This window comes from Dromiciops gliroides, chromosome 3 (assembly GCF_019393635.1).
Source record: "Dromiciops gliroides isolate mDroGli1 chromosome 3, mDroGli1.pri, whole genome shotgun sequence".
Taxonomy (NCBI): domain Eukaryota; kingdom Metazoa; phylum Chordata; class Mammalia; order Microbiotheria; family Microbiotheriidae; genus Dromiciops; species Dromiciops gliroides.
In genome coordinates, this window is record NC_057863.1 from 262,746,594 (window position 1) to 263,034,951 (window position 288,358).

Consider the following 288,358-nt stretch of genomic DNA (forward strand, 5'->3'; position numbering starts at 1 on the left):
CACAATGTGAGAAGTATAAGGTAGAGTGAGCTTCTAGAGTGAAGAGGTTTCTATGGCATGGGAGAGGAAATTCAGAAAGTCAGGAGTACATCCTGAAGAGGAATTTCCTGATACATACACCCTACTTGCTGAAAATAACTTAAAACCAGAAGTTTCTGTTTGATCTGACTCTCTTAAGGATTGGCCATTGAAAAGAAAGAGCTTCCCCCTCAATGGACTTTAAATGGAAAGATAACTGCCACTTTCATGCTCTTCTGAAATATGGCTTGCACTCTGCCAATTCCCTCTTGGACTTTTCATAGTGGGGAAAAGGGATTTTTCCTTCCTTCTCTTCCTCCTACAGCTCTGGCAACTTTTTGTACCCATGAAGTGAATGCATGTATTTTAATTAAGTCCAAGGCTGGATCTCAAAGCTTTAGCACCCACTTTTGCTTTGTATTTCTTTCTCTGAGCACAAATGACTGAACATTGATCCTAAGATGGATGGATGGATAGATAGATGAATAGACAGAAAGACAGATAGATAGATGCATGCATGCATATATAAAATACATATATAGTTGTATATATGATATGTATATATAATATTCTTTGGACATGTATATCTTAAGATTAATAGCTAGATATACATGGGTGTGTCTGCATTAGAACTTGGGCATATATTCCTGCAGCCAAATATAAGCACCAGGAAACATTAAAGCAAGCAACAATGATTATCAGTATTTAAATAACATAAAGTCTCCTTGATACAGCTTGTTCCTCATAACCCACTCCAGATAACCGTTTAATCCACTTATTTCATCTTGGATCTTAGCTGTCTCATGTAGCCATTTGATCCTAGAAATATTTTCCCTTGGAAATTCTGCAATAGGCCTCATTCCCAAGGCAGTTCTTCTGAGGTGTTCCTCCTCGTGCATTCACTTCCCAGGTTCCAAGTTACTTGCCAAAGTTCACCAGATAATGCTACTAAAACATACTAGGCAATATAGTTTAGGAAGGCCTAACACAACCTCTTAAATTTGTTCTTCCAGTAACTAACTTGTGGTGAAAAAGAATTCCAATCCTATGTCGATAATTTTATTAACAACAGAGCTAAAAGAAGAATATCAAATTAAGAACCCATAATTCACCTGAGTTCAGAGAATTTCAGTTTTTATATACCACTATCTTTACTTGAACCCTGTACCTGACATGAATAATGCTAAATCTCTCCTGTACAAATTTTCTTACACTATGCTAACTGATTGTAAAATGTTTACATTTCAAGGTGCATGGTCTTTTCCAGTTTTTCTTATGTGACTTTGCTTCTAATTTCTACATAAACAATTAAGTTTGGTTAAATCATTCACAGAAGAAAATACAATGGTAAGGTAAAACATCTTCCTAAGATTAAATATTCACCTGAAAAGGTCTAAAGGCTGTAGACTACAAATCATTCTATTTCTTTGTTTTAAGGCTCTCCTAGCATTCTCTAGGTGGTAAAGTTATCTTATCCTAAAACAATCAATGGATCTATCACCCATCAATATGTAACCTTAGTCCTTGGATGCTCCAAACCACCTCCCCTCTCCAGCAAATGTGCACTAAGATATTTCAACATTTACAAAAAATATTCAAACTATAACTTAGAAATTTACAGTAAAAATATTACATTCACAAGTTTGATCTCTAGTTAGTTTACAATGCCATAGATTCTCCTTTCTTTCTTCTCTGTCTTCATCTATGCAACTTCAACTGTCCAGAATTGAGAAGACCAAGAAGAGACTATCTTACAGTTTTTCCTGCCTATTCTAAAACTTTATCTCCCATTGCAAGTCTGATGAAACAGAGAATGGAAGTAAGTTCCTGTTTATTAGGAAGGAGAATTTAGTTTCCGAATTGTAATACATTGCAGATAGCAGGGACAGCTGTTTTAGGTATGAAATTTCTTTAATTAACTTAAGTGTGTGCAAGATTTTAATTTTTTTATTTGCCATCTCTTATGCAGACAATTTAGGCGAATACCAAATGAGTGACAACAGTGTAGTATTCCTCACCATTCTAAGTTTCCTAATTTTGCTCCAGTTAGTAATTTTCCTATCACTTTTCTTTGAAGAGTTAAGGGAGAATACTATGCCAGGAGTCGGGGGCCTGGGGCCCCCGATGTATAAGGAGATGGAGTTTTCTGATTATCAAAGCCCTTAGACACATCTGTAAAAATATATGTCATAGTCGGAGGCAGCTAGATGGCACAGTGGATAAAGCACTGGCCCTGGATTCAGGAGGACCTGAGTTCAAATCCAGTCCCAAACACTTGACACTAGTTGTGTGACCCTGGGCAAGTCACTAAACCCTCATTGCCCCCCAAAAAACAAACAAAAATAATAATTGTAAAAACATATGGAGCAGCAAGATGGCGCAGTGGATAGAGCACCAGCCCTGGAGTCAGGACACTTAACACTTACTGACTGCCCACTTACTGGGCAAGTCACTTAACCCCAATTGCCTCGCGCTCGCGCGCACACACACACACACACACACACACAGAAAAAAATATATGTCATAGTCAATTGTTGGACAGGCTGTTTTTCAAATTTAGGGCACATTTTTTGATCCTTAGGGCTGCCCAAATGTGCCAACAAGTCATTTGATTTGATTGAACTAATCTCAGCCCACACAGGATGTTAAAATCAAAGGTTCCTTCTTGGGGTGAAGGATATCTATTCCCTGAAGCTAATCCTGTCCAAACAATTTTACAGATTTTTTTTAAATCATAAAAGTATTTTATTATTTTCCAGTTATATAGAGAGATCATTTTAAACATTTGTTTTTATAAGATTTCTAGTTCCAAATTTCTCTCCCTCCCTTTCTTTCCTCCTCCCTCCCCAAGACAGAAAGCAATTTAATATAAGCTATACATGTACAACCATATTAAACATATTTCTGCATTAGTCATGTGAAAGAAGAATCAGAACAAAAGGGAAAAACAAAAAAAAAAAGGAGAAATGGTATGATTCAATCTGCATCCAGACTCCACAGTTCTTTTTTCTGGATGCGGAGAGCATTTTCCATCATGAGTCCTTTGGAATTATCTTGGATCTTTGTATTACTGAGAAGAGTTAAGTCTATCACAATCACAGATATTTTAAAAACTGGGCTTTAGCCAGGCAGCTAGATGGAGCAGTGGATAAAGCACTGGCCCTGGATTCAGTTCAAATCTGGACTCAGACATTTGACACTTGCTAGCTGTGTGACCCTAGACCAGTCACTTAACCCTCATTGCCCCTCAAAAACAAAAAAAAAAACTGGGCTTTAGATGATTTGGATTCCTTGAAGGGAATCTTTTCCAAATTAGCCAGGTGACAACCCATAGGAGTCTCTTTAGAAGAATAGACTGACTAGATCCCATACTTTAGAGTAAAAAAATTTGCCAGGAATATTTGAACCAGAATCTAAAAAGCTCCCCCCCCAAAAGAAACTTTTTTTAACCACATCAGAAACCAATTCACTGAATCCTACAAAATAAAATTTTATGTGAGTCCAAAGCTTTGTTGTTGGCAGCAAAACATTTTAAAGTAGACAATTGAGACAGTAACTGGAAAGAATGATATCCCCAGATGATTTCTCACCTACCTCAATATGATACTGAGGTATATATGCCAGAGATGTCTTTTTTACAACTAGAACCACCTAGTGGCCAATTTTAGCAACACCAGAAAGGGGATCTCTGATTAAACCACTGTAATGGGGTTTTTTTGTTGTGGTGGTGGTTTTTTTTTTTTTTTAGTGAGGCAATTGGGGTTAAGTGACTTGCCCAGGGTCACACAGCTAGTAAGTGTTAAGTGTCTGAGGCCGGATTTGAACTCAGGTACTCCTGACTCCAGGGCCGGTGCTCTATCCACTGTGCCACCTAGCTGCCCCCACTGTAATGTTTTTAACCAGAACAGACAAAGCCACTGAAACATTTTCAAAACGTTTAACCGACTCCAAGGGGCCACTTAGTCTATTTAAAATTACCTTATTTTAGATCACTCAGTGATCAATCTTGACCACCCCAGGATCAATCTTAACTCCCAATGATCAATTCTGATCATCCAAATATGAGCCCAAGACTCAGAGACAATGGACACACCATAGATAAGTCTCTTGCTTATATCCTTGCAAACACACACACACACACACACACACATAAGGCATTGAGTCAAACATGAGGTTTGGGAAAGAAATGTCTTATTCTGCTTATTTAAAACCCAGAGTTTCTCAGTGTCACCCTTGCTATAAACACCTAAATTACAGTGACACACTCATCAGAATGTCTGGCCAGTCAACAGACTTAGTATACCCCAAATTTCAACAGAGTGATTATTTGAATGCAAGAGACTTAGCTGCTCCATGGAAATTGTCCCCATTGTCCCTAATTGTGCTGTTTGTTATTGACCGTTGCCTTCCCCGTGGTCATTTTCCCCCCATTTGCCTCAAAATCTACACTCTTCATCCATACCCTCTCCCTCTTCTGGGTGTCAATAGAACTCTGATTCTCCTTCTCTTAATGCAAGATGAATGGTCTTTCTAAGCACCCAAATCCCTTCAGATTCCTGCAGACCATTGAAAAGTCCTCATCTCCATTTATACGTATCTCTCTTCTCAATGGGAGCATTCATGCCACCACAAAAACATGGCTTAGTCCTTCCTTTCCCCCCTTTTTTATTCCGTCCTTTTGCTCCTCACCTTTTCTCCCGCAGGCTCTCTCTCTTTTTTTTTTTTTAGTGATGCAATGGGGGTTAAGTGACTTGCCCAGGGTCACACAGCTAGTAAGTGTCAAGTGTCTGAGGCCGGATTTGAACTCAGGTACTCCTGAATCCAGGGCTGGTGCTTTATCCACTGTGCCACCTAGCTGCCCCTGCAGGCTCTCTTTTACCTGGGAGATTACAGGAGTCATTTTCCCCTTTGACTTTATCATGGTACATCATATATTCCCTTCTATCTTCTTTCTCCCCTTCCCTTCTTTTATATACCCTACTGTTCTATAATTTAGTCCCACAATAAAACATTGATTCACCTGTGGTCAGGGTGTTGTGAGGTTTAATCCATGATGTTTCAAGTCTGTTTCTCCTCCAGCACTTCTATTTAACACCTGTTTTCACCCTTATCTCCTTAGGTTTCTTTAGAAATAAATTTCTTAAAGATCTCTCTGTTATTTTGTTGTGGTGGTTGTCCTTGTTTGTAGTATTTGTTTACCTTCCTTTTATTTCTGTTGTCTGGGGTATTTGAGAAGCAAATGATTTGTTCAGGTCTGGTTTTCTTTCTAGGAGTATTTTGAACAACTTTTTTATTGAACGTCCATCTTCTGGGACTTCTAGAGGAACAAAACTAGCCGCAGCTAGATACTGGGCTCTTTCCTTTAAATTACATATAGTCCCACCATGCCCCAGGTCCCTCTGTTTCCCAATTTTCTGGCTAAGTTCTGCAGTGGAACAGAGCATGTCCAAGCTGCTGTAAAAGCCTAAAAAAATTTCTGCCTTTTGGATTTTCACAACCCTGTGATGGGATTGGGGTGGGGATAGGGAAGCCAGGTAGAATTGAGTTTTGTTGCAAGCCATAGATTGGTTTGTGCAGTCCCAGTACAAAGGGTTGAGTAGTCAATTGGACGAGGGGGTTGTTAAATCATGAGTCGACCTTCTCTCTTGTTAGTTCAATTGTTACCTTGTTTGGCTTCTTGGTGTCTTAGGCCATGGAAATAAATGAAATTGCTTTATTCCTTATGCATAATTCTTATTTTGATGAGGTTTGAGAGATCTTGAGGATCAGAGAAAATGTCTAGTCCTCCATCTTGTTGGTCATATGATCCAGAAAGCTTTTTCTTCTCCTCCCCCCCGCACCGGCCCCCGCATTAGATTTAAATGAACACCAAGAGTAAACCAAAAGGAAAAAAGAAATTATTAGAACCAATATTCAGTAAGACTGAATGCAGTGAGGAATGTGCTCCAACAGGGGAAAAGGTATTTTTTTAAATTTGCTTCAGTAATAATAGAAACTCAGTGGAATTATTAAATACATATGAATCTCAATGGTCTTTAACCTCATTGCTATACAAAATCTCCATCAAGCCTGATATTGGGTTCCCCAAAATTACACAGCTGCAGGGAGTGGGCCCCATCTGCACCCTAGGGATTACTATATTTCTGGCAATTGTATTCTATTCCTATTCATTTTACTTCTTTTGGTTCACGATTTGCTCACAGCCAAAGGAATTAATTTAGGTAGATAAACTATAAGGTGATCTTGGGGGTAGGGGGTGGAACAGAAAAACTGTATTTGAATTCAGCATAGAAAAAAAATCCTGTACTTGAATTTAAACATGTCTCATAGACCAGAGGATCATAGTTTTAGTACTATAAGAGACGCTGGAGGTCATTGTCGACAGGCAATCACAACTTCATGAAACTTATATGAAAACTAGGTTTATTACAAGAGAAATGAACATGCACATGGAAGGCAGAGTTCACAATCCATATAGAAATTTGTGTTTTTATAACAGCAGGACAAAGGAAGGAGGAGATACCAGAAATCTCCTCCTAAAGGGGTATAGCACAGGAGGGGGAAAGTAAAGGTGCAGTAAAGGTAGTAAAAAGATAAAACTCCTCCCAAAGGGAAGGAACAAGGTGATGGGAACTGCTAGCCTATGAAAATAAAGGGTCTGTTTATCTACAGAGATCCCAGCGGCAGAAGCAGTTTCTCAGCCTAATGTAGACTGGCTGGTACCTGTCGACTCCCAAGGATACACAGGAAGTCCAGTTTGGGATGCAAAGAAGACATTATGTCAGCTGGAGGGGGTGCTTTCTCCTTGACACATTCAGGGCCCCTGGGGCAGCTAGTGGATAAAGCACCAGCCCTGGATTCAGGAGAACCTGAGTTCAAATCTGACCTCAGACACTTGACATTTCCTAGCTGTGTGACCCTGGGCAAGTCACTTAACCCTCGTTGCCCTGCAAAAAAGAAAAAAAAAAGAAAGAAAGAAAGAAAGAAAGAAAGAAAGAAAGAAAGAAAGAAAGAAAGAAAGAAAGAAAGAAAGAAAGAAAGAAAGAAAGAAAGAAAGAAAGAAAGAAAGAAAGAAAGAAAGAAAGAAAGAAAGAAAGAAAGAAAGAAAGAAAGAAAGAAAGAAACACATTCAGGGCCCCCTGCATGCTCTGGGGCCAGTGTTTCTGGAAAATATGGCAATTCAAAAAGACAAGTTCAGGGGACTCCTTAATAGTCCTTAATACCTCCTCTCATTTCACAGATGAGCAAACTGAAGCCCAGAAATGTTAAGTGATTTGCCTCATAAGTACTAAAAGCAAAACAGGATTTGACCTAAGGTCTTAAGATTCTAAATCCAGCACTCTTTGCACTGCTTTCATGCTAAATATTTAACACATGAACTAAAACCGTGTATTCGTCTCATAAATAATAATCCAGATTTTCCTTTTTTTAAAGAAAATTTTTGAGGGGCAGCTAGGTGGTGCAATGGATAAAGCGCTGGCCCTGGATTCAGGAGGACCTGAGTTCAAATCCACCCTCAGATACTTGACATTTCCTAGCTGTGTGACCCTGGGCAAATCACTTAACCCCAATAGCCTCACCAAAAGAAAAAAAAAAAGAAAAAATTTTTGAGACTGGGTTTCATTGTCTCTTGAACCTTGAAGTTCAGCAGACACTCACAGGCCTGAGTCCCATGCCATTCAGCATAGTAGCTTTGACCTGCTCTTTTTCTGTCTTGGCTGCTTCACCAATTCTTAGCCTGATGGGCTCCTCTCCCCTCTCCCATCCCCATCCCATGGCTCACCATATTGGTGCTAGGCTTAGTGCAGACTTGATGGGCTTTTACCCTACTGCAGCTCAGAACTCCTGAGGTAAAATGACTAGACAACCTAGCCACAATCCTGATGTTCTGAAGTAAAGGCTGAGGAGGGACACTGTTTGGCATTTTCCATTTAATCAACCAATGAACCGGTATTTATTAAGACTTACTCTGGGGGCAGCTAGATGGCGCAATGGATAGAGCACCGGCCCTGGAGTCAGGAGTACCTGAGTTCAAATCCGGCCTCAGACACTTAACACTTACTAGCTGTGTGACCCTGAGCAAGTCACTTAACCCCAATTGCCTCACTTAAAAAAAAATGTTGTTTTTTTTAAAAAAGACTTTGTACCAGTGCTGAAGTAATCCCTGTGCATGTGAAGATTACATTCGAAAGGGGGAGGCAATAAGTATATGCTAAATGAAAATAAAGATAATAAATCCAGATTAATTAAATACAAGGTAGTTTGGGCATAAGGGGATCAGGAAAGTCTTTGTGTAGAAGGTGGTACTTGAGCTGTATCTTGAAGGAAGGAAGGTATTCTATGAGGCGCTGGTGAGTGGGGCACTTCCAGGGATGGTACAGAAACAATGTCTATGTTATATGTAAGGAATCGGGTGAAGGCTAGTTTGGCTGAACAGCAGATTGGAAGAAGGGAACTAACATACAATAAGACTGTAGAAATTGATTGGCTGAAGCTCCTTAAAAACTAAAGAGAGAAACTTATGATTTATTCTAGAAGCAGTAGAGAGTCATTGGAGTTTATTGAGTGACATAATTACATCTGCACTTAAGAAAAATCACTGGCAGCTGTGTAGAAGATGGACTGAAGTGGGAGAGACTTGAAACAGGGAAACCAATTAGGAGGCTGAGGCAATAATTTAGGTGAGAAGTGATGAAGGTTTGAACTAAGGCAATAGCTGTATGAATTGAGAGGATAAGTAGAATCTTAAACAAGTATGAAAAAAGGAAGATTTCCTTTTGATCTAACTTGTGCATCATTTTACTTTATCTGTAGTGAATTTAGGGGCTGATGTTAAAAAATCCCTTTTTTCTCTTCCTTTTTTTTATAGGACAATCCTTTTGTTAAGGCTTGTAAAAGGGAGTGATTCACATATGCAAGGAAGGAAGGAAGGATGGAAGGATGGAAGGAAGGAAGGAAGGAAGGAAGGAAGGAAGGAAGGAAGGAAGGAAGGAAGGAAGGAAGGAAGGAAGGAAGGAAGGAAGGAAGGAAGGAAGGAAGGAAGGAAGGAAGGAAGGAAGGAAGGAAGTATTTAGTGCCTACTATGTGCCAGTCCCCTCATCCAGTGCCCTACTCTAGCATAACTATTCTAGCTGAGGGGAAAAAAAATAACTAAATGGGCTGATCCTAGTCAAAACAGCACCTTATCCATTTGCCATCTAATTCTGGGAGACAAATGCAAATTGCAATTTATGAAGACTAAGTCACAGAGTCAAATTAGGTTGGTTGTCCCTTAAAAAGTATTTAGACCTTCCACAAGACTTGTTTGGCTCAGCCGTTGACATCACTTTTTCATTGCCTGAATAAAAATAACAGAATTATAAAGTGATTTTTTTTTAATTTTTGGTGAGGCAATTGGGGTTAAGTGACTTGCCCAGGGTCACACAGCTAGTAAGTGTTAATTGTCTGAGGCCTTATTTGAACTCAGGTACTCCTGACTCCAGGCCAGTGCTCTATCCACTGTGCCACCTAGCTTCCCCCTAAAGTGATTTTGAAAGAAACTCCTTTGGGAAGTAATGCCAAAGAAGAAAGAAAAGGGGCCAGAAAGGAAAACATTGGACATGGTCAATAGTGGAGTTTGTTTTGCTTAATATGTATATTTCTGATCTAGGATGTGCCTGATTTAGGTAGTTTAGGTTTCCAGACCAGAACAAAATGAGACTCTTTAAGTTATTCAACAGTTAACAAAAAGAGATTTACTTGACCATAGCAGAAGGATATTCAACAAAGATGGGCAGGAGGGGATAAAAATTGATCATGTTCCTACCATACTCAATCCACTGGTGATAAGGTCCTTATGATGACCTTCCACCATTTAAATGACTTCAGGGCTATTTCTGGTCAACCCTGACCTCAACACTGAAGGAAAAAATGAAAACCAAAATAGAAGTACAGCAAAAACCGAACAAATAATATAACAGTTCCCTGAAATAGTGACTAAATTTGGGAAGGTCCCAGAAAGAACCAAATTCCAGATCTCAATGATCAGGTCTATGTGGAGGATAATGTCAAATCTTTGTAGTTTACTGTGTGTGTCTTTCAATGTAAAAAGGTAAGCACAATCAAGAATGACACCAGGAACTTCAAGTCTACAGCAAAGGTACCAATGGCATCATGATGTCTTGGCTTGTGCCTGAATTGGATTTAAGTGAGGCAGAATGGGAATCAAAATCAATGTGAGGATTCACCTATGTGACAGGAATAGCATTTTCTTGATAGGATATCTCTGTCTTCCTTGACTTCCTCCTCTCCTGCAACCTGATTGGCTCCAGCTTCCTGGCTCAGGTTCCTGGCCTAGGAGTATAAATGGTCCCAGCTACCATTCAGTCTGTGCCTCTTACACTGGTGGTTGCCTAAAACCATTTGACTTGCCCTTCTCCACCCTCTATCCTCTGTCTTCCCTTCCCTCATTTTCTCTCTCCTTCCTAAACCTCCAAACAAATGGTATTTCCCTTCTGCTATTTCATTTTTCCCCTTAAATTCAATTTTATTTTCAGCTCTGATTTCTCACATTCTCACCTTCCCTTCCTCCCACTGGGAGAGCAAGAAAAAGGAAAAGCCATTACAAGCGTATATTGAAAAGCAAAAAAATCCTGCATTAGTCATGTACAAAAAGGGGATGAAGTGGGGGAAATGCTTCAATCTGAACTCTGAATCCATCATCTCTCTATCTGAAAGTGAGTGACATGTTTCATTATAAATCCCCTTGAAATGTGGTTGGTCTTTCCAGGTTTCTCTAAAACCAACCTTCATGATTGCTTCCACCACAGTAGTATTCCATCACATTCTGTTTAGCCATTTCCCAAATTGATAGACACACCCTTCCAATTCTTTGCCACCATAAAAAGAGCTTTGATTATTATTTTTGTACACATAGGCCCTATTACCTCTTCCTTTGATCTTTTTGGAGTATAGACCTGGTAACAGCCTTTCTGGGTCAAAGACTATGCACAGTTTAATAGCTTTTTGGGCATAGTTCCAAATTGCTTTACAGAATGACTTTACCAGATTACAGCTCCAGCAATAGTGCTTAATGTGTCTCTTTTCAAGTATTTGTCATTTCCCTTTTTTGTTGACTTTGCCAATCTGTTGGGTACAGGTCTCAGAACTGTTTTAATCTGCATTTCTCTAATTATTAGTGATTTAGAGCATTTGTTTTCATATATGGTTATTATTGATGGCTTGGATTTCTTCTTCTGAAAACTGCCTCTTCATATCTTTCTACAGGAAGTCTTCCCTAACCCCTCTTCATTCCAGTGCTTTCCCTCTTTTACTAATTTCCTATTTATGCTGTATTTGTATTGCTTGCTTTGTATATATTTATCGGCATGTAGTTCCCTCCCCCCCTTAGATTATAATCTCCTTGAGGGCAGGGACTATCTTTTATCTCTTTTTGTATCCCCAGTATTTGAGCACAGTGCCCGGCACATAGTAGGTACTTAATAAATGTTTATTAAATTGAATTTGAACATTTGTCAGTTAGGGAATGGCTCTTGGAAATTTATTTCAGTTGATTATACATCTTAGAACTGAAACTTTTATTAGAGAAACTAACTGCAAAGATCTACCCCTCCCCACCACTACCACTGCCAATTTTCTGCTTCTCCTCTACTTTTAGCGGCATTGGTGGGTTTTTTTATTATTATTTTTATGTATTCAAAAGTGTCCATTTAACCTCCTGAATCTCTCTCTCTCTCTCTCTCTCTCTCTCTCTCTCTCTCTCTCTCTCTCTCTCTCTCTCTCTCTCTCTCTCTCTCTCTCTTGTTTAGTCTTGAATTCATCCATAGATCTGTTACATTATTTCTTCCATGCTCCTCTGATTTGTCTGCCTTTATATCTAAATCATCTACCCATTTTGACCTTATTTGGAAGTTATATATTGTGAGATGTTGGTCGATACTTAGTTTTTGCCAGGCTACTTTAGGTGATTCTGTTGTCCTGCTTTGCTCCTCTGGCCCACCCTAAAGAAGGCCTGCAGCCTACTGGGTCTGAGCCCTAAGAATTATATTGATCCTTGAAGATCAGGAGTACCTGTTTCACCTCGGCTATTATTTGCAATGGTTTCTGTATCTGCATTCTTCTAACGACATTAGATGCATGAGGATCATGTACCAAGACCTGAAGCAGTCTCCAGTGTAATTTCCATCATTCTCAGGATGCACACCACCTATCTGTATCTGTCTCTGCACATGTTGCTCCACTCTGAGGAGGAACTCAATAGGTTTTTCTCCATTGGACTGCACACTTTTAGAGACAAAACAAGCATAGGAGTCATCTGATCTGCCCAAACCAAGTCTTCTGATAATGTTCTCCTGATAGATGTGATTCATATCTAGAGAAAATGCTGATTTTTCAGCCTATGGAAGTTGTATATCACAGGGATTATGGTATTTGCCTTACTCATGGATGAAGTAGAGTTCTTGGATTTAGTTATGATGCTCAGTCTCTCTGTTGAAATGCTTCCTTTGATTAAAAGGCCTCCAACATCTTTAAGCAATTTCTCATCCTCAGAAAGAGGATTGACAAGTCTGAAATTCCCTATTATTAGTTGCTCAGACATATGTCCATGGTCAAAATTCTCAGGCAGAATTAGAAAAACTTCTTGAATTATCTCATCTGACTTAACATCACCTTAATTGTACACTCTTCCAATCCTTTTATTTTTCTGTCTAACATCCTTAAAAAGGCTTCCTTCTTGAGGTCTGGGTCTACTCCTATAGACTCTATGTTTTTCAGTTGCAAAAGCAAACAATACCCCTCAGTTACCTTAGTTCTCACCTTTTCTAGAGATTGCTCCACATGTGCCCATATTAATGCAATTAATAAATGTACAGTATTGCAGCAACAATAGTCTATTGGATTAACAAAGGTTTTGTTTTTCTTTTATTAATGTGGAAAGGAGGGCCAAAGCTTTATATTTAAAGCTTGACTTCCTTCCCACCAAATAACAGTGCCTCGATGAACACACATAGCTAGTAGCAAAAAAAAAAAACAAAACAAGGGGCAGCTAGGTGGCGCAGTGGATAGAGCACTGGCCCTGGAGTCAGGAGTACCTGAGTTCAAATATGGCCTCAGATACTTAATACTTACTAGCTGTGTGACCCTGGGCAAGTCACTTAACCCCAATTGCCTCACTAAAAAAAAAACAAAAACAAAAACAAACAACAACAACAAAAACCCATTAATCCAAGTGGCTAGCAAAAACAGAACATTTTCAACTGGGAAAGGAGAGGAGAGAAAATGATGGCAGGTATTTGCTGTTTGAAAAAAAATTCTTTTAAAAAATTTTTAAATTCAACAAGGAAAAAGGTTGGGGGGGGGAAGCATGAAGTAGGGAGAGTACTTGAATTGGCAGAATTGGAGAAGGAAAGCACAACAAATCGCAATTTTGAAAAGTGGATTATAAAGAGATTAAATGGGAGGAGGGTGGGGAGGAATGTATTGAGAAATATTTTACCCTCAGGAGAAAAGGACAAATTCTGAAAAAGTGCTCAGCCCTTGGGAGGACTGAATTCTTTTGTAATGTGAATGACTATCATTAGTCAATTGCTTGAGGGGAGGCCTCCTGGGGGAAAAAAAAAGGGTCTTACTAACTATAAAGGAGTAATATCTGTGTAAAATGGTTTTGGGGGAGGGGAGGTTTAATGACAGTGCAACTAAAGCAGAAGTCCTCCATAATATAATTGTATATGGACACATTTAGCCAACGAGGGACCCCAACAGCAAAAGAAGGAAAATCAAGGCAGATCCCTAATGTTATAGGGAAAATAGATGGGGGTTCGGGGTAGGGGTGCTTAGGAATTCCTCTTTAAAGAATTACACCCTCTTGCACACAAATCCAGTTAGAATAAAATAATAGTTCATTTGGGCACTAGGGAAAGGAAACCAAGAGAGAAGTCCTTGGACCTCTTCTCATGGGGAGAAGGCATGGCACAGAGGCGTTGCTCTGAGATACCTTTCTCCTCCAGCAGGAGACAGGCAGATACTTTTATAGAGGGCTGATGGTGTTCCTATGGGGTGATCATCTGACTGTGGAAAGTTCCCTTATTGAGTGGTGGGTTGGAAGCAGTCTGGTGAGGGGCGGTTGTTCAGTCCTCTCCGGCCACTTTGGCAGCAGCCATACCTAATAGGGTTACCTCCTCCTCGAGGGGTGGGGGAGACTGGAATGAAGGGTGGTGGTCCTGAAGTTATCTCAGTCCAGATTCCATGCTGCTTATCTCTTTAGGTATGTCTGTCCTTTAGTTTAGTTTCTCAAGGAGAAGGTTCTTTGATTTACCCCAGAAAACTTCTGAGGTACCCCAGACCCATAACACCTAACAAATGTGCTGACAAAATAATCTGAGTTTCATTTCTTCATTTTTAATTTGATATTTAAGAGACCAACCACAGTTTCATCACATGGATTTTGCTATGATTCTTTGGTGTAAGCCATTGGGATAGGCTTTTGAAAGGTCAATGCTAAAAATTCTCCCCAGAAGATGAGAGCATTTCAGAAATTGGGGATGCCACTTACATGTACCCCATATAATTAGCTGAGGACCTGCAGGGATGCTGAAATTCTCTCCACCTCTGCCTATCTCTGTCTTTCTTTATCTCTAACTTCTACTGATGGCTCCTGAAGAGAACAGAACTCAGGCTCATTTCCCCACTTACAGCACAAATAGTTACTACTTCCACGTGGGAAAGAGAACATTTGAAGTGGTCTAAAGAGTCACTCTCTGGCTTTGTTAGTTTTTACTTTTTTTTTTTTTTTGGTGAGGCATGGGGTTAAGTGACTTGCCCAGGGTCACACAGCTAGTAAGTGTCAAGTGTCTGAGGCAAGATTTGAACTCAGATCCTCCTGAATCCAGGGCCAGTGCTTTATCCACTGTGCCACCTAGCTGCCTCTGGCTTTGTTAGTTTTTGTGTCGTGTTTGAGGAGTCAGCCAGCAGCAGCAGCAACCACAGCACTCCTTGTCAAGCTTATGGTAGCCTTCTGCATGGGGAAGAAGGGAAGAGGAGAAGAAGGAGGGAAGGTCAGCCATAGCTGGGCTGAGTCAGGCCCCAGTAGAGGCAGCACAATGATGCTGAGGCCTACCACAGTCTCAGCCTAAGGCAGAGGAGCTCAGGGTCTAGTAGTGGCAGTTGCTCTGTCCTCTACAGGGGGAAACAGATGACTGTATCACAGAGGGCAGCAGGAAGAACCATAGGCTGCAATGACAGTGGGGAGTTTATTGAGTCCAGGGAAGGGTGGTGAGTGTGTATCTGTGTGACATGGTTAAGCCTGCAATTTAGGAGTATCATTTTGGTCTCTGAAGGACAGATTGGAGTGGGGAGAGACTTGAAGCAGGCAGACCCAATAGCATAACCATAGGCTATTTGCCCATGGGTATCATTTTTAAGTGCAAGCTAATAATTGTCTGTGCCATTTTCTCTAAAACACCCTAGCCCTTAAAGTTTTAATTCAGGTGAGACAGTGACAGAGACAGAGAGATGGAGACACACAGAGAGAGAACAAAAAGACAGAGAAACAATAAGAGAGACAGAGACAGAAACACACAGAGACAGACACAGACACACACAGAGTGAAAGAGAGAGAGAGGAGAGAGAGAGAGAGAGAGAGAGTGTGCATATATTTAATTGGCTATACTCTTGTTTGGAAATAGGTTCTTTTTAGGGAATAATACAATGAAATAGTGATAAAATTTCTTCTACCAATGTTATGTTAAGAGCGATACGTTTTGACACTCATCTAGAAAGTTAATGTTAGCTCATGTAGCTGCCAAGGAAAATGAGAAGTTGGCAAAGATCATCAGTTAGTGCCACCAGAGGAGCTCTATAAGTGTCATTGCTTCCAGGTAAGTGGTAACTATTCACCTCCTACCCTCTCAACCAACTTTTTCCAATGAAAAGAATACTAAGTTCTGAGTAGTAGTAGATAGTGTGGCCACTAGTATACAAGCTAGGGTTCAGTAGCAGAGAACCTATTTTGACATGGAGCCTTTAGGAGGAGCTAATGGTGAGTCTTTATTCACAAGACTTTCTGCTCTGGGGACAGTTGTATAGTCTCTTGGGTTCTATAAGTAGTTCTGAGGCAGGAAGGTGAGAAATCCAATTCAGAAGTAGGTAAGCAAAATTCTTTCATCACTTTCAGAGTCTGCTTCACTCCCAAAGAAAGAGTGAAATTTGTTAAATTTTGCCAGAGTGGGTGTCAGTCTTGGAAGCAGCAAAAGTTAGAGCTACATCATTGGTATCTTTCCAGTAGTCACTATTGTGCTACTGTAACAATTAAAAATTTAAGAAATATAGTTTCTGGGTAATTTAATCATTTTATTAATAAGGCCAGCAGGTTATTAATAAAAGGATGGTCATTGGCTGTCTCTCTCAAACCAAAGACAATCATGAAAGTGGGGCTCACAATTTATATCCCTTGAAATGTTAGGTGGTGCAACAAACAGCAATCAAATCTAATTGGTTAAGATTAATTTGGAGGTAGACTTTATTAAAATGAAGAGCTATATCAGGCTACCCCCAGCCATAGACTATCAATTCAAAAGAATGTATAACCTTTTCAATGGGGTGGGCCTCCCTGAATGACTCTCCATCCAAAAGATCTATCTCCACCCAAGCCTGAGTAGAACACAATGAGCTTCCTCACCCTAGATTCCTTGCAAGCTTGGGGTGGGTTTGACCAAAATAAAGAGATTCAGTGCAATCTTATTTCAAGGGGAAACTGGACCTTGAAAAGTCAGGGCTTTGGAAGAAAGGGGGAAGCTCTGAATCTCCCCAATTTCTCACAGCTACTTTCCCCCTGCACAGAATGCTGAGGCAGAGCTGTTTACTATTTGTTTTCCAGGGACGAGAAAAGAACTGCCCTCCTTTCAGTTATTATGTTCCAGTGAGGAGGTCAAATTTGATACTATATTATAGATCTCTCTGAGTCCTAACAAAAATTACATGGAAAATCTGATCTTTGTCAAGAATCTACCAGAATGTGAGAAAAGAGAATTAAACATTTTTAAAAGGGAATTCTATTTCTTTTAGAGTTATAAAACATTGATGCCCTGAAAAATTTGTAGAAGTCCATTCTGAGACTTTCCCTTCATTTTGTACACTGCCATCAAATTATTTAATTCCCTTGCCTTTTTTCTTTCTCTTTTTTTCTCTTCTCCCCCTCATAAAAAGCCAACCCAAAGTCTGAACTCATAATTTAGCTTCTTCCCCTGGCTCAGCTTTTAACCTTACATGAAAAGTTGAAACAGTAAAAGATGAATGTATGGATGCCATGGGGTTCTAGTTTGGGTTGCTGTGGTTAACAACATCTTGTGGTAGAGGGCTTTACATTGGGGATAGCAGCTTCAATAGCACATCTTATAACCCTAATTCTGGCCTTTCCTTAGAGTCCTTACAGCCTGTCCCTGCCTATTAGCTATCATCTTCTGAAGAGACCTGAGAATTAGCTATCATTATCCCCATTGTAGAGATGATAAAAACAAGGCAATAAGGTTAAGCAGCTCACTCAAGGTAAAGCAGTTAAGGCCAGATTAGAACTGATTCGGGGATCCCCTGTATACTTACTTTGGCAACTTTCTATTTACCATCCAATAGAGCTGGAATAATTCAAATAATGGAAGGAGAATATTGGAGGCTAGGGTAACTGCCTCTTGGGGCTCTCAATATGTAGATAATAAAAAGGCAAGTAAAAGTAAGAGGAATTGACTTTTTGTCCAATGACTTAATGCCTCTCATTAAGGTTTTGCGGAATTTTTTTTTTCCGGAATTTTTAAGAATTCTTTAATGAATACCAATATGATTGTAAAACACATTGCCTACAGCAACTGTTGTTTGAAATAACCACTTCACCCATGTATTGCAGAGGAAAATGTTTTCTACCTGGCAGAAGCAAGGAGTCTAAAATAGTGATTTAATCACTTCTTGCTTTCTAAAAGGCCTATTTGAAGGGCTTTTGAAGGACAGACATATAGTAGACTGAAACTTGCCAATTCTCAGAAGATGTTCAGCATTTCTAAAACAAAATATTCTTCCTTCCAACTGATCCTCATATTCCATCCCCAAATTTTCAAGTGCTTTTACTGTTCTGAGTGAGGAGCTACCCATACCACAAGCTTCTCATGCCAACAGAAACCAGAAAATTTTCCAATTCAGGGCATTTGTTTAACTAACTCCTTCCTATGCCTGGCCCAGAATTTCCTGAGCAAGCATTCTCCTCCTGCTATTTAAGTATGTAAAAAGGAAGAAGAGAGAAAAGCTCAGAAGAACTTTTTCCTCCCTTCAATGTGAATAAAGGATCTATTTTTAAGATTTCTTGTCCATTTCCAAAGAGAATTTGGGCAGAGTTTCTTGTCTGAAGAAAAGTCACACAAAGGATTTGCTAAGCCTGAGCATTGACTCTTTTGCCCTCAAATATGGTGGGGGATAGGGGAAGCAAAGGGGGGAGAGAGAAGTCTCTAGCTTCTCTGGAACATAAAAGCAGGTATACAGAATATGTTTCCATTGGCTGCTGTCTCTGGATATGGAATACCAGAAGCAGCGCCAGCCCCAAATATGACATCTCTACCAATCAACTGGACTGCACTTAAATGAAAAAACAAACATATGAAACCCATATTTCCCATTCTATAGAACACTGTAGAAGTGTCTACTGTTTCTTTTGGGACTTAAACTAGATACATTCATCAGTTCATGAAAAGGGAGGTGGAGTGGTTGGGGGAGATCTCATTGGCTGGTTTCTGGGAAATGCACAGAGCCAGGCAAAGGTAACAAATCTATGTCACCCAATACTTTCCAAATTAAATAAATACCCTTGTTATTCCACATCCTTTTGAAGACTAGGCAAGAAGTACTACAAATTATTTTCTCATTTTGCTTTTATAAGGACCTTTGTAATCTGAAAATGTATCCACAAACCACTCCCCACCCTAAATTAATTTTTTCTTTTTTTTTTTGGAGGCAATTGGGGTTAAGTGACTTGCCCAGGGTCACACAGCTAGTAAGTGTTAAGTGTATGAGGCCGGATTTGAATTCAGGTTCTCCTGACTCCAGGGCCGGTGCTCTATCCACTGCACCACCTAGCTGCCCCCTAAATTAATTGGGTTTTTTTGGTGAGGCAATTGAGGTTAAGTAACTTGCCCAGGGTCACACATCTGCCCCTCCTAAATTAATTTTTTTAAATGAGAAAACTCAGAACTAAAGTTCTACCCATATGCCTCATCATGGTGTGGAGGAGATTTCTAGGTTCCTGGGAGTGATCCAAGGTTTGTTTTGCCAGGTAAGGACAATCTCTGGCAAATCCTAGCAAACCAAGAAGGTTGGCAATATGTTACTTGTCTATCCTCCCCGTGGCAGCCTAAACTAAATTTGGAATTGCTCAATTCTACAAGATCAATCTTAAGGGAAAAAAAAAAAAGGAAAGAAAATCAGTCTCAGGTTTATGGATTATTTTGGAAATGGCAATTCATTGGAGCCATCAAACAAGGACCAGAAGGGTTATGATCTGCATCAGTGGAGTGAACTCCCATATAGATGAAATATTGAAATATTGATCTAAGAAAATGAACATTTTAATACATAAATATGTAAAATACATTTAATACATAAAAATCTGTCTTCCGAGGCAGCTAGATGGCACAGTGGGTAGAGCACCAGCCCTGGAGTCAGGAGGACTTGAGTTCAAATCCAGCCTCAGACACTTGACACTTACTAGCTGTGTGACCCTGAGCAAGTCACTTAACCCCAATTGCCTCACCAAAAAAAAAAACAACATGTCTTCCCCTGTATTTGAGGTCCACTGCCAAAGCTGAGGAGAATCTGAATATGGGTTAACTCATATTCATATCAGAAACTCACTGTTAGTTTATAAACTGGCTCTAAGGAATAGTAGCAAACCATCCTTTGAAGGGAGCCAGGTGCCAAAATTATTTTCTTACTGCCTACTATAGTGATTGACTATATCTAAAGTAAAATGCAAATAATCCTGATTACAGTCACACTTTCATCAAGGCTAATAGAGAACATAACTGATAAAGAAATAGAGGATCAGAGAGATTAAGTGACTTGCTAATCATCATATTGCTAATAAGTTTCAGAGGCAGAATATAAACCCAGGATTTACTGACTCCAAATCCAGCATCCCATTTACTATCTGAAACTGTCTCCCCAACTTTCTAAAGATCTTCCAGATCTGTGAATTATGAGACAGTTAGGTTGTGCAGTGGATAAAATATTGGACCTAAAGTCAGGAAAGTAAGAATTCAAATCTCACCTCAAACACTTACTGTGTGATCAAGGCAAGTCACTTAATCTCTACATGCCTCAGTTTCTTTATCAAAGTGAAAATAATAACAAACATCTACCTCCCAAGTTTGTTGTGAAGATAAAGTGAGAAAACATTTGTAAAGCACTCTGCAAACCTTAAATCACTCTATAAATGTCAGTTTTTGTGAGGAGAGCCTACACTTTAAGGATCACATCTCCCCCAGTGCCTAGCAGTTTTTTGCACATAGTAGATGCTTATTAATACTTTTTTTGAATTTGAATCATGACTATCACATATAATTGCCCTCTGCTTAATAGTTCAAATTTCACTTAAAGTTCATGAAGTGAATTTGTCTCACTTAAAACTACCCTTCATATAGCACAAAGAGTAAAAACAGTGTCACTGGTCAGACCATCAAACCCTCTGACAATACTAGAAGAGTTTCTGATTTGGATAAGAAAACTTAAAGGTCCTTCAGGTATCTCATTTCTCTGTATATCAATCTTTTTCTGAATGTAATCTTTCATATGTAATGGAATACCAGAGGGGAAAAAAAGACAGGCAAAGAGAAAACAAACATAATTTGTCTTATTATTATTTAAGTAACTTGAGGCAGCCTATTTCAGTATAAAATGCTTGACTGCATATATCTACGTAACTGCATTTATATTGTGGAAGGTGAAAGATGAAATTGCTGAGGAAACAAAGGTTCAAGCTTCTGAGCATATCAATTTATTAAGCAATGCATGCCAAATGCATAACAAATCAGGGCCAGGTTTTCTTCAGCTTTGACACTGGACCCCAAATACAGGGGGAGAGATATTTTTATGTATTAAAACAATTAATCAACTAAGACCAATTAATTAAAAGAAAGCAATTGGGCAGCTAGGTGGCTCTGTGAATAAAGACTGGCCCTGGATTCAGGAGTACCTGAGTTCAAATCCAGCCTCAGATACTTACTAGCTGTGTGACCCTGGGCAAGTCACTTAACCCTCATTGCCCTGCAACAAAACAAAACAAAACAAAACAAACAAAATAAATAAATAAATAAAATTTTTAAAAATCAATTGGAAACTAAATAATCTAATCCTAAACAATGATTGGGTCAAAAATCAAATCATAGAAACAAAAATCTCATGAAAGATAATGACAAGGAGCAGCTAGGTGGCATGGTGGATAAAGCACTGGCCCTGGATTCAGGAGGACCTGAGTTCAAATCTGACCTCAGACACTTGACACTTACTAGCTGTGTGACCCTGGGCAAATCACTTAACCCTTAGTGCCCTGCAACAACAACAACAACAACAACAACAACAACAAGAGACAATATATCAAAATTTGTGGGATGTAGTCAAAGCAGTCCTTAGCAGAAAAAAGCTATTTTGCCAAATTTTATGCTAATAAAACTGACAATGGAAATAAAATAAATGAATATTTACAAAAATATAAACTGACCAGATGAAGGAAATATAGATTGTCCAAAAAAGGAAACAGAATACTTAAATAACTCTATCTTTGACAAAGAAACTGAACAAGCCATAAATTAATTCCCTAAGAAAAAAAACTCAGAACCAGATGGATTAACAAGTAAACCTACCAAACATTTAAAGAACAACTAATTCCAGTATGTAAACTGTTTGGGAAAATAAGTAGTCCTACAATAGAAAGAATTCCTTCTATGACACAAATGTGGTTTTGATACTTAAACCAGGGAAAGATAAACAGAGAAGAAACTATAGAGAAATTTCCCTAATGAATGTTAGTATAAAAATCTGTAAGTAAAATGCTAGCAAGGAGATTATAGCAATATATCACACAGTTCATATACTATGACTAAGTTGAATTTATAGCAGAAATGCAGAATTGGATCAATATTAGGAAAACTATAATTGACCATTTCAATAACAAAAACAACAAAAGTCATATGATTATATCAACAGATGCAGAAAAATCTTTTGACAAAATACAACACCCATTCCTATTAAAAACAGTCAACACAGGAATGGAGTCTTTCTTAAAATAATAATAGTATCTAATTAAAACCAAAAACAATCATTATTTGCAAGGGGGATAAATTAGAAGCCTTTCCAATAAAATCAGGAATGAAGTTAAGATGTCTATTATTACCATTATTACTGAATATCATGCTAGAAATGCTAGTCATAATAACAAGACAAGACAAAGAAATTGAAGGAATAAGCACTGGCAAGAAGGAAATAAAACTTTCACTTTTTGCAGCTGATATAATGGCATACTAGAGAACCTGAGAGTCAACTAAAAAGCTAGCCAAAACAATGAACAACTTTAGCAAATTAGCAGGATGTAAAATAAACCCACAGAAATCATTAGCATTTCTATATATTGCCATCAAAACCCAGCAGGAAGAGGTGGAAAGAGAAATTTCATTTAAAATCGTTACACGCAGTATAAAATACTTGGGAGTTTATTGCCCAGTTAAACACAGGAATTATAAGAACAAAATTACAAAACACTTTTTGCAGAAATAAAGACATCAGGGGGCAGCTAGGTGGCACAGTGGATAAAGCACTGGCTTTGGATTCAGGAGGACCTGAGTTCAAATCCGGCCTCAGACACTTGACACTTGCTAGCTGTGTGACCCTGGGCAAGTCACTTAACCCCAATTGCCTCACCAAAACAAAACAAAACAAACAAAAAATCCTACCATTAAAAAGAATACCAAGGGGCAGCTAGGTGGCGCAGTGGATAGAGCACCGGCCCTGGAGTCAGGAGTACCTGAGTTCAAATCCGGCCTCAGACACTTAACACTTACTAGCTGTGTGACCCTGGGCAAGTCACTTAACCCCAATTGCCTCACTAAAAAAAAAAAAAAAAAAAAGAATACCAAGAATAGAATAAAAGGTCACATTTGCACAATGCCTGACAAGTTACAAAGCATTTTCCTCACAACAATCACATATGGTTGGATAGCATAAGGATTATTATCTACTTTTAATAGGTGAGAAACCTGAAGAGAGAATGAACAACTAGCTGACCCATGTTCACACAATTATTGAGTGGCAGCAGGAGGACTAGAACCCATACCTTCTGATTTTACATTCAGTGCTCCTTCCATTACTCTGCATTGCTGAGGAAAAATAGTATGATTGGTCACACACTAAAATTTATCACTAGATGAACTTCCATTTTGAATAAGGGAAATTGGAAAGTCTGGCAAGTGCTCCCCTTCACTCTGAGCCAATCTCCATTTTTCACATTTTGAAAAGAGAGAAGAATTTTTTTTTCTAGAATTTGAATCAAAGAGAACTCAGGATTCATGTAGCCCAACCCCTACCAAAACCACCACAAGAACTGATCAATCTTTCCTTAAATAGCTTCAATGACAAGAGACCCCACTCCAGACAAAGGTAACCTATTTCAGTTCTAATTATTAGGAACTTCTTCCAATACTAATTCTAAGTCTGTCTCCCTATAATTTCCATGTATCAGTCCTACTTTTCTGTCCTCCAGGGCCAAGTAGAGAAGATTAATCTCTTTTCCACATGACAACCCTCAAATTAACTGAAGATAGCTATTTTTCTCTCTCCCTTTTATCTAAGCTAAACTTGCCAGTTTCTTATATGGCATAATTTTGAGTCCCCTGGACATACTGGTCACTCTCCTCTGCAACACAATAATGTTAAATAGCAACAAAATGTGGCACCTGGAACTAAACACTTCATTCCAGATGCTGTCTGATCAGAGTAAAAAAAACAAACAAACCCAGTAGTGCTAATGCATTGTTGGTGGAGTTGTGAACTGATCCAACCATTGTGAAGAGCAATTTGCAACTATGCACAAAGGGCTATGGGGCTGTGCATACTCTTTGACCCAGTAATACCACTACTAGGTCTGTATCCCAAAGAGAACATAAAAAAGGGAAAGGACCCACATGTACAAAAATATTTCTAGCAGCTCTCTTTGTAGTGGCAAAGAATTGGAAATTGAAGGGATGTCCATCAATTGGGGAATGGCTGAACAAGTTGTAATATATGAATGTAATGCAATACTATTGCACTATAAGAAATTATGAGCAGACAGATTTAAGAAAATCCTGGAAAAATTAAGTGGACTGATGCTGAGTGAAGTGAGTAGAACCAGGAGAACATTGTACACAGTAACAGCAACATTGTGTGATGATCAGCTGTGATAGACTTAGCTCTTCTCAGTAATACAATGATCCAAGACAATTCCAAAGGACTTGTGATGAAAAATATTCTCCACATCCAGAAAAAAAGAACTGTGAAATCTGAGTGCAGATTGAACCAGACTGTTTTTACTTTTTGTGGGGGTTTTTCTTTCTTGATGTTTTTCCTTTTTTTCTGATTCTTCTTTCACAACATGACTAATGTGGAAATATGTTTAAGGTGATTGTACTTATATAATCTACATCAGATTGCTTGTTATCTTGAGGAGGGGGGAGCAAGGGAGAAAAATTTGGAACTCAAAATCTTATAAAAATTAATGTTGAAAACTATCTTTACATGTAACTGGAAAAAATAAAATACTATTAAGACTGAAAAAAATTAATTAAAAAAAACAGTAGTGCTATCCCATCCCTAGTTCTGAACTAGAAGCCTAAAGGCTTCCACTAACTTTTAGGGGCAGCTAGGTGGTACAGTGGATAAAGCACCAGCCCTGGATTCAGGAGGACATGAGTTCAAATGTGACCTCAGACACTTGACACTTAGTAGGATCCTGGGTAAGTCACTTAACCCTTATTACCCTGCAGCAAAAAAAAAAGCAAACAAACAAACAAAACACATTAGCTTTTGGGAATGTCGTTATCACATTGATGATTGAGTTTTGCACAAAGAAACCAATATGAGTTGAAAGGAAAGGAATGAGAGATCAGACTTGGGAGAAGAGAAAGGTCATAGTATCTGAGGAGCAGAAGACATACAGGATTTTTTAAAAAATTAGATCAGTTAAAAGATCTGTGCTTAGAAAACAGCACAAAAGGAAAGATGCATCATGATGCCTGGAGTCCTAGCTTACACATTTTATAGACAAAGTGGAAGAATGAGCTGGATATGAGTATGATCATTATCAAATAAAAATAAAACTATGAAAGGATAAACACTAAAACTGTCATTAAATCCTGTTCAAATTGGCATCATCTCTGTGCACTATTTAATTGGGGTTTAATTGGGAGTCAAAGCTCTGAGAGCTGATGTTGCTGTGAGAGGAATCCAGGTGAGAAGTTATAGGATATATGTGTGTATACATATGTATGTATGTGTATATATGTTCATATATACATATATATATAATTTTAATATATGTAACTATTCACAGACATCCCAGGAATGAGATGATATTAAAGTTTATGTGATGTTTAAAATCTAAATTGTGGTCGCCTTAAATTAGAAGCTTCGGCACCAGTCTTTGGGCATTAAACATTTATTAAAGCATAGAGGTATTCACAAGGAGTTCAGAAAGTTAAGAAAAAAGAAGTCCTACCTAGCCTAGAGTTCCGGCCTGATTGGGTTCTTCCTGAAGTCCTCCTCCACGAGCCTGCTTTAATCAGGAACTCCCCAGCAAGCTGTTTGTGGAAGCTTTTTATAGGTCTGGAACAGAGGAGGTCCTTACACACTGCTTCAAGGTGATTAGTTGCTGTCCTCCAAATCCATTGGCTTTGAAGGTGTTCTCAAGTTGAGTTCACAGTCTAGTTTCTGAGAACAATACCTTCTTAAAGGCTAGCCAGGTGTGATTACAATCCAGTTAACTTGAAGTAGGCTTAATCAGCAGTCAATCACTCTCACTTGATTCAATCAGTATAGATTAATCTCCAGGTGGGTCTTTGAGTATCTGCTAAATCCCATTTATTTCATCACATTTATGTGGGGGGAAAAAGTCTTTCCAATCTAATGCCATAAAACCAAAGCCAGCATGAGCTGAGTGTTCTTGTTTTTCACAGCTGCTCAGTGAAGATTCTCATACTATGATCCTTTATATGACTACATTTACAAACAGTCCAAGTTGCTAAAAACAAATAGACTATATTCTGTTTCTTCTCAAAGGGTGCTTGGCATGAGTCCCTCTTCAAGCAAGATATACTTGAATGAACCAGTCCAAGAATTGAGATCGCCGCCTCGTGTAGTATGAAAAGCAATGTGATAGATATAGTGGGAAAAATGCTGGTTCTAGCGTTCAAATCTCGTCTCTGGAATTTTACTATGACACACACTATGATTACATTAAATGTTGAACTCAGAATTTGAAGCCCTTAGTTCTAGACGCAGGTGTGTGATCTTTATATAGTGATTACCGCTTGTATTTCTATGATAATTTACAACTGTTCACAACTACACTCTCAGGAAGGTAGTGCAAGTTTTTACAAATGAGGAAACTACGGGAGCAGCTAGGTGGCTCAGTGGATAAAGCACCGGCCCTGGATTCAGGAGGACCTGATTTCAAATTTGGCCTCACACACTTGACACTTACTAGCTGTGTGACCATGGGCAAGTCACTTAACCCTCATTGCCCTGAAAAAAAAAAAAGAAAAAGAAAAGAAACAAATGAGGAAACTGAGGCCAAAAAAGGTTAAATGATTTTCTCACAGTCACATAGCCAGTAAGTGTCAAAGCCAATATTACAATCTAGGTCTCCTGACTTAAAAGCCAGTGCTCTCTCCACTACACCACATTGCCTCTCAAGTGATGCTGAATTTGGAGTTCAAATTCCTAGGCTTGAAATTCACCTCTGCTATGTATCATCTTGGAAAAGTCACTTAACCTTATCTGTAAAATCAGTGGATTGGACTAGATAACCTTTGAGTTCCAGGTCTAAATCTATGAAAAAACAATATTTCTGGGCTTTTACTCTTTTATCTGTAAAATGAAGTTTTGTACAAGATGACCTTTCCATTTCTAAAATTTTAACATTCATTATGTAGAATCACAGGATCCTGTGTATGCCAACAAATAGATGCACTGTATAGATGTGTTCCTTTCTTGGACTTGTATCACACTAGCAAATTGCTAATACACATAGGCCCATACAGAGAATAGTGACTACTAGTAATGGGTATTGAAAGTATTTCTGTGCCTCTGAATTCCGATGGATCTGGCTGCAATGATTAATTCAAGCCTTCATACCCTTGTGCCCTTGCTATTGCTTTTGCTACCCAATACTGCCAGGCCAATACATTTACTAAAAAGGATCCCTCAGGGCTCATACTTTTTAACAAGAACTTAGATTTTGTTTGATTTTGTTATGGGTATGTTAATTTATGGTTATTTTTCCAGCAAACAGCACCCAGATTGAAAATTTATTCTCCAGAAGTTAAAGTATTACCTAATGCCAGGAGCAACTAGAACAAATTGAGGAAGGAAGAAATACACTAGAAAGTTGGAGGCTTATTAACAGCCCTTTAATTAAAGCAAGACTTTAATAGTACAGGTTCAAAAATAGAAACCTAATGGCTTCTAAAAATAACACCCATCATCCTCAAATAGTCTGACCTCCACTAAATTTAGAGCGCATTTCCTCCGATTAATAAGGTCAAACGGTCTTACGGTTTTTCCTCACACTTTTAAAGAATTCATGAACAAACTTTAAGAACTAGGAACCTTCACAGCATTCTGACAAAGCTCTAGGAGGTCCTAGAGTTTCCAAGTACAAGGGACTCACAGAATCAAAACTTAAAGGGCTCTCCAGGTACCTCCAAAGGTCCTGAAGCCTTCAGGCTTCAGAAAAGACTTACCAAAGCTGTCCCAGACAAACCAGTGCTATTCTGGGACAGGGCAATGAACAACTTTCACCAACCAATGTTTACCTAAAGAGCTCCTTCAGCCCACCATCTATTTCTGGTTTTGTCCTGGTTAACTGAGGAAGTGAGCATTCCAAAGAGGAGAGGGAAGGGAACGAGCATTTATCAAGTCCCTATATGTGCTAGACATTGTCCCTGGCTTTACAAATATTGATCTAGTGCTTGTGGAGACCCCATCAGTTTAATTAGATTGGCATCTTCACATTCAAATGTAACCTCTGTCCTAAAGCCCATTGGTATGGAACTCTCTCCTTATTGGTGGAGACAAAGGCCCCGTTCTGTGTAAGGGGCAGGACAGAGTTGGTGAGAGGTCAAACAGCTCTAGCTCCCCACTTTGGGGACTCTCACCAGTCCCTATTTTGGGGACTCTCCAAATGAGAGCCTTCATCCAGTATGGAGCCTGCTTCCAGCTTCCAGATAGAAAAGACCAACTCCACTTTGGGTTGCTGAAGGAAAGGACTCTGGGAAGATGTGGGAGATGTTTTAGAGAGGCTAGAACATGAATGAACATTCTGTTACAGTGCTTGGCCTAGGCTTCTATTATCTTGCATGTTGGTATCCAGGTTTTTTGACTTGGCATGTTTTTCTGGGAGAAGTCAGGTTGGGATCAGCCTCTTTCCATTGCCTAGGGAGCTGGAACTGTTGGCTGTCATCATTAGGGACTGAATCAGATACAACAATATCTTTATAATATTCATGCATGGGGGAGAAAAGTGACTATTTTACTCATGGCTAGAGAATCCTATTAGGAAAAGGACTATGAGACCTTCCCCTCCTGATGCAATATTGCAGCTGAAAAACAATCTTGATTATGTGGTAAACATGGATTGATGAACCTCAAAAGAAAAGAGGCTACTGGGTGATAGTGGTAGAGTGAAAGTCTAGGGGGGTAATGGGGAGCAAAGAGAATTCCAACTTTTCTGCCTACCAGGACCTGGGTCATGAATTGAAGTTATGAATGAATGTGTAACCAGTACTAGAAAGGATAACTGCCCCTTCTATAGTTATTTTGAATGGCATTTCCTTTTACTTCTCTATCTGTTGGGTTTTGTATATAAAATAATGCTGATGATTTTTGTAGGTTTATTTTATATCTTGCTACCTTACTGACATAATTGTTTCAATTAATTTTTAGTATATAGGGTTCTCTAAGTAAACCATAATATCATCTGCAAAAATGGAAAAATCTGTTCAACTATTGAGGTAATAAACCTCAATTTTTTAAAAAAAGTATTTTATAGGGGCAGCTAGATGGCCCAGTGGATAAAGCACCGGCCCTGGATTCAGGAGTACCTGAGTTCAAATCTGGCCTCAGACACTTAACACTTACTAGCTATGTGACCCAGGGCAAGTCACTTAACCAAAAAAAAAAAAAAAAAAAGGTATTTTATTATTTTCCAGTTACATATTACATATAAGGATAGTTTTCAACATTTTTTTTCCACAGGATTTTTAGTTCCAAATTTTTTCCCCACCCTTCCCTCTTCCCTCTGTCCTCCCCAAGACAGAAAGAAATCTAATATAGGTATATGTACAATCACATTAAACATATTTCTACATTAGTCATCTTGTGAAAGAAGAATCAGAGCACAAAGGGAAAACCTCAAACAAGAAGGGAAAAAAAAACAGTCCAAAAGTAGAAACAATATGGTTCAATCTACATTCATAATTCACAGTTCTTTTTTCTGGGTGTTGAGAAAATTTCCTGTCATGAGTTCTTTGAAACTGTTTTGGATCATTGCACTGCTGAGAAGAGCCAAGTCTATCCGCATTGTTCATCATACAATGTTGCTATTACTGTGTACAGTGTTCTCCTGGTTCTGTTCCTCTCAGTCAGCATCAGTTCATGTAAGTCCTTCCAGGTTTCTCTGAACTCCTGCTCATTGTTTCTTACAACACAATAGTATTCCATTACATTCATATACCACAACTTGTTTAGCCATTCCCCTATTGATGGGCATTCCCTCAATTTCCAATTCTTTGCCACCACAAAGAGAGCTGCTACAAATATTTTTGTACAAGTGGGTCCTTTTCCCTTTTCTATGGTCTCTTTGGGATACAGACCTAGCAGTGGTACCACTGGGTCAAAGTATTACCTCAATTTTTAAATCTTATGTTATTGGAATGGTTAGCATTTCTATAACTACATTTTAAAAAGTGGTCACAATGAGCAATCTTCCTTTAGCCCTGATCTTATTGGAAATCTCTATACCATTTTCCATGCTAACATTTGGTATTAGCTAGAGTCTATTTGTCTTATTAAAGGTCATTTATTACTGTGTTTTTAGCGATCTGAACATAGAGGTAAAATTTTGTCAAAAAATTTTCTGTATCTATTAATATAAATGTTTTTATTATACTAATTCTTATTAATATAATCTATTATATTTAATTTTCCTACTGTCAAACTTGTTAAGCCCTGAATTAAGTTTGACCTAATTATAATACATAATTTTTTAATATGGGGCTTTTTGTAGCCTCTCATAATTTTATTCAATTTTTTGCACCAAGACTCAAAGATATTGCTCCATAGTTTTCTTTCTCTGCTTTTTCTCTCCCTAGTTAGATTATCAATACCATAGTTTCATAATAGGAAGAGTTTGTGAGAATCCTTTCATTCCCTATTTTTTATAAACAATTAAATTATTTTGTAATATAAAAATTGTTCTTTGAATGTTTCATAGTTCACTTGTAAATCTGTTGAGTCCTGGGTGTTTATTTGTTTGCTTGTTTTTACTTTGGGGAATTTATTTATGGTTTGTTCAATTTCTTTCTCTGAGGCTGGGTTACTTAAATTCTCTACTTATTATTTATTCTTTCATTTTCAGAATTTATATTTTTTGCTTTTCCAGGGTTTTTAAAAGTATCATTATCAAATTATTGACCTGTTCTTTTTCTCTTTTGATGATGAAAACATTTAGAGATGGAAATTTTCCACTTTCAGGACTTTTTAGACTGTGTCTCTAAAGTTTTTGTATTGTTGCCAATATACACCATTGCCATTTTCTTTGATAAAATTGTTTATTATTCTTGTCAAACTGAGCATTAAATTTTGGTGGTCAAGCATGTTAAAGGCTAAAATTCTAGCTAAACTGTCTAAAATATCTAATGAGTGGTCGCCAATAAATTATAAGCTTTAGCAAGAGTTAGACTTTTAAGCATTTATTAAGGAGAATAAGAATTTGGTAAAGAGAGAGAGAAAGGCCTAGATTCCTATCTATTAAAGGGAGAGCACATTTCTAGCTCCGCTTTCCACCAGAGTCCAGAGGAAAGAGCGCGAGAGCGAGCGCCAGTCTCTTCCTTCCTCCTTCCACTAGCTGGTGTCACTTCCTGATGCCAAAGAAAAGACTCCTGGTCTTGCCCTCAAAGACCTTCACTTCATGGGCAGAACTCTTCTACAGTAAGTCTCCAGCAGGTGGCGTCATTCCAATCGTTACAAGCACAACAAATTTCTGTGCCACCGAATTGTGCTTATCCAGGGAAGATGATTTCTGGGCCCCAGGAACTTGCCCATTCAACTACCATGGTTTTTTTTCCTATGCAAAAAAGAAATAATAGTTTTGTCTTACAAAATTCCCAGGTGATTTTTGAATACCAATGTAATTTCTCATGACAGAGCTTTTATCTCTATTCTCCTACTACCTAATTCCAGGCCACCTCATGACATCAGGATGCCCATTATAACACAGAGGAGTGGAATGACCCCATGTCACACAGCTAGTTAAAGTCTGAACCAAGATGAACTGAGGTGTCCAATCCACTGTGCGTCAAAATATATCATACAGGATAGAGCACCGGCCCTGGAGTCAGGAGTACCTGAGTTCAGATCCAGCCTCAGACACTTAACACTTACTAGCTGTGTGACCCTGGGCAAGTCACTTAACCCCAATTGCCTCACTTAAAAAAAAAATATATATATATCATACAGAATATCCCCTTCTTCCACCTCTAGTCTTTCAGTTGAAAAGGTAAGTACAGACAATCTCCTAGCACTTGGCAAAATCCCAAGAGCTTTGTTAATTGCCACACTAATTACCTATGGAAATCCCCATTGCAGAAATAATGGCAACAAGATAATATTTAACCTATTTTCCTTGCTTCTTCTATTCCCCATCCCCCCTGCATACCCTTACTGCATTTTTATTAGGACTCCTGAGGCACTAAAATAGAAACAGCTCCAGTTGCCCAGAAGAAGCTGTGTTCTCAAGAGGGCTTAGAAGTGACAGCCGCAAGACCGCAGGTAATCAACTGGCTCTAAGTCACCGTAAGTATCAGCAAACATGGCCAGCACAGCAGTCCAGCTCCTGGGATTCTTGCTCAGCTTCTTGGGAATGGTGGGGACCTTGATAACCACCATCTTGCCTCACTGGAGAAGAACAGCTCATGTAGGCACCAACATTTTAACAGCTGTATCATATCTGAAGGGACTTTGGATGGAGTGTGTTTGGCACAGCACTGGCATCTATCAGTGCCAGATCTACCGGTCTCTGTTGGCCCTGCCCCGTGACCTGCAGGCAGCTCGTGCCTTGATGGTCATCTCCTGCCTACTCTCTGTCATGGCCTCTACTTGTGCTGTCATTGGCATGAAGTGTACTCAGTGTGCTAAAGGCACTTCTGTCAAGAACATCTTTGCTGTCTCTGGGGGCATCCTCTTTATCTTGGCAGGTCTTCTATGCATGGTGGCTGTCTCCTGGACAACCAATGATGTGATAGAAAACTTCTACAACCCACTGCTACCAACTAGCATGAAGTATGAGCTTGGGCAAGCCCTCTACCTGGGTTTCATTTCATCATCACTGTCTCTTATTGGTGGGACTCTACTCTGCATGTCATGCCAGGAGGATGAACCCTACTCAGATTACCAGACACAGTCCAGAAGGGCAACAACAGCACCTCCATACCAGCCTCCCACTGCTTACAAGGACAATCGTGTTCCCTCAGTGGCATCAGCTTCCCACAGTGGTTATAGACTGAATGACTATGTGTGAGTTCCTAGGGATTTTCCAAGTGGTCTCTGCTGCTTAGCTGTGTGTCTTTCTGTGAGATACCCAGGTCTAAAAACTTTTAATTTATGGAACATTCTTAGCACAAAATTTATGACTGTGCATCTTTTGAATGTGAGAAAAAAAATGAGAACATGTTTTGAAAATGGGGAAGAAGAAAGAACCAGGGAAAAAGAGGAGAAATCTGTAACCTACCAAAGACCACAAAACTTTTGCTTATATATTTAATGTAGGTATTTATGTTGGAAATTCAATAATATATCTAATAAAAAAACATGGAAGTTTGGCTCATCTGAGTTCAGTTTCCTAAAAGCTTCTTAGTTTTAATTGGGTATTTTTTTAAGTGCTGTATTAAATGATGTTTTCTTAACCAGAGTATGGCTCTATCACCTACTGAAGCAGCTGGTGGATTTGTAAGCTGATAACTTCTTCTCTTAAGGATTTCTAAATAGATATGGAATTATTCATTGGCACAGTTCTCTATTGAGAAAAAAAGGAACTGTCACTGGATAATGTGCTTAAGGGAACTAATGCAAAACATAGGTTAAAACCCAGGTTAGCATAAATTCATTCCAATGTCTTTCCAAAAAGGTAATCCAGCAATTAAAATATTTGTTTTAATTGGTCTAAAATCACGGCTAGCTCAAGAAATAATACTCTGCCACTAATTAGTTGTCACTTTCTTAAGGCCTCATTTTTCTTATCCATAAAATAAGAGTATCTATAAATAAGGGTATCTTGGTAACTCCTTCTACCCCTAACATTCTTTAAATCTATCTATAGTGAGGGGGGTCCGAGCCAAGATGGCTGATGAGGAAGTGATCCACTGCAGCTCTCCCAGATTTTCCCTCTAAATCTATCTATACTGAGAAGGTAGTTATCCAAAATCTCAAGACAAGCAGAGTTTTATCTGAATTAATAGATGCAAAATATAAGGACAAAGGTACAGTAAGATGTAAGGAAAAAGAACCAGTTTCCCTGGATAGCAATTTTATATACTTCTGGGAGTCCCTTCCTCCCTTCCTTCCTTCCTTCCTTCCTTCCTTCCTTCCTTCCTTCCTTCCTTCGTTTCTTCCTTCCTAGGCTAGTGATACTGCTTTCATCAAAAACCACATCTTCTTGATCATATGCTGAACATTTATTTGAGCTCTCATAAGCCTGAAAGAAATAAGATCAATTGAACTGATCCCATAGAGTTATGCTCTGGTTTTTTAAAAATTGAAGTTAGTTTTTGGGTATGAACCTGTGATTTCATTAGCTTTATAAACAGAAAAACTACCAGGGAAATTACTACTATAGAAAACTCCCTTTAACAAGGCAGATGAGCAATTATTCTGCAACTTATTGCCTTAGAGACCTGCATGAGAAACTAACAGGTTCAGTGATTTGCCCAGTCATATAACCTAAGCTCAGGTTTTCCTAAATTCCTGACCAACTTTTTACCATGCTTCCAATGTCTTGGTTTACTTTTTCTAAAAATAATAAAACTTTGGGGCGTTATAACTGAAATCACATAAGTGAGATTAATTTCAGTACTTTAAAAAACTAACCATACTAATTTAGTTGAAAGTCATTCCCATACACATATGATTTAATGTGTTATTTTCATTCATTCATTCTTTTAGCTATTCTTTTCACATTTGATTTGTCACTACCTCTGCATGAAATTCTGGATATGAAAAAAGATGATGTTGAGAACTATATACAAGTATCATGTGATCAATCAATCAATAAGCATTTATTAAATATACTCTGCTAGTGTGATGAGACCAGGATTTTCCGAACTCCCCCAAATAGGAATTAATTTTCCCTAAAAGACAACAAAGTTGTTCCTGGGACTTAAGTGGCCCCTGCCTTCCTTGACACAACTTCTTAGTCACCTAAAGTGCACATGGAGTCAGGACCCCTCTAATCTGAAGAAAACATGAGTTACCATACCTTGCTCTGTTAACCAGACACATTTTCCGATGGAGATGGGGGGGGAGCTGAGTCATACCCTGAGAAGCTTAGGTAACCTTGTTGCATATGCACAAGTTATTTTGTTTCATATCTTTGCTGTGTTAGGGCAAAGTAAACATTTTATTAATTGTTCAACGAACTGATTTCCTCATTTTATCCCAACATTAAACCTGTTAGTAATAACAAGGTGTTCATGTTAGGCCTACCATTTGGGATAATACCTCAACCACTTGGGATAGTTGGCAAATGGGATAAGATGAGGTAGCCTCATTCCTCACATCATGGTTGAATGGGGAGGAGAGTCCTATCAGAATGACTTCATACTTTAGGCTCTGCACCTCATAACTATCCAGTCACTGAAATGTGAGCAGGAAGTTGGGACAACTATGACTTGGGCAAATACTGCTATCAGTACAAATAGGAACTCTGGGAATGGCGAGTCACTGAGCCCAATTCTCTACCAGCTGGGCAGAGAGTAATGACACCCTCTCCTGGAAGGAGCTTTAGGTGTGGCTCTTAAAACATAGGGTTGATAAGAAAGCAACTGAAAAAAAGAAAAAAAGAAAAAAAAAAGAAAGCAAAGAAAGTCCATAAGAGTCTTAGTAAAATTGTCTACCAAAAGTCAGCACTGGGACATTAGGGGACACTTAGACTCACCCAAGTCTAAGACCCCCTCCAAAGCCCCTGCCCCACTTGGATCATTCAGGGGAGACTACAGAGGCTGGTGCATTCGAAGGAAGGGCTCTATATGGCTCAGAATCTGAGTGGACTCTTTCATCAACCCTTTAGGCATGCTACGTTTGATAAGGCCAAAGAGAAACCTTTAGAGTCACCCAAACATCCCATGTAGTTAACACCATATAATATTGCATCCCCAAAGGGAACAAAGATATTTCTTCTCTTGTGATGGAGGTGAATGAAGCTGGAGTCCTTCAAGAACAGCATGTTCCTCGTAAGGAAGGCAGACGGCACCTGAAAGCTTAATAAAGGGCTACAGGATGCTGAACGGTCATCATGCCCATCACTACAGCTATCCCTGACCTCATCCCTGTTGCAGACCAGGTAGGCCCAGGCTGAGGGCCATGGGGCTATCAACCTTACCAATGTTCTTTGTGGTTTTTTTCCTCTCTATTTCTGTTGCTGAGAATGGGCAGGAGCAGTTTGCCATTTCTCCATCCTCCTCTTCCAGGGCTACTTGAACTCTCCCTCCTATTGCTTCATTGCGGGTGACAGAGACCTAAAAGAGGCCTCCCTTCCTTTTTCCGGTGTTGCCTATTATGAGTTAGGTGATGAAAGGGAGTCCTTCTCTTCTTCTATTGCTAAATGGAAATGGCTCACTCAAAATCATACTTGCTGGGGTCCCTCTGGTGTCAGTGCCCTTTACAAGCAGGTAGTAACTATGCTAAAAACTGAGGCCCCTAATCTAGGCCCTGGACCCTTGCTTTCTTCACTAGTGCAATGGGCCCCTACCTTTAAGAATCTGACTCCTCTGTGGAATGCTGTTTTGCCTGGTTTGCTGATGGCTCCAACCACTACGAAAGCAATATATGCAATTGGACACCAGCAGCCACCAATCTAGTAAAATGGGATACTCTAGAGAACAGGGGTCCTGGTAAGTCCTATTTGGTACGTAAGAAAGCCTTCAGCAATGTGGAAGAGAGTAGAGATCCTCGTCTATACTAATTCCTAGGCAGTGGACATGGGTCTGACCAAGTGGTCTAGGGACTGGAGGGCACAAGACTAGATAATCAAAGGCTCTCCCCTGTAGAGGAATTTGACTGATGCTTTCCAGGGCATACTGTTGTTTGTGGGGCACGTCAGGACCCATGAAAGACAGGATACACTAAACAATCAGCTTAGAGCTATCACAAGAACAGCAAAGGTTGGGGAGTGGGTCCATTGCCAATATGGACACTGGGGTGTTGATACCATGCTTGCTGGGCAGAGAGAATTGTATGATCCCTTAAAATAAGGGCCTTTCCTCCCCCAAATGATTGCCCTGTGCCATGGCATTGGAGCACCTACCTCACCCATATGGCCTCTAACCTGTCCTCAGATGGCAAAATGAAACCCTTTAACCTCAGGGCAAGAGGTTTGCCCCCTTCTCCAATTGAAAGCTGCATCATTATGCATCCTAATTGCCTGGGTCAGGCATCTAACTTCTGCGAAGACATGTCTGTGACAAGTCAATGCTACCACAGGAAAGGGCTCTTCTTGTTCAGTGGTTTCTGGGATCTAGTCTCCAGGAAGGCTTTCCTGATAAGAATGAATTGGTTGGGGCAGCTAGGTGGCACAGTGGATAAAGAAAGTGCTGACAGGGCAGCTAGGTGGCGCAGTGGATAGAGCACCGGCCCTGGAGTCAGGAGTACCTGAGTTCAAATCCAGCCTCAGACACTTAACACTTACTAGCTGTGTGACCTTGGGCAAGTCACTTAACCCCAATTGCCTCACTAAAAAAAAAGAAAGAAAGAAAGAAAGAAAGTGCTGGCCCTGGATTCAGGAAGACCTGAGTTCAAATCCAGCCTCAGACACTTGACGCTTACTAGCTGTGTGACCCTGGGCGAGTCACTTAACCCTCACTGCCTTGCAAAAAAAACCCCAACAACAACAACAACAAAAACCAAATAAAAGAATGAATTGGTTGGGGCAGCTAGGTGGCATAGTGGATAAAGAAAGCGCCCGCCCTGGATTCAGGAGGACCTGAGTTCAAATCCAGCCTCAGAGCAAGTCACTTAACCCCCATTGCCCTGCAAAAAAAAAAAAATGAATTGGTTATTGTTTTTGTTTTTGTTTTTAAATTATAGTTCCAGGTGACCCCTTCTAGTCCTCCCTTATTCTTTCTTCTTGGCCTCAAGGTCCTTGCCCCCTCAGAAGGCTCCATTTAGCCTAAAAAAGTACCTCAGGATCCCCTCAGATGGCAGGCTTCTTTTGCTCTGCAATGACTCAGACTACTCCTTCCCAGAAAGGGCTCCTCATTTCAGCCTCCTGGTGTCTCCTTCAAGTCCTAGCTAAAATCCTACCTTCTACAGGAAGCCTTTTCCTGATCTCCCTTCATTCCTTCCCTCTGTTGATTATTTCCATTTATCTTGTAAATAGCTTGTTTGTGTAGTCCTTGTTTGCCTGTTGACTCTCTCTGTCCCCCCTTCCCCTGCCATTAGACTGTGAGCTCCTTGAGAGCAGGGACTATCTTTTGCCTTCCTTTGTAACCCCTGAGTTTAGCACAGTGCCTGGTATAGAATAGGCACTGAATAAATGTTTATTCAGTGACTCACTGACTGACCTAGGAGGGATATTGTTCGGAAGTGTCTTGGTTTCTAATACCATGAAGGATGTAAAACTTTCATCATGTAACTACGGTGGATATGTATTTAATTGTAAGAAAGAGGATCCCCTATCTGATTTGTGGTGATTTTGAGTTCCTAAATCCCTAGATGAGGGATAATCCTTATTTAGCTCTTGTGGACCCTTCCCCATAGGCTTCTAAAGGGACAAAAGTTTCTCATCATCCCCTGATATGGCTCTAAGGGAGGGGGAAGTTTTGGTGGATGACCCAGAGAATACTTACGTGAGTGGCATTGTTGGGAGAACCTCAGTATCATATCCTTAGGTTGCATGCAAGAGGCTTATGATCTCTTAGGCCCTTTACTACCCATCACCCTGATGCAGAATGAAGAATTGTTGACCATACCAGAAGTATCACCATCAGTGCCACGGTCCTGATGTTCTTGGTACTGATTTATTGACTCATTGTCACCACCTTCTGTAACGATTGGAATGACGCCACCTGCTGGAGACTTACTGTAGAAAAGCTCCGCCATGAAGTGAAGGTCTTTGAGGGCAAGACCAAGCATCGTTTCTTTGGCGTCAGGAAGTGACATCTGCTTGTGGGAGGAGGAAGGGGGAGCCTAGCACTCTGACTGGCGCGCTCTTTCCTGAGGACTCTGGTGGAGAAGAGAGCTAGAAATGCACTCTCCCTTTAATAGATAGATGAATGTAGGCCTTTCCTTCTCTCTTTACCAAATTCTTATTCTCCTTAATAAATGCTTAAAAGTCTAACTCTTGCTAAAGCTTATAATTTATTGGCGACCACTCATTAGATATTTTAGACAATATAGCTAGAATTTTAGCCCTTAACACTTCCATTGGGAGACCCACCATGAACTGCGAGCATGTGGCATCATCTACCACATAGACTGGATCATTGAGATTTGAGATTTGGACCTTTGGGGGAGGCAGGAAGGAGGGTGGTAGAAAAAGTCAAGAAAATTGGGTGGGTAGGTGGCTCTGGAGTCAGGTGGACCAGCCTTGGAGTCAGAAGGACCTGAGTTCAAATTCAGCCTCAGACAATAACTAGTTGTGTGACCCTGAGCAAGTCACTTAATTAATCCCAATTGCCTCAAAAAAAAAAAAGTGAAAGAAAGAGCCAAGATTTCTGGCTTTTGTCCCTGACATTTTTTCCCTTTTTTTTTTTTTGGTGTCTCTAGATGTGTGGGATGGAGATGGGGGGGTGGAAGTTGTAGGTGTTTTTGTCCTTTTTTTTGTCATGTAAAAGCCTGAAAATATTTAAATGGTAGATCACATGGAATAGGATTGAGAAATTACAGCCTAAAATGTGAACATAATTAATCATAATTAACATAATTATTAAATACAATTTTAAAATGTAAATTCCATTCTTAGCTTACATGCCAAAACAGGCAGCAGGCTAGAATTGGCCCTTGGGCCACGGTTTGGTGACCTCTGCTCTAAAAGATTTTTAGAACTTTGCCATTATGGAGGACCAGGGTTCTCCTATTTCAATGAAATAGGAATTAGTTTCCCCTAAAAGTCAACAAAGCTGTCCCTAGGACATAAATGACCCCCTTGATGCAGCTTCCTGGTCACCTAAGTACATGAAAGTCTCACTCATGTGGAATCAGAACCCTTCAAACTTGGCAGATTTCATATGATAACATTTTACATAATCATGCATGTATGACCCAAATATGATTGCTTGCCACCTCAGGGAGCAGGGCAGGGGAGGGAGGGAAAGGAGCATAAAAATTGGAACTCAGAACTATAAATAAAATTAAAATGTTCATTACAAACTTGGTAGATTTCTGAAGACCATGTGAATCAGTTGCCCTGACCACCAGACATATGGAGATGGGGGTTGGGGGAAGGGTCATACTCGGGGAAGCTAAGTAACATTATCCTGGTTGTCTTGATGATGACCACTTACATTTTTGAAATATGGTACTGCCAAGTCACCTTCCCTTTGCATTTTTTTTCACTGATTCCCTTTATATTCTTGAACTTTGGTTCTTCCAGGTGAATTTTGTTATCATTTTTTCTAACTCTATAAAAAATAATTTTTGGTAGTTTGATTGACATGGCACAGGAAAAGTAAATTAATTTGGGTAGCATTATCATTTTTATTATACCTATGAATAATTAATATTTCTCCAGTTGTTTAGATCTTTATATGGACAAGTGTTTTGTATTTATGGATTTGTATTTTATATTATACAGTTATATTCAATGGAATTTTTCCTTCTATCTCTTTCTGGTGGACTTTGTTGTTAATATATAGAAATGTATGTGGGTTTCTTTTATATTCTGCAACTTTGCTAAAGTTGTTAATTGTTTCAATTAGTTTTTTCATTGATTCTCTAGGATTCTCTAAGTATACCATCATATCATCTTCAAAAAATGATAGTATTGTTTCCTCATTACCTATTTTTATTCCTCCAATTTCTTTCTTGTCTATAGCATTTCCAGTACAATATTGCATAAGAGTGGTGGTAATAGACATCCTTGTTTCACGTCTGATCTTACTGGAAAGGCTTCAAGATTATTTCTATTACAGATAATGCTTACTCTTGGTTTTTGATAGATACTGCTTATCATTTTAAGGAAAATTCCACTTATTCCAAGGCAGTTAGGTGGTACAGTGGATAGAGTACTCAGTCTGGAGTCAGGAAGATTCATCTTCCTGAGTTCAAATCTGACCTCAGATACTTACTAGCTGTGTGAACCCTGGACAAGTCACTTTACCCTGTTTGCCTCAGTTCCTCATATGTAAAATGAGCTAGAGAAGGAAGTGGCAAACTACTCCAGTATCTGCCAAGAAAAATCCAAGTGGGGTCATGAAAAGTCAGACACAACTGAACATACATACCATTTATTCCTTTTTGGTTTTGTTTTTGAGACCTCAGACTTATCTGGTCTTTTGTTTTCTTTCCCTATTCCTTCCTGAATGCATTTTTTTTAAATTAAACATTGGGGATTGCATAGAAATTGATTGAGGTAATTTTTTAAAGGTGAATTTAAAATAATGTTTAAAACAATAACAAACTATAAACCATACACATCTATGAAGGTTCTCTTCACAGCTATTTTAGTCAGATAAAATCAGTACAATCCAAGTCTGTAATCACTTTCAGTAGGGGTGTTCTGCTTCAATTTCTACTGGTTTTGTCTAGTAATGGTTGGGGATAGAAGAGGCTTGGCTGGTAGATAGGGATATTGTGGGAATTTTAAATTTCCTTTCATTACTTGGGACTCAGGGCCATTCCTCCTAAAATTTTTGATTAGCTAATTTGTTTTAGTAAAAACAAACAACAACAACCCTCACCTAAACAAAAACTTATCTCATGGGATGTGAAAATTTACTTATATACTTAAACATTCCTTAGATAAAAAGCCAGAGAAAGAATCTCAGCTGTCTTTGACCACTCGGTGACATGAAAATCTTCCTTCTCCATCAACCTTTCTGTGAATCCTCTAAATGTACTTTCATCTATAAACTGATTTAGTTTACCTATGAGTTTTTGGGTTTGTTTGTTTGTTTTTTTGACAAAAAGCTTATTTCCTTAAGGAATGTATGAGATTATGACTGTTTGACCAAGTTTGTTCAACTTTTATGATATTAAAGGAAGCCTGGGATTATGAATCTGTCTTCTCTTAAACTTTTAAGGCCTAAGAAGAATGTATACGATTGAAATATGTAAAAGAATTATTCCTCTGTCATTCTGACCTAATTTTGCCTATAAGAAGCCTTGTCAGAATCTTCATAGTTGTTCAGCTTTTCTTTGCTGCCTGAACTTTTGCTTGAGCATAATAATAAAACCTAAGTTTTTATCTCCATAATTTCTGCTTTGTGATAAGTACCTATCTGGCAGCAGTTACCCACCACAGGAACTCAAGAGAGAAGACATTTCTCCCATAACAAACCTCACAGAGGTGATGCCATTCATTCCCCGTTCTTCCTTTGGGGATTAGTCTCTTTAGTCAGCACACTCAGCCACACCCCTTTAAGAGAAGGGTTTTCTTTTTAAAGGAAGAACAAGGGAAGTGAACATGAAGTGCCTGGGAAGGTTATCATGGAAAGCCTGCTCCCTCTCACTTATGAACTTTCCCACAATTAACACCGCTGATTCCTTTGCCTACAGGAATCTGGGCCTATATTTTCCCTGCTTTTGGAATCACTAGGTCTTTTTTATTCCTCTCAAGCCCCCTGCTGGGAAAGTCCCAGCAATTACCCAGAATGTTTCTCTGCCACTGAAAAATATATGTAACAGTATTCATTCTCCTACTTCTCTTTCCTGTAGTTATTTAATCTCCAAGGACATAAGCAAATCAATAATACATTAAATGATCATGTTTTCTTAAAGAAAGCGGTTTCCTTTGAACGTGATTGGCAAACTTTAAACCAGAAATTCCAGTACTAGGCACATATGGCCAAAAAAGTCATTTATTAAAAAAATAAAAAGTTCATTACAGCCAATTTGTCTGGGCTTATGTAAAATAAGTCCATAAAAGTTGGAGTAGGAAAATTATATGGTCAGATCTGTGTCTTTAGCATATTAGGGATGGAGAAGAAATGAACAGAGACTCAGTCTGAGTGACTTATCCTGCCCTGATCAGCCAGCTCTGAGTATGGTAGACAGAACTCTATTCAAGATAAAGCCAAACTCTTGGGGTGTTAGGGCACCACTGTCAGCAGAGAGGTCTATATTCAATAAATCAGTGTTCTCCAAAGTGGGACCTGTGCCCCAACCCTAAGGGCCATGGTGTGACCCTAAGGGATATATGATCAAACAATTCAAGAGTAGAAAAGGGGGTAGCATCTTACCTTTCCTAAAATAGCCAAGCATGGGGCTTATGTCCAAATAATCACACCTATTCTTATCACCCAACACTTTGTTAAGGGATGTTTAGGGGTCCCCTGTGATGTGTGATAGCCTGTAGACAACTCCCACACTATGCCCCCTCCCTTCATCATTCAAGCTTTGAAACTCCCCACTTTTGATTAAGGTAAAAACCCTTCTGGGCAATGATAACCTAACCATTACACAGATGCCACTAGTAAAATTCATACTCTTGTCATCACCCCTCAGAAGGCAGTGACCAGTGAGTAAAAACCCCCTACTCTTTTCATATTTTTTTTTGAGCCGGGCAATGGGGGTTAAGTGACTTGCCCAGGGTCACACAGCTAGTAAGTGTCAAGTGTCTGAGGCCAGATTTGAACTCAGGTACTCCTGAATCCAGGGCCAGTGCTTTATCCACTGTGCCACCTAGCTGCCCCCTACTCTTTTCATTTTGGATGGGGCAGAGTGGGTTGAACAGGATAAACAGGCATAGATGGCTGGTAATCTCCCTCTAAAATCAAATTACATTATCTTTCTTTTCAAATCCCCCCCCCCTTGCAACTTCAAGAGCACTACCATCTTTCGAGTCACCTAAATTCATAACCTTGGGATCATCTTCAGCTCCTCTCTGTCACTCCACATACTCCAATCAATTTCCCAATTTTGTCTTTTCTGTATCCACAATATCTCTCCTCTCTGTCCCCTTCTCTCTACTCACACATCAACCACCCTAGTTCAGGTCCTCATCATCTCTTATCTGAACCATCACAGAATAGCTTCCTATTTGGTTTCCCCACCTCAAGTATTTCCTTTCTCCAACCCACCTTTCACATAACTACCAAAGTGATTTTCCTAAAACACTATTAGTAAAATAATATGCAAATAAGTCAGTAGATTTTTTTTTAACATGATCAAAAAAGTTTGGAGATCACTGTAATAGAGTAAAAACTGGAATTCCTTATTGGCCTCATGATCTGAGGCTTGCCTCTTGCATAGCCTCACTGGATTGTAATCTTCATGAAGTAATAACCAGAATTGTTGTTGACTAAACAGTTTGCTACAACAGTGCACAGGGCCAGGATGGTGGCAGCCAAGGAGGCCCAAAGCTCATGCTGTACAAAGATATGAAAAAAAAAGGGAGCTGTGGAGAGGGCACAGGGGAGTTTGTGCTAATCAAGGTTGACTCTATGGGGGAAGGGGAGAAAATCAAATGACAAGAGAGCAGATGGGAGAAGAGAGGGTGATGACCCCTGGCACTGGGGAGCATGTGTGAAGGAGGGAGCTGGGCAGGTGGGCAAGCAATCAACAAGCATTTATTAAAGCTCCTACCATGTGCTAGGCACTATACTAAGCTCTAGGAAAACAAATACAAGCAATAAGATAGACAGTCTCTGCCTTCACAGAGCTTACATTCAAATGAGAAAGACAACATATAAAAAGAAGACGACAAGAGGGGAGGTACCCGGCCTGGGCACTCTCCTTAAATGGAGTTTCTGGGTGTATCCTTCCACCCATCTCAGTATAGTTGAAAAAAAGGATTGGATTTAAAGAGAGCGCCCCTTGTTTTGATTTCCAGCCCTGCCTTTTACTACTTTTATGAACTTGGATCTCCAGACTTCACTAGCTGGATTCAGATTCCTTATGCATAAAGGAGTTAGAGCAACTGACCTCTAAAGCCTATAAGCTAAGCCTTTGGCATGGTTCATACTTACCTGTCTTCTATACAACGCTGTGAACAGTGGTGGTTTGAGATACTGAGACCCCTAAATACAGCACTCCTTTTCTTGTAATGATTTGTTTTCAAACTAAGGAACTGAACTAGAAAACTTTTTGGAAAATACAATTTAAAATGGAAAATAGACTTATTGTTCTATATTTGTCATTTTAAATATTTTCATTTATATGTTAAAATTTATAAGTTTCCAAAAATATATCATAGGGGACAAGGAAATTAAACATTCCTCTCTGTACTTCCCTCCCCTTCCTCCTGTCCTAGCTCTAACCAACAAATCCTGCTCCAAACCCTGGTCATTCAACCCCTTCTTCTACCCTGAACACTAGAGAGAGAGAGAGAGAGAGAGAGAGAGAGAGAGAGAGAGAGAGAGAGAGAGAGAGAGAGAGAGAGAGCTAGGCGAACTTCTTTGAATTGGCTAATCTTGAGGCCCTAGGCATGTGCCCTAGTAAATCTACTGGATAATCCAGCATTGTCTGTGAAGACCAGTCAGTTGCTATAGGGATTCTCATTATGTAGCACAATGATCTCACTCACAGTACACATGGGCTGCAAAGAGGTTTGGATCAGTGGATAAGCCACTTCTCAGACTCTTTGTGCCAGATTAACATCTTCTCCCTCCCCACACCCCATGAAAAAGGAAATTCCAGGTAATGATCGGAGTATAGGTATAACCTATTTTAGATCTTCATTCAAAAGTCTTCATTTTACAATAGGTTTCATCACTAAACTCTTTTGAATGGTAAGCGTCCAAAATACGGTTTGACTTATAAAAGTTTGATTTATATGCAACTTTCTAAGAATGCATTTATTGTTATGTTAAAGTGAATCTCTTTTTAAATGAGATCTCTAGTCCCTACCAGAAGGCTGTGTGGCTATCTTGCTATCCTGTTTCAGCCCCCAAATTAATGAATTTAGTTGGAGATCAGAAAGAGAGGGTAAAGCCCTTACCATTCCATCTTTCCCTTAAAGTTTGAACCTTTATTCACCAAGTACCCTATTAAAATAGTTTTATCAATAGCATTCTCCTTTCAAATTTAAAGCATGGTTAATTTTCTTGGATCACATCAATGACTGTTTGGAAGTGTAAGACAACTTGATAGTGCCTTACCTAGCTAAGTAATTGATAAGTGTTTCTTAAATTGGATTGGATTTGTTGAATTGAAATCCATTGATGATTGTTACTGTAATTTCATGATTTCATCAAATCCCTGATGCCAGAAATTCCTTTAATGGGAGAAAAAGCTTTTTTTTTTAATGCCCACTTAGGGATGATAAAACAAAAAGGGTCTAGGGGAACATACATGCAGATTTAAATTCATAAGAGCAGGTTTTGATGAGTACCTGAGGGTAGTGTAGTGGAGTAAGGGAAATGAGCACCAAAAGGTAAAATATAAAGTCCTTTATAATAGTATTGGAAGGGAGCATAAACTTCATGAAGACAACTCTTCTCATCAGTCAACAAGCAACTATGAATCGCTTACTGTGCCAGGTGCAACTTGGTTCCTGCCCTCAACGACTTCACATTCTAATGGGTGAGACAACATGCAAATAATTATTTACATTCTAGACAGCACAGAAATGGAAGGTAATTTCAGAGAGGAGGCACTAGGAGTGGAAGGGACTGGGAAAGGCCTCCAGCAGAAGCTGAGATTTGAGCTGAGTCATGAAGGAGACAGGAGAGAGGGAAACAGGAGAGAGAGGTGAGGAGGGAGAGTGTTCTAAACATAGAGGACAGTCAGTGAAAAGGAATGAAATCTAGAGGAAGTGTCCTGTGCACAGAATAGCCTGACAGCCAGTGTAGATGGATTGAGGACTACATGTCAGAGGGGGAAGTATAAATAAAGTGAGAAGGTAGAGAGGGTCCAGGTTGTGAAGGATTTTTTTTTTTTTTAGTGAGGCAATTGGGGTTAAGTGACTTGCCCAGGGTCACACAGCTAGTAAGTATTAAGTGTCTGAGGCTGGATTTGAACTCAGGTACTCCTGACTGCAGGGCCGGTGCTTTATCCACTGCACCACCTAGCTGCTCTGTGAAGGATTTTAAATGCCAAACAGCACAAATCTATATTTGATATGTTTAATGTTATATATATATATAAATAAAACCTATATCAGATTACCTGCTGTCTAGGGGAGGGGGGAGGGAGAGGAGGGAGAAAAATTGGAAATTGGAAATCTTATCTAAACAAATGTTGAAAACTTAAAAAAAATAAATAAATTTTTAAAAAATCTATATTTGATCCTGGAGGTGATGGGGAACCCCTGGAATTTACTAAGTAGGAAGGTGATATGGTCAAATCTTCAAAAGACTTCAGTCACAAAAGTTTGTTTTAAAACTGTACCATTAAGATGATGCTGGTTAAGATCATCATTTTAAACTCTGAGAATTAGTAGAAGCTAGGGGTAAAAGTTGAACAGTAGAGTATTTAGTGTGTCCAACCTATGTGGATTTGGATGGGAGCTCCTCCACCACCAACTTATCAGAGGCCAGACCATATCAACTGAGAAGCTGAGTCATTACTGGTCACATAGGATTTCTTCTTTCTGCCTATTCCAAAAGCAGTCTCAGTTTGAGCACTCCATGACTGTTATTGATCATGTCCAAAATGGCAGTACATCATTTAGCCCAGTTCTTGTTACTTTGCCTGCATTTCAGGCTCAGTTGAGCTGGCTTGCTAATGCATGTCAGTTTCATTCAATATCTCTCACACTTTTGGTGTGAGAAAAGAACACATTGACAGAATAATCCCCCTCTTCACTTAGCCTTTGCATTTGAGCTGCCTACTTTTCTCCCCCACCCTGAGCAGTACAAATATTAAACAACAAACTCAGAATTGTGCATGAGGGCCAAAGTCTTAGAGGATTAAGAAACTCCAAAGCATTCACTTTGGAGACAATGGCTGTAGAAGCATTTCTATAAGATAAAAGCTGGGACAGATGGAGATGGTGGATAAAATTCTTAACAAAACAAGGCACAGAAGATCACTTCATCAACAAACTTTTACTAAGATGCAGGTCTGGTGTCTGAATTGAGACTATAGTATTGCCAGGGGGTTGAGGGTGTACCAGATAAAAGGCAGAAATAGCACAGAAGCCAGTTTGGGCCTGGTGAATCAAAAGGCCCCAATCTTCCCATCCCCAAACCACATTCTGGTTGTCCAACAATGTGTGTGTTCAGACACAGAACTAAAGTCATTTCCAGGTTCCAGGGTGGGTTGGAAACACCTGAAACTTTCTTGACCAATCTTTGTCCACCATCAATGGATAAGAATAATAACTTATCATAATATTTTTTTATTTTTTTTTTTAGTGAGGCAATTGGGGTTAAGTGACTTGCCCAGGGTCACACAGCTAGTAAGTGTTAAGTGTCTGAGGCTGGATTTGAACTCAGGTCCTCCTGACTCCAGGGCTGGTGCTCTATCCACTGTGCCACCTAGCTGCCCCTTATTATTTTAAGGATTTCCTGACAATGAAGGGTAGATATTGCAAATAAGGAAATTGGAGACATTAACTAACTTGCCCATAATCACATAGCTAATACGTGTTGGAACCAACACTATGGATTACAACATTAGAGACACGTCTTTAGACTGTTTTATTTATTATCTTTAAAAGCAAGGCAGGGGCAGCTAGGTGGCGCAGTGGATAGAGCACTGGCCTTGGAGTCGGGAGTACCTGAGTTCAAATCCAGCCTCAGACACTTAACACTTACTAGCTGTGTGACCCTGGGCAAGTCACTTAACCCCAATTGCCTCACAAAAAAAAAAATTAAAAAAAAAAAAAGCAAGGCAGAGTTGTAAAAATGAGACTTCCTACTTTATACACTAATGAGATGCTTGTCTGTTTAAAGTTTTGATCCCTGTTAAAATGCATAACAACCCTTAAAAAAAGTAACATTTTATGCTGTTAAAAGTCATCTCCACCTTAGTGCAAATGATCTGAGAAAATTTGGAAATAAAAGGTGGGGACTGCAGCCTGTGGTTGGGATAGGAGAGAGGAAGAAATTAAAGGATAGAGGAGGATAGGATTTGGAGAGACAAATTGTACCTATTTTTCCATTTTCCAAGGACAAGACCTGAGTGCAGAACGCTACTATATACCTGGACATGGAATAAAGGTTCATCTAATTCTTTACTATGTGAGAATAATTTTGATACCCCTACCCTATTTGATATGTATATACTCAATTCACTGTCATTTAATATGCATCAATGGTTGTATTAGTAAATTACCTTTTTTTTTTTTTTTGCAGGGCAATGAGGGTTAAGTGATTTGCTCAGGGTCACACAGCTAGTAAGTGTCAAGTATCTGAGGACAGATTTGAACTCAGGTCCTCCTGAATCCAGGGACAGGGCTCTATCCACCTAGCTGTACCCGCCCCCCCCCATTAGTAAATTAAGTAGAATAGGATTAAGTTTGAGTAAATTCTGATAGTTAATGAGGTTAGGATAAGAGTGATGATTAATTAATCCACCATGTATTGATGATTATAACTGATAAATTTATACTATGTAGATTTTTAGTATGTTATTTAGGCCTGTATTAACCCATGTTAGGGATAGAGACTTGCTGCACTACCCCGCACCCCTTCATTTATACTTTTGTTGATTGCTGTGTTCCAAAAAAACACTGCTTCCCCACACTTTTGCACCTGATGGTCATAACAACTAAGTGGAAAGCCCCAGAATCTTATTGCCCAGTTGCTGACTAAACATTTGTGATTGATGACATATGGAAAGCTTAATAACTAAACTTTGTTGATTGACTGATGAACATGTTCCTTGACCAAATATAGAAGTTCCTTCCTTTGGTCAAATATGAGAGTTACTTCCTTTAGCCAAACACGAAGTTCGGCTTCCTCCCCTTGACCAATCATGTGGATTTCCTGCTTTGGGAATTATCCAATCAAAGAATTATACTGCCTCAATTTGTTTTTGGCATCCCCTCAATTGCTATAAAAAAAGTCCAGCCCCAGGCTGGGATAGAGGATAGAGGGATCCAGGTCTCTAGCTGTCACATGTTGTCATCTGGTCCCTGGAAGCATCATCCCCTTGGAAATTCTTGAATAGGCTTCATACTCTGGGTAGCTCTCAAGGGTGTTCCCCCTAGCAGATATACTTCTTTGGTTCCAAAGTCACTTGTAGAGATTTCCTATTGAATGTTGCTAAAATCTGCCAGTAACAAGACTGAAGTAATTTGGTTTTCCATTACTTCATACATTAAAAACCAGCACAAACCTTATACAACTAATTCTATTAACAACAGAGCTATATAAAGAACATTAAATTAAGAACCCATAATTCACTTGAAACATCAGAGAATTTCAGTTTTTACATATTACTTGCTCTTTCTATCTTTTCTCGAACCCTGTGCTTGATGTGGACAATTCCATCAACAGGCTGAAGGAAGAATGTTTTAAGACGATCCATGAGAGCCTCACTTGTAAAAATAAGCCCTTCTGTTTCTTTTTTTTTTGGTGAGGCAATCGGGGTTAAGTGACTTGCCTAGGGTCACACAGCTAGTAATTTGTTGTGTCTGAATCCGGATTTGAACTCAGGTCCTCCTGAATCCAGGGCCGGTGCTCTATCCACTGTGCCACCTAGCTGCCCCCTTCTGTTTCTTAATGTTATCAGATAGACTTTAAAAATAGGAAAAACATGGGGGCAGCTGGTGGCACAGTGGATAGAGCACCAGCTCTGGAGTCAGGAGGACCTGAGTTTAAATCTGGCCTCAGACACTTGACACTTACTAGTTGTGGGACCCTGGGCAAGTCATTTAACTCTGATTGCCTCACCAAAACCAAAACAAAACAAAACAAACAAAATAGGAAAAACATGATTTTAAAATTTTCTTTATAATTATTAATGCAATTTTACACATATAACCCTTAATTCAATTTTGAGAACTTATTACTGAAGCATACTCAAAGCCCCTGTATAACCCATTAGAAGCATTACATACATACATATATTCATACACACATACATGTATGTATATATGCATATATACACAGTCACACACATGGATGGATGGATGGATGGATATATTTACATATATCTATATCCTAGTTCTTAGAGAAGTCTAATCTTCTTAAAGTTAAGTTTACTATTCTATTACAAATTTTAAACTTTTACATCTTTATCCTATCCCCCTCTTTTGAGAATATATATTATTCTCATACCATTCTGAAAGTATAAGATATTTTAAGGAACTAATCTTATGGATGGCAAGCCCCAAAATTAATTTTACCTAGTTGCTTAGGATAGTTGATTATGAATTCAGGTTAAAAATATTATTATGGTAACTCAGAGATATTTTAGTATTAATAAATTCATTCATATATTTTGTGTTGCAATTACTGATTATAGAAATTCACTAGGAATGGAAAAATGAGGGACATAGTTCTAACAATGTCAAGAATTTCCCTTCAAGGCCACAGACTGACCTGACACAAGCATAACAGGGGGAAAACTCCCTTAGTTTTCTTTGATTTCAGGTAAAAAGTCATAGTCAATAGCCAATCATGTAGAAAGGTTCCACATTATTCATCAGGTATCATAGCCAAGAACAGAATTAATCAGAGAAGTAACTTTTCTGTTAAGAAAGGAGATTACACAATGGGGAAACAGAATCAAGGGGATATTACCTTCCCCTACTCAAAGCTGTCCCCTTAACTATCCCAGGCATAGATATCCACTTGTAGCAGTTCCCAAGATGCATCCCCTTTGAGAAGCACATGAAATCTCCCTTGAATGGTGGATTATTGGCTTAATGACAATATAGACAATCATATCTGAAATCAGCTCTCAGAACAATATCAAATTACAGTCCCAAGAGATTCTACCTCAAATAACAAAATTTCACTACTAGCAAAATTTTGTTAATCACAGTTTACAACTTGGTTATTCTCGTTTTTCTCCTATTGCAATAACATTTAAAAATAAGCACATATAAGCACATACAGGCTCATATAAGGCCTTATTTTACTTATCCTTTCTAGTTCAAATCCATCCTGACACAGAAATCAATCATTAGGAATTAAGAATAATCACATTTTGAAGTTTCACATATATAGTGAGTAAATGAAAGTTCATTTAAAAACCCAGAAAACCGCTGACTACTGTAAGCCTCCAGACTAACATATCCATATTCCCTATTTACCCCTAAGGCAAAAGTAAAATCTTTACAACTAAGTCTTATATTACTAAATTGGTTCAAAGATGTAACTTCAATACATACTATTTATGAAGAAATACAATTTCATAACACGATTTTATAACATACATACGTATTTCATACATACATAGAATTTCTTTTTTTTTCAGTGCAACAAATATTTATTTTATTTTTTCCAGTTACATGTAAGGGTAGGTGTTTTTGTTTTGGGGGGGGGTTTTGTAGGGCAATGAGGGTAAAGTGACTTGCCCAGGGTCACACAGCTAGTAAGTGTCAAGTGTCTGAGGCCGGATTTAAACTCAGGTGCTACTGAATCCAGGGCCAGTGCTTTATCTACTGTGCCACCTAGCTGCCCCCATGCGGTAGTTTTCAACATTCATTTTCATAAGATTTAGAGTTCTAAATTTTTCTCCCTCCATCCCTTTCCTCCCCCCTCCACAAGACATCAACCAATCTGATATAGGTTATATATGTACAATCCACAAGTGCTCTTTTTTTCAGTTCTTTCTTTAGGGGTGGATAGTATGCTTCATCATTAGTCTCTTAGGATTGTCTTGAATCATTGTATTGCTGAGAGTAGTTAATTCATTCACAATTGCTCATCGACCAATACTGCTGTCACTATGTACAATGTCCTCCCAGTTCTGCTCACTTCACTATACATCAGTTCATATAAGTCTTTCCTATAGCACAATACCATTCCACTATAATCATATACCACAGCTTCTTCAGTCATTGATGGACATTCCCTTGATTCCCAATTCTTAGCCACCACAAAGAGTTGCCCCTAGTACAGCATGGTATCACCACCCAGATGTCTAAATTGATGAACTTTTGCCCAACTTCTGCTATTCTTTTTTTTGGGGGGGAGGGTGAGGCAATTGGGGTTAAGTGACTTGCCCAGGGTCACATAGCTAGTAAGTGTTAAGTGTCTGAGGCCGGATTTGAACTCAGGTCCTCCTGAATCCAGGGCCAGTGCTTTATCCACTGCACCATCTAGCTGCTCCACTTCTGCTATTCTTGTAACAGCTCCAAGCTGGTTACTCAGTATATGATGGGTGCTGACATGCTGCACAAATAATGGCATGCATTTAGAGGCACCAGTAAAATTCCTCTATTGGTCCTGATCCCAGGGAAGACCCTTTGATTGTCTAGTGCTACACTTTTCTGTCTCCAGACCACTTAGTCAGAGCCATGGCCACTTTCCAAGAACTAATATAGATGAAGCTCTTTGCTGTATCCTCAAGGTTTTCTCACATGCCAGTCATGGAGCTTGGACCCCAGTCAATTGGAAGAACTTGGCAAGATCTCTACTCCTCAGGGTATATCCTGCTAGCAGATTAGTGGTAACTAATGGAAACTACCGAAGTTCAAGTGCCTATGTCTCTCTTGTAGCAGATAGAGCTTTTTGCCTGGTCCATCTGGCAAAAAGGCATTCCTCAGGAGACAGGTCTTTATAAGGTAAGAGCCCCCTGGACTATAGAGGAGGCAAGGTTCCAGGTCTAGACTGGAGACCTTAGTCTCTGGCATATTCACAAGCAGTTTGTGAAGAGTACTAATACCAGAGAGACCCAGGCAAACATGATTTCTAATGCACCATTGACTAGTCAAAATAGAAGCTTCTAGTGTTCTACTTATCTTGTGGAGAGATCATCTTACATCATCCAAACCATTGGGTGACTCTGGACAATGGGTTGTTGTATGACCCTGTACCATCTATTAAATACAGATAGTGCCCAATTAGAAGCAAGCAAACTGCTTTTCAAAAGCAATATAGTGAGGGAACTTGGAGTTCCAGACACCTAACAGTGGCTGTGACCCTCACTCCAGATTGTTGGTAACTGAGAGAAATTAATTACTTTTATTTATGTTATTGCTAGGCTAGCTAATAATCACACCTGAAATTTGTCTCTCAGAATTTCATTCAATATAATATGTATCTATATAATATGCATATGTATATATATACACATATATGAATGCTGATAATTTATGTGACTATATCTTATACCTTGTAACTTGGTTGAAATTATTATTATTATTTTTTTTTTTGCGGGGCAATGAGGGTTAAGTGATTTGCCCAAGGTCACACAACTAGTAAGTGTCAAGTGGCTGGGGCTGGATTGGAACTCAGGTCCTCCTGAATCCAAAACTGGTGCTTTATCCACTGTGCCACCTAGCTGACTCTGGTTGAAATTATTTCAATGATTTTTTTTTTATTTTGTAGGATTCTCTAAGTACATCATTATATCATCTGAAAAAAACAGTAATTTTGTTTTCTCCTTGCCTATGCTTATTCCTTCAGTTTCTTACGCTTATCTTAACAATACAGTTAGTATTTCTAGCACTGTTTTAAGTAATAATGGTGATAATGGACATCTTTGCTTTATCCCTCATCTAAATGGAAAAGCCTCTAACCTCTCTCAATTACATGTTTGCTCCTGTGTTTAGATAAATACTATTTACTATGTTAAGGGAAGGTCCGCTTGTTCTTATGATTCCTTGAGGTTTTTGTTTTGGGGTTTTTTTTTTTTGTTTTTTTGGTGAGGCAATTGGGGTTAAGTGATTTGCCAGGATCACACAGCTAATAAGTTGTCAAGTGTCTGAGGCCGGACTTGAACTTAGGTCCTCCTGACTCCAGGGCCGGTGCTCTATCCACTGTGCCACCTAGCTGCTCCTCCTTGAGTTTTTAATAGAAATGATTGTTGAATTTTGTCAAAAGGTTTTTCAGGAGGGGCAGCTAGGTGCCAGAATGGATAAAGCACCAGCCCTGGGGGCAGCTGGATGGCGCAGTGGATAGAGCACCAGCCCTGGAGTCAGGAGTACCTGAGTTCAAATCCGGCCTCAGACACTTAACACTTACTAGCTGTGTGACCCTGGGCAAGTCACTTAACCCCAATTGCCTCACTAAAAACAAAAACAAAAACAAAAACAAAAAAAGCACCAGCCCTGGATTCAGAAGGACCTGAGATCAAATCCAGCCTCAGACACTTGACACTAGCTATGTGACCCTGGGCAAGTCACTTAACCCTCATTGCCCCGCATCTATGGATATAATAATGTTTTTTTTATTATTTATACTATTTACATGCTATCTTATACTTATACACATCCTTATGTTGAACTAACTCTGCATTCCTGATATAAATACAACTTGGTAATAGTGCAAAATTTTTCTATCATGTTGTTGCCTACTTGATAACATATTATTTAAAAGGTTGTTGTTATTTTGCATTAATGCTAACTAGAGGTATTAATGTCTATTGTTTTCTTTTGCTACTTTGTCTCTCCTTGGTTTATTTATCAATATCATATTGACATTGTAGAAAGAAAATGGAGTTGTTGGGCACCAAATACCTTATTGACTCTTCCTCAGCCCTTTCTGAAGCCTCAGGTAGATGATCATCTTTCAGGTGAAGGATCAGCGTATTAAGGAGGACTCTGGCAAGATTCTTGCCAGCAATGACTAAGAGAGACTGTTCCCTCCCTCTGTGATTGTCTGATTGTTAGAGGACAATCTATTTCCTTTTCCTTTATAGAGATGAACAATAGAGGCATCCTTGAACTCCTGGGGAATAACCTCCTCTTTTTTCCCTAGTAAATATTCCTTTATTTAAAGTTTTGAGTTCCAAATTTTATCCCTCCTTCCCTCTCTCCCTGAGGCAGTAAGAAATCAGATATAGGTTATACATGTGCAATTCTGTAAAACATTGCCATATTAGTAATTTTGTATAAGAAGACTTGAGTAAAATGAAAGTGAAAAATAGCATGTTTCAGTCTATGTTCAATCAATACCAGTTCTTTGGAGGTGGAAAGTATGCTTCATCACTAGTCCTTTGGGATTGTCTTGGATCATTGTACTGCTGAGAATTGTTGTCATTCACAGTTCTTCATCCAGCAATATTTCTGTCTCTGTGCATAATGTTTTCTTGGTTCTGCTCACTTCACTTTCCGAGCCTTTCTGAAATCATCCTGCTTGTCATTTCTTATAGCACAATAATGTTCCATCACCATCATATACCACAACTTGTTTAGCCATTCCCCGACTGATAGACATTCCTTTGATTTCCAATTCTTAGCCACTACAAAAAGAGATGCTATATTTTTGTACAAATAGGTCTTTTTCTCTTTTTTGGAATGTCTGGGATATAAACCTACCAGTGGTATTGCTGGATCAAAGGGTATATGCACAGTTCTATAGCCCTTTGGACACAGTTCCAAATTGCTCTCCAGAATGTTTGGATCTTTTCATAACTCTACCAACAGTGGATTAGCATCCCAGGGGATAACCTCCTCTTGCATATAACCCAGGAAATTTTAGTCAGCTTTTGTATGAGCAGTGGGCCCCCTACCTTGTAAACTCTAAGCTGGAATAGAATCAGCACCAAGTACTTTGTATTCAAAATCTCTTCTTTAGTTGGAAATTCAGCTAGTGAGGGACTGACTTCAACCTGAGGTATATGGTCAATTGCTTCAATATTTTTTTTTGGTGGGGCAATGAGGGTTAAGTGACTTGCCCAGGGTCACACAGCTAGTAAGTGTCAAGTGTCTGATGTCGGATTTGAACTCAGGTACTCCTGACTCCAGGGCTGGTGCTTTATCCACTGTGCAATATTGATTGATGACAGTCTGTTGAGAACACTATGGAAGTGTTCAGCCCCTCTCTCCAGGATCATGTTCTTATCAATGTGGGTCCATCAACACTGAGTAGCTGAGATGCACCAGGAGTCTTTGGCCCATAAATAGCCTTCAGGGTAATAAAAGCACTTTGGATTGTTACTGTCAGAGTAAAACTGAATTTCATCGCTTTCTTACTGATCCAAGAATGCTGCTTTTTTCTAATCTTTGCTTGCACTTCACTTTTTTTTTTTTTAGTGAGGCAATTGGGGTTAAGTGACTTGCCCAGGGTCACACAGCTAGTAACTGTTAAGTGTCTGAGGCCGGATTTGAACTCAGGTACTCCTGAATCCAGAGCCGGTGCTCTATCCGCTGCGCCATCTAGCTGCCCCAATGTGGCCTTTTTTAAAACAATAAGGAGTTTCTATCTAAAATCAAGAACAGCAAGCATTATTTATAATAGGGATAAACTAGAAGCTTTTTCCAATAAGATTAGGGATGATGTTAGGATGTCCATTATCATCATTACTATTCAATATTGTTCTAGAAATGCTACCTATGGTAATAAGACAAGAAAATTATAATTGAAGGAATAAACACAGATAATGTTATACGCAATAAAACTATCACTTTTTGCAGGTAATATGATGGTAACCTTAGGGAACCCAGAGATGGGGGGACAAGTGACAATATTAACTAAATTAATTTACCTATTCAGTGCCATGCCAATCAAACTACCAAAGAATTATTTCCTAGAGCTAAAAAAATAGTAATAACAAAATTCATCTGAAAGTCAAGAGAATCAATGAAAAAAATGGGAAGAAAAGGGGCCTAGCAGTACAAGATCTCAAAATATATTACAAAGCAGTCATCATCAACAGTTTGGCACTGGATATTAGAGGGGTTGATCAATGGGACAGATTAGATTACAACATACAGAAGCAAATGAGCACAATAACTGAATGTTTGATAAACCCAAAGATCCCAAGTACAGAGGCAAGAACTCACTATCTCACAAACCTGAGAAAACTAGAAAGTAGTCTGGCAGAAACCAGGAATAAATCAACACCTCACACTGAATACCAAGATATGCTTTAAATGTGTACATGATTTATACATAAAGGGTGACAGCAATACCTGGTAGGGACCAGGTCTATACCCCAAGGAGATCAAAGAAAAAGAACCCATAAAAATATTTTTATCTGATCTTTTTGTGGTGGTAAAGAATCAGAAACTGGTAGCTTTCATTTCCTATGAAAACTGCTTCTTCATATCTTTTTACTATGTGGGGAATGGCTCCTATGTTTATGACTTTGGCTCAAGTCTTTATGTATTTGAGAAATGAGACCTTTAGTAGATAAACTTTGCTGCAAATGTTTTTCCAAGTTTCCTCATTTTCTTCTTTTTTTTTCTTTTTTTTTTTTTTAGTGAGGCAATTGGAGTTAAGTGACTTGCCCAGGGCCACACAGCTAGTAAGTATTAAGTGTCTGAGGCTGGATTTGAGCTCAGGTACTCCTGACTCCAGGGCCAGTGCTCTATCCACTGCGCCATCTAGTTACCCCCTCATTTTCTTCTAACTTTGGCTATATTGGTTTTGTTTATGCAAAAAACTTTTAATTTTTATAATAAAAATTATCCATTTTACCCCCTATGAACCTTTCTCTTGCTTGGTCATGAACTCTTCATCTATCCATTTATATGACAGCTTGCTTCTCCACTAACGCTACCAATGGTCTTCTATAAAAAACAAAATGCTCTAAACACCAATAACTAGAGAATGCAAATTAAAACAACGCTGAAGAATCACATTATACCCATCATATTGGCAAGATGACAAAAAGAAAATGACAAACACTGGAGGTGATTTTGGAAAATAAATATACTAATGTACCACTGATAAGAGTTACAAACTGGTCCAACCACTTAAGAGAACAACTTAGAACTATGTTCTAAGGGCTATAAAACTGTGCATACCCTTTGGCCCAGCAATACCACTAACAGGTCTATATTCCAAGAAGATCAAAGAAAAAGGAAAAGGACCCTTATGTACAAAAATATTTTTATCTGCTCTTTTTGTGGTGGTAAAGAATCAGAAACTGAATGAAAGACCATCAATTGGGGAATGGCTAAACAAGTTATGGCATATGTGACGTAAAACTATTGTGCTACAAAGCAAAGTGAGCAGAAAGAACCAGGAGAACAATTTACATAGTTACAGAGATATTGTAAAGTTAATTAACTGTGAAAGAGTATAACCAAAACAATGATCCACTGCAATTCCAAAGGATTTATGATACAAAATTCTATCCATCTCCAGATAGAAAACTGATAAACTCAAGAGTGCACATTTTGTATGACTTCATATGCATAATGGGTAGCATTTCTTGCCTTCTCAATGGGTAAGGAAATAAAATTTTAATTTTAAAATTTTAATAATTTTTAAAAACATTTCCCCTATCCAGTTATGAAAAACATATTTTCCCCTGCTCCTCTGATTTGTTTTTTTTTTTTTGGGGGGGGGGGTTGGTGAGGCAACTGGGGTTAAGTGACTTGCCTAGGGTCACACAGCTAGTAAGTGTTAAGTGTCTGAGGCCAGATTTGAACTCAGATCCTCCTGAATCCAGGGCCGGTGCTTTATCCACTGCACCATTTAGCTGCCCCTCTGTGATTTGTTTTTGCTAAGACCTTTTATAACCTATGTCTTGTATCCAATTGGAGTTTGTTATCATATGATATGAGATGCTGGTCTAAATACAGTTTCTGCTTTTCTAATGCCAATCCTTACTCGGTTCTCTCGTATATGTACCCTTCTCTTCTCTAACACTCGGTGCAGATCCTCATGACCTCAAGCCTAGACTACTGCAATATCCTGCTGGTTGGTCTGCCTGTGACAAGACTCTCCCCACTTTGGTTCACACTCCCCTCAGATCCCAAAGCAATCTTCCTAAAGTGCAAATCTGACCATGTCACCTCTCCTCCTAAATTTCTGTAACTTCTCTCACCTCCAGGATCAAATATCAAATCCTCTGTTTAGCATTCAAAGTCTTTGATAAACACTTACCACTACCTTTACAGATTTTTTATACCCTTCCACATATTCAGCAATTCAGTGACAATGGCCTCTGTTTTCCCTCAAACTAAACACTCCATCTACTAACCCTGGGCATTTTCAACGGCTCTTCCCTATGCTTAAAATATTCTCCCTCCTCTTCTTCACCTTCTGGCTTCCTCAGAGTACCAACTAAAATCCCATTGTCTATAGGAGACCTGAATAAATGGGATTTTAGTTGGTACTCAGTGGGAATATCTTCCCCATATCAACATGTAAGTTATTTCTCATTTTGGGCGTCTCAGGTTCCTCATCTTTAAAGCTGAAGTAACCATGGTCAATACAATAACCATTCAGGATTCCAGAGGACTGAGGATAAAATATGGTCTCTGTTACAGAGAAGTTTTGGATTTAGAGTGCAGAATGAAGTATATGTATATGTGTCTGTGTATTTGTATATAGCCATTGAGAGAGTCTGTTTTCCTTGACTATACATACTTTTTGTAAGAAATTTGTTTTTCTTTTCTATTTTTTTCTCAATGAGGTAATTGAGATGAAGGGGAGGCTGCAACAGAGGTAAAATGTATGCATTTTCAGATGAGCTCACCGTATCACTGATTTTACTTATGTTTTACTTTACTCATGAAGTTAGAGTAATCTGTAAATACTTGGTATGTAAAAACAAAGACTGGGGTGGAGGGGCAGAGCAATAAGGGTTAAGTGACTTGCCCAGGGTCACACAGCTAGTAAGTGTCAAGTGTGTGAGGCCAAATTTGAACTCAGGTCCTCCTGAATCCAGGGCCAGTACTTTACCCACTGTGCCAACTAGTTACCCCCAAGAATTTTTTTAAAATAAAGTGTGGACCAGATTAAAAAACATCCAGTGGCCTTTCCAATTCTAATGCTACCGTATTAAAAAAAGCTTAGTTTTTCTTTTTTAAAAAAATTTATTATTGTTACCCATAAGGACTGAGGTAAGCAAATCCAAGATACATAGTAGGCTATTTAAAGTAATTTTTGAAATGCAAATAGAGTAATTATGAAAAAACTTTATAGCTAAATGGAAACTATCATTTAAATTACCAATCACTTCACACATTCTAAAATCCAAAAGAGATTTTACATTTTCTCCTTTTTTCAAGATCTAATGTTAGAAGAAAAGTTCCATCATTAGGAAAATGCTTTAGAATAAGGGGCAAAGTTCATAGATTTTCACAACAATTTAATCATTTTTGGATGGCTAAAGAGTTTATAGAGTTCCATCTTCAGGAGAACAGTGCTAGTATTTAATCTAAGGATAAATACTTTCATTCTCCTGAGTTAAAACATATGATAAATAGAATAGTTATTTGCAGGAAAAGCAGTACAAGCCAGTATCTTCTACTACAGGAATCATCCTTCAAGTGCTTGTTGCACCTTGTCTGGATGCTGAACAAGTCATATATTCCATCAGATATGCCTCCTTTTGGACCCAAAGGCCTTTCCTACTTTGGTCAGACTATGGCTAGATAATGAAAGTTCATCAGGAATCCAGTCTTCTAGACTTTCAGCTGCTTAAACCATGGCTCTTTTCACTTTCAGAAGATGGTGAAGTAGGTGTTTCATTGAACTTGAGGCGTTTTGATTCTGGAGAATTGCAAAGAGTGTCTTCAGCAATCTCTACAATATTGAGAAGCATAAGTTTGTGGTTATAAAAAGTCCAACAAAATATAAGCTCCTTGAGGAATTAAGAGTATTTAATTTTCATACGATGCTTTGCACAGAGTAAAGTACTTAATAAATTATCTTTTGAGTAGAAACTAAGGATTTCTTAGAGTCCAATATAACTAACTTTAGCAAAAACATCCTTTGTATGGAGGAAATTCCAATTTGATAAAAGTGGCATCTATAGGTACAATCTTGATAAATATGGACTCCACCCCATCTAAAAGTAATTACCCTGGGGAACTGGGAAGGCAGGTCAGTGTCTGTGATAATTTCATCTATAATCTCTGCTGAATTACTTATAGGGAAATTACATATATTATATATATACATACACACACACACACACACACACATATGCATGACAGTTTTTGGAAATTTTATGTTTTACCATTGGAAGATGACCTGATAAAACCATTCAACCCAATGCAATGAAAAATATCTCTGCTTCAGATAAAATGTATTTACCTGGCTGACATACTTCTATAGATGGAGTAGAAACTGCGTTGGCTTGTGGAGTGCTTGTCTGAGCTTCTGTCTTTAAGGTCGTTAAGTTTATTCGCCTAGATTTTTAAAAAATGATAGGTAACATGATTGAATAATGGATAGGCATTCATTCCATGTCTGATAAACATATTCTTTTTTTTCCCCCATTTTTTAGGAAACAGCATGGCTATTTAATAATTTTTAAAAGTAGATATTGCAATAAGATATGTTTGAACTTTCAGCTGAGAATAATGCAAGTATTCTTAAAATGAAATAAAGAGCTTGGGGAAAAGAACACGGCCTGGAACAGAAGTTTACTAGTGATGGGGAATTCAATTATACAGAGATCTGCTAGACCTATGATAAAAGCTTATCAATTCCTAGCCTGTCATAATATTTCATTCTTCAAAAAATGGAGAAAGCAAAGAAGAGGATTAGCTCTGATCCTGACAAAGTAACAGAAATTATGAGGAAATCTGGGAGTCTGTGACTACTCCATCTTAAAATTCATGATAGAAAGAACACAAACCCTAGGCTTTTGAAGATTTTTAAAGGATTAAGAGAAAGTTAAAGAAGAATCCTATTATTTAAAATTCTATAGGGAAAATCTGTCCAAGAGGACCAGGAAGTTTTCAAGGAGGAAATCCTGAATATGTAAGAAACAATTCAAATGATGAAGAAATGATAGTGTTAGGAATCCTAAACCTCAAAATCAGCTTAAGTTGGTGACAAATAGCAATAAAAAGGGCTGGTGATTTAAATTTACTGAGACCAGGTATGTGTTTTCTTAATTATTACTTAGATTTCAACATTCTTTTCTTATGTTCTTTCCTATAACAGCTAGCATTAATATTACTTTAAGGTTTGTAGAGTGATTTTTATATGTTATCTCATTTGAACCTCACAATAACCCTATGAAGTTGGTTTCATTATTACCTCATTTTATAGATGAAGAAATTGAGGCAAATGCAATTAAGTGACTTTCCTAGAGTCATACAGCTATTAAGTATATGAGAAATTATTATTAATGATCAATATCTTGGGGGACCCAGTGATCTCTCCTTCTTTCATAGTCCTTTCTCCCTCCCCCACTCAAGTTCTACCTGAAAATAACACCATATGGGTTAAACCAGACCCAAGCCCACGAAAAAGTCTTGGGTGGAGACAGATCATTTTGTCCAAGGAAGTTACTGATGAGATTAAATCACATGTAATCACACCCTGATCAGCTTGGGGGGGGGGGGGGAGGGGGGTGTCTTACATTCTTTCTCTGATGCCATCCCTGGACTTTAATTTAAATATAATCTACCTCCAATCATATCAACTAATTAGATTTGACTGATGTTAACCAATTAGATTTGATTGCTGGGTGATGGGTCATCCTACAGTGGGAAGGGTATATGAACTGAAACCTGACAGCCATGAAGGGTCTTTGGTCTGAGAGAAACACCAATAGGCCTCCTTTTATTAATATCCTACCAGCCATATTAATAAAATGATTAAATTACCCAGAAACTATGTTTCTCATATTTCTAATCATCACAATTGTTTGGAGCAAGATTCAAAGTTGGGGGATGGGGGTGGTGAAAACCAGATGGACATGATAACTATTTTTTTTTTAGGCAATGGGGGTTAAGTGACTTGCCCAGGGTCACACAGCTATTAAGTGTCAAGCGTCTGAGGCCGGATTTGAACTCAGGTCCTCCTGAATCCAGGGCCGGTGCTTTAACCACTGCACCATCTAGCTGCCCCATAACTATTTTTAAATAGCCTAAGAGCTGTCATGTTGGAGAAACAATAGCTTTGCTTTGCTGAGCCCCAATTGTTAAAGCTAGGAGCCATGCACGGAAGCAACAAAAAAGGCCGATCAGAGTCAAGCTTCCTGACAATTAGTTATCCAAAAGTAAGACAAAGTGCCTCAGGAGGTAGTTTCCCCTCACTAGGGGCCTTTAAGGTAAAGCTAGGGTAGGGATGTTGCAGACATTTCTGTACAAGTACAGTCTGGACTAGTCGGCTACTGAGGTTGTTCCTTCCCACCCTGGAATTTTATGAAGGAGAATGCTGAGAAAAGAATAAAGTGAAAAGATCTGAGCACAGAGGAATAAAAAAAGTGGTGTACGGTCACCACCATTAGTGGTTTTCTCCTCTAAACTCCAAAATAAATCTTTGGGGGGTGGGGATGGGGTATTTTGTTTCTGGTTTGGAAATTCATCACTTAGTTATGTTGGGGTTTTTTTTATGGGAGAGGGTAATCCCTGAGTCAGAAGGTTAAAGGTGTTAAAAGTCTGTGAAAGGGGCAGCTAGATGGCTCAGTGGACAGAGCACCGGCCCTGGATTCAGGAGGACCTGAGTTCAAATCAGGCCTCAGACACTTAGCACTTACTAGCTGTGTGACCCTGGGCAAGTCACTTAACTCCAATTGCCTCACTAAAAAAAAAAAAGTCTGTGAAGCATTGAATGGAATACCCACATTGATGAGATCATGGATCCACTGGATTATATCTGAACTAAACAAAGAAGGAAGGGGAATTGCTATTTGAAGAGAGCCATGTTTTGATGAACTCAAATTCAATTAAGCAGTTCTCCTGCCAGCAGCACAAACTGCTGCCAAGCACTTTTGGCTACAATGCAAAAGGAAAGAAAGCAACTGGTACCTAGCCAGTCTGGTTTAACCCATATGATGTTATTTTCAGGTAGAACTTGAGTGGGGGAGGGAGAAAGGACTATGAAAGAAGGAGAGATCACTGGGTCCCCCAAGATATTGATCATTAATAATTATTTTTCACACACTTAATAGCTGTATGACTCTAGGCAAGTCACTTAATTGCATTTGCCTCAATTTCTTCATCTATAAAATGGGGTAATAATGAAACCAACTTCACAGGGTTATTGTGAAGTTCAAATGAGATAACCAAAGCCTACAATGCAAAGGGAAAGAAAGCAACTGGTACCTAGGACAAGTTGTGGTAGGTAAATTGTTATAACCAGATCACAAAGCACTGCTATTTACTGAAACATAGAGACATTTTCATCATAGAAACTTTTTTTGAAAGCAGTATTTCTTGTCATTTTGTGCCAACATGTGTCTTCTCCCCCTCTCCTTTGGGCATTAAGCATTTATTAAAGAGTAAAGAGAGAACACATGGAGTTCAAAAGATAGGAAAGCCTATCTACCCTAGAGGAGAGATAAGAGTTCAGCCTGGCCTCCTTCTTCTCCCAAGTCTTCTTCCACCAGCAGCTTGTTCAAGCCACAAACTATCTGTCCAAACTCCCTCTGCTTCCAGAGTACAGGCAGTCCATATACCCAGTGTTTTTACAATCACAATTTTCTATATCATCCAGGAAAGTTTTTCTTACCGGGGAGTTGTCTTACTCCAGGCTTGTATGGTATTCAAAGTAATTCTCCGGGGCTGGTTTGACTTTATGTTCTGACTACAAGCCTGCGGAGTTTTCTTTTCTTCTGAGGACAGATTCGGCGAGTTTCTATTTCCAAGAGGACTGATGGGAAAATCCTTGTTCACTGTTAGGGATGGAGACTGCCTAGTCTGAAGGGGTGTGATAGAACTGTTTGGATCTTGGTTTCTACTGGTAGGGGTTCCTTCCGCTGGTCTGGGACTTGGGGAAGTCACGCGGTGTGTCTGATTCTTGGCTTTCTTCTCTGATGTATTAGGAGTTCTCATATTTAAAACAGGTTTTTCCTTTAAAGGCACTCCAAGTTCATCCTTTTCAAATGTTACAAAGGAACAGTACCCATCTGTAGAAGAAATGGCCAGGAAAGCCCCATCACTGGACCTTTTTTTCCAAAAGAAGGGAAGAAAAGGAAAGAAATGTTTTATGGAGCTTTTTGGTCTACTTGTTGAGAAAAGTAGTTGAAAATAAAACTAAAAACCAAGATACTACGCCAAGTATATTTACCACAGGTAAATCTGTGCCCTACAAAGCTTGCCTTGTGTTATCGGATTTCCCCTAGATAAGAAAACAGATAACTTGGAAAATTGTGGTTAAATCTTGAAAAAAGGATCTAAACGTGTTCTCCATTTTTATTTTAAAGGATTCAATAACTCAAAGTTAAACTCTAGATGAAAGGAGGGATGGTCTTTCAACTACAAGAGCTAAGCTCTAATCCTGTATTACCCTGGATAATTCATTTAACCTTTACATGCCTAAGTTTCTTTTTTTTTTTGGTGAGGCAATTGGGGTTAAGTGACTTGCCCAAAGTCACACAGCTAGGAAGTGTCAAGTGTCTGAGGCTGGATTTGAACTCAGGTCCTCCTGACTCCAGGGTCAGTGCTCTATCCACTATTCCACCTAGCTGCCCCCTAAGTTTCTTTTTTTTTTTTTTTTGAATATCCACCAGGAGCAGATTACCCGGTACTGCAGCTATATTTAGTTTCATGATGAACAAGTAAAACTCACATGTTCTTTATTTAGACCATATAATACAGCATTTTTAGAAATTTAAAATTAGATAAAAGAGCATATTAAATGGCAAGTATATGAAGTTTCTCTTCATAAACCATGTCAGAACAAAAAGTCTTGAATTACAAAATGTTAAAAAATATGTAGGTACAGTTGAACTTAACATTTCACTAAAGCATAAAGTTATAGATATTGTCTAAAGAAAAATAACTGTGCCACTTACCTATGTTTGCTGTTTCTATGAACGGTTTTTATTCTGTACATAGGACATTTTGTTCAAAATATGAAGTCTACATTTTTATTACTTATTACCATAAACAAAGTACAATGTATGTACAATATTAAAATGAAGCCATATTAAAGCCACACTAAAAAGACACTTGTAATATTGTTGACATTCCTGATGCACAGGTATGTTTTGAAAAATGTAAAGATGTTAAACATAGAACTTCACGAAGAAAAACAGTCACCAAAATTCTAGCTTACTTTTGATGGAATAGTTTTAAAATTAGCTCAGTATAAATTACACAACATACCTGGACAATAAGTTGAACAGTTAGCATAGTGAATTTTAGTACTGACTATGAAAACCTGAATGGGTCAAAGTATCCTATCAGGTCATACTTTTGACCTAAGCAGAAATTAGTTTCTCTCAAAAAACCATGACGTTTATCTTTTTTTTTGGTGAATGTTTAAGTTTCTTTATCAGTAAAGATTTGCTTGTACTATCTAAATCATGGGGCTGTTTTGAATAAAGCACTCTGTAAATCTCAACGTGTTAGAAAAATAAGTTATTATTTGTAATAGGATTTTATTTAAACTCATTTCTTTCACTTCCTATATATAGTAAGAGGACTCAAACTGTAGCAAACTATATAGTAACTTCCTATTAAAGTTTAAATACTTAAAAAAAAAATCAGCGAGTAGGGGGAAAAAAGACATCTTGTCCCCAAGGACAAACAATAATAACAATATTTATATAACACTTGAAACATTTACAAAACACTTTCTACATATCATCTCATTTGATCTTATAATACAGGGTGTCCCAAAAGTTTTAGTGCAGTCTTAAGCTTTAGTGGAATTTAATAGCTTATATATAATGATAGATTAAATAGCTTTAATACTTGAAAGTCGCACTAAGACTTTTGGGACATTCTGTATATTGTAACGATTGGAATAACGCCACCTGCTGGAGACTTACTGTAGAAGAGTTCTGCCCATGAAGCGAAGGTCTTTGAGGGCAAGACCAGGAGTCTTTTCTTTGGCGGCAGGAAGTGACGTGGACTAGTGGGAGGAGGAAGGAAGAGACTGGCGCTGACTCTGGGGCTCTTTCCTCTGGACTCCGGTGGAGAGCGGAGCTAGAAATGTGCTCTCCCTTTAATAGATAGGAATCTAGGCCTTTCTCTCTCTTTACCAAATTCTTATTCTCCTTAATAAATGCTTAAAAGTCTAACTCTTGCTAAAGCTTATGATTTATTGGCGACCACTCATTAGATATTTTAGACAGTTTAGCTAGAATTTTAGCCCTTAACAATATTGACTCCTATATGGGGTTTTTTTTGTTGTTTTGTTTTAGCAGAGCAATGAGGGTTAAGTGACTTGCCCAGGGTCACACAGCTAATAAGTGTCAAGTGTCTGAGGCTGGATTTGAACTCAGGTCTTCCTAAATCCAGGGCTGGTGCTTTATCCACTGCACCACCTAGCTGCCCTGCTTGACAACTATATGTTAACCTTCATCACTGATCAAAGGTAACAACAAAGATCAGGTAGGGAAACACTAAACTTATGGTTCTACCCTGGAAAGATGTGTGATTTATCTCTGCTGGGTCTCTTTAATCTAATCCACTAACTTCTAGAAATGGACATGACAGATGTCATGGGTGACCCCAAAGTGGTAAGAAATTGGATAAAACATTTTGATAAAAACCAAAATATATTTCCACTCAACACCATATCTCAAGAATAAGAAGGTACAGGGACAAAACCTATGAGTTCAAAGTCCCACTCCCTCCACTGACTCACCATGAAATATCACTCAATGTATGATAATGTATGTTGGACACATAACCAAAAGGAAAAGACTGCTGGGTGTCATAGAAAAGCACAGAATCTTCGGAAGCCACAGCAAACACCAACCGGTAGGGTAAGTTAATCAGTTCCAGTCCGGACTCCTGTGATGCTTTATCTAATGCAGGAAAAAAGAAAAGCCATAAGGAAAAGGAAAAGGAAAAAAAAGCCTACAAAAGAAATGATAGGCAAGTTGCCAAAATAGAAACCTCAAGTCAAGAGTATCATCTAGCATAAGTTAATTGAAAGTCAAGTTATGAGCATTTTAATTATTAATGTAGGTATTTGTGCATTTTCAATCCTTAGCAAGTCAGAAGATAACATGAAGAAACTGTACTAACTTCAATAGAGCTTCCTTGAAGCAGAAAAATGAGATTGAGGATCAATTAATCAATCAACAAGGAAATGCTTAAGCACTTATTATATGCCAGGTACTTCATTAGTTACTGAGAGCACAAATTAAAGAACGGAACAATTCCTTCTCTCAAAGAAGTTTATATTCTGGGTGATGTTTTAGTGCTCTGACAAATTATTTAACATTTGCTCATTTCTGCAACTCAGAAAAGCTAAAAGGAAACACTAATAAATCACATAGATAAAAAGCTACCTTTGTTATACATGAAAAACCAAAGTAACTAAAAAGAGATCCTCTAGTACTCACATACTACAGTCCCATTATCAAATGTTTAGGAAGGTAAACTGCAAAATAATGTGCACATTGTCTACAAAACAGGTTCTTAGAACTTGAAAATCATTCAATCTTCACCTCCAGCCACGACTTTGAAAAAGCCAACCCCAGAAACAAAACTTTCCTGATAACAAGGAGACCATAGTCTTTTATTGTGACATGCCTCAAGAGAGTTATTTCAACTACTTCTATCATACTATTGTATTAAACTGTATTACCTACTGGCCTCAATTCAAAGTAGACTGGACAGCAGCGGACAGCAAGTGTTGCTTTTCCAGGGCAGGGGAGATGAGCAATAGGCCTAAAGGAACCACCGTAATTTTAGCAAAAGGCAACAATAACTGCATGAAAAGGCTTTCAAAGGTTTGTCTAGAAACCATACCTTTTAAGGTTCTTTCTGGAGAAAACATAAGTTGTATTTGTTACATTTTCACCGGACTCAACACAACCTGCTAAATTTGCAAGGACAGAAGAGATTATAGGAGGGGAAATTTTGACATAATTATTTCAAAATAATAGCATTTACCTTTGTGTTGTTTAAAAAAAAAAAAGCTATTCCTCTAAAGATGGCCTACGCTCTTATAAAAGATCCTTGCACCTGAGACGCTATCTATGACAATGGGTATATGTACAACTACTCCCTTTCCCTTTATTCTCCAATTTTAGCTAAGTATTCTTTTTTCTTCTTCTTCTTTTTTTTTTTTGGTGAGGCAATTGGGGTTAAGTGACTTGCCCAGGGTCACACAGCTAGTTAAATGTCAAGTGTCTGAGGCTGGATTTGAACTCAGGTCCTCCTGAATCCAAGGCCCGTGCTCTATCCACTGCACCACCTAGCTGCCCCTCAGCTAAGTAATCTTACTGCCTGATTCTATGGGTTTGGACTCATCTACTCACTCTTGAGGGGACCATTTCTGGGCAGGGTGCACCTAGAGAAACCATTGCCTGAAAAAGGCTTTCATGCTAATCTTGCTCCAGGTGCCCTTCTACTCAGACCCTTGGCCTAGATCCAGACCTCTTAGTGACCATTTCTCTTCTCCTAGACACTCTCTTCTCTTTAGGATTTCGTGACACTACTTTTCTTCTGCTTCTACTCCTACTGGTCTGGCCCCTTCCTTCTCAGTCTTATTTGCTGGATCTCTATCCAGGTCATGCCTGCTAACTTTGGGTGTCCTCCAAGCTCTGTCCTTGGCCCTCTTCCCTTCTTTCTCTCTAAACTATCTGGCTCGGTGATCTCATCAGCTCCCATGGATTCAATTATTTTCTCTTTGCAGATGAATTTAAAATCTATTTATTCAGCCCTAACCTCCTCTCTCACATCTCCAACTGCCCCCTAGGGCGTCTCAAATTGGATATCCTTTAGACATCTTAAACTCAATATGTCCAAAACTGAACGCTTATCTTCACCCCCAAACCCTTCCCTCTTCTAAACTTTGCTATTTTTGTCAAGGACACCACAATCCTTCCCCATCACCTGGTCATCACAACTTAGGTATTATCCTTGCCTCCTCACTTTCACTCATTCTACACGTCCATTCTGTTGCCAAGTCCTGTTGTTTTTATAATCTCTGCAATAGCCCTAATAAATGTTCCATTCTCTCTTCTATGTCAAAATTTTGTGTGGCTCTACCATTTACCTTCTAGATGTTACTCTCCTCATCTGTGAAAGGTGGATGTTAGACTAGATGATCCCTTGGGTCCCTCCCAGCTCTAACATTCTAGGAGTCCACACTAGGATTCTAGGATCCCCTGAACTCTGAACCTCGTGGGCACAGACCTTCAGCCTGTTCCACTCTCCTACAATCATAAGAAACTGCCTTGCTTTGGGAAACATAATACACCTATTAGCTCTTCTGCATTCCACCAAGAGAAGTACCTGAAACCAGGATTAAGGACAAGAAGCCCTTGTCCCCAAATCAGTAATTACATCCTGGCTGCTTTGGTATGTGGATTCATGCTATTCCAATAGTCCTGTTTGCTTCCTGTCCTGCCCATCCTGGCCTGTAGATATCCAATATCCTTATATGCCTTAAATAACTTCAAGCTATGGTATGGGATCACAGCCTAGATATATATTTGTACCTCTCAAAAGAAAAATGAAATAATGCCTTGCATACAGTAGGAATTCAATAAGTATTTGTTGGGGGCAGCTAGGTAGTGCAGTGGATAAAGCCCTGGCCCTGGATTCAGGAGGACCTGAGTTCAAATCCAGCCTCAGACATTTGACACTTACTAGCTGTGTGACCCTGGGCAAGTCACTTAACCCTCATTACCCTGTAAACCCCCCCCCCCCCCCCGCAAATACTTGTTAAAGATCTCTTACCTTTTCTTTCTATCTCTCTTTTTTTCCCTCACCAGACCTGTGATTTCACCCAATACAGATAAGCACATTCTCTTCAAATTGTAATCTTTGAGAGTTGTCTGGGAGCACTGGGAAATTAAATAACTTACCCAGGATCATATAACAATTAAATATTAGAGGTTGGGTCTTCCTGTCTCTGAAGCTAGCTCTTTAACCACTATGCTACACTGTCTCCTGTTGTTCCCTACCTTAAAAGGGATGTCTCCAGACTCAACAACTGAACAGTTTGAATTTTATGACTTATATTGTTTGACATTCCCTTATATAATGTAACTTCCAGTACTATATTTCCATACTTCTTGCCACACAAATTCTGAAGTTCTGTGTGTGTGTGTGTGTGTGTGTATGTGTGTGTGTGTATGTGTGTGTGTTACTGAGGAACACTATGATGACCTTAGCTACACTATCTTGTAGCTTTAGTTTTGAAAATGTAATCTGTATATACCCTTTTAGTCCAAATATAAGCGACTTTCCTAAAATAAGATGTCTTAAGTACTGTTCCTGGTGTGACTGCAAAAGGGCTAATTAATAGATAAATTATTATCCTTTCTTTCATTACCTGGTGTGAGAAGCAAAGATCCATCAGGAGTAAAACTAAGTCTACGAAAGAATGACTTCATGCTATCATCATGAAACATTCGGTAACTTCTTGCCTACAACACAAAGAGAATCCAAAATAATACTAAAATCTTAATGACATAAATATATTTAGGCCTGGGGGATAAACCACACAGTGTATGCAGACCTTTCTTTACAACTATCTTTGTTCTTCCTCCTGAGTATTTCTAGAAGCTCTGTAGAGCATTCTGCAAATCAAATTCAATGTAATAAACATTTAATAAGCACCCACTGAACACAGAGAAATTTACGTCTGGTATTTCATACCATTCTGCTTACACTTATACAGTGATAAGGTGTTTCTCTCACAGGAGCCATGGGAGTTAGGTGGTACAATTCTTTTTTTTTCCATTTTATACAGTGATAAGTGGGGCTCTTTCAAGCTAAGTGACTCTCCTATAGTTCAAGAGCTAAGTCATTATCCATGACTAGGCATGAATACGTCTTCTAACTCCAAATTCGGGGTTCTTACCACTATAGCATACTTCCTCTATCTGTTACCATAAAAAAAATACATAATGTTTTCAATGATGATTTAAGTGGTGCAGGTTAGGGGCTCTTTAAAGAGAATTACAACATTTCTCAACTGACAAATGGTAAAAGGAACAGGCAATTTTCAAAAAAAGAAATCCAGGCTATTAATAGCTTCATGGGAAAAAAAGAATCTCCAAATCAATAATACTTAAGAGAAATTAAAATTCAAGTAAATCTGAGGTTCTAAATTACACCCATCAGAACGGCAAAATAGACAAAAGAGGAGAATGACAAACAGAGGAGCTTTGAGAAAACAAACACATAATGCACCACTGGTGGAGATGTAAATTGATACAGCCACTCTATAAATCATTTTGGGGACTGTACCTAAAAAGTCACTCAACCATGCAAATGCTTAGACTAGGAACACTAATGCACTGTTGGTAGAGATGTGAACTGGTCCAGGAATTCTGGGAAGTGATTTAGAATTCTAAAAATGTTTATTAAAAAAAAAAAAAAGAACTGAGCAGTGCACTGATAAACCATGGTTCTAGAAGACTAATAATGAAGAATGCTACCCATCTCCTGGTAGAGAGGGCAAGAAACACATTTTTGGACAAAGCCAAAATGGGACTGTGATAAGCCTCAAAGATACCCTTGCACTCAAAAAATTTATAATCTAATTAGGGAGACAACATATAAGCAACTAACAATATATACACAGGATAAATTGGAGATAATCATAGGGGGAAGACACTGGCATAAACAGGGACCAGGAAAGGTTTTATTCAGAAGGCAGCGTGTTAGCTGAGATTTGAAGGAGGCTAGGAAAATGAGGAGGGAGAGAGGTCCAGGCATAAGGGACAGCCAATGAAAATGCCCACAGTTGGGAGATGGAGGGCCATGTGTAAGGAAAAGCAAGGAGGCCAGTGTCAATGGCTCAGAGTCTGTGGAGGGTAGTAAGATATAAGAAGACTGGAAAAGAGGAGGAGGGTGTTAGGTTGTGAAGAGCTTTAAAAGCCAAACACAGGATTTTTTTTTTTTGTGGGGGGGGGGGGGTGAGGCAATTGGGATTAAGTGACTTGCCCAGGGCCACACAGCCAGTAAGTATCAAGTGTCTGAGGTCACATTTGAACTCAGGTCCTCCTGAATCCAGGGCCAGTGCTCTAGCCACTGCGCCACCTAGCTGCCCCCTATACACAGGATTTTTTTATTTGCTCCTGGAGATAATGAGGAGCCATTATAATTTACTGAAGGAGGAGTAGGGGTGGGGTGGGATATATATGACATGGTTAGAGACCCTGTGCTTTAGGAAGATCCATTTGATAGCTAATAAGAGGACAGACATGGAGAGAGGCCTGAGGGAAGGAGAACAACCTAAGAGGGCTACTGCAAGAGTTTAAGTGTAAGGTGAGGGCCTCTATCAGGGTGGTGGCAGTGTCAAAAGAGAGAAGAAAGTGTATATGAGAGAGGCTGTCAATGAAGAATCAACAGGACCTGACAAAAGAGAACATATGGAAGATGAGAGAATGAGGAGGGCAAGGATGACCCTAAGTTTTGAGCCTGGAGTGCCTGGGAGGATGACAGTGTCCTGGACAATAATAGAGAATTTAGGAAGAGGGGAAGGTTTGGGGATAAAGACCATGAGTTCCATTTTGGACATGTTAAGATATCTCCTGTGATTTTCCTTAAGCACAAGTCCACAGGCTACCTCCATACTCAAAAAACTCCAGTGACTCCCTATCACCTCCAGGATCAAATACAAAATGCTTTGTTTGGTGCACAAACCCCTTCCTTACCTAGCCCCCTCCTACCTTTCCAGTCTTCTTACATCTTACTCCCTGCCAAGTACTCTTCAACCCAGTGACACTGGCCTCCTCATTGTTCCATGAACAAGACTCAGATCTGATCACTTTCTCTGTCTATCCCCCAGTTGTTGTTTGGTTGGTTGGTTTTTTTAGGGGGGAATGAGGGTTAAGTGACTTGCCCAGGGTCACACAGCTAGTAAGTGTAGGTCAAATTTGAACTCAGGTCTTCCTGAATCCAGGGCCAGTGCTTTATCCACTGCATCACCTAGTTGCCTTCCCCCATTCTTGAAATGTTTTCCCTCCCCATCTTCCACTTCCTGGCTTTCCTGGCTTCCTTGAAGTCCCAACTAAAATCATCATCTACAGGAAGCTTTTCCCATCCCCTCTTAATTCTAATGCCTTCTCTCTTTTAACTATTTTCTGTTTATCCTGTATATAGCTTGTTTATACATATTTGCTTGCTTGTCATCTTCCACCTTAGATTGTGAGTTCCCTAAGGCAAGGGCTGTCTTTTGCTTCTTTTTGTATTCCCCATGCTTAGGCACAGTGCCCGGTACATAGTAGGCATTTAAAAAATGTTTACTGGTTGACTGACTATAGAACATGTAATTTGAGATGTACAACAGGTAGTTGGAGATGCAAGACTAGCAATCGGGGGAGAGATTAGGGTTGAATAAAAAGATCTAAGAATGATTTGCATAGAAGTAATAATATAATACATGGGTGCCGATGAGATCACCAAACAAAACTGTATGGAGGGAAAAGAGAAAAGGGCTCAGGACAGAGACCACCAGGATAACAACAGTTAAAAGGAATGGCCTGAATGAAGACACAGGGAAGGAAACTAAAGAGTGGTGAGACAGGTAAGGAAAGAATATCAAGAAAAAAAGGGTCATTAACAATGTCAAAGGCTGAAGAAAGGTCAAGAAGGTTGGGGATTGAGACAAGCCATTATGAGAGGACTGACAGGGGCAGCTGGGTGGCACAGTGGATAAAGCACCGGCCCTAGATTCAGGAGGACCTGAGTTCAAATCCAGCCTCAGACACTTGACACTTACTAGCTGTGTGACCCTGAGCAAGTCACTTAACCCTCATTGCTCTGCAAAAATAACCCAAACAAACAAACGAGAGGACTGACAACTTTGGAGAGAACAGTGTCAATTGAATGTGGTCAAAAGCCAGACTGCAGAAACTTAAGAAAAGGAGAAGAAGAAATGAAGTGGAGGCACCTATTATTGACCTATCATTCTAAGGAGTTCAGCAACAAAAGGGAGGAGAAATAGAGGACAACTGCTAGTGGGGATGAACAGATTGAGTGATTTTTATTTCTGAGGATCAGAGAAAGATGGATGTGTTTGTAGGCCACGAGGAAACAATGGATAGGGGGAGACTGAAGATTAGTGAGAGTGGGGATAAGAGAGGGGGCAATCTCTTGGAATAAGGAAGACTCATCTTTCTAAGTTCAAATCTGGCCTGAGACATTTACTAGCTGTGTGGCACTGGGCAAGTCATTTAACCCTTTTGGCCTCAGTTCCTCCTTTGTAAAATGAGTGGGAGAAGGAAACACAAACCACTCCAGTAAAACCTCAAATGGGATCACAAAGAATCAGACACGACTGAAACAACTCAACAATAACAATCTCATAGAGAAGAAGGGATCAAATAGGAATTTGTCTTACATGACTGTGCATATCTATTACAAGTGTTTGGGTTTTTTCCCAGTTGGGGGGGGGGGGGAGGTTTAGGGAGGAAATTAATGCCCAATAATTGAAAAAAATAACAAAACAAAAAAAAAGTTAAGACAGTATGGCATAGTGTTGGCCTTAAAGATAGATGAAAGACCTGAATTCAAGCCCTGCTTTTGACAGAGACTAGCTGAAAGAATTGGGGAAAGTAACAACCCATCTCTCAGAAACTCAGAAAACTCTAAGACTGTCAGTTACAAAGAAGGTGCTAATACACATAGACAGAGGAAGCACCTCAGTAGGAACTGCCTAACCATGAAATCACAGATCGAGTCAAAATAGATAGACAAACAGAATTCTAGTATTTTTTTTTAATTTTTAAAAGTATTTCAGCATTGGCTCTTCCATCAAATGATGGTTTTAAAGGCTTAAGTATCTTTGCTGAATTGAACTGATGTCTTAAAACCCAGCCAAAGACTGATTTTCTTGAAGGCACAGGATTTCAGGGACCTTTGTGAATCCTTAGTCCTTATTATTTCTAGTAAATGGGTTGTCAGCTCTAAGGGACTGTTAGCAGGATCATTGAAAAGAGAAAAATATGGATGGCAAACCTTTTATAATTTAGATAAGGGCTGCAACACTGTTGGACCAAAGTGTTAAAGTTGAGTTAAGTAACATTTCAAAAGCAGTACGATTTTTAGTGCTGAGAGATGCTTTGGAATAGCATAGATTTCTATCAATCCTAAGGGTCTCCTCACCAAAAGCGAAACAAAAAAACAACCAAAAAAACAGAAAACAAAGGATGACAAAGCATGAAGATAAAGATAAAAGTCACTGGTTATCTAAAAATTGCTAACACATTTCCTTCTTCTGGTTTTAAGTTGGTAGACATTCTTTGAGCAGACAATGGTTAAGAAAATGGGAAATAATATCCTGAGGGCAACTTGGGTGTTGGGAAAAAGATGTCCTTATAGTGAAGAAAATATTGGCCATGTAATAACCGGTAAAGCAGATAGTCTCTTTGTGGCCTCGTCCAAATTGCTTCACCTTAAGGTTAGATAGCAGAGTCCATATTCTACTTTTCTTTCAAGGAGCTACAAAGGCTATAATAATGAGCCATAAGATTCACAAAAATTTCCCTGCTTTGAATGGTGTGAAGAAGAAGAAAGAACACCAAATAAAAAAGTCAAAAGAAAAAAATTTTTTTTAATTTTAAAAAATTAAAATTTAAAAATTAAAGAAAAAAAGAAGTCAAAAGACATCAGTTCTTGTCCCCACTCTGTTGGTACCTATACAAGTTTCCATAAAAAAAGTTGTAAAAAACGTGGGTTTTGCTATATGATCTCTAAATCTCATCAACATCCTCTTCCAATTCTAGTAGCTTATGAACTTCAGTGAGAGCAGAAGCTTGGCCATGGCCTGTTTTAAGAGTTTTCCCTTTAATGTGGCCAAAAATCAGAGGTAAAATATTATTAGAACTCAAATGTCCTATTTCTGAATTCAATGCAATCCAGAAGGAAACCGTCCTAGAACTATGTGTTTCTAAATATAACTTATATAAAATGTCAAAATGGAAATTAAAAAGATAATTACCTCGCCTTCAGCTCCCACTCCAGATAGCATCTTTGTAACATTGAAGGCAACACGCTTCTTCTGTGTGCTGTATACCCGCAACACCCTAAACAAGAGACAGGCATTAGCTTTGCTTATTCTTACAAATGAACCATGTCTTACCTCATTAAAAAGAATTTAAAACGGGGCAGCTAGGTGGTGCAGTGGATAGAGCACTGGCCCTGGAGTCAGGAGGACCTGAGTTCAAATCCGACCTCAGACACTTGACACTTACTAGCTGTGTGACCTTGGGCAAGTCACTTAACCTCAATTGCCTCACCAAAACAAACAAAAAAACCTGAAAAAAAAAATAATAAACATTGGGGCAGCTAGGTGGCACAGTGGATAGAGCACCGGCCCTGGAGTCAGGAGTACCTGAGTTCAAATCCAGCCTCAGACACTTAACACTTACTAGCTGTGTGACCCTGGGCAAGTCACTTAACCCCAATTGCCTCACTAAAAAAAAAAAAAAAAAAAAAAAAGAATTTAAAAGAACCAAAATGGAAAAGTTAGAGCCTAGCCGACAAAGATCTTTTGTTTTTGGTGCTGTTGTTTTTCTATTTTGAGGTTTTTCCTCATTGCTCTGATTTTTCTCTTATAACATGACTAATGCAGAAATATGTTTAATGTTATTATTTATATATATATAACCTATATCAGATTACCTGCTGTCTAGGGGAGGGGGGAGGGAAGGAGGGAGAAAAATCTGAAATTGGAAAGCTTGTATAAACAAATGTTGAGAACTATCTTTACATGTAACTGGAAAGAAAATAAAATACTTTTATCAGAAAAAAAAAAAAGAAGAAAAAGGTTTCCATTAGGCAACTAGGTGGCACAGTGGACAAAGCACCAGCCCTAGATTCAGGAGGACCTGAGTTCAAATCCGACCTCAGACACATGACACTTACTAGCTGTGTGATCCTGGGCAAGTCACTTAACCCTCATTGTCTTGCAAAAAAAAAAAAAGAAAAAAGAAAAAAGAAAAAGGTTTCCATATCTATATAAACAATTCTAGTCTTTCTCCTAAGCTCCAGTCTTACATCATCAACTGGTCATTAGACATTTCAAATTTGATGTCCCATAAGTATCTCAAACTAACATGTTCACAACAGAACTCCTCCAACACCCTCCTCTCTTCCAAATTTCCTTATTACTGTTAAGGGTACCACCATCCCTCCAAATTACCCAGGCTAAGAACCATAGTGTCATCTTCATCTCCTCATTTTCACTCATTCCACATATACAAAGTTACCAAAACTTATCTTTTCCATCTTAACAATAAATTCTGTATACATTCTCTTCCTTCCCTCTATTTGCAAAGTCACCACCTAAATACTGGCCCTCAGTATGTCTTGCCTAAAATACTACACCAACTTTCTAACTAGTCTCTCTGCTTCAAGTCTCTCCCTACTCTGATCAATCCTCCAAACAGTTCCCAAGCTTATTTTCCCCAAAATCAAGTCTAACCATGTTATGCCCACCCCCACTCAATAAATTTTATTTTATTTTATTTTTTGGTGAGGCAGTTGGGGTTAAGTGACCTGCCCAGGGTCACACAGCTAGTAAGTGTCAAGTATCTGAGGCCGGATTTGAACTCAGGTCCTCCTGACCAGGGCGGCCAGTGCTCTATCCACTGTACCACCTAGCTGTCCCCCACTCAATAAATTTTAAAGGCTCCCTATTACCTCCAGGATCAAATAAAGAGTCCTTCATTTGCCATTCAGAGTTCTTCACTACCTGGCTCCTGCCAACCTTTCCTATTTTCTTTCACTTTACTCCCTCCTCCATCAAGACAGTTAAGACCTTTCAACATGCAACCTGTCACAAGGCCCCAGTTGGTATTAGGACTGGTCCTGTATCTACTCAATAAGCCCTGGCTTATGAGACAAAACCTCCCCCTCTCTAGAACCATGGAGGATGGTGCTAAATTTTGGATCCTTCAGAAGTCTCTGCCAAGGGGCCTAGATTCAGGTAGACCTGAGTTAAAATCCAACCTCAGATACCTACTATCTATGTAAACCTGAGCAAGTCATTTAACCTCTCTGTGCCTTAGTTAACTCAACTATAAAATGTTGATAATAAACACTACCAACACCACAGGGTTATAGTGAAGACCCAATGAGATAATACTTGTAAAGTACTTAGCACAGTGCCTGGAACAGAGCAGGCACTTAAGAAACACTTTTCTCTTTCCTTCCTGCCTACCCAAGTTCCTAAGTGTTAAAATCCTCCCACCTTCTGACTCCAAAATCAGTAGACAAAGTCACTGGCCAAGAACTAGTTGATGGTAGATGGTGGAGGCTGAAGAAGGGGAGAGAAGAGGAATAGCAAAAAGGCAAGCCCTAAGTGAGGTTCTCTCACCCTCACGATCACCTCTGATACTGTTTTCCCTAATTATAGCTTCTATAAGCTGGGCTTAACATATTTTCTAGTGAAACCTCTGGGTCAGAGATCACATCTTTTACTCTTAGTCTGTTAGTCCCCACCTCCATAATCACTGCCTCTTTCATTTGTGTGAAAATTTTTCTTTGGATTTCAAAGCATTGGGGGTACAGGGAGGGGGCAAGGAGCAACTGGGTCTTCCTATCTTGCCTAAGTTGCCTTATGGGCCCAATCCCAATAATGATCAGCATTGGAGTTTTAGCCTGCTACATTTTTGTAACTGGGACTAATTCGTTCCTCTTCAGGCAGCCTGGTCGTTCACCATGTTTGTATCAGATTTGGGGTACTCACCAGAGCTGCTATGTGTAGCCCTATTATGGCTCAGAAGTCTGGAACTCAAGAGATGCCACCAGTCTCAGCCTCCACCAGCTGCAGGGATTTACAGGCAGAAGCTACCACACCCAGCTATGGTATGGTCTTTAAGGATAAAAAGTTCAATACAAACTTCCAGAAAAGGCTGCCTGAACAGAATCATATAGTCTAGCTCCCATATACCTATTACAGCAAATCCCTAAAAACTGATAATGATCCTGAAATCCAAAGATAAACTACAGTGACTTTTTCCACCCCAGAACAGCACAGGAGACCAAAGATAATAAGAAAGTTATCCCTAACAACAAGAAAAATAGATGGAGATAGGAAGAAAAGGTTAAGAAGGAGGATAATACTATGAAAGAAATACTCAAAAGCAAAAAATACTTCCTGATCCAGAAAGAGGAATTAAAAGAAAAAAAAAGAACCAGAAGCTAAAGGGTATTCATCAAACAGGAAATGGATAAACAGTTTGTGGCACATGAAGATAATAGAATATTATTGTGTCATAAGAAATTATGAAAAGATGAAATTTTAGTTGGAACTTAAAGGAAGCCAATAGGCAAAGATGAAGAACCATTCCAGGCATGGAAGACAGCTAGAGAAATGGAGTCTTCCTCTTGGAATAGACCAGGAGGGCCAATGTCACGGGATTGAAGAGTATACAGCAGGGAGGAAGTTCTAAGAAGACTAGAAAGGTAGGAGGAGGCTAGATTATGAAGGGCATCAAATGCCAAACAGAGCATTTCCATTTGATCCTGCAGGCAACAGGGAGTCAGGGGAGTTTACTGAGTAAGGAAGTGACATGGTCAGACCTGTGCTTTAGGATAATAATTTCAATGGCTGAATGGAAGATAGACTGTAGTAGGGAGAGATTTGAGGCAGAGAAACTCACCAGCAGGGTACTGCAGTAGTCTAGGCACGAGGTGATAAAGGTCTATACCAGAGTGGTATTAGCATCAAAGGAGAGAAAGGGATATATTTCAGAGATGCTATAAAGGTGATATTAACCAGCCATGGCAATAGATTAGATAAGGATGGTGAGAAATAGTGAGAAGTCATGTATGACATCTAGGTTGTGAGCTTAAAGAATGGGAGGCTAGTGTTTCTCTCTGCAGTAATAGGAAAGATAGGAAGGGAAGAAGGTTTGAGGGAAAGCTAATTATTAAATTTTCACTGTGGGCACTTAAACCTCAAAAGTCAGCAAATGCTATAAATCAGGGATTGTTGTTATTGTTTTGTCTAGACTTAAGAAAGTGATGGCGAACATGTTAATTAATGCATATTAAACTTAAAGGTGTGTCACATCACATACACACATACCCCAGACAGCTATTAAACATTTACCAGCACACCTGAAGGTACAGCAAAGGGAGTGAAGATGTTGATACTTTCCAAACTAATGTCTAGACATTAAGTTTGTGCCAATCAAAATGCCAATAGAGTATTTCATAGAATTGCACAAATGTAACAAAATGTATATGAAGAACTGACAAGTAAGATTATAAAAAATGATGAAGGAAAAAAACAGTTAAGACTTTGTCCTACCAGACATATTATGAAAATAACAGTGAAAACTGTCTGGTGCTAGAGAAAGGATATATACATTAATGGAATAGAGTAGAAACCATAAAAATAGAACCTAATATATATCGGAGGGGCCACTAGGTGTCACAGTAGATAGAGTGCCTGGAATGGAATCAGGAAAACTCACAGAGCACTGGACTTGGAAGTAGGAAGACATCTTCCCAAATTCAAATCTGGCCTCAGACACTTACTAGCTGTGTGACCCTGGGTAGGTCACTTAACCCAGTTTGCCTCAGTTTCCTCATCTATAAAAATGAACTAGAGGAGGAAATAGTAAGCCACTAGAGTTTCTTTGCCAAGAAAACCCTAAACTAGGTCATGAAGGGTCAGACATGATTAAAAATGTCTGACCAACAATAAATATGTCAGAGATAGATATTTGATAAAAAAAATTTTTTAAATCACTGGCAAGCAAAGATAACATAAAAAAGGGGGGGAACAGAAATACACATAAACATATCAAGTATCAATTTAGAATTAAGCAAGAAAATTAAACTGTTTATATCCCTTGACTCAGAAATCCCAGCACTAGCTATATATACTGAGGAGATCAAAGAGAAAAAGAAAAGCTACAATATATACAAAAACATTCATAGCAGCACTCTTTGTGGCAGCAAAGAAATGGACAGCAAATAGATACCTATCAATTGACTGAAAAAAAGGGCAGTATATTTATATATTATAATATTACAGAGCAGTAAGAGATGCCAAATTTGGAAAAATTCAGAGAAACGTGACAAGATATAGATGAGAACCAGTGTCACAGAACAGATAGGGTGCTGGAGTTGGAGTCAGAAGATATTTGTTCAAATTCTACCTTAAACTCAAAATGATCAAATTTATTTATTATTATCCAGGGTGTCACAATCTCCTTGGGACTACATTTTCTCATTTAAAAAATAAGGGCAGGGGGCAGCTAGGTGGCGCAGTGTATGATATAGCACTGGCCCTGGAGTCAGGAGTACCTGAGTTCAAATCCGGCCTCAGACACTTGACACTTACTAGCTGTGTGACCCTGAGCAAGTCACTTAACCCCAATTGCCTCACCCCCCCAAAAAATCTATTAAACAATAAGGGCATGGGGCAGATAGGTGGTGTAATGCATAAAACACCAGCCCTGGATTCAGGAGGACCTGAGTTCAAATGTGACCTTAGATATTTGACACTCACTAGCTGTGTGACCCTGGGCAAGTCACTTAACCCTTATTGCCCTGCAAAAAACAAAACAAAACAAAACAAAAATAAGGGCAAAGGGGCATCTAGGTGGCGCAGTGGATAGAGCACTGGCCCTGGATTCAAGAGGACCTGAGTTCAAATCCTGACTCAGACACTTAACACTTACTAGCTATGTGACCCTGAGCAAGTCACTTAACCCCAACTGCCCTGCAAAAGAAAAAAAAAAAGATAGTGTAAAAAATAAGGGCAAAATTAGCAAAAAGTGATAAAATTCAATGTTGGTAGAACTGAAAAGAAATCAGCATTGTATGAAGGAGATTAACTACGATATGACATGACATGACAATATACAATATGTCATAAATCTTTTGATCCACTGATTCCTTTACTGAATTTTATCTTTAAAATACAACATATTAGAGAAATAGGGACCTAGTTTTATAAAAATATTCAAAGCTGATTTATTTGGAATTCTTTAAAATGTGGAGTGTTTTTACATAAAGGAAAGTAAGAAATTGGAATTAGTCTACACATCTAAAAATTGGAAGATGATTAAATAAGTTCTGGTATATTAATACTACATATTATTAATGATATATTATTATATTAATGTTACTCTTATATAAAGTAAGAAACAGAAATTTAAACATAAAATATGGAAGAGCCTGTATAAGGTGATAAAAAAGAAGAAATACAGGACTAGAATACTATTTTCATTGACAATTATATTAAACAAACAAAAATGTAGTAGTAGAAGTAGTATTAAGTAGTAGTAGAAATTACTTTTTATATAGCACTTACTATGTGCCAGGTACTGAACTAAGCATTTTAGAGGGCAGCTAGGTGGCTCAGTGGATAGAGCACTAGCCCTGGAGTCAGGAGGACCTGAGTTCAAATTTGGCCTCCCACACTTGACACTTACTAGCTGTGTTGACCCTGGGCAAGTCACTTAACCCAAACTGCCTCACAAAAACAAACAAACTAAACGTTTTAGAGTCAAAATCTCATTTGATTCTTACAAGTATTTTAGGTTGACTTGAAAGGGGCCAAAGAAAAAAAAGAATTTGTGTGTGTCACTTATTACTTTGTGTGATTGTTCTTTGTTATATGCTACAAGTTTTATGTATGATTTCTACCCTTATTTTGCATGTCATTAATCACAAGTATTATATTTCAAAACAATGAAGAGTCCACATATATCACAGATACCCCAAAAATGTCAAAAGATCTAAAGGAAGATTCCCAAAATCTAGAAGCTAAACTTCTAGATTATTTACAGGAGGATATGAACAGGTTGAGAAGGCATACATGTGTTCTAATCTTTATCACTGGAAGAAGTATACACAGAAATGAAATCATTAGTTTACTAGATACCAAAAAAAAAAAAAAAGTAAAATATTTAGTATTGTTCCACAAGACCCTATTTCATAATGCCATATTTTAAAATGCCCCTTACCAAATTGCTCAAAAGTATTTAAAGAAAGTTAGGAAGCTATACTTCCTTAAGTCATTCAACAAATATTTGCTGAGTACCTACTATTAGATCTACTATCTGGTGGATAGTTTATAATGAATTTTTGTTCAATCAGAGGAAAATGTTAATATCTGATTATTTAGGAAATCTAAAATAAAAGAAATGGGTAAAATGATGAGCATTAAAGCTATAAAAGATTAATACTAGTTGAAATATTGATATTAAGACCCAAATATATGGAATATGGCCTTCACACCTACATTAAACATCACTACAAACAATTTCAAAAAAGTGCAGAAAGAGATGGCTCCTACTAAGCACAAACTCACCTGTCACAGCTCAGAGTAGCAATATATTGACCCAAGGGATCCCAGGTAACTCCTTGTACATAACTCTTGTGTTCATTAAATATGGAAACTTTTTGTCCTAGAAAAGCACACGAAATAATATAAAACCTCTACTCACGTTTATATGACATAAATTACTAATATTCATTTTGCATTGTTCATTTGGAAAATAACCACATTCTTCTGACTGTGATATTTGTTATACTATTACTATACTATCATTTATGTCTTATATTATTTAATTTCTTGTGTTTATATATTTTCTCTCCAATTAGAACGCAAGATTTTTTTATGTTTTCAATATTTGTTTTTAAAAGAGTTCAAGTTTCAAATTTTTCTCCCTCCCTCCCCCCTGCCCAAGACAGCAAGCAATCTGATATAGGTTATATATGAACAATCACATTAAACATATTTCTGCATTAGTCATGCTATGAAAGAAGAATCAGAGCAAAAAGGAAAAACCTCAAAAAAGAAGGAAAAAAACAGAAATAGTATGGTTCAATCTGCATCTGGATTCCATAGTCCTTTTTCTGGATTTGGAAAGCATTTTCCATCATGAGTCCTTTGGAACGATCTTGGACCATTGCACTGCTGAAAAGAGTCAAGTCCATCACAGTTGATCAACACACAATGTTGTTGATACTGTGCCCAATGTTCTCCTCATCTCACTCAGCATCAGTTCACCTAAGTCCTTCCAGGTTTCTCTGAAATCCACCTGCTCATTGTTTCTTACAGCACAATAGTATTCATTACATTCATATACCACAACTTGTTCAGCCATTCCCCAATTGATGGGCATCCCCTCAATTTCCAATTCCTTGCTGCCACAAAAAGAGTAGCTATAAATATTTTTATACATGTGGGTCCTTTTCCCTTTTTTATTATCTCTTTGGGAAAAAGACCTAATAGTGGTATTGCTGGGTCAAAGGGTATGCACAGCTTTATAGCCCTTGGGGCATAGTTCCAAATTGCTACCCGGAATGGTTGGATCAGTTCACAGTTCTACCAACAATGCATTCATTAGTGTTCCAATTTTTCCACAGCTTTTTCAACATTTATTATTTTCCTTTTTTGTCATATTAGCCAATCTGATAGGTGTCAGGTGGTATCTCAGAGTTGTTTTAATTTGCATTTGTCTAATCAATAGTGATTTAAGGGCAGCTAGGTGGCGCAGTGGATAAAGCACCAGCCCTGGATTCAGGAGGACCTGAGTGTAAATCCGGACTCAGACACTTGACACTAGCTGTGTGACCCTGGGCAAGTCACTTAACCCTCATTGCCCACCCACCCCCAAAAGTGATTTAGAGCATTTTTTCATATGGCAATAGATAGCTTTGATTTCTTCATCAGAAAACTGCCTATTCATATTCTTTGACCATTTCTCAATTGGGGAATGACTGAATACAAGACTTCTGAGGGCACGGACCATACCTTGCTTATTTTGGTAACACCTCTTCCCTCTTGCATAGCACAGTTTTTTTCACAGATACTAAACAAGGAAAAGAAGTTGGTCTGCATTGGTAGAGGAAATTCCTTACTGTAAGCTACATATTTCAAGGAAATCACAGGTCCAGAAGAATACCCAACAATTATTTTCATTGTAAAGCAAACCCTAAGTATAATACAACTAACAATGCATGTCTTTGATGATAACACTTAATGACAGAATTCTTTGTGCCTAAATCCTACTAGGAAATTTACATAGAGAGAAATACTTCATTTATTTAAAAAATTGTGTCTAAGGCATTACCTTTTTTATATGTGAGACTTTTTTGATCACTGAAAGGAAGAAAATGAACTTTTGAGGCAGAAAAGGATTTTTTTTTTAAAGAATTAAAGGGGGCAGCTAGATGGCACAGTGGTTAAAGCGCTGGCCCTAGATTCAGGAGTACCTGAATTCAAATCCAGCCTCAGACACTTAACACTTACTAGCTGTGTGACCCTGGGCAAGTCACTTAACCCCCATTGCCCTGCAAAAAAAAAAAAAAAAGAATTAAGGGGGGCAGCTAGGTGGTGCAGTGCATAAAGCACCGGCCCTGGATTTAGAAGGACCCGAGTTCAAATCCAGTCTCAGACACTTGACACTTACTAGCTGTATGACCCTGGGCAGGTCACTTAACCCTCACTGTCGCACCCAAAAATAAAAAAGAAAAGTTAAAAAAAAAAAGAAGAAAAATTAAATTGGAAAGATATGGAAGGTATATAGAGATTTTAGTAGCAAAAAAAAGCAGAAAAGGAATTTATAGAATACTAATAAAATTCTCGTGTGATTAAACAGTTTTTCCATTAAAATCCAAGAACTGCTGGGAGGACCAAATAGATAAAAGGATCTGTTTGAAGACAGAGAACTGACTGAGGCTGTAGGACACTGCAGCTTCACTCATTTGCACACAACGTTTTTTAGAGATTGAAAAATTAAAGTAACAAAGTGGTAAATCAAACAACCATTTGGAGACTATGAGATGACTAAATAAAGACTGCTGGCTTCATAATAGAGAGATTTCATGAGTTTTCCTTTCATTGTTTGTTTTGCGGAACAATGAGGATTAAGTGACTTGCCCATGGTCACACAGCTAGTAAGTATCAAGTGTCTGAGGCAAGATTTGAACTCAGGTCCTCCTGACTCCAGGGCCAATGCTTTATCCACTGGACCACCTGGCTGCCCCCAAGTTTTCCTTTTAAAGGAAATATGTGTGACTGAGCACCAGGAGACTCGGACTTCAGCCATTAAGTGTGTTGAAAAACCCAGCATGAATTAGGGATAGACACAATTAAGAAGGTCAAAGAAGCTGAGTGGTAAGACAGTAGCTGACAATAAGGCTCCAGATGTTGTACTTGGGAGCTGTTAACTTGAACCTAAGTTTCATTTTGGGGACAGGCTGAAGGCTGGGAGCCTTCGAATTGGAAGAGAGCTGAACTCTGTTGCAGTTTCAGCTACAGATCTACAGATTGAGAGGTGAAATTTCTCAGATGCTTCTGGTTGATTTCTGCTCCTTCCATCTGGCTGGAAGGAAAAGAGAGGAAGTCAAGTATGGCCCTTGCTTTGCTGTAAATATAGGTTGAAACTGATTGGATATACACGTATCTTTGTTGAGTGAAAAGCTGGGAGGGCTTGTCTGCAATCATCAGAAAGCCCAGATGAAGAGCTTAGCAGTTGACTAACTTAAAGGAACTGTTTGTTATCCTGAAAATGTAACTACCTCAGTACCTTTTAATTGCCAGCTAAAAGAACTTGTCACTACTTCATCAGTTCCAGAGGAGAAGGGATTTACCCAGCAGGAGCAGTGAGGACCAGAAGGGGTACAGTTAACAGAGGAGCAGCTTCTTGTGATGCAGATAATTCATGAAGAGAAAAAAGACATCAAGGCCTGAAGCTCACTTCTCTGCTGTCCCATATGTCTCCTGGATAGGCTTCTTTTTTATTTATAATTTTTTTTGGGTGAGGCAATTGAGGTTAAGTGACTTGCCCAGGGTCACACAGCTAGTAAGTGTAAAGTGTCTGAGGTCAAATTTGAATTCAGGTCCTCCTGACTCCAGGGCAGGTGCTCTATCCACTGAGCCACCTAGCTGCCCTGATAGGTTTCTACAAATACATGACCACTCTCTCCTACAGATACTGTATCCATCCTTGGGAGAATGTGACCCAGATTTATGAGTTAACTGTGATATAGTTATTATTTCCATATTGCTTTATAAAATAATCATGATGTATTGAATACTATTGATTTTATTTGTTAATTAGATGTTTCATATTTAGGATTTATTGTGACTTGTTTTATGTAAATGGCAAAAATACTGATGGAGATTCAAGAACTATAGTGACAAGCAGAGGGAGTATATCCCCCCACACCAGGGTTATCCATAAAAACTTGAGTTTGAGGTATAGTTACATGAGGGTAGTCTTTCTCTGGGAACCCAGACTTACTAGTATGAAGACAAGTCGGGATGGGAAAACCAGCCCAGAAAAAGAGACAACCCAAGCCCAGTTCCAGATATTACTCTGTGTGTGTGTGTGTGTGTGTGTGTGTGTCTGTGTGTGTGTGTGTGTGTGTGTGTGTAAGGGAAGGAGAAGAAAATCCATGCTAGGCATGCCATATATCTGTTACATATAAATTAGCTAAAATTACAAGTTTGGGATATAGAGGGTATTTATACACACACACACACACACACACACACACACACCACTTTCTTGAAGTAGCAAAAGAAACAAAACAGTATTCAATAATATGTGAGTTCATATGGTAATCAAATTCTATCTATAACTAGAATTTCCTCTAATGATATTTGGACAAAAAAAAAATAACAAAATGTAGTTGGAATTTATTTAAAAGTTCTACTGCTAAGTATAATTATGTTTATTTTAACCAAAATGTCCTATTTCTATTATACTTTGTATTCCATAAAAGTTTATGTACTCAGTTAACATTTTCATGTACTGTGTAAAGATTGGAATGACGCCACCTGCTAGAGACTTACTGCAGGACGCTCTGCCATGAGGAGAAGGCGTCTGAGGGCAAGACATGCAGCTCTTTGGTGTCAGGAAGTGGCGTTTCCTTGTGGGAGGAAGAGGGGGCGAGGCTGGCGCTGTCTCTCTCTCTTTCGTCAGGACTCTGGTTGAGAGTGGAGCTAGGAATGCTCTCTCCCTTGAATAGATAGATGAATCTAGGCCTTTTTCTCTCTCCTTACCAAATTCTTATTCTCCTTAATAAATGCTTAAAAGTCTAACTCTTGCTAAAGCTTATAATTTATTGGTGACCACTCACTAGATATTTTAGACAGACTAGCTAGAATTTTAGCCCCTATACAACTGATACCTGAATACAGCCACAATCTCAAAAATAATTCCAATTCACAAAACATGTATGAACCAAAAAACCCTAATTTATGAATTTGTTGGCAGATATATAATTCTTTAAATAGAAAATAACACCACTGGGGCAGTTAGGTGGCACAGTGGATAAAGCACCAGCCCTGGATTCAGGAATACCCGAGTTCAAATCCGGCCTCAGACACTTGACACTTACTAGCTGTGTGACCCTGGGCAAGTCACTTAACCCCTGTTGCCCTGCAAAAAAAACAAAAACAAAAACAAAAAAGAAGAAAATAACACCACTGACCAACCAGTATGTACTATGATCTGTTTTTCTAGTAGTTGATGGTAATGGGTTTCTGTTAACCCATCCATATTCTCATCCTAGTCAGGTGACCAAAAGCATAAAATCGATTAGTAGTTATCTCTCTGACCAAAGAGAACAGCAAAATTAGTTTTCACCAGAAGGAACACATTTATGTAATTTTGCTGTCACAAGTGCTAACAGGTTTACCAGTCACAGAGAGATGTAACACAAATATATCAATATTTACATAAAATTGTATATAAACACTAGGACAGACAACCGAATAGGAGGTTGACATGGTTTACTTAGTTCAAATGAGAACAGATTTATGGAGAACAGAATTTTGAAGGCTATTCTTTTTTTTTGGGGGGGGGGGCAATGAGGGTTAAGTGACTTGCCTAAGGTCACACAGCTAGTGTCAAGTGTCTGAGGCCAAATTTGAACTCAGATCCTCCTGAAGGCCATTCTAATCAGTGGGAACACATCTTGGAAAAAAAGTAATGGACAAAAAGCACAAAATGCAACATCCATTTTTAGATGTAGCCAATATGTTGATCTGTTTTACTTGGCTATACTTATTGGTTACAAGGAGGGTCTTCCACTGGAGGAGAGTGGTGAGTAGTGAACATGATGAAACCTAATTACTAGTGGATCTGTGAGTTGGTCCAGTCATTCTAGAAAGCATTTTGGAACTATGCCCCCAAAGTTACTTAACTGTGCATACCCTTCAACCCAGAAATAGTATTACTAGGTTTATATCTCAAGGAGATGAAAAAAGAGGAAAAGGAATCACATGTCCTAAATTATTTCTATCAGCTCTTCTTATAGTACTAAAGAACTGGAAATTAAGGGGATGACCAGCTACTGGGAAATGGCTAAACAAATTATGGTATATGAATGCAATGGATGTGGCACAATAATGCCATAAGAAATGATGATATTGAATGGTTTCAGTGAAACTTGGAAAGATCTATATGAATTAATACAGAGTGAACTATGGATAACCTGTTGAAAAATATATAAAATAACATCATCACAAAGAAAAGCAACTTTGAAAGACTTGAGAACTCTAATCAATGCAATGACCATCTAGTAGAAGGCCTACAACAAAGCATGCCAACTACCTCTTAAGATAGAGAGGTGATAGATTCAAGATGCAGAATAAAACATACATTTTCAGATGCAATATGGGACCATGCATGTTTCTAACAAAGGCTTTTTTCCCTTCAAGGAGAGTAAGAAAGTAGGGAGTAGCTTACCTCTAAAAAAAATTTAAAGAAAAGAGGATTATTGAGGCATCTTTTTTTTTTTTTAAGCAAGGAACAGAAACAAGCACAAACAAGGAAAATAGCTTTGAAAGTTATTTTAACTTATACTCAGTAAAGCAAGCTGCATATAATAGAAATCTGCCATTTTAAATATAATCTCATTCTATTCTATTGTTTATGGAAATGTCCATTTCATTTGTTAACTTCAAAATAAAATTATTTTTTTAAATAATGCAAGAAAAAGAATCAACAAAACACTGGATAAATATACAGAAGAGAACAGAAGGAAGTTTAGAAAGGAGCACAGATAAGCAGAGCAGTTTTATTAGTACTAGAGTTAAATTTAATATAAATTTAAAAAACCTAACAGAAATTTCGTTTCAGATACAAATTCTTTTGTTTTTCTTTGTATACTGAAATATTAACATTTATTATTAACGTAGGTTCATAGTGAAAAAAAATTAAATTTACATTTTAAAGTAATAGCAATTAGAAAGAAGAACCCTTAAAGGGGGAGGGGGGGAGGGAGGTAGAAGAGAGGACAAAACTATTTGAGTTTATTCCAGTCAGAAAATTAAGCATAACCTAGGTAAGTAAGCCAAGTCTGTATGCAGGATTGAGGAACAAAAGATATTTATTAAGTTGTACTAATAATAACCTGATCCTAAAGAGAGATGTAATAGTATAATGAATCAATCAATAAGAATTTTTCAAGTACTGAATAATCTTCTTATACATTACTCCTCTAAATGTACTCTATAGCCCAGCGATGCTGGGTGATTTACCACTCCTTAAAGATGATACTCGATATCTCATCTTTGTACCTTTGCAGTAAGTAGGCTCTTCACCCATGCAGGCATTGTGCTAAGTGCTAGGAGATACAAAGAAAAAGCAAAAATAGTCCCTGACCTCAAAGATCTTATACACAACTGGGGGATACAACATGTACATATATGGGTAATAAAAAAGATACAAAGTACATTAGTTACAAGGTAGCTACGAACAGAAACCTTGGAGTGGAAAGCACTAGGAGTTGGGGGGTCAGGAAAAGCCTCCTGGAGAAGGTAACCCTTGAATGCAACTTTAAAGGCAACCAAGGTTTCTAAGAGGTGCAGGTTGAGGGAGGGAAAGCCCAGCAATTCCAGAAAGTAAAGGAAAAGGCAGAGGCAGGAGATGTCACATCATGTGCCCGGAACAGGGAGTTGGCCAGTACAGTTGGATTTTAGAGTATGTTTAGGGGAGGAGAAAAGGAGGATATTGGAAAGACAAAAAGGAAATAGACTGGGAAGAACTTTAAATCACAACAAAAGATTTTGCTTGATCATAGAGGTTCCAGGGAACCACTGAGGTTTACTGAGAAGGAAAATGGCATGGCCAGGCCTGCCCTTTAGGAAGATTACTTCATCACCTGTGTGGAGGATGCAGTGAAGAAAGATGAAGCAGGGAGACTAATTAGGAGACTATTACAATCCTCTAGAACTGAAGCAATGAAAGCCTAAGCCACAGTGGTGAGTAAAGAGAAAAGGATGTATACAAAGACACTGTGGAGATAGAAGCAGCAAGATTTGACAACTGACTGAATAGGTGAGGAGTTGAGGATGATAAAGTAGTTGCAAACCAGAGTGACTGGGTGGATGGCTGTGCCCGTGACAGTAAAAGAATTCAGAAGATATATAGGTCTGGGGGGCAAGAGGGGAAAGAAAATGATGAGTGTGAGAAACCTACAAGTCATTCCATTTGAAATGTGCACTAGCCAATTAGTGATGTGAGATCAGAGCTCAGCAAAGAGACCAAGATTAGATGTATAGATCTGGGGATTGTTTTCACACAGATGATGGTTGAACCCATGGGAGTGGCTGAGAATATCAACTGCGAAAACATAGAGAGTAAAGAGAAGAGGACACAGGGCAGTGGGCATGACATGGATAGAGATCCAGCAAAGGAGACTAAGAAGAAGCAGTCAGAGGGACAGGAGAACACTTGACATTAAAAGTGTCAAGAAAACCCAAAGAAAAGAAAATAGCCAGAATGAAAAAGTAGTCAGTGTCAAAAGTTGCAGAGAGGTCAAGAAGGATGAAAATTGAGCAAAGGCCATTAGATTTGGCATTTTAGAGATCATGTATACTTACTAGCTGTGTGACCCTGGGCAAGTCACTTAACCCCAATTGCCTCACTAAAAAAAAAAAAGAGAGAGAGAGATCATGTATAGCTAGGAAGAGAGCACTTTCAGTTAAATGAGATAAGAGGGCAGATTGTAGAGGATATGGAAGAGAATGAAACAGAGGATGCACCACATGTAGGTCGTTTTTAAAGGCACTGGTCTAAAAAAAGGAGGAAAGTATAAAATGAAAACTATTGGGAAGGGTAAGATCTAGTAAAGCAGAAGAGAATGAATCAGCAGTCTGGAAGAGACTGAAGTTTGAGAGAGAGAAGGATGATAGGAGGGGTAATCTTGTAAAGGGGAAAGGATCCAGAACAGATATTTTATGTTAGTCTTATTAACAAGTAACTCTCCATCAAAACACTGTAGTAAAGGAGGAGTTAATGAAGGATGGTGTCTTAGGGATGTAATTGGGAGGGGAGATGAAGTTCTTGGCAAAAGCCTTCAATTTTTTTCAATGAAGTATGAACGAGGCAAGGATCTGAGCATCCTAACCTTAGGGGAATGTGTCCAGGCAGAATATCAATAGATGAGGAGAGGGTCTACTGAGAAAAGTAGGTGATGAGAAAGTTCAAGAGTTTCCACTAAGCAGCTATCAAATGATACCTCAGGCATGGAATACCCATGGAATCTAATTCCGCACACATACTATCCATCAGAAGGATCCTGAAGGAAGGTTGACCACTGCTACTCCTCAGAGAAATATGTTACTAATATGACTAGAGAGAGATGGGTAAGAGTAACCAATAGTAGCAAGGAGAACAATGAGTGGTGGGTGAAGGTTAGTTTTAGGAAGTGTATTTGAGCTCTCTGCTCTATATAACAGGAGAAAAATTCAAGACTCAGCATCATCTAACTTTGTTGTGCTTCTAGAGATCTTGACATTACTGCAAAGGGTTAAGGGTACACTAGACACTGCTACCTAAACTGTCTTTACCATGGGAAACTTTGCTTCTGCTCAACTTCCTATAACTATATCCTGTTAATATGTTACTTGTAACCAGAATGTTTCAGCTGTACCTAACAACTTTGAACTTTTCTTCTGTCTTCTAACTCTATACTACCCCAATTTATCTTTTCTCTTCCCAACCCAGTTCAAAAGGCTATAAATTACGCATTTTGTCCACTTGCATATTTTATCCAGTTCAGCAAAATATTTGGTTATGGCATCCATTAGTATGTCTCTAGTCTGTTGTTTTTTTCCCTTAGAGTTTTGAGAAATGAAGAATACTTCGGCCAAGAACATTGGCAGAGTATTGAATCAATTCTTCAACGCCACTAAGTCAAATTCATGCATAGAAAGAGATTTTGTGTAAAGAAACTTCTGACTGACTTTTCTAGCTGATTTTGCTATGAGACTCTTCTATTCCCATTGCTGTCAGGGAAGAAGACCCATTCCCTGAATCCCTCCTATTTTACACCCAAGAATTCTCTTCAACACTTGGCAATCTCACCAAGCATCCTGGTGGCCAAACAATGAGACTAACCCACTACCTACTGCCAGCTCAACTGCCAGCTTCAAGTAGTAAAAATTATTATCTCTACCACTGGAAAGTTGAACAGTTCAGTAAATCCACCGAAGGTTTTTTAGTTTTTCTTTTGCTTAGTGCTTTTAATTACCATGTGGTATGGACTTTATGTATTCCCCTTCTTCCCCAAAGATAAAAATGCCAAAATAAATTACTGATTACCTTTACCAACATCCCATATAATAGCTGTATTATCTACAGAGGCAGAAACCATTAAATTTCCATCAGTCATCCAGCAAATATCATACACATCTTCTAAGTGCCCTCTGGAATGCAAATGAGAAGCAGAAATATTTTAGATTATTATCTTAGAAGTGCATTTTTTTAAATGTAAATTGTTTCAAAACAGTCATTTTGACTTTTAAGTATATTAGAATGAGATTTCTTAAAATAAAATTCTACTGCATTAGAAACCACATATTCAGGGGCACCTAGGTGGTGCAGTGGATAGAGCACTGGCCCTGGATTCAGGAGGACCTAAGTTCAAATCTGGCCTCAGACACTTAACACTTACTATCTGTGTGACCCTGGGCAAGTCACTTAACCCCAATTACCTCATCAAAAAAAAAAAGAAAAAAGAAAAAAAGAAACCACATATTCATACATAGCTATAGTCAGCTACATTAAAAGAAATTTGTAGCTTAAAAGGACAAGCAAATTTAATTCAATTTTGTATGGAGGCATTTTATTTTATTTTTTAATTTTCAAAAATTGTTCCTTTATGATTGAAGCAAATGTTTAAAGCAAATTTAAATTTTAAAATATGTATTAATTTGAAATAGAAATGTGAAAATGATATTGATATTACCTTAAAGTTTTAATCACGGCCCAATTCTCCTTATTCAACTCTGCCTCATCCTCATCCTGAAACGTGATTTGTTCTGGCTCCTTGTTATCATTGACCTTCCACAACAAAATGGCAGCATCTGTGGGGTATTTAACTTGATTATAAACCATAGTTTATTGACTATTTCTGAAAAAATTAGTTTCCTGACTTGTTAGGAGAAGGTAGGTGGGAGAGTTACTAAGCTGGTATTGTCTACATACTCAAAAGAACAAAAGATCTTTCAAGAAGGATCTGTGATTCCATCAAAAAAGATCTGTGACTCCATCACCAAGGTAAACTCCCAGAATGTGAACTCTCTTTGTAAAACAGGCAGTATGCTAGCACAAAAAATAAATCAATATCTATCTCTCTTTCCAGATCAGCAGAAAGCACTAAAAAATATATCTGGGGGCAGCTAGGTGGCGCAGTGGATAGAGCACCGGCCCTGGATTCAGGAGGACCCAAGTTCAAATCCGACCTCAGACACTTGACACTAGCTGTGTGACCCTGGGGAAGTCACTTAACCCCAATTGCCTCACCAAAAAAAAAAAAATATATATATATATATGATTGATTCAGTTGTCAATTTCAGCTTTTTGATGGCCCAAGAGAAGACAGAACAAATATTCTTTAACTAAGCACATGATTGGTTTAAAGGTTCAAAATGGGCTTAAAACCTCACCATTAGCTTTCACTGACTCTTCTCTCTTTCAAATACACACATCCAATTAGCTGCCAAATCTCATCATTTCTATTTATATGGTTTCTCCCTTATCTGCTACCACACTGACTCAATCTCATCATACTAGTCCTTGCCCAAATTGCTGTAATAATCTAACTTATCCCCCCGCTTTCAGTCTCACCCATATTCTAACTTTCACATTTCTTAGGTCTTGTTTTAAACTGTAATTAACAATTGTTTTAATCATCTCATTGTCCTTCCCAAAAAACTTGCAGTGGCTATCTACTAACTATATAGACTCTCTGGTAAGATACTTAGTGCTTTTTATAATCATGAGCCAATCAACCTTTCCAGTCTTATTTCATAATACTCCATTTTGTGTTCTTTATATTCCAGTGATGCTTTCCCCTAACTTTATGTGTTGTCTTCCCCTATTAGAATGTGAGATCCTGGGGGCAGCTAGGTGGCGCAGTGGATAAAGCACTGGCTCTGGATTCAGGAGGACCTGAGTTCAAATCCAGCCTCAGACACTTGACACTTACTAGCTGTGTGACCCTGGGCAAGTCACTTAACCCTCATTGCCCTGCCCCCCCCTCCCAAAAAAAAAAAAAAGAATATGAGATCCTTGAAGGCAAGGACTGTCTTTTACCTTTCCAAATTTGTATCACCAGTGTTTAGCATGATGCCTGGCACAAGCACTTAACATATGTTTACTGACTGACTTTATTATAAACTTCCCTACTTCAAGCACTGACAAAGACCGGGTCTATGCCTAGAAAACACTAGCTTATTTGTCTATGGAAATATTTTTTTGCTTTTAAGACCTAGCTCAGATGCCATCTTCTTCATGATTTTCCCAAATGAAAGTGATCTTCCCTTTGTGCCTATCATATTCTATCTTGTATCAGATCACGCAATTTAAAGTTTCAAAGAACCAAGAAGATGCTAGTATATAATGTCTTTCCCCATTAGACTGTAACTTTCTTCAAGAGAAGTACTGTCATTTTCCATTTTTGTACCACCATCATCTAATACAAAGTCATAAGCACCTATTGTAAAGGTCATTATATTTGCTAAATAAATTGTTTAATTCAAAAAGCTATTTCAGCCAAAAGTTCATTTTTCATCATTTTACTTGAGGCTCAAGGTAGACAGATTCTAGAAATATATATTAAATATAACAATGCTCACCATCTCCCCCAGATGCTAAGATTTCACCATTAGGAGAAAACCGAACAACATTTACTGCTTTAGTATGTCGAGCAAGATTGGACAAAAATTCTACAATGGCTTTTCCATCTGGTCCTTTTTCTACTTTCCAAATCTGTTTACAAAAAGAATCATCATTAACACAAACAAGTTCAGAAACAAAACAATTTCCCTTTTAAAGTACAAAATAAAGGCCCCTCTGAAATAATAGCTTTTGTTGTGTGATGTATGATAAGAAAAAAGATAATTTAAGGCCTATGTTCCATGGGTATCTATCTATGCAATGTCAAAAGGATAAGAAGACCCTCTGTATTCACCACAGGTAGAGATGTTCTGTTGAATTTAGGGAAAAACAAGGACAAGAATTGTCTAAGATGGGGAGGTAGGGATCTGCACAACTTGGAGGCAGAGATTACTGATCCATTAGATTATTTATGGCTAAAAAGCACTTTCAGAAGTGTTATATCCCTTGATCCTCAAAACAATATTGTGAGGTTGTCAGCATCTTTGGCCTCATGATGAAACTGGGCTTTCAACTAACCCACAGAGCCAGGGAATTAAACTAGAATCTAATTCTAACCAGATCTAAGTCTAACGAGAAAATAATAATTGGCAGTGTGAGGCAGTCAATAAGATTTGGCCTAGGAGACAGGAAGTACTGTGTTCAAGTCCCACCTGTGATATATGATGTCTGTGTGACCCTGGACAAGTATTCACCTCTCAGTTCTCCCAGGTCTCTAAGACTAAGTTGCTAAGTTGATTATCTGAGGGAAGGGGTCCATACAAGGAATAAAATCACAAGCCCAGAGCAAAAATGTAAAATGGTTAGCATCATTTCACTTGATCCTTACAACTTCATGAGATAGATGTCACAATTTATATTAATCCCATTGTGCAGATGAAGTCGGAAAAAGGAATAAGCATGAATGTAGCACCTACCATGTGCCAGGCACTGTCCAAAGCTTTTTTAAAATCTGATTTGTTGAGATGAGGGAACACAGCCTCAAAGAGGTGAGATGACTTGTTCCCCCCTCCTCCCCACCCCACACACACAGTGTCAAAGACATGATTTGAATTCAGGAATTTATGATTTCAAGCCCAACACTCTCATACTTTTTAACTATTTACTTTCTCCCTACAACAACTTAGTCCTCAGATGAACAAACCGAGATCTGACTGAGAACTCTAAAATAACCTGTACCAAGTTAACCACTGCTAGACTACAACGGGGAAAAAAAAATGTAACCTTTTAAAAAGACCCTTTCATTTTGCAGAGAAACAATCTGAGACTAGAAGCAAGGGTCTCCACTTCCCAGTCAATGTTTTTTCCTTTGACCAAGAACCAGCCCCCTAATCTGAGACTTCTGCATCGCTTCTGTCAACATTACCTTTAAAAGCTCAGCTAAAAGTGGAATCCAGAATTTGCCCTTTATTTTTTAATTTTTTTTTTTTACTTCTTTCTGTCAAGTACTGAACTTACCCGCACAGCTGTGTCTACTCCTGAAGAAGCCAATCTATGAATTTTCCCATCAGTCCCATGCTGGAAGTCCAGGCTGTACACTGGTTCTTTGTTGTGCCATGCTATTTCACAAGTAATGACCTTCATTTTCTTTTAGAACCTTATGTTCTGGGCAGCGGGTTCTTGTTATAACGACAGAAAACACCAAGGTGCATTGTTACACACACACAGGTTTTAAGAGAAGGCACACCCACGTCCCCAGTAATCCTGACACAACGAGGGGACAAGGGGACGCGAGCACCTGCCAATCCTGGGGCTTTCGCTCCTCTGCCCCCAGAAAAGGACTCCAAGATGCACGTCCTAGACGGGTCCACTCTGCCTTCTCCCTACCCCCACCCCTTCCCTAACCACCACCACTACCACCACCAGCAGCAGCCGAGACAGAGGGGGTGGAGACCGGAAGAGGGAAAAGGGGCAGGAGGAGGGGGCCCAACCCGGGGCGCGGAGCAGAGGAAGGGAGGAGGAAATTGAGGAAAAGTGGCTATTTCTCCAGGGGAATCCGGAATCGGGAGGAGAAAGTCTCGGGCCCTAGAAGACGCTGATCCAGCAAGTAAATTGCAACACCGGCTCTCTCCCAAGCCATTCCTTACCAAGTGCCGGTAGTCCGCCTTCTGCGTCCTGCAGGACGTGAAGACTCTCCTCCCGCCAACTCCCCCCCTGCACTCCTCCCGGGTTCGGTGAAACGGAACCCAAACCCACCCATCCTCGACCCCACAGCCCGCCCGTGGCGATGCATGCCTTTCGGCCAAACCAACCACAGCTCTTCTTTGCTCTCCAGGTCGCAGCCCTGCCTCGAGGGGAGCTGGGAAGGCAGAGAAAGGATCTCGAGTCCGGCAGACCCAAGACGGGAAACTTCTTCTCCGCCGCCGCCGGGTTCCCGCGCTCGCGCCGGTGGCCCAGCCTCCTAGCTCTTCGAGTGGCGGGAGATGAGGGGCGGGGCCCGGGGAAGGGGCGGGGCGAGCCTCGCTCCCCGCCCCTCACTCAGACCTGGCTTAAGCCTAGGAAGAGCCGCGGTGAGTCCAGAGCCCCAGGCCGCGCTCGTTTTGCGCCCTAGGGATGCTTCCTAGCGTCATTCACCCCAAATTTAGAGATTTCAGCCCTGTTCGGTGAACTATGCGGTTTGGGGAGTGCTTCATTCCGGATCATCACAGTGCAAAGGACCTTAGAAAAGCGCGTGGAGCTTCAGTGGCTTATCTGATCGTATGACTCGGGAAAAAGCGCTTCCAGCTGCGAAACCTCTGATCTCCTAGTCACAAAAGGCAGCGCACCTAACTGCTAATCATGAGTCTTTTTCTCCTATTCCCCACTCCACCCTCTCTCCCCCATAGGGGAAAGCAGAGATGGCGGGAAGGAAGAAAAAAGGTAAGTCTTCCTTTGGGAGATGATGACTATACATATGAGAGGCGGAGTCTGCCCCTCCTTCTTGCCTTCGAGGCGTGCGCAAACCGCAGGTAAGGGGAAGGTGTGTTCAGTTTGTGGGGCAGCGTGTAGCAGGCCTGTTTAGCCGGAATGTATACTTACTAAAAGGCCAGAAAGGCAGGGTGACCTAGATAGCGAAGGGCTTCCAATGCCACGTCTGCTGAAGATTTCTGAGCAAGGGTGGCACTGTCAGTCCTGGGTTTCACCTATCCTGGCAGAGGATTGACTGAAAAGGAAAACAGAATGGAAGACGACAGATAATTTTTGAAATTGTCCAGGTGAGATCATTTTCATCTGTCCCTTTCAGTTCCTACATTTGGCAGAGGGCCTCTCCAAAATGAGTGATTTTTGTAATTGTCTCCACTAGGGAAAGGAATGCAAGACTCAGACTCTGGTGTCCAAATGAGATGTATTAAAGCTCACCAAAGCTTTAGAAAGGTTGTAAATGGAAAGTTTTATATGCTTACAAATTTTTAGAGAGATTGAGGTGGTGGCATGTAAGTTTGAAAGATGGATTCCCAGCTTTGCCCTTTTGATTTGTTAGGGATGCTTCTTGGTAGGGGTCAAGGGTGGAAAGGTTTGGAGGGGTAGAGAGAGCCAGGGGAAGCAGAGATGAGGCAGGAAGGAGAGGAGGTTTCTGGGTAAGCAAGGTATCCTCTGTTAACTCTTCTTCTAGATTTATACTTTGAGATTTCTAAGTATTGTGATGATTAGCCTGTCCCCAAAAGGTTTGCTAAAAAGGTATAAATGCAAGGTACTATATAACAATTTTATCTATCATTCTATGAATTTTTCATTGGAGAGATCTCAGATGTTTTTCGAAGGGGAAAAAGGAGACAGAAGAAGCTATTAAAACTAAAATATCTCAGCTTTTGCCAGGATGGCAGCCTTGGTTTGGATTTCTAAGAAAACTCACCTCTGCCCAGATGGTCATGAGTTAAAACGAAGAACAAAGGTGCCAGTTTTTTCATGGCTTGATTTCTTACAACTCTATTCCCCTGTGCAAGTCTGTCTTTAAATCCTACAGCATACAGTAGGAGCATTAAACAGATGCTGTCGTTCAGTACTTCTTAGATAAGGTTGTCCTGGAGACACCCTGGCTAGAATAAACCCTCAAAGAGCGGCTGTGTGAATTCAATTCAGTTCAACAAAAATTTATTAAACACCTACCATGTTCAAGGCACTGTTAGGAGCTGCAAATCCCCAAAAAACAATCCCTGCTTTAATCTCTTTTGGGGATACATTTCAAATCATTACAAAATCAATAAGCATTTATTTAGCACTACTTTGTGCCACTATGCTAGGGATACAAAGACAAAAATGAAACCATATCTACCCTCAAAAAAACCCAGTATTTTCTAGGGGGAGACAACATGAATGTGCTGTATACAACATGAACAATACAGAATAAATAGAGAGTAGTTTTATATGGGGTAGGCACTAGCACCTGAAGGGCAGACTGGATCAGGAAAGACTTCATGTAGGATATGATTTGCCTGAGCTTTTTTTTTTTTTCAATCAGCGATTTTACTAGGTGGTAAGCATTAAGTACAGGCAGTTCTACTATAACATGAAATACTCATTCCTAAGAATCCTGAGGCTATGTAATACCATGGAATAAAAACCACATGTCTTATAGGGGATATGAAGTTAGGGATACAACACTCAAAAAGTCTGATAGTGACCCCCCCACACACACACACACACAAAGATGGTAACCTAATAAAAATGGTAGCACAATTTTATATAGAGATATATAGATATAAAACTTTTAAGACAAAAATACTTCCACAAGTAGTAGTGACATCCTTGGGCTGGTGTTCAACCTTCACCCTAGTTCCTACAGCTAGTGGGGGGGCAAAGGAGGATTCTATGTGTGGACCAGCTCCCCTCCACCCGCAAATACACACCTCAAGATATATAATAAATATGACACTTTACCTTGACAAAAAAGTTCGAAGTAGGCAGCCACTGACATTCCAATATGAGTCCACACACACACACACACACACACACACACACACACACACACACACACCCTTCCCAATTCTCATTCTACATTCCTCTCTGGAGAAATGGATAGCATGTTCCATCCTAAATCCTCTAGAATCCTGGTTGATCATCTTTCAAAGTTACCTTTTATTAAAGCCTGCTCTGTGCACTTCTACAGGGAATGGCTGGGCTGGTCTTGCTGCTACTTTCTTGGAGTACATTATTCCAGAATCCCAGGGAAAGCTCAGGCTGGGGACCTCTAAGCTTTCAATGCTACAGTGTGGTTTGATTCTGGGCAAAGTTTGATTTTTGCCCCTTGCTCAGAGCTCAGCAAGTTCGTGACTTGTGTTAGGATCTGAGCACCAGGCCTGTGGGCTTGCCCGACTTGGAGTCTCAGTAGATTGCTGCTGGATTAGCTACTACTATCAGCCAGATAGAAAGCTCTGCTGGTTCAGAGTGACAGACTGTAGGCCTCCTGTTGGTCTGAGATTCCTTTCCAAGTCATTCCTCTACAGGATTCAGACTGGGCTAGAAGTTGGAAGGTGGATTCCAGGAGAGCATCCAATGAACACAGCTGTTCCCTACTTCTGACCTTGCTCTTTGTTCAGTACACATCCTAGGACCCATGACCACTCTTTACCCTGGAATGTCATTTCTCCACTAAAATCCCCTCTTCAGTCCATACTTGACTTAATATCTAGAACTGACTGGGGAGCAAACAGAGCTGTCAGTTGGCACCTTTTCTTGTACCCTCCAGGCCTCTCTCTGCTGGCTCTGGGACCTATTCTTGCTATGGTCCTGTGTTGAATGATCTTACTCTCTTGGCCAGACTCCATTCCTAGTATCTGCAGCCTCATCTCCCTTGCAAACCTTGGTTGAAAAAAGTCTTCTGTAAATTTTTTAAAATTTTTTAAATTTCCAAATCAGGGATTTATGGTCCATTTTCTAACTCAGCCTGAAGACTATGGGAATGGAGGGTAGCTTGCTGTACCTCTTGCTACTCTGCCATCTTGACTCCTCTATACAATTTCCTTTGATGATTTCATCAGCTTCTATAAATCATCTATCTGTCCAACCTTTAACCTCTCTCACCTGACCTCCAGTCTCATTTCCAACCCTCTATTGGACATCTTGTAGACATTAAAATGTCTCAACACATCCAAAACTGAAATTATTTTTTCCCCCAAACCCTCCCCTCTTCTTACCTTCCCAATTATCAAGGGTACCTCTATCTTCTCAGTCACCCAAGATAGGAACTCAGGTGTCATCCTCAATTTCTCACGTGCTTTCACCCTTTGTAATCTGATCAGTTGCCAAATCCTGCCATTTCTACTTTGTTAACATCTCTCATATATGTCCCCTTCTCTGAACACTCTGAACACCCTGGTGCAAGCCATCATAACCTTACACCTAGACTACTGAAATAACTTGTTGGCAGCCCTCCTTGCTTCACGACTCCCCTACTCCACTCAGGTATAAAACTGATCTTCCTAAAGAGTGGTCTGATCATGTCAGTCCCCATTCAACAAAATCCAGTGGCTTCCTGTATCTTCAAAATAAATAAAGTCCTCTATTTGGCATTCAAAGCCCTTCAGTCTTTGGTCCCTTCTTTACACCTTACTCTCCTCCACATACTCTGCAATCTAGTGCACTGGCCGCCTTTCTACATACAACTTCCCATCACCCAACTAAACATTTTCATCCTGTACCTGGAATTCTCCCTTACTAAATTTCCCACCTCTGGGCTTCCCTGGCTTCCTTTACATCTCTGTATTATTAGTGTCCCAATTACTGCACGAAATCTTATCCAGTTCTCCTTAATGTCAGTGCCTTTCCTCTGAGATTATCTGTAATTTATCCTGTATATATCTTGCTTGTAAATAGTCATTCATATATATTCTCCAAGAGACTCTTCCTTAAGAGAAAGAACTAGTTTTTGCCTTTCTTTGTATCCCCGGTGCTTACTTAGGGCAGTCCCTGGGACATAGAAAGTACTTTTATTTGAGTGTGTGATATATAAGCCTTGAAAGGTATATTTGGGCCTGGTCATTTTTTTTTAATTTTTTTTTTGGTGAGGCAATTGGGGTTAAGTGACTTGCCCAGGGTCACAGAGCTAGTAAGTGTTAAGTGTCTGAGGCCGGATTTGAACTCAGGTACTCCTGACTCCAGAGCCGATGCTCTATCCACTGCGCCACCTAGCTGCCCCTATTTTTTTTAAATATACATATACTTTTTATTTTGTTTCATTAAATATTTTCCAATAACATGTAAAAAAAATTAACATTCATTTTTTTAAAATTCTGAATTACAAATTCTCTTCCTCCCACTCACCACTTCCCCAGCCCTTGAGAAGACAAGCAATTTGATATTAATTATACAGAAAGGCATGCAAAACATATTTCCATATTAGCCATGTTGCAAAAGAAAACACATAAAACAAAGAAAAATAGTTTTTAAAAAGTATCCTTCAATCTGCACTCAGAGCTCATCTCTGGAAATGGATAGCATTTTTCAACATGGGTCCTTTGAAACTGTCTTGGATCACTGTTTTGATCAGAGTAGCCAAGTCCTTCACAGCTGATCATCCTTACAATATTGTATTTACTGTGTACAATGTTTTCCTGGTCCTGCTCACTTCACTTCACATCAGTTCATAAGTCTTGGGTATATTACTTTGGCAGTTATGTGGGGGATTTGAGAGAGACAGAGAAAGAGGTAATGAACTAGGTTAATTACCCTGTGAGTTAACCTAGTTTATTACCTCTCTTTCTCTGTAGAACTGGTAAGATTTGGCAACACAGTGGATATGTAGTAGTGTGAGAGAGCCATCAGGAATAATTCTGAAATTGTGGTTTTAGGTGATGAAAAGTATACTAGTATCCTTGACAGAAAGGACATCCAGACAAATTGTGTAGTTGAAGAGGTTTGGTTTTTTTTTAAGCCTGAATCTGCTTCTATGCAACTTCCACCCATTATTCCTCTGACCTCTAGAGATAAAAAGAATGCCTGATATATCCTTCAGATACTTGAAAACAACTATTATGTTTCCTTCCCATACTCCTCTCAATGGCCCCTCTAAGTTCTTTTTTCTAGGCTCAATATCTCTAGTGCCCATGATCTTAAGGCCCTTTTCACCATCCATCCCTGCTGCCCGCTTCTCAATAATGTGCTTTTAGAGGCAGCTAGGTGGCGCAGTGGATAAAGCACCAGCCCTGGATTCAGGAGTACCTGAGTTCAAATCTGGCCTCAGACACTTGACACTTACTAACTGTGTGACCCTGGGCAAGTCACTTAACCTCCATTGCTCCACAAAAAAACCCAAAAAAACAAAACTAAGGGATTAATACTCACTTTCTAACTTTAAAGGGAAATTGTAAATTCTTGTCAATAATGTGCTTTTTACTGTACCAAATCCCCTCCTAAAATATGGCTACCAGAAATGAACACTATTCTACATATGATGAGACCAAGGCACTATGATGAAGATTATCACCTCTCCAGTGCTCTTCATTATGTTATGTAGTATTTGTGATTATCTATGTGCAAGGTGAAAAGCTGCATTTCTTAATGATAAATCAATAAAAAAATACCTCCCACAATATTTTCCTCACAAGACCTATTACCAGTGTTGTTGAAGTCACCATTAAGATTATGATCACCCATTTGATTGTGCTGAAAGCTATGTTGTAAATATGTAGCGTGGCCCATTCACAGAGACAAATTCATTGTTGTGAAGAAATAGTGTAAGTCTTGTACAAAGAAGCTAAATCCCATCAAGAACCAGTTTCCAATAAGACACTCAAATAAACATCAGATTTCTTAGGATGATGATGATAAGAAGAGCTGGCATTACTTTTTTTTTGGGGGGGGGGGGGGGCACGTGCGCAATCAGGGTTAAGTGACTTACCTATGGTCACGCAGCTAGTAAATGTCTGAGGCCAGAGTTGAACTCAGGTTCTCCTGACTCCAGGGCCAGTGTTCTAGCCACTGTGTCACTTAGCTGCTCCAGTTGGCATTTCTGTAGTACCTGCTGTGTTGCCAGGCGCTATAGTATATTCTGCTGAGTACTTTACAAATGTTACCTCATTTGATCCTCACAACACCCCTGGGAGGTAGGCGCTATTATTATCCCCATTTTACAGTTGAAGAAACTGAGGCAAACAAATGATTTGCCTGGAATCACACAGCTAGTTATCTACGGCTGAATTTGAAATTGAGATGGAAGGGGGGCGGGGAGAAGAGGGTGGTACAAATCATAGCCCATATGAATAACCATTAGGTTGGCTATGACATCTCAATCTACTTCTCTCAAGGTTTGTTTCTTTTCCTGCTCACTACTATACTCCTGAAGTTTTTGAGCAGCCTCACTGTGCAGGTATTCTGTATTAGGCACTTTGAAGGCCAGATACAGTGGGCATTTGGTATATGATATGCTTGGAAGACTAGCCATGAACTGAACCAATCTCTGTTCACCCCCTTAACCAATTTCAGTTAAACCATCAGCCCAAAGTTAAGATAAGCTCACTTTTAAAAGTGTCTTAAGATAGCCATTATGTATTTTATTACAAGCTTTAAAAAAAATTTGACCAGTTACAAGTTTGACAAAAAAAAAACATTTTATACAAAAAATACACTTTTAATCACTTTTTGATTAACAACCAGAAATTAACCAAATCCATTTACTTGCTGCTTTTTTGCGGGGGGAAGGGGGGGAATCTTTTGTACCATAAAAATGTTAATATCTTAATACGATCTACATGTATTTTATGCATACCTCATAAAAGCATCCTATACAAGTACTGAATTGTTCAAGAAAAAATAAAATAAATAATAAATGATTTGAAAAAAACCCACATTTGATTGAGAAAAATATGGTTCTGAATTTATATACATACATATGTTGTGTGTAATAGAAATAGCTACCTGTTAGAAATTCCACCGAAATGCAGCAAATACAAAGCATAATAACGCAATATGGTATGCCACAGTACAGTATTAGAGCGATAGTTCCAATTTAACCTAAGAATGATGAATATCTAAGTTGATAACATAACTAAGAATGCAGTATTGCTAAAGAGATCACCCAGCAAAGTTATGTAGTAGCCTAGAATTGGCTGCATAGAAAACCTCAAAAAATTAAATAGAAAATCACACTCATTTTTCACAAGAAGACAAAAATGAGTTTCATGATTTTGATTATCACATTTGATATAGTCAACCCTCTTATTTTCTGATACTTAGGCTTATATGTCCATATTTAAAAAAAAATACTTCTGTAATTCAACATGATTGGCAATGTCTGCAGGAACAATCCTAGTGTTGAAATTAAAATAGTACCAAAGTGTGATGTAACTCTAAGAAAAAATCACCAGGAAAACCTATATAAACCACTGTTATTGCTACCTTGTTTTAAAGAATGTTCAATTTCAAAGATAGGAAATCATCTAAAGGAATCTAACAGCCATTTACTAAAGATAGTTCACAAAGCAGGCACTAATCTCAGTCATAAATAGGTAGATTAAAGTAAAAATTCCCAAAGATTCTTTATGTAAGAAAGCTAAAGGAACACTCTCCATTTAAATTGTGGCACAATCCTCATTTTGGGGGGGAAAAAATATAATTTGAGGGACTGGAAAGATTGCACAAAGGTGTGAGGTGATCAGAAAAGCTCTTAGCAAAAACACTTAAGTCCCTAACATCATCATAAAAAATATATGCAGACTTAATTATAAATACATTTATATTTGTAATACAATTTCTGGCTAAAGATCAACACCTTTCAATATTTTTTTAAGTTATGACAAAGTATCCACAGCATTTGTGGGAGAATTTGAGTGCATAGAATATGGATTTTTTCAGTAAGCATACATAGTACTTTAGTTTATTACCTTCTGTACCTTTAAAAAAGAATAATATTGCCTACATCTTGGAAACTGTACAACAGAAATACTGGGAAAATGACTTCACAGAAAATATACTTTATGTACTACTGATTTCATGCATTTGTTCAATGACCTGTCCTAAAATTTCATCAACTACATCGATATCGTAATTTACTTGCTGTAGATCTAGATCAGGCATAATCGAAGCCAGCAGCTGGCCCACATTGATTCGAAGGGATCGAAGTTTGAGGCTGCAAACAGATATAAAGCATATAACATTAAATATTATAAAATATATGTAAACATAACTATATAAATCAGCACTGGAGATTAAGACTATTAAGTGAAATATCAAAATATACATTGTATATTTAAGGCACTGTCAAAAAATAAATTTGAAAACAAAAACTAAACTTTTGTAGTTATAATAAATAAAACGGGAAAGGGAAAGCTTCATTTAAAATTCTGGAGGCCCAAATATAACGACAGTTACATTTAAGCCTAGCACAAATACAAGCATTTAGCAACTATAAGAAACAAGGGTTCTTACGTTTGATTTTTCAAACACTAATACAGAGAACACAATATTGTTTAATTTATACAAATTAGCAGGGTGGTTATTTGCATTACAAAATGTTCCTTTCCACGATAAGGTAACTTGGTACTGTAGTAGGAAAAATGCTGAATTAGACACCTGGGTACTAAATCCAGCTCTGCCACTAAATATCTGACTGGTCTTACTCTTCTATCTCTGGGCTTCAGTTTGCTCATATCTGAGATGGACATAGACTAGATGATCTCTAAGATCTTTTTCAGTTCTGTACTTGTAACAGACACTTATGTACGACATTAAAGTTCACAGTATGATAGATCTAGATCTGACATGGGGCATCTAGTCCAACCCTTTCATTTTACAGAGGAAGAAACTGAGGGCAGGGAAGTTAAGTACATTATCTCATTTGATTCTCACAACAATCCTGCTTGCAAATGTGATTACACTCATACATTTACTAAACTCATGATTTGTGCAAAAGGATAACAGTTTGAGGTGTTACCTTTCCAAAATAAAGTATGTTCATTTTAAGGGAAGCTTTATCCATGTGCCTTAAAGCATAAGGCAGATTAATAACTGGAAAAAAAATATCATGGCAGGCTGGGGGAGCAAAATCTGAGGGAAGTGGCTCCTTGTAGGCCCTAAAATTATTACACGGGTTGGCAACTGCCCTGGCATAACCACAGTTGGAATCAAATGCCACAAAATAATACTAGGGTCCATTTGCAGTACTTTGAATCGGAGTAATGTTACATCCATTAATTACTTCTAGAAGACAGCCTTCCAAATAACTGCTTGCCCAAAGGGAATTAAAAACTTCTCTTTGGTAAGCAGCCATTGTGCATTTTTTACATGAATACCTGTGTGTTTCCTGGAAGGCCAGAGGACTAGAAAGGAAATAATATGAAAGAAACAAAGGAACAAGAAGGAGCAGAAAGAGGCCTAGAAAAAATTAGAGGAGTTCAACAAACCAATTATCCCAAATATAACTGAAGAATTTTAGGGAAAAAAAAGCATTTCTCAACTTATGGTGGAAAGGTTTTACATATATTACATGTTTTTGAAATAAGGATTATAAATTATTATTAAGATAAAAAATACCCAACAGAAAAAATAATTTAAAAATTTTTTAAAACACACAAAAACACCATCAGGAATGTTCCTCTCTTGTCACCTTACAGCCCTCAAGGTCCAATATATCTTATCGAGATGATCAATAATCTCATCAATCTCTTAACTACACTATAAATTTTTTTATCAGTCTCTCAGTTACTGGGTTTTGCCTCCTAAAATGAGATTCAAAGCAATCTGGGAAAAGGGGGGTTTTAAAAACTCTGTTTTTTGTATCTATAGTACAAAATTCTGGGCATACAAAAACTCAATAGCTTGTTATTAATAGACAGAAATCACTGGAGTGTATACTTACAGCTGGAAGGAATCTAAAAGATTATCTAGTCCTACCACCTTACTTTAAAGATAAGGAAACTGAGGGGCAGCTAGGTGGTGCAGTGGATAAAGCACTGGCCCTGGATTCAGGAGGACCTGAGTTCAAATCCAGCCTCAGACACTTGACACTTACTAGCCGTGTGTTCCTGGGCAAATCACTTAACCCCCATTGCCCCACAAAAAAAAAGATAAGGAAACTGAAGCCCAATGAGTTGAAATGACTTGTCCAAGGCCCCACGGAGAGTAAGAGAGAGAACCAGAATTTGAACCCAGGTCTTAGGATTCCAAATCCAATGTTCTTTTTAGTTTAAGCTTAATGGCTCTTCTGCTATCATAAATTGCTAAAATAAGAATTACAGACAAATGAGTTATCTAGTAAAGAGGTGCTCATTTTACCTTTCCCCATCAGAATAATTCATAGAAGCTTCAATGTTACTAGTTGTTGAATCATCTGATCTTCTCATTTGTGAAACTGTGGCTTTTAATTGTTCAACTTCAGTTTTGAGTTCTTCACATTGAAAGCCTATTTGTGTTTTTTCCATTTCTAATAATTCCACCTAACAACAAAAAATTAATTAATTCTCTATTTCCATAACTTAAAGCACTACAAAGCAGAAATATGACTAATTTTATAAAATTATTATGTAATCACAAAACACAAAAGTTTTAGAAAGTGGTTAAGGGAAGAGGAACAACTTTCTATAATTAAAGTTCAATAAATACAAGGGAAAGATAAATGAACATTATTAGTTTTTGTGCATCTTTGTAATAATAATAAAATACTTTTCTACAGAACACTTTTAAGATTTGCAAAATGCTTTACAAAAATTACCTTATCTTATCCTCACAACTCTAGGAAATAGGAACTATTATTAATATTCCCAGATAAGGGGACAGCTAGGTAGCAAAGTGGATAAAGCACCGGCCCTGGATTCAGGAGGACCTGAGTTCAAATCCAGTCTCAGACACCTGACACTTACTAGCTGTGTGACCCTGGGCAAGTCACTTAACCCCAATTGCCTCACTAAAAAAAATATTCCCAGATGAGGAAACTGAAACAGACAGAATTTGCCCAGGGTCACACAGTTGTGTCTGAGGACAGATTTTAACTCAGTCTTCAAGGTCTAGCACTTTATCCACTTAGCACCTAGTTGCCCCCAACATGCTATTTCATGAAGTAGTTTTGAGTAAAAGTCCAATTTTATTCACTATTCACAAAATCGCTGATATAGATATACAGATATATTTAGATCTGCTGAATATAAGGACAAAGTAGTTTTGGTCTTTGTATTATTTCATATTAAATCTAGAGTGGGGCTTAATGAGTCAGCATTATTATAAGATTGGCACTTTATGGTATTATTCATGTATTGATGAATATTTACCATTATATTAATAATTCTAAATTAGAAAAATACCTTGTACTTTAAATTGCTCATTATGCTCTAAATCCCAAATAACCACATTTGGTTTTCTGTTTAGACTATCCTATTGTTTTATCTCTTCTTTACGTTGATTATATATCTTACCTCATTTTTATACTGGTCCCTTTCAACACTGCATTTGTCCAGTTGTCTGAAAACATCATCAAGTTGCACAGCCATTTCGTCCACTTCAGTTTTAGTCTCACTGCTTGAACATTTACTACATTCAGCTTTTAAATTCTGAAAAGTGTTACAGTGTTCTCTCAGCTTTTCTATCTCCTTCAAAGCCTGCTCTAATTGAAACGCCAACTGCTCTGGACTTCTGGAATTTCCATTAACGTTTTCAAGTAAAAATGTAACATCAGTTTCAGTCGATTGCTCACAAGTTTCCTTTTTCACATATTTATCATTAATTTCAACAATCTTCATTTCTAAATTTTCCACTTTTTCCATTAACATTTCACATTGCCTTTTGTAATTTTCTTTTTCTTCATTGGCAAGCTGCAATTCATTTTTAAATTCACTTAACTGGTATCCAGTGTCACCTGAAGAGTTATCAAATCTATTCAGAGTTTCTTGATTTGACTCCGCTTCTAAAATGGCTTGCTGTGTACTATCTTGGCAATCCATGTCATCTTCAATAGGTTCTTCCTTTTTAATTGCTAACTTTGGAATTTCAGTTTGTGTTGCAGCAGACTTCGGTTCATAGTCACATCCAGAACTGGATACAGAACTGATTTGTGAAGTAAATGGCTCGCAAGGTTCTTGGTGAGCAACACTCTCAGACTGAGTATCATTTTGCTCTGTATGAATCTGTTCAGTTTTTACTACTGTAACAGAATCTACAGAAGGTTTGGGGGTACTGTTCTCTTCTAAGATAATGACATCATCATCATCGTATTTTATTATCTTTGCACTCGAAGGAGTCAAACAACCAGAAGATCTCCGTTTGAAGCTAGAGCTAGAAAAGAATAAATTGTTCAGCTGTGTATGTATAAGACAAGTAGATAGGCTATGGTAAGCTTGTGCCAAATAATTTTATTTAATGAATATAACCATAACTCTAATTGGATAATCTAAAAGTTTCTGCAAAAACTCCTTCAAGGATAATGAATTAACATCATATATTAAACAGCATTAATCAAAAACTTAATGCCATTAAAGAATAATTCTCAGGTACTGAAAAACTAAATTAAAAATAATTAAAACAGCATTTTTAAAGGAACCAATTTCCACAAATTCTTTTCCCTTTTTAACAATTTATGGGCTTTTTACTATATTTCAATAAATACTACTTTCTATGTAAAATCATTACTTTGCCCAAGTGTTACAAGTTAAAAATGCAACAGTAAAAATTTAAAGATGGAGTAGTACATTTTATAGGAATTTGGGAATTAAACAACTCACTATATTTTAAAGAGCTGAAATCACAAAGCATTGGAGCTGCAAGGAATTCTTAAAACACAAACTAGATTAATGCTTTCTTTTACCAGATGAAAAAACTGAGACCAAGACAGATTAAATAGTTTCCCCCCAGTTTTCCACCATGGAGCTAGGCTGAATGAGTTTCAACTGGTGCTGTAAAATGAGCTGGAGAAGGAAATGGCAAAGCACTCCAGTATCTCTGCCAAGAAAACCCCCCAAGAAGGGAGTCACACAAAGTCAGACGTGACTAAAAAGCAACCAAACAACAAAATGTGTGTGTGTGCGTGTGCGTGTGCATGTACACATACACATATGGTTTTGCCATTTCCTTCTCCAGCTCATTTTATGGAGAAAAAACTGAGGCAAACATGGTTAAGTGATTTGCCCACCAGGGTCACACAGCTAGTAAGTATTTGAGGTCAAATTTGAACTCAGGAAGATGAGTCTTTCTGACTCCAAGCCAGGTGCCATATCCATTTTATCACCTAGCACTGCCCCATACCCACACGCACACTTTTGTCTGATAGGAAGATTCAAGAGGCTCACTGAGCAAAGTTATCTATGTTAGATCTTGTGCAGTTCTCATATGTATGGGAAATATCTCACTGGAGGAGAACATTTAAGGAAGCATTCAGCTTATCAAATCAAAGGCTTTTTAAAAATAATAATCAACAATAAGCAGTCAGATCTTTTTCTATATCTTTTGATCAGCTCTATGGCAGTAAGGATGGGAGTCTACTCTGAAAGATCAAAAAGCCTATCTGTTCTGTTCTAATACTCCAGTGGCCTATATGCATATGGGACTGGTCTTGTGAAAATATGGGTTGATAGCCTCTTATATTTTCTTGTTGTTGTTGTTGTTGTTGCAGGGCACTGAGGGTTAAGTGACTTGCCCAGGGTCACACAGCTAGTAGGTGTGAAGTGTCTGAGGCCAGATTTGAACTCAGGTCCTCCTGAATCCAGGGCTGGTGCTTTATCCACTGCACCACCTAGCTGCCCCATCTCTTACATTTTCTTTGGTCACTTCTTGTGGTTGATAATAAGGGCCATGTCTTTTAGGTTATTAGAATGGTAGTCTCATTTTTGTGGCAAGCAATTTAACTTGGTTAAACTTCTAAGAACAAAGACAAGAGAAGCAGCTGGATTAGACAAAGCCAATATAGAGAAGACAATAGCGGAGATAACAATTGTGAAGCCATTGAAGGACCAAATATAAAATATATATAGGAAAGGAAAAGACTAATTGTGTGGGAAAATCTCCCATTTTTATTAAAATTTTAAAGAAGGCAGCAAAGAAAAAAATGATCAGTCTATGTGCATACTCATCTACATGAAACTTTTATGAGAATAATCTACAAATTCATTGAGGGTATCCTCACAGTTAGGGTAGTATTAGGGAACAGGCAATTTGCTAGAGCAAAATTCCACACCCAAGGTTCTCTTTCATGAATGTCTCCCATTCATAAATCAAAATTATTCCTGATTCCTTGAAATATATATCAGAGGCAAACCTTGTTCAAGGACTCCTTTATTATTAGTAGGAGGCAACAACATAAAATGGGGAGACAGGCTCACTGACAATGTTTGCCACTATCATAATACAACAGAGTGCAAGTTAGGTTAGAGTGACACCAAAAATGGTAAAATCTTTCAAATGCTCTTCTTTGTGAATAACAATGCTAGTTTCATCAAGCCCAAATTGTTTACAAAGCCTCTTAGAAAAGAACAATAACCACTCAAGAGTTTGGCTTAACCATCCCCGCCAGAAAAACTAAGTGTATGAATGTTATCTATTGTGCAAATTATGTTATTTTGTTAGAATTGATTCTAATCAATCAGCTCAACCATCAGTATTGGACTGAAAGATAAAAGAATGAATGTGGCCAAATGGGGAATGACAATAAACTTCATTAAAAGGCCCATCTTTTTATTACCAGTACCACATCAATGTTGTAAAATACTACAGACTCCAGAGAATTAAAAATTCAGAAGGCAACAGAATGGCACATACTGGTATTATCAGGCTGTCATACGATAAAGAAATACAATTAAATAAAACAATGTAATAGACATATCTGATTAGAAAAGAAAATGGATCAGTCATGAGAAGAAAGTAATAGATAACCCAGTAGATAGCCATCTGCTCTACTTGTAGTCTCACTTTATCAGGAAGAAGTGATTCTTTTCCTACCTCCCTCCTTTTTTCAACTCCTTTAGCATGCTGGGTACATGTCCAATGGCAAATTTACAGGAATTCATGAATTCACAAAGGTAAGCAGGGTAAGTGGAAGTTTTGTAATATGAGTTAATCCACAATGATGGGATCACAGATCTTCTGAATAAGCAAAGTTCATCCCCAAACCAACAGCCCCATCAAGGTCCTTAATAACTCGGTCCCTCTCAGTCCAGTCAAACTATATTATGAGAACCCTTCACCCTTGATGGGTTGGGCTCTGCTCCCCCTCACATACCACACCTCTTCTTATTTCCATGTCTTTGGCTCATGGGGTCATCAGCAATCCCAAAGCACCCCGTTCTAACACTCCAACTATCCAAATCTTACCCCATTCATGGAAGCCTGGATTAAGTCCTACATTTTTCATTAAATCCTTCTGAATTTAACTACTATAAATTCTACACCACAAAACTATACTGTATTCTTCTTTACTTATTTAGTTTTCTTAAATTTTATTCCTAATCAAGTTACTAAACTTGGTTAGCACTTTTTTCCCTACAGTATATAGTACATAAAAGAGATTGAATGTGTGTAAAATGCTGACCAATAAGTCAACATATGTACACACAAAATCAGATCAAATACCATAATTGATACTAATTTAAGTACTGTGGTCTAATTTTATTGAAGTGGAAAGAAAATTCTTAGAAATTAAAGAATAGCATGTAATTTATGCTCACTATAAGATTTTACACAAATATAATTAAATATAACTAGAACTATATTGTTGCCCCAAGTAGCAATGAAAAGTATTCTCAAAATTAAGGAGAAAAACATAACCTACTAAAAACTAACCTGTTGTCAAGATCCAGTTGAGATGATTGATGTGATCTTGGAATGCTTTCCTTCACTGGGGTGGTGAAGTCTTTACATGAAGAGGAAGCATGGCTTTTCATATATAATTCATTACAAGACTGCAGAAAGATTAGAATTTTCTTAGTGTAAAGAATTAATTGTTATTAATTCTTTACATTAGGAAGTATACCGGGTTATTATTTTCCCTTTTATTTCTGAAGGTTTAGAGGTTACTAATGTTACTACAACATAAGACTTTTTTTTTAAAGGAATATATTTTACATTTTTTAAAATTCATAAAACTGTACATATTAAAACCAAAGTCACATATATTTCTCTATATAAATCATCATCCCAAACTAGGTTTGGTTACCTGAGAGTTAAACTCCAGTCGTTTCATCTTGAATTTTTCTTTATCTCTTAATATTGGAAGGAAAATAAACAAAAATTAAAAATCTAAATGAAATGATTCAGCAGTAGTATGCCCCAACAACATATTTTACTGTCTCATCTAGTAGCACACATGACCAGTTGAGCACAAAATAAAAGGATAATCTAAATTTATATAACTTCTGTTCCTTCCTAGAAAGTCACAGTATCTACCAGTATAACAACATATAAAGATAATTCATAGCAAAGACTCAGTAACTTGGATTATACTTATTTTGGAATATGAATTTTATCAAGGCTAGACTAAGTTCCAGGGCTAATAAAGCCCTGGAGTTAACAAAGGCTGAATAGGTCAACTGTCCTAAAAATCTAATCAAAAAGGCTTTAAACTGGGGCAGCTAGGTGGCACAGTGGATAGAGCACCGGCCCTGGAGTCAGGAGTACCTGAGTTCAAATCAGGCCTCAGACACTTAACACTTAACACTTACTAGCTGTGTGACCCTGGGCAAGTCACTTAACCCCAATTGCCTCACTTAAAAAAAAAAAAAAGCCTTTAAACCAAAAAAGGACAGGGGAAGGAGAAAACTGGCATTGTTTATTTACCAAACTATAAAGAATACAATCAAGGAAGAAAAAAGGATAGCCTTCTGGGTTAAAATAACCATTTCAAAGGAGACAAAATCCAAGAAAGGAGCCGGTAATAAACCTGTGGCCTCAAATGACTATACACTAATGCCCAAAGTCTGGGCAATAGGTAAAAAGGAACTAGAGGTTCTAACAATGGAAAAGGTGACCTCATAAATAAATAAGATTTTGGTGGAAAGAAAGCCATTATGAGAATATGGCTCTGGAATAGGTTATGTCGGAATGAAAAACAGGTCATGTATGTTAAAACGAAGGTATTTCCTTTATTAATTTGAGAAAATCCAATATGAAGAAGAAAAAAGCATTTAGATAAAGATCAAGGGAAAGAGAAAAAGTGATTTTTTTCATCTGAAAAAAATTAGCTTGGCACAGAAGCATGCATGATCTTGCAGTACTAGAATACATAAACATCTACAGATATTCTTTTTGCCAAAAGCATAGCAGTTAATAACTTCATGCTTTTAAAAGTGGAGGAACTAACAAGGGAAAATTCTATGCTGAATATGATTTCCCTAACAGAGAAGAACTGAGTGCTGAGGTAGAAATGATGAGAACACTGGGAGAAGTGACCACTCCCCTCTACACTTTGTGATAGCCTAGCTTAGTCTTACATGTACTTTAGATTTCATGAAAGAAAATTTCAAAAGCTTCCATATTACAGTGCTATAGAAGTCATCCCAGTAAGGCTAGGAAACTCAACTAATAAAATTCTAAAGACATAAATGGAAAGAATTCCAATGCAAATGAAAAAAGTTGTCTAAGAGTCCAATGTGGCTGCACATGGAAATCACAAACCAATTTAGATTTTTAAAATATATGTAAAGAAAATGAAAGAGGCAAGTCAGAAAGGATGAATATAAAAGCACACCAGCCTTTAAAAATAGTACCAGGAGGGGCAGCTAGATGGCGCAGTGGATAGAGCACCAGCCCTGGAGTCAGGAGTACCTGGGTTCAAATCCGGTCTCAGACACTTAACACTTACTAGCTGTGTGACCCTGGGCAAGTCACTTAACCCCAATTGCCTCACTAAAAAAAAAAAAGAAAGAAAGGAAAAAAAATAGTACCAGGAGGCAGCTAGGTGGCGCAATGGATAAGGCACCGGACCTGGATTCAGGAGGACCTGAGTTCAAATCTGACCTCAGACACTTGACACTTACTCACTGTGTGACCCTGGGCAAGTCACTTAACCCTCATTGCCCTACCAAAAAAAAAAAATAGTACCAAGGATGCTAAAGCTTAGGATGAATGAGCTATGGCTGTCAAAGGAAGCTAAGAATAAAGAAAAGGTATTTTTTTGGTTTGTTTTTTTAAACTACAGTAAAGGGGAAAAGGATGAGGAAAGGGATAAAACCACAGGGTAGTGTGGATGTTATAATGATAACTGACAATGGAGGAAAGACAGAATGGTCAGTAGTTCTCAGTGCCCTCTGTGCCCTTGACAAATTCATGTTACCTGAACCAAATAAAGCTACACTTTGAGGTACTAGAAGAAATGGTCACTATGCCTGCTTAACCTACTTCAATGTCACTACATGCTCCACACCAACATAAGGAACCAATTCAGCTCTGAAACTCCTACACATGCTTCATGTAGCCCAGTATATCTAGCTAGCTCTAGATTATCCAGATATCTAGATGCTCTTGACAAGCTTCATTTTACATTTATCTCTAGGGAAGCTTCTTACATGCTACCACACAACAAACCTTCCTAATGTCTATGTTCTTTTCTAGCTCTGGAGTCATATCAAATCAATTCTCCTTTTCTATAGTTCCATTCACTATCCTTGTACCAAACTCTGCTCCCTACCCACTGCTCTTCTATAAGTGTTGCCTCGCCTTTTTAGAATATAAGCTCCTTAAGGGTAAGGACCAGATCCCTTTTATACTTGTATCTTCTGTATTTGGCACATGGCAAATATTTTTTTTGTTTTGTTGTTGGTTTTTTTGGTGAGGCAATGGGGGGTTAAGTGACTTGCCCAGGGTCACACAGCTAGTAAGTGTCAAGAGTCTGAGGTCAGATTTGAACTCAGGTCCTCCTGAATCCAGCGCCGGTGCTCTTCCACTGCGCCACCTAGCTGCCCTGTTTAAAAAAAAAAGGGGGGGGGTGTTAAATATTTTTAATAAATACTTTTTTTACTTATTCATGGGACTGAAGAAAGACAAATGTTCAAATTTTCCGAAAAGAGAACAGACTCTGCAAACTACAGACCAGAAATTTTGACCTTGATTCCTGGGAAGAAAATTCTATAACAAATAAACAAACAAACAAATAAATAAAAAGGAAATTCTATAACAGATTAATGATGTAGTACAGGTTATGCAGAATTAGTATGGCTTCATGCAGAACAGTTCATACTATATCAACTTTATACTAACTTTCAGCAAATAAACTAGCAGATGAAGGGAATACTGTACATACCTACTATCTATTCTAACTAATCTTAAAAAAAGAAAAAAAAAATTTATTAGACTCTACCGATCCATCATACATTCGTCCTCTTTCTCAGCCAAAATCCTACAAATAGCTTTCATTCATTCTTTCCACTTTCTCTCCTCTCTGCAATGACTTCTGACACTCAAATGAAATTCATCTTTCCAAAGTTACTCTTAAATGATATGCTCTGAGTTGCCAAATTTGATGATCTAAGTCTTCATCCTTATCAACTAATCTGCTGCACTGACACTGGATATAATCACACTACTCTCTCCTGGTTCTCCTACTGTCTACCCCCTATCCTTCTATCATGTTCTCCAACTGTAGGTGTTCCTGGGAGGTTCTGTCCTAAGACTTCTCCTAGCCTACACTTGATCTCTTGGTAACCTCATCAACTCACATTATTTATATGTAGGATGAATCACAACGCATACCCTCTGCCCTGAACTTCAGTTTTCTATCGCCATCAGCATTACCTAGGACCACTCACTCTGCCTCACTACACCACGTCTAATCAGTTGCCAAATCTATCTTCGCAACATCTCTTCAATGTGACCCCTTTTTTTCACTCACATAGCCACCACACACACAAGCATCATGTCTCACATAGATTATTTCAACAGTCTCCTAATTGGTCTCCCTGCCTCAAGTCACTCACTACTCCAGTCCATCCTACTCAATACTGTCCAAGTAAGTACAGGTTCAACTATATGACTCCTCTTTTTTATTCAACTTTAGTAGCTTTCTATTGCCTCTAGTATGAAATATAAACTTGTCTCGTTAGCTTTTAACCTTATACCAGACCCTCTTTCCAGCCTCAATGGCCTCACTCTGTGACCCAGTCTCTATTCCTCCTATACAACACTACAGTTCTCATATATAGAACATATAGGAGATGATTTACATTATGTGTGAAAAATCAAATCTTGTAAATGGGAGAAAAATAAAGAAAAAATTATTTTCAAAAAGTTATTAAAACATCCTGACTTTTGGCCCACCCTGTATTTAAATACTCTATATCTATTAGTATTTATTCTCTTTATATCTTCATATATACTTGTTTTCTCCCATGTAAGATCTTGTGAGAAAGGCTGGTTTCATCAAACAGTATTTACATATCCAGTACATAATGCAATGCTAGGCACATAGCAATGGTCTTATAAATGTCAGTTGAATGACTGACAATTTACAGAGATTTTAGCACATTATTTGAGAAAGTCTTTCATGTTATTTTTATGGAAAAAGATAGATGTGGATGAAAGAATAAGATGGATTCAAAAATAGTTGAAAACAAGGAATCAAAGAATAGTTGTCTATGGCTCAGTAATAACATGGTAGAAAGTCCCTAGTGGATATGTGCTTCTGTTGTTTTAATTAAAATTTTTGTCAGTGGAAGAACCATATGAATTGATGTAGAGTAAAAGGAGAACAAAAGAGAACAAGTTATATAGTAACAACAAAGTAAAGACAACTTTGAAAAAATTAAGAGCTCTGATCAATGCAGCGGCCCACCATGACTCCAGAAGGCAATATTCATGAAGCATGCTATCCATCTCTGAAGAGAGAAACGGGACAGACTCAAGATGCAGGGCATTTATTTTTGGATATTGCCAATGTGAGAAATTATTACAAGGTTGTCTGATTTTTTTTTCTTTTGTTTCAGTAGAAATAAAAGGAAGGTGAGAAAGAGGAAATTTTTTTAAATGAAAAAAAATTTAAGGAGAAAAAAATCTGCAGATGACACAAAGCTGAAAAGAATAGCTAGCACACTGAATGAGAGAGTCAGGACTCAGAAATCTTGACAAGCTTGAGCACTGGACTAATTCAACTTCAACTGGGACTAATGTAAAATCTTATCAGCTTGGCTGAAAAAAATCAACTTCCTAAGTCCATGATGGAAGGTTAGACAGAGTTGAACAAATATCTGTTTGAATAGACAAGTCTGACAAATGTCAACAGTGTGATATGGTGGCCAAAAAACTAATGTGATCTTGGACTACACTAATAAGCATAGTTTACAATATAGGGGTGATGGTCCCATTTTGCTCTGCCCTGGTCCGATAACATATGGAACACTGCGTTCAACTCTAGACACAGTTTAGGAAGGACATTAATAAACTGAAGAGCATCCAGAGCAAGGCACCAAGGATGGTGAAGTGTCCAGAGTCCATCATATAAAGATTAATTTAAGGAATTAGGTTATATTTATCACAGAAAAGAACAAACTCAAGAGGGACAGGTGGGCTGTCTTCAAATATGTGAAGGACTATTATGGGAAAGAGATCATCATTAGACTTGTTATGATAGCCCTAGAGGAAAGACTCGGAAGCAGTGGGCAAAATTTACAAAGGTCAGATTTAGACTTAATGCCAAGAAACATACTTCCTAAAATCTGGAGCTTTCCAAAAGGAGAATGGCTGCCTTGGGAGGCCGAAGATCTCTTATTAGAGAGAGATCTTCAAGCAGAAGCTAAATGACTATTTGTAGAATGTATTATAGCAAGGATTAGACCAAATGGCTACCTGAGGTCCCTTCCAAATCTTAAAAGTGTATGATTCTATCAAATTACCCCATCTAAGAAGTACAAGAAGTAAAACAATATCATATTATGTAGAAGCTTCTAAGACTTGTATAGTAGACAGAAAATCCTTTACCAACTCTAAGAAATAGCTAGTACAGGAAGCTGCTACCACAATTCTCTACCTTAAAGCATAGTTGACACTGCTAGCCACAGAAAAAAATATTCTTTATCAATTATTTTTGCCAAATCCTTTCAGTAGAAATAAGACAACTTGGATTAATCTAAATACCAAAATATCAAGTCCAGTTTTTTCATGTAGCAGGTCATAAACAAATACTGCTATAACCAGGAAAGGCATTTAAATTTCTTTGTTTTGAAGGCATTGATATATTACTTACTTTTTCTTTTGGGTTTTTTCATATGTGGGATGTACTACATCTTCATCTTCAGGTTCTTCTGGTACACTGCAACTCCTAGTTAGAAAAGCAGATGACAAAAATGTCAGTAGTACCTTTTCATACATATTCACCCCCATTACAAAATACAGTCTACAAACTAACTCTACCTGAACTGTGGGTCAGGATTCAAGGAGCAATACCATTTTTCAGGCAGATTATCTATTATTATTCCATCTGGCAGTTTTCGCCATTTTAGGCAAGAATCACACTGAACCCATGTCTGGTCAGGCTGTTTCCTGTAAGAGACAAAATCTTGTTACACAAATTTGGCTACCCGGTAATAGCTACCTTTACATTTTAATTTGCCACGCAAAATGGTGCTACTCTCTTAGATATTTCCCCAAATTTTAACTCAACAATTTTAGAATAAGCTAGTCAGATGAAAGGTCTATCAAGCTGAAAAGGTTCAAAATACAGTCCAGGCAAAGTCCATCTGGTGACATATTAACACCATAACTAAGTATGGAAAGGGTCATTATGACTAAGATGGCTACTAAGTAATGGATCATCTAGCCATGCTAAACAAAGAAAAATAGAAAATAATCCTTAAGCTGTATGTCCTCCTTGTTATTCCCAAAGTGGCAGTGGAAAAAGCAGAAAAGCAGGCAAAGAATTTGCCATTTTTATAACACATAAAGTACCTTTTGTTACCCTAACTATGAGAGACTTTTGTCCAATGACCAATAAATCAATATATTTCTGTAAGAAATGAACAGTACTGACATTCTAGATAAGAATTAATTATAGGTTAATGGAAAATTAGCTCACTAACATTTCTTGAAGAGGTAAATAAGAAAATAAGCAGTTTCTTATTATGTCTCAAAGGTAATAAAATAATTTCATGGGACAAAGTTACCAATGATCTCTCAATTGCCAAATCCAATTGCCTTTTTCTCAATTCTCATTCTTCTCAAGTTTTCAGCAACCTTTAGCACTTTTTATTCATTCATTCATTCATTCGTTTGTTTTTTTTGTTTATTTTGTGGGACAATGAGGTTAAGTGACTTGCCATGGTCACAAAGCTAGTTAGTGTCAAGTGTCTGAGGCAGGATTTGAACTCAGGTCCTCCTGAATCCAGGACAGGTGCTTTATCCACTGTGCCGCCTAGCTGCCTCTAAAGAGGTACATGAGGTTTTTTTTTTGTTTTTTTTTTGAGGGTCCTTTAGCACTTTTGATACTCTGCTTAATACTCTCTTCTCTCAAGGTCTTTAGGACACCATTCTCTCCTGGCTGTGCTCCTACCTTCAGTCTCCTTGCTGGGTCGCCATCTATATCATGTCCTTTAACCATAGGTGTCTCACAGGGTTCTGTGCTCTCTTCTTTTCTGCCTCTATAACTGCTTTTCAAACATCTCAAACAGGATGTCCAGGAGACATCCTAAACTCAAGGTGTCCAAAACTGAACTTTTTTCTCCAAATCCTTGTCCCTCAATACTCCCTTCCCTGATTTACCTGTTGCTATAGAGGGCATATTCATCCTCCCAGTCCCTCAGGCTCACAATCTAGGTGTCATCTAAATGGACCTTTTCCAGACCATGATACAATAAAAAAAAACATTCATTGAAGTGCCTTGGAAGCATAGACAAAAAATTAATTGGAAGCTAAGTAATATAATTCCAAAGAATAGCTGGGTCAAATATCATAAAAAAGTTCTAATTCCTATCATTTATGTATTTGTAGTCATTATATTCAAATATGAAAGGGGACTGCACCACTAAGGAAGATGAAATTAAAGCAATTGTGAGGAACATTTTGCCCAGTTATGTGTTAAAAAAAAACTGATTATGTGAAATGGATGAATATTTACAAAAATATAAATTGCCCAGATTAACAGAAAAGGAAATACAATACTTAAATAATCCTATCTTAGAATAACAAATTGAACAAGACATAAATGAGCTCTCTAAGAAACTCCCTGGGACTAGATGGACTTACAACTGAATGTTCATAAATATTTAAAGAACAATTAAATCCAATATTATATAAACTATATGAAAAAATAAGTAAAGAAGTAGTCCAGGGCAGGGGGTAGAGCCAAAATTTGCCTGAGCTCTCCCGATTTCCCCTCAAAATAACAAAATAAAGACAACAAATTCTGGAATTGCAGAACCAACAAAAGGACAAATTGACACAATTTACTAGACCAAGACAACTTAGAAGGTCAGCAAGAAAGCTGTCTCACTGGGGTAGAGTGGATGGACTGATGAAGTATATGCAGACTGAAGCATACTTTTTTAAACTTCATTTTTGGAGGGGATTTTTTTTGTTTTTGTTTCGCAACATGACTAATATGGAAATATGTTTGGTATGACTGCATGTGTAATATATATAAAATTGCTTGCCTATTTAATGAAGGGAAAGGGAAGGAAGTGAGAGAGAGAATTTGGAATTTCACATGTATAACTGATTTGCCTTCTCAATGAGTGTGGAGGACATGTATAACTATATATACATACATACATACATATATATATATATATATATTATATATAGTGCTTTTTAAGGTAGTAAAAAATTAGAAACATGAGTGTTTATCAATTAGAAAACAATTATAAGAGAACATTATTTGTTGTGGGGTTTTTCTTTTTTTTTTTTTTGGTTTGGTGGAGAACAGGGAAAGAAAGAAGGGAAAGACCAGATTTTATGATTCCATGGGTCTTAGTAATTCCCAGTATGGAAATAACCTCCAGCAATGCAGAATAGGAGCTCAGTCTTAGTGAGTTTCCCATTATAATATAGCTAGTATGTGTCAGGCACTACTTGGTACCAGGTTTTCCTAACTCCAAGGCTAACTTTTTTATCTGTTAGCCAAGGCCACTTTGTAGTAATACTATGGATTTTTCAGAAATGATGAATGTGAACAATTCAAAGAAACATAGATAAACAAAAAAAAAAATTACAAAGTTACAAAAATAATAAAACAATGCAAAAAGAAAAGGAGGAACTCTATTTTGGATGAAGAATGATACAAACACTATTGCAAAGCAGTTACTTAGTTGGTTTTGCTTAAAAGTATTTCTTTGTTACAAGAGACTGGGAAGAGAAGGGATATCAGAAACCTATTGTGATATAAAAAAGCAATCACTAAACCTTTAAAAAATCAAAGTCTAGATGTAAGTGAGCTGAAATATTATCAATGATTGTTTTATATACATGACTTGACAATTAGCCAGTAAAGGTATAATGAGAAAAGGTAATTGGGTGTTTTTTTTCTGCAAAGTGAGAAATACTCCACTAGAATCCAGGACACGTTAAAAAGGACTGAGTAGGGGTTTTAGACTGTTTTTTGTGTCATGAACCCCTTTAGCAGTTTGGTCAAGCCTATAAACTCTCGCAAATACTTTAAAATGCATAAAATAAAACATATAGCATTATAAAGAAAACCAATTATATTGAAATACAACAGTTAAAATACTGGGGGGGGGGATTAAAAAATTAAGTCCATAGACACTAGATTAAGAACTCCTATTCTAGAGAAAGTCATCTGGCCTATGTTCCAGACACTACGCTGAGTGCTGGGGATATAAAAAAAGGCAGAAAAACAAACAACTCCTGCTCTCAAGGAGCTCACAGAATAAAATGTGGGTAGTCTCAGAGGGAAGGCACTAAGATTAAGGAGGACCAAGGAAAGCTTTTTTCAGAAGACAGATTAGCTGAGAAACCAGATGAGTCAGAAGATGAAGAGGGAAAAGCATTCTAAGCATAGGGGACAATGCTCTCTAAGTTGGAGCTGCAAGTGTCACATGGGAAGAATAGAGATTTTATGGCATTCTAAGGAAAAAATAAAAATCACACGGGAAAAGGCATGTATGGACTAGAATCTTCATTGTGGAAAGACTTGTTATGCTACATTACATACACATACATTACAAAAAGATCCAGTGATACAGTCCGGACTAGACCTCTGATTTGGTAGACAATAAAGAGAATTACAAAGAAACTCCCTCTACCAATGCAGGCAGGCATCTTCTCTGCAATTTTATCTATCATCTTGGAGAATTGCTCAGAGTACTGAAAAGGTTCACAGAGCAGTATGTGTGAGAGGCAGGACTTAAACACATATCATCTTCCTGGTGCCAAGGCTGGCTCTCAAAACACTTAATCATGTAGGTTCCCTCCACTGAAACAATGTACTATTAATAGGAGGTAACACATATTTTAATATTTTAATAAAAAACAACAACAATAAACTTATGATAAGAACAAGTATGGATTACAGTCAGACAATAAGATATAGGCATACTAGAATATGGTTATTTCATAGTTTCAAAGTCTCCCCAAAGGCAACTAGTAGAAAAAGCAATGGATCTGGAGCCAAAAGAGACTAGAATTCAGATCTCATCTGCCACTTATTAACAAGGTGTCTACTGTATAAGTGACAACATCTAATCCTGTTATTACCTATACCACAGGGTTTTTGTAATGACCAGATGAGAACATTGATGTACTTTACAAACTGTATATAAATTTGTTGTTATTGTTATAGATGAAATTTTACCAAAGTCTGGAAAAATCTAGCCAGAATATCTCAAAACCTTGTAACGATTGGAATGACGCCACCTGCTGGAGACTTACTGTAGACTTACTGTAGAAGAGTTCCACCCATGAAGCGAAGGTCTTTGAGGGCAAGACCAGGAGTCTTTTCTTTGGCATCAGGAAGTGACGCGGACTAGTGGGAGGAGGAAGGAAGAGACTGGCGCTCACGCTCTTTTTCCTTTGGACTCTGGTGGAGAGCAGAGCTAGAAATGTGCTCTCCCTTTAATAGATAGGAATCTAGGCCTTTCTCTCTCTTTACCAAATTCTTATTCTCCTTAATAAATGCTTAAAAGTCTAACTCTTGCTAAAGCTTATAATTTATTGGCGACCACTCATTAGATATTTTAGACAGACTAGCTAGAATTTTAGCCCTTAACAACCTAATGTTGAAGGCTTTACTGAGAAGTTGTTTTATCTGCAACAGTAAATTGCACAGGAAATTACTTGAACATAGAAACTAATTAGAAACCAATTTTAGAGAAGGAAATGGCAAACTACTCAAATATCTTTGCCAGGAAAATCCTGAATAGGACCCTGAAGAGTCAGACATGATTAAAATGACTGTACAACAAAAGAAACTAATTTATATCAAAAAAGGTTAAGCACTGCTATAAAGACTAATTCAAATTAGTTTCTATAGAATATAATAAGATATGATGCTTCCTCTCCTAGATCACTCCTTATCATGGTGGATGGACTTGTGTAGCTCAATGAAACTATGAGCTATGTTGTGCAGGGTTATCCAAGATGGACAGGTCATAATGCAAAGTTCTGACAAAAGGTGAGTCACTAAAAGAACCCACATGTACAAAAATATTTATAGCAGCTCTCTTTGTGGTGGCAAAGAATTGGAAATCAAGGGGATGCCCATCAACTGAGGAATGGCTGAATAAGTTGTGGTATATGGTAATGGAATACTATTGTGCTATATGAGCAGGGAGATTTCAGAAAGACTTGGAAAGACTTAAGTGGACTGATACTGAATAAAATGTGCAGAACCAGGAGAATATTGTACATAGTAACAGCAACACTGTGTGATGAGCAACTGTGATAGACTTAGCTCTTCTCAGCAATACAATGATCCAAGACTATTCCAAAAGACTAATGATGAAAAATGCTCTCCACATCCAGAAAAAAATGTGGAATCTGAATGCAGATTGAACCATAGTACTTCTACTTTATTTTTGGTTTTTGTTTTCCCTTTTTTGAGGTTTTTCCCCTTTTGTTCTGATTCTTCTTTTACAACATGACTAATGTGGAAATACATTTAATGTGATTGTACATGTACAACCTATATCAGATTGCTTTCTGTCTTGGGGAGGAAAGGAGAAAAATTTGGAACTCAATATTATTAAAAACAAATGTTGAAAAAAATTTTTTTAATTTAAAAATAAACCAAATGTTGAAAACTATCATTATATATAACTGAAAAAAAACACTATTAAGATTTTTTTTTAAGCACTGGAGAAGGAAATAGCAAATCACTCTAGAATCTTTGCCAAGAAAACCCCATGAGTAGTATTAAAATGGTAAAAGATATAACACAGGGCAGCTAGATGGCACAGTGGATAGAGCACCGGCCCTGGAGTCAGGAGTACCTGAGTCCAAATCTGGCCTCAGATACTTAACACTTACTACCTATGTGACCCTGGGCAAGTCACTTAACCCCAATTGCCTCACTAAAAAAAACAAAACTGATATTGATAGAACAGACTGAATCATGCTAATTTTCTTTTAATCAAGTTCTCTCATACAAAATAACAAATACAGTAATGTTTTACATAGTCATACATGTATATTCCATATCTGATTGTTTGCCGCCCCAGGGACAGGAGGGAGAGAAAGAGGAATAAAAATTGGAACCCAAAATTATAAACAAAAGTGTTTGTTATTCAAAGAAAAAAAAACATATGACACCAGAAGATGAGCACTTCAGGTTGGAAGGTATCCAACACATTACTGGGGAAGAACAAAAGGTAACAAGTAGCTTCAAAAAAGAATTAAGCAGCTGGGTCAAAATCAAAAGAAAGCTCAGCTGCATGTGTGTCTGATGATAAAAGGAAAGTCCAGTGTTGTAAAGATCAATATTGCATAGGAACATAGAATCTATGATTATATATTATATATGATAATCTATAGATCTATGAAACAAGGTAAGTCAGAGGAGGTCAGAAAGGAGATGGAAAGATTATACACTTGACATCTTAGGTGTCAGTGAGCTTAATTCAGGTGATCGTTATATATACTACGGTGGACAAGAATTCCTTAGAAGAAATGGAGAAGCCCTCAAAGACAATAAGGGGGAGATAAAAACAATTCTGGGATATAATCTCAAAAATGACAGAATGGGGGACAGCTAGGTGGCATAGTGGATAGAGAATCGGCCCTGGAGTCAGGAGGACCTGAGTTCAAATGCAGCTTCAGACACTTGACCCTTAATAGCTGTGTGACCTTGGGCAAGTCATTTAACCCTCACTGCCCCCACACACACAAAACAAAGAAACATGACAAAATGATATCTATTTGAATTCAAGACAAAACATTTCACTTCACAGTAGTACAAATCCATGCTCCAACTACTGATACCAAATAGACAAAGTTGATCAGTTTTATGAAGACCTACATCTTCTAGAAATTACATGCCAAAAAAAAAAAAAAAAGTCATATTCATCATAAGGGTTTGCAATGCTAAAATAGGAAATCAAAAGATAATTGGGGGGCAGCTAGGTGGCGCAATGGATAGAGCACTGGCCCTGAATTCAGAAGGACCTGAGTTCAAATCTCACCTCAGACACTTGACACTAGCTGTGTGACCCTGGGCAAGTCACTTAACCCCAACTGCCTCACCAAAAAAAAAAGATAAATGGGAATAACAGGCAAGTTTGGCCTTGGAGTACAAATTGAAGCAGGGAAGAGACAAATACTGTGTCAAGATAACTTCACTGGTCATAGCAAACACTCTTTTTTTCAATAACCCAAAAGACAACTGTACGCATGGACTGGTAATCACCAGATGGTCAATATCAAAATCAGATTGATTATATGCTTTGCAGCCAAAGGTGGAAAAGCTCTATACAGTCAGTTTAAACAAGATCTGGAGCTGACTGTAGCTCAGATCATAGACTTCTTATTGCAAAGTTCATACTTACTTAAGTAGGGAAAACCTTCAGACCATATAGGTATGGCCTAAATAACATCCCTTATGAATATAAAGTGGAAGTGATGAAGAGATTTAAGGGATTAGATCTGGATAGAGTGCCTGAAGAACTATGGACAGATCCCTTCAAGTCTCACCTCAAAGACTCCTTTCTAAAGGAGGCCTTTACTAGGACCCCAGTGGTCAAAGGCTTCCCTTCTCAGAACAAAAGAGAATGCCTTCGGGGAGGGTCTCTTTTTGCTTTTCTTTGTACTCCCAATGCTTGGCACCCTCAGTACCTGGCACAGAAAAGGTAGCCACTTCATAAATGCTAAACAAAACAAAGGACAGAGATGGAGGTTCACAGTATTGTATAGGAGGCAGCAACAGGAAACATTTCAAAGAAAAAGAAGAGCAAGAAAGCAAAATGGTTGTCTGATGAGGCTTTACAAATAGCCGAGGAAAGAAGGAAATTAAAAGATAAAGGAGACAGGGAAAGATATACCCAAATGAAAGCAGAATTCCAGAACAGCAAGGAGAGATAAGGTTTTCTTAAAAGACTAATGCAAAGTAAAAAGAGAAAACAGGGGGCAGCTAGGTGGCGTAGTGGATAAAGCACCGGCCCTGGATTCAGGAGTTCAAATCCGGCCTCAGACACTAGACACTTACTAGTTGTGTGACCCTGGGCTAGTCATTTAACCCTTAATGCCCCATTAAAAAAATTTTCTTTTTAAAAAGAAAGAGAAAACAAGAGAATGAGAATACCAAGAGATTACTTCAAAAACAGGTATGATAAAAGACTGAAAATGGTGGTACCTGAATACAGACTGAAGCATAATTTTTGGTTTTTGTGAGTTCCTGTCTTTATTGGGGTTGAGGGAGGGAGGGGGGTGTCTGATGTTAGCCCTTGTGTGCTGGGCCCCAGGAGCTGCCTGTGCCTCAGTCCTGTACTCTGCACCAATACTAGTCCTTGCCCTCCAAGTTCTTCTGTGCCTTTTTCTTCTTCTTGGCTGGAGTTGGAGTCACTGGCTCTGCTACCCCATCTTCTTCTGAGCATATGAGCTTTTTCTTTTTCTTGGGCTTGGGGGGTGTGGGCAGCTCCTGGTTGTCTTCTTCTGTCTCTTCCACCTGCCGTTTTTTTCTTTTTTGGCTTCTCTTCCCCATTCTCCTCAGTTTCCTGTCCGTTCTCAGGAATGCTGTTTTCTGCAGTTGTCAAAGCCTCGAGATGCTTCTTCTCTTTCTTTAGGCGTTTCTTTTCCTTCTCAGCCAGCTTCCTCCTAATCTCTGCAACTACTTCCCCTGCCTCATTCACTGCCTCCTTCATGACATCCAGATTCTTTCGAGGTGGGTCCCCTGTCTCACAGAATGACAGACATTCTTCTACCTGTTCCCATAGCTTCTCTCCAAACACAGCTGTGGGAACCTCAGAAAAGCAGTCGATCTGGGATGAAATGCTGCATTTGTTTGCCAGGTGTCGGGAGATTCTGCCTTTATTCTTGGCGGCTGCACGGTCAATGAAGGTTGAATGGAATATGAGTCCATATTTGGGGGTATTTCCCCAAGTCTTCGGGGCTCTGGAGGCTGCATCCCCTCATTGGGGCCATGGGGGTCACTCAGAGGCTAGGGCTGAACTATCACAACCGAGGCCAAGCCTTCGGATCAGGGTGCCCCAGTGCTGCCATCACAGTGACGCATAAATTATTTTTAAATTTATTTTTCTTGTTTTTTTTTTCCATTTTCTTTCACAATGTGACTAATATGGAAATGTTTTGCATGACTACACATGTATAACTCATGTTGAATTGTTTGTCTTCTCAAAAGGGGAAGTGGGGAAGAAGGAAGGGAAAGAATCTGGAACAAAGTTTTAAAAATGGATGTTAAAAATTGCTTTTATATATAATTGGGGGGAAATAATGCTAAATAAAGAAAAAAAGAATTTTTTTTTTTTAAAGAAAGAAGGGAGCAGCTAGGTGGTGCAATGGATAAAGCACGGACTCTGGATTCAGGAGGACCTGAGTTCAAATCTGACCTCGGACACTTGATACTAGCTGTGTGACCCTGGGCAAGTCACTTAATCCCCATTGCCCCACCAAAAAATAAAAAGAAAGAAAATGGGGGCAGCTAGGTGGTGCAGTGGATAAAGCATCGGCCCTGGATTCCTGGAGGACCTGAGTTCAAATCTGATCTCAGACACTAGACACTTACTAGCTATGTGACCCTGGGCAAGTCACTTTACCCCAACTGCCTCTCCAAAAACAAACAAACAACAAAAAAAAAAAAACAAGAAAATGGTAGGGACCTGAAAGAAGTAGAATACATTAAGAAGAGGTGGCAAAAATATACAGAAGAACTATATAAGGTGTGGTTACTTATCTAGAGCCAGACATCCTGGAAAATGATGTCAGGTGGGTCTTAGAAAGCATTGCTAACAAGAAGGCTGGTGGAGGTGACAGAATTCCAGTAGAGCTATTTAAAATCCTAAAAGATGATGCTTTAAAAGTGTTGCACTCAATATGCCAGCAAATTTGGGAAACACAACAGTAGCCACTAGACTGAAAAAGATTAGTTTATGTCTTAATCCTAAAGAACAATTATGCCAAAGAATGTTCAAAGTACTGTGAGAAAATAATGGGATTTGGCAGATACTCAAAGGCTCACCTGGAGATTAATCTAAACTGATTGAATTAAGTGAGAGTGACTGACTTTGCTGCTTAGCCTACTTCAAGTTTAGATTGTAACCACACCTGGGTAGCCCTTAAGAAGGTCTTGTTCTCAGAAGCTAAGGGACTTTGAACTCAACTCAAGACCACCTTCAAGTCCAGTGAACCAATGGATTTGGATGACGCCTACCAGTCAGCTTGAAGTAGTGTGTAAGGACCACCTCTGCTCCGGACCTATAAAAAGCTTCCACACTCAGTTTGTGGAAGCAGTTCATGGTTGAAGCAGGCTCGGGGAGGAAGAACACGACCAGGCTGGAACTCTAGGCTAGATAGGCCTTTCCTTAACTTTCTGAACTCCACATGAATACCTGGTGTGCTTTAATAAATGCTTAATGCCCAAAGACTGGTGCTAAAGCTTAAAAATTTCAAGAAAAGCAGGGTGGTTTTCTAATAGATATAGGAACTAGAGACTAAATTGCCAACATTCAACTGGATTATGAAGAAAGCAAAGAGTTCTAGAAAAACATCTTTTTGTGCTTTGTTGACTACACTAAAGCCTTTGACTATGTGGATCACAACAAAATGTGACAAGTTTTCACAGATATAGAAGTGGCAGACCATCTTAGTTGTCTCCTGATGAACTTGTATGTGGATCAAGATGCAAGAGTTAGAACCAAAAATGGAACAACTGATTGGCTTAAGACTGGGAAAGGAGTATGACAGGGCTATATATTTTCACTTATAAATTTTATATGCACATCATGCAAAATGCGAGGCTGGATGAATCGAAAGCCAGAATTAAGGTTGCTTGGAGAAATAACAACAATCTCAGATATGCAAATGATACCAGTCTGATGACACAAAATGAAGAATTAAGAAGCCTCTTGATAAGGATGAAAAAGAAGAGTATAAAAGCTGGCTTGAAGCTTAATAGTAAAAAAAACTAGGTCCCACCCCTTCTTGGCAAACAGAGGGAAAAGAAATGGAAGTAGTGTCAGATTTTATATTCTTGGGTTCAAAGATCACTGCAGATAGCAACTGCAGTTATGAAATTAACAGACACTTGTTCCTTGGAAAGAAAGCTATGGTAAATACGGACAGCATACTAAAAAGCAGCAGAGACATCACCTTGCCAACAAAGGTACATACAGTCAAAGCTATTATTTTTCCAGAAGTAATGTATGGCTGTAAGAGTTGCCCCATAAGGAAATCAGAATGCTACAGAAATGACACTTTTGAATTGTGGTGTGGGAAAAGACTTGAGAATCCCTTGGACAGCAAGGAGAACAAATCAGTCAAAACTTAAAGAAATTAATTCAGACTACTCATTGGAAGAACAAATACTGAAGCTGAAGCTTAAATACTTTGGTCACATAATAAGGACTCATTGGGAAAAGACCCTGATATTGGGAAAAACTGAAAGCAAAAGAGGGGGATGGCAGAGGATGAAATGGTGTCATGGAAGCAACAAACATGAACTTAGACTTTGGGAGAGAGTGGAGGATGGAAGGGAGCCTGGTGTGCTATGGTTCATATGATCAAAGAATCTAACACAACTGAATGAATTAACAACAATATGAAATTGTTTATTTCTAAATAATATGTATTATGAAAAATTCCAGTTAATATATCATCATAAAATATACTTTGGTGTTTTCACCTGCATATACTTACTGAATATCTTCAACAGGCAAATTTAAAGGACAGTCTTCATTTTTCTTCACTTTCATTTCATTCCAGTAATCATTAAGCTTTTCTCCCAGTGCTGCTATGGTAAGCCTAACAAAAAAAAAGGAAAACTTTCTAAAGATCATTAACATCCATTAACCCATAAACATAACATGTATAAAACTCAGATTACACTAAGAAAATGCATTAATTCAAGAATGTATTATTAGGATAATTTTGAAAACCCCACATTAGGGCAGCTAGGTGGCACAGTGGATAAAGCACCGGCCCTGGATTCAGGAGTACCTGAGTTCAAATCCGGCCTCAGACACTTGACACTTACTAGTTGTGTGACCCTGGACAAGTCAACTTAACCCCCATTGCCCCGCCAAAAAACAAAAACAAACAAACAAAAAAATGAAAACCCCACATTAATATTCTTGCTACATTCTATCAGAACTTTTTCTTTTTCTTTGAAAAAAAAAACATTTCTGTGTTGTTGTTTTGAACTATTTACTGGCCTGGTCATTTGGACAGGACCATGAGGAATTTACAAGAACACTTATCAGTTGCCTGGAAGTACAAATTAATCAGGTATTGAAAGAGGTAGATATCAACAAACAGGTCCAATATGACTTCAGCACTGGAACTAAAGTTCCCTTCCTTCTAGTTCTTCTTCTAGAACTTTTAAAAACTCAGATGATTAGAAAAGAGAACATTTGGTTTAGGTTTAGAGAAGTTACTTGATGGCTTCTGACTAAACATCAGCAAAAAAACATTTAAAACTCTTTACTGAGCAACATTTCACCTCTGTCCCCGCCCCCCATCTGCCTACACACACACACACACACACACACACACACACACACACACACACACACACACACACACACACTTATATTCTTATTCTCTTAAGCTTTATAACAAATTGACCTTTTCCTATGATCTAATATATCAAGAATTATGTAAAGCAGTAGTCCAGGGAATACCACAGGAAGTGAGTGTGAGTCCACTAACAGTAAAAGGATCTATTTTGGTCTAATTCTAAATTTTAGATAAGGGGTAAGTGATAAGGAGCAGGCTTGTGATTTTATTGGTAGAAGAAACACCTTCTACCATAGGTAGGCACAAACTCTGTTACTTCGTCTTAGAAAGCTATCTAAAGCCCTGAGAGTTAAAGTAACTTGGCCAGGACCACACCACCAATGTATATCAGAAACAAGCCTTGAAACAAGTGTGACAAGTAATTCATTTGGACCTCTACTTAATTTCAATCAGTATTAATCAGTTTGATATTTTACATAAATCACGTAGGGATAATTAGGTAGTAGGTTCATAGTGGGCCTCAAACTTTAATGTAATGTTCACTACTTGTTTACCAAGTTATGAGGCTCACTTATGCAACCACGAGAATGCTAAGACATCTCCATCCTGTTTTGTTCAAATTCTGTGTCTAAACCCAGCATGGGTGGGATACCTTAATGCTTTGGAAAGTCCTCCAACTTATTTTTGTACCTCCGGACTACTCTCTCTCTCTTGTCCAACAAGAGCAACTAACCATCTCTTGATCATCTGGTCAGCTAAAATACTCCTTGCTTTGACCAACCTGTGACCCTGCTGATATATCATTTGGATCTGCTATCAAATCTTATAAAGAAAGGGACATCAGGGACAGCTAGGTGGCACAGTGGATAGAGCACTGGCCCTGGATTCAGGAGGACCTGAGTTCAAATCTGACCTCACACATTTGACACTTACTAGCTGTGTGACCCTGGGCAAGTCACTTAACCCCAACTGCCTCACTTAAAAAAAAATTTTTAAATAAAAACATAGTTATAAGAAACTTTTTCTCAGATATAGCTTGGGTAAATGCGCATAAAGAGAATATAGTGAGTTGTGATGTACCTGTACTCATTTGTGTAGTCAAAATCTTGTTTATTGTGAGTTGGCTTTAGGAAGTTACACTCTATAATTCCAACTACTCCAACACCCATGTTGTTTGCCTGAAAAAAAAAAATAAGGCAAAACATAAAATAAAGTTTTGGGAAGATTAATGATTTTATATACAAAACATAAGGTGTAAGAGGAAGGAAAAGAAACTTTTTAAAACCAGTGTGGCAGAATGAAAACAACACTGGCCTGAACGTCAGAAAACCTATATTCAAATCCACGCTCTGCTATTAGTTAAATATCTTACTTGGGCAAGTCATTTACCTTTCTGGTTCTCATTCTTACTTGTAAAATAAAGGAGGTTAAACAAAGATTACAATGTTAAAATTCCAAGGTAAACTTAATGTCATATTTCATCTTATCAAAATCACTAGCAGCAAAGAATATCCCAACATGGACCAGTAAAATGGCAAGGTATAGTTGAAAAGGTACTGTAGTAGAAAGAAGACTAGGATTTTGAATCAAAGGACTTGGTTCAAAGTATAACTCTACCATTTACTATCTGCAACCTTGGCCAGGTCAAATAACTACTCAGTGCCTTGGTTTTTTCAAATGTAAAGATAGGGATTCTCAGCATTTTTTTGTGTCTGATAGTCTGGTAAAGCCAATAAAATCCCTCTCAGAATGTTTCTAAATGCATAAAATGTGTAGGATTACAAAGGAAACCAATTGTATTAATTATATTAAAAATATTTCTTAAAAACAAGTTTATAAATACCAATTTAAGAACCACTGGGATACCAGACAACATCCCTACAGCCCCTTTCCAGTCCTAAAACTACAACCTTATAAGCCTAAAACCCTTCTTCTTCTGGATGCATACAGTATAAAAAATGTATAAAATTAAGTACTCCTATTTCTAGGAATAAACAAAGTTTCAAATGTTTTCCAATATAGTTTATATAATTGCACATATATAACCTACATTAAATTGCCTGTCATCATAGGGAGGAAGAAGAAAATTTGGAATTCAAAATTTTATTTAAAAATGAAATTTTAAAATTATCTTTACATGTAATTGGAAAAAAATACTATTTAAAAGGGGAAAAAAAAAGTTTTCCAAAGTGGAATGGATTCTTTGACCTCCAATACTGGATTATGGAAGAGATCTCCGATCTTTATCCTTCTATCCTCATTCCTGCTTTAGACTACATATTACAAAATAATATTAAGACAATAATTTATTCCAAAGTCTCTGGTCTTAACTGGGTGAGAAACTTTCTCAGTCTTTCCTTAACTCTTGATTTGAAAACAATTCTCTGCCTAAAAGTTCAGAGAGGAACTCTGATCTCCCTAATAATAGAATTAGGGCAATGACTGGTTAAGGGAAAGAGGACCCCCCAAATTCCCCAGCCTTGACAAGATTAAGGCAACGAGAAGGAAAAAGTCTTTGATTTCTTCAATTAACAGAAATATGACCAGCTGGAAAGATGAATCCTTATAAAACATAGCCAAAAAGGGAACCCTCGGGGGACCTTAAGCTGGAGTACATGAACAATGAGTAGGTGGACAGATTTCAGAAATCTTTATTATCTTATAAATTATTTCAACATAATTGTCTTCCTTTGTAATCCTATGCATTTGATTTTAAGCATTTAAAACCATTATCCTGGAAAGGTATCTATGATCTTTACTAGACTGCCAAAGGGGTCTAGGACACTCAAAAAAGTTAAGAACACTTATTCTAAGGTGTGCTAAAACTTAAGTGACCATTGGACTGTTGGATGAAACAAACATTTAAACTATCACTTCAACTCTCAACCCTTTGTTCAGTCTTGACTATGAAATTTTATCTATTGTCTGGAAATGCTATAACTTATTCTAACAGCTTGGGGGAAAGGAGATTTTCAGGAGCATAAAGTAATTTTGATTATCTGGACTTCTTTTCAGGCTCTTTAAGCTGAAATGTTTTTAATTAGTTTAATCTAAAATTAGTTTTAAATTAGTTTAATCTAAAAATAATTAAAAATTGTTTTTCAAGTTTGTGCCTAAAATAGAGCATGGCATTTTCCCTACATGAGCCTTGAAAATTTAGTGAAGAAAAGTAGGCATGATTTTTGCTATTCACTGTCACTTTTTGATCTCCCTACCACTACCAAATCTTCCTCTGTGGTTCACTGCATCAAGCTATGTCACCCTATCCAGATCCTAGTCCCTGTTATCTATGGCTTCTGATGTTTTTCATTCTTATAACTCTTGTTTACCAGGTTTTCAATCTTTTCACCTTCTATAATTTCCAACTTTATTCCACCATAGCCCTTCACAGGGGTGCAGCGGTAGTAGCAGTTGTTGAGTTGTTTCAGTCATGGCTAGCTCTTTGCGACCCCATTTGGGCTTTTCTGGGCAAAGATACTGAAGTGGTTTGCAATTTCCTTCTCCATTTCATTTTACAGATGAGGTAACCGAGGCAAATAGGGTTAAGCGACTTGCCCAGGGTCACATGGCTAGTAAGTGCGGCTGGATTTGAACTCACAAAGGTAAGCCTTCTTGATTTCAAGCCCAGTGCTCTATCCACTATACCACTTAGCTGCCCATCCTAAGTATTATGATGATACAAGTATTATACCACCATAGTCTGTAACTCTAATATTCCCTTAAGGTGGTCGTAACCTTCATCTTTCCAACTGTTCCTACAATTGTCCTAAACTTTGTTCTTTATCCTTGCCACAACTCTACCCATCTACTCTACCTTCTTCAAGCTTTCCAAAGCTATACTCCAATCTCTGGCCTTACTATTCTCCCATCAAAATCTTGACCCTTTAGTTAGATAGCTTTATATCGTCCTTGATCCTGAAATCCTCTTCCCCATTATACTATTATTCCTGCTCATTCCTTTCCAAACCCAACCCTAGCTAATTCCCACAATCAACCTTCTCGACTGCTGATGAGTCACATAATGATGTTATTATCTATCTAGACTGGATCCTCACTGCTGCGCACTAATCATCTTAACTCTTCTCTCATCAAGTTTCACACTCCATCAAGCTAACTGTTCAAACCTTTTATACTTAAGCAATCTAGAGCAGCTTTTACTACTTCCATCTCAGATGGCCTCACTCCATACATCACTGAAAAAACTCTCCCAAACTCCTCCCCGTGCCAATGCGGCATCTCAAATCATGTCGATCATATTTTCTTTTTATCTAGTCCAAAAGGATGAGGTGCCCTTGCTTGTCAGTGCTAAGCCCTTTACTTGTGCCTTTAATCCTTTTCCCTCATTTCTCTGGAAATCTAGCCCTTCAATCATCTCTTTTCTCTCCATAATTTTCAACCTGTCCTTATTCAACATCTCCTTTCCTGTCATCTAAAAATATGCCTAAGCTATATCTCCCCATCCTAATAAACCTTTCCCTTGATCTAATCAATAGGGTCTCTTTACAACCTGTCCCCAACCTTCTTTTCCAGGATACCTCAAAAGTCTTAGTGAAGTTTAAGCTATTAAAGTTTAAACTATCTTTTTTTTACTCTGAAGGCATCTGAAAGAAACATATAACCTTGTATGGAAAAAAGAATGGCCTTTCCTCTTCTTTTTGTCATCGTGATTTTGACTGAAGCTATTAGAGCTTAAAACTGCACCAAGACTTTTGGGACACTCCATTTAATATTTGCCTTTCTGAAATGCCATAGCTTAGTCAAAAAGTCTTTCCTGGTAGCAGCGACTAATGTCTTTACCCTCAAAATGACCATGTATTTATTTTGTACATACCAGGGCAGGAAGTGTTTTATTTCTGCATTTCTATCTTTAGCATGTAGCACAGTGCTTTAAAAATGCTTATTGATTCATTGCAGTAATAATTTTCACATGATCCATTTAATAATTATAATTCTGTGCTTAATTCTGTTTTTCTTTTCACAATCACTCACTTACCTTTAACTGACAACCAACTCTTTCATAAGCTTTGATGAGCCGATTTTTGTGATACATCATTATCCCATAATGATCTCTGTTTCTGCAGTTAAATCCAAAGGTAATTCTTACCGTTTTAGCCTTAAAAAATTAAGGAAAATTCTGACTACTGACAAATGCCTTAAAAATTCTTATACCCAGATTCTTGAAACTTGCTCCCTTGCAAAAACAAACCAATAAAGTCAAAAGCAAGCAAAAATACCTTCCATATGAAAAGCTTCCCTATTATGTCATGACTGCATTTCCCAGATAACTATGCTGCAATATGGTCAGTTTTGAAGTAACAATGAGTGGGTCATCAATACTAATCTAGAGACCAATCTACATAATTCTCCCACCTCATCCCTATCCTCCCCTATTACTCAGGATTACTTTAGGATAAAGGTTGCTAAAGTAGGACAAAAATTGGGGAATATTAAGATGAGTAAAATAATAAGCCTATAAGGCCTAATACTGTTCTTATATACAAAAGACAGTTAAATCAATGATTGCCTTTTCATAGATTTGAGAATTATACTTTTTCAAGCTGTCATGTTCCACAAAATTGTTTCAGAACCATGGCCTAGTTGATTCTTTTTGTAAAAAAAAAAAATTTCCTTTAATTTTCCTGTTACATGAAAATGTTTTGGGGGTAGTTAGGTGGCACAGTGGATAAAGCACTGGCCCTGGACTCAGGAGGACCTGAGTTCAAATCTGGCGTCAGACACTAGACACTTACTAGCTGTGTGACCCTGGGCAAGTCACTTAACCGTCATTGCCCCGCCCCCCCATTTAAAAAAAATATATTGAAATGTTTTGCAAGATATAATCTTAGCTTATCACTATACAATATAATATAAAGAATAATGAAAGGATACAGCTAAAAATTTGGGTCTGTAAACATCACGCTCAATGTAAGCAAGACTTTTGGAGACCAACTGTGTCTTCACTTTCTGTCCTCGTAAAATGATCTGCATTCTTGGTTTTAAATACAGTATACTGCAATAAGCCTGAAAAATAACAGTAACTTCCATTTTTAGATAAATAATAAACTCATATTTATACAACACTATTCACAGATTTAAAAACACATCCTTGTTGTTTACCGAAAGATCAGTTCATCTTCAATACTACAAATTTATGAAATACATTAATCTATAACTCTCATTTGATCTGCTTTTGGTGAGAAATAATCTTAATACTTTAACATTAAAAATGAATGGAGGGGAGCACCTAGGTGGCACAGTGGATAGAGCACTGGCTCTGGAGGCAGGAGTACCTGAATTCAAATCCGGCCTCAGACACTTAACACTTACTAGCTATGTGACCCTGGGCAAGTCACTTAACCCCAACTGCCTCACTAGAAAAAAAAAAAATTTTTTTTTAAATGAAGGGGGGAGAGGGGGTTGGGGGCAGCTAGGTGGCGCAGTGGATAAAGCACCGACCCTGGATTCAGGAGGACCTGAGTTCAAATCCGGCCTCAGACACTTGACTGTGTGACCCTGGGCAAGTCACTTAACCCCCATTGCCTCACCCCCCCCCCCAAAAAAAAAAAGAATGGGGGGCAGCTAGGTGGCACAGTAGATAAAGCACTGGCCCTGGATTCAGGAGGACCTGACTTTCAGTCCGACCTCAGACACTTAACACTTACTAGCAGTGTGACCCTGGAAAAATCACTTAACCCTCACTGCCCTGCAAAAAAAAAAAAGAAAGAAAGAAAGAAAGGGATTTAAAAAAAAAAAGAATGAGATTTCTGAAATAAGCTTTTAAAGAAAAAAATTCAACTTCAGAAAATATTTGGAAGCAATAAATAGTTTTTTAAATTGCATTTTTCTTTAAATCATTTTATGGTATTCACCATTCATTTTATGTTTTCCAAACTAAAAAACAAAAACAAAAACAAAAACAAAAAACTTAAAATACACTGAAGAGTCAAATTCCTGAGTAGTACTGTAAAATGTTAAATGTTTTCAAATTACCCATATTGATGAATTACCAAACAATATATACAAAATGAAGCATATCCAAATAACTAGTAATTCTTAGCATATAAAATTATATGAAAATATTTTAGATGGTAAAATGCACAAATTGACAGTTAAAACCTACTCTTCTACCTTCAGGTCTATTAATAGTCAATGATCTTTGTTTCAAATTAAATTAACATACTTTCAAATTAAAGAATGAAGCAAATTTACTTTAATGCATCTATTTTAGTGAATGTTTCATTCATTGCAACATTCTAATACGGGGAAACAACATCCATAGATTAACAGTGGCCAGGGATGGGTTTTTGTTTTAGAAAGTTACAAGGGAAGGTTAATGAAGTAAACTGAAAAATCCCTCTAGGTACAATGGCAGAGTTGATCTAATCATAGTTCCAGGAAAGATCATAGTCCCAGGAAAGATAATGGGTGTGTCTGGTATGTCTATGGGGGCTGGAGGGTGGGGGGGAATATGGCAGTTCATGCCAGTAAAAGTAGGCCAAATGAGGCTTTTACCGATCAGGAGAGAAAGGACTCAGAGTAGAAGAACTAAAGATTAAACAGAGATGAAAAGGTTCACATATCTAGAAATTTTTATGATTCAACCTTTTTTTGGCATAAAGTAGCATGATTTTTTTAAAAGGATAAAATTATTTTTAAATGGGGGGAAAGAGTAGTTACCTAAACAAAGAGATATTGTGCAGACAAAAAAATTTAAGATTCAAAACAAAATTGTTGAAAAAAATGAGTTCTGCAGATACCATACTTCATATCTGAGAGTAGTATTTGCAATTACTGAAGTAAACAAAATATTAACTATATCAAAAATATATTCTAATAATGAAATCTAGAAAATCACAATTGCCTCAATTCACGAGATGAAAATGTATTAACTGATGAGAAATGATTAAATGTAGAATCAACACAAGCATCATTCCTCATGTAATATACCAATAACAAAATAGTATCTTAACTGCAGAGAAAATTAAATAAATCTTTGAAATTAAGGTAGAAGGAAACTACTACTTTTGATACCACAACTATTAGAAACTTTTATCAAGCAGGGAGTTTCTTTAGTTGTTCTTAAATAGTAAATATCAAGAACAAAGAAGAGACAAATACAAAGCTAAACATTTAACATCTGTTACTTTCAGCTTCCTGATATTAATAAAGAAGCTAGTTCACAGGAGTCCAGAAATGGTATTTTAGGTATGTTTTTTTAATATCAGATCTGTTTTTAATATTACGTCCCTGGTGGGGGCAGCTAGATGGCACAGTGGATAAAGCACTGGCCCTGGATTCAGGAGGACCTGAGTTCAAATCCAGCCTCAGACACTTGACACTTACTAGCTGTATGACCCTGGGCAAGTCACTTAACCCTCGTTGCCCTGCCAAAAAAAAAAAAAAAAAACCAGCAAAAAATATTACATCCCTGGCACACAATACACACTATGTACCTCTGGGTCCCTCTGAATCAGCTTTCTTAGTAGCCATTACAACAAAGAATGACACACACTTGGGAAATAATGGGATTAGCCTGTGTAATTTCTAGGTACTTTTTAAAAAAATCACTCAGTAGGGGCAGCTAGGTGGTGCAATGGATAAGCACCGGCCCTGGATTCAGGAGTACCTGAGTTCAAATCCAACCTCAGACACTTGATACTTACTAGCTATGTGACCTTGTAACCCCCATTGCCCTGCCAAAAACCAAAAACAAACAAAAAAAATCAGTAAATTATAAGCAATCAAATGTTTATGGAACTGAGTTTATGAAATCATTTTACCCCACACAATGAAATGAAATCCTAGCTTATCTTACCTCACAATAACACAGATCCAAATATATATGTGGTCACACTCTTCATATGATCCCAGTGTACCTTAAAAGTTGGCTTAAAAAACTTCTTTCAGCTAAAGAATCATATCAGTGTTCATCAAGTGTAATTTTAAACAATTAATTCATGTTTAATATTCCTCTTATTTTTAAAAAGAAGTTTCTGAACTCCTAAAAATGCCTAGAATGTTTTCACTACATATGAAGTTCATCATTCTTTCATAATTTACACTGTTAAACTTTTATTGGTTCTCTCCACTACTACCACCCTTACCTCCACCATTTCCAAAACTGAATGAGCTAATACATACCCTCAGGGAATAGTCACTTTCAGGAATGATATTATGGTCCATTCTTTCTTGTTTTTTGTACCCTTTCTTCCCTGTTTCATCTAAATCTTCAGGAATTCTAATGTCATATTTATCCTTTTCAAAGTCAAATTCTGTTATTCCATTGTTGTCTCTGCATTTGTTTTCAAAGAGAGAGGCTGTTAGACAAGTTCCATTTTTCATAGTCAATCAAATGAAACACAGCTGAAAAAAGTAATCAAAGTAGTCAGAAATGACAAGAATGTTTAGATTTTTATCACCCATTGTATTTCTAGAAATACTTTTTTCAATGTGTCATATATATCTACATAGGGTTTGGTTTGTTAATGTTAACTGAATCCTGAAAGTTTCAAAATTGTATATGAGTAAGACTTTCATATTTCAAACAGTGAATATATATATATATATATTTTTTTCACATCAATTAATCACTTACATCCAAAATATAAGGTATCTATGCAATGGTGATAACAAAACAGATCATCCCCACACCCATTCTAAAACTTCAATTTTATTTACTCAGTAACCAGTCTTCCCTTTTCTTTATTCCTTTTTGTGATTTGAGGACTAGTGGTTAGGAAAAGAAGAGTATAAAATAGTAATAGCACAGAAAGTGATTGGGAAACAATTTGCCGTTATTAGTCATTAATGTCCCTAATGAACTACTTTTAGTAAAAACCATAATTCTGGGCACTTTTCAACATATACGCATTTCTATATTTCAACATTATACAATTAAGAACACATTCAATAAAAGTACTAATAAATATTTCATTCAATGTACCAATGTACCAACAGCTGATTTATACATTACCTCCTAAGATTCCAAATGATGATTCTTGTTCCTTTTTTACCTATAATAGCATCAAGTTCAGCCAATAACTTCTGTTCCGTAGAAAATAAAGAATGCTCCAGGATTGCTTTAAGACTGGCTTTTGATTCAGCTAAATTAAAGAGCTGTCGTATGTCCCAAGTTAAAGATTTCATATCATCAATGTGTTTTAACAAAATGAGATCAACCTATTGCTTAGTAAAACAAACACTATTCCCTTATTTTTAAAAAAAATTGTTCAAACAGAAATTGAATAGAGACACACATATTCTAGAATCAGCCTGGAATTTTCTAAATAAGCCTATTTCCTTTCAGTAATTTCTAAAATTGCTAAGAATTTATGTATGGCTTACCAAAAAGACAGTTATGTTATGTCATTTTTTTCAAAGCAATACAGTCCCTTTTCCTTCCCTTTTCCTTTTATTTCTTTGCAATATGAGCATCCAATCATAATGGTATTAATGGCTGGTTAAAAAACTATCAAAGGAGCAGCTAGGGGGGCAGCTGGGTGGTGCAGAGGAAAAAGCACTAGCTTTGGATTCAGGAGGACCCGAGTTCAAATCCAGCCTCAGACACTTGACACTTACTAGCTGTGTGACCCTGGGCAAGTCACTTAACCCTCATTGCCCCGCCCAAAAAAAAAAAAAGATCAAGCTCAAAAGGGCAGCTAGGTGGTGCAGTAGATAGAGCACCAGCCCTGGAGTCAGGAGGACCTGAGTTCAAATCCGGCCTCAGACACTTAACAGTTGTTACCTGTGTGACCCTGGGCAAGTCACTTAACCCCAACTGCCTCACCAAAAAAAAAAAAAACCTATCAAAGAGGACACACCATGGTCATGGCTTCTCCAGGTTTTTTCTGGATTTATGAATGGCACTGTACTGAACTATGCAGATGATTTCACCTAAGCATTTGTATATTATAAAACTCAGATTAGTCTGTAAATATGTATCATACATTTATGTAAAATCTTTACTGCGTGAAATCATAAGTAAATCGGGGAACATGGGACAATGTACCTGTCAGATCTCTGGATAAGGGAAGTTTATGACTGAACAAAAGACAGGATCATGGGAAGTAAAATGTTTAACTTTTAATAAGAAATTTAAAAGGGCTTGTTCCCTTCTGTCTGTATGCTGAGCTCATGATGTACAGATCTGAATATCTGTTGGTCTTGCTTTTCCTCTTCTGAAAGGTGTGGGGTAAAATTTCGTTTCGTTTCCCTTCAGAAGGGATGATTTTATTTGCTCTTGTTTGTGTGGAGTTCTGACTTGTCATTCAAACTGTACCAATTTCTGTAAATAAACTTTATGTTCTGTTTAAAAAAAAAAAAAAAAGGGGGTGGGGGGCAGCTAGGTGGCGCAGTGGATAGAGCACTGGCCCTGGAGTCAGGAGTACCTGAGTTCAAATCTGGCCTCAGACACTTAACACTTACTAGCTGTGTGACCCTGGGTAAGTCACTTAACCCCAATTGCCCCACTTAAAAAAAAGGGGGGGGGGGGTGGAGGGCTTGCTAATGCAGCCAAAATTGGAAGAAAAAAAGCTTGGGGGGGGGGGGGAATTAACAGCAAGTTTCTCTGCTAAAGAACTTATTTCTCAAATATAGAGGAAACCGAGCCAAATCTATTAAAAAAAAGATCCATCTCCCAATTCATTCATAAATTGGTCAAAGGAGGGGGCGGCTAGGTGGCGCAGTGGATAAAGCACCGGCCCTGGACTCAGGAATACCTGAGTTCAAATCTGGCCTCAGATACTTGACACTTACTAGCTGTGTGACCTTGGGCAAGTCACTTAACCCCCATTGCCCCGCAAAAAAAAAAAAAAAAAAAGAATAAATTGGTCAAAGGAAATGAACAGGCAGTTTTCAGAAGAAATCAAAGCTATAAATAGTAACATGAACAACATGGTCTAAAACATTATTGATGAGGGAAATACAAATTAAAACAACTCTTGAGACACCACCTCATACCTCTCAGATTGGCTAACATGACAGAAAAGAAAAATGACAAATGATGGAAAGTATGTGGAAAAATTAAGATAAATGTGCTGGTGGTAGAGTTGTGAACTAGTCCAACCATTCTGAAGAACAATTTGGAAATATGCTAAATCGACCATCAAACTGTATATATCCTTTGACCCAGCAATACCACTACTATGGCTATATCCCAAAGAAATCCAAAAAAAGGGGAAAAGACCTTTATCTACAAAAATATACAAATAGCAACTGTTTTTGTGGTATCAAAGAACTAGTAATTGAGGAGATTTCCATCAATTGAGGAATGGCTGAACAAGTTGTGGTATACAATTGTGAAGGAATACTACTGTGCTATGATAAATGATGAACAGGATGGTTTCTAAATAAATAAATAAACCGGGAAGACTTATATGAGCTCATATAAAGTGAAATGAGCAGAACCAGGAGAACATTATAAACAGTAACAGCAATATTGTAAGTATGATCAAGGGTAAAAGACTTAGTCTGATCAAGACAATTCCAAAGGACCCATGATGAAAAATATTATCCATCTTCCAGAGAGAGAAATCATGAACTCTAAGTACAGACTAAAGTATGATTTTTTTTTAGACTTTATTTTTCTTGTTTGTGTATGTGTATATGTGTTTTCTTTTGCAATGTGGTTAATATGGAAATGCTTCACATGTATAATCAGTATCATATTGCTTGCCTTCTCAAAGGATAAGGGAAGAATGGGAAGGAGAGAATTTGGAACTAAAAAAAATTTTTTCATGAATGTTAAATTTTACATGTAATTGGTAAATATTTAATGAAGTAAAAAATATATATATATTTAAATTTGTGTTACTAAAAAGCACTGGAAATCTAATTTATGTGGTATTTGGGATCTCTATTCATTAACTTTCTTTTTTTGTAACTTACATTCTTAAATAAAAAAGATATGGTCCAAATAAAATCTTGTCAAAAAGACCACCTTAATTCATAAAAGAACACAATTTGTATATTACGGCCAAGTTGTAGTTATACTGGGAATGCTTCAATACTAGGAAAAACAATCAACAATAATTACTCATTAAAAATAAACATTCAGGGGCAGCTAGGTAGTACAGTGGATAGAACACCCACCCTGGAGTCAGGAGGACCTGAGTTCAAATCTGGCCTCAGACACTTAACATGTACTAGCTGTGTGACCCTTGACAAGTCACTTAACTCCAATTGCCTCACTTCAAAAAAAAAAAGAAAGAATAAACATTCAAAAGGATATGGTCCTTGTTAAATGCTACTATTGGGACAAGGACATGTTCTGCTTTTGTAGCTTCCAGATAGGTCTGTGACAATAAGCCCACATTCATAGTTTCACCATTTTTGGTAAAAACTATTGCATCTTTACCTAGGCGCATTGAGCCTGACTTGAATCCATTTCCATATAATCCAACTGGGACACGACCATTCATTGAAACTTTATCACTAAAGCCAAAACTGAAAACAAAGAGATTAAAAATGTAAGTAATTGTACATAACATTCATACAAAACTCAGCACATTTCATATGAGAAAAAAAGGTACAAAACCTTATTGAAGAAAATGACTTCCTGAAAATCAGAATTAGTCAGGGGCCTCGTAGTCACTTTGTTGTTAACAATCTCAAAATATAAATAAAAAAGGTAGAGAAAAAGAAAACATTAAGAGTGGGGGGAAGAGAAAAGAAGATGGGCAAAATTATCTCATAAATGAGGAGTTTATAAAACAAAGTGGGTTGCGGGGAATAAGAAAAACTTGAACCTCATTCTTATCTAAATTGATTAAAAGAGGGAAGAATAGATGTATATACAAAGATGGTTATAGAAAAACAGCTTAATGAACAGGCAAATCAGAGAGAAAGGGGTTAAGGAAAATGGAAAAGGAATAAGGGAAGATATTAAAGGAGGCATATATTAGATGCAAAACAAACAATGAGGGATCAGGTCTTTTAAAAAGTGAAAGTATAATAGAACCAAATGAAGGTAAATACACATGTAGTTATAAGTATAAATGTGAATGAGATTAACTCACTCATAAAACAAGATAGTAGAATGGATGAGAAACGAGAATCTAACAGTATGTTCTTAACAAGAAACAAATTTGAAATACAAAGATGTAGTGTTAAAATAAAGAGCTAGAGCAAAAGCTATTATACTTCAGCTGAAGTTAAAAAAAAAAGCATAGAAAACAATAATTATATCAGAAAAGGTAAAGGCAAAAAGAGACCTAATTAAAAAGATAAACAGACAAACTACATTTTGGCAAATGGTAACACAAACACAGACAGTGAATAGATATAAAAAAAAAATACACACACTCACATTCTGTTATGTATGAATGTATGTGCATATACAGACCAAATGGCATAGCATTTACATTTTTTAAAAGTGTTTCATCGGGGCAGCTAGGTGGAGCAGTGGATAGAGCCCCAGCCCTGGATTCAGGAGGACCTGAGTTCAAATCTGGCCTCAGACACTTTACACACTTACTAGCTGTGTGACCCTGGGCAAGTCACTTAACCCCAATTGCCTCACCAAAAGACAAAACAAACAAACAAAAAGTGTTTCATCAAGGAAACGCCCCGTTTCTTGAGGAAACAAAGGGGGGACTGTAATGATTGGAATTTTGCCACCTGCTGGAGACTTACTGTAGAAAAGCTCCGCCATGAAAGGAAGGTCTTTGAGGGCAAGGCCATGCATCTTTTCTTTGGCATCAGGAAGTGACGTTTGCTGGTGGGAGGAGGAAGGGGGAGCCGGGCGCTCTGTCTCAGGCTCTTTTCCTGGGGATGCTGGTGGAGAAGGGAGCTAGAAATGCATTCTCCCTTTAATAGATAGGAATCTAGGCCTTTTCTTCTCTCTTTACCAAATTCTTATTCTCCTTAATAAATGCTTAAAAGTCTAACTCTTGCTAGAGCTTATAATTTATTGGTGACTACTCATTAGATATTTTAGACAGTTTAGCTAGAATTTTAGCCTTAACAAAAGTTAAATGAATTAAAGGAAAAAATAGTAAAATTATAATAGTGGGTGACCTAAGTTTGCTCCGCTCAGATATAAATAAATCTAAGTTAAGGACCTGAAGAAATTTAGAAAGTTAAATATGTTACTGAATGGAAACAGAAATCACTATACCTATTCCTCAGTTATACACGGTATCTTTAGAAAACTGCCTATTAAGACATAAAGACCTCACAAATAAATGCAGAAAAGCAGAAAGATTAAATTAATCTTTTAACAACTGTGATTCAGTAAAAGTATTCAAAAGGATCTTTAAAGTAAAGGTTAAAAATAATTCAGAAACTAAATAAGTTAATCTAAAAGAATAGTTGTGTTAAGGAACAAATCAGAGAATTGGTAATTTCATGAAAGACAATGACAACAGTGAGACAACAAATCAAAATTTGTAGGATGCAGCCAAAGCAGTACTTAAGGGAAAATTCATCTCTCTAAAAACTTCCATCAATTAAACACAGAAATAAAAGATCAAGGAATTGGGCATATAAACAAAAATAAAAATTAGAAAACCAACATTTAAAACATTCAATTAAATGCCAAAATAGAAATTATGAAAATCAAAGGAGATTACCAAATTAAAGTTGTTTTTTTTAATTGAACTAATAAACAGAACCAGGAGATATAATAATAATACTACTACTACTAATAATAATAATAATAATAATGGGGCAGCTAGGTGGCGCAGTGGATAAAGCACCAGCCCTGGATTCAGAAGGGCCTGAGTTCAAATCTGACCTCAGACACTTGACACGTGCTAGCTGTGTGACCCTGGGCAAGTCACTTAACCTCACTGCCCTGCAAAATAATAATAATACTAAATAAATAAGTAAATAAAAGCCATTCAACTAATTCCATTAAAAAAAAACTACTACCATCAAAAATGAAAAAGGAGAATTAATAAAGGAGAAATAAAAGCAACTATTAGTGATTTCTCCCAAGTATAGGCCAAGAAACCTGACAATCTAAATAAAATCAATGAGTATTTTTTATATTCTTTGGGGGGGGGCAGGGCTATGGGGGTTAAGTGGAGTATTTTTTTTTCTTTGCGGGGCAATTGGGGTTAAGTGACTTGCCTAGGGTCACACAGCTAGTACATGTTAAGTGTCTGAGGCCTGATTTGAACTCAGGTACTCCTGAATCCAGGGCAGCTGCTCTATCCACTGAGCCACCTAGCTGCCCCAAGTGGAATATTTTTTAAAAATATAAATTGCCACAAAAAAAAAATACAAATTATCCAGTTCAACAGAATGGGAAATAGAATACTTAATACTTTAAAAAAATGATTTTTTAAAAAAATTGAACTAAAAATAAATTAACTTATACTAAGAAGACCAGAAGGATTTATAAGCAAATTCTACAAAACATTTAAATCCAATACTTTGTAAATGGTTTGAAAAAATATATAAATAAGAGATACCACCAAATTCCTTCTATGACACAAACAGTCTTGATACCTACATCAGGGAACCTGAAAACCAAAAACTACAGTTCAATCTCCCTAATGAATACTGGTGCAAAAAAATCTACATTAAAACATTAGCAAGGAGACTGTCAATATATCACAAAGATCAGGCTGGATTTACACTAGAAAAGCAGAACTGGTTAAATATCAGAAAAATTATAACCATAATGACCACATTAATTTTTAAAAAATTATTTCTATAGATGCAGAAAATTTTTTTAAGTATACACTTATCGCTTACTGTTAAAAACACTAGAAATGGGGGCAGCTAGGTGGCGCAGTGGATAAAGCACTGGCCCTGGAGTCAGGAGGACCTAAGTTCAAATCTGGCCTCAGACACTAGACACCTACTAGCTGTGTGACCCTGGGCAAGTCACTTAACCCTCATTGCCCAGCAAAAAACAAAAACAAAAAAAACACTAGAAAACATAAGAATAAATTGTACTTTCCTTTAAATGCCAGTATATATTTAAAATTAAGAGCTAGCATTACCTGTATTAGGGATATGCTAAAAGCCTTTTGAATAAGATCAGAGGTAAAGCAAGGATGTCTATTATCATCAATAGTATTAAACACTGTACTAGAAATGGTAGCAAAAGCAGTAAAACAAGAAAAAGAAACTGAAGAATAAGTAAAAAGGGGAAAGAAAATTTTTTGCAAATGATATGATGGTTTACTCAGAAAATGCCAGGGAATCAACTACAAAAATCAAATGAAACAATTAACATTTTGATATAAAGTCTATGATAAAAAATAAACCCACACAAATCACCAGCATTTCTAAATATTACCAACAAAATCCAGCAGGAAGAGAAAGAGAAATTCTATTTAAAATAACTACAGACAATATAAAACACTTAGGAGTCTACCTGCCACGACATACAGAAACTATATGAACACAACTACAAAACATTCACACAAGTCAAGACATCTAAATAATAGGAGAAATATTCATTGCTCACTGGTAAGCCAAGTCAGTATAATAAAAATGACAGAACTACCTAAATTAATTTATTCATTCAGTGCCATACCAAAGTACCAAATATTTACTTTATAGAACTAGAAAAAAATGTAGCAACATTCCTCTAGAAGAATAAAAGGGTCAAGATATGAGGAGAACCCTTTTAAAAAAAAAAAACAGGAAAGAGAACTAATAGTACCGTATCACAAACTATAATCAAACTGTAATCATCAAAATAAGTTAGTACAGGGGCAGCTAGATGGCGCAATAGATAGAGCACCGGCCCTGGAGTCAGGAGTACCTGAGTTCAAATCCGGCCTCAGACACTTAACACTTACTAGCCGTGTGACCCTGGGCAAGTCACTTAACCCCAATTGCCTCACTTAAAAAAAAAAGTTAGTACTGAGTAAGAAAGGTTAATCAGTGGAAGAATTTAGGTACACAATAAACAGAAGCAAAGGAGTACAGTAACCTGATCAATAAATCCAAAAATCATAGTTACTGAGGCTTAAGAACTCAGTATTCTCCCCTCCAATAAAAAAGAAAGAAAAAAAAAGTTGGAAAAATGGAAAGGTTTCTAGCAGAAACTCTCAGACCATATACCAATATCATTTCCAAATGGGTACATGATATGGATGTAAAGGGTGGCATAATAAATAAATTAGAGGAACATGGGGAAAAAAATCTGTTAGAACTACACACAGAAGACAAGTTCATGACAAAACAATAGATGGAAAAGTTCACAGGATGTAAAATGGACAATTCTGATTACCTAAAACTAAAAAATTTTTGTACAAAAAACCCAGGCAGCTAATATTAGCAGAGAAGCATGAAAATTGGAAAAATATTTTTGCAGTTTCTCTGATAAAGGGCTCATTTCTAAGATATACAGGAAACAGAGTCAACTTAATAAGAGCTATTCCTCAACTGAAAAATGTTCAGAGAAAATGAATAGTGTTCAGGAGGAAAAAAGAAGCTATCAATAACCATTTGAAAAACTTTTCTAAATCACTAATAATTACAGAAATACACACTGAAACAACTCCGAGGTGCCGCCTCACAGCCATCAGATTGGCTAAACTGACAAAAATGGAAAAAGACAAAATGATTGAAGGAATGTGGGAAAACACTGTTGGTTAAGCTGAGAACCAGTCTAACCATTGTGGTAATCATTTGGAACTATACCCAAAAAGATATTAAATGGTACATACCTTTTAACCCATTAAGAAAGAGAAAAAGGGGCAGCTAGGTGGCACAGTGGATAGAGCACTGGCCCTGGAGTCAGGAAGGACCTGAGTTCAAATACGGCCTCAGACACTTAACACTTACTAGCTGCGTGACCCTAGGCAAGTCACTTAACCCCAATTGCCTCACCAAAAAAAAGAAAGAAAGAGAAAAAAGAGGGAGATAGAGAGAGAGAGGAAAAAGGAAGGGAGGGAGAAACATAAGCACAAAAATATTTATAGCAGTTCTTTTTATGATTGAAAAGTACTGGAGATAGCACAAGGATAAAGCACTGGCCCTGGATTCAGGAGGACCTGAGTTCAAATCCAACCTCAGACACTTGACACTTACTAGCTGTGTGACCCTGGGCAAAGTCACTTAACCCTCATTGCCCCACCAAAAAAAAAGAGAGAGAGAGAGAGAGAGAGATTTCTTTCCCCTCTCTCCAATAAAGAAAGGTGCAGGAATCTGAGGGTTTTCTCGACAACCAGGGAATGGCTGAACAATATATGTATGATACAAGAAGATGATGGAATATTATTCTGCTGTTAGAAATAATGAAAGGTAGAGTTTTGGAAAAAACTGGGAAGATTTGTATAAAGTGAAGCTAAGTGAAATGAGAAGAACCAATGTTTAAAATAACAATAATATTATAAAGATAATGAATTTTAATGACTTAATAAATAACTCTGATCAAGACAATAACCAATAATCACAATTCCAAAGGATTCATGATGAAACCTTTATCTACCTCAAGAGAGAAAGCTGATGCAATTAGAGCACAAATTTAAGCATATTGTCTTTTTCTTCTTCCTCCTTCCTTCCTTTTTTTTTGACATGACTAATGTGAGAATTTGCTTTACATAACTATATTTTTTTGAAATGGGTTTTATTTTTCTTACCTTCTTGATAGGTTGGAGGAAGAAAAGAAGAATTCAGAATAGAAAATAAAACAATCGAATTAAAGAAAAAGAATATGAACTCAGGCTAGGCACAGAAAATGCAAAGAAATACAGGTGGGAAAATATACTCGGGGGCAGCTAGGTGGCGCAGTGGATAGAGCACCAGCCCTGGAGTCAGGAGTACCTGGGTTCAAATCCGGCCTCAGACATTTAACACCTACTAGCTGTATGACCCTGGGCAAGTCACTTAACCCCAAATGCCTCACTAAAAAAAAAATATATATATATATATATACTCGATAAAAAGGATTAATTGGGAAAACTACATTAAGGCAAAAGAACAAAGACAATATCAATATTGAACATGTCTGCAAAAATGGCATGGAATATAAATACTTAAGAGGAAAATGTAATCAAATTATAGGGAGAGAGTTAAACTATAGTAGTGGGGGAGCTTTCAGACCCAGATAAGGCAAATCAAAAAGTAAACAATTTAGAAAGATATTAAGGGGAAGGAGAGAATTTGGAACTCAACTTTTTTTTTCATAAAAGTATTTTATTATTTTCCAGTTACATTTAGAGATAGTTTTCAACATTTATTTTTATAAGATTTCTAGTTTCAAATTTTTTTCCCTCCCTCCCCTAGACAGTAAGCAATCTGATATAAGTTATATATGTACAATCACATTAAACATATTTCTGCATTAGTCATGCTGTGAAGGAAGAATCAGAGCAAAAAGGAAAAACCTCAAAAAAGAAAAAAAAAACATAGAAATAAAATGATTCGATCTTCATCTAGATTCCATGGTTCTTTTTTTTCTGGATTTGGAAAGCATTTTCCATCATGAGTCCTTTGAAACTATCTTGGATCATTGTATTGCTGAGAAGAGTCAAGTCTATCACAGTTGATCAACAACAATGTTGTTGATACTGTGTACAATGTTCTCCTGGTTCTGCTCATCTCATTCAGCATCAGTTCATGTAAGTCCTTCCAGGTTTCTCTGAACTCCACCTGCTCATTGTTTCTTTTTTTTTTTTTTTTTAGTGAGGCAATTGGGGTTAAGTGACTTGCCCAGGGTCACACAGCTATTAAGTGTTAAGTGTCTGAGGCCGGATTTGAACTCAGGTACTCCTGACTCCAGGGCCGGTGCTCTATCCACTGCGCCATCTAGCTGCCCCTGCTCATTGTTTCTTAACAGCACGATAGTATTCCATTACATTCATATACCACAACTTGTTCAGCCATTCCCCAATTGATGGGCATCCCCTTAATTTCCAATTCCTTGCCACCACAAAAAGAGCAGTTATAAATATTTTTGTACATGTGGTTCTTTTCCCTTTTTTCTAATCTCTCTGGGGGGAAAACCTTATAGTGTTATTGCTGGGTCAAAGGGTATGCACAGCTTTATAGTCCTTTGGGTATATGGAACTCAATTTTTTAAAAACTGAATATTAAAAATTGGTTTTTATGTGTAATGTGTAAATACAATATTTTAAAATAGAAGAAAGTTTTAAAATGTAGAAAAAATACTAAAAATTTATTTTGTGTACCTCAAAGCAAATACAAATCATATTAAGGTCCTCTGAAGAAAAAAATAACTAAATATGATGCTAGGGGCAGCTAGGTGGCGCAGTGCATAAAGCACTGGCCCTGGATTCAGGAGGACCTGAGTTCAAATCCAACCTCAGACACTTGACACTTACTAGCTGTGTGACCCTGCGCAAGTCACTTAACCCCCAATACCCCGCAAAAAAAAAAAACATATAAAAATAAATAAATACAATGCTAAAGAATGGGTGAGCCAGGGGCGGCTAGGTGGCGCAGTGGATAGAGCACCAGCCCTGGAGTCAGGAGTACCTGAGTTCAAATCCAGCCTCAGACACTTAACACTTACTAGCTGTGTGACCTTGGGCGAGTCACTTAACCCCAATTGCCTCACTAAAAAAAACAAAAACAAAAAAAAGAATGGGTGAGCCAAAGAACAAATCATATAAATAAATTATTTTATTAAACAGAATATGTCACCAATAAAACAACATACCAAAAATTGAGGGAAAATTTACATCTTTAAACACTTTCTTCAACAAAACAAAGAAGAAAAAAACAGATCAACAACTGGGCATGCAATAGCCAAAAAAACATTAAAAATTCAATGTTAAAATCCAATTAAGGATTGTACACAGTATCATCAACATTGAGTGTTGACCTACTGTGATGGACTATATTCTTCTCACCAATGCAATGGTACAGAAGAGTTCCAGGGAACTCATGATAGAAGAGGATCTCCAAATCCAAGAAAAAAAAAGAAAGAAAGAACTGTGGAGTATAGATGCTGATTGAACCATATTATTTCTTTTGTTTTGGGTGCTGTTGTTTTTTTTTTTCCTATTTTGAGGTTTTGCATCACTGCTCTGATTTTTTCTCTTGTAACAGGATTAATGCAGAAATAGGATTAATGTTATTATGTGTATATATATGTGTGTGTATATATGTATATGTATATGTATATGTATATGTATATGTATAGAGATATAGAGATATAACCTATATCAGATTACCTGCTGTCTAGGGGAGGGGGGAGGGAGGGAGAAAAATCTGAAATTGTAAAGCTTGTATAAACAAAAGTTGAGATCTTTACATGTAACGGAAAAAATAAAATACCTTATACATTTTTTTTAAAAAATCCAATTAAGGGGCGGCTAGGTGGCGCAATGGATAGAGCACTGGCCCTGGATTCAAGAAGACCTGAGTTCAAATCCAGCCTCAGACACTTGACACTTAACTAGCTGTGTGACCTCAGGCAAGTCACTTAACCCCAATTGCCTCACCCAAAATAAAAATAAATAAAATAAAAAATCCAATTAAATAAAAAAATAGAAATATTGAAATCAAAATAATTAATAAAAATAAGTTAAATTGGAAATAAAAAATAAACTTAGAAATTTTTTTTAAAAATAAACAACTAAAAACACTTAACTGAGGGGGAAAAAATAAAACCAAATTACTAGTATCAAAAATAAAAAAGGTGAATTCACAACCAAAAAAAAAAGCAAGAGAAATTATTAAAAGCTATTTTACCCAATTATAGGCCAATAAAACTGGCAACCTAAATGAAACATAAATCTTTGCAAAAATATAAAATGCCAATGTCACCAAAAAGACAGTACTTTAAGAGCCCAATCTCACAAAAAATTAAACAAGGCATAAATCAATTCTCTGGGGAGGGAGGGTGGGATGGACTCAGGGCCAAATACATTTGTAAGTGAATTCTATCAACTGATAATCGGTAATTAATCAATTGATTATCTATTAATTACAATATTACATAAGCAGTTTGAAAAAAAATAGGAAAAGTTCTCCTATAATATCTATCTAGAGCCAAGGGCCCATACTATATCCTTTCTTTACCTCTTATCTTAGAAAGGCCTCTTATTTATCTCCATTACATGTAATATGGGTTCAGTACAGTATCATATGCCAAAAGCAGCATCTGGATGAGAATTATAGGAATAAGAAATACCTCTTCAACTTGAATTCTATATTAGATATTCTTCATCATAGTGGTAAATATCTTTGACAAGTATAATACCTCCCAGTTTTATGTTTTATGATCAGGGTGACCCTGGGCCTCGGAGAATATTTTTGTAGAGAACTGTAGTTAATCAGTTTATGAGACTTATTATCCGAAAGTGATATACAGTAAATGCAGATTCAGAAAAAAGTTAGAGACTAGATTATAGTAGGAACGTGGGGCTTGCAACAATCCTTCTTTCCATCCTGATGCTAGGAAATTTGATTGATTGAGCCCACCTGCATCCTACAAGAATAACTAATGGTATATAGATAACACATTTCCTTTAATTGTGCAAGGACAGCTAGTGGTAGAGAGATAACAGATTTCCTTTAAATGAAGATGAATTATAGGACGGCTGAACTTTTAAACTTAACCCAGGGAGGAAAATGGGTCATTAAAGGAAAGCTGAACTTTTAAACTTAAAGACAAAGAAATGAGACTTTAAGCAAAATGTTAGTTGTGATACAGAATCAATTACAAAAGGGAATCAATCAATTTATTTTCTCATTAACAGGTATATGCAATGATGAAATGTCAAAAGCACCAGATATATTAAAGCATGGGGGGGCGGGGTATGGTCACAGAATTAGAATTAGTCATTAAAAAAAGCCATTACAAGGCTTGCAGAGTGAGTATTTTCATTCATGTTGTCTGAAATCAGATTTCAAGGTGCTGACAAACAGTGTTAAGAAAATATATGTATGGACCTCACACTGCAAAAAAAAAAAAATGTTTCAAGCAGAAACAGAAGTATGAGGAAAAACCATTAATGGAGACAGAGCAATCAAAAAGGTAGGAGCACCTTGGGGGCGAGCTGTATCACAGAAGCCATGGGAGCTGAAAGGGAAACTGGTTATCCCATACAATTTTACCATCACCAAATTCTAGAAAAGTATAGTTTTTATAGATAAGTAATGAGATGGTAAAACAGCCTTCCCTTATAGAGGTGCAGTCAGAATAGTTAGGTTATAGTTGTTGGGGAACTCCAGAGATCTATCCTTGACCCTATAACATGTTTTTCTATGATTTCAATGAAAGGTATGGATGGCATGTTTGTAAAATTTACAGGGGGCAGCTAAGTGGCGCAGTGGATAGAGCACCAGCCCAGGATTCAGGAGGACCTGAGTTCAAATCCGACCTCAGACACTTGACACATTCTCCCAAGGCTTGAATGATGGACCAAATCTAATCAGATGAAAATTAATAAGTATAAGATGGGGGAGGCACACTCAGCAGTTTATCTGAAAATGTCCTAGGGGTTTCTAAAACATTAATATACAGCTTTCCAGGGATAACTCTTCTGATTTTCCCCTTCATTTTAATCTCTGACCAATAACCACAGATTATACTTCAGTCCGAGCAGGTCACATTGCTTACTGAAAAGTTTCTTGCTAAGTAACTAATGTGAATTTCAGTGGTTGTCAAAGTTAATTTCATCAGACCACATTCAACATAATCACCTGCAACTGTGATCTGGTGAACACTAGAGAGCATTCTAGGAGAAATACAAAATTTAGGCAAGACAATTACTGCCACATAGACCTTACAGTACAGTAGAAGTCCAAAACAGTTTATAAAAGATGACACGGGGCAGCTAGGTGGCACAGTGGATAAAGCACAGGCCCGGGATTCAGAAGGACCTGAGTTCAAATCCGACCTCAGACACTTGACACTTAACTAGCTGGGTGACCCTGGGCAAGTCACAACCCCAATTCAAGAACCAAAGGAAGGCACAGAAGCGAGGGACATGGAATATTTGAGGGACAGAGAAAATCAGTTTGGCTAAAATGTAGTATACATGGAAGTCATTAAAACAAGAAAAGGCTGGAAAAGAATGGTGGTGCCAGGAGAGGACCTTGAATTCCAACTAAAAATCTTTTCTGAACTTTACTTTGTAGCTAATGAGAGAGACACTGAAGAATTCTGAACAGAATAATACCCTAACCAGAGTTATGCTTATGTAATACATGGCTTTCTTACTTAAAAAGTACAGTACTGTGAACACAGTAAGACATTAATAAATGCTTGCTCTGATTGGCTATACTAATAGTAAAATGAAGGTCAAGAGGGGTGGAATAGAGAAGAAATGGTGGGGCGGGGAGGTGGGAACCAATTGAATTAGACGAGTGTCAACAGAGGTGTCATATAGGAATGGAAAGAATGGAATAACTGAAGTATCACTGGACCAAAAGATCTAAATCTGGAAGAGACCTCAGCAGTCATCTAGTCTAGTCCCCTAATTTTACAGATGAAGAAAGGAAGACCTAGGGAGGTTACAGCCCAAGGTCATGTTTGAACTTTTATCCTGACCCCAGAGCCCAAGACTGTTTCCACTGTGCTGCCTGCCTCCTAATAATAGCTGACATGATTACAGATTTTGCACTTCTGTTGTGGTGGTGGTGGTGGTGGTGGTAGTGGTTATTAACATGATGGACAGAGAAGAGTCAAAAATAACTTTATGGACATGGAAAAGTCAGAGAATGGTGGTAACAGAAATAGTAAAGTAGGAAGGAAAACCAAATTTAGAGGAAAGATGCCAATGGAACACACAGGAGGAAATGTCCCACACAGAGTTGGAGAAAATAATATAGAATTAAAAAGATGTCAGGGCTTGAAATCTGAAAATCTGTCTGTTAAGAGGTAAGAAGTAGACTTCATCATTACTCTTGAAGTCACGATTGACTGTTGCTTTGGTCAGAGTTCTGAAGTCTTACAAAGTTGTTTCCTCACACATTGTTATTGTCATCATGTAAATAGTTTTCCTGGCTCTGCTCATTCCACAGTTCATTAGATCATGGGTTTTTCATAGTCCTGAATTCAGTCTATCTATCATTGCTCAAGTCAAAGTAATGTTATGTTACATTCATATACCATAGTTCATTCAGCCATTCCCTAAATGATTTTTGTTTCCAGTTCTTCACTACAAGAGAAAGTCCTTCTATACATTTCCCTCTATCTTGGATGTCTTTTGAATACATAGAAAAATATGCTAAAAGAGCAATTAGGGCAGCTTAGGTGGCTCAGTGGATAAAGTACTGGCCCTGGACTCAGGAGGACCTGAGTTCAAATTCAGCCCCAGACACTTGACACTTACTAGCTATGTGACCCTGGGCAAGTCACTTAACCCTCACTGCCCCACCCAAAAAAAAAAAAGAGAGAGAGAGAGAGAAATTAGAGGAATATACTGTAGGAAACAATAAAGAATTTAACCAAAGAAAGATTTGATGAATTTATATAAGCAAAGAAAAAAGAAACCAGGAGAACAACATACACTATGAATAATATAAATGTAATGAAAAATAAACTAAAAGGAAGTACAACTGATTATAAGTGATAATCAGTCATTTTGTCAGAGAACAGATGATGAAACACAGTTCCCTCCACTCAGTACAGAGGTATGGGACAAAGAATGTACAATGTTTCATATGAACAGAGCACAGTGTAAAGAGTAGAAGGCTTAGAGTCAAAAAACCTGAGTTCAAATCCAGGCTGTGTAACCCTGGGCAAGTCAGTTAACCTCTGTTTGCCTCAATTTCTTCAAGTGTAAAATGCAGACAATAATAATACCTACTTCCCAGGATTGTTTTGACGTAACAAGATAATAATTGTAAAGTGCTTAACACAGTGCCTAACACATAGTAAGAGCTATAAAAGCATTAAGTTGTTGTTAATGTTGTTGTTATCATTTCCCCATAAAAGTCTTTTTTTTCCCCCGGATTAAATAACTCCACTTCCTTTAACCAGTGAGTGCCAGCAGATGTCTAAATTGTGGAAAGCCCTAAATTCATGCTTCCAGGTAAATCAGCCAAATCCAAAATGCCTCATATAATTGCTCATTCTGTTCTGGTATTTTGTAGTATACCCCTAAAATTTTACTTCTCTTTATACTTTTACACTCATGTATCTTTCTCCACTATGATTCTTCTCCCCTCAAGTTTCTGGGTTTCCTCAAATGAGTATATTCCAAAATTAACCATGCTAACCTCTCACTGATGAGATTTATATTATAAAAAAATGTAATTTCCTACAAAATACCCCTTTAACGCCTATAATCAGTCCAAAATAATGGACTAGATAAATTTGGCAAAATTTAAAACTTTATACATTTATGTATATTATATACTTGCTCACAAGCTCTCAAAGTATGTCTCAGACAGCAAATGAGCAAAATTTTAAAAAAATAAGTTTTACCGTTCAAGAACTAATCATGAAATGTTCAAAATTCCATCAGCTTACTTAAAGATGACATCAAAAACATGATCTTTATTATGGTGAAACTATGTGATCAGAAGGCAAAAAAAAATCAATAATCTTTAGGTGTCTGATCTCTCCAAATACTGCAATCTAATGTGCTCTGATATAATATATTCGGGAAATGTCTAATAATACAAAAGTCAAATAGAAACTAAAGCAGCCAGGTTTGATCATGCTACAAAATTCTCTGCTTCCTCAGGGGATCTTTTCCTTAGACATACCTGCCTTCTTTTTGCCATTCTCCCATCAAAATCTGCTCTCACTGGCAATAGCTTAGTTGAAAACAAGATAACAATTCAGTGTGTTCCACTTCTCTTCCAGGGTTATAATCTTAACCCAAGGAATGACCCAAAAAGATCAGTGTAGGAAAGGTATTCTGAGGAGGGAAATCTCTCCCCTCTTCAGAAGTAATCGCCAACACTGAAACAGCTTACAAAACAAACTGTTGATATTTGTGAATTTTGTATCACATTCTGAAACAAAAAATACAATCTAAGTAAAGAAACTAAATACATCAACTAACAGTTTCAAGGACCTATATGCATTTTTACCCACCTTAGCATTTTATGTAACTTTTCTGAAGTCATGCCATTTCCGTTGTCAGTAAATGTCAAGCATATGTTGTCATTTATAACAGTCTTGTCAATCCATATCTGCTTAGCATTCACGTCAGGATCATAAGCATTATCTAAAAATCACAAAAAAGAAAGTTTTATTTTCTATGGCTCTTTATTTGCATGTAACAGCTGCTTAAGAAATATCAAAGGGGCAGCTAGGTGGCGCAGTGGATAGAGCACTGGCCCTGGAGTCAGGAGTACCTGAGTTCAAATCCGGCCTCAGACACTTAACACTTACTAGTTGTGTGACCCTGGGCAAGTCACTTAACCCCAATTGCCTCACTAAAAAAATATATATATATCAAAGATAAGGGCAGCTAGGTGGCACAGTGGATAAAGCACCAGCCCTGGATTCAGGAGTACCTGAGTTCAAATCTGGCCTCAGACACTTACTAGCTGTGTGACCCTGGGCAAGTCACTTAACTCCCATTACCCTGCAAAAATAAATAAATAAATAAAAATAATTTTTAAAATAATAGTAATTTTGGGGCAGCTAGATGGCGCAGTGGATAGAGCACCGGCACTGGAGTCAGGAGTACCTGAGTTCAAATCCGACCTCAGACACTTAACACTTACTAGCTGTGTGACCCTGGGCAAGTCACTTAACCCCAATTGCCTTACTTAAAAAAAGAAAAATCAAAGATAGGGGGGCGGCTAGCTGGCGCAGTGGATAAATCACGGGCCCTGGAGTCAGGAGCACCTGAGTTCAAATCTGGCCTCAGACACTTGACACTTACTAGCTATGTGACCCTGGACAAGTCACTTAACACCCATTGCCCTGCCAAAAAAAAAAAAAGAAAGAAAGAAAGAAATATCAAAGATAGATACTGGTTTAAAAGAGAATGTTAATTTTTAAAGAGAGTGAAAATATTAATTAAACAGTTTAAAATGCAGTAATTTCCAGAAATGTAAGACATGTAATCTTTAGCTAACACAATTTCTACAATAAATTTACATTAAATACTAATTACAGCAAGGTTCCTTTAAAACGTATTAAAGGTAAATTTTGGTAGAGGACAATGGTTGCTTGAATCAGAAGCTTAATATGAAACTAACAGTAACTAAACCAAAGCAGAGATACAAGAATATTTCAACCCTTCAAGTGTTAAGATTTGGTCACTTGGGGGCAGGTAGGTGGCGCAGTGGATAAAGCACCGGCCTTGGATTCAGGAGTACCCGAGTTCAAATCCGGCCTCAGACACTTGACACTTACTAGCTGTGTGACCCTGGGCAAGTCGCTTAACCTCCATTGCCCAGCAAAAAAAAAAAAAAAGATTTGGTCACTTGACAATTTATACTTTTGTCAAAGGATACAGGCAGAGAGGAAGACAGTAAAGAAAAGTTGGCAACACTGATTGATTTTTCAATTTAATAGTGATTTTTCAACAAATTACAAAAATAAGATCCCAAACAACTCATAATACAGTTACGTGAACTGAGAGTAACCTATTAAGTTTCTGAGGGCTTTCACTCTTCTAGAAATGTCTCTGATGGTAAGAAAAATAAATAAAACAAAATCCAGGTAACTTACAAAATGTTAACTTATGAAAGAAAAATACAAAAGTCATGGAAAGAAGGAACAAAATTATCAGACTTCATTAAATAGCTCCACCTGGAGACTGACTTCACCTTCACTGAGCAGTCTGGTTTTTTTGGGGTTTTGGGGGGGTTTTTTTGCAGGGCAATGAGGGTTAAGTGACTTGCCCAGGGTCACACAGCTAGTGTCAAGTGTCTAAGGCTGGATTTGAACTTCCATCCTCCTGAATCCAGGGCTGGTGCTTTATCCACTGCGCCACCTAGCTGCCCCCTGAGCAGTCTGTTTTAACCCTGGGATTCTTAACCTTTTTTATGTCATGAACAATCTCTTTGACACCATGTCAGTAAGACAGTCGAGTGAAGCTTATAATCCCTTTCTCAGGATAAAGTCTTAAAATACTTAAAATTACAAAGGAAAATATCACTATTGAAATATGGTTGGGACAGCTAGGTGGCGCAGTGGATAAAGCACCGGCCCTGGATTCAGGAGGACCTGAGTTCAAATCTGGCCTCAGACACTTGATACTTAACTAGCTGTGTGACCCTGGGCAAGTCACTTAACCCCAATTGCCTCACCAAAAAAAGAAAGAAAGAAAGATGGTTATCAATTTTAAGTTCATAGATCACAAGTGAAAAACCTCTGCCTTAGTACTTAGAAAGAATGTACTTGACGATCTAAGATTCCAGAGGGTATAGCTCATTAAGAGAAAAGGCAGGAGGAGTCCTAGTGTTGCCAAAAAGCAATTTCACAAATGACATTAGACTTAAGGATTATCCAATATAGCAAAAAAATAAAAGATGAAGGAATAAGGATGGCACTTCCCAAAATATAAAGTACAAGTTAAAAGGGCAAGAAGAATTTTTCACTGATTGCAAAGAAAGTGCTATGTTTATGCTTCTTAATATCCTAACAGCTACATGTGCACAAAGTGCAAATTGGTGTCTGTCCTAAAAAGGAAAGTGAAGCCTCCTATTTTCCAACTTATATGGGAGAAAAAATAGTACTATCTGAAAAACAAAAAGGGCATGAGAAAAGAATCTTAATCATTATTAGAGGTAGGAAGACTAAGATGTAAAAAAGGAAGGGAAGAAGATACCCATAACATCTGTAGCTAAGTAATAGATATAACTGTTTTTCCAATAGAACACAAGCCTCCTAAAGGGACTGCCTTACATTTCTATATCCAGCCCTTCATACAGTGTAGGACTTATTTGGTTGATACCCAGAGAGCAGAGTTCTTAATTTGGGAACATGGATAGAGGGGCCATGGGATGATTTCAAGGGGGTCAATGAACTTGGAAAGGGGGGGAAATCTTTATTTTCTCTAAGCTCTAAATGAATGTAGGCAACAAATCACAGAAGTATAATGTTTCATCAGATTGTCATGCCACAAATAAGGTTAAGAACCACTACCAGAAGCAGTAACTTTCTATACTCCAATAAATGTTTGTAACAATGCACTGGTGCTATTATGTAAATTCAAACACAGTAGTATAATGTTTCATCATATTGTCATGCCAGAAACAGAGGTTAAGAACCCCTGCCACAGAGGCAGGAACTGGATTATCTTAAGAAAGAAACTTTCTGTACTCCAATAATTTTTTGTAACAATCCACTGGTGCTATTTTGTAAAATGTAATCCTATTCAAAAAGTAATGAGTACTTTGGGGCGGCCAGGTGGCGCAGTGGATAAAGCACCGGCCTTGGATTCAGGAGTACCTGAGTTCAAATCCGGCCTCAGACACTTGACTTACTAGCTGTGTGACCCTGGGCAAGTCACTCAACCCCCATTGCCCAGCCAAAAAAAAAAAATTAATGAGTACTGGTTATTGGTACCCTTTACACTAAACCTTAGCAGGGAATCATTTGTAAACCTGAGAGAGCAAGGTCTCTCAAATGAGCTGAAAGCTAAGTCTAAAGAAAAAGTGTCAAGCACATGGCTAGCACTCTATGCACCCAGACTGGGAAACACTTAACAAAATAAATAAAATAAAATAAAAATGCAACAGAAAAGTAATATTAATATGTGGTTTTCTAAATCAATATGCAGCCAGCAGGGACACTACGGATGGTTTAATGTCCTCCAGTTCTATTTAAGTTTGAAACCACTAATCTAAAGGACTCTATCACTGTTCTGAATAAACTGGATGATGAGCTGTTGAGCTACCATGACTGACCTTTTGAAAGATGTTGGAGAAAAGCAGAGGTACCATAGGACTAGAAAAGTGCAGATGCTCTCATTTGCAAAAAGGTAAAGAAGACAAATACCAAAAATTATAAGCCAATGTACTAAATTTCCTGGCAAAATTCTAAACACACTATTAAAGAGGTTGTTCCTGAGTATTTTAGAAAAGGAAGCAGTGATTACCAAAGGCCAAAAAAGCTTCATCAAAAACAGGTCATGACGGGGCAGCTAGGTAGCGCAGTGGATAGAGCACCGGCCCTGGAGTCAGGAGTACCTGAGTTCAAATCTGGCCTCAGACACTTAACACTTAACACTTAACACACTAGCTGTGTGACCCTGGCAAGTCACTTAACCCTAATTGTCTCACTAAAAAAAAAAAAAAAAAAAAAACAGGTCATGACAAAAGAAGTGCATTTACTTTTCTGACAGGTCTACTTCAGGCCAGGAACAAGGGGAAAGGAGGCTGAATCTTGAGTCAGAGGATATGGGTTCAAATCCTAACTCTACTTTTGTGAGCCTCAAACAAGCCACTTAACCTCACCGGGTTTCAGATTCCTCACCTGTTAAAATTGAAGGAGTGGGATTAGAGAGATGATCTCTGAAATGCTTTCCAAACTACAGTCCTATAATCCTAAACTGGTAGATCAGGAACGCTGCTTAGGCTAACCTTGTGGCCAAGGTAAAGAGACTTAGATTAAATCAATAAAATGGTTTTGGAACTGTCTGACTGACCAGACCCAAAGAGTCCTTACTAATGAATTAAAACAACTCTCAAGTTTTAATTCAGACCCAGATTAGCAAAAATGACAAAAATTAAAACGACAGCTTTTGGAAGGGCTAAAGGAAAATAGTTACACTAATGAACATAATGAATTGGTATAGCCACTCTGGAAAGCAATCTGGAACTGTGCCCTCAAAGTCACTAAACTGTGCATATTCATTGTTTTGTTTGCTTTTTTTTGTTGTTTTTTTTGTTTGTTTGTTTTAGTAAGGCAATTGGGGTTAAGTGACTTGCCCAGGGTCACACAGCTAGTAAGTGTTAAGTGTCTGAGGCCGGATTTGAACTCAGGTACTCCTGAATCGAGGGCCGGTGCTCTAGCCACTGCGCCATCTAGCTGCCCCATTTTGTTTGCTTTTTAAATTTAATTTTTTTTAATTTTTCTCTTCCCATCTCCCCAGCCAATAGAAAAAAAAAGAAAATTCTTCTACCAATAATAATAATAACCAACATTTATAGAGAGAGCTTTAAATCTGCAAAATACTTTATAACTATTATCTTATTTGACCCTCCCAACAACCCTGGGAGACAAGTGCTATTATTATACCCATTTTACCCAGGGTCACACTGCTAGGTCTGAGGATCTGAACTTGGGTCTTCCTGAATCCAGGCCCAGAACTGTATTCACTTTAACACCTAGCAGCCTCTGAGCAGTTAACAATTATGCATTGTCCAGCAAAACAAATCCCTGCATTAGCCATGTCCAAAAAATATACTTTTCTTTCTGTACATTGAGTCCAACACCTCTCCTGTTCATAACCTATGTCCCACTAATTAGGCCTATAACCCCAAAGAGATGAAAAAAGAAAAAGAGTCATGTAGAAAAATATTTACAATAACACTTTTTATTGTAGTGAAGTATTGGAAACAAAGGAAATGCCCATCAACTGTGGAATGGCTGAAAAAATTAAGGTATATGAATTTAATGGAATATTATTGTGCCATAAGAATGACAAAAGAGGTGGTTTCAAAGAAATCTGGGAAGGCTTGTATAAATTAATTCAGAGTGAAATGAGTAGTATCAGAAAAGCAACAGCTACAGTAACAACCATGTTATAAAGAAAAACCACCTTGAAAGCCTTAAGAGCTTTCATTAATGCAATGACCAAATAACTCCAGAGGGCTGATAAGGCAGCATAAGGAGATGGACTCAAGATTTAGAATGAGATTTTTTTAGACTTGGTAAATGTGAGTGTTTTGCTTGATTATTGTTACAAGGATTGTTTTTTTTGTCTTTTTAGGTAGAGAGGGAGAGAGAAGTGGGGGAAAAAACTAGAAATGGGCAACCAAAAAAGAAAGAAATATAATAGGATCATTGAAGCACTTTCTAAAATGCACAGCAGAGAACTGAAGGAAGTTCAGAAGGAAACAGAGCAGCACAACAGTGTTAAATTTATTATATGCTTTTTAAAAAAGTAAATGGTACAAAATAAAACTTGAGGTTTTCACCAAAAAATCCTTTTTCAGTTCGACTTTGTATATGGAAACATTCTTTTTTTAGTATTCACTAAATTCAGAATAAAAACATAGTTTTCTTAAAGTCTTGGAAGGAAGTCTCTAGTGGAGTGCCCAAGTGATCAGGGCTTAGCCATAAAAAAATTAATATTTTTATCAATGATTTAATGAAGGCATAACTACAGATGACAAAAAACAGAGAAAGATAGCTAACATTTTGAATCACAAAGTCTGGATCCAAAAAAGTTCCCAATGTGCTAGAACAACAAAGAAAATCTACTAAAATAAAATTTGGTAAGAGGAAATTATAAAATTCTACTTGATTTCAAAAAATCAAGTTCACAAGTACTTGTGAACAGTTTATTGGAAAATACTTGGAGTCTCAGTGGACACAAAGCTCAACATGAATTAAAAGTGTGATATGGGGCAACTAGGTGGCGTAGTGGATAAAGCACTGGCCCTGGAGTCAGGAGTACCTGAGTTCAAATCTGACCTCAGACACTTAACACGTACTAGCTGTGTGACCCTGGGCAAGTCACTTAACCCCAAATGCCTCACTTTTTTAAAAAAGTGTGATATGGAAGTAAAAAAAATAAGCTGCATTTAAAAATACATAGTGTTCCAGAATGAGGCCGATGAGAAAGTTCAACATTGCTCTAGTCAAACCACAAATATTGTGCTCAGGTCTGGGCACATTTTGGGAAGGATATCAACAAGCGGCAGCGCATCCAAAGTGGGCAACCAGAAATTGTGAGGAGTAGGGATATCACGCCATACATAGATAAGTTGAAAGAACCAATAATGTTTAGTCTAAAAAAGAGCAAACTTAAAAGAGAAATGACAGCAGTCTTCAAATATTTGAATAGCTAGCATATGGATATGATCACGACCAACTTGGTGGAAGCTATGGAAGTACATTTTAGCTACAATTATTTTTTGCTCCTAACCTTGATTAAAGTCAATCAATCAATCAATATTTATTAAGCACCTATTATGTGCCAGGCACTGTGGAAGGCACCAGAGGATACAAAGACAAAAATGAAATTGTCTGAGGAGACAATATATGAGGTAATACCAGGGAAAGAAGGCCCCTGACAGCTGTGAAGCAGAAGACAAATCTAGAACATGTAGGAGATGGTATCTGAGCTGAGTTTTGATGAGAAGTAGGAATTCTACAAGGCAATGATGATAAAGCACTGTGCACTCTTCCAGGCATTTTGGAAAGACAATGCAAAGGCAGAGATAGGACAGACATAGAGTGTTGTATCTTAGGAACAGCAAGAAGACTGGACTGCGGAGTGAAGGAAGGAGATGAATGTATGATTAAAGGTAGAAAGTTGGGGTGATGTAGTAAGGGGCTTTAAATGCCAAATAGGAGCTTTTTGATCCTAGAGGCAATAGGGAGCCATTAGAGTTTAGTAATAATTCTACTAGCTGACATTTATATAGCTCTTACTATTTGCCAGACTGTGCTAAGTGCTTTACAATAATTACCTCATTTAAGCCTCACAACAACCCTGGGAGGTAGGTGCTAATTCTTATCCCCATTTTACAGATGAGGAAACTGAGGCAAATAAAGGTTAAATGACTTGCTCCTAGTAATACACCTAGTAAGTATCTGAAACTGAATTTGAACTCAAGTCTTCCTGACTCCAGGCCCAGAGCTCTATCCACTACACCACCTACCTGTACTCACTATTTTTGGTTGCTCACTTTTGACATGCTGCAACTTGTTGGTCTAATTCCCAAAATGAATTTATATGTGGTATGAAAAGAAGTAAGAGTCACATGGTCAGAACTGTGCTTTAGGAACATCACTCTGATAACTATGTAGAGGAAGGCAGAGACTTGAAGCAGCAAAACCAGTTAGGAAGTTATTGTAATAGTCCAGATGATAAAGATATGAAATGGTGTGATAGCAAGATAAGCAGGGAAAGAAGAGGTTAGATTTAAAAGATGTTATGAAGATAGAAACAGCAACTAATTTGGTATGTAGGGTGAGACAGAATGAGGAGTCATGGATGATAGTAACCTAGAAGAATAATGGTACTCTCAACAGAAATAGGAAAATTTGGCAGGAGCACATTTGGGAGTTTTATTTTATTTTAAACAAATTCAATTTCAAATGTCCACCAAGTAGCTGGAGTTAGAAAATTGGAGTTCAGGAGATGGACAAGGGCTAGACAGCTACAGATTTGTTAGTCATAGGCATAGAGATGACGATAATACCACTCATGGGAGCTAATGAGGTCACCAAATGAGAAAACAGAGAAAAGGGCCCAAAATAGAGCCTTTTATTCTTCCCCCAATTAGGAGAGGTGATATAGAAGATGAACCCCAAAAGAGCAATCACACAGGAGGAAATTCAAGAGAAAGTTGTGTCACAAAGACCCAGAAGAGGGGGGGGCGGCTAGGTGGCGCAGTGAATAAAGCACTGGCCTTGGATTCAGGAGGACCTGAGTTCAAATCCAGCCTCAGACACTTGACACTTACTAGCTGTGTGACCTTGGGCAAGTCACTTAACCCTCATTGCCCTACAAAAAAAAAAAAAAACAACAAAGACCCAGAAGAGCAAATATTCAAAATAGTGAGTAAATTAAACCATAGCTTTACAGGATTAACTTACTCATAATCTTCTTCTGCCCCTTTCCATATTCAAAGAAAAGCAAGTAAAGTCTTGTGGCTTCCTAATTATTACTATGATTCAACTTACCTACTGAACTGAGCATGAATTATTCTTTTTCCTATCATAAAGATAATACAATTCTAACGGGGCGGCTAGGTGGCGCAGTGGATAGAGCACCGGCCCTGGAGTCAGGAGTACCTAAGTTCAAATCTGGCCTCAGACACTTAACACTTACTAGCTGTGTGACCCTGGGCAAGTCACTTAACCCCAATTGCCTCACTAAAAAAAAAAAAAAAGATAATACAATTCTCTTACCAGAAAGATAGCTATTTAGAAATGAGAAGCATTTCCTATAGACAGACTTTGGCAAAGTGAATCAATCTTCCAACTATACATATATATGTAAATAGAGCTTTCTTAGAATCTGTCTTGAGTAAAGAATTTCAGTACATCAAGCTCATACACTAAGTCAATAATGGAAAATGACTAGTCTTGGAACCTTTTCTCCAAGTTGCAACAATCTTGTACTGATAAGAAACAAGTTTATTTATCCCACCATGTCTTCATGTAACATCATTTCAAGTTGAGTTTTCAGTCTCCTCATTTATGAACCATTCCATGACCTCCAATGTAAAAATTCATTTATTTAAACTAAAAATATAAGCACGTATAAATTTATTTTGTAACAAACATGTTTAAAAAAAAACTATTACTGAGATTAAATTACATACCTATCAGTTCAGCAACTGCACTGAAAGGCCATGTGTGACTGGTAGAATTTGTATGCAAAAACTTTGGACATAGCTGAAACAAAAGAAAAAAGTAAGTTATGTGCAATCTATATTTACTTAAGTCTCAAACAAGAGCAATCTTTGGGGTTCTACAATCTGAGTCAATTGGTTTCCAAAGAAAAAATTAACAAACAAAAAACTCTGCGTTCCTGAAATACATTTTAAACTATTTTTAAAGTAACAAAAGCCAGTATTGTCACTGGATTAGAGTCCTTCTCTACTCAATACTTTTTTTAAAAGGATATTTAATTAGGAAGTATAAAATGACCTTATTACAGTAACTTTCCTACTAAATATGTACAAATCAATTTCTCACTATAAGGAGCTCCACAACCCTTTCCAAAGTCTTATGCACTAAAATAAACATGAAGCATCTAAAACTACTAAATGATCGTTGAAATAAGTTAAGGCTTGTTAGTCCTTTCAGAGATTTCCCCTCCCAATCCAAGTTATGTGATTTACCTGTCATTCTGAAACATTCTCCTTCTACAATTTTAAAAGTTATTATAGTGATTTAAGATTTGAACATTTTTCCTGGAATAAAAGCAATCCAAAGTTAAAGTACATTAGGATGTATAAATGCCCTTAGAGTCTATATTAACAACAAATCCCCTATTTTCACCTCTCAGAGCTCAGACTTAATATAATACTGTTCATCTCACAGATAAACAAATGAGGTATAGAAAGATTAAATGAATTGTGGGAAATCAAACAAGTAGTGTCAAAGGAGGTTAATGAAACTGAAAACCAATTAAACAATCTATAGATAAGCAGGGGTAGAGAGGATTGTCAAAGATAAAAAAGGACAACACTGATTACATAAAATCAAAGTTTCTGATAAAGGCATCATTTCCTAGATATATAAGGAAGTGATTCAAATTTATAAAAAGAATCATTCTCCAACTGATAGTCAAAGGAGAGTCAAAGTTTTCAAAGGAAAACATTCATGCTACCTACAGACATGATAAAATGCTACAAACACTATTAGAAAAATGCAAATTAAAGCTATTCTGAGGTTCTACCTCACATTCATCAGATTGGTGAATCAATCAATAAACATTAAACTTCTACTATGCTATAAGAACTGTGCTAAGCACTAAGGATACAAAAGGAGGCAAAAGACAGTCTCTGTGCTCAAAGAGCTCACAATACAATAGGAAAGGAGACAACATACAAACAAATACATACAAACAAGTTACGATACTGGATAAATAGAAAATAATTAACAAAGGGAAGGCACTAGAATTAAGAAGGATTGGGAAAAGTTTCTTGGTGAAGATGGGATTTTAGCTGAGAAAAAGAAAACCAGGGAAGTCAGGTAGAGTAGGAGAGATGGCCAGAGAAAGCCAAAGAGTGTCTTGTTCTGTTTGTTGTTCCTAAAACAACCAAGAGGCCAGAGTCACTGGATCAGAGTTAGTAGAAGGAAATATAAGAAGTCTGGAAAGGTGGGAGGGGGCTAGGTTATAAAAGACTTTCAGTGCCAAACAGAGCATTTTTATTTGATTCCGGAGGCAACAGGGAACCACTGGAGTTTATTGAGGGAGAAAAGGGAGTGACATGGACAAACCTGTGCTTCAGGAAAATCACTTTGGTAGCCAAATGATGGATTAGAGTGGAGAGACTCTGTGTCAAATGATTAATTTAAACTCTAATTTATTTTAATCATTATTATTCAGTTTAGTGTGATTCCAAAGGGATAGTGATTACTTTTATTATATTTGTCTATTGATAAATGTTTAGTCAGTCTGGTCAATTAATATTAATACATATTTTACATATATTTAGAGATAATTAGATATGTAACGATTGGAATAACGCCACCTGCTGGAGACTTACTGTAGAAGAGTTCTGCCCATGAAGCGAAGGTCTTTGAGGGCAAGACCAGGAGTCTTTTCTTTGGCATCAGGAAGTGACGCGGACTAGTGGGAGGAGGAAGGAAGAGACTGGCGCTCGGTCTCGGGCTCTTTCCTCTGGACTCTGGTGGAGAGCGGAGCTAGAAATGTGCTCTCCCTTTAATAGATAGGAATCTAGGCCTTTCTCTCTCTCTTTACCAAATTCTTATTCTCCTTAAATTCTTATTCTCCTTAATAAACGCTTAAAAGTCTAACTCTTGCTAAAGCTTATAATTTTATTGGCGACCACTCATTAAATATTTTAGACAGTTTAGCTAGAATTTTAGCCCTTAACAGATATGGTTATTTAGGCTCTTTCTTATACTCTTATATTATACAATTCTGTATACTGGGCCCCAGAGCTTAAGTAAGTTCACTTGCTTAACCAGAGGAAGTGAACTAGAAGACCTCCACCCTTTTCTTCTTTTTTTTTTTGGTTTCCTTGTAAGTGACAGATGCAATCATGGTGACTGAACCCATGCAGGGCAGAGATGGAAATCCCTTCCCCCACTTTTTTTTGTCCTTCAGTTCCTCTATTGCCCAAGATGGGGAAAAGGACATGAACACTTCACCAATTCATAGCCCTTGCCTTACCGATCCTATGAACATTACTATTGGCAATGAGCTCACTGACCCTAGAACCGTAGGTTCTCCTGCAGGGTCATGGTATAGGTCCATCAACCAATGAGATCTTGTATTTTCCTCTGCAGCATCTCTGTATCATCTTTGCCAAACACTATAAAATCAAGTCCCTAGAGAAAGGGGCATCTCAGATCATGAGGAAGATCTGACTTCATTAAAGGGTTATTGGCTTGGCGCTCTGCCTCAGATTCTTTTATTTTAGATTGGACATTTTGAGGCCCACAACTCCAGGCAGGCAGACGCACCAACAGGCTGTTGTAATAGTCCAGACGTGAGGTGATATGGGACAGATGAAAATCTGTTACCCCAGCTTGAAGTCAACCCCTCTCTAAACAAATTTCCAACTGAAGAAGGGGTTTTGAATGCCATTAGGCTTCTTTCCTGTGGCAAAGCACCTGTTACTGATTCTATTCCAGCTGGGATCTTACAAGGTCGGGGGTCCATTGCTCATACAAAAGCTGACTGAAACTTTTCAGTTTATGTGGCAAAAGGAGGTTATCCCCCAGGAGTTCAAGGATGCCTCCACTGTCCATCTTGTTTGGGACAAACTGCCTCAGTTTACCCAAATGACTTGAGGAGACCACCAAGTCAAGCAGAGACAGATTCATTACATTCTCTCGAGGAAGGGCAAAACCCAATTACAAATTGAAGTCTTGCAAAGATAGGCCCAATCTTTTAGGTTTTTATAGTAATCTTGAAAAGGAATGTCCCCACATGTTCACAATCTAACATCCAATCCTGTCTCACCCAAGGTGCATGCCCAGCTCGTGATCCATGTATGGAGACATATCCAAGAACAAAGGGGAAAAGGGGAGGGGGTAACAGGTCTGAAGAATGTCAAAGAAAGAAGGAGGCAGAAATCACTCCCTTATCTGACTGCAATTAATCCATGACAGGGACTGGGGTTCTGACACATGATGGATTCCAGATAGGCTGAAGACACAACTTTTATTACAGACCATAAAACTAAGATGTAGCTGACAAGTGGGGAGACTGAGCAGAAGTAAAGTAAATAGTGCTAATTGGTAGAACCGACAAGTAATAAAACTTACTGGGGGGCTGGATATCTTCCAGACCCCATCCCCAAAGTTTACAGAACTGACCCAAGTCCATTATCTCATTAAAAACTTAAAGGAGACAGTGAGAATTTAACAAGCAATTAACTCTTAAGCAAAGCAAGAGACTAACTATATGGGGGGGGGGAAGGAGGGGGGGACCCTAGGTATCTTTCAGACTTCATCCTCAGAGTTTAATCTGACTCAAATCCATAATTATCCCACACAATCTCTATATAGGTAAAGGAAATAGTTATACCAAAAGATGTACCAATTATCTTGGGATCAAGTGTTTCAGCACCTCAATTTCCCAGAATCATATTAACATGTTAATTTCCCCATAATCACATAATTTACAGCAAAGCCTAGCTCACAAAATGGAAGACAATCACAGCTAGTAATTGTCAAGTGTCTGAGGTCGGATTTGAACTCAGGTCCTTCTGAATCCAGGGCCGGTGTTTTATCCACTGCGTCACCTAGCTGCCCTCATTGTTGTTTCTTAATCATTCAACTACTTCTCTTACAAAGCCACTAGGTTGGTAGAGGAATCGCTTTGAGATTGAAGAAACCTCCCCCCTTACACTGCAAGGCCACTCCCGGGCAGCTAGGTGGCAATTACTAGCTGTGTGACCCTGGGCAAGTCACTTAACCTTCACTGCCCCACCAAAAAGAAAAGAAAAGAAAAGAAACAACAGTGACCACATGCCAGACTCAAACTGAAGTTTCCAGCAGGAGTAGGTTTGGAGGTACTTCTGGAAGCACAGCATTTGACAGAGGAAACCACTGTCAATGAATTAAGATCTATGGTTTTCAGAAATAGGTGGAATACACAGACTTTGGTACTTTTCTTCTGGAGCAGTTTCATGATTCCCTTGCTTGTGGTCTGATATGAAGCTGTATTCAATGTTGGGTTTTTTTGGTTTTTGAATAATGTAACCTCTAAGCATAACATAATGGCAAAAGCAAATGGTCACGGGCAGCTAGGTGGCACAGTGGATAAAGCACTGGCCCTGGATTCAGGAGGACCTGAGTTCAAATATGACCTCAGACACTTGACACTTACTAGCTGTGTGACCTTGGTCAAGTCACTTAACCCTCATTACCCTGCCCCCCCCCCCAAAAAAAGCAAATGGTCACAATAAACCATATGTACATGAGGAAAAAATTTGCCACACAAATACTGGAAAGAACACTTTGTTTCTATGTGCCAATCTTCTCTCCATGATGAGAATATTTTGCAGGAGAACAAGAAATTGCCGGATTTAAATTTAAAAGTTCAAATTTGATATCTACAATGGGGGTGGGGGAGGAGGGGTGCTAGGTGGCACAGTGGATAAAGCGCCAGCCCTGGATTCAGGAGGACCTGAGTTCAAATGCACCCTCAAACCCTTGACACGTACTAGCTGTGTGACCCTGGACAAGTCACTTAACCCTCACTGCCCCACAAAAAAAAACACAACAAAAAAATAAATACAATGGAGAAGTCTAAGATTTGAACAGTATCTTGAAGGATGGCTAAAATTACAGAAAAAGTGTTCTAGGCAGTCAAAATGACATCCCACTTCTAATCACTCCCTTTTCCAATCTATCCTCCAGACTGTGGCCAAAAACATTTTAATGCCAAAGATAATACATCAGTACACCGCTCAAAAACTGACAGTGATTCTACCTACTTCATAGGATTATTTAATATATGGTAAAACATTAAATAAAATGTAAAGTACAGTGAGTAATGAGCAATGGGGGGGGGGAGAAGCATCAAGAAAACCTCAAAAATACAACACAGAAGAAAGCAATAATTAGTTCAGAAAAGGACAAAAACAAGGCAATTTTGTTACTTTTGGGTTACGTTTAATATACACTTAAAAAAAGACTACATAATAGAATTTCACAATTTCACATACTAGTATCTTTTCTGTTCTTTATTAAATGATTCATAATAAGAAAATGTTAAAACATTTAAAAATAAAATGTATACCAGTACAGAAATGTGAGTCAGTATTAATAGAAAGGACCCAGGAAGGTTTATTCAAACGGAGAGAATATTCCCCTAAAGTTACAGATTTAAAGCCAGAAGGAACCCAAGAAGTCAGAGTTCAACCCATTTATTTTGCTGAAAAGGAAATAACATCATAGATGTTAAATGTCTAGCCCAAGGTTACAAAATACAGTGAGGTTCAAACTCCAGTCCTTAGGATCCAAATCCAGCATACTTTTCAGTGGTGTCATACTGTTTCCCTCAGAGAATAGCCTAAGCAAACATGATTTTAAAATAACTTAAAATAATTTTTTAAAAACTTGGTAAGCCAAGAAGGGTCTCTTAAATGCTTAAATGTGTGAAAGGTCCTACCTTAACTGTGGTTTATTAATTCCACATCAATAAGACTTTAAGAATACTTTAAGGGCAGCTAGGTGGCGCAGTGGATAGAGCACGGGCCCTGGATTCAGGAGTACCTGAGTTCAAATCCGGTCTCAGACACTTAACACTTACTAGCTGTGTGACCCTGGGCAAGTCACTTAACCCCAATTGCCTCACTAAAAAATAAAATAAAATAAAATGATAAAAAAAAAAAGAATACTTTAAGCTAGTGAGTTGCCATCTGCTTTAAAGAAAGGAGGCAACCCTTTCAACTGACACATGGATGTGTATTGGTTTGGACCAGGCCCTTGTAAAATGGATCCTATAGATAGGAGGTAGTTCTTTTAACAAACCATTCTGAAGGGGAGCAGAAGTCTAGACAAACACAATTACTCCTTTTTATCCACACTTATTTCATGTAATATCAAAGCACCTAATACCACTGCCTTTGAGCAGATCTGTTTTATGTCATAATGTTTATTAGTCAATAAATGCATAACCCTTTTTTAAAAAAAGTTTGATAACTACAGTTTTTAATATTTCATGGTAAGTATCTTGAAACTTGTATTAACTGTAAACTCGCTTTAAAATCAAGTTTAAAAGCCAGGGCTTCTACCAGAGACCAATGTTAAGGACAGATTTCAAAAATTGGGGGGAAAAAAGTAGGTCCTGTAAGTAGAAAGGAAAAAAGGTTATTTTCATTTTATGTACCCCTCTCAAGGCAGTCAAGACAACTAAAGTTCAAATCCCACATCAGTGTGACCATGGACAAGTCAATTTAACCTGTCTGCTTCAGTTTCTGCAACTGTAAAAGAGATGGTAATAACAACACCTAACTCCCAGAGTTGTGAGCATCAAATAAGATAATACTTGTAAAGTGTCTGTCACAACATAGTAGAAACTTAATAAATGCTTCTTCTCTTTTGTCCCATATAGCTAAAATTATAAATGTTTAAAGTTTACAAAGTGCTTTGATACATTATCCATTTGATCCTCACAACAACCCTATGTGAACATGCATTTATTAAGCACCTGCTATATGAACATGCATTTAATAAGCATCTACTATGTCAGTGTCAGGCTGTGCTCAGGGTTACAAAGAAAGGCTAAAAATAGATCGGTCCCTGACCTCTAGGATCTCAAAAACTAATTAGGTAGGCAACATTAAGGCAACTAAGAACAGACTAGATACGGATAACTGAATGATAATCTCAGGGAGAAGGCACCAACACATTATAGAGAACAGGAAAAGCTTTGCCATAAGGTAGTATTTTTGCTAATATTTGAAGGAAGCCAGTAGGTGGAGAGAAGGAAGAGTTTGAAGCATGTGAAATGGGCACTGAAATTACCTGGAGTCAGGAGATGGAGTATATTATGTTCGTGAAATAGCAGAGGCTAGTATCAAACACGAAAGGGTACTGGGGGGAGGAAGGGGAAGGGAGGAAGTAAGATGTAAAAACACTGGAAAAAGGTATGATGAGGCCAGGTTATAAAGAGCTTTAAAAACAGAACATGGTTTTTTATTTGATCCTGGAGGTCACAGGAAGCCACTAGAATTTGCTTAATTTAGGGTGGTTGGTGACTGACTTATTTTGATGGTATGGTAGAAATAATTCACTGGAAAAAGTCATCTTACATAACTTAAAATAGTCTTGGGAATAATCTAACAAGAGACAATTTCAGATTTCGGTATCCTAAACGCAGCGCCTCATTCTCTAGCTTTCCATACTAAAACACAACTCAATTGACGACTCCTCCATTATTTCAGTTTCAAGTAACGGGAAACACCATTTAACTTACTCCCTCTTCTCAAGACGATGCACAGGAGAAAAAGGACTATTTGACCAATGCACTTATTTTGCCTAGGTGAGAGGGAACCTTCCCCCACTGGCTTTCGTTGGTAACAAGAAAGGTAGAACGGGATCAGAAAGTACGAATTAGAAAACTGTAAATAAGTTTAAAACCTAGCCAGGGCCGACCCTTCACCGCTTCCACTTCCCTAAATTCATATGCCTCTTACTAAGAAAGATTTCTTAATATTTGCTAACCGAAAGGCCCTCTCAGCACAGAAAAAAGAACCAGGTCCACTCCTGTCTTCACCAGGCCGCCCCTTGCAGCCCCCGTAAGTGCAGAGAGCCCAAGCAGCCGAGACCCGCCCTCTCCAGGCCGTCATCTCGAGGAAAAGAAAACGAAACTCTTCCGCGGCGCCCCGCCCCCTCAGGGCCCCGGAGGCCGGCGATCTCAGTCCACGTCTAGGCAGCTTTGCCTCCCTGGCCCGGGGCGATCAGACGAGTTTCTCCCGGGAGACGGATGCGTACGTTCCCCAACTCCGGTACACACGTTCCTCCCCCCCTCCCCCAAACCGCCAGCCATAGACCCACCCTGGCGAAGGCTTTCACCAATGCTCCGGACGGGCCCACGGCCAGGGCGGAGTGACGAGTCACCACTAGCCCCCGCCTCTCCCCTCGCCTCCCACACGCTGCCGTGATAGCTCACCGCGCTGAGCCGAATCCCGCTCTGTGTTGTGCCCGCCATGTTGGGTCAGCTACAAAGCCAAGAACAGCCTCCAGGGCAACCCGACTCGTAGTCAGTACCTACACTTCCCCACCTACTTCCGGGGGAAGCGATTGGCTGAGACGTGGCCCCGCCTACCCACTTCCCATGACCACCCCGGGCTTTAGGTATGCTAGCCGAGGACAGGTTAAATGAAAGGAAAAAGCAAGAAGGTGGGAGGGGCTGCGCATGCGCAGTATACAGCAAGTGTCTCCATCTCTACCTTTTAACCCCTTTCGTGCCTTTAGGAAATGTGGGCCGGCGCTTAAAACATTTTGTTTCAGCAAGAAAACTTGCTGAGAGGTACAGAAGTAGGGGATTAAGACCTTTGGTTTCCAGCCTCTCCCTGCCATTTTAACCATGATTTTATATCCTGATACTACAAACTGAGTAGAAAAAAGCCTTTTTTAAAGCCTGAAAATAATTTTTTATTTTTAAAATCCTTCCAAAATACCAATGTAAATATTTATCACATTACTAAATAATTACAAATGTTAAAATTGAATTTATTACACTTAATTTTAGTTGGTTTTGGTGGTGTATTGTACAACCAATCAATAGCAAGAGGTTGTGTGAAAAAGGTTATGGACTAAGATATTCCCATATATTAAAGGCGATAAATTTTGAATGTGGTAGCAAGAAATGGGAAATAAAGTGGGCACTCGTGGATTAGGCAATTGCTGAGCAAAATATTATGTCATAATTTTTTTTTAAGGAGGGAGGGCTGGGGCTGGTAAGGGGCCTAGCAATACCAGATCTCAAACTATACTATAACACAGTAATCATCAAAATGATTTGGCACTGCTTAAAAAATAGATTCATCAGTGGAGCAGATTAGATACATGACACTCAGAAGCAAATGAATATAATAAAACTGTTGGGAAAGCTTGAAAGCTGTTTGGCAGAAATTAGATCTAAACCAGCACTTCACACCATATACCAAGATAAACCCCAAACAGATATATGACATATATAAACACATTATAAGAGGATGAAACATACATTTTGCAAACTCTGAATAAGGAAGAGTTCATAATTAAACAAGAAATAGAAGGGCAGCTAAGTGTGATGTGGGCTGGAATTAAGGTCAACTTGATCTTGAGTCATTCCAAAAGAATTACAAGACTCGGTGACTCAGTTTCCCAAGTTCTATTGCAATACTGTGAGTGATCCAGAGGGAGAGAACCAGAAAGTGGAAAGGTATCTCTCAAATAAGGAAGGAAAGACAGTTATATTTATAGTATGAATAACTTGATTATCTGTCTTCATTATAATAATCTCCCACCTTAGGGAGGTACAGGGAGAGCTTATCCTAATTTGGAGTTCCTGGGGTCCTAAGCCAACCCCCGAGGCAGGTACCCTTTTCAGTGGGGGTGTGTTTTGGGGGTTTACATGTCATAGGTGAATCTGGAGACCAAATTTGGCCTTTTCTGCACATGTCTCTTTCTGGTTCCCATGCTTAGTTTCAAAACATCTTCACTTATCTTTATTCCTAGTTTGAGTTTCTATAGCCTGTCAATTTTATCAGTTATATTCTTAGGCCTTTATGGCCTAGCTCCCTCTGTTCCCATTATGGGTACTGATTACTGTGGGTAAGAGAACTTAGCATCCTGACTTGGAAGTTATCCATTAACTGGGGTCTGAATCCCTTTTAGAGCTAATATCTGAATTAGAGCTTGGATCTTAGATTTTTCTGTTAACCCCTTTTTGCCTCCTACATCAGGTGGAGAAGTGGATAAAGCACCAGCTCTGGAGTCAGGAGGAGCTGAGTTCAAATCCTGACTCTGACACTTGACACTTACTAGCTATGTGACCCTAGGCAAGTCACTTAACCCTCACTGCCCCTCAAAAAAAAAAAAACACAAACAAACAAAAATGAAAAATAGAGAGGATCACAGAAGGTAAAATGGACAATTTTGATTTCATAAAATTGAAACACTTTTTCACAAACAAAAACAATACAGTTTAAACAGAGAAGATAATTAGAAAAAAAACAAACTTTGCAGCAAGCTTCTTTAATAAAGGTCCCATATACATAAGAAACTTTTTCAAATATATAAGAATAAGAGACATTCCCCAGTAGGTAAAGTCAAAAAATATGATCCAAGTTCTATATATGGGTTTCTTCTAAGAGTCCTTATGACTCTGAAGAGAGGATGGAATCTCTTGTGCCTTCTCTATTGACACTGGAAGCCAGAAGCATTCACAGGGATTAAAGAGCTTGAAGAGAATAGAGGCTAGATCTTTCTTCTCTCTCCCTCTTAACTCTGAACTCCCCCTTCACAAAAGCACCAGGCATTCATCTCCAGCAGTGGTGAGAGAATCCCATACAAACAAGCTTTGAGGCTTGGGTTACACTAGCAATAAAACAGTGGTTCTACAGGGGTCAATAGAAGAATGACATTTAAAAAGTTCCTGAGGGGCAGCTAGGTGGCACAGTGGATAGAGCACTGGTCCTGGAGTCAGGAGTACCTGAGTTCAAATCTGGCCTCAGACACTTAACACTTACTAGCTGTGTGACCTTGGGCAAGTCACTTAACCCCTATTGCCTCATTGAAAAAAAAAAAAAAGAATTTCTATACCCTGTCTTATGTCTCATTGTTATATGACCTGCCCCTTTATGTTCCTATTATGGGTACTGTTTACTGTGGGTAAGAGAATCCTGACTTGTAAGTTATCCATTAACTGGGGTCTGAATCCCTCTTAGAGCTCATATCTGAATTAGAGTTGGGTCTTAGGTTTTTCTGTTAACCACTTTTTTGCCTCCTACAACATAGTGACATAATTTAGGAATTCAGGCAGAGTGGCTTCAAATCCAGTTCATAAGAGAAGAAAAAGACCAAAATAACTAAATTCACTGATAAAGTGGTGAGAGCTCCTGGTTAAATTCTACTGCCCATAGTCCTTCACTATGTCATTGTTTTTTGTTTGTTTTTTTTTTCTTTAGCTGGGCAATGAGGGTTAAGTGACTTGCCCAGGGTCACACAGCTAGCAATTGTCAAGTGTCTGACGTCAGACTTGAACTCAGATCCTCCTGAATCCAGGACCAGTGCTTTATCCACTTCGCCACCTAGCTGCCCCCCCCAACTATGTCATCGTTAACTGAAACAAACTGTCTCTTAATGGAATCTAGATCTCTCTTTCCCCAGAAGGGGAAGAAGGGAGAAGACAAAGGCCAGTTCTCAAGATTTAAATTCCCTTCTTCCTAAAATAGCAAGGAAACCAAAGAAAGACAATGCCTATAAAAATTAAAAGAAAGTTGTGGGGGTTTTTTTATTATTAAGCAGGGGAGAAAAATCTAACATGATCATGGGTGCTATTTAGCCTATTGCCAGATAGAATGCCATGCAATAGTTTGTAAGGAATTTATATACAATTTAATTTGAAGGAAACATGGATTTTAGAAAGGCCACTCCCGGGCAGCTAGGTGGCACAGTGGATAGAGCACCGGCCCTGCAGTCAGGAGTACCTGAGTTCAAATCCGGCCTCAGACACTTAACACTTACTAGCTGTGTGACCCTGGGCAAGTCACTTAACCCCAATTGCCTCACTAAAAAAAAAAAGAAAGAAAGAAAAAGAAAGGCCACTCCCAAAAGGAGGGGAGTGTCTGTGAGGAATTCCTAGTGTGGAGGATATGGCCTTTGATAAAGAGGCACTTCAGTTCAAGGCTAGATTAGGAGATGTCTTTGTCCTGGGGAAAATGGGGTAGGGGTTTGGGGTCCTTAGGAATTCCTCTTTAAAGAATTACACCTTCTTGCACACAAAAGCAATTAGAATAAGATGGTAGTTTATTTTGGGCTGCAAGGGAAGGGGAAGGGAAGGGAAACCATGAAAGAAGTCCTTGGACTTCTATTGGGGAGAAAGGCACAGAGTGTGGCTCATACCAATCTCCTGGAGCAGGAGACTGGCAGGTACTTTTATAGAGTGTGAGAAATGGGTAGTTGTCTCCTCTCAATGTGGATATAACAGTCAGTCATATTCGCCCTGACCTGTTTGTAGGACAAAGGTCTCAGATCCCCTCCTCCCCCTCAGGTTAGCAAGGTCACATGGTTCAAGGAGCCCTGGTCTCAATAAGGTCCGCTCCCGAGTTGTGTCCATATAAGGAAGTATAAGGTCCACTCCTGAGTTATGCCCATACAAGGAAGAGGGGTGGGAATACCGAGTTCTGATTAGCTAGTTTTTGCGCATAGATTGTAACCCTTGAGTAATTGGACCATTGATGAAAAGGGGGAGGGTCCATTCGCGTTAGGAACTAGGGTATAAAACAGGGCCTGCGAGCCCCCTTTCTGGGCACCCACTAGCTGCTCGCTAGGGTGCTTCCTTCTCATGAGAAGAAAATAAAACCTTCATCACTTCGATGCTGAGTTCCTGAGAATTGTTGAGAAGAGGATGGATTTTTCCCTCACATAGAGGACTGATAGGGGTGACCATTGTTAACCTTGAAATTAAGGAAACAATCAATGAAGGAGAAATAAAGTCTTTAATCAGGGCAGAGGAACTATAGCTCGTGGTATCCCAAAGCTCTGGAAGCTAGGAATACCCAAAGATGGGAACAGAGGACAGGTATTTTAATGGGTAACAGAACAAAAAGGGAACCAAAAGATTGCTCCAGAGTAACATATAGCTAATTAATGTAAATGAACCTTTGACAAAAGAAATAATAGAACTGCTCCTAAATTAAGCATAGGCTTACTGATTCTGAATAGAAACCACTTAATGTAGGTGGACCCTTTTTACATAATAACATAAAGTCCAGGGAGTAAGGTGGGGAGCATTGGGAGGGGACAAGTTGTTGGGGGAAGGCCCAAAAGTCCATCTAGAGTCTGGAAGGGACAAAAACAAGCAGCCCCAGGCAATTCACCTGCCTGGGAAAGAGGGGACTTCGGGTGGGGGTGGGTGGGGAAATCGGTTCTCAGTAAATTTTGCAGTTCTCACCATCTGACTGGAAAGTTCCTTTAGTGAGAGAGGACCATCCCCCACTGTTGTTGGCTGGAGGAATTGGGTGAGGAGGGGTGGCTGCAGATCCCAAGCCATCTCCTCACTTAATCTTTCAAGGGAAAACTCCTGAGGTTTCAAGGAAAAAAGTTCCTTGACCTCCTCAGAGAAATGTTGGGGTAACTAGTGCCCATAATCTTCCCATAACTTCTTCAAAAAGAAAAAGTATTATTCCAAAATGTTATGGGGAAATCTCATGGTCGTTTGGGGTAGGGGGTCCTTAGGAATTCCTCTTTAAAGAATTTCACCCTATTGCACACAAATCCAATTAGAATAAAATAATAGTTTATTCAGAGGCTAGGGAAAGGAAACCAAGAGAGAAATCCTTGGACTTCTCATAGGGAGAAGGCATGGCACAGAGGTGTGGCTATCTGAGATACCTTTCTCCCTGAACAGGAGACAGGCAGATACTTTTATAGAGGACTGATGGTGGTGGTCCAACGGGGTGATCATCTTGATGTGGTCTGGAATTTTGGGTCAAATTGATTGTGAGTCATCCCAAAAGAATTACAAGACTCAGTGACTCAGTTTCCCAAGTTTTATTGCAATACTGTGGGTGACCACAGGGAGAGAACCAGAATATTGGAAAGGTATCTCTCAAATAAGGAAAGGAAATATATTATATTAAATATATAAATATATTTATTAAATATATAAATATAATATATATTATATTTATAGTATTGTATGATATGATTATGGATTTGAGTCAGATTAAACTCTGAGGATGGGGTCTGGAAGGTACCCAGCCCTGCCCCAGTATAGTTAGTTTAGAAGTTTATTGCTTGTCAAATTCTCACTGTCTCCTTTAAGTTTTATTGCCAATTAACAGTATTTTTACTTCTGCTCAGTCTCCCCACTTGTCAGCTACATATTAGTTTTGTGTGCAATCCATCATGTGTCAGAACCCCAGTCCCTGTTGAGTGGGTCAGGAAGTTTGCCCACCAATTCAATACTCGGGACTCAAGAAGAAAGGACAGGGCTCGGCACAGGATGCAGCAATTAAGTTGAGACCAGATGTTAAGTGACATGTCTCTTTTTCTCAGAGCAGAATCCCCTTGGCCCTGGGGTCCCAACAATGGATTATTCTTTTCTTCCCAACATAATCGAAGATAAATTTTAACTCTGTCATCCTTCTAGAATGAACATGACTACAGAACAATGCTGAAGCACCTGAGTGACTCTTCCTGTTATTCATCTTTAGAGACAGGGGTCGGAAGAGGGGAGTCAGTGGGAACTGTGAGATCTGAAACATCTGTCACTCCCCTGTTTCCTCTTCCTTTGGTTTGACCTTGTTCCCCCTCCCCTTTTCCCCCTTGTTCCTGGAACACATATGCATGTCTCCATACATTGATCACGAGCTAAACACCCTCCCTGGGTGAGACAGGATTGGATGTTAGATTGTGAGCTTGACCTAGTGTGCGTGGGGACTTCCCCTATAAAAGGTCAAGGCATGTATTAGCTAGCTTGGCTCAGGTATTGAGCTTGCCCATTCCTATGGGAATGTAATAAATCTGTCTCTGTTTGACTTGGTGGTCTCCTCGAGTTATTTGGGTAAACTGAGGCAGTTTACTCCCTACAGTATGGATAAATTGATTATCAGTCTCATTATAATAATCTCCACCTTGGGGAGGTACAAGGGAGGGCCTGTCCTCATTATAATATTCTCCACCAAGGGTGTTACAAGGGAGGGCTTATCCTAATTTGGAGTTCCTGAGGGTCCTTAGCCAACCCCTGAGGCGGGTACCTTTTTCAGTGGAGGTGTGTTTTGGGGGTGTCATAAGGTGAGTCTGGGGACAAATTTGGCCTTTTCTGCGCATGTCTCCTTCTGATTCCCATAGCTAGTTTCAAAATATAATCATTTTTCATTAGAATTTCTATAGGTTGTCTTTTCTTTTATTGTTATTTTGACCTGACCTGTTTTGGTCTGTTATGTATGTTGATCACTATGGGTATGAGAACCTAACATAAGTTATCCATTAACTGAGGTCTGACTCCCTTTCAGAGCTAATATCTGAATTAAAACTTGGGTCTTAGGCTTTTTTCCATTAACCCCTTTTTGCCTCCTACATCATTCCCCCTTTTTTCATATACCCCAGAAAAAGGACAAAGATCATCTCTTCTGTTACTGCTTCCTGCTGAGTGGGGGGTGAAGTAGGGGCCCACAGGGGGTTTATGAATTGAGGGAGATGTAGGAACTAGTGTTACAAATGCAAGAACCACAACACAAAACACAAATGATTTACAAACAGACCAAGAGGCAACAGGGACCCTAATACAGAATAAATCTAAGAGTTCCATGAAAAACTGGACAAAGCAAGCAGTTGTGAACAGTTTCAGTCATCCAGGTAATATCTGCACGGCAGCTCAAACTTCAGGTGTTCTGAACCATACAGACTCTCCAGGACCACATTTGCCAGAGATTTAAAGCACTCTTCCAATTCTTGTAACCCTAATGCAGTAAAATTAGAAACTTATTCCATTACCAAAATTAAATTTGTAAGCATAGCTTCATGTTCAAGTTACCCAACAAAAGGAATAGTAAAGACAGCAGTTTTTCAGACCCACTAAAAAAAATTATCTCATGTTCCTCTTCTGACTTTAGTATGAGAAGAGGCAGTAGCATTCTTATTCTATAATCCCAATAGCCCAAGATAACATATGAGTTTAAGCAGTTGGTAGTTAACACTAAAGACTTATCATCTCCAACTTGGTTTAGGAAGGGGAAATACCTTGGGCACAATAGGGTGCAAGGGGACCAAGGCTAGGGTGGACCGGTAAATGGACCTGGCAACTAATCTAACAGCAAGGTCTGCCCTGTGATTCCCTTGTACTATGGAGTTAGTAGCTTGGTGCCCTTGGCAGTACATAAAAGAGATCTGACTGGGCAGATTTATGATAAAACCTGATATGGGAGGAAATGGGGTACGGGTGGGGGTTCTTAGGAATTCCTCTTTAAAGAATTACACCCTCTTGCACACAAAAGTAGTTAGAATAAGGTGGAAGTTTATTTAGGAGCAAGGGAAGGGAAGGGTGGGGGGAGGGAAACCATGACAGAAATCCTTGGACTTCTCATGGGGAGATTGACGCAAAGCACATGGCTCAGAGGTACCAAATCTCCTCGAACAGGAGAATGGCAGGTACTTTTATAGAAGACTGATGGGGGGAGGGGTCACCATTTGACTGTGGAAAGTTCCTTTAGTAAGGGAGGACCATCCCCCACTGGTGGTAGCTGGGGGAATTGGGTGAGGAGTGGAGGACCATCCCCCACCGGTAGTGACTAGAGGAATTGGGTGAGGGGTGGCTACAGACCTCTCTTCAGGACACAAAGGCCGCAGCCACACCCAAATTTATCTCCCCAGGGTAAGGGAGACCAGAATGAAGGCTAGGAATCTGAAGCTAGCTCAGTCCGATTTGGTTCAGCTTATCTCTCTAGGCTTTATCTGTCCTCTGGTTTAGTTTCTCAAAGGAGCAGGTTCCTTGATGTGCCCCAGAGAACTTCTGGGGTGCTCTGCACCCCATGATAAACCTAAAGTGCATAAACTATGTTTCCTAGTTACCATCCTCCCTCTCATCAGCAATGAGGAGGGATTTCTTAAAATGCAAATCAACTACAAAATCACCTTTTGTCATTTTCTTGGTGCTGTGGAGAGGGGGGGAAAAAGGGGGAAAAACAAACCGTTGCAACATTAAAAAATAAATAATCCATATGTGAGATTTGAAAGTCACTAGAAGAATAAGTATTATTTGTTTTTCATAAAGAAACTGAAAACTGGAGGTGAAGTGTGAGGTTAGGATCTTACATTCTGTTTTGTCTCTGCCAAACATTGCTTCAGTTTTGTTTCTTGCATACATGGGTCTGATTTCTTTCTTTGGCTCTTTGATGATAGCTATAGTACTGAATACTTGCTTTGAGGTACCTAGCTGCTGCTCCATCTTCCTTAGATGTAACCTGATCAGTTGCCAGTAGTGGGTAGATACCACCACCACACCAGTAGAGGCTCCCAGCAGGGTCAGGGAAGTACCAGGCAAGGTGGATATTCATGTTGGTCCATTAAGAGCTTGAGGACACAAGCAGCTACAAGGGCTAGATTGTCCCTTGCTACGATGGACTGTTACTGCCAAATAAATGATAAGAATTCAAAAGCTGAAAACAAATGGAAAATATAAGTCCTTTTATTAAAATAATAAAATGTCCTAATTACTAAAAATTACCGAGGGACATCTTTCTCCTGATTTTGTTTCCACTCCCACATGGAATATGGACCCAACTAGGCCAGCTTCTGCCTGAGTCCCTGGTTACTTTTTCTGCTTTGTGTTTACTTTCTTGGGCAGGTGGTTAGACATGGTTTACTATGTGGGCATGTCCAGGGTTGTGGTAACCTTATTGTTCCAAAAGTCTCCCTTAGTCTTTTTACACCTATTCCTTTACCCCTCAATGTACTCTTCAATCCAGTGACACTGGCCTCCTTGTTGTTCCACAAAAAAGTGTGGGGTTTAAAATTGTCCAACCTGCAATGAAAGAGATTGAGGGGCAGCTAGGTGGCACAGTGGATAAAGCACTGGCCCTAGATTCAGGAATATCTGAGTTCAAATCTGGCCTCAGACACTTGACACTTACTAGCTGTGTGACCCTGGGCAAGTCACTTAACCCCAATTGCCTCACCAAAAAAAAAAATAAATAAAAGAGACTGAGGCAGAGCTCTGAACCAATGGCACTTTATTAAAAGGTTCATAGTCCCCTCTAATGAAATGGACCTCAGATGTTCCTCACAATTTGATGTCCCCATCTTCTAGGGCCTTATTCCTATAAGGTTTGATAGCAGATTTGATACCTGAACATCTGAAGAAGTTATACAAAGTATAGAACCCCATTGGTTGATAGATCTTACTCTGCAGGCCCAAAAAATGATGCATTATCTAGAAATGGTATGTCTGGGGGGGGGGGAGTGTCTTGAGTTGGAGCATCTCCTCTAAGTGGTCATGAAATGTTTATTTGCTCATGTTGGACAAGAGTGGTCCAGAAGTACAAAAACAAATTGGAGTACTTTCCATGTAATTGAGGCACCTCTGCCACACTGGGCTTGGTCACCAAGACAAGGAAAAACAAGGGTGGAGGGCCTCTAGTTAGCTTCCTAATGTCATGGGGCGCAGAGCACCCCAGAATTTCTCTGGGGCACACCGAGGAATCTTCTCCTTGAGAAACTAAACCAGAGGACAGATAACGCCTAGAGGAACCAAATCGGACTGAGCTAGCTTGGGATTCCTACCCTTCATTCCGGTCTCCCTTATCCTGGGGAGATAAGTTTGGGTGTGGCTGCGGCCTTTGTGTCCTGAAGAGGGATCCATAGCCACCCCTCACCCAATTCCTTTAGTCACTACCAGTGGGGGATGGTCCTCCACTGCTCACCCAATTCCCCCAGCTACCACTAGTGGGGGATGGTCCTCTCTCACTAAAGGAACTTTTCAGGGGCAGATGGTCCACCCCCATCAGTCCTCTATAAAAGTACCTTCCGGTCTCCTGTTGGAGATTTGGTACCTCTGAGCCATGTGCTTTATGCCAAATCTCCCCATGAAAAGTCTAAGGATTTCTTTCATGGTTTCCCTCCCCCCCACCCTTCCCTTCCCTTGCTCCTAAATAAACTATCACCTTGTTCTAAGTTTTGTGTGCAAGAGGGTGTAATTCTTTAAAGAGGAATTCCCAAGAACCCCAACCCCAACCTGTACCCCATTTTCCCACTATATCACTATGATTAAACAAGTGAATTTACAAGCTGCGGTTCACAGCTCTGGGGCTTAACATACAGAGTTTATAATCACTTCCCCTATAAAACCATATCAAATTGATTAATATTGATTGCAGTAGTGTAGGGATCCAAAGGAATTATTTCTCACACAAGACACTCCAGCTCTAGGCTTTGGGAATCTTCTCTGGCTGTCCATCATGCCTAGAATGTTCTCCCTCCTCATCTTCCTCAGGGAAGCCTGTTGGCTTTGCTGGCTTCTTTCAAATTCTAACTAAAATCTCACTTTCTGGGCAACTAGGTGGCGCAGTGGATAGAGCACGGGCCCTGGAGTCAGGAGTATCTGAGTTCAAATCAGGCCTCAGACACTTAACATTTACTAGCTGTGTGACCCTGGGCAAGTCATTTAACCCCACTTGCCTCACTTAAAAAAAAAAATCTCACTTTCTACAGGAAGCCTTTCCCAATGCCTCTTAATTCTAGAGCCTTTCCTCTGTTCATTATTTCCTATTTATTTCATATATGTATATGCATATATGTATGTATGTGTATATATATATATATCTATGTAGTGTTTGGCACATAGTAGGCATTTAATAAATGTTTAGTGACAATAGGTGCTTAATAAATGCTTGTTCTCTCTGCTCCCCTCCCCCCCCCCAAGCTGGGTATAACTATAGTTAGCATGGCCCTTTTGTTAGTCAATGAGAGTTAGTCTTTTCTATTTTAGCATTTCTTTTATGTGTAGAAAATAAATGCCTTACCCATACCTGATCCATTTTGTACACTAAGGATCTTTCTACTCCCCCTTTTGGGAAAACCCTAACCAAGAGCCTAATTTTTTTTGTTTGTTTGTTTTGGGTTTTTTTGCAGGGCAATGAGGATTAAGTGACTTGCCCAGGGTCACACAGCTAGTAAGTGTCAAGTATCTGAGGCTGGATTTGAACTCAGGTCCTCCTGAATCCAAGGCCAGTGCTTTATCCACTGCGCCACCTAGCTACCTAAATTTAAGCTCTGATGAACCAAAGAATTAGAAAAAAAGTGGCACTCCCTTTCCAATCCCCTAGCCGGGCTGCCACTGAAGCCAATATAGTCTGCATGTGTGGATAAAATGCAGAGGGCCTCCTTGTGGAGAGGGAGTTGTTGAGTACCCCAATTCTTTGACCCCAGTGGACATCTTCAATGTCAGGTTTGTTTTGCATGGTATCTGTGGTTAGATTCGATAGAGAATATATAATGAGGAAATTCCCTCTACCAATGATAGCCATAGTTTGTGATACTTTATTTGTTCCCTTTTATTATAGATTTTCAGCTTTCTCTGAATATATTTTTAATGACATGCAAACATCTTCAATTTATGTAATATTCAAATTATGTAATTACATAATCTTGCATGTGTTTCTTTTAATCCATTTCTCAATATTTCTATGCTTTTAATTTCAGCAAATTAGGTAATACAGTAACTGAAGTATTACAATCATTCATTTTACTTCAAAGCTTCAATATGGCATGGAGATGACCCTCTGTAAGAGCTTACACCAAGCTGCAAAGCCTTCATGCTTTGGTCTGGTCAGATTGTACATCTGTTTTCTAGGGACTAGGCTACTTAAGTTTCAAGAGGCTCATCATCAGACTGTTAGCAGGTGGGATAAATTTTTCAGCAATAACAACTGAAGACTATATAGTAGGGTTGAAAAAGGTAGGAGGGATGAAGTGCTGAAATATTCATGATCATCTCTTCAAGGGGATAAAAACCACAATGATCCAGTTTATTTCTATTACAGATTCAAGTAACATAACAAAAATGATTTTAATAGGACAGTGGGTTGAACAATTTCAAATATCTTCTTTGATTGTTACTTTGTATAAGTCATGTATACTCACTTTCAGTGATTACTATTTTGGAAAATTGTATAATGGTTGTCTTTAAAAAAATTCCTACATGAAAAATTCAAAAACTACATTAACATGTTTTTAGAGAAACAGTATACTTGGAAGAAACAAAAATATACTACACTTCTGCACCACCAACAAAAAGAGCTTTCTTTCATCTTTGTATTCTTTCTTCATATTGTAAATATGTTTCAAGAGCTATAACTTTTCCAGACTTGGATGTAACACTTTTTTAAAAAAAATTACATCAACTGAATTAAAAAAATCAGTCCTTTGATCTATCTTCCTTAAAAGTTATTTAAGGAGATTTGTCATACCAATCAGAAATGAATTTTAAATTAATTTTCAAAATAGAAAAGAAAATAAGGGGACAATGCCATTATATGCTTCTATACTAGATCATATTCTGGTTACAAAATGTCACAAAATCAATGTCACAAAGTCTTTAACATTCTAGCTTTTCCAGAAAATCGCATTCAACACTTTCTTCCAGTTGTTTCAAGATCCTTGGGCCATCTGTAACAGGAAACTCTGCTAAGGGAGACTCTGGATTCTCATGAGACAGATTACTTTGAGTCTTAAAAGCACGGCTTAGAGTTCTGAAGAACGGCATCAACTGCACGATGCTGGATATAGAATGTTGACGTAAAAGAGGAAATTCATACTTGATAGAAGAAGTCTCATTACTACTGTTTATCTCCTGTAAATAAACCCACAAAAGTAAGTTATTTGGTTTTGTCAGGACCTCCACGCTAATTTTACACCAAATAAAAATTCTTAGGGTATTACTTTTCATGAAAATTTGGTATCGACAATAATTATGCTTCTAATTTAAGTTCTAGATCATGAGAAGGACTTTCTCTCTAGCCTACTACCACCTCTAATAATAGACCCTAAAGAATATCTCTTTTTCCTGGCCTTCAGACATTATATTAGCTTCTTAAAGATGCCACATGCTCTAGTAGAAAGAATTATAATATCTCAGCACAGAGGCAGCTAGGTGGTGCAGTGGACAGAGCACTGGACCTGGAGTCAGGAGGACCTGAATTCAAATCTGGCCTCAGACACTTGATCCTTACTAGCTGTGTGACCCTGGGCAATTCACTTAACCTCAACTGCCTCGCAAAAAAATTTTATCTCTGTACCATAGGGGTCTATTTCAGCTAAAAACTCAGCAAAAAAAAAAAAAATCTCCTACAACATCACCCATAAAATGGCAACCTATATTCTGCTTTAACACTCTTAAGCCAGTGATAAAAAGTTTGAGCATAACAGGACCCAGGACAAAGTCCTGTGTAGCTCACTAGAGTTCCTTCTTCCACATATTCCTCTCCACATTAACACCAATCTATAGCAAATCCATCTAACTATGTTATTTTCCAGCCAATCTTTCTCTGAAATCTTATCTATGAAGATTTTTTTTAAAAGACTTGCGGTTTTACTCATGTTGAAAAGTTAAGGGAACGATTGTGGGTCTGATATCACTTGGCACAGGAGCTTTGACGTGATAAGTTTTCAACCTGGAAACCAGTTTACCCTACCTAAGGCAATCTGTCGGCCTTACTATATTAATGTTGAACTTAGTAAAGACACCTGGTCAGCAGAGGCCCACTGCAGCTTAAAACTCCCAAATAAAGCAATGCCATCTCTTTACTGAATATAGTCTTTTTTTTTTTAACATTTTTTTTTTTTGGTTTTGTTTTGGTGAGGGAATTGGGGTTAAGTGACTTGCCCAGGGTCACACAGCTAGTAAGGGTCAAGTATCTGAGGCCAGATTTGAACTCAGGTCCTCCTGAATCCAGGGCCGGTGCTTTATCCACTGCGCCACCTAGCCGCCCCTGAATATAGTCTTTATATGCTATATTTAGAAAACCTCATTTTGTCTATTGTTATATGATGTATGAGTGGTCCAGGCTTGGAATTAGAACTACTATAAATGAGATGACTGGACTGGCTTAAGTCAGGTTGACCCTGACTTAGTTGTAATTTAGAAAGAGTTAACAGTATATATTTAATTTTTTAAAGAACAATTATTGTTTACTCCATATTTTAAGTTGAGAAGTTCCAAGATTCTAACAACATGCGGTTTGCATTCTTGATGATACTCCTCTAAGTCTGAGAGAAAGGCAGAAGTCTTTGTATCTACTTCTGGAACAAATGCCCATTTATACCTAGAAAAAGAAATAAACATTTGGATCAGATATTATAGTTCAGAGGCCATATTTATGGGAAAATCATGATGTGTCTTTTTATTGGGGAGGGTAGAGAGGTGAAGAAGGAAAGAAGTTCTATTGTACTCTATGGTTCATGCATTTAGTAGGAGAAACATAGTGATATCACATTGAGGGAAAAGATTGTAAAGTGTTGTCTCTTCAGACCATAAGACCTGTGAAAAGCCCCTTCCCCTGCAGTGTAGCAACAGGAAGGATCAGGAAAGCCCCTCTTGGTCTTCAGCTGATCAATAAAGAGCAGGGACAGAGTTACATACCACAAAGTAGGGGTGTAAGTCAAATGAGCAGAACTGGCCTGTAGAATTGACCTGGAGTAGATCCCAAGTCTCAACTGTGCATGCTTAACAGTCTTATTAATATTAACTCACACACCCCTAGGAGATTTTATATTATGAGACATGTGATATATGAAGTGGGAGTATTGTATGTGGAAGGTGGATTCATGAAGTAGGATGGACATGAAGATTGTGACTCTCTAGTACTCCATCAATGTGGAATGAGGGGAACGGAGGGAACTTGCAATAGAGATTAGGGGATAAAAGCCTGCTGTGACAGGCATCAGGGTGGCATTTCTGTGAGGTGTCCATCTGCTCTGCAGACTGCTAAATAAAGCTTGTTTTGCTCACTACTTCTGGTCGGTGGTCCTGAGGATCATTATGGGGGTGTTTTTCTCACATCATATATTGCAAGTTATCTGAGACTTGGGTTTTGTGTTATAGGAAACTTGTGTTACTGGAAATTTTATCTGCAATTGATAACAAAGTTGTAGATGCTCATGTATTGAAACAATACAAGCAATTTAAGTGACAGAAGTTATAGATGTCTCTGAAAAGTAGTACATGTACTTATTCCCTGGTAAGTACATATAACTTACATTTGAAATAAAGGCATCTTGTCTGGTGGAAAAGAAAGTGCTGTGTCCAGGAATTTGCAAGCTGATAAATACAAGATGAGTTCATTTGGGGATATCTCACTGCCATCAGCTCCTGAAGCTCTCATTCTGTTTGCTTTGCTGTTGCTTCTGTACAATTAATGATCAAGAAAATGCACATTAGAAATTCAGAAAGACCCTTTAAATTGAATAGTTATTTGAAATTTTCCATTTCCCTAGGAAGTCATGTTCAAAGTTTTCTTTTTTTTTCCTCTTTTTTTTTTGCGGGGCAATGGGGGTTAAGTGACTTGCCCAGGGTCACACAGCTAGTAAGTGTCAAGTGTCAGAGGCCACATTTGAACTCAGGTCCTCCTGAATCCAGGGCTGGTGCTTTATCCACTGTGCCACCTAGCCGTCCCCTCAAAGTTTTCATAAAATCTTTTAGTTGGAAGGGAACAGAGAGGTCATTTGGTTTGACCACTATCTGAAATGTCAATTCCCTTTACATTTTTCAAAAATGGTCACCCAAATCCCACTTAGACCCCTGGACTCTTAGAGAATTCACTAATTGTCAATATAGCACATTTCATTTCTGAATAGCTTTCATTTTTAGGAAGTTTTATATACAGTAAGGAACTGAAATCTATCTCTGCAACTTCCACAAACTGCTCCAAAGCAGAAAACTTTTAATTTTTTTTTCTATACAACTATCCTTTAAATATCAGAAGACAATAGTCATGCACTATACCACTGCCCACCTTATAGGGAAGACTACTGTAAGATTATTACTTCCTTCATTTTGAACAACAGCTTTCTAATGTGGCCTAACACTGAGTTAATATTTTTGACTATCAAATCAACAAGAATTTGTTAAGCACCTATGATGCGTCAGGTATGAGCAAACAATGGGAAAACCACGGAAGATAAGAATTAGTCCCTGCTTACAAGGAGCTCACACTCTAATGGGGGCGACAACATGCAAACAACTATGTACAAACAAGAAAGATACAGGATAAACTGGAGATAATCAACAGAGGGAAAGCACTAAGACTAAGAAAGACCTGATAGCTATGTGACCCTGGGCAAGTCACTTAACCCTCATTGCCCCACAAAAAAAAAAAAAAAGAAAAGAAAAGAAAGGCCTGAAAAGTATTCTTATAGAAAGTAGGATTTTAGCCGATACTTGAGAGAAGTCATGAAATCTAGAAAACATATGAGGAGAGAGAGTTTAAGGCATGGGAGAAAGACTGGAAATATTGAAGAGATAAAGTGTCTTGTGCAAAGAACAGCAAGGAGACTAGTGTCATTGGAGATCAGAGAATACTAGGAAAAGAAAGGCCTGAAAAGTATTCTTATAGAAGGTAGGGGAAAAGTTCAAGATTTGAGTCAGGGAGACCAAGCAGAAGGTTACTGTAATGGTCTAGGCATGAGGTAGTGAGGGTTTATACAAGAGTGATGGCTATATCAGAACAGAGAAAAAAGTGTATATGAGAGAGAGGCTGAGAAGGATAAAGATTGAGAAAAGGCCAGTAGATTTGGCGATGAAGAGATCATTCCTTGGGAACTGGATGGAGCATTTTTATTTCATTAAGTTGGAAACCAGACTGCTGAAAGTTAAGAAGAAAAGAGAAACAGATTGTAGACAGTCTTTTCAAGGAACTTAGAACCCAAATGGAGGAGAGGAAGAGGATGAGAGTCAGTGGGGATGGGTATTTTTAGGATGGAAAACAATGCTTGCGTTTGTAGGCAGTAAGGAAGCAACAAATAAACAGACTGAAGATTAGTGAGAATGGGGATGAAAAAAATCTGCCAGAGAAGAGATAGAACGGAATCATTTGTGTAGGTAGAGCAATTTGCTTTTTTGGCTAGGAGAATCATTTCCTCAAGGTGTGAAGGAAGAGATAATGGAAGAAAATGTCTAGCTTATGTGAGATGAGGAGAAACAGAGAAAAAGGAGCTCCAGGTGAATGGTCTTAGTTTTTCCAGTAAAATATGAGGTAAAATTCTCAGTTGAGAGGATGGTGAAAGAGGAAGCCAGGGGAGTTTAGAAGAGGAGGGATAAAAAGATATGGAAAAAAGCCAATAGGATGAGTTGGATGGTAAATTTATTAGGAAGGTGTAAAAAGATTCCCTTGTGACAGTAAGAGTCCAGTTGATGTTGTATAACATGAATTTGTAGCAGATCCACCTAATATGGTTTCAGGATTTTCTTAAGCTTCCTTCAGCAACCCACTGTAGAAGTGAAGGCAACATGAGAGTGGGAATGCTTCAAATCTTGGGCCTGGCAAGGCAAGATCTTTGATAGGATAAAAGGGCAAGGGGCTCAAGAGAAGAGGACTGTGCAGAGTTGAACTGGTTCACTAAGGAGTCAAGACAGGAAAAGAAGTGTAACCAGCAACCAGTGTGGTGACCTGGGAGAGAACTGATAGATAGAGCGACTAGAAGTAGAAGTGAGAATGAAGAATAGGGTTTGTGGTTTTAAAGCAGAGAGGTAAAATAACAACAGACAACGATCAGATAAAGTCATTTCAGAGTTTGAGGCTGGATGGAAGAAAACTCAGGTCATGGGAAATAAGTAGAGGAACTGAGAGATCAGGGTGTTTGAGGGAGTATTACTATATAGATTAAAGTATTAGGGCTACAGCTGGGGAGGAGAGAAAGACTGAGTCAGGCACTGAACTTCTTGAGGAGAGTGTCCTGAAGGACAATAGACAATAGTCATCAGAATCTTGACTCGGTGATAAATATGGATTGAACCTCTGAGATGTTATTGAGAGATGGGGGTAAAGAGAGCACCTGCTAAAGAGGCAACTGGAACAAGGAAAATTCTAATAACTCCACCATGACCAGTAAGTTAGGAGTATGAGCAAAAGTGCAATAAATTCTGGAAGGGATAGCCAGAGAAACTGTCGTCAGAAGGGAGTCAGGTCTAAGGTGAAAACTTGTTTGTTACATATTAAGCAATCATTACATTTGAACAATGGCAACTGAATCACTGGGTTGGGAAGGAAGTGACAGAGTAGAAGTATGTTAATCATGGAGAAATGAGTTCATGGAGATTTAATTCCTGGAGAAATTGTCTCAAGGCCTGAGGCAATAGTGTGTAGCTGGAAAGGTGGGAAAGGAGGAAGAGGTAGTTATAGCACGCCAGGGAGGATGCCTGGATCACAACAGAATGGCTGCTTTAGTGAGGATAGGAAGCTTTCCTGGGCAGGCACTGCTAAGAGGACTGCTGCGGATTTAAAGGAGGCTAGAGACAGTACACGTAGGGTGTTACACTCTCTAATATTGAGCTTATTTAAATACTTGAATAGGGGGCAGCTAGGTGGCGCAATGGACAAAGCACCAGCCCTGGATTCAGGAGGAGGACCTGAGTTCAAATCCGACCTCAGACACTTGACACTAGCTATGTGACCTTGGGCAAGTCACTTAACCCCCACTGCCTAGCAAAAAAAAAAAAAAAAAGACAAAAAAATACTCAAATGAGCAACTAGGTGGCCTGGAGTGAGGAAGATTCAAATCTGGCCTCAGGCACTAAATTGCTGTGTAAAATGAGCTAGAGAAGGAAATGGCAAACCACTCCAGTATCTTGGCCAAGAAAACTCCAACTGGGGTCACTAAGAATTGGACATGACTGAAAAATGACTGAATAACAACAAATTGGTACTGCAGCCCAGGCTTCTTATCACTTTCTCCCAATGCCTAAGGCTGCTAGATAAGAACCCTATAAAAACATGTGAGAAATGGGTAATTGTCTCCTCTCAATGTGGATATAACAGTCAGTCTTACTCCCCTGACTGGTTTGTAGGACAAAGGTCTCAGATCCCCTCCTCCCCCTCAGGTTAGCAAGGTCACATGGTTCAAGGAGCCCTGGTCTCAATTAGGTCCTCTCCAGAGTTCTGTCCATATAAGGAAGTATAAGGTCCACTCCTGAGTTATGCCCATACAAGGAAGAGGGGTGGGAATATTGCGTTCCAATTAGCTAGTTTTTGTGCGTAGATTGTAACCCCGACCAGTGATGAAAAAGGGGAAGGTCCATTCGCGTTAGGGACTAGGGTATAAAACAGGGCCTGCGAGCCCCCTTTCGGGGCACCCACTAGCTGCACACTAGGGTGCCTCCTTCTCATGAGAAGAAAATAAAGCCTTTGTCACCTGGTTGCTGAGTTCCTGAGAATTATTGAGAAGAGGATGAATCTTTCCCTCACAAACACATCAGATTTTACTGATTTTGGGGAGAGGGTACCTCATTCCCTTTGGGGTCCCAAACTCTACCCAGGTCCCCAGTAAACTGTTTTGTATCCATTTTCCCTGATAGCTCCTCCAATTTGTGACTATGTCCCCCCCACTGCCAACAAATCCAGTTTTACTCTCTTGTGTACTCCAAGCTTCTCTGTACTAGACTTTTGATATTCTAAATCTTCCTGACTGTGCATTAAGACAATAGATGGAATATATATTTTTGCTAGACACATCTTTATTATTTGCTGATTATAACTAAACTTACATTCCACTAAGATCCCTGGGTCTTCTTCACACTTTCTAATGTGTAATCATGTCTACTATACATGTGCAACTGATATTTGTAACCTAAGAGTGAGATGTTACATTTATCCCTAGCAAATTTTCCCTAAAAACCGCTTAGAAGAAATTCTGCCACTTGAATTTTTTGGTCATGTTCCCCAATAAAAACTTCTACCATTTAAAAAATCTTAACTTATATCCAGTTTAGAAATAAATTAGTGTTCCATGGAACATGAATGTATTTTAAGAAATGCATTTATAAAATTTCATATTGTTAGATTTGGCCCATGGTTTTAGCCTACAAACTCCTGAATACTGATTTTGTAACATATTAATGACCCCTCCACTTTCATGACATTTACAAATATGAAAAATCATCTATATGTTTATTTCAGTCACTAATTAAAAAAAATACTGAACAGAAAAAAGGTAAAAAGCAGAACCCTGGAGCACTCTCTTAGAAACCTTCCTCCATGCTGTCATCAGGCTATCAATCATAACTTTTTGCATCCAAATTATTAAGTTCAACCAATCCACTTGAGTAGGCTATCATCCAGTCAACAGCTCTTTATGTCATTCACTAGTTTTTATAACAAATTCTACAAAAGGTTTTGCTGAAGGCCAGGCATATAAATGCACAGCATTTTGCTTGATCTATCAGTACAATAGCCTTGCTGGTAACTGGTCCCTTAAAAAATATCTTACTTAGACTGTTATAGTTAACATTAGACTATACTGTTCTTTAAAATCATGTTCATTAATATAATTAAAATATTATTCCCTCTCATATGCTGAAATTTCAGGCAAATTGGCCTACTTGCTTCCCTCTTCTGTTTCTATGCTTTTGCCTGGGCTATCCCCTATTCCTGGAATATTCTCTCTTCTTTATCTTTGTTCCATACATTCTCTCGCTTTCTTCAAAGTATAGTTTAGATACCACATTCCCACAGGAGACCATTCCTGAACTTCCCAGCTTTTGGTACTCTTCTGTTCCCTCCTACAATTATTTTGCACAGATCTCATATGTGCTTAATCTAAGTATATGGGTTTGGTTTTTTTCCCTCCCACTAAAATGTAAGCTCTTTGAAAGTAGGAAATATTTTATTTTTATCTTTGTCCCCAGTGTTTAACACAGTGCCTGGCACTAGTGGACACATAATAAATGCTTTTTTTTTTTTTTGCAGGGCAATGAGGGTTAAGTGACTTGCCCAGGGTCACACAGCTAGTAAGTGTCAAGTGTCTGAGGCTGGATTTGAACTCAGGTACTACTGAATCCAGGGCTGGTGCTTTACCACTTTGCCATCTAGCTGCCCCATAATAAATGCTTTTAAAATGGAAATGAATTTTATAGTAACACTTTTTCAATTGCCAGACTCTATACTAGTGGCAAGTGACTTTTAACTTCTTTGTATAATGAACAAACCTTTAATATATCTACAAGGTTGCATGCTCATAGACTATATTAAAATAACTTGTTTCTCCGGCACTTTTTAATCTTTCTACTACTCAGAGGCCTAGGAAGAAGAATAAGACTAGACTATTCTTTAAACATGAATAAGGGGGGCAGCTAGGTGGCACAGTGGATAAGCACCAGCCTGGATTCAGGAGGACCTGAGTTCAAATCCGGCCTCAGACACTTGATACTTACTAGCTGTGTGACCCTGGGCAGGTCACTTAACCCTCATTGCCCTGCAAAACCCAAACAAAACATGAATAAGTACACAAATACAAAGACATTTGTAAAGGCTTACTTTGATGATTCATTCCTCTGTATTAGATCATCTTCAAATTGTATAAATGTCTGAATCTTAAAAAGAAAACACACCTTTTAATGAACTTTTAAAAGCATTTAAAAACACCATATAGTTGCCACAATCTTTTTTTTAAAAATTAAATATCTATGGGGGCAGCTAGGTGGTGCAGTGGATAAAGTACCGGCCCTGGATTCAGGAGGACCTGAGTTCAAATCCAGCCTCAGACACTTGATGCTTACTAGCTGTGTGACCCTGAGCAAGTCACTTAACCTTCATTGCCCCGCAAAAAAAAAAAAAGTTACATATCTATAGCATCTAGTATTTGGTGATTAAGCATAATAAATAAAGTGTTAATTTGTTTAAATACCTTACATTTTGGCTCTTCAGGAATCCTAATCAATTAATGATCAACTTATGTCCTTTCTCTAATAACCATGAAAAGAATGTCTTATGAATTTGTGACTAAAAAAATACTTTGTTAAAAGGAACAGTTTTTGAGAAATATTATATCATAGTCATCTTCTAGAGAAAGAAAACAAGAGGAAGAAAAGACCAGAGAAAACAACTATGGTGCCAGGTAGGCTCTTTACTGTTCCTGCCACCTTCCTCTTAGATAAATAGCTCTTGAAACCCCTGGACTTCTTTTTTCCCCTTAAAGTCTCTTAATGTTGGTAGAAATCCTTCACACTTATGCTCTGGGACCACGCCATTACAATCTGCCTGAGATTAGTTACTTTCTCTTTGACTGGAGCTTATATTTTCAAAACAAATATTTTTGCTCACCAATTCAGTGACCATTATTGGCCACAATGAAGTCAGATGTTGAGGAGATATTCTTAGCAGCAAAACTCTGAAAAAGAGGAACATCTGAGCAGCAGCTATAGATGTCTGTCCAACTCTGAGATTCTCTGTCAGTCGCTCTGGGGAAAGATCATTAGTATATCAGAAAAATACAAAGAAAAAGAAGTGGTTTTGTTGCTGAAGCGCAAGGACTTCCTCTTAACTTAACTAATAATATGTTGAAGCTAATAAATTAAGGAAATACTTAGATCTTGAGGTTAAAAATAACTGCTGGGGGCAGCTAGGTGGCACAGTGGATAGAGCACTGGCCCTGGAGTCAGGAGGACCTGAGTTCAAATCCGGCCTCAGACACTTAACACTTACTAGCTGTGTGACCCTGGGCAAGTCACTTAACCCCAATTGCCTCACTAAAAAAAACAAAAACAAAAACAAAAAAACTGCTGATCCTTGGGAAGCTAAGTATAAAGTGCTGAATTTTAGATGGTCTTCCTTCCATAATGGGGTAAGAGGAAGGGAGTCTTTTTCAAATGGGGAACTGAGTCACCCAGCTATCAAGATAAAGGAACCCAAGAAGGAGAGAATGCTATTTTGGAGGACACAAAGATAAGTAACATGGAACTCTGAAAGAAGAAGCATGACCATATGAAATCACCAGAAAAGCCAGTGAGCAACAAGGAAGAATTAGCCATACCACTGTCTGAACTGAGAAGTTATCCAGGTAGCAATTCATTGCATATCTGAGACTCTGGCCTGGCAACAGAACCTCATGATGAAAAGTCTGTACAGCAGAGACAAATAACTAAGGTAGGACCTGCAGAAGGACCTTATCAAGTGTTTTCAGAGAGGGCCAAGCTAAAAGTGATGTCTATGTTGCAAAGCAGGGAAAGAGGAAAGGGCTAAAACACATGTTATGAATTTATACTTTGGTGAGGATGATTGTGAAGGAACAAGATTCTGGCTATACTGGTACAGTAAATCTGTTCCATAACAGTTTACGAAAGAAGAAATATATGCTTAATAAAGTTTTCAGCTAAAATCCAGGTTCCTCTACATAGAAGAGTGTAGAATGACTGTGAGACTTCAGGGTTCCAAATAGGGGACAGAAACTACAGATGTAATAGTTTTCTTCTATATTAATTTACATGTTGGATGAATAAAAATTCTAGTTTTTCTTTTTCTTTCTTTTTTTTGGTAACAAACATTTATTTTTTCCAGTTACATGTAAAGGTAGTTTTCAACATTCATTTTCATAAGATTTAGAGTTCCAATTTTTTCTCCCTCCCTCCCTTTCTTCCCCACTCCACAAGACAGCAACCAATCTGATATAGGTTATATATGTACAATCCACAGGTCCTTTTTTTTTTTTAGTCTGTGTTCAATCAATATAATTTCTTTCTCTGGGAGAGTGATAGCATGCTTCATCATTAGCCCTTTGGGATTCTCTTGGATCACTGCATTGCTGAGAGTATTCAAGTCACTCACAATTGCTCATAGAACAATACTGCTGTCACTGTGTACAATGTCCTCCCAGGTTCTGCTCACTTCACTATGTATCAGTTCATATGAATCTAGGTTTTTCTGAAATCATCCTGCTTGTCATTTCTTAATAGCACAATAATATTCCATTACAAGCATATACCACCACTTTTTCAGTCATTCCCTAATTGATGGACATTCCTTTAATTTCCAATTTTTAGCCACCACAAAGAGTTGCTATAAATATTTTTTGTACAATTTTTTCCCTTTTCTCTTTTTCACAGTTACTATTGTTAACTATTTCCCTCCATTCTATTCCCTTCCCCATGATATTTACTCTATTATCTCTCTTTCACCCTACCCCTCCTCCTCCGCTTCTGACTGCCTCCTCCCCAAATCTGTCCTCCCTTCTTTTGCCCCTCCCTTTCCCCTTCTCCATCTATTTTCCTGCAGGGTTAGATAGATTACTCCACCCAACTGAGTATGTATGTTATTTCCTCCTTGAGCCAATTCTGAAGAGATTAAGGTCTTTAAGATAATTCTGTTGAGTGTTAGGATCATTTACTGCCCAGTTTAAAAAGATTATTCCACCAAATTGGGTGTGTATATTAGTCCCTCCTTGAGCCAACTCTGATGAGAATAAGGTGTTTGAGCCAATACTGATGAGTGCAAAGTTCATTTACTGCCCTGCTCCTCCCCCATCTCTCCCCCCACTCCATAAGCCCTTTCCTGTTTCTTTCATGTGAGACTTTACCCCATACTACCTCTCCCCTTCCCCCTCCCCCAGTGCATTCCTCTCACCCCTCAATTTTACCCTAAAGATGTCATCATGGGGCAGTTAGGTGACACAGTGGACAAAGTACCCACCCTGGACCCAGGAGGACCCTCTCTTTTTAAAAAATCTCTTTGAAGGGCAACTAGGTGGCACAGTGGATAAAGCACTGGCCCTGGATTCAGGAGGACCTGAATTCAAAGCTGGCCGCAGACACTTGACACTTACTAGCTGTGTGACCCTGGGCAAGTCACTTAACCCTCACTGCCCTGCAAAAAAGAAAAAATAATCTCTTTGAGATACAGACCTAGTAGTGGTATTGCTGGGTCAAAAGGTATACATAGTTTCATAGCCCGATCAGTTCACAACTCCACCAACAGTGCCTTATGTCCTAATTTTCCCATATCCCTTCCAACATTTGTGATTTTCCTTTTCTTTCATGTTAGCCAATTTGATAGGTATAAGGTGGTACCTCAGATTTCTTTTTATTTGCATTTCTCTAATTAATAATGATTTAGAGAATTTTTTCATATGACTACAGATAGTTTTTTGGGCAGCTAGGTGGCACAGTGGATATAGTGCCATGCCTGAAGTCAGGAGACCTAAGTTCGAATCCAGCTTTAGACACTTACTAACTGTGTCACCCTGGGCAAATCATTTAACTCTGTTTGCCTTAGTTCCTCATCTGTAAAATGAGCTAGAGAAGGAGATGGAAAACCACTTTAGTATCTTTTTTTCCCTATCTTTTCTCTTTTTCACTTTAGTATCTTTGCCAAGAAAATCCCAAATGGGATCACAGAGAGTCAGAAAAGACTCAACAACAACATGGATAGCTTTGATTTCTTCTTTTGAAGACTTCCTGTTCATATCCTTTGACCATTTGTCAACAGGAGAATGGCTTGCAATCTTATAGATTTGATTCATTTGATAGATTTGCCCCATTCTACTTCTCCCTTTCTCCTTCTCCCAATACATACCTCTTTCTCACCCCTTAATTTGTTTTTGTTTTTAGATATTATCCCATTATAATCAACTTGCTCCTGTGCCTTTTTTCTCTGTATACTCCTCCTAAGTGCTCTAATAATTATAAAGTTCTAAGGCATTAAAAGTATCATCTTCCCATGTAGGAAAGTAAACAGTTTAATCTATTGAATCCCTTATGATTTCTCTTTTGTGTTTACCTTTTTATGCTTCTCTGAAGTCTTATACTTGAAAGTAAAATTTTCTATTCAGTCCTGGTCTTTTCTTCAGGAATAAATGCTTGAAAGTCCTCTATTTCACTGAATATCAATTTTTGCTTTCAAGGGACTATCCCTAATTTTGCTGAGTAGGTGATTCTTGGTTTTAATCCTAGCTGTAATATCATATTCCAAGCCCTCTGATCTTTTAATGTAGAACTCGCTAAATCTTGTCTTATCCTGACTGATAACCTGGATATCATGATATTGGAATTATTTCTTTCTGGCTGTTTGTAACCTCCTTGACCTGGGAGCTCTAGAATTTGGCTATAATATTCCTGGGTGTTTTCATTTTGGATTCTCTTTTAGAAGGTGATCAGTGGATTCTTTCAATTTCTATTTCACCCTTTGGTTCTAGGATATCAGAGTAATTTTCCTTTATAATTTCTTAAAAATGATGTTTAGTCTCTTTATAATCTAATAAATTCTTGGGTTTGTGTGTGTGTGTGTGTGTGTGTGTGTGTGTGTGTGTGAGGCAATTGGGGTTAAGTGACTTGCCCAGGGTCACACAGCTAGTGTTAAATGTCTGAGGCTGGATTCGAACTCAGATACTCCTGAATCCAGGGCCAGTACTTTATCCACTGCACCATCTAGCTGCCCCCATAGTCCAATAAATTCTTAAACTATGTCTCCTTGATCTATTTTCCAGATCAGTTGTCTTTCCAATGAGATATTTCATATATTTTCCTCTATTTTCATTCTTTTCATTTTGTTTTATTGTTTCTTGGTGTCTCATGGAATCCTTAGCTTCTATTTTCCCAATTCTAATTTTTAAGGAATCATTTTCTTTAGTGGATTTTTGTACCTCCTTTTCCATTTGGCCAATTCTACTTTTTAAGAAGTCCTTCTCGTTAATGGATTTGGCCTATTTTGTTTTTTAAGGTGTTATTTTCTTCAGTATTTTTGGTGCCTCCTCAATCAAATCTGTTGACTCTTTTTTCATGATTTTCTTGCATCAATCACATTTCTCTTCCCAAATTTTCCTCTACCTCTCTTTTTGATTTAAAAAATCTTTCTTGAGCTCTTCCAAGAATTCTTGGGAGGGCAGAGGAATGAGACCAATTCACATATTTCTTTAAGGCTTTGGATGTAGCTGTTTTGACTTTGTTGTTTTCTTACGAGTTTGTGTTTTGATCTTTCCTGTGACTATAGTAACTTTCTATGGTTAGGTTCTTTTTTTGTTGTTCATTTTACCAGCCTATTTCTTGACTTTTAACCATATGTTAAAGTTGGTGGGGAGAGGATACTGTCCCAAGCTTTAGATTTTTCATGCTGCAGTTTTCAGAGCTAGTTCTGGGGGTCTATAAGTTTTCAGTTATTCCAAGGTGGTATGATCTAAGGAGAGGTGTTGTTACTACTCTCTAGGCCTGTGTTGTGGCCTGTGGGTGACCACAAGCATTCTTTTCCATGCTGGAATTGTGAACAAGTCCATGCTCCCCTGTGGTTGCATGCTCTAGTGTGCTAGTGTTCCTCCTTGCCCTGGAGCTGTGATGAGAAATTGCATGTGGGAAATGCAACAGGGTCCTGGGCCTTGTGCCAGAAAAGGGTCCCCTGTATTTTCCTTCTAACCAGTTGTCTGACTGAGCTGAGAGCTCTAGAAGTTGCTGCTGCCAATTCAGTTGTCTCCAAGGCCTGCTGCTAGCTTGATGGTGCATGGCCTCTGCTGGACTGTACTCCACTCTCACCCCAGTGAGAAAGACCTTTCCTGCCAACCTTCTAAGTTGTCTCGAGCAGGAAAATTGTTTCACCTTCTCCTTTTGTTAGTTCTGCCACTCCAGAATTGGTTTTGAGTTTGGGAGGGAATTTAAGAGAGCTTGGGTAAGTCCCTGTCTTTATTCCATCATCTTGACTCCCCCCCAATTTAAAAATATTTGATTCCTCCATTTACACATTTTTTTTATCTATCTACTCTCACAAACTTGACAAAATCACATACTAATCTTTTTAATTAAGAGATACCTTAGTTTAGGGCTACAGCATGCATCTCTGTTAGATCAGAAACTGTTTCTCCTAAAATAATCTGTTTCTACTAACACCAGAGCCCAAGTTTTCTATCTTTCCTGAGCCACAAGGAAGCCATCGTTTTTATTTTAGAAACCCTTTATTTATATAAGTATGTGATATGAAAAAATTCTATAAGTAGAAGCTGCAGATTTAAGCAAACTTATCTTTAGCTTAGCTAACCAAGTTCTTTATGATAACTGCTGTTCTCACTGCATTGACTATAACTCCTTCATCTCAGAGACATAGATACCTTGTACTCTTAGACCTGTTTAAATGCTCTACTGTTTTGCAAAATTCTCCATAATTCAGCTCAGGAGCTTTTCTTTATAGTTTCTGTTCCCCTTGGGGCTGGTAACTCTCTCCTTAGCACTGAACTTTTGCTAATTTAGACTTCAACAATTCTTTTTAGACCTCAGCAGCCCTCTAGAACAAATTTTTAAATCGTATGTGTTTGGCTTTATGTGATGGGAAAAGGATCTGTTGCAGTCTTTGGTTTTATTGATAAATCTTCATAGATCCCAGAAGTGCTTGGAGGACTGAATGATATATATTTTATGTGTACTACTCTACAACTCTCATTTCCCTCTTCTGGCAGCTGGTTAAGTGGAGCTAGGTCATAAGTGAAGAAATATTTACAAAACATAAAGAATCAGTCAATGGTACTTAGAAAGTGTCTGTGTATAGGGTGCTGGGATATACTGACTTGGCAAAGGATGTTGGCTATGGATCCAACACATGATACAACTAACTGAAAGGGGAAAACAAGATATGAAAAATAGTTCATTGTGTATGTGGTCAGATAGAAGTCTGGAAGATAGAACAGATAAGATAATTTCTGGAAGTTAGAGTCATGCTGATCTACTGATTTAGGGGAAGTTAGGATACCAAAGAAATCCTAAGACTTAAGTAAAGAGGTAATCTGTGAGGGAAAACTGAAAAATAACTAATTTTGTAATGCAATTAAATGGTTTCAGAATAGATGATGGTGGATGATTTTGTGTTATATTCTATCAAATATTAATATAGTCTGCATGAGTGCCACTATTAATTTTGTTATATGTTTAAAATTGCATAGTGTTTATATTGATATTGTAGATTCAGATGATAGGAATGGTATGCCGACCTCATAAAAATAAAGTTTAATAAAGTATCATTATCTGTATATTATTTGTCTGTCAATAAACATTTATTAAGTACCTACTATGCGCTTGGCTAGGCCATTGCCAGTCATCTTGACCTTTGTCTTGCCACTGGACTCCAATGACTATGGGGGAGAGAGCAAGGCTGACGACTTTGCACAGCTTTGCCTCACTTAAATCCAACTTACAAGCAGGTCAAGACACCATGCTCATGATGTCATTTGTCCTCTTCAAGAACAAAGGACCACCACCACCAACAACAACAAGTAGGTTCCTGGCACACAGGAGATCTTGTGCGGTACTAAGCAATTCTTTAGGGGCTTAGTTCTGAGAGCCCATATGGGCATTTTAGAATCAGGGTCAAACCACAAAAAGGGTATTCACAGAGAAGAAGTGAGCTAAACATGTATACAGTCCAAAGTAGAAGTCTATGATGAAAAAGCAGCCATGTTTGCATGACTTCACATTTATAATGGCTATCATAAAACTTGCCTTCTCAATGGGTAGGGAAGAGCCTGAAGATAAAGAGAGACTTTGGAACTCAATATGTTAAAAAAAAAAAAGTTATAAATATATTAGTAGTAGTAGTAGTAGTGCTGCTGCTGGTGGTGGTAGTAGTAGTAGTAGTAGTTCTTATTGTTAGGAATGTTAAGGGCTCCCCTCAATTTTTTTTTTTTTTAGTGAGGCAATTGGGGTTAAGTGACTTGCCCAGGGTCACACAGCTAGCAAGTGTTAAGTGTCTGAGGCCGGATTTGAACTCAGGTCCTCCTGACTCCAGGGCTGGTGCTCTATCCACTGCGCCACCTAGCTGCCCCTGAATTTGTTTTTTTGAGTTGCCATATTTTCTAGAAATAGTGGACCCAGAGAGTATGCAGGAAACCCTGAACATGTCAAGAATGAAACCCCCCTGAGATGACAGAATTTGTTGTTAGTACCCCAACCTGGACTCCCTGTGTGTCCTTGATAATCAAGATAGGCATCAGTCAGTCTGCACTAGACTAGGAAACTCCTTGTGCAGCTGGGACCTTACAGATAAGTAGACCACCATATCTTCATAGTCTAGCAGTTCCCCAGGGAAATGCTGTTTTTACCATCTTCATTATTCATGATTTTTCATCCCCTGCCACTTGTATTTGGGTGTAGATTTCTATTTTTCCTCCTCTCTTTGTCATAATTTCATACATATGCAAGCTTCTGTTTGAATTGTGAACTCTTTGTGCTTGCTTAGGGTTCCACGTGCATGTTCATTGATCTTGTAATAAACCTAGTTTTTTTTTTGTTTTTTTTTTTTAGTGAGGCAATTGGGGTTAAGTGACTTGCCTAGGGTCACACAGCTAGTAAGTGTTAAGTGTCTGAGGCCGGATTTGAACTCAGGTACTCCTGACTCCAGGGCCGGTGCTCTATCCACTGTGCCATCTAGCTGCCCCATAAACCTAGTTTTCATGAGAGTTTGGTGAAGTTGTGATTGCCTGTTGACATTTTAAAAAGAAAGGGGTAGGGGCAGCTAGATGGCGCAGTAGTTAAAGCACCGGCCCTGGATTCAGGAGGACCTGAGTTCAAATCCGGCCTCAGACACTTAACACTTAACACTTACTAGCTGTGTGACCCTGGGCAAGTCATTTAACCCCCATTGCCTGCAAAAAAAAAAAAAGAAAGGGGTAGTTGAGAATAATACACCTACACTCTCTTCTGTTGTCACCACACTGCTCTCAAAACCCACCTGAAGTAAAACCTTTCCATTCTGTTTTCTTTTTCATGTTTAATCAGTTTTTGTTTCTGGGAAAAGGGCAAAGAAGGCCATCTAAGAAGTGGCCAGGAGAAGTAACCCCCAGGAACACGTCAAGATATCTAGGTTGCTGAAGTATGGGCTACTGCTTGGAGGAAGGGTGGGGCTACACCACTGTTGCTATTTTTTGGCCATCAGGGGAATGCAAAGGGGTTCTGAAAAGCCCTGGTGCTCCTATATTTAGCTCATCTAAATCTAAGGACCAACCCTCTTAAACTGCTTAGTCTCTATAGTTCTTCCATAATGTCTGGTCCCTGTAGTACTCTTTATTATTTGTGTAAGGATATGGTTTTGCTTCTTAAGAGATTTTCTTAATGTAAGGGATAATCTTCCTCTGAGGATTGTAAATGGAATTAGTATATAGATTATATATATACATACACGCATTTATACAAAGTCATATTAATAAGTAATACTTTTTTTTTTTGCTTGCTAGGATTTTTGTGTAGTCATTTATTTTCCCTTCCCATGCGGTCTGGGTTAATATTCCCAAGAAAAAAAAATCCATAAACACCTCTCTATATCCTGTTACTCTTCACTAGAGAAAATTATCCAAGGCCATTTTTCTGGCATTTGCCAGATAATTTAAGAGACAGATCTCCCTGGGAAAATGAACATTGGAAGGACCAGAACTTAAGAAGGACCAAGCTGAGTCAACTGACATCAGCACTTTTAAAAATCTATAAGGCAAAGAAAACAGAAATGATGGGATGAAATTTTAATTTCAAATTAAATCATGTTTTTGCATCAATTGATTTGATGTGCTTCATCCTTCTAGTATTAATGTTCATATCACGTGGCATATATCCTGTTAAGTGCTCTTACCCTCTAAAACTAGCCAAGGTCTTTATCTCTTTTCCTAGTAAGTATATAAATAATTCATAAATAATATGATCCATCATAAATAAGGGGTCTACCTGGGCCCAAATGGTACCATACCATCTAGCATCATAGATAAAAACCTCCACATCCCCTAAATTAGCTGACCTTGAGTAAATTAGAGAATTTTCCACTTTTATACCCTCATATATATTTTATCTAAAGATCCAAAATCATAGTTCTGTAAGCAGAGGTAGCATATTATGACACCAATCACCATCCTGCAACCTCTAAAAAAAAGGGAGTAGCATATCTATCATGCATTAGAGAGATAACCTTTCCTATGCAAAAATAAAAAGTTATGGTGGAAGCTGCCACATTACTCCAATCTGGGGAACTAACATACAACCACATTAATTTGGAAGTGGATATTAAAAAAAAAAATTAAGTCAGTATCCCACTCCTCCTAAAACCTCAGTTGGTCACATACAATATCCTTTGCTAAATTTCCTTTGGAAATGCAAAAGTGCATGAGCCTTCCCTAGTGTGGAACTAGGGTATCACAAATCACTCATATGGAACAACGTTTGCTGCCAAATGAAGGAAATGAAATGGGTAAAAGAAGCTTATCAAATTTCCTCTTCCTTGAACTAATGAAATTCCAATTTTAATTGCTATGCTGATTATCTAATTTAAGGTCAAAATGAAAATTCAACCCCTTCTGTTCATCTCTGTTGTTCCCACCTGTTATCAGGAACGAGTCTCCAGATACTGATGTGCTAGATGATGCCAAGTTCCATATCAGTAACACTGGTCCTGATTTAGACCAGCCTAGTAGCCATAAGTCTTAGGTTTGAATCTCTTTCTATACCTAGATGGCCCCATAGGACTTAACATTATGGATTCTTGGTTAGCCAACCTAGAGTAGATCAGAGAACATGCTAGTCCCATATTTCTCTCTCTCTCTCTCTCTTTTTTTTTTTTTGGTGAGGCAATTGGGGTTAAGTGACTTGCCTAGGGTCACACAGCTACTAAGTGTAAAGTGTCAAGCCAGATTTGAACTCAGGTCCTCCTGAATCTAGGGCCAGTGCTCTATCCACCATGCCACCTAGCTGCCCCCCATATTCCTCTCAAGAAATTACTGTGCCCCAAAATCACAAAGTGTAATAGATAACATCTTGATCTTTATTAATCACTAATCTGGAATGATTGCAAAGCAGAGAGCATTTCTGATGCATGTCAGAGATGATATTTTTCCTATACAAGTAAGCAAAAGCTGGTAAGCTATTATTGAAGCTGCCACACCACCCCAATCTGGGGAACCAATTTGAATGTAGATTTGGAATCCCACAGGATTCCAAAGGTTAGGAATTTCCTTTAATACATTTCCTTCAGACTCAAGTCTTAGGCTTGGATTTACTTTTTTCCCTCTCTAGTACCTTCTATGGGAAGTTATGTGGTAACACACATATTCTCTCATTTGGAGATGCAATCGCACTGAATGAATGTATTTTAGTGGGCAGGAGAAACATCAAGTCTCTTCATTTTCATGCCACAAGTGGCCGAAAATTAAAGTCATTCTCTATGGAAAAAACAGCATTCTTACCTTGTATCAATGGAAGGTAGAGATGATATTGATCAACATCTCCACTGAAGACAGCAAATGCTTGTCGCTTTAGCAACATGGCTTTCTGCTCAAAACTTGAAAACAATTTTAAGGAACTGCTTTGCATATCTAAAATGAAAATAACAAGTAACCAGTACTTAGTGAGGAAAGTTTTTGGTGGGGCAAGTTATAGGTCATTGATAGTAGTAGAATTATTAGTACCTTTAATGAAAAATCATAATCCAATTAGACAAAAGCACATGCCTACCATATCTTTATTAAGAGTGGGTAGTTGGTTGGGGAGGACATATGGACAGTACCAAATTCTCAAAAGTTTTATTATTATGAGAAAATCATTATCTAAACTTTCTTTTAAAGGTTAATATTAGGAACTTTCTAAACACAGCTAAAATGGGACATTTCAAATCTGAGAAATGAGGAAAATGTCAAAGTAGTCTAGTCAATTAGGCTAGGATCTCTAAAAAAATACATTGTGCTTTTTTAGTTCAGGCTTGGTTATAAAAATTTAGGCAAAGATTCTAAAGTTGGAGGCAAGATCCTATGTCTAAAACATTAAAAAATTTAAATAACAAAATAATAAAACGATCTTTTAATAACAATACTTACTCATTAAATCTTTAAACATTGTTTTTTCATGTGTTAGAAGATGGTCAATAATGGATCTCCAACTAAAGATGATAAAATAATAAGATTAAATGTAAAACTGAGAATCTTAATTAAAAGCATCAGAAAAATATTAATTTAAAACTTTTCCAAATAAGATTAATGAAAATACAAAGGAAAAAAATACTTGTGAATAAAAAAAAGGCAAAGGTCACTTGTTCTTTAAGACTATAAAAGGGATAGAAAAGTCATTGGTTAAATTAGAAAAGAATATATGACTGGTAAATTTTTAGATTTTATTATTAACTCTGTCTTTTTCTAGAGCTTCCACCAAATAAATCAGCCTCTTTATGATGCTTTTTGCTTACCTATTATAAAGCATAGGATTGGTGGTAGAGAAAAAAAATTCCATTTGCTAGTGATTTCTAAGGTTTCTCCCAGTTATAACTGCAGGACAATTGCATAGAGGACTATTTTAAAAGCAGCACTGTTGGGGGCAGCTAGGTGGTACAGTGGATAGAGCACCAGGCCCTGGATTCAGGAGGACCTGAGTTCAAATCTGGACTCAGACACTTGACACTTACTAGCTGTGTGACCCTGGGTAAGTCACTTAACCCCAATTGCCTCACCCCCCCCAAAAAAAAGTGGCACTGAGACCCCCAGAGAGAGGTCACAGGAGAGTTTAAAAGGACCTCAGAGACTAAGATACCCCAGATTATTATAGTTCTTTCTAATCATGGCATCCAAAACCAGAAGGAAACTTGAAAAATTTCTCTTTGCCAGATAATTTCAGTTTAAGCCAGATTTATTTTTATAAATGTACTTCTTCTTATGATTGAAGTCAATTCAATGACATCATGTTCCAGCTGCAAACTTTAGGCTGCCCTATAGCTTCCTCTCTTTAAGGTGACCTTCTTTCCTGAGATTGACAAACTTTCTACTTTTTTAGTTACTACTAGAGAAGTATCACTTTTCTGGATGTGGGATGCCTAGAAGGATTAGGGGCAAGGGTCAGAAAGGAGTAGATGGAGTTGGGAAAAGAGGTGAGATCATTAACATAAATTAAAACTCACCTAATATGTAAATAACAACAAAATATTGTGTGAATGAGAGACAAAATATGCTCTAAATATTATAATTACTGCTGAGCCAAATATCATGATGATCAAAATTAAAAACATTCTCTAGGAATAAAACGCTCTGTCCATTGGGATGAAATAACCATTTCAGATCCTAAAATAACTCTCATGCTATGAAAAACAAAATTCATTTTGTTACTTATAAGTAGCATGTTATAATTTTGAATTTATTTACTATTAGTAAATATCACAGATATAGATGAGATTATCATATTCCACATAAGATTATTTTGATTTTTATTCAGTTATGGTGTATTATATTTAGAAAAACATTTCTTACTGAACACAAGAAGTATCCATCTGAAAAAAACCAGGGTCCAAATATAACTCCAGGACTTCTTTTTTCCAGGCTCTTTTTGTATAGGCATAACTACTCAGGGAGCTGAGTAGCTGTGCACCAGCTCGGAAGCTAGGGGTGTTGTAGGTACTACATGGGGCAGGTGGGGAGAGGAAGAAAGGGAAAGAATGAGTTTAAAAATTGTCTAGAAAACATCAATTGGCATATTTATCCACCCCTTCCCACACCTATATTTTCACCCAAATTTGGAAGGGATGGTGGGGGGCAGGAGAAGTGAGAGGAGAGAGAATTATATTACCTGTGATTTCGTAAATAAGGAAAAACATAATATAGCAAACGTGAAATCAACGGCACAGCTTTCTCCTTCTCATCACTACGATAAATCATGTCCAAGAGACATGCTACAACCTTAAGAAAAAAGAAAAACCAGCAAAAAGAACACAGCTGTTACTACACATCCCAGAATTTGTCATCTAAGAATTCTAACAACAGAATTTCCAAGTATGATTTTCTGTCAAGATTTTCAATGAGGTACAGTGAAAAGAGTACTGGAAGCCCTGGGTTAAAGTCCTGGACAAATCACTTCCCTTTATGGACCACTAATTCCTCATCTGCAAAATGAATGGGCTAGATTAGGATGCTATTTAATTTCAATTCTAACACTGTCTGATAATCCAGCCTATAGCCACATGCTTTTGAGGGAAAGAGAATATTGGTTTTACTTAATTGATTCAGTGATTTAAGGCAGTGTTCCATGGAATCTTGATATTTTGTTTAATCAGAATAAAGGTACTATGAGAAAATGTCATTGCTAGTAAAGATTGGCAAAGGGTGGGCCACTCAAGATCCAAAAATGTAGTACTAGCCATGAATTACTATCCCTATGCTGCAGTGGGGGCCAAACCTAGTGTTAGGTCTTTAGGGTTGTTTTTTTTTAAGGATCATAGATTTAGAGCCGGCAGGTTTTTATTTGAATTATATAAATCTATGAACTGAAATAGATATAGAGGGGCAGCTAGGTGGCACAGTGGATAAAGCACCAGCCCTGGATTCAGGAGGACCTGAGTTCAGATCCGGCCTCAGACACTTGACACTTACTAGCTGTGTGACCCTGGGCAAGTCACTTAACCCTCATTGCCCCACCAAAAAAAAAAAAAAGATAATAGACGCCTTCTGGTTCAACCTTCTCATTTTTCAGATGAGCATAGTGAGGCACAGGGAGGTTAAGTAACTTTCCCAATGTCACAAAAAGTAATAATTGTTTGAAGTGAGGTTTGAACTCAAGTCCTCTGATTCCAGAAAGCCAGTGCTCATTCCATTCTACCATGCTCCCTCTACTGCCACATGTTTGAGAGAATGTCCTTTGTACACGGACCCCCCTATTCTTCTGTCCCTCACATCATAGTTAGGTCTTTGTAAAATTTCAGGTATAGTTTTTCTTCACAAGGTCCCCAGTCCCCTCTATTTTGCTCCAAAATTTTCTCCCTTTATCCTGGGAATATTCCATTACCCAGGGAATCATTTTAAAGGTTTCACTAATTGGTCCAAAGCATTCTATGGCCAAATTAGCTTGATAACCCCTAACTTAAGACAATCAGTGCCATCATTCTCTAAAACAAAGATCCATGTTAAGAAATCAATTGTCTTTACCTCTGCGAGGAGTGAGAGAGCATGCACACTGTACAATGAGGGGGCAGATGCCGATACCATTGATGAGGGTGCTGCTGCTGCATCTACATGTAAAAAAAAAAAATCATTTGTGCTGTAATTTAGAATGCATATCATAGCTCCGTTGTCCAAAAGATATCATATAACCTTGAGTTAAATGAAAATCTTTTCACATTCCCAAAACTTTTTAAGTATCCATGAGTTTATTGTTCATCTCTCTGATAATACATGCATACACAAAGAACTAAGACTCTGAATGCTTTCAGACAGATGGAATAAGGCAATTAAAGTTTAAAGCTTACTTTTTCATATGTACTTAAATGGACCTGTATTACCAGCATAGGATGGACAAGATGACCCTCTGAGGTAATTTTCAACTCTAAGATTTTGTGTTTAAAAACTTTAATTGAAAGAATCATGTCATTTTGAAGTCACGTTGTATATCTGGAGGCTATCAGTGGCTTCTTATGTTATGTCTCATCAGGGTGTTCAAATTTTTTTATTTATTGGGTTCTTTGGGAGAATCTTAAAGTTGTATCTTGTCTTCATGATGACTATGCTTTGTTTACATGGATGTTTTATTTCTGTTTTATTTTAATGTTACTGCTTTTTGCTTCTCTTCTTCTAAATTGTCTTTAACCCTTACATATTTGCATTCCCAGTCTCTTCTTTGTTTCTTTTGTGAGACTTGCCACTCTAGATTTAAATTTCCTATTCTGCCAATTCTTTCTGCTGTATAGGTCATAAATACTGGTTTCACAAATTTTATTTCTCTTTTAAACCATTTGGCAACATCCTGCTATGGTTCCATTTTCTCTTAGGAATCCAGAGGCTCTACAACTCATTAAATGTTGATTGATTCTTTATTGTCTTACAATATTTATTATAGACACCTTGACTCTTCTAGTGGATCTGAAGGCCAGATTCTCTTCTACTATCTTAATATATCTTAACCCTGTTGGTTTATCTTTTATAAAAATCTTTAACTTAGTTTTCTTCCTCCAGATGATTTCAGCCTCTCCACCCCCCTACCCCCCTTATATTCCTCTATTGCCTACTTTCTGATTCCTTTCCCTTTGATTACAGTTTCCCTCAAACCCATCTTAGTCTCCTCTCATGCTGGGCAATTCACATTTCACTAGCCTCAGCTTTTGCCCCATACAATTTCTGAGGGGGACAGAATTGGTCCTAAAAAGATGCAGGTGTGATAGACTTAGCTTTTCTCAGCAATACAATGATCCAAGACAATTCCAAAAGACAATAGGTTTAATGTGATTGTACATATATAACCTATATCAGTTTGCATGCCATCTTGGGGCGGAGGGAGGGAGGGAGAAAAATTTGGAACTAAAAATCTTATAAAATGAATGTTGAAAATTATCTTTACATGTAACTTGAAAAAAAATAAAATACTATTAAGATTGAAGGGGGCAGCTAGGTGGCGCAGTGGATAAAGTACCAGCCCTGGATTCAGGAGTTCCTGAGTTCAAATCTGGCCTTAGACACTTGACACTTACTGGCTGTGTGACCCTGGGCAAGTCACTTAACCCCCATTGCCCCGCAAAAAAACAAACAAACAAAAAGATTGAAAAAAAAGATGCTGGGCTCTTTTCTTCAGTGTTAGTGGAGTATGTTTGTCTCACACTCTCTCTCTCTCTTTCTCTCTCTCTCTCTCTCACACACACACACACACACACACACACATTCTGTCTGTCTGTCTGTCTCTGTCCTACCCCAGTTCCCTCTGTGGCAGCATAAACTGCTGCTACATTGCTGCCCTAACAAGCTTCTGCCTTTTGTTTTTCCCCAGAACTGAGAGAAGGGAGGGGTAAAGTTGTTTCCTGTTACAGGCCCCTGAGTTAGCTTGTGCAGCCTTGCCTACGTGGTCAGAGAAAGGAAGGGAGTGTTGAATCAGCAAGTTAGGGGTTATGATTTAAACTTCTCTGCCGTCAGTTCATTCAGTTGTTACCTCACTGGGGTTCTTGGTGTCCTAGACCATGGAGGCAGGTGAAATTCCTTATCTCTTATGTATGATTCCTATTTTGGAGAAGTTTGAGAGGTTGTGAAGATAATAGAAAATGTCTTGCCCTCCATTTTGTTAATCACATAGTCTCACTGAATATCCATCTTATTTTATGTCCAATATTTGAGTTGTTAAAAACATCACAGTGAGTGTACATAGGTATTGACCTTTGCATCAGTATAAGGAGTGCACAAACCAATGAAGCCATGGCTCCAATGAAATTTTTTTAAAAGTCAGGCAACTGGAGTTAAGTGACTTGCCCAGGGTCACACAGCTAGTAAGTATTAAGTATCTGAGACCAGATTTGAACTCAGGTCCTCCTGACTCCAGGGCCGGTGCTCTATCCACTGTGCCACCTACCTGCCCCCAATTAAATTTTTTAAATGTCATACTTAGCAAGACTTAGGATCACAGAATCATAGACTTAGGGCTGAAAGAGACCTTTGAGATAATCAAATACAACCTTTTTATTTTATAGATGAAGAATCTGAGGCACATGCTTAAATACTATATCCAAGGTCACATAGGTGGTAAACAGATTTGAACCCACATCTTTTGACTTCAGACCAGCATTCTTTCCATTGCATCATGATACCTTAAACTATAAATTTGATTATAAAAATAATGTGGAGACTAACCAAGATGGAGGAGTAGAAAGTAGCTGTGCAGCTTAACTCCCCCAACAACTATTCCAAGTAAGATCTCAGATCAGTGCCAGACCAAGAAGTGATCAGAAATCAAAGGAGAAACCATAGTGGGTAAACTTTCCACTGCAAGATTAAAACCCATAAGCAAATGACCACATCTGGGAGGGTGAGGATCTCAGAGCCAGTTTCCCAGGAGATGGAAGGGGCATCACTATGTTGCTCTAAACCAAGAATGGAGATCTTAGAGTCAGACTTCAGGAGCAGAAAAGAGCCATGGTGATACCTCCCTAAACCAGGAAAGCAGAGCTGGAAGCCAAGTCTTGGGAGTGAATGAGGACCTGTGGTTTTGAGGCTCTAAGGAAGAGAGGAAACTTTAGAGACAGAACCTAGGGGCAGAGGACTAAGGCACAGACTTCTTCCTCCCCAAAGTACGTAGAGTCTAGCCCTAACAGAAAGTCCCAATTTAGGAAGTAAGGCTGGAAGAATAAGTAAAAAAAAAGATAAAGAGCTGGTATGTTAGGCATACCCAAGACACAAACCCAGAAGAGAATAACTCCAAAACACTACTTATAAGCAAAGCTTCAAAATAAAATACAGCTAGGCCAGAGGATCATTTAAAATTCCTAGAAGAAATGATTCCAGGGGCAGCTAGGTGGCACAGTGGATAGAGCACCAGCCCTGGAGTCAGGAGAACCTGAGTTCAAATCCGGCCTCAGACACATAACACTTACTAGCTGTGTGACCCTGGGCAAGTCACTTAACCCCAATTGCGTCACCATTAAATAAATAAATAAATAAAAGAATGAAGGACAGAAATGATTCCAGAACTGAAAAGAGAGTTAAAATGATATTAACAAAATAAATGAGACTGCTGTAGAGAAAAGTTGGAAAAGAAACAGGAGGTGTGGAGACTTAGAGAATTAGCACAAAAGATACAAAACTTTTATACAAGTAATAGACTCCCTGAAAGATAGAATGCACCAAACAGAAGTAATGATTTCATAAGATATCAAGAAATATTAAACGTCGAAAAACTGAAAAGTTAGGGAAAAAAAGATATAAGGTATTTCATACAAAAACCAACTCAAGCAGAAAATAGATCAAGGAGAGAGTTAAGTTAAGGAGTTAAGGCTCCTTAAATTATCTGAAAGCATTGACCCCCAAAAAAGGAACCTGGAAATCATATGTTAAGAATTTATGAAAGAAAACTGCCCAGAGGGCAGAAAAAATATAAAGAATCTACCTCCAAAAAGAAATTCCAAAATAAAAACTCCTGGGAAAATCATAGCCCAAATCCAAGTCAAATTAAAAACAAATACTGCAAAAAGTGAGTTTAAGTACTGAGGAACTACAGTCAGGATAACACAAGATTTAGCATCCACTACTAAAAAAAAGTGTAGCATATGCCATATAAGATTCTTAAAGGCAAAAAATATAGGCCTACAAGCAAGAATAATTTATCCAGAAAAACAGTGTAATCTTTCAGAGGAAAAAAATGGATCTTTAATGAAACATAGGACTTCCAAGCATTCCAGATTGGAAAAAAAAAAGCAAAGTTAGTAAAAATTTCAAACACTAAAATCAACAAAAACATAAAAAAGTAATGATACAAGTGTCCCATCAGAGCCCCACTGTCATGAGGAGCCATGGGAGTAAAATTGGATAGAAGCAAGGTGGTTTTGTTATGTTTTGATGATATTAAAAAAAGTATAGAGAAGGGAAAAAAGGATATACTGGGGAAAAGGCAGAGGAAGGATGGGTAATTTATTATCTTGTGTAATCAGGGCGCACAAGTACATGGCTATAGGAAGGAGAAAGGTTTTGGGGAGTGGGAGCCACCTGAAGTTCACACCAATCAGAATTGGTCAAATTAGGGAAGAAAACAAACACACACACACATCATTTAATTAAAAAATACAATTCACAACAAATGAAGAAATAAAAGATATTTACAGAAACTATTTTTGGTTTTTTTTGCAGGCAATGGGGGTTAAGTTACTTGCCCAGGGTCACACAGCTAGTAAGTGTCAAGTGTCTGAGGCCAGATTTGAACTCAGGTACTCTTGAATCTAGGGCCGGTGCTTTAACCACTTCGCCATCTAGCTGCCCCTACAGAAACTATTTTACCTAATGATATGCCAATAAAATTAATAGCTTAGGGGCAGCTAGATGGCGCAGTGGATAAAGCACCAGCCCTGGATTCAGGAGTACCTGAGTTCAAATCTGGCCTCAGACACTTACTAGCTGTGTGACCCTGGGCAAGTCACTTAACCCCAATTGCCACACACACACACAAAATTAATAGCTTAAGTGAAATAGATGAATATTTACAAAAATTTTAAATGTCTGGTTTAACAAAATATGAAATAGAGGATTTAAACAGGCCAATGTCAGAAAAAGAAACTGAGGAAACCGCAAATGAAATCCTAAAGAAAAAATCCAGGCAGTTAGATGGCGCAGTGGATAGAGCACCGGCCTTGGATTCAGGAGGACCTGAGTTCAAATCCGGCCTCAGACACTTAACACTTACTAGCTGTGTGACCCTGGGCAAGTCACTTAACCCCAATTGCCTCACCAAAAAAAAAAAAAAAAAGAAAAAAAAAAAGAAAAAATCCCTGGGCCTGATGGAGTTAGAAGTGAATCCTAGTAAACATTCAAAGAACCATTAATATGAATATTACACAAACTATATGCAAAAATAGCAAAAGAAGGCATTCTATCAAATTCCTTCTATGACACCTATACTGGGGAGAACCAAAACAGAGAAATGATCAAGTATACAAAAATTTTAACTAAAATATTAGCAAAAAGGCTATTAGCAACATAACATAAAAATCATATACTGTGCCCAGGCTGGATTTATAATAGGAATGCAGGGTCAGTTTAATATTAGGAATATTATAAACACAATTGACCATATTGATAAAAAGAACAAAAACCATATAGTTATACAATAGATGGAGAAAAAGATGGAGCTTTTGACAAAATACAATTCGTATTTCTGTTCAACAAAACACTAGAAAACAGGAATAAGCGGCCCTTTCCTTAACAGGGTAGATAATACCATCTAAAACTAAGAGCCAGCATCATATGAAATAGAAATTATCTAGATTCCAGTAAGATCAGATGAAGAAAACAAGGATGTCCATTATCCCCGCTATTCTTCAGCTAGAAATGCTGGCTACAGAAATAAGACAAGAAAAAAAATTAAATAAGCCTAGGCAAAGGAGAAACAAAATTAGTACTTTTTTCAGAGGATATGATGGTGTTCTTAGAAAACCCTAGAAGATCAACTAAAAATCAAGTGAAACAATAAGTACGGATAAAGTCAAGGATATAGCCAGTCAGTCAATAAGCACTTATAATGTATTTACTATGTGCCAGGCACTGTACTAAATGTCAAGGTTATAAAAAGAGGCAAAAGACAATCCTTAAGAACTCATAATCTAACTGGGGAGACAACGAGCAAAAAGATATGTATAAATAAGCTGGATACAGGATGAGGATAAAAGAGTCAACAGAAGGAAGGTAATTAAGAGGAATTGAGGATGGCTTCCTGTAGAAGATGGAATTTTATCTGGGACTTAAAAGAAGCCAGGGAAGGCAGGAGGCAAAGATGAAGAGGAAGAGTACTTCAGGCATGGGAGAGAGCCAGAGAAAATGCCTGGAGCTGGAAGATGGATGTTTTATTCATGGGACAGCAGAAGACCAATGTCACAGGATTGACAAGCGATCATAAGAATGTGACAAAATCACGCCCAGGCCAAATGTCTTATTTAGTACCTCTATGAAGGGATGGGAATAAGAATTATATAGCACCTACTACATGCTGGGTACTGTGCCAATCGCTTTGCAAATATTATCTCATCTGATCCTCACAACAACCCAGGAAAGTAGGTGCTGTTATCATCCCCATTTACAGTTGAGGAAATTGAGGCAAAAAGATTAAGTGACTTGCCTAGGGTCACACAGCTATTAAGTATTTGAGGCTGGATTTGAGCTTGGGTCTTCCTGACTCTAGGCTCAGCACTGGTGTCACCTAGAAGTCTACAACCCTTCTATGACTCTTGAAGACATTCTGAAGGGACACTTGTTTCTTCTAATGCTATTGCAACATAAATACTCATCTATTGCAGTCCTTTCCAAATGCTCAAATATAAATGTACTTAACCTTTCCTTGACACTTGTACTCTTTCTTTCTGGCTACTTGAAGGTATGGGTTTTTTGATACCTACATTTTGCCTATGTTGCTCCTGGGAGTTTTCAGAGGTCAACAGTGGACTCTTACTATTTTCACTTTTTCCTCTGCTTCTAATAGGTTTGAACAGTCTTCATTGATCATTTTAAAAAATACTGTAACAACATTTTTTCATACTCATAATTTTCAGGTAGTCTGATGATTCTTAGATCATCCTCACTTTGACTTGTTTTCCATGCCAGATTTTGTTTGTTTGTTTGTTTTTTCTTTTTCTTTCTTTCTTTTTTTTTTTTTTGGTGAGGCAATTGGGGTTAAGTGACTTGCCCAGGGTCACACAGCTAGTTAAGTGTCAAGGGTCTGAGGCCAGATTTGAACTCAGGTCTTCCTGAATCCAGGGCCAGTGCTCTACCCACTGCACCACCTAGCTTCCCCTCGTTTGTTTTTTCTTAGCTGTTTTGCAATAGGGACTTTTATTATCCTTAAATAAAATTAGAGGAAAATCATTTCAAATTGGGAATCTACTTCACTTGAATAGATCACAATGTCAGATGGTTTTGATGTGAAATACCTTACATTTTCTTTTTTTTTTTCAAATTTTGATTTTGTTCTAGTATTTCTTGTTGCCTCATAGAGTCATTAACTTCTGTCTGGTTCAATCTAATTTCCAGAGTCTGTTACTTGATTAAGGTTTTGTAAATTTTTTTTTTCATATTATTCCATTTATTTTTTATTTTATTTTTTTAGGTTATTTTTTTAAGTTTTGTAAACTTTTCCTCTCTTTGATTTTCTTTGCTCAAGAGCTCTCATTTCATTTATTCATTTCATTTTCAATTCTTGCCTAATTTCTTGTAATTCTAGTATAGCTTATGATTTTGCTTAAGGCTTTGTCTGTAAATAATGAAGTCATTTTATTCATCTGTGTAGCAAGGTGACATGTGGAAGGATCCTCTATGCACCTACCTTGCAAATCTTCTTCAGTATCACATTCATCTAAAGAGATCTGAGGCTGGGCCTTCACTTCCAAATTTCTGCTTAGCCAGCTAGTTTGTTCCAAAGAAGAACCAGCTATATTTCCCACAGCTTCCAGGATTTTTTGGGTGATGTCCTGAAAAGTAATCAGTAGAAATAAAGGTGAAAAAATGAGTTAATGGCAAAAGACTTCAGTGTCTAAAGTAGTTAGTCATATTAGAGTGACTATCCAGTATTCTGGCAACTGAGCTGTGTAATATTTCTTGAAGATACTGGTTTTAATAGTGGAAGATTGCATCATGGTCGTGATGTGAATGGCAAAGAAACTGGTTTTAAAACTTCTCAGGTACTCTGGTTTTTTTGTTGGTAATGTACTTTTCACATAAAAGCAAAACTAAATAAAAGTGCAGATGGAAAGAAGGTACTACTAAATCATTTAACAATTTAGTCATGTTTTCAAACCAAAATATAACTTAGAAGAAAATCATATCTTGGAAAACTGTGGAACAGTAAAGATGGAATACACTATTTCGACTATCAAAAGCACATGATAGGGGCAGCTAGGTGGCGCAGTGGAAAAAGCACCGGCCCTGGATTCAGGAGTTCCTGAGTTCAAATCTGGCCTCAGACACTTGACACTTACTAGCTGTGTGACCCTGGGCAAGTCACTTAACCCCCATTGCCCTGCAAAAAAAAAAAAAAAAAAGCACGATAGGGGCAGCTAGATGGCACAGTGGATAAAGCACTGGCCCTGAATTCAGGAGGACCTGAGTTCAAATCCGACCTCAGACACTTAACACTTACTAGCTGTATGACCCTGAGCAAGTCACTTAACCCCAATTGCCTCACCAAAAAAAAAAAAAAAATATATATATATATATATATATAAAAAAGTACATGATAATACAATGATGAGATATGGTAGATCTCAACCTATGACTAAGAAGTAATCAAGAATATTTAGTATGTTAATAAAACAATGTGAAGCTAACATTTTATATTGCTCAATTTAATATTTTAACGGAAATTTTGGTAGAGCATTTGAAACTTCTAAAAAGATCCCTATGGAGAAAGATTTGTTTCCTTTCTTGTTTATGTTGGCTTTCAGAGGTAAAAAACTAGAAACAAATGAAAATGTTCTCTGCAAATTATTTTAGATATATAATTTCACTTATCTCTCTGATCTGATTAGGAGCATCTGGTAGCGTAGTAGATAGGGCTTAAAGTCAGGAAGATATGAGTTTAAATTCAGCCTTAGACACTTATTAGCTGTGTAACTCTGGACAAGTCACTTCATCTCTGTCTGCCTCAGTTTCTTCAACTGAGGGAATGATAATAGCAACTACCTCTCAGGGTTGTGGTGATGATCAAATGAGATATTATTTTTAAAGAGTACTTAGCACAGTGCCTGGCACATACTAGATGCTATATAAATGCTTATTCCGTTTCCCCTTCCCTGCAATCTAAAATTAATATTCTGGAAGATGGAATTATCATTCTACCTCTAATATTTCATAATAGAAGACTGAATCCACAAGAAACATTATATCTCACCTCCAAAGAGAAATGGTTTTTGTAATAACATACTGTGGATTACATGATCAGAATAGTAACAAGATGCTTTCCAATGAATCTATTTTCTGTGATAATTAAAAGTAATAGAAAGAGTTAAAATTAAGAGGATCTATTTTTCAAGATCAATTTCGTCCATGAGAACACTATATTTTCTGAGATACCTTGGCAATCTGCTAATGACAGCAAAGGGCTTCTAGGCTAGTAAATGACTAAAGTTTTTCATACACATACCTGTAAGTCTTTCTGATCCTTCTTGCTTTCCAGGTTAGGTGTTCTTGTCACAAAATCATTGAGCATACTATTGAAAAACAAGTCACTCCAAGTCAAAAACATAAACATTTCTTCTGGTATGAAATATCCCCCAGTGAGAAATACCATGATAATTTAAATATCCTGATTTGATACCTGAGGAGCAGAAAGTATCCAGGTGGTGCTAGGTTCAACTGTACAGATTCCTTTAATACTCCTAACAATGATGGGAAATTTTCCTGTAGAACTGAGACAGGGAGCCTGTTAAAAAAAAATCAAGATGTAACAGAATCACAGAATTTGAGAGTTAGAAGGGACTTCAGTGGTCATTTAGTCCACCCAATACACCAAAAGAATCCTCATCATTATATAACTGATAACTGGTCTACCAGTCTCTGCTCAACAAATCATAGGAAGGAGGAAGCCATTAACAAGACTAAATCGGACTCTTTGTAACTTCTACCCACTGCTCCTGGTCCTGCCCTCCAAAGCCAAGTAGAACGACTCTAATTCTTCCATTTAATAGTCCTTTAAATACTTGAAGACAGGTACTTTTTGTTCCCCCTGAGTTTTTTCTTCTCTAAGCTAAACATTTTTTTCAACCAATTCTCATATGACATGAACTCAAGGAACTCTTTGTCCTCTGGACACCCTTTAATTTATCAAAGTTCTTAAATCCTGGTGCTCAGAACAGAGAGAACAAATGGGATTAACATCTTCATAATCCTCAAAGTCATGTTTCTCCTAATGTAGCCAATGATGCTATTAGCTTTTTGACTGCTAGATCTTACTGCTGAGTCATTTTGAGCAGACCTTTTTGAAAGGACCTGTTGCCTAAACATGCCTTTTCCATCTTGAATAGTTAATTTTTTTCTACCCAAATATAAGAATTTATATTTATCCATACAGAACTTTATCTTGGATCCTGACACTGTCATATCATATGTTAGCAATCCCTCCCATCTTTGTGTCACCTGTGAATCTGGAGAGCATGCAATCTTTGCCTTTATCAAAGACATTGATAAAAATAGTAAATAGTGGGGCAGCTAGATGGCACAGTGGATAGAGCACCGGCCCTGGAGTCAGGAGGACCTGAGTTCAAATCCAGCTTCAGACACTTAACACTCACTAGCTGTGTGACCCTGGGCAAGTCACTTAACCCCAATTGCCTCACTTAAAAAAAAAATAGTAAATAGCACAGGACCAAGCACAGATCCCTGGGGCATTCCAGCCCATTGGAGATTGCCCAAGCTGATGCTGACAATAATGACAACTCTTTGAGTTGAGCCATACAACTAGTTCTGATCTACTAATTGTATTAAAGGCTATTCCATCTTCTACACAAGAGACTTGATATATGACATCCTTTATCAAAATCTTTGCTAGGGGGAAGCTAGGTGGCGCAGTGGATAAAGCACTGGCCCTGGATTCAGGAGGACCTGAGTTCAAATCCGGCCTCAGACACTTGTCACTTTACTAGCTGTGTGACCCTGGGCAAGTCACTTAACCCTCATTGCCCCACCCACAAAAAAGCTTGTAAAAAAAAATCTTTGCTAGAATCTCGGCAAACTATATTTAGTAAAAAAAGCATGTCTCTCATCTACTAGCTTAACACTAGACAGAACAGAGTTAATAACCATGCCAAAAAATGAAAGGGAAAGGTGAAAAGGGCATCTCATTTATTTTCTTTGCCTTAAATATTTTTCTTTTCTTTTCTTTTCTGGGGTTAAGTGACTTGCCCACAGTCACACAGCTAGTAAGTGTAAAGTGTCTGAGGCCACATTTGAACTCAGGTCCTCCTGAATCCAGGGCTGGTGCTCTATCCACTGTGCCACCTAGCTGCCCCCTTTGCCTTTAATTTCAAATACAATAGGTGCAGAAACTATAAGATAGCAAAGGGAAAAACCACAAGACTCTATCTTACAGAATGACTAAAAAAATAAAATGAAAACGTATGAAAAGTACACTGGATGATATAAATGTCATCTATTATCATCGCTGTTATTATGAGATTAGGCTGAAAAGATAGGCTGGCTTCAGACTATGGAGAGTCTTGAATGACAGAATCAGAAGATCATACTTTATTCTTTTTTTTTTTTTTTTTTGGCAGGGCAATGGGGGTTAAGTGACTTGCCCAGGGTCACACAGCTAGTAAATGTCAAGTGTCTGAAGCTGGGTTTGAACTCAGGCACTCCTGAATCCAGGGCCGGTGCTCTATCCACTGTACCACCTAGCTGCCCTTTATTCTTTATTTCTTCTCCCAGCTTTGCTTCTGACTTTCAGGACTTCAACACCACGCCTCAGTTACTGTTTCAGCTGTGAAGTTCTCTCAGCACCTGGCACCTTCTCATCCTGGAACATCCCTTCCCCATTGGTGAGTTTCTTCTAGGGGCTGCCATTTTGAGGACTGACCCAGATTGGCTGTGCTTTATTCTCTGCCTAGCAGTGCTTCTGACTCTCAAGCTTTTACCTCCATGCTGCATCTACCTTCTCACCCTGGAATTCCCTTCAGCTCCTGGGGTCTTCTCACCCTCTGGACTTTGTCATGATGCCCCTGTACAGGTACCTTCCTCCTGCCTCCCACTTTTCAGCTCCATTTTATGTATTATCTTCCCCTGTTAGAATGTAAGCTCCTTGAGGGAAGGAACTGCTTTCTTCTCTATCTGTATCCCCAGTGCTCAGCACAGTGCCTGATATATAGTAAGCCATTAATAAATGCTTTCTGTCTGCCTTTATCTTGTGAGCAGTAGGGAGCTACTAAAGGTTTTGAGGAGAAGAATGCAGAAGAGAAAAACAATGAGCACACTGTAAGACTATTAAAAATTAAACTTATTAAATATTAAAATATTTTAAAAATTAATATTATATAGAGGACAATGAAGAGGGTGAGGGGTACTTGGGGTGAGGGGGCAGTGAGCAAGCTACACCAGATAACCAGTGAACTCTGAAGAACAACAGAATTGAAAGATGTCAACAAGGAATTGCATAATGGTAAGAGGAGATGGACTGGTCATGCAGTGATGGTGAGTTATGACAGGTGGACTGGCTGATTGCTCCATTGATACTTTGATAATGTCAAGAAGGATTCTAACACATTACATGGCTTACCTGAGGCAAACCTATGATAGAACATGGATAAATGTCATACAGGTTGGGAAGGCATATCGTATCACTGAAGGTATCTTCCAAATCAGTGAGATCACAGATATAGTTTAGTATAAGGTAATTAATAATTCATTGCACTGCTGTTGCCACTTTGCCTAAGCAAGCTCTTTTTGTAAATAGATTTTCCAAAGAAAACGTTCTTTAAGAGATTGAGGAAAATCTGTAGATCCTGGATTAAGCACTTTCTCTGAGCTGAACGTGCCATTTTTTTCTGGTCTTTCTATAACTAACAAACCAAAGTTGAAGTTCACATGAGATAATAGCTGATATTTTACATAGTCCTTTCTGGTTTACAAAGTGCTTTAGTTTTATAATCTTGGGAAAGCTTATGTAAATAAAACTTCACAATAAAAACTAACCTTTTTCACATTCTTATAAGTGGCATTTCTAATAATCATTTCCATATTCATATTTTGTGATTATCCATTTAAAACCTTTTATTTAACTCAGTTGCCCTTCAGTTTCCTCTTCTATAAGATAATGGAGCTATAATTTAAAAACTCAATTACCTTTGAAGGTAAGTGTAGCTGAAATGCAACACTGGGATATCCACTAGAGAGGATTTCTGAAAATTAACAGAAAAAATTACTATGATTCAGTAGAAAATAAAGAGAGAAGCAATTTCCAAATATGAGGAATAGGACATCAACGTTTTTAAATAAGAAAAGCCACACTTCATTTATCATTTCATAAGTGAATTCAATAAACATATATTAAGCTTCTATACCATGTGTGTGGTAGGATAGTGGTTTCTTAATGCAGCTTTTATGACCCTAACATTTCTTCCTTCACCCACGCAACCTGATTGGCCTCAGCTTCTTGGAGGCTGCTTCCTAGTCTGGGGGACATAAAAGGTCCCAACCTTGTGTAGTCAGGGCCTCTTAGAACAAACAAGTCATTCTACCCTGATGATTGACTAAGAAGATGTGTTTCCAGATAGAGATGAAGGGGAGGGTCATTCAGAGAAGCTAAGGGCCCTCATACCCTTGTTGCATATTCTTGCTCTGTTAAGGTGAAGTAAACCTCTTTATGTTGCGAGTGCCTCATTTTGTCCCGATATCAAACTAACAGGGCATTGGCTTAGAGCTAGCCATGTGCAAAGTATTATGGCAGGCAGGCAAAGACAAACAAAATATTCCTTGCTATAGTCTAAAAAGGAGATCTCTTCAAGAAAATTAGAAATATCAGGGCAGCTAGGTGGCGCAGTGGATAAAGCACTGGCCTTGGATTCAGGAGGACCTGAATTCAAATCCAGCCTCAGACACTTGACACTAGCTGTGTGACCCTGGGCAAGTCAATTAACCCTCACTGCCCCATTTAAAAAAAAAAAAAAGGAAGAAAGAAAATTAGAAATATCAGGGCAGCTAGGTGGCGCAGTGGATAAAGCACTGGCCTTGGATTCAGGAGGACCTGAATTCAAATCCAGCCTCAGACACTTGACACTTACTAGCTGTGTGACCCTGGGCAAGTCAATTAACCCTCACTGTCCCATTTAAAAAAAAAAAAGGAAGAAAGAAAATTAGAAATATCAAAAAACATTTCATGCAAAAATGGGCATGGTAAAAGACCAAAATGGTAGGGACTGGAGGTCAGTAATCAACAGCAAGAATCCAGAATGCCTAAAACATATGGATAAAGTGAATTTTACAGGAAGACAGATGGCTGAGTAATAGCAGTAGGAGAACAGAAATGGCAGAGTAGAACAAGGAACATGCAGGCTCCTGTTGTCTGAATTGTCCTGAGGACTGGATGAAAGAGCTTCCACTTCTAGAGAGTTTGGCAAAGAATGAAGTGTGTGCTTTCAGGAGTAAACCAGGTTTCAGTGAACAATGAAATAATTTTAAAAATTGAGAGATAGAGGGGGCAGCTAGGTGGCGTAGTGGATAAAACACTGGCCCTGGATTCAGGAGGAACTGAATTCAAATCCGGCCTCAGACACTTGACGCTTACTATCTGTGTGACCCTGGGCAAGTCACTTAATCTCCACTGCCCCGCCAAAAAAAAAAAAAAAAAAGAATTGAGAGATAGAGATTGTTTCAAAATTGAAATAGGCTCACGTTTCTGTAAAAATTAGTTTTTAATATGAAAGACAACTCATACACACTCAGGTCTACTTTTAAAATTTATGCAAACATTAGCTTAATTAGAAGCCTTTAGGAGAAAGTGTCAAAGCAAGAGATTTAAGATTTGATTGTTAGAATGGAATGAAAATTCTGAGTGTTTATTATATTACTTTGAAGATTACAAAATCCATAAATAAAATACATTACTTATATAGGGTAAGAAAAAAAGGAACAAGTAGGAATATAGAAAAGCTCAAATGATCAGTAATGAAATATTTTCATAACACTATAACATTTAGGACTTTTAGCACCTTGACTGAATAATGAAAACACTTAGTTACATTAAATACCTTTCACACATGGTTACAAAAAGATATGAAATTCAGACAAAAGACATTCCTACTTTGGACATTAAAAAAATACAGTATAACTAACTTGTCCAAGCTTCACTGTAAATGAAAATGGTACACTATGTCAGGGAAAAATTAAAGACAAGTTTCCAGAGATGACAGACTTCAAAATATATTAGTATCATATGCATTACCTCTTCTCCTTTGATCTGTGATGGCTTCTTGACAACTTCTTTCACTAGGTACAATATTGTGTCAGTTTTCAATGAATTAAGTGAAGAAATCAAATCTACAAGAGTTAGTTGAGAGGCACTTGCCACAGGAATAATCTGTAACAAAACCCAAGATGTATTAAAATACATACAAAGAAAGAAGGAGTGAAAGGGAGGAAAAGAAAAACTTCTCATTGATATAAGATTAAATAAATAATGTTAATAAAGTCTAATTATAGCTCCCTAGAAGAGAAAGGTAGTTTTCTTTATGGTCTCAGTAATTGGTCCTTTGGATCTCGGACTATGACACAATGGCTTATCCTTTCTATAGGACTAAATGGAGCTCAACATATAGAAATTGAAAACCTACTCATAACCAATTTTTCTGAATTCTGGTTAGTTTGCTTGAAGCAAATGTATGCAGCTGATTTCTTCTTCTTTTTTTTTTTTAGTGAGGCAATTGGGGTTAAGTGACTTGCCCAGGGTCACACAGCTAGTAAGTATTAAGTCTGAATCCGGATTTGAACTCAGGTCCTCCTGACTCCAGGGCTGGTGCTCTATCCACTGCGCCATCTAGCTACCCCAGCTGATTTCTTCTTCTTCTTCTTTTTTTTTTTTGCGGGGCAATGGGGGTTAAGTGACTTGCCCAGGGTCACACAGCTAGTAAGTGTCAAGTGTCTGAGGCTGGATTTGAACTCAGGTACTCCTGAATCCAAGGCCGATGCTTTATCCACTGTGCCACCTAGCTGCCCCAGCTGATTTCTTCTTAAAGGGAATCTCTGTTCCTTCACCAATTGTTCTACACTTATTTCCCTTCCAGCAGGAATTCTTAACCTTTTTTGTGTCATGGACCTCGTTGGCAATATCGTGAAACCTATAGACCTCATCTCAGAATAATATTTTGAAATACATAAATTAAAATGCATTAATACTAAAGAGGAAATCTATTATACTGAAATACAGTTATCAAAATATTTTTTTTGGCTCTTCAATTAATTAATTAATTAATTTTTCCGTTACATGTAAAGATAGTTATCAACTTTTGTTTATACAAGCTTTCCAATTTCAGATTTTTCTCCCTCCCTCCCCTCCCTCCCCCCTCCCCTAGACAGCAGGTAATCTGATATAGGATATATATATATATATATATATATATATATATACACACACACATATATATATATATACACACACACATATATATATATATATATATATATATATATATACACACACACACACATAATAACATTAATCCTATTTCTGCATTAGTCATGTTATAAGAGAAAAATCAGAGCAATGATGAAAAACCTCAAAATAGAAAAAACAACAGCACCAAAACCAAAAGAAATAGTATGGTTCATTCAGCATCTATACTCCACAGTTCTTTTTTTTTTTTTCTTGGATTTGGAGATATCAAAATATATATTTAAAACAACGAGTTCACAGATTCCTCCCTTAGAGGTATGTTGTTCCTTGGTGGTCAGTACCATTATCATGCAATTTCTCTGCATTATTACAGCTCTTTCCAATAGCAGATTGCCTTCTCTTCATGTGACAAAAGCCCTGACTGAGTTCACGTTGGACTGTCACCCATGGTTCTTTCCAGTTTGAATAGCACCTTTAATTTTCAGCGGCTCTGCAGGCTGAAATAATTGGTTGAAATTGCTTATTATTGAAAGATCTATGCCTTCCAGGTTCTGTCAATGTCTCTTTCTAACCTTTATTCCCCAACCTCCAATCCCCCTCCCCAGAGAATGATTTCTCAGAATTTATTGCTATAAAGATTGGGATAGGGACTAGACCTGAGATATCATTAATATAACCAACTTCCAGTTGAAGGAGCTCCCTATACTAGTATATACAGGATCACACCTTATCTGTAAATTAATAAATCTAGATCATAACAATGAGTAACCACAATTCCAGAGGACTCAAGATGGAACATGCTAGCCAACTCTAGATAGAGTAGTGATGGACTCAGGGTACATATTGAGGCATAGTTGGGGGAGGGGCAAGGGGAACATAGCCAATGTTGTCATTTGTTTTGCTTGATTTTTAATTGCTTTTAATTGGCTTCATTTTCCTTGTTTTTTTCAAGAGTTGGGAGGGGGAAGTTTGAAGGAAGGAATGTATACCTAAAAATAAGACAATTAAAAAATTAAAAATTAAAAAACATAGTTTTAGACATTTGCCTCAAGTACTGAGAGTTTAAGTGGTTATCTCAAGATATATAAGGCAATAGGCATTAGAGGCACTCCTTCATCCCTCTCCCACATGATGAGGTGGACTTTTCCTTATGAAAACTAACTCTCAGCTCCTATCTCCACCCCCCATCTCAACCTGTACCAATAATCCCATTCCTTCCCATCTTTCCCAACAGACTGCCCCCTCTGTCATCCCTACTCTTTCATATATTTCCAGTCTCTCCCTGTTTACTCACTCCTTCCTTACTGCCTACAAACACACCCAAGTCTCCTTTGTACCAAACAATTCCCACTTGATCCTTTCATCCCTGCTAACTATCATCCTATATCTCTTAGGCCCTTTGTGGCACCTTCCCAATTTTCTTACACTTTATTCCCTGTCATGTACCCTTTGATCTAGAGGCACTGGCCTCATTGTTGTTCCACAAAAAAAAGATTCCATCTCCTAGTCTGGGGCATTTTTTCTGGCTGTCTACCATGCTGGATTGTTCTCCCTCCTCATCTCTGCCTCCTGCCTCCCCTGGCTTCCTTGTAGTCCCAATTAAAATCCTACCTTCAGTGGGAAGCCTTTCCCAACCCCTTTTAATTCTAGTGTTTCCCTCTTCTAATTATTTCCTCCATATCCTGTATACACCTTGTCTGTATATATTTGTTTCTTTGTTGTCTCCCCCATTAGATTGTGGGCCCCTTAAGGGTAAGGCTTGTCTACTGTCTCCTTTTGTATCCCTAGTACTTAGCACACTATCTAACATACAGTAGGTGTTTAATAAATGTTGACTGACTGACTTGAACCTAGGTCTTCCCAGCTCTGAAGTCAGATCTTCATGCACTACACCAGGGTGTCTCTTAATATTTTCTATAGAAAAATATTTTCACATAGAGTAATAATATAGTTAATTTTCATGATCAATAAGAAAAGGGCTAGTATCACAAAAATTCCCCTGTACAGTACTTATTTCAAACAGATTTTTAAATTACCTCTTCCATAAAATATTTAGTTTTACCTTACTATGATGCTTGACTTTCTTTCTGCTCCATACTGCTGCAACAGCTGCTGTTAACTGGACCCCGAGCTGAATTCCCAGGGGGTTCAAGAAATCTAAAATTTTTTGTCTTATGGTCTAGAAAATAAAAATGTCATATACAATAAATCATGCTAAATATTATCTTGTGAAAATCTTTAAAATTTCTCTACCATTGCAGGGCTTCAACTCTAAGAGATTGCTGAGAAACCCAGCTCAGTCTCCTCTCTACCTCTCTCATTAGAGACTTGAAGATAACATTGGAAATTGAAAATTGGACTATCTGTGCAAGGGTTCTATGAACTCTTGTTTAACTAGCCTGGGAGCCATGCAAAGGGGCAACCACGAGAGAGAAAAGATTACTTCCTTTTTCTTTTTCTCTTTCACCCCAACAGGCCTTCTTTCAATTTACAAGACACTGCCAGGAAAACTCAGAACAAATTCTGTATAAGCTCACTTGAGCGAGATCTACATGGACTAAAGTACCTTGATTTCAGTTTTTCTGAAGATTTTCTTTCTTTCTTTCTTTTTTTTTTTGGTGGGGCAACGGGGGTTAAGTGACTTGCTCAGGGTCACACAGCTAGTTAAATGTCAAGTGTCTGAGGCCAGATTTGAACTCAGGTCTTCCTGAATCCAGGGCCGGTGCTTTATCCACTGTGCCACCTAGTTGCTCCCTGTAGATTTTCTATAGGACTATACATTACACAACTGAGTTATGATAGTCTTTGTGATAACTTGACTTTAGTCATGTTCATTTCAAATTTAATAATTTGCAGTATTATAGCAGCTGCAGATGCTTCTCTGACTTCCTGTAATGTGGAATAATGATAATCTGGTCTATGCACCAGGAAGTTCTAGAGTCCCCTGGGTACAGTATATTGACACAACTATGATAGAGTACAATAAAAGAAATGCTAACATCTGTTTAAACAAACTTATTCCAAAGTAACTCAACATCTTATACTGAAGAACTCAGACACGATGGTACAAATACATAAAATTAATGGAGACTGCTTGCTAAATATCTTTTAGACAAAATATTTTCTTGTTAGGTACTTAAGGGAAATGGTCCTTGAAAACCCAAGATGTAATCACAGATAAGGGCTTATAGTGAGGTGTTATAGAGATACACTGAGCCAAGTGATTCCTAAATGAAGTAAGTCCCTTGGGTAAATTAGAAAGAGAATAATGAGACAGAACAAGTATGAGACAGGCTCTCTTGGTGGAGGCTGGGGGGAGAGGAGTGTGTATAGAGAGGGTGGCAGTCACCTTTAAAAGTCAGTCCAGGCAGAAGTCAGAGTTGACAGGAAAAGATAGCCATAAGACCCAAAGAGGTGAAGAAGGGAGGAGGGGGGGAAGGAAAACATGGCAATGTCTGGCCAGAGCACTAAAAAAGCAAAAAAAGTTAGTGTTTGATACAAATTTCCGGAGCAGAAGAGGATTTATACCAGGAAATCCAGCTAGGCTATGAATAAACAACAGTGCTAGAGTGGGTTGGGTTGGTGAGCAGGGTTGTCCAACCACACCTATTGTCACTCTACTATTGCTATCTCTCGCCTCTCTGTGGATGATTTTTACTCAAATTGCCTCCTTCCAAGTCCATTTGTAATAAGTACATCTAGACGGTTAGGTGGCATGGTGGACAGAGTGCCTGGAATTAGGAAGACTCATCTTCCCAAGTTCATATCTGGCCTCACACACTTACCAGCTGAGTGACCCTGGGCAAGTTGCTTAGCCCTATTTGCCTCAGTTTCCTCATCTGTAAAATGAACTGGAAAACCACTGCAATATCTTCGCTGAGAAAACCCCAAATGGGGTCATGAAGAGTTGGACATGACTTAAAAACAACTGAACAGCATCAACATCCAGACTGGCAAAGGCCTGTATTTAACAGTGTTTATAAAGAAAAAGGAAATGTTTAAAAGAAAGCTATACAGACACTTCTGTAGCCAGAAGGAAAGGTTTCAGACTTTCCACACAGAAACTGCAGTGGAAAAAAGGGATACAGGATTACAAGTTGTTGTCTGTACGTTAAGGTTAGGTTTCAGCAACTCTCTCAATACTCCTTGTGGCTGATGGTCCCAACAGCATCACTCTCATAGACCTGACCCCTTTTTTTGAGATGACCATTTTTCTCTCTCCTCTTCTACTTTTCCAACTCTACATGACTTTTCAAAGCATTCATGAGGTCAGGAGCTGGCTCTTGTTTGGCTATGATTTCATCCAGGATTGAGTTTTTAAAATATATTTTATTTTAATTAAAAATTTTTTTTTTAATCTTTGCAGGGTAATGAGGATTAAGTGACTTGCCCAGGGTCACACAGCTACTAAGTGTCAAGTGTCTGAGGTCAGATTTGAAATCAGGTCCTCCTGAATCCAGGGCTGGTGCTTCATCCACTGTGCCACCTAGCTGCCCCTCAAATTGTTTTTTTGGGGGGGGGGGGCAATGAGGGTTAAGTGACTTGCCCAGGGTCACACAGCTAGTAAGTGTAAAGTGTCTGAGGCCAGATTTGAACTCAGGTACTCCTGAATCCAGGGCCGGTGCTTTATCCACTGCGCCATCTAGCTGCCCCCCAGATTGAGTTTTAAAGTTAGTAATAGGGGGTGAGAGGAGGAGTGTGGCCCATCATTGGCTGTTGTATCAAATCGTTCCTTCTACTGGTTTAATGGAAGATTCACTACACAAACTTGGGGGTGGGGGTGGGGCAAGTCTTGGTCACTGACTCAATTCTAATTCAGGACTTTTAATTTTTTTTAAAAAGGAAAGAGAAAAGCAGTAAAGCAATAGAGCAAAGGAAGAAGAGGGCCAACATTTGGAAGGGTTTCTTACTTTGGTAGCTTTAAAGTAAACTAAAGATGATCCTTTTGAAGATCCAAAGAAATCAGCTTGTCTTTTTTGAGTTTCTTCTTTTTTAATTACACTCCATAGAAGTGACATGGTGTTAACAATTCGAGGCAGCTCTTCCAAAATGGCATTCTTGGCATTTCTCAAGTTGATAGGGTCACTTATAGAAGTTGACTAAAGAAGCAAAAATCATTTACATATATTATAAAGTACCACCATTACATCCTCACCCAGAGCCCCTTTCCAGTAGATATAAGTTCCTTCAGGGCAGGGAAAGTTGTTGGTTTTTTTCCCCCTCTTTTACCCGTAGCTCCTTGTGTATTGAAGACACTTTTTTTGTTTGTTTGTTTGTTTGTTTTTGTGGGGCAATGAGGGTTAAGTGACTTGCCCAGGGTCACACAGCCTAGTAAGTGTCAAGTGTCTGAGACCTGATTTGAACTCAGGTCCTCCTGAATCCAGGGCCAGTGCATTATCCACTGTGCCACCTAGCTGCCCCGCTATTGAAGACACTTACTAACCAGTCTGCCTGGTTTGGCTCCAGCTCCCAGGACAGCTCATGACCATATATGCTAAGGATTAACCACTAAGAAGAACTGGTATTGTACACCCTGCCCAACCCCTCCATCTTTTTGGCACAATTAAAATTAAGTTTCCTAATTTCCTGTTCCCCTTCTTGTCATTCCAATGGCCCACATCATTGCCTCACCCCTTCAGTGCCTATTAGTACCATGCCAGCTTTGTCTAAAGGCTCTATAAAGCTTAGGGATGAACATCTCTAGATTTAGGCATGTCCCATTATACATCTGAGTCACACCACCTGTGTGCTTCTGATGGGACAGTGGAGCAACAAGGGTCACATACTCTTTTGACATCTGTTCCCTTCATCTTTCTGAAGCACCTTCTGTCTTATATAAATATTTGTTAAATTAAACATGAATTTGTGAAATTCACAAAATGACTGGCTAAGATTAGAATATCTATCTGTTACAATGGAAAAGAGTTCCCCTTTCTCTGAAAATAATTGACCCATTTTCCATATGATATTGATATCATAACTTGATTGGAAACTAATTTATTCACTTAAAAAAGTCATTTAAATGGTATAGGCAGGAAACTTTTTATTTTGGCATAGAAGTGTGTGCAATTGGGGCAGCTAGGTGGCGTAGTGGATAGAGTACCGGCCCTGGAGTCAGGAGTACCTGAGTTCAAATCCGACCTCAGACACTTAACACTTACTAGCTGTGTGACCCTGGGCAAGTCACTTAACCCCAATTGCCTCACCAAAAAAAAAAAAAAAAAAGTGTGTGTAATTATTTCTTTTCCTCTCCATTCCCTTTGAGATAGAGGATTTGATTTTTCTGCACGATGAAAGAAAGAAGGCAGTGGATTTGGAGTCAGAGTACTGGGGTTCAAAGACTTGCTCTGCTACTTTTTCCTGGGTCAGTCACTTAAGCTCTCTGAGTTTCAATTTCCTTGTCCATAAAAAGAAAGGGTCAAAGCGGATATTTGAGACCCTTTCCAGTTCTAAATCTATGATCCTTATTGGAAATAGATATTAGGACAGAGGAATATACAAAATAGGGACTAGATTTGTGATTTCATTTGTCCATGGAACTTCCAGGTGAGGAAACTCCTTTTATCAATCATTATAGGTTAGCACTTTCTCTATATTTTTTTTCTGCACTAGCCATCAGTTGCTCCACTTAGTATTGACTCCACAGCATCCTGCATCCCCCAAGTTAAACTCATCATCTGGAATCTCATCATCTTAGAAACTGATTTCAACCTTGACACTCAACACCTCCTCAGCACCTTCAGTTGTCTTTCTCCTCTGAGGGCTGGAGGGTGGACCTATGAAGTGCTCCCAGGGTTTCCCTTTAAAGAGGGCTCAGACTTTTCCAGCTGTTTACCATTTTCTTGGGCAAGTCACTTAACTCTGTTTGCCTCAGCTCCTCATCTGTAAAATGAGCTGGAGAAGGGGCAGCTAGATGGCACAGTGGATAGAGCACCAGCCCTGGATTCAGGAATACCTGAGTTCAAATCTGACCTCAGACACTTAACACTTACTAGCTGTGTGACTCTGGGCAAGTCACTTAACCCCAATTGCCTCACCCCCCAAAAAAAAATGAACTGGAGAAAGAAATGGCAAACCATTTTAGTATCTTTGCCAAGAAAACCCCAAATAGGTTCACGAAGAGTCAGGCACAACTGAAATTCAACTTGGTTTCAACTACTTGGTTCATGCCCCTAAACAGGGTTACCCACTGGTGCCTCCCTTCCCTCTTCTCATGGTGTCCTACTCCCAGCTTCCTTTTGTGTATTATATGAGATTGTAAGCTCTCTGAGGGCAGGGACTGTCTTTCCCCCCCCCTCCCTTTTTGTATTCCCAGCACTTAGCCCAGTGCCTAGCATGCAGTAGTCATTTAATAAATGTTTATTGACTATGAACTTATAGTCTGACAAAGCTGCTTAGACATAGAACTGCCAAAAGTGCTGCTGGTCAACACTACTGAGTGCAACCAAAGCAGATTAAAATGGAACTAGAAATATTTAACAACATAAAAATATAATAAAAGAGACAGCATTACATTTTTTTTGGGGGGGCAGTGCAATGAGGGTTAAGTGACTTGCTCAGGGTCACACAGCTAGTAAGTGTCCAGTGTCTGAGGTCAGATCTGAACTCAGGTCCTCCCGAATCCAGGGCCAGTGCTTTATCCACTGTGCCACCTGGCTGCCCCATCGGCATTACATTTTAAATCTAAGTCAATCTGTGGCCTGCATGGATCCTTATGTAAGGATTAGTGGTCCCATTTCTATTTGAGTTTGACAACAGTGATCTAGAGCACTAAGTGGGTACACAATTTGCTCAGGGTTTTCCTGTATTCAAAGTCTGTTCTTCCACTTTGCCACACTGCCTCTCACTGATGAATAAATCTGTCACAGTTGAACATATGATTTTTAAAAATCTTTAATTTCATATTATTTGTGAAATTGAATGTTGGACAAGGGCACAGAAACACCAAATCTTAGAGCTAAAAAACTCTTTGGACATCATCTAATCTAACCTCTTACCCAATGAAGGAATCACACATTTTTAGGACAGAGAGGCAAATGCCAGTTCCAGAGTGCTGCACTGGTACTAAATCCCACTTCTAGATTTTACTAGCTATGGGACAATGAGGGGAAAGTCACTTAATATCTTTGATCCTCAGTTCTCTCTTTTGTAAAAATGAGAATAATGGGACAGCTAGATGCTTTCTATGGATAGAGCATTGGCTTTGGAGTCAGGAGGATCTGAGTTCAAATTTGACCCAGATACTTACTAGCAATGTGACTCTGGACAAGTCACGCAACCCCTATTGCCTCAAAAAAACCCAAAAACCCAAACCCCAAAAAACCTAAGGTGGGGCAGCGAGGTGGTGCAGTGGATAAAGCACCGGCCCTGGATTTAGGAAGACCTGAGTTCAAATCTGTCCTCAGAAACTTGATACTTACTAGCTGTGTGACCCTGGGTAAGTCGCTTAACCCTCATTGCACCACAAAAAACAAAAAACCAAAAACCAAAATAATAATACACAGATTGCCTCACCTGATAGGACTACTGCAAGGCTCAAATAAAGTAATATATATAATATTATTACTAGCTATATATAGTTATATATATATATAGTAGTGGTCAAATAGCTTCAGCTTAGTCACCTCCAATGATATGAAAATGAACTACCTAATGAGATGCAATTAATCAATAATCGATCATTTATTAAGTGCCTACTATGTATCAGACACTGCGCATAAAAGCATAAATGTAAATCATAGGTCTAAATTAAAAATGTAAGTACTACCACTTTTCGGAAGCACAGACATAGCCCAATGCAGAAAAGACAAAGTATCATAGATTGCCTCTTGAACTCAGAGAAAATAGTTACCATTTTTGTTTGGTTGGGTTGTTGTTCCAGGAGGCAGAAATGACTAATAGTTGTTAGACCTTCCAAGAGAGTCAGTGGATAATCTGGAGAAATGTTCTCCCTCCTACAGGATGTGCTTTGGAGAAAAGGTGATAAATAGTTTTAAGAATTATGACATTCCAAAAAAAAAAAGAATTATGACATTCCCCAATATCATCGAAGATTCACTTATATATTATGTGTTGAATTGATTTTTAAAGCACATGGTGAAAATGACACGTAGACAAGATTATATCATGAAGAAAGTTAAACTGTATTGGACATTTACCTCAAGATTTTGATATTCTCAGAAGATTCTGGGACACTACTGATTGCTCACTTTGCTATTTGATCTCTCCCTGCCCAGCCCTTGCCCAACCTCTGACCCTCTACTTCCTTTCCTCTGACTCCAAAAAAAGCTGGGAGTTGTGGTGGCATTAATGGCAGCAAGTTTACTTGGTTTGCTCAATAAATCATAGGGACTCAGGCCACTCAACTGTATATAAACATTTTTGATAGGCAGAATTGAAAAATGGAGAGATTTAGAGTCAAGAAATATCATCAGAAATGTCCCATCTTCCCTAAACATTCACTAACTGTGAGATCACAAGCTAGTCACTTTGCCCCTCAGAGACTCAGTTTCCTCATTTATAAAATCAGGATAAATAATATCTGTAATAAGCACCTCAAAGTATTGTAGTGGGGGCAGCTAGGTGGCACAGTGGATAAAGCACTAGCCCTGGATTCAGGAGTACCTGAGTTCAAATCCAGCCTCAGACACTTGACACTTACTAGCTGTGTGACCCTGGGCAAGTCACTTAACCCCCCATTGCCCCGAAAAAAAAAAAAAGTATTGTAGTGATCCAAGTGCTTTGCAAACCCCAAAGGGTTATACAAATGAGAATTATTATTTAAAATACATTTTGTCATTTAAAATTATTTCCTTTTCATAATGATTCTGTGAAAGACATTTTAATTTTTATTCCTATCCTATAGATAAATAATCCATAGTAACTGATTTGCCATCAGTCACAGCATTTAGTAAGTAAGATTAGAATTCAGACTCTGATATTCTCATTTGACAATGATAAATAACCTATCAGGAATATTAAAACAATTTTCCAACTGCAATCTATTTCAAATTGACCGTTCTATACTATAGTCTATAATGAGAAAAAAAGAATGTATTCTGAAACATCTTACCTGATAGAAGACTTGACAAACTCATTCTCATACTGCCTGACCAGCTCATCAAGATTCTTGCAAATCTGTACAACAAAAGGAGCAACTGTCCAACCTAATGATTTCCCAAAGTACGGTAAAGAAGATGTGACCAAACTAACCCAGGCTGAGTGCATCCCATAACCACATTCCGGCTGTAAACCTCTCACCACAGCAGAGATGAACAGTCCCTGAGAAGTAATTGGGTGAGGCTGTATGTACTGCATAGCACTGATGGCCTCCTGAAATTTGAGGGTCTTCTGCCATTCCTTGGACAGATCTGACTGGTTTTCCGGGTCTTCTTGAACCTTTCCCAGATGGTGTTCCAAGATAATCAGGACTTGCAGGAGTTTTAGCAGCTCAATCTGCAGGGGATTCCAGATCTTATCCTGACCAAAACTAATCAGGCTTTCTTCAAAGAGCATCTCTTCTCGAGAGGTCTTGGTTTGAGCTGAGGCAAGAAGTTCATATTGTTTCTGACTACTAAACATGGAAACAGATAAAGAGAGGAGAACAAACTCTTGAACTTTGCACCTCTCTAGTAAATTCTGTATGAAGTCCACGTTCTTCCCTTTAAATGATTTGGCAACACTGGTCAACTGACTCATTATTCGAATCAAGACCTCTACGCTCTTGATCTGTACAGCTTGGTTGCCAACTATGACTTGGTGGGATACCTGTACATAGCATGGAAAGTATGAACGTAGGAAACTCAGGCAGAGGTAAATAAGGAGCTCAATCAAAAGGGAATGAGGACATGTGGTAGGTGACTGAGTCTGAAGCTTTCCATAGAAACTCTGCCCGACCAAGGCTTCTTGGTGGCGCGCTAAGAGGTTATAGATGAGGTTCAAATGAGCAGTGGAGCTGGAATCCATGTTAGTCCTACAAACTGCCTCAATGAATTCTTTGGGGTTGGATTTGAGTACTGTCTCTAGCACAGTAAAGGCATATAGGACGCGTTTGGAGTCATAGGGTTGTAGATACAACAGAATGTGTTTAAATAAAGCCTCAGTCATCGCCTGCCTTTCCTTCTGTTGCTTCAGTAACTTGGACATTGTGAGAGTCTGATCCACATCGACTTCCTCATCACTAGAGAGTGACTCAGAAGCTTGGGTCTTATCCGAGTCTAAGCGCACCAGGTTCCGTTTGGCAACTGTTTTAGAGACTTGAGGTTGGAAAAGAGATGTGGAGGTGGGAGGCTTTGGATGAACCCTATCATCCACAGGAGTGCAACAGTTGTCTTCACTGCTCAGCTCATGAGGATCAAGGGAGGGTGTTGAGAACGAGGAAGTGTTTTCACTATCGGTGTGACCTAAGCTTGTATCTGCTGATTCTGTGTGCTCACTGTTGTCCTGAAGCTCACCTTCTGGTTTGTTGGGAATGTCTGTCCAACAAGGCACATCATCATCACCACCACCACCACCATCATCATCATCTAGGTCATTTCTCAGCTGAAACTTCTCTGGGTCTTTCTCCACTTCAGCCCAAATAGCTTCCCGGTCTACAGCAGTAAACTGATTCAAGGGCAGGTTTTCAGGAGAGATGCCTTCACGAAGTTCAGACACCCCATACATTTGTTTGAAACAAGCTTTTTTCTTGCTAAACCAATGATGTAAATCCTCTGGAAGTGAAGAGATAAACAACTTTTTAGAAGAAGTAAAATGGTAGATAAATTGATTGTCTAAAGAAGAGGGGCCTGAAACTAAAAGAATTTGTTTATTTAATAGTCTAAAAATTGTAAAGCTGTCAGGTTATTAATCATAGGTAGGAGAAATTACTGTGAACATAGTTTTTAAAAGTGTTTTACATATGTTATCTTGTTTAATCCTTACAATCACCCTGGGAAGTAGGTGCTATTGTTACCCTCATTTTTTGTTTTTTGTTTCTGTCTTTGCAGTGGGCAATGAGGGTTAAATAACTTGCCCAAGGGTCACACAGCTAGTAAGTGTCAAGTGTCTGAGGCCAGATTTGAACTTGGGTACTCCTGAATCCAGGGCCACTGCTTTCTCCACTATGCCACCTAGCTGCCCCTATCCTCATTTTTACAGATGAGGAAACTGAAGCATAGAGAAATCAAGTGACTAGACCAGGGTCATGCAGGGGGTGAGGCAGGATTTGAACTCAGGTCTTCCTAATACCAAGCCTCCTGTCACCTAGCTGCCTCATATGTATATTTTTTACTAGACCCATGACCTCATTGCTGTGGGGAATACCTGATGAAGAGCAGATCAGTATCTATAAGGAAATGTAGTATTTTTGTTTTGGTTTGGTTTTTTTGAAGGGCAATGAGGATTAAGTGACTTGCCCAGGGTCACACAGCTAGTAAGTATCAAGTGTCTGAGGTCAATTTGAACTCAGGTCCTCCTGAATCCAAGGCTGGTGCTTTATCCACTGCACTATCTAGCTGCCCCCAGAAATATAGTATTAAAGAGTTGCTTGAGGCACTAACTCTCTCAGGGTCACAGAGCAGGATTAAAACCTTGGTTTTCCTGATTTTGGGGTCAATGCTCTCCTCACTGTGTCAGACACCCTCTCTCTAAATAGTCTATTAATTTCTCATACATAACAAGCATAGATAGAAATTTAAAGATGGAAGAAACTTTATGTGTTAAATATGTTATGTTAAATATTTACGGAAGCTATTTTAACATAGAGCCTTTATTTTTAACAGAAATAATACATTTGTATAATACATTAAGGTTTAAAAAATTTTTCACACAAAAATCCTGCATGAATATAAAGTCTAATGAACTGGACTACATGCTGATTTATGAGCTCTCAGTTATGCATAGCTGAAAAAACCCAGTGAATTGGCCAATTCAAATCATAAACCCACATACCATCATTCACTTCGTGGTTTCCTCAAGTATTAAGTATGGCAACTAAGAGGGAAATTGTCTCATGAGCATTAACCCTTACAAACCCAAACATCAAGGCGACATGGGACAGTATATAGGGTGTTGGATTCAGGGTCAGATGCCCTGGCTTTAAATTCTGATTCTGCCATTTGCTACCTGTATGCATACCTCTGAACATTAGTTTCATAACTTCTTAGAATCAATGATTTGGAGCTGAAAGAGATCTTACGAGGAAAAATCCAACCAGTCCAAATTCTTATATTTTATAGATAAGGAAACCAAGTTCCAGAGAAATTAAGTGACTTGCTAGATTCACAAATCTGTGAGTGTCAGAGGTGGCATTTGATATCTCCGAGTCCAGGGACCCTTCCACGATACCATACTGCCTTTAAAACAGAAAATGAGGGGTGGGCTAGGTAATCCCAAGATATCTTCTGGTTAAGAATCTATGATTGGGGGGGGCAGCTAGGTGGCACAGTGGATAAAGCACCGGCCCTAGATTCAGGAGTACCTGAGTTCAAATCCGGCCTAAGACACTTGATACTTACTAGCTGTGTGACCCTGGGCAAGTCACTTAACCCCCATTGCCCTGCAAAAAAACAAAAAACAAAAAACAAAAACAAAAACAAAAAACAAAGAATCTATGATCATTTGGTTATTCCAGATTAGCTACCTTGCTCTGTCTAATGCTGTACGCTTTTGCTGTGTGGACAGAAATTCCATTATTTTGACCTGTTCCCCTACATCATTTAAAGCATTTGTACAAGAGAAGGAGAAAGTTATTATTTGGTTTTATAGAAGTATAATAACCTTATCTGATGAAGTCTTTCTTTGTCTATCAACAGAGGAATCAGATTTTTCAGGAATAGTAGGAAACCAAGGAACAAAAACATGTCTTAGTATTGATAAGTGCTGGTCTCTTCTAATTTAAAAAACAAAAACCCCCCAATCCCATCACCACTACCACTATCACTACAATATTCCCCTAATTTAATATTGCACAGTTACTCTTCATAGTTCAGTACTTGCTCTTTTCTGCCCATTCCAGTGTAGTTACCTGCTGAGTTTTTCCGCTTGATGCAGTGAATGGATATTCTCTGTGTCTTTGGGTGAAGCAGAAACAAGAGAACAGGTTCCAGGATGCGGGACACATCATTGAGGGAAAGGGCACGAACCAGCCAGCCTTGTGCTGCTGCACCAATAGCCTCATCAGAACAAGTCAGGCTATCCAGTACTACAAACAAGGACCTGCAGACAAATTCTAGGAGTTTATGTGTTGTGACAAAAGCCTACTGATCTATAGCTGTTAGAGCACCCAAAATAAGATGCTTTATGCTTTCAAATTTAAGACATTTCAACTCTTTGAGTATGTTTCCTAATGATGATCCTGCCCCAAATCACAAAAAATTAGCTACTCCCCTGAAATGAAACCAACAAACTCAATGACTATGTCTGATACCATTATGTCACTTTCTGTCACTCTATTCCCTCACCTCTCTGAGGAGGAAGGAATGTTTCATCATCTGACTACTTTTGAAAAGTTCTATACAGAGAAACGTCAAATGACCAGTAAGATTTTTAAGCTACCAACTTACCTATCAAAGGAACGATTGTGGGATGTCACTCTGTTGCTTTGGATCTCTCTTGTTAGGTGCCAGATTATGGAGAATCTAAATATTGCTTCCAACCTTGTTCCCTTGAATGCAAGATAAATAGAAATGAACAGTTTGGTTCAGGAGAAGAATGCACTATTTTTAGTGATCTGAGTCCTTTAAATAAGAAACAAGTAAGGCTAGAGAACTGCCTTTTGACCAGAAGAAAATAAAATGCTTATTATCTTCTTTCTTTTCTTGCTCATTAAAACATAGACTGGTGGGGCAGCTAGGTGGCGGATAGAGCACTGGCCCTGGAGTCAGGAGGACCTGAGTTCAAATCCAGCATCAGACACTTAACACTAGCTGTGTGACCCTGGGCAAGTCACTTAACCCCAACTGCCTCACTTAAAAAATATATATATAAAAACAAAAAACAAAACAAACAAAAAACCATAGACTGGTTACAAGTGAAATGTGTATTTAGCACAATAGAGATTCACTGTAATCAAACTTAATGTTTGATTATATGTCACCAGACATATATCTGGGTAGTTATGGTTCCCTCGAACCCCCACCCCAAGGCAATCTGTGAATTCTTTCAATTGGAATTTCATTTTTTATGTTCAGAAGATCTAGGCAGTTCCAAAGGCAGGGTCAAGATGGTAGAATAGAGGAAGTAACTGAGCTCTCCCAACTTTCCCCTCCAAATAACTTTAAAATAATGCCTCCAATTGAATTCTGGAGTGACAGAGCCAACAAAAGGTCAGAGTGAGACATTTTTCCAGTCCAGTATAACTTAGGAGATTGGAAGAAGAGGTCTGTTTCACTAGGGTGGGGGCTGGTCTGGAACATATGTGACTGTACCATTAGTGGTGGGTATTGGAAGTGATAATTGCAGCAGCAGCTTTGGGAACTCTCAAGCAAAAAACAGTAAGGGAATCTGGCAACTGGTCAATAAGAGATTACAGGGAAACCCTGTGCTAGCACTGGGTGTATGACCAGGTGCTATTTGGCAACTCCATTACCTATACCCATTTCTGGGTCACAGTTGTAGGGTAGAGAGGACTGCTTGCAGTCACAAGGGATTAGGGGTTCTGAGGACCAGTATTATTTGGGCTTCAAGGCATCAGGGGCCCTTCCTTGGTAAGAATAAGAGAACATGGGGGCAGCTAGGTGGTGCAGTGAATAAAGCACCAGCCCTGAATTCAGGAGGACCTGAGTTCAAATCCAGCTTCAGACACTTGACACTTACTAGCTGTATGACTCTGGGCAAGTCACTTAACCCTCACTGCCCCACACACACACACAAAAAAAGAATAAGAGAACAGACCAGGAGAGCAGTGACCACAGCTTTCCCTGTATCACACCATCTTGGAAGCACCCCAAACTTCCAAACACCCAGAGCTAGTTCTGAAAATAGCAGTGCAAAGAAGCCTAAAGCTTAGAATGGTTTTCCCTCCACTCTCACCCCAGCAACAGAGCCAAACTTTAACATAAAGTTCAAAGTAAAGAAATAGGTTGTAAAAATGAGCAAACAACAACAAAAAAGAACCTGGCCATAAAAATGTAAAAAAATTCACTGAAGAAAATAGCACCTTAAAGACCAAAACTGGCCAAATGGAAAAGGAGGTACACTACTTCACTGATGAAAATAACTCCTTAAAAAGCATAATTGGCCAAATAGAAAAAGAGATATGAAAACTCACTAAAGAAAATAATTATTTAAAATTTAACTGGGCAAGTGGAAGCCAATGATTCTATGATTCATCAAGGAAGAATAAAATAAAATCAAAGTAATAAAAAAAGAAGAAAATGTGAAATATATCATTGGAAAACAACTAACCTGGGAAAAAAGATCAAGGAGAGATAATTTAAGAATTACTGGATTGCCTAAAAGCCACAATCAAAGAAATAGCCTAGACATCATATTTCAAGAAATTATAAAGGAAAACTGCCCTGATATCCTAGAACTAAAAGGTAAAACAGAAACTGAAAGAACCTACAAATCACATCCTGAAAGAGATCCCAAGATGAAACTCTCAGGGGGAATATTATAGCCAAAGTCCCCAAGTCAAAGAGAAAATTAAAATACTTTAACCAGGGGGCAGCTAGGTGGCACGGTGGCTAAAGCACCGGCCCTGGATTCAGGAGTACCCGAGTTCAAATCCGGCCTCAGACACTTGACACTTACTAGCTGTGTGACCCTGGGCAAGTCACTTAACCCTCATTGCCCAGCCAAAAAAATTAATTAATTAACTAATTAAAAAATATATATACTTTAACCAGGCAGAAAGAAACCATTCGAATACCATGGAGTCACAATCAGGATCACAGAAAATTTAGCAGCTACCATATTAAAGGAATGGAGGGCTTGGAATATGATAGGTAAATGTAATGACTGGAATGACGCCACCTGCTGGAGACTTACTGCAGGATGCTCCGCCATGAGGAGAAGGGGTCTGAGGGCAAGACATGCTGCTCTTTGGTGTCAGGAAGTGATGTTTGCTTGTGGGAGGAAGAGGGGGCGAGGCTGGTGTTCTTGCTCTGGTTGAGAGTAGAGCTAGGAATGCTCTCTTCCTTTAATAGATAGATGAATCTAGGCCTTTCTCTCTCTCTTTACCAAATTCTTATTCTCCTTAATAAATACTTAAAAGTCTAACTCTTGCTAAAGCTTATAATTTATTGGCAACCACTCATTAGATATTTTAGACAGTATAGCTAGAATTTTAGCCCCTTACACAAAGGAGCTAGGATTACCACCAAGAATAACCTACCCAACAAAACTGAATATAATTTTTCAGGGGGGAAAATGTACATTTAATGAAATATAAGGCTTTCAAGCATTCTTGATAAAAAGACCAGAGATGAATGGACAAATTTACTTCCAAATATAAGACTCACGTTAGGCAAGAAAAAGGTAAACATGAAGTAGAAATCATAAGAGATTCAATACAGTTAAACTGTATATATTCGTACCTGAGAAAATGATGCATGTAAGTTCTAATAACTTTATTATTCTTAGGGAAGTTAGAACCCTACATATATAGAGAGCATCAGAGAGTCGATTACATTGGAATGATTTTTTAAAATGGAAGGGGGGCAGCTGGGTGGCACAGTGGATAGAGCACTGGCCCTGGATTCAGGAGGACCTGACTTCAAATCTGACCTCAACCACTTGACACTTACTAGCTGTGTGACCTTGGGCAAGTCACTTAACCCCAACTGCCTCACTAAAAAATAAAATAAATGGAAGGGCAAAAAATAGGAATGCCCTGAGAGGAGGGAGAGGAAGAAAGGGAAAAATCATCTCACATAAAAGAGGTACACAAGGAAATGTTTTTATAGTAGAGGAGAATAAAAAAAAATTTACCTATCACATCTATGGATAAGGGAAGAATTTATGACCAAAAAAGAGACAGAGAAGATCATGGGAAGTAAGATGGATAATTTTGATTACACAAAATTTAAAAGTTTTTGCATAAGGAAAATTAATGTGGCCAAAATTAGAAGTAAATCAGGAAACCAGGGAAAAATTCTTTCATCAGGTTTCTCTGCTAAAGGCCTCATTTTTCAAATATTTAAAGGAACTGAGCCAAATGGGAAGTAAAGCAGATAATTTTGATTACACAAAACTAAAAAGTTTTTGCATAAGGAAAACTAATGTGGCCAAAATTAAAAGTAAATCAGGAAACCAGGGAAAAATTCTTCTTTCATCAGGTTTCTCTGCTAAAGGCCTCATTTTTCAAATATTTAAAAGAACTGAGCCAAATTTCTAAAAATAAGAGCCATTTCCCAACTAATAAATGGTCAAAGGATATGAACAGGTGGTTTTTAGAAAAAGAAATCAAAGTTATTACTAGTCATATGAAGAAATTCTCTAAATCACTATAATTAGATAAGTGGAAATTAAAACACCTCTGAGGTACCACCTTACCCTTTATCAGATTGGCTAACATGACAGAAAAGGAAAATGATAAATGCTCAGGCATAAAGAAAAAAAGATACACTATTGCACTGTGGTGAACTGGTCTAAGCATTATGGAGAACAAAGATTATCACAGTGTACATACTCTTTTACCCAACAACACCACTATTAGGTCTGCATCCCAAACAGTTCAAAGAAAAGGGAAAAGGACCTTTATGTATAAAAATATTTATAGCAATCTTTTTGCGGTGGTAAAGAATTGGAAATTGAGAGGATGCTCATCATATGGGGAATGACTAGACATACTATGGTCTATAATTAGGAGAAAAAGCTACTGTGCTACAAGAAATAATAAGTATAACAGTTTCAGAGAAACCTAGGAAATATACGAACTGATGCAAAAGGAAATGAGCAGAACAGGAGAACATTTTACACAGTAACCACAATGAACCACAATAAACAACTGTGAAAGACTTGGCTACTTTGATCAAGAAAATGATTCCAGAGTATCTCAAGGAACCCATAACAAAAAATGCTATACACTTTCAGAGAGAGAGCTGATGAACTCTCTGAGTTCAGGTTGAAGCATACTTTTTTCACTTTTTTATGTTTTTTATGTTTTTTATGTTTCTTGCTTTTATTTATTTTTATTTTTTTCAACATGGATAATAGGGAAATGTTTTATATGACTTTCTAATGTACAATTAATAATTAATATAATTAATAATTATTGCTTTCTTTGTCAATAAATGGAGGAAGGGTGGGAAGGAGGAAAAGAACTTGCAACTTGAAATAAAGAAAAAAAGAATGTTAAAAATAATATTTTAAAAAATATCGGGGGGGGGACAGCTAGGTGGTGTAGTGGATAGAGCACTGGCCCTGGATTCAGGAGGACCTGAGTTCAAATCCAGCCTCAGACACTTGACACTTACTAGGCTGTGGACCCTGGGCAACTCAACTCCAATTGCCTCACAAAAAAAAAAAAAAAAAAAAAAAGATTTGGGCATTTTTTTTGTCCTGTCATAATCTTAGGGTATCTTTACATACCCTTATCTTTGAGATTAATATGTTTTGCTTGTTTAATAATAACATTTTCTTTTAATATTCTCTTTTGTTTCTCTTCTTCTGGATTTTCTTTCACTTCTATACATTGCCATTCCCAATCTATTTTTCTCTCTTTTGTTTCTTTGGTGAGACTTGCCATTACAGATTCAAATTTTTCTATTCTGCTCATTGTTTTTGCTGTGCAGAATGTTAAGTTCTGCTCTGATAATTCACATTTTTCTTTTAAATCACTCAGGAACAGCCTGTTGTGCTTCCATGTTCTTCTCAACTTCCATAGGTGGTCTTCTGACTAATTAAGTGTTGAGATATTTGGGAATTTCCTTCCCTAGAAGCCATTTATATGGGCAATTCAATTCAATAAATAGTTATTTTAAAAATAGCACATGCAAATCATATACTAGGCAGTATACAAGATTTTTTTTTGGGGGGGGGGGCAATGAGGGTTAAGTGACTTGCCCAGAGTCACACAGCTAGTAAGTGTCAAGTGTCTGAGGCTGGATTTGAACTCAGGTCCTCCTGAATCCAGGGCCGGTGCTTTATCTACTGCGCCACCTAGTTGCCCCCACAAGATTCTTTCTAAAATTCTTTTAGGAAGTAAGGGTGAAGGACATACAAGACTGCTTGAGGATTTTTTTTTTTTTTTTTAGTGAGGCAATTGGGGTCAAGTGACTTGCCCAGGGTCACACAGCTAGTAAGTGTTAAGTGTCTGAGGTCGGATTTGAACTCAGGTACTCCTGATTCCAGGGCCTGTGCTCTATCCACTGTGCCACCTAGCTGCCCTTGAGGAATTTCTTAAAGCCATATATAATGACTCTGACTACCAATCAGAAAATTTGTTAAAACTGAAGGATACCTAAGAGGATAAAAAGAAATAAGGCTCTATCTAAAACCATTAGAGAACCTAGTAAACCAAAGTAAAAACCATTAATGAAGGGAAAAGGGAAGTGAGCAAGTAATAGACTTACTTTGTCAGGTTCCAATAATGAACGGCAGATAATATCCTCACAGATGTTAGCCGATGGTGCCAGGCAGTGTAGCTTGTAGAAGAGTTCAACGCAAGTAATGTGATGTTCCTGTGTGTCTTTGCTCAGCTGATTCCAGAGCACCTGTCCCACTCTCTGTGACAAAAGGATAATTAGTGAGAACCTAATCATCTCTTTCTTTAAAAAAAAAGATTTAATTGAAGATAAAAATGTTAGCTTTCAGCTAATTTTTCATGAACAAAAACACACCCATATAATATTGAGAGAAAAAACATTATAAGCAGGTGCTGACATCACAACTTTTTTTTTTTTTAGGGAGGCAATTGGGGTTAAGTGACTTGCCCAGGGTCACACAGCTAGTAAGTGTTAAGTGTCTGAGGCCGGATTTGAACTCAGGTACTCCTGACTCCTGGGCCGGTGCTCTATCCACTGCGTCAGCTAGCTGCCCCCTGACATCACAACTTTTAAACATAAAGATTCCTGAGTGTCTGTGATCACAGTGCCTCATAGTCAAACCTCTATGCTTCCTTTTCTCCTATTAGTCAACTATGAAATTCTGCAGTTTATTGGTTTATGTAGTTATCTTTCTCATAAAGCCTTAGGCTAAGTAAATACAGTTATATTTGACTGCAACAGTGGTCAGCTGATATTAGTTACTACATATTGCTAATGTCACAAAGATTGCGGTTTGAATCCCCATTTGAGACAGTTTTGTTTCACTCTGATGTCACAAACTGCATCCCAGTCAAATTTAGATCCTGGGTTGGTGTGTGTGTGTGTGTGTGTGTGTGTGTATTTGCATAAATCAGCACAAATATATCACTATTATCTGCAAAGTACGTCCCAATATATATGCCCTTCGGCTATCATAGGTGAACAGCATTATTTTCACATGAGGACATTTTAAATGCTTTTAAGTCAAGGATGGCCTTGTTTAAGATTCATGCAATATAAAAATGAAACAAAACCCAAGATGTGAAGATTAAGATAAAACAATACACAATTCCTGCTAAAAATAAAAGAATAATTTTTAAATGAATGTTTAGGTACTTTCCCTTAAAATAATTTTTGCTTGTGACATTTTTTTTTAAGTGAGGCAATTGGGGTTAAGTGACTTGCCCAGGCTCACACAGCTAGTAAGTGTTAAGTGTCTGAGGCCGGATTTGAACTCAGGTACTCCTGACTCCAGTGCCGGTGCTCTATCCACTGCACCACCTAGATGCCCCTTGTGACATATTTTTTAAAAAACAAAAAAGTAACTCTACTACATTTTAATTTTTTTAAAATGAGCCACTAAACTATTTATAAAAAGAAAAAAATTATAACAAGCATTCGTTTTCTCTCTTGGAAGTTGACTGATGAAATTAGATCAATAGAGAGGAAAATGCATGCAGCACACATTTCTCCAAATTCCTGTATTTTTTTTTTCCATTGTGAATCCAGTTAACCAATTCCAAGCCATTCTCCATTCAAATGCGAGCTCTTCAAATGAAAGACAGGCTGATTGCAGCTACTTGCTATTTGGGGCTCTTGCTATTTCTGCCAAGTCAAGGCAAACACAGCAAAGTCAGAGGTGGAAATGATGCTGGATAGCTGCAGGTGGGCCATGGTATAGATCCAGACAGGTTTTAGAGGTAAGGCATTAGGAAGACTAGACCAACTAATGAGCAGAAGCAAATATGGAGTGGGCAGTACTGTTCTGGACTGACACCTGCCATGAAACCACAGCTGCTAGGGTGATAAGCCAGGGAGACTGATTCAAACATCAGCACTTCTCTCTGTTTTCTCTGATTGGTTGTAGAGTAAATCTCAATGAGTTCCAAATATATAGCCCCTTCCCTTATTATGCAATTAATTGATCAACAAGTATTTATGAAGTGTTTATTATGTGCTAGGTACTGTGCTAAGCACCGGGGATACAAAGATAGGGGAGATAACATATGTAAATAAGAATATAAAAGAGAAATACAGAAGATAGGAGAGGTAACCTTAAGAACAAATGGCACCGGCAGCTTAGCAGAATGCTTAACAAACACTGCTAAATAAACACTTAGTACTTTTCTGCACTTGATTGGGGAAAAGGGGGAGGGAAGAACAGTGGCACTTGCTTAAAGGAGCTCTGGCATTTTAAGAATTGGAGGTTGAGCAAGAGTATTTCCAGGTATGAGGGAGAGTCAGTCAAAAGGCACAGTGACAGAGACGGAGTATTGTCTATGAGAGCCAGCAAGCAATCCAGTATGGCTGTATTGTAGAGTGAGTGGAGGGGAGTAGAACATAAGGTATAAAGAGGTCAGGTTGTAGAGAGCTTTAAGTGCCAAGCAAAGGACTTGATATTTATCCTAAAGGTAATAGGGAGCCAGTGGGAGTTTGTTGATGGGTAGGAGGAGTGATTGGCTGTGTGTGTGTGTGTGTGTTTGTGTGTGTTAGTGAGAGTATGATGTGGTCTAATTTATGCTGAGACAGTGCTGTCAAATAGAAGACTATACCCATATAGGTATCCTTCAATAATCCAAGTGAGACATGGAGATTTTTATGAAAGATGTTGAAAAGATAGAAATGATAAGATCTGAAGGGTGAGCAGGACAGAGGAATCAAGGATGACACTGCGGTTATGAACCTGGGTGCTTGCATGGAAGTTCAGAAAAGGGGAGAGTTTGGGTGTTCAAGATAATGAGTATTATAATAAGTATTGTTTTAAACATATTGAGCTTGAGATGACTCTGGGATATCCAGTTCCTAAAGTCCAACAGGCAATGAGTGGTGTGGGATTGGAACTCAGGAGTGAGACTTGGGCTGGATAAACAGAACTGGGAATTATTTGCATAGAGATGGCAACTGAAGCCACTGGGAGCTGATGAGAGCAATAAGTCAAAGCAGAGAGGGAAAAGAAGATGACCCAGAACAGAACTTTGGGGGACAGCCACAGTTAGTGGGTATGACACAGGTGAATATACAGCAAAAGACTAAGTAGTAAGTCAAACAGGTTGGAGGAGAACCAAGAGAAATAAAGGCCACAAAAACCCAGAGAGGAGAGAGCATATAAAAGAAGGTGGTGTACAGGGTCAAATGATACAGAGTGGTCAAGAAGGATAAAGATTAAGAAGACACCAGTAGATATGGCAATTAAAAGATCACTGGCAACTTCTGAAAGAGCAGTTTCAATTGAATAATGAGATCAGAAGCTAATACATGGAGGGTTAAGACTGAGGAGAGGAAATGGAGAATTTGTGGATGACATTATATAGCCTTCAAAGAACCTCCTAAATGAGTTTAGCTTAAATAGCCACATAGGAAGAACCAATATCTACCTAGGAGAACAATATTTATTTTGAGACTATCATATGTAGTAAGATGGGCAGCTCGTAGCTCTCATCTCTCAGTATGCACATCTTGGATAGATACCGCAAATGGACACTAAACTGGGCCCTGAATTGAACATGAAGAGCCAATCAGGGTTAAGGTGTCATTGGGAAACTACGTAGTTCTTTCAATCACCCTAAGATTCTCCTTGAAATTAGCCAACATGCATTTTAAGTGCCTAATATATGCTGGGCACTGTGCTAAAACAAAGGACCATCTTTTTAACATCAATATCTTTCCAGTAATTATGCATGGTTACAGGTCCGAAATCCTACAGCCTCCAAAGAATTTAAATTGAATATTACCCAAGGAGCAATGGCCAGGTACAAACAGACTACCACATGAAATAACAACTTAGACTAAAGCAGTGCAAAGCCTATCATCAGAAAAAAGTTTGAAAAGAAAAAGAGATAAGAAATGAATAAGAAAGTGAGCTAGTTGAAAAGATACAAGAAATTGAACTGTGTTTTCAGTGATACCCAAATGCATCTATTTAATGCCAATATTTTTATGTGATACCATATGCCTGTGAATCAAGAACCCTACAATTTCTGAAGAAACAATATCACAGGTGACAAAAATTGAGGATCATCCAAAGGGCAATGAGGGAACACAGATGGATGTAAGTATAGCAGACTATAACCATGAACACTTGCATTCTATAATGTAGCCTCTGGCTCCTGTATTTATGTCCCCAGGATTCAGATCAACTTGAACACTTGGTGAAGTAAACATATGGTAAAATTTTCTTCATCATTTAGTGTGATGTGAGCACTCACTCCCCAAAATGTTCATCTTTGCAGGAACTTTTACAACATTGTGTGTTTTTTACATTAAACAATTTTCAATGAACAAAAACCTATTTTCTCTCCTTCTTCCCATTAAAGAAGAAAATAAAATTTCTTGTAACAAATATGTATCCATATATCTCTGAACACGACCCTTAAGAATATAAAGGACCCTTTCTTTTTCTTCCACTATCACCTGTAATCTATGTGTTTCAGTTAGCTCTTTCAAGGTCTTAGTCACAAGGTGAAATTTATTTCCATGATGCTGCTTTCAATAATTCAGGTTATCCTGTTTACCTATGACATTTAGTCCAACTTTCATCTTTTTTTACTGGGATGGTTTTAGGATCAAGATTCCTATAAATCAAGAATATTTGTGAAAGTAGCATATTTATGTTTGTTTCGACACCATTTTTTCTTTGAAAACTCCCTATGTACCTGAAGTCTTTTTTTTTTTTTTGGTCAGGCAATTGGGGTTAAGTGACTTGCCTAGGGTCACACAGCTAGTGTTAACTGTCTGAGGCCGGATTTGAACTCAGGTCCTTCCAACTCCAGGACCAGTGCTCTATCCACTGCATCACCTAGCTGCCCCTGTACCTAAAGTCTTAACATCTCAATTCTATCCTAAAAGATTCTCATCCAATCCTAAAATTAATATGCAAGAAGTAGAGTAAAACAAATCATCAAGGAAATTAATGGTCAGAAACAGGTGGGTAGGATAATAGATGGCGAGACCAGATCCCCTGAGAGAGCTCATGGAATCACAGACTTTACAGGATCTTTTAAGGCCATATAATCCCTATCTTTTCCACCCCACCCCACCCCACCCCACCCCACTTTGGCTTTAGGAAGAATATCTAAAACAGATGAAACTTCACTCTGTTTAAAAAAAAAAAAACTTTAAAAGAAAGGGATCTCATAATCTTAATGATTCATTACTGTGTTTTAAAAATTCACTTGTTAAATTATTTTTTAGGTCAAACTCAAATTCTTTAATGATGTAGCCTGAAGCTTACTTCTCTTATTAGTTCCTCAGGGAAAAAAATATAGAACAAAGAAATAGAAAATTATCATTTGTATAATAAACTCTGAGTATGATAATGAATAAGCCTTGGCTTACCTTTCAAGCTAAGTAATTTCAGTTCTTTTAACCTTTCTTCAAAAGGTCACAAATTATTTTATTATTCTTTTTTTTTTTTTTAGTGAGGCAATTGGGGTTAAGTGACTTGCCCAGAGTCACACAGCTAGTAAGTGTTAAGTGTCTGAGACCAGATTTGAACTCAGGTACTCCTGACTCCAGGGCCGGTGCTCTATCCACTGTGCCATCTAGCTGCCCCTATTATTCTTTTAAAAGAAGTTTCACTGATTCCTTTTTTTTTTCTATCAGAGAAATTTCTGGATCTAACTCCTCCCCAAACCAAATAAGCCCTCTTTTGCGGAAAAAAAACCCCAAAACCAAAAAAAAACCAGTCAAACAATACCAACAAACATAGTGACTTTGAAAGTTTTATGTGATATTTGGTACTCATGGCCCTTGCCTTTCTACTGAAATCTCAAACTTTAAAAAATCTTCAGTTACAAAACTCACTTCGTGAATGCTACTATTTTCATAGCAACAACAACAGGCTGGAAAAATGCTTTACTCACATTCCAAGGTAAACCCAAATTGAAACATACCTGATAAAAATCTGTTTTCTTTGCAATAACTTTTAATACTCCTGGAACAATGGGAGGAACTGTTACCATCTGTAACTTTCCAAAAAATGGATTATGTCCAGAGATTTTACTCCGTTTCATCCTGTCTTCACACACAAGTGCCAGTGACTGAGAATGGTTTATCATCTCAAGCAGTGTGAAGATGGACACATTCTGAATATGGCTGTCATTTACACAGCAGCAGATAGTCATGAGACATTTTAGCCACAAGGGGAAGCTAGAATCACATTCTCCACAAAAGGAAGGCAACATAATAAAGACAAAAAAAAAAAGACATTAAATTTTTTTTCGATTTAATAGTAGCTTAAAACTAACCATCAAGCAAACATTCAAAGCCTAGCGATAGTTAAGATGCTGTTCTGAAAGTTTATTTGGTCAGTATATTTGATACCATTAATTAGAAGGACAGCAGTCTGCATCATATATCCTAGGTTCAAAGGGATATAGATATGTTACACATAAATGTCTTCCTCTATAGCATGGCATAGTGGATAGAAAGTTGGCTTTAGAGAATCAAGACATTTTTGTTTGTTTGTTTGTTTGTTTGTTTTTTTAGTGAGGCAATTGGGGTTAAGTGACTTGCCCAGGGTCACACAGCTAGTAAGTGTTAAGTGTCTGAGGCTCGGATTTGAACTCAGGTACTCCTGACTCCAGGGCCGGTGCTCTATCCACTGCGCCATCTAGCTGCCCAAATCAAGACATTTTAAAGTCAGATACTTAATAGCTATGTAATTGTGCTCAAGTGGCTTAACTTCTTGTTGCCTCCATTACCTCTAAGATTCTGAGTTAGAGATGTACTATAGAACTGCCCTGAGAGAGAATTTCCACACCAGGGGTTTCCTGGAGCAGTGAAATCACTCACACACACACACACACACACACACACATGTATAGGTATGTGTATATATATATATATATATATACATACACAGACATACACAGACATACACAGACACACAGACACACACAAAACAAAAACAAAGATGAAATCTTGTCACAGCATACAAAAATCTATAAAACTCAGAAACTCTGGAACTCTCTAGGATTATAAGCAGCAAGATGGTATATCTGAAAGAGTTCTGAACTTGTAGTCCAAAGACATGATGGTGCCAACATACTTACTGTATTCTGATTCTAAGTAGTCCTTTGAGGGTAAGTAACCTTTCTGAGCTTTAGTTTCCTCATGTGTATAATGGGATAACAATATTTGTACTATTTGCTTCACAGAATTGTTGTGAGGAAAGTACTTTGTAAATCATAAAGACTAAATAAATATGGACTAATATTATTTGATCATGCAATTATATTTAACTACCTTTTCCCTACTTATCATAGCTACTGAGGGAAAATTATAAAACCTAATACTAAATGCAATTCTTTTTTACAATTTTATATATATATATATATTTTTTTTTTTTAAGTGCGGCAATTGGGGTTAAGTGAATTGCCCAGGGTCACACAGCTAGTAAGTGTTAAGTGTCTGAGGCCGGATTTGAACTCAGGTACTCCTGACTCCAGGGCCGGTGCTCTATCCACTGCGCCACCGAGCTGCCCCTTACGATTATATTTAAACTTTTACTTTTTGGCTATTCAGGGTCAGGAGTAGCCCTGGAATTGGTTCAAATCCATGTGACATTGGGCAAATCATTTAATCTCTCTGGGAGTTAGTTCTTTATCTGTAAGATGTAAAGGTTGGACTAGATGCCTTCTAAGGTTTCTTCCAGATCTAATCACTACCAAATGGTTCAAAACCTTCCTTTTCCCTGCAAAAATCACAAGAAAAAAAGAGTGACAGCAGAACAAAGGATAGCGTGTTGAATTTGGAAGTCAGCAAGACCTTGATCCAAATCCTATATAAGACACTTAATATCACCACCCACACACTCTTTCCACCATGTCTTCTGGAAGGCCTCTTTTACTGGCAACAAATTTCCCTTCATCTTAAGTAATCTTTTTCCTCTTTCTTTTCATCTTCTAGCTGTCAATAAAACCTGACTTCCCTGAGATGACACAGCCTCCCAGTACTCATTGAACATCCATTCATTCCCCTCACTTCACTAGTTGAAGTTGAGGAGTTGGAATAATACTTTTTGTTCCCCATGGCCATTGCCAGATTCTTCCCCTATCTCCATCACTTAGGACCTCTCCTCTTTCAAGGTTCATACTATTCATCTCTATTGCTCAATAAAAATCCTGATAGCTGTTGTTTACAGACCTCCAGGTAACTTCTTTGAACTTCCTCAACAAGTTCAGGTGCACAATCGTCTTCCCTCCTTAACTCCTAGGTCTTTTCTCCTGCTCCAGCCACTCTCCTCTTTTCCCTATCTTGACCTCTAGGTGAACCAATTCAATTCTATACTATACTATTCAGTCCCTCACCTCCTTATCACTTCACCAATTGTTCCCTGCCAAGCCTCAGCTTTGAATCATACCTACAATCTGCTAACCTTACTCCTACACATGAACAAAGGTTGAGAAAAATCATGCAACCATTCTGACCTGTCCCACTACAAATTTATTTTATACAATCACAACTGGGTCCTCAGTGCTGTTAGGCAATCCTAACATACTTCCCTTACCAGCTTATTATGCCACTATCCAGACCCATTCTTCGAAACCTTTTCGTTTCTTTCCCTACCTTCCTAGCTAAGAACCACTTTTCTCACTCCTTTCCTTCAAATGCCTTGCAATTTGGCTTCTAATCTCATTCATTCCCCAAACTGCTCTCTCCACAGTTATAAATAATCTCTTTAATTGCCTAATCAATTGCCTTTTCTCAATCTTCATTCTCATTGAACTCTGCAGCCTTTGACACAGCTGATCATCCTCTTCTCCCAGATACTTTCTTCTCTCAGGACACCACTCCCTCCTAGTTCTCTTCACTTTTAAAATTTTTATTTATTTATTTAATTTTTTTAGTGAGACAATTGGGGTTAAGTGACTTGCCCAGGGTCATACAGCTAGTACGTGTCAAGTGTCTGAGGCCGGATTTGAACTCGGGTACTCCTGACTCCAGGGCCGGTGCTTTATCCACTGCACCACCTAGCTGCCCCACCCTGATTTTCTTCAGAGATACTCTGCTGGATCCTCATCTAGAATTTTAGATCCCATTCTCTATCTTTAAGTATTTTAGGGTTCTTTACTTGACAGTCTTCTCTTCTTACTCTACATTACTTCACTTGATCTCATCAGATCCTATTAATTTAATTACAGTCTCTATCTTAATGATTCTCAAATCTACTTATCCTGTGCTAACCTCTAATTCTGCATCTCCAATTGCCCTTCAGACATCTTGAATTCTAAGTCCAGTAGACATCTTAAACTCAACATGTCCAAATCTAAACTCATTATCTTTCCTCCTAAAGTCTCTCCCTGCTCCCACTTTCCCTTTTAATGTCAAGGGCAACCCCACCCTCCTGATCTCTCAGGCTCAAAATCCAGGAGTCAAACTCAACTCTTCAATATATCTCTCACTCTCACTTCCATACTGAATCAGTTTCCAAGGTCTCTCAATTTCACCTTTGCAATATCTCTGGAATATACACTCTTCTCTCCTCTGACACTGCCACCATTCTTTTGCAAGGTAGGTACTAATCACATCATACCTGTACCTCTGCAATAGCTTGCTCTTGGGTCAGCCGACCTCAAATCTCTTTTTACTCCAATCTATTCTTCATTCAGCAAACAAAGTGATTTTCCTAAAACTCGGGTCTGACTATGTCACCTTCCTACTTAAACTCCACTAACTCCCAATTGCCTCCAGGATCAAATATAAAATGCTCTGCTTGGTATTCAAAGCACCCTCCTAACTTTCCAATCTTCTTACACTCTGCTCCCTACCATGTATTTTCTTTTAATTTTTTTTTTTTGCGGGGGGGGGGGGGCAATTGGGGTTAAGTGACTTGCCCAAGGTTACACAGCTAGTAAGTGTCAAGTGTCTGAGGCTGGATTTGAACTCAGGTCCTCCTGACTCCAGGGCCGGTGCTTTATCCACTGTACCACCTAGCTGCCCCTATGTATTCTTTTTTTTTTTAGTGAGGCAATTGGGGTTAAGTGATTTGCCCAGGGTCACACAGCTAGTAAGTGTTAAGTGTTTGAGGCCAGATTTGAACTCAGGTACTCCTGACTCAACGGCCAGTGCTCTATCCACTGTGCCACCTAGCTGCCCCCCCCTATTCTTTAACCCAGCAACATTTGGTCTCTTTCCTGTTCCAAGAACAAGATACTTCATCTCTCAGCTCTGGACGTTCTCTCTGGCTGTTCCCCATGCCTGGAATACTCTCCCTCCTTATCTATGCCTCCTGGTTTCACTTTCCTTCAAGTTCCAACTAAAATCTCATCTTCTACATGAAGCTTCTCCCAAATCCTCCCAATTCTAGTGCTTCCCATCTTTTAATGATTTCCTATTTATCTTACGTATAGCTTGTTTATACATATCTATTTATTGCCTCCCCCATTAGATTATGAGCTCCTTGAGGGCAAGCACTGTCTTTTGCCTCCTCACTGCTCAGCACAACACCTGGCACATAGTAGGTGTTTAATTAATATATATTGACTGATTGACCTTAAGCAAATCTCTTAGCTTCTCTCAACCTCAGTTTCTTCATCTAATAATAGAATCTGCCTCACAGGTTGTTTTGAGGATCACATAAGATAATATAAATAAAACATTATGTAAACCTTAAAATTTAAAAAAGCTAGTCATTATTATTATTCAATTATGAACTTATTTCTATAAATTATTTCAAAAATTTTGTCCTTCTTACCTGGTGCCTGGAAAAGAGATGTGTAGAGCTGCTCTGTTTCTTCCTGAGAAAGGTAGACAGGAAAGGTGGAACAGTCCAGCAGAAAATGACAAGCAGCGGCAAAGGCTTCCCGGCAATCTTTATTCAAATTTCCTAAGTCAATAATCACTTTGTAAATATACCATTCCTCTTCTTCTTTTTCTTTTTTCTTGCCAATGCTATGGGTTGAAGAGAAGGAAGACCTCAGAGTTTTTTGCTTAGTTGGAGACCCTCGGACTGTGAACAGATCTGAGAGCATCTGTTTAAACTGGGGCACGGTGATTGCTTTTGTTTCCCGTGAGCTTCTCTTCTTGCCTGAGTTTTCGACAATTGTGTCACTTGCTTCATCTTTGTCTTTTGTGTTTATAGTTACTGTTGACTGATTTTCCTCTTCATGTTTGGTTAGCTGCATCCCAAAAATGTGCTTGTTGGTAAAGGTAGTAACTAGTTCCTGAAGGTAGTGCAAAGTTTTCTGCATGCTACCATTTCTTTTCCAGACATCATCCTTTTCTGGAGAAATCCTAGGGATGCCCAAGTGCACAGATAGCTCTGGGGATGAAGCACTTAGGCCAATACCACTGTCTTCAGATTTAAGTGGAGGAAATGAAGCATCATCATCATCAGGTACCACAGACTTTGTTTCTAACGTTATTTCACCATTTTTATCTATTATAGGATTCTGTCATGAAATAAGAAAAAAAAATTTTTAATCAGAAAGACCCAATATGAAGAGATTCAGATTTAGTTAATTTCTATACAATATTTTAAAACCATATGCAAATATAAAACATCTCTTGACTTTCTGAACTGTAATTTTACTCTGGGATTATAATTTTTTATTCATTCATTGAATCAACAAATATATATTAAATACCTGCTGCTTTCAGGGCCCATGGGAAGAATTAAGTTAAGGCAGAATATCTCTGTCCTCCTCAAGGAAAATATACAGATAATTGCATAAGTGCATGAAAAGTCCACAGTCTTTAATTAGAATTATATATCAATGATATGAAGAGGGAGATTAATGTGTTATATCAATCTTCTTAGTAAGACTTTGGTCTTTTTCAGAGTCAACTGTTCTTTCTCACATATATGATTGTTCAGTTGACCAGGAAAAAAAGGTCAGCACACCCCGCTCTCTAGGAAACAATTAAATAACTGATTTTTAAATGTTTTTATAAAGAGTTTTAGATTTTCAATAAGGCTGATATTTTTTTTTTTGTGAGGCAATTGGGGTTAAGTGACTTGCCTAAGGCTGATATTTTTATCAAGTTTTCTTGGTTATTTGACAAAAAGGATGGGGAAAATTGGGAAGAAGTTTGGCAAAAACTGATTTAGATCCATTATAATCCCATTATAGAGTTTCTAGAGGATACTTGGATACATTAAGAAATGGATGGAGGTACTGCTCATATTTTTAGCTAATAAGAGAAATAGTAACTTAAATAAGAAATGGAAAGCATGAAAGAAAAAAACCCATAAATTCCGTTACATGAAATTGAAGTTTTTGCACAAACAAAATCAATTCAGCTAGGAAAAGAAGGCTAATTGTTGACCGGGAAAATAATCTTTACAACAAGTATCTCTGAAAAGGGTTTTATATCCAAGATATCATAGAATCATTAACTTAGAGCTGTAAGGACCTTTAGAGGTAATCTAATGTGACTCATCCATTTTACAGAAGAGGAAACTGAGGCTTAGAGAAAGTAAGCAATTTACTTATGGTCACAGAGCTATTAAATGCCAGAGGTGAGATCTGAATCTAGCTCTTCTGACTCCAAGTTCAGCATGTTATCTACAATGACTTATTACCTAATGGATATATATATACATATATATTTAATTTAATAATATATGAAATAAAGCATTTATATAATGCTTCCTATGTTCCAGATGTTGTGTTAAACACATTTCCATAGTATCTCATTTGGATTTCTGAGTCAGGTGAACCACAAGATGGCAGACTAGACATTTCCTATGGTCCTCATGACCTATCAAACCTCTCCAAAACAGAAATTATGTGCCAAAGATAAAGCAATTTCAGCTATTTCCATAGTCGACGACACTCTGGATAGAAAAAGAAAGTAAAAAAAACCCAAACAAACCAGAAACCCAGGAACTGATGCTTAATGATCCCAAGTTCACTTAGCACCCTTCCACTATCTCCCATACTATTTTAGGTGAGGCTGCAATAGCAGACCGTAGGACACAAAATGGGCTTATGCCAAAATCCATTCCAGCACCCCATTTCCCCCTCCCTCTTTCCCTTCCCTGAAGTGCTATAACTGTAGGCTATAAAATAAATCATCAAAACCCAAAAGTTTTTTTAAATAATAACAAAACACAAGGAGCAATAATAAAAGGGAAATCCCATCCTATTAAGTAACTACAAAATGCATAGAATATCTGGGGATCAACCTCACAAAGGACACAAAAGATATACAGATTAAGTTACAAAGTACTCCTTAAAGAAATAAAGAACAACAACAAAAAAATAAAGAACAAACTAACTTGCTAGAGGAATAATCAATGCTCATGGCTAGGCTATGCCAATATAATAAACATGACAATTCTATGAACATTAACTTATACTTTTAATGTGATAGCAATCAAATTACTGGGATACTTTACAGAGCTTGATAAAATAATAACAAAACTCGTTTAGAAAAACAAAGATCTAGAGTATCAAGGGAAATGATGAAAAGAAGGACAAAAGGGGAATAGCACATACGGATAGGCAAACAATTTATGAATAAACAAGAAATAGAGAGCACTGTGAGATGTAAAATGGATTATTTTGATTACATTAAATTTAAAAAGAATTTTGTGCAAATAAAACCAATGTGCCCAAGATCAGAAAGAAAGCAAAAAATTGGGGGAAAATTTATACAGTTTCTCAGATAAAGGTCTCATCTCCCAAATATATAAAGAATTTTGTCTAATCTGTAAGACTATAAGTCATTCCCCAATTGATAACTGGTGAAAGGATATGAACAGGCAGTTTCTGATGAATAAATAAAAATAATTTAGTCATATCAATACTCTTAAATCATTATGATTAGAGAAATGCAAATTAAAACAATCTTAAGATATCATTTTACACATATCAGATTGGCCAAAATAATTGAAGGGGAAAGTGACAAATGTTAGAGGGAACATGGAAAAATAGGGACATTAATTCACTGTTAGTGGAACTGTAAACTAATCCAACCATTATGAAGAATAATCTGGAATTATGCCCAAAGAGTTATTAAACTGCCTGTATACCCTTTGACCCAGCAATAACACCATTAGGTCTATTCCCCAAGATGATTAGGGAAAAAGGAAAAGAACCTACATGCTCTTTTTTTTTTTTAAGAACCTATATGTTCTAAAATATTTATAGCAGCTCTCTCTGTGGTGGCAAAGAACCAGAAATAAGAGGGATACCTGTCAATTGGGGAATGGATGAATAAATTGTGGTATAGGATTGTGATGGAATAAATACTACTGTGCTATAAGAAATGATGAGCTCAATAATTTTAGAAAAATATGGAAAGACATGCACAAAATAATGAAAAGTGAAATGAGCAGAACCAAGAGAATGTTGTATATAGTAACAGTAATGTTGTTTTAAGAACAACTTTGAGCAACTAAGTCATTTTGACTATTATAAATACTTAACTACAAAGGATCTATGAAGGAAGATATTATCTGTATCCATAGAAAGAACTGATAAATAGAAGTATGTTTAGTATATATGTGTGTGTGTGTGTGTATATTTTATGTACATATATACACACATATATGCATAGTAGCCATCTCTAGGGTGGGTGGCAGGAGGAGGGAGGGGAAAAAAGTTATGATAACTTTATGATATAAGGAAAAGCAAGTTGTAAATAAAAGATGTATAATTTCATGTGCAATCTTTTTTTTCTTTTCTACTATGCTATGGAAATGCTTATTTTATTTCTTAAATTCAGGTTAAAAAAATAAAATGAATGTTGCAAAATTGTAAAGAATAAGCTTGCCCTCAAAGAAGACTTATGAAAAGATACCTCCTTTACTCCTTTGTACAGGTGGGGGTGAGGGGCTCTAGGTGTGAAACACCACGCATACTGTTGGGTTTTTTGATATATGCAATCATTTGTCTGGGGTTTCAAAAATTCTTTAAAAAAACTATTAGTTCTAGGGGCAGCTAGGTGGCACAGTGGATAAAGCACCGGCCCTGGATTCAGGAGGACCTGATTTCAAATCTGACCTCAGACACTGGACACTTACTAGCTGTGTGACCCTGGGCAAGTCACTTAACCCCAATTGCTTCACAAAACAAAAACAAAAACAACCTGTGTATCCCTTTCAACCCTGAAATAGCACTACTAGGTATGTATTAATTTTTTTTTAAGACAGAAAACAAAAGGACTTATATATATATATATATACACACAAATATTTGTAGTAGCTCTTTTAATGGTGGAAAAGAATTGGAAATTGAGGGCATGTCCTAAGATAATTACCTCAATTTATGGAATTCAAACTCAGTACACAAAGCAGTGTCTCAGTTGCCCATAAGAGAGTTAACCAAGCCTTTAAAGGTGGGGTTCTTAGTCTTATTTGTGTCATGGACTTCTTTTGCAGTCCAGTGGTGCCTTAAGACCCCTTCTCAGAATATTGGTTTTTAATAATTGGAGAAAATGCTAAATTTCAGTTAGAGGTTAGTAAAAATAAAGATTTAACTTTTTCCCATCTAAACTCACAGATCCTTAGAAGAGGTCAGGTTAAGAATCCCTGCTTCTTCTATTAGAAATATTTTGGGGCAGCTAGGTGGTGCAGTGGATAAAGCACTGGTCCAGGATTCAGGAGTACCTGAGTTCAAATCTGGCCTCAGACACTTGACACTTACTAGCTGTGTGACCCTGGGCAAGTCACTTAACCCCCACTGCCCTGAAAAAAAGAAAGAAAAGGAAGGAAGGAAGGAAGGAAGGAAGGAAGGAAGGAAGGAAGGAAGGAAGGGAGGGAGGGAGGGAGGGAGGGAAGGAGGGAGGGAGGAAGGAAGGGAGGAAGGAAGGAAGGAAGGAAGGAAGGAAGGAAGGAAGGAAGGAAGGAAGGAAGAAAGAAAGGAAGAAAGATAGATTGATTTAGCCTGCAGGGAGTTTGTTTCCATCCCTGAATACTCCTTAATCTCTTTCAATTCACATCCCCTGACAAAATGGGATTTGCTGCAAGGATCAGATCTCCCCTCCACATCTCAATCCTAGGGAAAGTAAGGGTTGAGGCCAAGATAATCTGTCTTCTCTTGCCACTGCCATCTGTCCTCCCAGCAAGCTATGAGCCCACAGTTAATTTCATCAGATCCTGTTGGTTACATCAAATATCTTAAGCCAGGTACACACTTCCCTTAAATGCAAATTCAGGATCTAAAGATATTAATAAACAGGTAAGAACCCGAAACAATCTAACAACTCTATTTGTAAATGTATACAGCAACGAGGATGTACAGGTATAGCTCTACAGACTCCCTAAAATGGGGATATACCCAGGTCAGTAACAACAGCAGCCCCCCTTACAATAAACAGTTCATGAAATCAAAAGAGTGATCTTCCCTTCTTAATACCACTTTATATAAGATAATCTAAAAAGCAGGCCTTCATTTACTCAACCTAGCTTTGTCCCGGGTCTCCATGACTAAGGGCTATATACACACCATTTAAAGCATTAGTGACCTAAATTTGGCATTAATTCCTATTTATATGGACTAATTCCTCTTTATAAGATCTGTTTTCTCCATCTCTGGGGTAAGGTGGGGGAGGGGCAACTTCCCTCCCCCAAGCCCTGTGTCCATCCTAACTAATCTCAGGGGGTGAGGAGCTGCTGGCCCATGTTGGCCCTTAGGGAACAAAATTTAGGCAGAAATGAACAACACATTGAAATTCTGGTAAGGCACTCCAGATGGACTATATTTGGGTCCAGAATCTGACAGAAAAATAGGCTAGATAGCATTTGGAAAACTGTGCACTTATTTGAATGATTATAAGCTGCTCCTTGACACAAGAACTCATCTTGTTAAAGTCAATATTCTTCTAATGATGCTGTGAAATGAAAAAACAAAAAACAACTAACCCTACTTCTGTTCAAAATTGTGTAAGACTCAAAAAGCAATGAAGAGGGGCAGCTAGGTGGCGTAGTAGATAGAGCACCAGCCCTGGAGTCAGGAGTACCTGAGTTCAAATCTGGCCTCAGACACTTAACACTTACTAGCTGTGTGACCCTGGGCAAGTCACTTAACCCCAATTGCCTCACTAAAAAAAAAAAAAAAAGCAATGAAGAAACAAATCATTGAGAGTAACTAGGGTATTATTACCAATGACCAGTTACTAGAGTATTACCAATAATGACTTGTATGCAAGAATGGGCATAAAAAGTTTCATCTAGGGGCAGCTAGGTGGCACAATGGATAAAGCACCAGCCCTAAATTCTGGAGGGCCTGAGTTCAAAACCAACCTCAGACACTTGACACTTACTAGCTGTGTGACTCTGAGCAAGTCACTTAACCCCAATTGCCTCACCCCCCCCAAAAAAAAGTTTCATCTAGAAAATATATGAACAGAAAAGAAGGTTGACCAGTCATGTAGCTAGAGTAAAAAATAACAAATAGACGGTCCAAGTGCTACATGGTTAACCACACAATAATAAACAAATGATGAGAATAATAATGAAAAGGCAGTTAAATTATATTGAAACTGGAATATCATTATAAATAAAACTACTGCCAAGAATGGCCTGGAAATACTATTAATTCTTAAAAATTTGAGATCTGCGTTTTTAATAGATATTGCCATACTTAAAAGTTCAACCTCCAAACTACATGAAATGAAAAACTTTCAAAACAGAGACAAGTGGAAAACATTTAATGTAGGAATTGAATAAGGTAGATGTTTTTGTCATCCCATCTTCTACAGTTAAAAATGCTTTTAGTGAGTCTACAGAAAACAAGCTTACATCTCAGTACGCATCGAATTATAAAGAGCAGTTATTTTATCCACTTGGGAATAGTCTGCATAACATTAGGTGTAAAAGAATAAGAGGAGAATAGTGATTTTTCCTTATATTGCTTCTACCTGGTCCATCAAAAAGATGAGAAGAATAAGATACTATAGATCAAAGCTTCTTAAACTGTGGGTTGCAACCCTATATGGGGTCACATAACTGAATGTGGGGGTCACAAAAGATTTTAAATACCTAAATACCTGGGGTTGTGTAAAAAATTCTCGGGCGAATAGGGGTCATGAGTGGAAAAAATTTAAGAAGCCTTGATGTAGATGATAATAAAAATAATGGTGAAATTGACAATTGGTATATGCTACTGGATTTAGCTGAAAGTGGGAGCTTATGAAATGGTTAAGATCCAAGAGTGGACTTAAAAGGCCCCATACAGACAACATCAACATGAACTCAACTAATAATACGTTGGCAAAGAAGTACTGATCAAATGGCTGACTTGTGGTTTTGTTTACAGAAACAGAGGTTTAGCATAATTATTCAGGATGAGCGAGGCCTTTGACACCAGAAATTATAGAACTGTTATCAATGTATCACAGACTTAGAACTGGAAGAGAACTTAATGGTCATCTAGTCTAACAACTTCATTTTTTTTTTTTTGTGAGGCAATTGGGGTTAAGTGACTTGCCCAAGGTCACACAGCTAGTAAGTGTTAAGTGTCTGAGGTCGGATTTGAACTCAGGTCCTCCTGACTCCAGGGCCAGTGCTCTATCCACTGCGCCACCTAGCTGCCCCTAACAACCTCATTTTACAGATGAAGAATCTGAAGGCCAGAGAGGTTAAGTAACTTGCCCAAGGCCACACAGATAGTAAGTGACAAAGATGGGATTTGAACTTGATGTTGACTCCAATACTGAATGCCTAAAAAGATATGATCAGGTGGCCAGAATTATAGATCTTTCCTAAGCTATTAGACAGCAAACATCCATACTAGAAATACAGATCTCCAAAATATTCTTGACAATTCAACAACAACAAAAAAAGTACTAGAACCGGAGCAGTATTACAGAGTTGAGAAACAGCCTGGTATGCTGGAGAGAGCATAAGATTTGGAGGGAGAAAGACCTGGGCTCAAATCCCAATTCTGCTACATAAAATGCTGGCCAAGTTATTTAGCCTCTCTTGGCCTCAAGTCAAATCAACTGGAGAAAACTCTTGATGATTTCAGAAACATATTTGTCTTTTGTGCCTTTTAATCAGTTAGGTGGTAGAGTGGATAGAGCATTGAACCTGTAGTCAAGAAGACCTGAGTTCAAATCCTGCTTGTTGTAACTGTTCATGATGACAGGACTCCAATATGTGGTCACTTGGATTAAATGTCCCTAATGTCCATATGGAAGCACTTGGCAAAACAGTTTGTACTTTTCCACTGTTAACTCCGTGTCAGGCAGATACAGTTTGCAGCTTTTTGCTTGGATGAACTCTTGGCCTGTTGCAGGGGCCTTGAGTCATTCTCCTTCTGCTGCCTTAGTTAACATTAGATCCTCCCACCAGTTTGTGATCCTGATAGAGAAACTCCCCCATTTCAACCTTCACCCAAGCTTGGTATCAACAAACGTCCCTGAGAACTTTTCCACTACATCTGGGTCTGATTAGAAATGTCCCCTCCTATATCTGAAACTAAGTTCATTCTTAGGGTATATAATCTTGCCACCTGAACCCCAGTTTTCAGCATGTTTCCTCCCTGATAAGTCTCCCTCTACCTCACACTGGGTGAGTTTCTTGCATCCGCTGGAATGAAATTCTGCTTGTTTAAACTGTCACAGTGTTTATATGCTTTGTTTGACTGCTTGCTGTGCCTCATGATAATAAAGCTCATGATTGTATCATTTTCCTCAGTACCAATTTTCTAGAAATCCCCAATTCAAAGTGTTTGATTTAACATGAGCTGCGTATTCTCATATATCAAAAAGTAGTTCCACAAAAAAGAAGCCTTCATCTGTAGGTTGTGGTAAAGATCAAATGTTTGTTATTGTTATTGTTCAGTCGTTTTAGTCATGTCTGATTCTCCATGAACCCATTTGGGGTTTTCTTGCCAAGACTGGTTTGCCGTTTCCTTCTCCAGCTAATTTTATAGATGAGGAACTGAGGCAAATAGGGTTAAGTGACTTGCCCAGGGTCACAGAACCATTAAGTATCTGAAGCCATATTTGAACTCATGAAGATGAGTTTTCCTGATCCCAAGCCTAGTGTTCTATCCACTGAGACACCTAGCAGATCATAAGATAAAGTACTTAGCACAGTGCACCTTGCATAGAAACTTAATAATAAATGCATGTTTCCTTCTTTCCTTTGATTCTTTTCCTTCTCAATAGATTGCAAACTTCAATCATTCCCCATATCTCTCTAATCTTCAGCCACTCTCTTACCCCCCTGTTCATTCCCTTACTGCCTTCAAAAATAAACTTTCACTAGACTCTACCATTCCGTCAATCTCTCCTCTCTTGTCTCTTTTTGGGCTTTCATGACACTACTTAATCCCAGTTTTCCTCCTACACATACAACCCATCTTCAATCTCCTTTGCTGGATCATTATCAATACCACACCCCTAATTTGGTGTATTATTCTCTCTCTCTTTTTTTTTTTTTGGCGGGGCAATGGGGGGTTAAGTGACTTGCTCAGGGTCACACAGCTAGCAAGTGTCAAGTGTCTGATGCCGGATTTGAACTCAGGTCCTCCTGAATCCAGGGCTGGTGCTTCATCCACTGTGCCCTGGGGTATTATTCTCAAAGGCTCTGTCTTGGGTCCCTAACCTTCTCTCTCCTTCCACTCTCAGTGACCTCATCTGCTCACATGGGTTTCATTTTCATATCATTTCTGATGAATCACAGATTTATATATCAATCTTAGGTTCTTCCCTGAACTTCATTCACGCATCACTAATTGCTTATTATCCATTTCAAAATGGATGTTCCACAGACATACTAAACTTAGCATATCTAAAACTGAACTCATTATATTCCCCCGCCCCTCCCCCAAACAAACCCTTCTCTTTCTTCTCTACTTTGTAACTTTGGCATTATTTTTGACTTCTCACTCGGTCTCATCTGACATCGGCTGCCAAATCTTGTCATTTCTACCTCTACCACATTTTTCACATTTGATCCCTTCTTGCTACTCACCGGGTTACCACCACAGCGCAGGTCCTCATTACCAGTCAACTAGATAATTGCAACAGCTGCCTAATTGATTCCTCTAATCTCTCCTCATTCTACTTGATCTTCCATACCGTCATCAAAGGGATTTCCCTTATGTGCATATCTGAACATGACATTCACTCATTCAATAAACTCCAGCAGTTTCTTATTGTCTCTAAAGTCAAATATCAATTCTTCTTATTTAGTTTTAAAATTTCTTACAGGCAGAGTTGATAGACACTGGACTTAAGAGTCAAAAAGACAGGAATTCACATCCTATGCAGGGTGCTCATTAGCTTTGTGACCTTGGACTTCTGACCTTGTGACTTTTCTCCATTTCCTCATCTGTAAAATGGGAATGATAACAGCATCTACTTTCCAGAGTTACAGTGATGATCAAATGAAGTAACTTTGCAAACCTCAGAGTGCTATGTAAATGCTAGCTTTTATTATTAAAACCTTTTACAACCAATTAAAACCTGTCTCAAAAAAACCACAACAAAAACCTAAAAGGGGCAGCTAGATGGCACAGTGGTTAAAGCACCGGCCCTGGATTCAGGAGGACCTGAGTTCAAATCTGATCTCAGACACTTAACATGTAACTTGAAAAAAATAAAATACTATTAAGATTGAAGGGGGCGGCTAGGTGTCACAGGGAATAAAGCACCAGCCCTGAATTCAGGAGGACCTGAGTTCAAATCCAGGCTCAGACACTTGACACATACTAGTTGTGTGACCCTGGGCAAGTCACTTTACCTCAGTTGCCTGACCTTAAAAAAAAAATCCTCTGTTTGTTTTGGTGCCCTTCAAAACTTTGCTCTTTCATACCTTTCCAGTCTTCTAATAGCTTACTCCCCCTCCATGTACCCTGCAATCGAGGGACACGGGCCTCCTTCCTGTTCCTCACACCAAACATTCCATCTTCCATTTTTGAGCATTTTCATGCCTAGAATCCTATCCCTCCTATCTGTACTTAGGTTCCTTCAAATTTCAGCCAAAGTCCCTCCTTCTGCATGAAGTCTTTCCAAGCCCTCCTTAATCCTAGAGCCTTCCCACTGAGACTACCCTCAATTTATCCTGTACATATCTTGTTTGTACATAGTTGTTTACATGTTGTCCCCTCCATTAGACTGTGGGGGTATTCTAATTATAATTGAGGGGATACTTATTATTCTGCCATCTTTCTAACAATAGCCATTGTTGGGGAGGGTTGATCCAAATAGTCATTACTACAAAGTTAAAATAGAACCTTCTTTAGAACATTCAGAAAAGAGTCCTGACACCTTGGGTTTTAAAAACCAAAGTTAAGAACTGAATTTTTAGTTTTCTCACAAATTGTTCCCATAGAAGTTTTTTTGTTTGTTTGTTTTTTGGTGAGGCAATTGGGGTTAAGTGACTTGCCCAGGGTCACACAGCTAGTAAATATCAAGTGTCTGAAGCCAGATTTGAACTCAGGTCCTCCTGACTTCAGGCCCAGTGAGCCACCTAGCTACCCAGAAGTTTTAAATATACTAACTACAACTGGAAATTTGGTAATAGCACAGTAACAGCCCTCTTCTGCATAAGAATTACAATATTGTTTATTACATGATTCTGCTTGACAGGATAATATAAAATAGAAAGCATTTTCCCTTTAAAATTTCCGATGGGAGCCGGTACAAAACTACCCACATAGTAAATAGGTTAAACAGCAGAAGTCCTGGTTCCTATTACTTTGTATATAAACTACAACCCGTTAGGAAGTCTAAAAATGCATGAAAAACCCACATTTGGTTAGCTGATGAGGTACAAGATAAATCTTACTGTGGGAACCACGATTCTCGTCTGCAGTACTTGGAGAGATTTATAACAACATTACTACTCTCAAAGAGTTTTGAACGACTTACTCTTTATACTTAATTCAGCTTTCAAAGGAAAAGACAATTTAAATTAAAATGACCAACTCTAGCAACTAGATGGTAAATCCCATAAAATTATAGACAGTTAACCCAAACTGATGCACATTAAAAGTGCTGAATAAATAAATAACTGATAATCTCATTTGAAGTATTATTTTTTCTATATTATTAAATGTAGCACATAATTTCTTTCATCTCCATTTCTCTCCATTTATTGATATTCTTGTTTCTTACTTGATTTTTTAAATGATTGACTAGTCCAAGACTATCAACCATTTAACAGCTGCTCACTATGTATTTAAATTTTATTTCAGCCAATAAAACTGGTGAGTTGGCATGAGATAGTGAAAACAGCATTATAGTAGGAGTCAGGAAGCCTGAGTGCTGATAACTCAGGCTCTGCCACTTAAAAGCTATTTATTGGCTTTGGGCAAATACTTTCATCTTTTTGGCCCTTAAATGTCACATCTGTATACCAACGATACCACTTTACTAAGGGATAGAACTGAACAAGGGGATTTCTCCCTTCCAAGTCATACAATGTAGGAACCAGCAAGAAAAAAAAAATCACATTGAAAGATTTTTCAAGGTCTAGGTGTAATTATTTGGTCTCCCTTTTGATAACTGTACTTGAACAGTTATGAAATTATGATTATAATACTAATCCAATACAGTTAAAACATTTAATAAGCATCTTTTATGGGTAAGACAGTGTACTGGATGCTGAAGAGATGAAGGCAAAATGAAAAATAGTCCCTGCCCTCAGAGATCACAGTTTTAGAACTTATAGGTGATCTAAATCCAATTCCCTCATTTTACAGAAGTGTAGAAGCATCGCAACCTTCTCAATTGTCAGTTCAAATAAGAGGAGAGCCCCTTTTAATAATCATTCTCTCTGGATATCATAATCTGGTCCATAGTTGTATTGTGTGCAAATATATGTGTATGTACATATCTATATGACACATATGCAAATATGTGTACATATATAGATGTGTGTGCATTTATATGTGTAATATATAACATGTATGTATGTTATATATACACACACACAGACATATACATAAGGGATTGCTGTACTAGGTATTAAAGAGTTCAAAAAGACGTTAAAGACCATTTAGTCGAATCTCATTTTACAGATGGGGAAACTAAGGTTGGAGGCATTAGGTAACATGTCCACAGTCACAGAGAACCACCCCTTTGAACCTAGGTCTTAATTTCAAATCCAGCTCCTCTTGAGCCATACTATTTCTCTGGATTCTGGTCATAGCTTTACCATTTACTACCTGTATGAGCCTGTTGGAGAGAAGATTCTCAGGCAGATAGGAATTGGATGGCCTCTGAGGACCCTTCCAACTTTTAGATTCTGTGAAGTCACAACTTTGTTTCACTTTCCTTATGAAGTAGAGATAATAATAATTATACTTTTTTCCATTAAGCCAAGTATGTTGTTGGTTTTTTTGCAGGGCAATGAGGGTTAAGTGACTTGCCCAAGGTCACAAAGCTAGTAAGTGTCAAGTGTCTGAGGCTGGATTTGAACTCAGGTCCTCCTGAATCCAGGTCTGGTGCTTTACCTACTGCGCCACTTAGCTGCCCCCAAGCCAAGTGTTATTAAACTAGAATTTATGAATGTAAAAATATTTTGATAACTATATTTCAATATAATTAGCTTCCTTTTTTAATTTTTTAATTTTTAATTTTTTAGTGAGGCAATTGGGGTTAAGTGACTTGCCCAGGGTCACACAGCTAGCAAGTGTTAAGTGTCTGAGGCCAGATTTGAACTTAGGTACTCCTGACTCCTGGGCCGGTGCACTGCGCCACCTAGCGGCCCCATTTAGCTTCCTTTTTAAACTTAAATAGTTTATTTTATACATTTGAAAAAATTATTCCAAGAAGGGTCTATGGGTTTTGCCAGATTGCCAAGATGTCTACAACACAAAAAGGTTAAAAGCACATCCATTTAATAACACACATTTAAAAAAAATTAATACTGCTATAAAATTTATTTTTAGAATTCTTAGATATTAAGTCAATAAACCTGCCATAATTTTGGAAGTCTAAATTTAACAAAGATAAAATAAAATGTGTCTTAGAAAACTATTCAATAACCCCAACGAAAATATAATTTAAAAAGTCATTTTGAAAAGGAAAAAAAAAGTTGAGGGGTCATACCAAGGAGTAAGTATCCTCGATTTTCTTTTCTTATTCCTTTCACTATTCAGAAACTAGACATTATAAAAGTTAAAGGAAAAAACTAAAGGAACAATACATTTTAAGGGAGAAGGCATAGTCTACATACATATATGTAACAATATTGTATGTCCTTAAACATTTTTAGCTGATGCCAAAAATGTCATTAATATAGTGTAATATTTCACAAATTATATTTTGTTTCCCTGGAAAAAATGTAAGCACCAGAGAAACAGTTCTTTGTTTCTAGCAGAAACTACTTATTTGTTATACACGTAAAGCAGAAACACTTTTAATATGAAACAATTCATTAAGTGTTTTTCATCAATAACAGTACGTACCGTATTTTCACTTGTTGTCTCAATATCCAAGTAAGATGGAGGCATTTGCACTTTATTAAGCACTTTGAAGCAAGTTTTTAAGGCATGAGTGAGTTCAGGCAAGGTTAAAAATTCCAGTTCCTCATAAAGGCACTGCACCATGTAACTGAGCATCTGAGGGAGATACTGAGTTTGTACTTCAGAATAAAGTTCCTATTTTTAAAAGAGAAGAGGGATATACTTCAAAAATGTCATCTCATATAAACTTATTTTATTAATCTGAATAAGCTTCACATTAATTCCAAATTAGTAAGCAGAACAAAAGATAAATTCACTTCTTTTCTTTCTTGAACAACACAACTAATATTTTACTTGGTCACTTATTTAATCACTTCTTTTTCTTTTCCAACAAGGAGAAGGATATCTGACAATTTTCATTTGAGAAAAATTATACAATTACAATGTTTTAATTAGAAAACTGTCTATTTTGTTCTCTTTACTCACAAAATAGGACTATGCAAATACTGTATTACTGGGATCATGTTCAATTCGGTGTAATTTCAAGAAAGCACATTTAAAACTGGCTCACAAGTTATAACCCACTTATAAGATAGAAGATTTATATAATAGGTTATCTACATCTACCTTTCATATACAAGGAAAAAAAAGGTGATGAGCCCATGAATCAAATAAGCTAGCCTATCACTCTAAAAAGAAATGAAAATGTCTCTCTTACCAATGGAATTACATCAAGGAGGAAAACAAGCAATACGCAAAGTTCTGAAACTGTGGGAGAAGTGCTGTTTTTTTGTTAAAGGATGGTTTACTTCCATGGATCTGCTTCTGCCACAAAAAAGGGAAAAAAATTTTTTTTTCAAATATGATCTTTAGTATTTCAAGACTTTAAGAACACTTAATTCTCTTCACATTAGCTTCAAGTATAGTAACAACTTCTGTGGTTCTAACAACATAGATCCTAAAGAATTGTACCATTTTTGTTTTTTGTTTTTTGTTTTTTTTGTGTGTGTGTGTGTTTATTTTTTTGCGGGGCAGTGGGGGTTAAGTGACTTGCCCAAGGTCACACAGCTAGTAAGTGTCAAGTGTCTGAGGCCTGATTTGAACTCAGGAACTCCTGAATCCAGGGCCAGTGCTTATCCACTGCACCACCTAGCCACCCCCCTGAATTGTACCATTTTTAAGAATCTAAAACTAAGAAGTGTAGGTGGAACAGGACTAGCTTTGGCTAGTCAAAGCAGAATTTTGACTACTAAATTCAGATCCCAGAAACACTTTCTTTCAAATCTTATACCCAAGAACCAGTCAACATTTCATTTTAACTCTGTAAACTACATGCTACTTAGAATCCTATAGTTTCAATAGAGAAACTTGATTAAGATAGGCATAATCTGTCTTTCACAGGGTTAGACCCTTCCTACAATGAAATTCAATACTTTTTTTTGGCAGGGCAATGGGGGTCAAGTGACTTGCCCAGGGTCACACAGCCAGTAAGTGTCAAGTGTCTGATGCTGGATTTGAACTCAGGTCCTTCTGAATCCAGGGCCAGTGCTCTATTCACTGCACCACCTAGCTGCCCCCAATACTTTTCTTAAAACAATACTCTTGGCTCACAGAAAAGACTCATAAAATGTTGGAGGTAGAACGGACTTTTGGAAATCATTTAATCCAGTCCCCTCAATTTTACAGAGAAGAAAACTGAGGCTCAGAGTGAAGTGACTTGCCTAAAGTCACATAGTGAATTACTATGGTAGAGTTATGACTGAAATTTGGATCTTTTGATTACAAATCCAGCCAGCGTTCTTTTCAAGGCTGATAAATCACTAGGTACATCTGACTTGTCCCAGAACCTGAAGCAAATTTAGTAATTTCCCTGTTATCAAATATCCTGCAATGTGCAGTTCCACCTACAAATTCATCTTGGAAAGATGACTTTGCAATTCTGACACAGAAACAAAACAAAGAATTGTCCTAACCTGAAACTGAGACTATTAAAACCTTGATTCTAACAAGTTTTGGTACAGAGTTATTAAATGTATATCTATTTTATATCAATGCATTCCTTTTAAATAGAAAACTTTAAACAAGTTAAATATCCTTCTTTGTATCTTTACTATTTTCTGTTCTGAATTCAACTTTGTTTTCTTTTTCTATTTCCATTAATTCTTGTATTTTAGCCAATTCAGTAATTCTGTAGTATTTGAAAATTATATGATGATTGGTTTGTTTGGGTTTTTTTGCTGATTTAGAAAATTTGGGGTTTTTTTTTAGTGATTTCTATTTTTTTATTTGTTGCTTTTTGCAGGGGGCAAATGAAGGTTAGGAGCCTTGCTTTCTTTGATCCTCTTTGTCCACTTTGTTCAGTTTCATCATTTAAAATTTAAAAAGAGATATCCTATTCTTGAGCTAAATCTTGAGCTTATCTTCTCTAAGAAGGTAAAGTCTTGGGGCAGCTAGGTGGCGCAGTGGATAGAGCACCAGCCCTGAAGTCAGGAGTACCTGAGTTCAAATCCGGCCTCAGACACTTAACACTTACTAGCTGTGTGACCCTGGGCAAGTCACTTAACCCCAATTGCCTCACCAAAAAAAAAAAAAAAAGAAGGTTAAGTCTCAAAGAGCACTGTCGACACAGAAGTTGAGTAAGGTGATATAGCTAGGAAATACACAGCACATTTTCTATACATTATTCTCTTAGGATATAAAGCAACTTTAGCATCACAAAGTAAAGAAAAGGCTATCCCCCAAACAGGGAGGTTTCTTGCTTTAATTAGTGTCTTTGAATCTAAAGATCAAATGCTGCTGTTTTTACACAAAATACTTGATACTTAAGTAGCTTGTTTTCTCCAGCTTCACTCCAGTGTGACAAATACTAACATTTTATTTCCTCCTGCAGTAGTTAGGTTATGCAAACTCAGCCTAAGTCACAGAGCCCAAACCATTTAAAATCTGATCACTATGACCACCCAAGAAAGTTCTTACATAGTTCATTTCTCTTAAATATCCTTTAATACTAAACTGCATAATTACCTAAAGCAGTCTTCAAAACATCGGGTCATATAATCCCAGATGAAATCTGTACTTAGGGAAGTAATTAGAAAATTCACAGTTTTCACAATCTCAGAGGCATATTTGTTTTCTTTTATTGCACTGTGAAGAAAAAAGGAATATATCTGAGAAAAAAGTTAATTTATTGTCTTTTATAAATTTTATTTGTTATGTTGAATGTCTCTCTGGGAGGGCTTATGGATGGGGAGGGGTTACTGGGGGAAATTTTGTTGATGCAAAAAACAAAAGATATCAATATTTATTTTTTAAAATAGTTTAAGAGAATATCCTAGATCTGAAATAATGTTATTCTACAAGTCCTCTTGGTTTATTATTTCCATAACTTTTTCTTTCTAAAGGTCCAAGAAGGTGATTTCTGAGGGAGGTCAATTTATCAAAGTTCTCATGGAGAAAATTTTCAAAAGGGGAAATTTTTTAACACTTAAGTTATACAAGAAGAAACTATCTTCCACAATCTCTAAGAATTAGCATGAAAATCATCTAAGTATCACTTTAGTGACTGAAGAGAACTCATTAATAAAGTACAAGCTCTCAGTACACTCATAATCAGTTAAAAGGTCTCCTAGAGTTGAAGAGAGTTAATATAATTTAACTCCAATGCCAACTCTCACTGAAAGAAAAGGATATTAAGATTAAAAAGGAAAGATTGATCCAGGCTTGTTTTCCCTTACAAAAAACTAGTTAGAAAAATTTGAACACTATATCCAAAGCAAATGCACAACTAATTTCCTGAAAACAACTTATTTTCTATCTTCAAGTCTATATCACACATTTGACCCTCCCTAAATAGTAATTGTTGTCTTTCAAAATTTTGTTTGACTCACTTCTTATAGTGCTTTGCCAAGGGTAGGCACTTAATAAATATTTAATTGAAAAAAATTACCAACTTCCTCTTAATATTATCAATACTTAATTTTATTTATTAAGATGAATCCTTTAACCTCTCTGCACTTGGATCTCCTAGGCACCTAGGTAAAATGAGGATAATAATAACATTTCTCAATGGAGTTGTTTTTAGGATAAAATGAGATGATATTTGTAAGGCACTTTGCAAACCTTAAACTACAAAAATTTGCTATTATTCAACTAAGCGAAGTGTCTAGTTTGTACAAGGATACCAGACTTTGGGAAATCAAAGACCAAAATTAAAAGATACCCGCCCTTGTACCAACTTGCAGTCTATTGAGGAGAAACAGCATATACAAATACAAGTAAATACAAAATTATTTCAGGAGGAGGAGAGCACCAACAAGTGCGGTAAATATGGTAGCATGTGAATAGGAAAGATTTTGCATAAAATGGAGTTCATCAGTTAAGGAAGGCTAGAGATTCTAAGAGAAAGCTGTGCTATAAAGGGGATTTCACCAAAGGAGAGAAGGTCAAAAAAGTATTGTGCTTTGGAATCAGAGGACTTATGTTCATATCCTACTGCAACCTTAGGCAAGTCATTGTACCTCTTTTTGTCATATCCTGAGTAATGAAGGGGTTAGACCAGAAGGCTTCTAAGGTTCTCTTCCAGCTCTAATTATAACTATGAAAAGGACAATGAAAAAGAAAACTCCTGTCATACCTTGTAAGTAAATTTCCACTCTGAGGGTAGCTAAGTTTAAGATCAATCCCAAGAGCATCTCTACAGTAAGAGTATAAGGCTCTGATCACTTCAAGAAATAAATCCCCAACAACCTGAGGCCCTGTAATTGAAAAAAAGGTCAAACCACAATGCTAATAAAAGTCAGTCCAAATTCTTCTTTCACAGAATGACTAATGCAGAAATATGTTTAATGATTTAATGATTGTATATATATAACCTATATCAGACTGCTTGCTGTCTTGGGGAGGGAGAAAGGAGGGAGAAAAATTTGAAACTAGAAATCTTATAAAAACAAATGTTGAAAACTATCTCTAAATGTAACTGGAAAATAATAAAATATTTATATGAAAAAAACAAAAAAAGTCAGTGTAATACTTATAAGTTAAACATTTACAAAAAGCACATCGTTATTTGCATGAAAAGAATAATTCTATGACATGTAAACTTTGTACACATTTCTCTTTAAAAACTTTAGATGTGGGAGGGCAGCTAGGTGGCCCAGTGGATAAAGCACTAGCTCTGGATTCAGGAGGACCCGAGTTCAAAGCCATCCTCAGACACTTGACACTTACTAGTTGTGTGACCCTGGGTAAGTCACTTAACCCTCATTGCCCCGCAAAAAACAAAAACAAAACAAAAACAAAAACAAAACTTTAGATGTGGTGGGAAAATCTGCTTAGAAAGGAAAGAATCTGAATTTTTATACAGTCTTAAATTGCCTAATAACCAGCATTACTTCATATGATTATTCATTCCTTTGTTCATTTATTCATTCATTTGTTCGTTCATTCATTCGTTCGTTCATTCGTTCGCTCATTCATAAGGCAATTTCTTGTTCTGGATGACCTTGATCAAGCTGTAATATATATAAAACTGACCCCAATGATGACAACACCAATAACATATAATTGAGACGGTATGAAAGATGCATTCATTAGCAGGATTATTTCTCAACTCCCAAACCATCAGACATACACCTACACATGCAATCTAAAAAAAAATGGCCAGCACATAGAAAGAAAATGAAAATTGTCAAAGACAGATATCTATACAAATAATCAAAACACAGATTTTTTTGTTTGTTTGTTTTTTTTTTTTGTGGGGCAATGGGGGTTAAGTGACTTGCCCAGGGTCACACAGCTAGTAAGTGTTAGGTGTCTGAGGCTGGATTTGAACTGAGGTACTCCTGAATCCAGGGCCAGTGCTTTAACCACTGTGCCATCTAGCTGCCCCCACAGATTTTTTTTTAAAGTCTCATCCATTTTGTTTTCTCTACAGAGAGCAGAGATACTTCCTTCCATATGAAGGAACAGTATTTTAGTTACATGCTAAGTTGTGGAATATTTCCCCTATGTATTCCAATGTTTTCATATTTCTCCAAAACATATTATATAGAGTTTCAGTACCACATATAGAGAATAGTTTATAATTATCTTTAAGTATAAAAAGTTGTCCCAGGTTGAGTTGGTCTAGAATAGGGCTTCTTAAACTTTTTCAATTCACAACTCATTTTTGCCTGAGAAATTTTTATGTAACCCCAGGTATATAGGTATATACAATAGGTATACATAACCTTTTACTGTTGCCAAATTTTTCATAACCCCCATACTCAGTTACACAATGCCACAGTTTAAGAAGCTTATGGTCTGTTTTGGCTATTGGAGATCAACAATGTGAGTGGAAAAAAGGCTTCGCTGTGTACAATTTGGAGTACAATTAACTACCAAGCAGCAGTAAAACACAATTTTGAAAACCAAATGCTTTATTTACACCTTCCTTTTAATTAACACTGAATCTATTTACACTGTGGCATCTTCAAATTAAAATTTACATTTTAAGATATCTAATCTCAGGCTAGGCTTATTTAAGGTTCATTGCTGAGTTCTGGAAAATTAGCAAATTAGAGAATTTTTTTTTAAAAAAAGCAAAGGAAAAAACCCTAAGTATGATGGGAATTTTCATATTCATAAAATGATTTTTAGGTCTCAATTTTTAAAGTCTTATCCTATACTTGAATTAGGGAATTGATGCCTCAAGCTGAGAACTCAGGTTTTCTTCTATTTTTCAGATTCAATGAATATAAGTAATTTACTGTTGAAAAACATTGTGAACACTTGACAAGAAAACATCAATAAGCAAGACATTCTGCTAGAGAAGAAAGGAAGTTTGAAAAAAAGTGTTACCAAAGATTTAATGAGGTTTAAGTAAATATATGTGTTACTTCAGTGGATATTCTAACAAAATATGTAAATAAACTAAGGTCCCTTCTGACCATATTCGTTCCCTTTTTGTTTTTTATTTTAT

The 288,358-nt window shown here is 38.1% G+C and overlaps 4 protein-coding genes across 5 annotated transcripts in view; 1 reads left to right on the forward strand and 3 right to left on the reverse strand.

The window, feature by feature from the left end:
- The first annotated feature begins 32,383 nt into the window (after positions 1-32,383).
- CLDN14 (claudin 14) lies at positions 32,384-33,091 on the forward strand. The gene has a single exon (XM_043998770.1). The coding sequence runs from the start codon at positions 32,384-32,386 to the stop codon at positions 33,089-33,091; it is 708 nt and encodes a 235-aa protein (XP_043854705.1).
- Positions 33,092-60,775: 27,684 nt separating this feature from the next.
- Positions 60,776-100,218, reverse strand: CHAF1B (chromatin assembly factor 1 subunit B). Its single transcript, XM_043996470.1, has 14 exons — positions 100,101-100,218; positions 99,307-99,467; positions 97,809-97,941; positions 95,918-96,035; positions 95,272-95,375; positions 85,014-85,110; positions 77,676-77,760; positions 72,057-72,150; positions 69,521-69,590; positions 69,357-69,439; positions 68,406-68,568; positions 65,319-65,753; positions 61,944-62,038; positions 60,776-61,430 (listed from the first exon to the last, which is right to left on the reverse strand). Exons 2-14 carry the CDS (start codon positions 99,430-99,432, stop codon positions 61,318-61,320), a joined length of 1,716 nt encoding a protein of 571 aa, XP_043852405.1. The 5' UTR covers positions 99,433-99,467; positions 100,101-100,218; the 3' UTR covers positions 60,776-61,317.
- Positions 100,219-107,294: 7,076 nt separating this feature from the next.
- Positions 107,295-181,777, reverse strand: MORC3 (MORC family CW-type zinc finger 3). 2 transcript variants are annotated; one of them, XM_043996289.1, is made up of 17 exons: positions 181,599-181,777; positions 173,095-173,167; positions 163,721-163,853; positions 149,018-149,232; positions 145,763-145,910; positions 144,931-145,081; positions 141,679-141,810; positions 140,783-140,902; positions 136,870-136,967; positions 134,971-135,075; positions 123,073-123,201; positions 122,906-122,980; positions 116,891-116,936; positions 116,518-116,636; positions 112,167-113,022; positions 111,034-111,194; positions 107,295-108,889 (listed from the first exon to the last, which is right to left on the reverse strand). In XM_043996289.1, exons 1-17 carry the CDS (start codon positions 181,635-181,637, stop codon positions 108,736-108,738), a joined length of 2,754 nt encoding a protein of 917 aa, XP_043852224.1. In that variant the 5' UTR covers positions 181,638-181,777; the 3' UTR covers positions 107,295-108,735. The 2 variants fall into 2 exon arrangements, with proteins under 2 accessions (XP_043852224.1, XP_043852225.1); XM_043996290.1 differs by lacking the exon at positions 181,599-181,777 and adding an exon at positions 181,484-181,588.
- An 11,894-nt stretch (positions 181,778-193,671) lies between these two features.
- Positions 193,672-288,358, reverse strand: part of DOP1B (DOP1 leucine zipper like protein B) — a 138,167-nt gene continuing 43,480 nt past the window's right edge. Inside the window, 29 exon segments of the mRNA XM_043996750.1 lie at positions 193,672-194,987; positions 196,329-196,458; positions 197,393-197,539; positions 203,662-203,717; positions 204,448-204,584; positions 215,306-215,434; positions 215,933-215,994; positions 217,349-217,495; positions 217,665-217,774; positions 219,017-219,099; positions 226,863-227,007; positions 228,678-228,744; positions 228,852-228,956; positions 232,370-232,425; positions 234,468-234,602; positions 237,697-237,813; positions 240,545-240,733; positions 244,486-244,600; positions 245,707-247,345; positions 249,640-249,830; positions 250,178-250,278; positions 256,133-256,285; positions 261,976-262,244; positions 266,781-267,477; positions 281,404-281,595; positions 282,119-282,190; positions 282,192-282,225; positions 284,425-284,544; positions 286,034-286,154. Coding sequence (XP_043852685.1) covers positions 194,733-194,987; positions 196,329-196,458; positions 197,393-197,539; positions 203,662-203,717; positions 204,448-204,584; positions 215,306-215,434; positions 215,933-215,994; positions 217,349-217,495; positions 217,665-217,774; positions 219,017-219,099; positions 226,863-227,007; positions 228,678-228,744; positions 228,852-228,956; positions 232,370-232,425; positions 234,468-234,602; positions 237,697-237,813; positions 240,545-240,733; positions 244,486-244,600; positions 245,707-247,345; positions 249,640-249,830; positions 250,178-250,278; positions 256,133-256,285; positions 261,976-262,244; positions 266,781-267,477; positions 281,404-281,595; positions 282,119-282,190; positions 282,192-282,225; positions 284,425-284,544; positions 286,034-286,154 — 5,774 coding nt within the window. The 3' untranslated portion in view covers positions 193,672-194,732.

Excerpts from the sequence above, each read along its gene's own strand:
- CLDN14 (XM_043998770.1), top strand. The coding sequence starts at position 32,384 with ATGGCCAGCACAGCAGTCCAGCTCCTGGGATTCTTGCTCAGCTTCTTG.
- MORC3 (XM_043996289.1), bottom strand. The coding sequence starts at position 181,637 with ATGGCGGGCACAACACAGAGCGGGATTCGGCTCAGCGCG. Across the intron at positions 145,082-145,762 it reads ATCATTTGGAATCTTAGGAG|AGACAACAATGGAATAACAG; the intron begins GTAATGTATAAA and ends AAACAAATGCAG. Across the intron at positions 116,637-116,890 it reads GACTGGAGTTTAACTCTCAG|TCTTGTAATGAATTATATAT; the intron begins GTAACCAAACCT and ends ATCTTTCTGCAG.
- CHAF1B (XM_043996470.1), bottom strand. The coding sequence starts at position 99,432 with ATGAAGGTCATTACTTGTGAAATAGCATGGCACAACAAAGAACCAGTG. Across the intron at positions 95,376-95,917 it reads GCCGTGATTAAAACTTTAAG|AGGGCACTTAGAAGATGTGT; the intron begins GTAATATCAATA and ends TTTGCATTCCAG. Across the intron at positions 68,569-69,356 it reads CTTTGAATTGAGGCCAGTAG|ATAAAGCATCACAGGAGTCC; the intron begins GTAATACAGTTT and ends TTCCTGCATTAG.